Source organism: Pseudorasbora parva, chromosome 15, assembly GCF_024679245.1.
Source record: "Pseudorasbora parva isolate DD20220531a chromosome 15, ASM2467924v1, whole genome shotgun sequence".
Classification (NCBI taxonomy): domain Eukaryota; kingdom Metazoa; phylum Chordata; class Actinopteri; order Cypriniformes; family Gobionidae; genus Pseudorasbora; species Pseudorasbora parva.
Window position 1 is genome coordinate 29142895 of NC_090186.1, and position 288358 is coordinate 29431252.

At 38.9% G+C, this 288358-nt stretch overlaps 5 protein-coding genes across 16 annotated transcripts in view; 3 read left to right on the forward strand and 2 right to left on the reverse strand.

The window, feature by feature from the left end:
* Positions 1-6636, forward strand: part of LOC137041389 (apolipoprotein B-100-like) — a 15632-nt gene extending 8996 nt beyond the window's left edge. The window contains exons 25-28 of the mRNA XM_067417618.1: positions 1-4758; positions 4907-5012; positions 5120-5306; positions 5402-6636. The exon at positions 1-4758 is cut by the window's left edge and continues 1263 nt beyond it. Of these exons, the coding sequence (XP_067273719.1) occupies positions 1-4758; positions 4907-5012; positions 5120-5306; positions 5402-6322 (5972 nt within the window). The 3' untranslated portion in view covers positions 6323-6636. The remainder of the gene's footprint in view (positions 4759-4906; positions 5013-5119; positions 5307-5401) is intronic.
* A 31187-nt stretch (positions 6637-37823) lies between these two features.
* On the forward strand, positions 37824-53227 carry LOC137041390 (apolipoprotein B-100-like). The gene is made up of 28 exons (XM_067417619.1): positions 37824-37942; positions 38766-38795; positions 39072-39175; positions 39269-39414; positions 39494-39641; positions 39738-39890; positions 39987-40111; positions 40193-40278; positions 40371-40824; positions 40909-41023; positions 41116-41262; positions 41366-41577; positions 41653-41848; positions 41929-42105; positions 42211-42414; positions 42545-42712; positions 42794-42999; positions 43086-43262; positions 43346-43455; positions 43548-43755; positions 43849-44024; positions 44377-44537; positions 44649-44758; positions 44855-45228; positions 45328-51348; positions 51549-51654; positions 51762-51948; positions 52044-53227. The coding sequence occupies exons 1-28, from the start codon at positions 37888-37890 to the stop codon at positions 52911-52913; spliced, it is 11226 nt and encodes a 3741-aa protein (XP_067273720.1). The 5' UTR covers positions 37824-37887; the 3' UTR covers positions 52914-53227.
* Positions 53228-60689: 7462 nt separating this feature from the next.
* On the forward strand, positions 60690-87926 carry slc22a16 (solute carrier family 22 member 16). Its single transcript, XM_067418605.1, has 10 exons — positions 60690-60974; positions 61100-61266; positions 61883-62353; positions 65760-65877; positions 68002-68316; positions 68619-68859; positions 69385-69512; positions 77843-77952; positions 85591-85690; positions 85809-87926. The coding sequence occupies exons 2-10, from the start codon at positions 61154-61156 to the stop codon at positions 85980-85982; spliced, it is 1770 nt and encodes a 589-aa protein (XP_067274706.1). The 5' UTR covers positions 60690-60974; positions 61100-61153; the 3' UTR covers positions 85983-87926.
* A 10986-nt stretch (positions 87927-98912) lies between these two features.
* Positions 98913-165704, reverse strand: usta (uronyl 2-sulfotransferase a). 3 transcript variants are annotated; one of them, XM_067418606.1, is made up of 8 exons: positions 165196-165704; positions 126516-126559; positions 116652-116819; positions 110913-110992; positions 110629-110782; positions 102422-102519; positions 100748-100905; positions 98913-100511 (listed from the first exon to the last, which is right to left on the reverse strand). In XM_067418606.1, the coding sequence occupies exons 1-8, from the start codon at positions 165419-165421 to the stop codon at positions 100207-100209; spliced, it is 1233 nt and encodes a 410-aa protein (XP_067274707.1). In that variant the 5' UTR covers positions 165422-165704; the 3' UTR covers positions 98913-100206. The 3 variants fall into 3 exon arrangements, with proteins under 3 accessions (XP_067274707.1, XP_067274708.1, XP_067274709.1); XM_067418607.1 differs by having other exon boundaries at positions 116664-116819; positions 165196-165699; XM_067418608.1 differs by lacking the exons at positions 126516-126559; positions 165196-165704 and adding an exon at positions 119673-119846.
* Positions 165705-168897: 3193 nt separating this feature from the next.
* The window catches only part of sash1a (SAM and SH3 domain containing 1a), a 296359-nt gene continuing 176898 nt past the window's right edge, over positions 168898-288358 (reverse strand). Inside the window, exons 1-20 of one of the 10 annotated variants that reach the window (XM_067417637.1) lie at positions 247152-247203; positions 213500-213628; positions 204950-205000; positions 204679-204728; positions 198885-198922; positions 198581-198667; positions 198059-198171; positions 196132-196233; positions 192561-192693; positions 189696-190630; positions 188559-188630; positions 188283-188420; positions 185666-185798; positions 185024-185193; positions 183777-183986; positions 183053-183203; positions 181941-182069; positions 176968-177932; positions 171754-171885; positions 168898-171631 (exon numbers count right to left, since the gene is read on the reverse strand). In XM_067417637.1, the coding sequence (XP_067273738.1) occupies positions 171371-171631; positions 171754-171885; positions 176968-177932; positions 181941-182069; positions 183053-183203; positions 183777-183986; positions 185024-185193; positions 185666-185798; positions 188283-188420; positions 188559-188630; positions 189696-190630; positions 192561-192693; positions 196132-196233; positions 198059-198171; positions 198581-198667; positions 198885-198922; positions 204679-204728; positions 204950-205000; positions 213500-213544 (3915 nt within the window). In that variant the 5' untranslated portion in view covers positions 213545-213628; positions 247152-247203 and the 3' untranslated portion in view covers positions 168898-171370. Of the gene's footprint in view, positions 171632-171753; positions 171886-176967; positions 177933-181940; positions 182070-183052; positions 183204-183776; positions 183987-185023; positions 185194-185665; positions 185799-188282; positions 188421-188558; positions 188631-189695; positions 190631-192560; positions 192694-196131; positions 196234-198058; positions 198172-198580; positions 198668-198884; positions 198923-204678; positions 204729-204949; positions 205001-213499; positions 213629-214134; positions 214139-229679; positions 229844-229939; positions 230560-247151; positions 247204-288358 lie in introns of those variants that run through there. The other 9 variants (XM_067417632.1, XM_067417638.1, XM_067417633.1 and 6 more) reach the window with 9 other exon arrangements.

Below are 288358 nucleotides of genomic sequence, written 5' to 3' on the forward strand. Positions count from 1 at the left end.
TTAACTCACAGTACCTACGCTTTGACGGAAACTTTCATGCCACTGCTGTTCCCTTCAGATTCAATGTTGATGCCATGGCCAACACAGACGGTGATTTGTATCTGTATGGAAAACAGAGCGCACAAGTTTACACTAAATTTCTTATGAAGGCAGAACCACTTGCTTTTGCACACTCGCACGAATGCAGAGTCTCAACATCTCACAATCTGGACAATGGTCTATCAATTGAAACCAACCTTGATAATAAGATTGACACTGTGCTGACACCATCTGAGCAGAGGGCAACAGTGAGAGTAAAATCTAAGGTCAACAACCATCTATTAACCCAAGATGTGAGTGCTTACAATACCCCTGAAAGACTTGGATTAGAAATGTCTGGATCTGTCATCACAAACCTCTTCAACATTGTTGACTCTGATAACCAAGACCACTTTTTCTCAGCCTTCCTGAAATATGATAAAAACACTAACAGTCGTGTCATCAGCCTGCCGCTAATTGAACATTTTCCTGTGGTCTTGCAACACACAAAAATGACAATTTTGAGAACCGCTGAAGCTATGCAGTATTACATCAACAGAGAAGATATTATAGCAGAGATTCAGAAACTGGCCAAGTACATTAGTGATTTTGTGAAGGAGATAAATCTGGAAAGGAGAGTTGTCAAGATCAGGGAGGACCTGATTGCTCTCTATGATAAATATGGAGTTTCTCTCGATGACCTGGAGGCCTCTCTGCTCAATCTAAACCCTGTTGTGATGAAGCTACTCACTGAACTGGACACTCGTGTAGAACAGATAGAAAAATATGTGAGGGAAATGATTGCAAGTGGCACACTATCTGACACTGCAATACAGAGGCTGACAGAAGAATTGAATGCATTCAATGAGAAATACGATGTCAGAGCTATAGTTCTCGCTGTCATTGAGGCTATTGAAAATGTCATTGAGCAGATTGATGTAATGAGACTGAAGGACAGTAGCATTGCCATCGTGCAGGATCTTGAGGAACAGTATGCTATTAAATCCAGACTGGAGGAGATTGTGCATGAACTGAAGCAGTTTGTTCAGCAGTTTGACCAAGGAAAGTTCATTGAGGATGTGAAGAACTTTGTTACCTCTGCCAGCTTCAAAGACTATGCAAACAATTTGGTGGCTCAAATCCCTACGGAGGAAATCAGAAAGACTGTTGAAAAAGCAAAACAATTGTTTTCTGTACTGGGAAGCAGGCTCAATGCCATCTACCGCAATGCAAGAGATATTCTGGTCAAATCTGGGGTTGACAAGAAGATTGAAGAAATTCTGAAAAAGGTTGTTGAGCTAATCAAGAAGTTCAATATTGAACAAACTCTTGAGACTATTGCTAGCTCTTTGAAATCTAGTCTCACCCCTGTCATAGAGCAGCTGGATAAGGCCATCACCTACTTGAAAACAACAGAAGTAAAGGAAATCATTGAGCATTTAAACAACTGCCTAAACCATTGCATCGGATTTATTAGATCGTTTGACTACAATGTGTTTGTGGATGAGACCAACCAGAAAATCAAGGAATTAATAAATGATCTTTACACCGTGAGTTTGTCACTTGAGATCCGGCAAAAACTTGAGGCAATTAGAGATTTCGTCAATTATGCTCTGTCATCTTTTAGTACTTGTCTTGAGGAGCTGAGAGCAATCAAAGTCGCTGATGTTGTCAAAAAACTCAAGGACATTGTTACAGTCTACATTGACATTGAGACACTTACAGAAAGCATCAGGAAGCGACTTGTAGACATGGATATCAGAGAAGAAATCCTCCAGGTCCTGAAGCAAGTGATTGGTATCTACACTAAGGTAGAGGTCATTGCAACAGATGCATGCAGTGCTGTTATGGAAGCAATCCAAAACATCCTTAAAGATCAGGCAATTGTCAATGAGTTAAATGAAATCTGTGATGGAGTCAAAACAATACTAAAAACAGCTGAATTGGAGATCCCATCTTTCACTTTTCCACTCACTGACCTTGTTGTACCACCCTTAAAAATAAGTTTAGAGACGCTTCAGGAAATCAACCTCCCTTCTACATTGATTGACCTTCCACAGATTACTATTCTACAATATTACACTGTACCACCAATAAGAATAGAGTATAGTGATATCAGGCAGGGACTATTAGACCTACTGAACTTCATTGCTAACTTTGAAGTGCCATCTACTGATGCCCTCTTTGGTGACCTTAGACTGATCTACCTGCCAGACATCTCTGCCATCACAATGCCAGAGATCAGTTTTCCAGAGATCTCCCTCCCTGAAATTCCTAAATACATTACTAAGCACAAATTCTCAGATCTTAAGATCCCAGACTTTACACTCCCTGCAGTCCCTAATGAGATCATGATGCCATGCTTCGGAAAGCTGTACGGTGAGGTTAGAATCACCATTCCAGTTTTCAGCATGAGAACTACCATGGAATTCTTAAACTCTACTGAAAGTGCAGAAACCCCTCAATTCACAGGGCACATTACCTCACACGGATCATCTGAATATGACATCCTTAAATACAGCTTGGATTCCACAGCTCGGGTTGCCATCCCTAAGATGAGTCGTGTGGTTGTTGCTGAAACACTGAAGATCACTCACAGTGCCCTAGCGGTTGACCATCAATCCTCAGTGTCACTCTATGGCTTCTCGGCCCAGGCTACGAGCAAGAGCACTGTAAAGATAACTACTGCCCCCTTTAGTGCTGACATCCTTAACATCGCTTTCTTTGCACTGGAGGATGGAATGGCTGCAAATATTAAAACAACATATAATGATAAGGTAAACATTCCTGTGCTCTCATGGAACAGTGATCATTCTTACACTAATGAGATCACTTTTAAGCAGGATGGCTTAAAAATCATTCTGACCATTGAAGAGGAATCCAAAGGCCAAATATCTCTTATTGATGATTCTAATGATGTCTCCATTAAGTCAATCTCAAATATAATAATTACTCCAACAACAGCCCAGCTAACCTTTTCTTTAGATGCCAGCAGTGGGACAGTTCCAAAAATGACACAGAGAATAAATGTTGAAGCTGTTGCTCTGAGCCACATCGACTTTAATGCTCGTTTTGAAAATCGTTACGCTTCAGAGGCCTCTTACTTGCTGGATGCTGCTGGAAAGGCAAATCTCAGAGAAATGAAGGTAGAAATGAAGGCAAACTATGATGAAAAATTGGATGGATATCTTAGCGGTACCGTTTCCAGTGCCTTCAACTTCTTACTGCATCCATTTGAGGTGGTCCTTGATTTCCAGAACAAGGCTAATACTAAGCTTGCCTTCATAGAACAACCTGCCAAGATTGATCTCCAGAATAGTTATACTGTTATCCTAAATAGCGATGTGCAAAAGTTAAGCACTGTGGCACTTGCTCGCTTCAACCAGTACAGATACAATCACAACTTTACAGTTGCCAACGACAGAGATGAGGCTGGTATTTACACAGCAGTAAATGGAGAGGCCAATTTGGAATTCCTAAATGTTCCATTCAGTATTCCATCTATCACTTTACCAACCATAATTATGGATTTTGACACTCCAGAAATCAGTAACATCAACCTATACGAACATACTGGCCTTAAGCATCTGTTGACCAACTTTGACCAGGTCATTGATCTAGATGCAAAGATTGTCTATCAGAAGAGCAAAGCTGCACCCATTATTGATCTTGGTCTCATTAATATCTCTCCTCTGGGTGATTTAAAATCAGAGTTGTCTTTCAAGTCTTCTATATTCAACCTTAATGGTAATGCTGGCATCTATGGGACGGACAATCCAATAATTCGATTTGGAGCCACCACTGCCTCTGAGTTTGAGGCACTGAAGGCAAGGCTTGTAGGAACCAGCAGCATAAGCACCAAAAGTGGATTGAAATTAGCCACTTCTGTACTCCTGGAAAATCTCCATGTTGAAGGAACCCATGAAAGCACTGTAACTATAAACCCAGAAAACTTTGAAGCTGCACTGTCTGTGGCCACAGCTGCAAATATTAACCTACCCATTTTTACAGCTAAAGCCAACCACCAACTTACTGCTGACAACAAGGCTAATCCAAAAGCAGATTCCACTTTTATGATAGAGTACACATTTGACATCCCCATTATTAAGTTTGTTGGTAGAGGAAATGCTGAAAACACCATAAAAGGTGAAGGAAGTTCTACGTTTATGTCCGCTGAGACTCTCATAAAGGGTACCATTGATGGAACATTCCTAGACCGTGGTATTGTGAAGGGAGCTCTAAATTATGATGAATCCATCTACCAGAATGGGAATAGTTTGCGATATGCACTGAAGACTGTTGGCGATGGCACCATAAATTATGGAGATCTAAAGTTGGCATTTGATGTGGATGAAAACTTGTCTGTGGAGACTGCTATTGAACATGTGTATGCTATGCTGAAGTTTTCTTCCAAGAACGAAGCAAATATCGGAAGTTTTAACACAAAGGGACTTCATACTGGCCAGGCCACATTTGATCTGGATCTTCTGAAGTCACTGGTGGCTGATGTGAAAATCGACTTGTCTCAACCAAGCCCCTTTGGTGACTTAAGTATCTCTGAGACGATGGCAGTGGAGCTCAGTGTACCCAAGCAGAAAATTGATTTCACCTCAGAAATCATCTCTCCGGTGTACACCACAAGTGTTTTTTCTAAACTAGATGGTAGCGCCCCAGACTACAAAACTGTTCTCAAGGCTACAGCCAAGTCACCAGTTGTGTTGCTGGAGTACGATCTTGACAGTAAGTGTGTGCAAAGACAAATAAATAAATAAATAAATACATAAATACATAAATAAATAAATGTATCAATTAATTATACTAATATTTACTAAGAAAAAAATAAGAATTGCTGGTGTGAATAACTGTTTTTTGCTTCCACACAAAACAGGCTCTATGAGTACTACCATGGAGAATAATGCCCTGGTTGTAGGATCTAATGCTGTACTTACACATGCCGTCTTTACTATGGACTTCAGCAATGTCATTCGCATGGGGTAATGACAAAACTTCTGACTTTTTATTGAATTAAAGTAAAAATACAGATATTCTTTAGTTTATAACCAATTATGTTTGTAAAACTTAATTTTTACTTCTGGTTTAGTGATCCTAGCCATACCCTGAATGTGGATATCACCAGCCCAACATTCACTGATGTAAACGTTCGCTATGCGGCTCGAAGAGATGGAGTGAGTGCCTCGGTCTCTACACCGACAGCTGGCCACCTTGGCTTCCAGCTTCAAGGAATGATTCCATCACAGATGAGTACGAGGATCTACAGCCGTTATGCTGTAAGTGCTATTTATTTTGTTACGCCTTCCAACTATGCATATTTTGTTGATTTTCTTTATTGTAATCATTCTGTTTTGTTGTTGTTGTTTTGCAGTCTGCACCACAAGATGATGTTGACATTCTGATCATCAGAGCCGAACCAAAGGGAGATGAAAAAGTACTTTTGGTCAGATACAATTTACAGGCTGCACGTGACTTGTCCACCGGCTTGATGAACAGGCTAGAATATATCACATTCAGTGTTATAAGATTTGCTGAACAATATTACAACAAAAATGCATTTGACAGACTGTTTAAAATTATTGACGAAGTTGAAAAAGTATTTAGAGATGCCCGCAATGATGTTCTCTGGCCCAGCCCCGACCTAAGTGAGCTATCTAAACTGTACAGAACTGTAGTTGTCACATACCAAAAGAACATCCAGATCCTGATTAATGCTGTCATCGACTTCCTGAGAGAAACCAAATACAAACTGCCGGGAATGGATGAAGCTACACTGCCTGAAATCTGCAGAAACATCAAATTTATTATTGCGGAAATGCTGGAGAAACTCGCTAACAACCTGGAGATATATTTCTCTCCCATCATGGAGAACTTCAACACAGTTGAAATGATGTTTCCCTCTGGAAAGGTCATGACTGTAGCAGAGGTCCAAGAAAATGTGAGAAGTATCCTAAAAAGTCATCTAGTTATGATGGCAGATGTGATGAAGCAAATGGAAAGTCTAGATGGTTTTCTTGAGAAACTAGGACAGACGATCCAAGAGGTTGTTGATACAATACAAGAATTTGTGGACAGGATAAAGTCCAACATCTTAGAAGCTGTTGCTGTTCCCCTTAACAATTTCTACAAGATGTTAATGGGGTCTTTAGATCACTTAGAAGGGTTCTTAGCATTCGACATTATCTTACCTTTAAGTAAATTACTTTCCAACCTTGCTAGTGAATTTGAGGAAGTGCTTAATGCAAATAATGGAATACAGCAAATTGAGCTTCCGTTCCCCTTTTTCCAGTAAAATGGTCATTCTGAAGAAACAGTGAATGAAAATAAACACTACCATCTTTTGAAATGAACATTCTTAAATGGAAATTCAAGCCATTGGACACTAAACTGAAGTGCAGTACCAACATGTTTAAAAAGCAATCACTAATGCCATACGTGCCTCATTATTACGCTCTTGTATTATTCTATTTGTATAAATGATGATTCAGATATTAGCCTTGGTATCAGTACAAAAATGTCAGTGACAGTTTCATCCTTGTTCTGCGTCGTACACTAATGGCATGATGGATGAGTCTAAATAAAGAACTTTTATTATGCAATACCATACATCTTTTGATATTGTTTTTTCTGTTGATCTGGGCTGCGTTTCTCAACAGCATTGTGAGCTATCGTGATTGTGCCAATGGTTCTATGATATACTTAGGCTTATGATGTTGTTATCATTAACTTTGAAGAGCACACTGTTAAAATATGTTTTATGCTTGTAAGTTTTGGAATTTTTGTTGTAGTTTATAAACAGCAGATAACATACAGCAAAATCTGCATTACAAAAGACTAGTTTACCTCTCATGAGCAAGAAGTCACTTCAATATTCTAGAAGACTTCTTTTGCTAAGAACCTGAGCAACATGAACTACATAAAGAAGAACGCTAAGGAAGATTTCTTGATGCAATGTCAAACAAGTTTACATTCACATTTTTTGTCTACAGCATAATTCACACAAAGTCGTACATGTTATCAATTAGTTCCATCAAATCTGTTATCAAATTAGATAGCTTACTGATTGATGTCATAACTGAACAGCTCTCTATAGCTTGTTTTGATAAAAACATCAAAGTCGAATATCATATTTTGGACAGGTCCGTGTACTCAACTTTTAGTTTAGTTTTATTTTGTACTATCCTACATTAACTTCAAAGGAATGCATTCACCTGCATTGTTTGGGGTTAAGTTATTTTCTAGTGTGTATCTATGGAAAAGACCCATTTCCAGCATAGCTTTACTCTGCCTCATTGTGGTGAAGACACTTAATTGTTAACACAGTGGGGGGGGGGGGGGATCGCAACAACAGATGAAATGAAAGGCATTATGTAGCCTACTGATCGTAGACCTAACAACATTATTAGTACTCTTTTCCGTATTTGTTTTTATTACTCTTAGTGCTCACCTGATTGTTCCTTTCTTTGTAAATTTCCAATAAATCATTTAGAAAATAATAATAATAAAACAACCTCTCTTTTCACTCATTCACAACATATGTTAAAGATAAAAGCATCCAACAATTCAAAATAACAAACGCAATCAATTCACTGTGTGCTTCAAAACATTACTGTTAGAATTTATTAAATAATTCAGAATGTTTTATGAATTTTTGAGGTCAGTGATACAGTTTTTTCCTTGCCATGACAGAGCTGTCTTTTTTTCGCAGGAATCATTTCATAACCCAAATAAATATTGTGTGGTTTTGACTTACACATAAGTTTTCTTCTATTTATTTTGGTTTTTCTCCTCAGTTTGTAATCAATTATTTTGAGTGAGAACACACCAGCTGTTGTCCAAGTGAAGGTTACTCTGATGTATGCGCCTGTGTGCGTGTTGAAGGTGGGGCATGAATAACTTTTTGATTTAGAAAGATGCATTATTCTTTCTGACAAATGTTTTCATGTATTTGATGCAAATTAATGAAGTTCCAATTTTAGTGCGGTAGTTATTGTCTATACAGTGCGGAGAGCATAAAGTGTCATACACGCTGTTAAATTTAGGACTGAGAATAGGTCCTGAATCCATGACATTCATTAACAAATCAAACAGCAGTGTGACTGTAACAATAGTGAATGACCCGATGAGAGTCATAGCACATTCAACAGTCACTGAAAATAAATAAACTTTACTAGAGTCATTCAGAGAAGCTGTTTCTGTCATGACTCCCTCAAAAACTGGATACCAGTACCTGAAGGCCAAGGTTAGTTGTCACATTTCTTCACTAGTAAAGCATGTACATTTGTGGAAATAGACTTGATTCAAAACCATACATTTACTGAGATATTGCCCTTGAGACAGATTTCTATGACATCTGGGCTCATACCGTAGTGTTGGCAAAAAAAAAAAAAAAAAGCTATTCAACATCTCTACCGTTATTGCCCTAGAAAAAAGCCACTAAATGCCACAGGCCTGTTGTGACATGTTTATAAATGTTTATGCTAGCGTTAAAGCCTTGTTCATTGTTTATTGATTGCTACTGAGAAAAAAGAGATTTAAAAAAAAAACAGTTATTCACAAAAAGAATTCTAATCCAAGGTAGATAATTATGTTTGAACTATTTACTTTTACTTTAAACTGCAGGATTTAATTATACTATTGTAACTATTGTAATTATATTAGTTAAGTTACAATAATAGATATTATAAAACATGGTAATAATGACAATAAAGACATTGATAAACTGCATGTTCAACAGGAAATCACAACTGGCAACCAAAGCTGCATTTTACTGTTAATTTAGCAGCCACTGCCCAGTGTAGTGTACACTGGGTACAGATTTCTGTTGCCTAGCCTACATGTCAATTAATATGCCAATATTTGCACAAGATGGCAGTGTTGTCCTGGCAATTATGGTTTATGTTTATTGAATATTTTATGCATTATTGATAATTAGTGATGTGTCCGTCTTGTCTTGTAACTCTTGTATAACTTCCAATTCATCCTTTTACTTTCCTTTCAGGTATCAGGCATGTCTCCCCTGGTGGAAAAAAAAAGTATACTTTATTGTATTTCAAATATATTCTCTTTTCCGATAGTATATTAGAAATATACTTACAAAAAATGTACCATTTCTAAATATATAAAAAATATATTAGCATCATATTTCACAATACAACTTTTAACACACTTTAAAATAATTGTATTTTAGTATATTTTCTAAAAATATATTTTAGAAAAATATACTTTAAATGAAAGTTCAGTGTACTTTTGTAAAGTGTACTTATTTGAACATTACTTTAAAATATATTTTGTATATTTTAAACTTATGCTCAAAATTGTCATTGTTAACAATGCACTAAAAGCATATTTTAAAAATACATCATTAAGCTGTATAGAAAGTTAAATACTGTTTAAGGTTATTTATTCATGCTTAACTTTTCAAGCTTAAGCATGAATAAATAAGTTATAATAAAATACTACTATATAAATAAATTATTATTATATGCACTAAAAGCCCATTTTAAATATATGCAGTGTATGCTATAAGCCCTACTATAGTTGTGATTAAAGTGTCAATATGTTTAATAAGTTTACACTGGAAAAGAAGAATCGTGTTACAATCATACACACACATCTATATTAAAGGTAGGAAAGGTAGGAAATGGTTAAAAAACTTTTTTTCCAAGCTTGTTTAAACTTTCTTTATATATCAATACATAATTAAAATGTAAGTACTCTGAAAAAGAAATATAAAAATTGAGTGTATGTAGACCTATCACGACTGTTCATTATTTAGTACTTATTTAGTACTGTACTTATTATAGACAGCTCATTATTTCCATTCACTCCACCTTCTCCCTTCTGGGCTCTTTCTAAAGCCACGCCCCCAAAACACATGAACGCGCCTCACCGCTCAGCTGGAAGACGCATTATTTACCTCAGACGAGCAGTGTGCATGTAATGACATCATGTCAGAATCACATGTAATAAAAAATCGAACTTTATCAGTATGAATATAAACAAATAAGATGTCTTTTAGTACTCACTATCAAGCTAGAATGGTAAAGTTTAAAATATATTTTTTGTTTGATTTGGTAACGAGCTAGTTATTTATAAGGCAAAGAAAACGGGTAGCATCATGTTTTATTTTATCAGTTATATTGTGATGAAGATGAATTTCGGGTAAGATTCATAACATATACTGTGTTTTGCATGTAAGTTTCCATGTTTCCATGATGAAAGCATTGTTGATTAGTAGTACCTAAAACTAACTTAGTTCTGAAAAAAAGTGGATGCAGTGTACTAGCTTACACAGGCATTTTGTTATCTAAAGTTAATTTTGCGAAATTCAACACAACAGCTATCAACTTGAGCTAACGTTAAGCATATTATCATCTCTACTAATGGCTAAGTGTATAACATTGTAACTTTATGCTAAGTAATGTTATTAGCTATATTAGGCAGCTTCATGTGCTCTTGATACATGCTTCATGAAAACATAAACCAAAAAAATGTAATCAAAATGAAAGATTACCTGTCCCGCAGAAATACAGCCAGCAATGAGTCGTTTTTCAGGTCCCTCAGTTCTCACCATCGTTGAAAAGCCACACAGATATTTACTCGCATTTGATTTCTTTGTTTTTCCAAAGACTTTCTGTGCATTGCCTTTTCTCGTACTGTCTTCCCTTTTTTGCATTGTATGCCTTCGCTGACTGTAAAACCCTGCACTGTGAATTTTGAATGTTCTTTCTCTGGCATTATTTTGGTTACTTGGCCTCTTGAACTTCTTCTTCTTCTTCTTCTTCTTGTTATATGGCCGTTCACTCCGTTGGAGTACCGCCACCTACTGTATAACTTATTTACTTGCATGGGTGATGTATCTGTATTTATTGTTTAATTGCCCCACCCACCCCAAAGAATCAGATCCCATGCTTTAACTGACGCTGCGTGTTCGGCCCATAGACCGTAAAAAAATTCGGCCTCTTGAACTGCTAGGTTACTTGCCTCTTGAACTGCTCAAATCAAACGAGCGCCCGCATGTGGGCAGATCCTGTAGCGAAAGCGGTGGTTGCCATGGTAGCGAGAGAGAGTGACAGTCGCCCAAGCCAATCATTTGTTTCGTCCCGAACGAAAATAATGAGCGGTATTTATTGCAGATTAAAAAGAGTCACTCGGTTTTTATACTCTCCTTTCAGAGAACTTACATTTTAATTATGTATTGACATATAAAGAAAGTTTAAACAAATTGGGACAAAAGTGTTTTAGATCAGTCCGTCCTACCCATAGACCGTAAAAAAATATGGACGACTCGACATCATCCGTTTCCGCTTGGCAGATTTGAAGCTTTTAGGCGGCCTGCACGGCGCTGACATCTTGGGACCGAGTCTGCGCAGTAGCGATTTCGGGACCAGAGTTGCGCAGTAGAGCGCAGGAAGTAGAGCAGGAAGTACTGCTGCGATATCAAAAGCCCGCTCACACTCTCGGAGATGCAGAACAATTAATTATGTTGGTGTGAAATAAACAGTTATGGAAATGTAGAAATTAAAGCTAAAGCTCCAATCTGCTCCCAAAAATTCCGAAAAAAGTCCGTTAGTGCCTCAGTGACAACTTCACTCAGAGAAGCCGTCAGTCTCAGCTGTCAATCATGACATCACATCCCCCCGTTTTTATAGCATCAAATAACTAACTCAAACTAAACTTATTTTAAAAACGAATACTTGAAATGAAATCATCGTGATGATAACTGCCTTTAGTGACATAAACTAACTTTGGGAAAAAAATATTTGAAGTGTAATTTCATTGTTTAGTTTGCCTCGCGTCCATTAGAAAACTCAGAGGGGCGTCTATACTGGGACCGGTCACCGGGGGGGGGGGGGGGGGGGGGGGTGATCGAGGCACGAAAGCTTCAGTAAATGAGAGGGAGACTGCAGGCTTGGTCCTACCCTACCTTTAAACCAACAGCACACTTAAAATACAATGCAAGAAAATATGAGTTAAATAGTTTCTTATCGGAATTCAAATGTCTCTTTATTGGTCTGTGACCAATCAGATTGTGTTGCTCAATGTCTGCTGCCAATCAGAGGCAGAGCTGCTGACGGTACTCGTCTGTATGACGCTCGCGGGAGGTTTGCAGCCTTGCAGGTGAAGTACAATGTTGCGTTACATTATTTATTTAATAAAAAAAACGCTGAGAGTGGAAAGTACATTGCTCATTCTTCGGACCAGTTCAATTACGACACATCGCTGCCTGACCTTGATGGTGACGAACTGCTTTGGAATAAAATAGCCTAACATTATGTGATCCTGAAAAGATCCGGAAAAAGTCCTTCTGTTTGGAGGTAAGTAATAAGTAAGTAATGTCACTAAATGTGAATAAAAAGTTGAATGAACATGCACCTGACCTTATCTCGTAGGCTATGTTAACAGATTGCGTTCTTCACGAGTGTTTGCTGTCAACTCTCCCTGATGATGTGTAAGCGGCCATCAGACGCAAGTGTAAGGAGCAGCTCACCAGAAAATTGAATAGAATGTGTAATTTATATGTATAGAGATGGTCAGTGGAATTAGTTCAATGATATGTTTTCCAACATCTTCCAGTGTTAATTTAATAAAAAAAAACATAGTAAGTTAATTTTGTTAAGCTTTGCTGAAACCATTTGTAAAAATCAAAAATCGTTGGGCTTGTTTAATGAAATGTCTCTTCATTAGTTATGTGTGTTAGATTTGATTTAATTTATTGTAATGTCCTTGAAAACAAATGCATTCAACATTGGGAAAGTAAATCATTAAGTAGTTCATTAAAATGTAATGTAGCACATTGTGTGACATTATGTAATTCAAAGTATATTGTACAATGTATAGCTAAGTATAGCAATAAGTAATAACACATTGTATTGTTATTGACTACAAAGAGTATATTTTTAATCATTTGAATGAGTCAAGGTAAATAAAATATATATTATATTCATAGTATATTGCTTGTGTGTTCTGAATATACTGGTAATTAATTTGTAATTTATTAAAACACAAATAAAGTATGCTATAACACGAATAAAGTATACTTATAATACAAATAAAATATACTTAACACAAATAAAATATACTTATAATACAAATAAAGCACATTTAATATCACTAAGCACGTAATTAGTCACTATATACTTAAAGTGTACTAAGTATACTGTTCCAATTTAGCACCCAAAAGTATTCTAAATACACTTAAAGTTGTGCTTTAACACAATTTAATTACAACTTAAATATACTTAGTACAAAATTAGTTGTGTCAAAATAGCACACTTCAAATTAACTAGTCATTAACACACTTCAAGTATACTGAAAATGAGTCTGGCCGCAATTATACTTAGTATACTTTTTTTTCACTAGGGTCTACTTTGCTACTATTTTCCAGGCCATCTCCTGTGGAATACATTACCTGACGTCAGTTTTCTTGGTTGAAACACCTACATTTTTTTGTGACAGTCCAAATACCACAGATGTTCTATATAGAAATCACTCATCAACCTCTCTGGCATACATCTGGACTTACTACAAGCCAGGTGATGGGCCAGTGGTTGTACGGACAGCTGGAGGAGAACATTGGGAACTTAGCCCTTGTTTAAAAGCACTGCGGCTTGGTGTCAGGTACTAGAAGGAAACTGAGATCAAAATGCGATAAACTCATTTATTCGACAGAACTGCACAATGTTCACAAAGTCCGAAGACCACAAGGAAACTCAGAACATGGCAGGAAAGGTGCAGAGCGATAAGGCAGTCCCAGAAGACGGAGAATGACGGTGAGCTGGTCAGCGGCTCGTGACGCAGGGGAAGCAGTGGACAGATGAACATCAGGAATCCTGGAATCCGGAACAAGGCGATCTCCCTGGAGAAACACGGCCGACACCAAGGACCACAGAAGCCTGCAACGATCTGACAATAGCTGTGTCTCATTTCAGTAGGCTGCGTCCTCCGGAGGTCGCATTCGAAGGGTGCATACGTCAAAGGCCGTCTCATTTCAAAAAAGTGAGTAGGACTCTCCAAATGCGACCTTCGAATGCATCCTTCTTTCACAGGATTTCGGAGTGTGCAAGAGGTGTAGCCTTCACGGCTGGAGATAACCCACAATTCTTTGCGTCTCCGTTAACAACCGTCATTTTTTTTTATATTATCCACAACTTTCCTGCAAGTCTTAGTGGGCGTCGCCATGACACTCGATACTTCCGGTTGACGGTATCTCAGTTCCGGTTTAGCGCACACAACAGTTATGCTGCGTTCACAGACACGAGTGACGCGAATAAATAGCGCTATTCGCGCAAACTTGGACGCGTAAACATTTTGAATCCATTCGCTTCATTCACTACACAACAGACACGAATTTGCGTCACAGGAGGGGCTTCTGCCAGGCAGCGGCAGTCGTCAGAAGGACGAGCCGAGTTAAGGCTGCTCTCGCCGGGGTTAATGAGCACTGAGCGCCTGGGTCTCTCACCTCAGAAACCTACTTGCTTCCATAAACCATGCAACATAAACGGACCCGTTTGACATGTTGCCTAGCACCCTACGCACTCCATTCAATGCCCAACGAGCTTCAAATAAACTCAAGAATTGTGATAAAAGTAATATTTATATTTTAATATTTGTAATTGTTGAAATCATGTCAGACATTGTCAGTAGACTTTTTTTTTAATCAACATGAAAATAGATGCATTAAACAATTAATTTAAGCATTGTAATAAAAATTAACATTTCATTGCTGTAAATGTAATTATTGAGTTTATATATTAGTTTAGCCTATTTAAAATACTGCAGTACAACTGTATATTTTTTTGCATGGGTATGTTTATTGTTTTCAATAATTTACAGATTTAATGCGTAGCAAGACCGCTCGAACAACCTAACGTTAAATAGAGACCTGCAGTCCCTCGGGACCCAGCAAAACCGAGTGCGGCGCGGGATAATATTTGATGGTGAATGCGGATGCGGGCGGCATATTATTGTGTGTGTGTCGCGGGAAAATACAATTATTTTGCGGGACTCCCGCAAAGTGGAAATATCTAACAAAATAAATAACTAGAAACAAATAAACCTTTATTTATAATAAAATAATATCGATTTAAAGGAGCATGGACGGAAGGTAAATCTTGCGTGGATCATAGGAACCACAGATATGTATACATTTCTATGATAGGAACAGCCAAGCCTACCACAGTAGCAAAATGTGTGCACTGCATAACTCTGGCGAATCGCTTAGTGCTACAGATATTAGTAAGTTCTTGTAAGATAGTCAGATCCATGCGACCATCTGGGAGATGTGATCATTTTGCCTGAAGCGTTGTTGTAAGTCTACTCCTGAATCCTGATAATACAACCAAACGTTTAGCTGATAACAGTACAGACTAACGTAAACCGGAAGTTCGATACTGGCGTGTTCTACGTTGCCATATCGATCATGGGAAAGGTCAGAGTTCGGGAAAGTTGTGGATAACCTATGAAAAAACGGCACCACCGCCAGATATACATAAGGGGGTAATATAGCGCTCGGAAAGCGTTCCACCCCTAGGGGCTGCCATTGCTAACCAAGCCATCACCTGCTGTTAGCATCCCATTGACTCCCATTCATTTTTGAGTCACTTTGACAGTGAATAACTTTACATCAGAGGCGTTTAAAGACTCCATTTGTCCATTGTTTATTTCTAAAGAAACACGACAATGCATAAAAGGCTCCATTACCTTGTATCTTACACTATCGCCCCGTAGAAGCTGTTTTATGTAAAAATAGGCTAACGATCGCGTCATAACCAACGCGACTCTGTTGCACAGTTGAGAAATTACCATATAGACCTGAGGAGACGCTCGCAGGCAATCTTCTACTGTCTATGAGACAGTCGGGGGGACGTGGAGACATAAAGTCTGATAAAGTCAAGGGGGAAGAATGGGGAGAAGCCCATAGTGAGCCAAAAGCAACGGGAGAAAATATTTAAACAACGTGATTCAGCTTTCACTTTCCACATCTTCTAGAAGACCTACAGCTGTCAGACAGGAGGCTCACGTCACATCTACGTCTTCAAGCTCAGTCTGAGCCTGCGCAGTTCGCTCAGCCATCAGGAAGTGAGTGCTCCTATACTGACATCACTTAACGCCGTAGAAGGCAATGGGATCCCTCCGTCCATTTCTTTTACTGTCTATGGATATACATGCGAGCGTAGGTGTGGTGTTTAAAATAAGTCATTCAAGCTTTTTTTGTTGTTGTTTTTAAGCTCTATTACCTCAAACAGATAGTTTTGGTAAACAGGATTACAACTGTTTAGTGCATTTTAAACGTTTAGAACAGTACATTGCTGTCAAGACAAGAAACATTTCATAATCATTTTCAAGTTATAAATAATTTTCATTCATATAACTAGTCAGTAGCTGTGTCTCATTTCGTTAAATTTCGAAGGCTGCGTCCTCCAGAGGACATGTCCTGTGTAGGATGCAGCTGTGTCCTCAATCAGAATTAAACGAGACGTCCTTCGTAGGACACAGGCAGGAAGTATCACGTTGCTATGCCAACAAGTTCAGCCTCAAATGAATTAAAGGTGACTAGTGGTGTTGGGCTAAAGATGGGATTGAAAATTGGTTTCTTAAATTATCCTCTCATATTATTATGTATCCAATAGCTGATTTATTTAATCTTTCTTTGTCTACATGTGAGCTGCCTACTATCTGGAAATGTGCACGCATTACTCCACTTCATAAGGGAGGTGATGTACTTGATCCTAATAATTATAGACCTATATCTATTATATGTTCTTTATCTAAAGTTTTTGAAAAAATAATGTATAAACAACTTTCAAATTATTTGTGTATTAAAACTATTTTATCACCATTTCAATCTGGTTTTAGGTCTAATTTATGCTGATGATACCGTCATATATGCATCTAATTCTGATCCTTTACAAATTCATCTATCTCTTCAGTTTGATTTTAATGCTGTACAAGATTGGCTTTTGGCAGATAAATTAGTGCTTAATAAAAGCAAGTCATATACTATGATTTTTGGTTCTAGACAGAAACTGAAATCTAAAGCTTGTTCTTGTGCTGTATTATGTAAAGACAGTACTATTTTACAGAAAGTTGATGCTATTAAATATCTAGGTGTATGGCTTGATTCTGAACTTTCTTTTAAATCACACATTAATCATGTTTTACGTAAAGTCAACATGGGAATTAGTACTTTGTATCGTTCTCGGAGTTGTTTTTCGTATAGTGTTCGTAATAAACTTGTTTCTCAATTAATACTTCCGTTTTTTGATTATTGTGATGTGGTTTATCAAACAGCAGCTAAATCAGATCTTGAGTCTCTTAATACAGCATATAATAGAATCTGTAGATTTGTTTTGGGATGTACTTATTTCACTCATCACACATTCATTGGCTTAATTTCATATTTAAATTTATTTATTTTAACTATCCCAGTTATCTTCAACGATATTTTGTACCTTTTTCTTCAAATTACCATGTTAGGCACTCTGTACAGACTTATTTTGTTGCTTTTCATGCACAAAAAACTATTGGTAAAAGATCATTTATGTGTAAAGCCCCAAAAGACTGGAATAATTTACCTGCCGATATTAGGTTTATTACATCTTTTAGGTTGTTTAAACAATCTTTATTATCCTTTTTTAAGGTTGATTGTACATGTTATCGTTGATACTTTTGTTAATATTTTTCTATATTTGTATTGTATTTATAATGGTACTTTTTGTACAGTTTATTTTGTTTTGTATTTATCTTTTTTTATTTTATTATTATTATTATTATTATTTATTATTATTATTTTTTGTGGTGTAAAGTGTATTTATTCATTTATATTATTTTTATTATTATTACATATATAATTGTTTTTGTTGTTGTTATTGTTTGCTTTGTTTTGTCTTGTTTTGTTGTTAATTGTATTTGTAATTGTTTTGTAACTATGTCTTGATTGTACACCTCGAAAACGAGATGGTACATCTCAAGGGGTAAATCCTATTAATACATTTCAATCAATCAATCAAATACAACAATCTTTTTGAAAAATTTCAGTCGGGTTTTCGTTCTGCACACAGTATGGAAACAGCCCTGGTTAGTCACAAATGACCTATGGATGACAGCTGATGCAGGCTCACCATCCTTCATCATACTCCTCGATCTGTCAGCTGCTTTCAATACAGTGGATCATGCCATACTCCTTATCCAGCTGCATCAAACCACTGGACTCTCTGACACTGCTCTAAACTGGTTTAAATCGTACGTCACTAACAGAACAGAGTACATTTCACTTGGAAGTGCAAGGTCCCGGTAACACACAGTTACCTGCGGGGCCCCTCAGGGGTCGGTCCTTGGCCCCATTCTCTTAATCATTTACATCATCCCCTCAGCCATGTCATTAGCCACTATGGAGTCTCATTTCACTGCTATGCCGATGACACACAACTGTATATGAAATCAGAAACACACACCTCTGTAATTTCACCAACATCATCTTCAACACTCACTGCCTGTCTGAAGGAGATAAGGGTGTGGATGAAACAGAACTTCCTCCAGTTAAACAGCTCTAAAACTGAGGCAATTCTTGTTGGCACACCACATCAAATACAGTCTTCCTCCATAACTGGTATAAATACAGTAGTGGTCAAAAATTTTGGTACCCCTTGTAAATATGATCAACTATGGCTGGAAAAAATAAATCTGCATTGTTTATCCTTTTGATCTTTTATAATAAAAACAAAAAATCACAAAAATCTAACCTTTCATTAAAGTAAAAGAATTGAAAATTGGGGGTAAATCACATTATGAAATAAATGCTTTTCTCCAAAACAAGTTGGCCACAATTGTTGGTACCCTTTTATTAAATACTTTTTGCAACCTCCTTTTCCCAAGATAACAGCTCTGAGTCTTCTCCTATAATGCCTGATGAGTTTGGAGAACACCTGAATAGAGATCAAAGACCATTCCTTCATACTGAATCTCTCCAGATCCATTCTTCAGATACCCAGATCCATGTTGGTGCTTCTTCTCTTCAGTTCAGCCACACATCTTCTATAGGGTTCAGGTCAGGAAACTGGGATGGTCATGGCAGAAGCTTCATTTTGCTCTCAGTGACACATTTGTGTGTTGATTTTGATGTTTGTTTTGGATCGTTGTCCTGATGGGAGATCCAACCACGGCCCATTATAAGATTTCTAGCAGAATCCATCAGGTTTCGATTTTTCAACTTTTGGTATTTGCTAGAATCCATGATACCATGTATCTGAACAAGATGTGCAGGACCTCCAGCAAAAAAATAGGCCCACAACATTAAAGATTCAGTGGTATTTTTAGCTGTGGGCATGGGATACTTTTTATCCCTGTTTGCACCAAACCCATCTGGTAGATTTGCTGCCAAAAAGCTATTTTATTGTTTCATCTGACCACAGAACCAGGTCTCTTTTGACTTTCCAGTCGTGTCTGACCACTGAATAGGCTGGAGTTTGTTTATGGATGAGCGAGGAGGATTTTTCTTGAATCCCTCCCAAACAACATGTGGTTATGTAGGGGTTGTTTGAATGTTTTTTAGGCTTTCTGACCCCAAGACACAACTAATCTCTGCGATTCTCCATCTGTGATCCTTGGAGAGTCTTTGTGCAGTCAAACGTTCCTCCTCGCCGTGCATTAGGACAATATCAACACACGTCCTCTTTCAGGCAGATTTGTAACATCTTTAGTTAAATGGAGCTTCTTATTTATTGTCCTGATGGTGGAAATGGGGATTTTCAATGCTTTAGCTATTTTCCTACAGCCGCTTTCTATTTTGTGAAGCTCAACAATCTTTTGCTGCACATCAGAACTATATTCTTTGGTTTCACTCATTGTGATAAATGATTAAGGGAATTAGGCTTTTATGCCTCCTTATATTTATACTCCTGTGAAACAGGACATCATAGCTGGACAATTTCATGTTCCTTGTAACCCTGGTGTGCTAAAAAATGTAAATATTAATGTAAATATACTTCAGAGATATTTTACTCATTTAAAATTCTAGTAAAAGAGAAAAGCATTTATTTCATAATGTGATTTACCCTCCATTTTCAATTATTTTACTTAAATGAAAGGTTAGATTTTTGTGGTATTTTTAAATAAAAGATCAAAAGGATAAACAATGTAGATTATTTTTTACAGCCATATTTGATCATATTTACCAGGGGTACCAACAGTTTTTACCACGACTTTATCTCTGGTCAGGAAATTCCCCTCTCGACAACTGTCACCAATCTAGGTATAAGATTTGACCCACAACTCAGCTTCGAAACCCATATCAAAAACCTCTGCAAGACATCTTTTTATCATCTCAGAAATATTGCAAAACTCCATCCAACACTAACTTTAGCAGATGCTGAAAAACTGGTCCACACCTTTGTCTCCTGACTGGATTTCTGTAACACACTTCTCATCGGGATCCCTAACAAAAGTTTGCAGAGACTGCAGTATGTTCAGAATAGTGCAGCAAGGATCCTGTTGTGAGTTTGAAAATACAATCACATCACACCTATTCTCCAATTACTTCACTGGCTTCCAGTTTCCACCAGGATTGAATATAAGGTCTCCCATCTACCCCCCCTCAACAAACTCAAACCTCTTCCATCTTTCCAAGACGAAGCTCAGCACTACGGGTGATCAGGCTTTCTGTTCTGCCGCTCCTTAGATTTGGAATGCCCTCCACGACCATCTGAGGGCACCTCAATCTCTTGAGACTTTTAAAAAAGGACTAAAACATTTATTTTTAGGAGAACGTATAACTTTAATTATTAAAGGTGCCCTAGAATGATTTGAAACAAAATCTTAAATTGTTAAATTGAGGGTATTTGGCTTATTTAAGGGCAAAATTTGTCCAGATACAGTTTTACAGGTCCATTTACAACCCTATAAATTGTCCCTAGGAAGTAATGCTCTGTTCTCTTTCATAGGTTCACTTCGACGCTGCGTGATGACGCATATGGGGGAATGCCCCTGGGCATGCCGATTGTCTGAAGCCCTTGTAGAATCACTGATGGCACAGTGCCACCCATCTAGCTCATCACCTTTGAGCTATACTGGCGCGCGCGCCATCTTCTCCCCAGATTTCTCTGCCGTTATGAAGCGGTAGCATCGCTCCCTTCGTGCGATTTATCTGTTCCCTTTGACAACATTCTCCCGCCTAGCGGCCAGGAAGCGCAGCCTTCTGCAGCCTACTCCGAGCTTGTCGATGTGCTTTCGCGCGACTGAGAAGCTTGTGATTGATTGGCCTGATGAGCCCCACGAATCGCAATCTTCGAAGCTCGATGAGAGATTCCTAAGTAGTGCTGGTACAAATCATACGGTTAGAAGGAAACTGCCATTTTTCAGCGATCTGCACAACGAGGTCTCCAGATCCAGGAAACAGCCTTTTTCTGCCCACCTTACTAACTCGGCAGCCGCTGACTTCACCAACCTCATTGGTTCTGTGGAGCGTGGTTATTTTGCCATTCCGGCGGTCGAGGACACATTAGCCTCTCATCTTTCTCCGTCTTCGGCCTACATTTGGAAATCTCGCCCTCTCCTCCCTTCTAAGGCGTGTAGGACCACTTTCGCTCTAATCGGGAACTCCTACGTAGGGCCGGTTTGGCCCTCCATACGATGGCCATTCTCCAAGCCTACCAGGCTGACGTCCTTAAGGAGATGGACGAGGGTGGCGGTGTTACGCCCGAGGCTGTTAAAGAGCTCCGCATTGCCACGGATTTGGAAAAGAACACCGTGGGGCGCTCGATGGCTGGATTAGTCGCTGCTGAACGCCACCTTTGGTTGAACCTTACTGAGATTTGCGACATGGAGAAGGTATTCTTTTGGGGGTTTATTTGGGGTTTATTTGGCGAGGCTGTCAACACTGTGGTTGACAAGTTCAGAGCAGCCAAATCCCAGTTGGCGGCTTTCTGGCAATTTATACCTAGGAAAAATAGAGAGTCTTCTAGTACCTCTCCTTCTCAGCCCAGAGAGTACCCCCTGTTTAAGAAGGAATTTCACTCCGGAAGTTGGAGTGACCCGAGCCATCCCCCACCTACCACAGTTTGGGGAGCTTGTGGTCGCCCCTTTTCCGGCATTCATCGATGCCTGCAGATGAAGCGGCCTGGCGGTAAGCCTTCCACTCCTGCTCCACCGAGTCGTTCCTGACCCTCCGGTCAGGAAAAAGAGAGTCGCGCTGAACGTTCGGGGATGAGTCAGACCGTGCAAGCGTTTCTGCCGGCCCCCTGGCCACTCTCCGAGTCCAACCCCCTCACACTGGCCGCCCAGCGCGTCTCGAGGGGCAGGGTCGGCTCAACCTCTCGCCACTCCTACGCCAGGGAATGGAGACGCTTCAGGCTTTCTCCCCCTGAGTCTGTCATAGCTCATTTCCACTACCCGTATTCTAGGAGACACAGCCTGTTCTCTCCAACGGTCAGTGGACCTTACGTTTCCCACTCAGGTCATCGCAGCCTCCTCGACGCATATGGATGCAGTCGGCTCTCCGTTGCGGCCGGACGATCCCTCCACGGAGTCCCAGATCGGCACTCTAAGTCAGGTATGCCTACTACACTTCTCTACTCCTCTTCCTGTGTCTCATTTCATCCAAGAGTGGAAACGTCTTCCAGGAGTGTCACCCTGGGTGCGTCGCACGATTCAGCTTGGCTAAACACTGCAGTTTTGCAGCAGCACCCCCCGTTTCAGTGGGGTCCTCCATACTGTAGTAAACAGTGCCTCAGAGGCTTCTGTTCTACAAGAGGAGCTGTCCTCCCTTCTTCTTAAAGGAGTGATAGAGGAAGTCCCGCCTACGGACGTAGAGCGAGGATTTTTCAGCCGTTACTTCTTGGTTCCCAAGAAGGGCGGCGGTCTGCGGCCCATATTAGACCTCCGACGTCTGAATTTTTCCCTCCTCAGAGGGAGGTTCAAGATGTTGTCAATGATGTTGACAATCAAGATGTTGACAGGTCCACGAACCTGGACAATGAAGTCTATCATTGTCCAGGTTCGTGCAGGGGATTGGTTCGTGTCGATAGACCTGAAAGATGCATATTTTCATATTCAGGTCATTCAGCGACACAGAAAGTTCCTCAGGTTTGCCTTCGGAAGGAAGGTTTTCCAGTACAGGGTGCTCCCCTTCGGCCATGCTCTGGCATCAAGGATGTTTACGAAGTGTGTGAATGCTGCACTGGCCCGCTTAGGCTCCAGGGCATCCACATAATTAATACCCAGACGATTGGCTCTTGTTGGTCCAGTCCAGGGAGATGGCGATTGCTCACAGGGATTCTGTACTTCATCACGTCCGTTCCCTTTGTGTGTTCTTTCCAACCCAACAGACCACCTTTTTAGGGTTCTGTCTGGATTCCATGTCAATGCAGACCCCTCTGGTTCCTGCCCGGATTTCCAGTATCAGGACATGTCTGGCCTGCTTCAAGCCCGGCCATCATGTTTCTGTAGGGACATGCCGCAGGCTTTTAGACCTCATGGCTGCAGCCTCCCAGTTCTTTCCTCTGGGGCTGCTCCACAAGAGGCCCTTCCATTGGTGGATGAAACATGTAGGGATCCGGCTTACAGGATCTTCCTACCGCCTTCTGAGGGTGTAGCAAGGTTGCTTTCGAGCCCTATCAGTGTGGCGAGACCCTCATTTTCTCCAAAGAGGTGTCGGCATGGGGGTGTTTTCCATTGCCAGATGGTTATGACGGATGCCTCTCTCACCAGTTGGGGTGCGATGTTCGAAGGGCGTCCAGCATGCGGCATCTGGATGGAGGAGACTCGAGCGTGGCACATAAGCTGCCTAGAGCTAAAAGCGGTCTTCCTGGGCCTTTGACATTTCCTCCCTTTCCTCACAGGGCACCATGTCATTGTCAGGACAGACAACATGGCAGTGGTGTCTCATGTGAATCACCAAGGGGGCTCTCGGTCACACACCCTGGACAGGCATGCACGCCATCTCCTCCTCCTCCCAGGGCAAATTCCTGTCCCTCAGGTCCATGTCCCCGGAGTTCTGAACCTCGCGGCAGACTTCCTTTCGAGGCAGAAACTCAAGTCAGGGGAATGGATGTTGAATCCTCTCACAGTAACCCAGATCTGGGAGCTGTTAGGCAGAGCGGAGGTGGACCTCTTCGCTACGAAGGAGTTGTCCCAATGCCCGCTTTGGATCTCTCTAAGCCCTCCGGCGCCGTTGGGAGTGGATGCATTCGCTCACCCCTGGCCGAGGCTGAGGCTCTATGTGTTCCCGCCCATCAAGCTGATTCTGGCGGTTCTGCACAGAGTGAGAGAGCGAGGCCAGTCTTCTGTCGGTGGCACCGTTCTGGTCACCTCAGACGTGGTTCTCGGAGCTGATTCTCCTTCTGGACTCCCCTCGTTGGGAGATTCTGGTCAGAGAGGATCTGCTTTTACAGCTCCAGGGCAGGATCTGGCATCCTCATCCCGAGATCTGGAAGCTGTGGGTGTGGCCTATCAGGGGCCATCAGTCTTAAGGGCTGGTCTTCCCACAGACGTGCAGGAGACCATCGCTAATGCCAGAGCCCCCTCTACGAGGAAGCTTTACTCTTCCAAGTGGAAGGTTTTTCAGGCATGGTGCTCAGCCCACAGTAGAAGTCCAGTCGACTGCCCTATTGGTTCAGTACATATTTTTACAAAATGAATAGCCTCGTCAAATGACTATCGTTTTATCTTATATGGTGGAAAAGGTGACATTTGCTAGAAGGATTGAGTGAACGATCTGTAAGCAAAGTATCTACGGTTGTATTTTGTAATTCAAAATAATTTCCCCTTTGTATTAGACACACTATTTAATTTTGTATGGTACTTGGTGTTTCCTACTGTTACTGTACTAGCATCTTGCGTTATCTAGACAATGCTGTCTCTCTAAGAAACTTTCAATTTAATCAGAAATTGTTTAAACAGTCAATAAGTGGATACAATCGCTACTTACTGCTTGCAGGAATACAGTTGTAATTGTCACTTTCTTCAGTTTAAGACTAGGGCTGGGTATCGATTCAGATGTTCGATTCGATTTCGATTCACAAGTCCTCAAATCGATTCGATTTCGATTTTCGATTCGATTTTCAATTTCGATTCAAATTTTGGATTCTCGATTCAACTCAAATGAATAGATTTAATAGAAATACTATAATAAACATCAACCATTGACAGTTGACATTTTTTATCTGTGGAAAGGGTAGAAAAGTCTCCTGCACAACCTGGAACATGACATGTGTCCAAGTTTGTTTATCTGCAGTCCCAGTTACCGTCATTTCTGCCTGACAATGCACATATTTGGACAGATGCAAATGTTGGGGGCATGCATATAAATGATCCCCAACGCTTACGTCACAGTTGGGTTCATGTTGAGAAGCACCTTTTTTCCTCTGGTGTTTTTGATTTACGAGATTTAAATCTATTAGTATTTTATCTTTTTTTAATGATCTTAACTGTAGCACTTTGAGATTTGTCCCAAATGTAAAGTGCAATACAAATAAAATGTCTGTGTGTATATATATATTAGGGATGTAACAATACAGTTAGTCCACGGTTCAATACATACCTCGGTTTTTAACATTTTTTTTTTTTTTTGTGCTATATTCTATTCTTAGGCAACAGGAACAGAAAAAGGTTAAGGAGAAAATGTTTTATTGCAATACTCTTTCTTTATTGTACTTAAAAGACTTAAAACCTTAAGGAAGGTTAAACTAAAACTTTACTTAAAAAACCATTTTATACATTCCCAGTGTATTGTATAATATAAAATAAATATATATAAAGATGTACAGTGGCAGCTCAGAGATGTACAGTAGCATTTGAAATTGAATGAATAAATTTAGGCTTAAATTAAATTACATAGTCTTCAATATACAACATTTATCCCAAGATCTGGAAGCTGTGGGTGTGGCCTATCAGGGGGCCATCAGTCTTAAGGGCCGGTCTTCCCGCAGACGTACAGGAGACCATTGCTAATGCCAGTGCCCCCTCTACGAGGAAGCTTTACTCTTCCAAGTGGAAGGTTTTTCAGGCATGGTGCTCAGCCCACGGTAGAAGTCCAGTTGACTGCCCTATTGGTTCAGTTCTGGAATTTCTACAGGAGAAGTTTGCAGCCGGAGTGGCGGCTACTACACCTAGAGTGTATGTAGCGGCTGTCGCCGCTCACAGGGGGTATGATGAGACCCCTTTGGGGAAACATTCCCTAGTCTCATCTTTTATGAGAGGGGTCAGGCGCCTGAGGCCAGTTTACTCCCCTGGTGTACCCTCTTGGGACTTGTCTATCGCCCTGGAGGGTTTGACGAGTGCTCCCTTTGAGCCATTAGAGTCAGCTCCGGAGCGGGTTCTGACTCTGAAGGTTACTGGCTCTAACTTATTTGAAGCGAGTGGGGGACTTACAAGCCCAGCCCTCTCTGTTAGCGAGGCTTGCTTGGACTTTGCTCCTGGCCTGGTTAAGCTTTAGCTGAAACCCAGACTGGGTTATGTGCCCAAGGTTTTGTCCACATCTTTCCGCTCTTGCAGTTCACCATCCTCCATTCTTTCCACCCTCCACCTTTTACTTCCTTGGAGGATGAGAGGTTGCATTTGCTCTGCCCAGTCAGGGCATTGAAGCTGTATGTTGAACGTTCAGGTGGTTGGAGGAAGTCTAACCAATTGCTGGTGTGTTTCGGAGCCGGCCGCCGTGGGCTTGCCACATCGAAGCAAAGAATTTCACACTGGTTGACGTTGGCTATCTCTTTAGCTTATGAGGGGCGCAGAGTTCCTTCACCTCTGGGCATTAGAGCACACTATACTCGAGGTGTGGCCTCTTCTCAGGCGCTCTTCAAGGGGGCTCTCTTAGAGGACATTTGTGTTGCAGCAGGTTGGTCCTCACCGCACACCTTTGTCAAATTTTATAGTCTAGATCTTGACATGGCTCCGGGTTCGCATGTTCTGTCAGCTTAATCCAGCCGTACAGGTCTACCTGACGTCCATGTCAGATGCGGCAGCACTTTAGCTTGGCGTGCGTGGTATACCGTTCCCCATATGCGTCATCACGCAGCATCGAAGTGAACCTATGAAAGAGAACATCTCAGGTTTCTCACGTAACCTACGTTCTCTGAATAGGGAACGAGGCACTGCGTACGCTGCCAAGTTCCCCGCACTGCCGACAAGCCGTCTTGTTCGGCAGAGAAATCTGGGAAGAAGATGGCGCGCCTGCCAGTATAGCTCAAAGGTGATGAGCTAGATAGGCGGCGCTGCGCCATCAGCCAATGAATTGGCGTGATTCTACAAGGGCTTCAGACAATCGGTACGCCCAGGGGCATTCTCCCAAATGTGTCATCACGCAGCGTCTCGTTCCCTATTCAGAGAACATAGGTTACGTGAGTAACCTGAGATGTTTTTGCCTTATTTGGAAGGGTCATGAATATTAATGTTGAGCTCTGCTCTGATTGGCTTATTTCAGCAGCTCACAGCAGTTTAGTAAAGCGGCTCGTGAGTCCTGACCTTCCTGACAGAACACAGACCAGCTGAATGACACTTTAAGAAAAACATCTCAAATGGGTATTGATAAAATGCAGCCTACTTGTTTATTGGTGTTTTTAGATCATCCGTGTGTGAGAAAGAGCTCTCGTGCTTCCAGTTGCCAGATTTCAGTCATTAGATCCCCCAAACATAGATTTTCTGTGAAAAGAAACTTGTATACTCTCTGGTGTTTTACCTAAACATGTCCAATCTGGCAACCATATGCACGCTCTCTCGCGCGCGCGCGGATGATCTGAAAACACCAATAAACAAGTAAGCTGCATTTCAGCAATCTCCACTTGACATGTTCTGCTTAAAGTGTAATCCAGCCTACATTTTAGACTTGTCTTTTTTCGTCAACAACATTGCATGTTTACATATCGTTAGTCACAATGTAGGCTAATGTTACGCAGTGACTGTGATGTACTCTGAAAGCATGCAAAAACATCATAGGACTACTTCAGTTCTCAAAATATATATATAACATATTTTTACAAAATGAATAGCCTTGTCAAATCTATATCGTTTTATCTTATATGGTGGAAAAGGTGACATTTGCTAGAAGGATTGAGTGAACGATCTGTAAGCAAAGTATCTACGGTTATATTTTGTAATACAAAATAATATTAACCTTTTTTTGGTACAATAATATTAAAGTTTTGTATGGTACTTGGTGTTTCCTATTGTTACTGTGCTAGCATTTTGCATTATCTAGACAATGCTGTCTCTCTAAGAAACTTTCAATTTAATCAGAAATTGTTTAAACAGTCAATAAAAAATGGGGACACTAAAATTATGATCCAAGTTATTCAACTAAATATACAAATAAAATTTATGAATTAGGTTTTATTTATTTCTATAAACTATAATACTGATCTGCCAACATTGTCGCTTTATGATAAATTAAAATAAGCTGATAACATCACTGTTTTCTCCAGAACGACTGTACAGCCAAATCTAATTTTGTTGCAATATTGTCCTGTTTGACACTGTGAAGCTGCTTTGACACAATCACGATTGTAAAAGCGCTATATAAATAAAGCATAGTCATGAAACATGACATGGAACATGACGTGTCCAAGTTTGTTTATCTGCAGTCCCAGTTACTGTCATTATCGCCTGACAATGCACATATTTGGACAGATGCAAATTTTGGGGGCGTGCATATAAATGATCCCCAACACTTACGTCACAGTTGGGTTTATGTTGAGATGCACTTTTTTCCCCCTGGTGTTTTTGATTTACGAGATTTACATAAGATGTAGGAGGCAATGGTGTTTGAGACTCACAGCATGTGATGTCCATGTACTGAACTCTTATTATTTCACTATGGTAAGGTTAATTCAATTTTTCATTCTAGGGCACCTTTAAGTCTATTAGTATTTCATCTTTTTTTAATTATCTTAACTGTAGCACTTTGAGATTTGTCCCAAATGTAAAGTGCAATACAAATAAAATGTCTGTGTGTGTGTGTATATATAATTAGTAATATTATTAGTAACTGCACTAATCAATCCAAAACAACAGTAATTTTATAATATATATATATATATATATATATATATATATATATATATATATATATATATATATATATATATATATATATATATATATATATATATATATATATATATATACAGTTAGTCCACGGTTCAATACATACCTCGGTTTTTAACAATTTTTTTTGTTGTTGTTGCTATATTCTATTCTTAGGCAACAGGAACAGAAAAAGGTTAAGGAGAAAATGTTTTTATTGCAATACTCTTTGTTGTATTTAAAAGACTTAAAAACCCTTAATTAAACTTAAAACTTTACTTAAAAACCCTTGTACACATTTCCAGTGTATTGTATAATATAAAATAAATATATATAAAGATTTACAGTGGCAGCTCAGATATGTACTGTAGCATTAAAGTATGAAATTGAATGAATAAATGTATGCTTAAATTAAATTACATAGTCTTCAATATACAACATTTATTAAAAGCTACTGTATTAAAGGTCTTTTTTTATCAACATCATTTTAGAGGTGAACTGTCCCTTTAAGGACAAGCTGCTGCTGTTAATTGAAGACCTGCTCGCATCTCATATATAGACGCACCTGTCACTCAAAGTGGCAACTTCCTTAATTATGCAGAACTTTAAGGCTTTATATAAACAAATGAGTTTAAAAAAAAATTCCCCCTCACAGTTGTCATGAAGGGCAAAATTAGCTGTATAGACCAAAACTACAATTTGTTCCAGGCTAAAAACCTTTTAGAGCCTGTCTCTAGTGACCAGTCGATGAATTGCAGATTAAGTCACTTCCGTATTTGTTTCAAGAGAAACTGGGGGAGGTTGCCTAGAGGTTACTGTTAGGTCTTAGACAAGGTTGCCCTGCTTGTCTAAGATGCAGCTTTCTGGGCGCTCGCATGTTTGTGCACACTAAATTTTCCACACAGAGCATAGCAAACTGAGTTTCATTTTGCGTCTTCTTACGCTTGAATGTTTAAATTGCCAAGGATTCAATTTTCATGATGATGCAAAATCCTGATTCAAAATCTTAGGGGATGGGTGACCTCAAGTAAATTTATTAGGTTAAAGAGGGGGAAAATCCTCTGTAAAAAAAAAAGTACATGCAATGGGACATGAATTAATGTGAATTGATTGGGATTGAACGACTGCAGTGTTGAGAAAATACTTCTTAAAAGTGAGATGATTTCTTTAAACCCAGTGATCCATTGTTGTGTGGGTCTCAGTGATCGGCCCATGACTAGTGGCTTGCCTATGTTTGCAATTCCATAAACCAGGAAGACCTTCTGAATGTACAAAAAAAAAAAAAAATATATATATATATATATATATATATATATATATATATATATATATATATATATATATATAAATATTTTTTAAAAAGAGAATTCTAAAAGATAAACAGAAGTAAAGAGAATTATGATTACTTTATTGCCATTGTGAGTATAATGTAATAATGTAATCAATAAAAAGCAAGTGCAGTCTGATTATGAGTATTTATAATATAATTACAACTAGGCTGCTTAATTTTTGTAATCTGATTATGTAATCCAGAATACATGTAATCAGTTACAACCCAGCACCAACAATGAGAATAGCATTTGTCTTTGGAAAAGGAGACATAATTGTTCTTGTCTAACAAGCTGTGCTTTAAAAACATAGGTTGGCACAAAATGAACACAACTCATTTATCCAAAAACACAAATGATCACACTCCTTCAAGCAATCAATGCATACCATTACAGGGAAAATTCTATATAAATGTTCTCAATATCTTTCTGATGATTATTGTCACGCTCTCACTGCCATCAGACACTGCTACAACCCACTCGTTCCCCATCACCGGCATTCTGATCACCTGTGCACCATCACCAGCAACACTACATAAGCACTCCTCACCTTCACACTCACGGTCTGGTCTTGCACCAATCCACCCGTGACTACCTGTACCTCACCTATACCTTCTTCGTCTTCATTATCTTTGTCTCCTTGGTCATCTTCGTCTTCACCATCCTCATCGTCTTCACCATCCTCATCGTCTTCACCATCGTCGTCCTTTGTCTGAGTGTCACCAACCCTCTTAGTATCACCTGTGTCCGTAAACCTCTAATAATAAACATTGCACTTGCACTAATCCCTCTGTGAACTTGTCTGTGTCTGACAGAAGACCAGCCCAAATGCAGAACTCTTCAGACACAGGCAGGGACCGCACCGCAGACCACTTTACCATGCTGGTTCAAGCTGTACGGTCTTCATTGGTTCACGACACTCCCTCCACCGCTACCCAAGCTAGCGTATCATCACCTGCACCACCGGCACCCGCTACTTCGTCAGCTGCCTGCGTAAGTCCCATGGCCCGATCAGCGACCTACAGCGGCGCGGCGGAGGACTGCAGCGGGTTTCTCTTGCAATGTTTCCTGCATATGGAAGCAAATTCCCATCTGTTCCACAGCGAGAGAGGCCAGGTGGCATTTATCATCTCATTACTCTCAGGCCGAGCCCTTCAGTGGGCACAGTCGCTATGGGAAGCGAATGCCCCCATCATCGGCTCAACCACCGCCTTCTGCACTCATCCAAAAGAGGTATTTGGTCAACAAAGTGACAACACTAGATGAGGATTCGTACCATCCAGGGAACCAGAACAACCGGGCGGATGCCCTTTCTCGTCTCCACCAAGCCGACCCTGAGCCAGAGCACCCTGAAACCATCCTCCCTCCAGCCATGGTTGTCAGCCTGATCCAGTGGGCACTCCACGAGCAGATCCAACAGGAGAACGCCCAACAGCCTGCTCCACCGGGAGGTCCAGAAGGGCACCTCTATGTCCCACCTCGTCATCGCCTGCCCCTTCTGGACTTGGCTCATTCTTCCCCGCGCTCTGGACACCCAGGCAGGAGAAGGACCCTCTAGCTCCTTCGCCACCATTACTGGTGGCCCGCCATGCCTCGGGACATCTCCCAATTCGTCACGGGATGTTCAGTCTGCGCCATTACCAACACCCCTAGGAGACTCCCCGAGGGCAAGCTGGTCCCTCTTCCCAGAACATCCCTGGAGCCATCTGGGGAACGACTTCATAACCGACCTGCCATCATCCCAAGGTTTCACCTGTATCCTAGTTAGACATGTGCCGATTTTCGATAATGCGATTTATCACGATAATGAATATGCACGATATTGTTATCGTGGGCACTTTAAAATATCGTAAATAATAATTTATTAACAATTTATAATTTTTTTTATAATGCATTCAAGAATACTTTGCCAATCAACCGTATAAATGCTCAACACCGCTGTATTCTGCGTCAAAGGGACACGCACTCAGATATAAACAAGCCCAACGTGCGTTTGCACATGACTAAATGGGTGAAGGAGACGCGCTGCTGAAGTGCCGCTCAGTGACAGCAGAGGGCGCTGATGAACTGCAGAATGCGGCTGTTACCCCGGGAACCCCGCAAACAAACAAAAACCGCGTGTAGTTTTTAAAACATCCATTCGTTTTTGTAATCTCAATGTTGTTCATCAAGCACCAAATACTTAATAGGCTATTTATTTTCAAACTTAAACATTTTTATGTTTTAATCTGGACTACAACATGCCCTAATAATTAGAACGTTTTGTTATTGTTCAGTAAAACTTTGAGATATGACTTCATTAATTAACATGTTAATTCATTATTACCAAACTGACAATGAAAAATACTTATAAAGAATGAATCGTTCTATGTTAATTTCTTAGTTACTGTTTAATAACATTAAAATCAAAATAACTTTGTTAATGGACCTAAGATAAAACTAACAATGATCAGTATTTACTAACTAACTAACATTACCAAAAACATTATACTTTCTGTAACAAATGTAGCTATTGCTCAATCTTAGTGAATGCATTAAATAATGAGACCTTATTGTAATTTGTAAGCCTACCTGTTGTTCTTTATAGCCTATTTTTTTTTTGCAATTTAATCTGTTTGAAAATTGTACTTTTACAGCTCTGAAAAATATCAAGAGACCACTTAACATTGATTTCTCAATGAGGGGTCTCTTAATTTTTTTTTCCAGAGCTGTATATATTTTTGGTGCATTATTGTATTTAAATATTCAGTTATTTTTGTTCTTACAAAAATAGTTCTTAAGGCTGTTATGCTATGGCAACACTTTTTTTTTTGCAACTTATTTCAATATCGTGATAATATCGTATATCGTGATAAAACTTCATCAATTAATCGCAACATGAAAAATTGATATCGGCACATGCCTAATCCTAGTCATTGTCGATCGATTTTCGAAATCCTGCAAACTCATCCCCTTCAAAGGTTTACCTACCGCGTTGGAAACCGCGGAGGCACTCTTCACCCAAGTCTTCCGACATTTTGGGCTTCCGGAAGACATAGTTTCCGACCGAGGACCCCAATTCATCTCTAGACTGTGGACCGCCTTCTTCCGTCTCCTAGGGGTATCCGTCAGCCTCTCATCAGGTTACCATCCTCAGACCAATGGCCAGACTGAATGGAAGATCCAGGAGATCGGGAGATTCCTGAGTGTATACTGCCACCAGAATCAGGACAGCTGGAGCCAGGATCTGCCCTGGGCCGAATATGCCCAGAATTCACTCCAGCAGGCCACCACAGGGCTCACTCCATTCCAATGTGTCCTTGGCTACCAACCACCGCTCTTCCCCTGGATGGGTGAGCCCTCGGACGTCCCAGCGGTGGATTACTGGTTCCGCCAGAGCGAGAGGGTCTGGGACTCAGCGCACTTGCAACTCCAGCAGGCAGTCCAGAGAGAAAAGCACAACGCTGACGCCAAACATGGACCCACGCCGCGGTACCAGCCAGGCCAGAAGGTCTGGCTCTCCACGAGGGACGTCCGTCTCCGGCTGCCTTGCCGTAAGCTGAGTCCCCGATACATCGGACCATTCATGGTAGATAGGCAGCTGAACGAAGTCACCTACCGCCTTCACCTTCCACCCACTTACAGAATATCACCATCATTTCATGTGTCCTTACTCAAGCCCTTCACTGAACCTGTCCCTTCTATACCCACAGATCCTGGTAATGGTGCCATACCTCCTCCTCCTACCATCGACGAGGACCCATCAGTCTACAGGGTGAGAGTCATCCTCGACTCGCGGGCCGTGGTAGACCCCGTCGCCACCCGTCCCAGCCGTCAGGAGCCGCCCATGGAGGAGGGGGTACTGTCACGCCCTCACAGCCATCAGACACTGCCACACCCACTCGTTCCTCATCACCAGCATTCTGATCACCTGTGCACCATCACCAGCAACACTACATAAGCACTCCTCACCTTCACACTCACTGTCTGGTCTTGCACCGATCCACCCGTGACTACCTGTCCTTCATAGAAGCCCACACCTGTACCTTCTTCGTACATCATAATGTTCTTTGTCTTCACCATCCTCATCGTCGTCCCTCGTCTGAGTGTCACCAACCCTCTAAGTATCACCTGTGTCCGTAAACATCTAATAATAAACATTGCACTTGCACTAATCCCTCTGTCCTCGTCTGTGTCTGACAATTATAAGGACGTTTAGACTAATTCTAGTATTGTTCTATGATATATTCTACAGGTCCTTCTCAAAAAATTAGCATATTGTGATGAAGGTCATTATTTTCCATAATGTAATGATAAAAAATTAACTTTCATATATTTTATATTCATTGCACACCAACTGAAATATGTCAGGTCTTTTATTGTTTTAATACTGTGAATTTTGGCATACAGCTAATGAAAACCCAAAATTCCTGTGTCAAAAAATTAGCATATCATGAAAAGGTTCTCTAAACGAGCTATTAACCTAATCATCTGAATCAACTAATTAACTCTAAACACCTGCAAAAGATTCCTGAGGCTTTTAAAAACTCCCAGCCTGGTTCATTACTCAAAACCGCAATCATGGGTAAGACTGCCAACCTGACTGCTGTCCAGAAGGCCATCACTGACACCCTCAAGCGAGAGGGTAAGACACAGAAAGAAATTTCTGAACGAATAGGCTGTTCCCAGAGTGCTGTATCAAGGCACCTCAGTGGGAAGTCTGTGGGAAGGAAAAAGTGTGGCAAAAAATGCTGCACAACGAGAAGAGGTGACCGGACCCTGAGGAAGATTGTGGAGAAGGACCGATTCCAGACCTTGGGGGACCTGCGGAAGTAGTGGACTGAGTCTGGAGTAGAAATATCCAGAGCCACCGTGCACAGGCGTGTGCAGGAAATGGGCTACAGGTGCCGCATTCCCCAGGTCAAGCCACTTTTGGGCTACAGAGAAGCAGCACTGGACTGTTGCTCAGTGGTCCAAAGTACTTTTTTCGGATGAAAGCAAATTTTTCATGTCATTCGGAAATCAAGGTGCCAGAGTCTGGAGGAAGACTGGGGAGAAGGAAATGCCAAAATGCCTGAAGTCCAGTGTCAAGTACCCACAGTCAGTAATGGTCTGGGGTGCCATGTCAGCTGCTGGTGTTGGTCCACTGTGTTTTATCAAGGGCAGGGTCAATGCAGCTAGCTTTCAGGAGATTTTGGGAGCACTTCATGCTTCCATCTGCAGAAAAGCTTTATGGAGATGAAGATTTCGTTTTTCAGCACGACCTGGCACCTGCTCACAGTGCCAAAACCACTGGTAAATGGTTTACTGACCATGGTATTACTTTGCTCAATTGGCCTGCCAACTCTCCTGATCTGAAACCCATAGAGAATCTGTGGGATATTGTGAAGAGAAAGTTGAGAGACTCAAGACCCAACACTCTGGATGAGCTTAAGGCCGCTATCGAAGCATCCTGGGCCTCCATAACACCTCAGCAGTGTCACAGGCTGATTGCTTCCATGGCACGCCGCATTGAAGCAGTCATTTCTGCAAAAGGATTCCCGACCAAGTACTGAGTGCATAACTGAACATAATAATTTGACTTTTTTTGTATTAAAAACACTTTTCTTTTATTGGTCAGATGAAATATGCAAATTTTTTTAGATTTTTTGAGTAATTTGGGGTTTTCATGAGCTGTATGCCAAAATCATCAGTATTAAAACAATAAAAAACTTGAAATATTTCAGTTGGTGTGCAATGAATCTAAAATATATGAAAGTTTATTTTTTATCATTACATTATGGAAAATAATGAACTTTATCACAATATGCTAATTTTTTTAGAAGGACCTGTATCATCTACTATATGCTTTACATCAATCGACAACTAAAGGCCTTGGATAAATAATGTTTTGTGTATCTAAGAAGACTTGCCTGGACAAATGTGATTAGTATTTAACCACAACAGAAAATAAGAGGTCAGTGGATAAAGTAAACAGGACAAAAGAGCAGAAGGTTTAATCATTTACTTCAGTGTCTATATCAGTTTAGTCGTGTCTGATTGGCAATACACTTGGCACAGAATGTCAAAATAAAATGTAGTCAAATGTGCATCTAAGATTAGTAATATGACCTAGTCTGCTTTAGTGATTAATGTCCTACTTTGCATCATCATCAGTAAAAAAGGCATGAAGGAGACAGGCTTCTATCCAGTGGTGGAATGTAACGAAGTACAAATAGTTTGTTACTTTACTTAAGTAAATTTTTCACGTATCTGTACTTTACTTAAGTAGAATCAATAGTGCATACTTTTTACTTTTACTTTGTTACATTTTACAGCAAATATTTTAATTTCTACTCCACTACATTTCTACGTTTCGTTACATTTTCTGATCAGTTTCAGGGCTCGAGATTAAGGTTTGTTTGAATAATTAATGGATAATACCGGTAATAGGCTAATTTATGAACTGACTGTTGTGCTGTTGACAATCGCGCAGCCTCTCGAGGAGAAATGGAAACAAACCAACGCCGCTCATACAGAGAAACTCAGTAACATACTGCAGTAAATATTCAAAATGTGAAGGTTTTTATATTTTATAACGTATAATACAGTTAAAAAAACATCCCATGACACGACCAAGAGTGTTGTTTTCCTGAATACCATCACGACTGAAAATGTGACACTGATTTCATGACAGTTCCATAAACAATTAATTAAAATTAGTCACTTACATTTTAGATGCAATATAAACTGCTTTTGTTCTATTACAGCAGCGAAAATATTTCCAAGATCAGATCATATTTCCACATCAGAACCACAGCAATAGTGTGTTAATGAATGATTCAGCTTTTGAATGAATCAGTTGAATCAAAGATTCAATGACCTGTTCGTAAACGACTGCCTCATTCATGAACAAATCAGCCATTTGAACGAACCGACTCAATGACTCACCCATTAAGACCTGCTGCCACCTACTGGTAGTTTAGTTTCATGTTTAAACATTCTTTCCAACGTTTCTTATTGTATTAAAAATATATAGTTAAAACAATCTCATAACATTATTTAATGCAGTTGTAATTTTTCAGTGTAAATTATTTAATTTAACAACCATATTTTTAAAACAACTACTGGACTTTTAATCTATAAATTGTTTTATTACAAATTAATATAATGAGTGTTCTTTTAATGACACTAAAGTGTGTGTGTGTGTGGGGGGGGGGGTTAAATAAATCAATTTCCTCTGTATTTCAGTAAGAGGTTACACAGAAGAGTGGAATACGCTAAATGAATCAATCAACCAACAGATCAAGCAAAGCAAGTGTCCCTTGAAAAAGTATTTTCTCTCTATTTGAAAGACCACTGACACTACATGAAACAGTTGCCTTTGTCCTGCCACAGAGGCACAAGATATGAACTTTGGAGTGGAGACTTTACATTTTGCAACCGCCATATCTCCTCCCATTCCTACCTTAATATATAAGGCCATTGACAGCAGTAATAAAGCAGATTCCATCGGAATACGCAACGGTCTTGAGGAAAGAGTTTAACTGAACCCATCATGGGGGACACTAAGCTCTGCCTTTTGCTGCTTCTATGTGCAATAGCCGTGGCAAGTGAGTACTACAGAGGATTTGTGACTGATTTGTGAAATTTGTTTAATGATATTTTTGTAATATATAATATATTTGCCATGCTGTTGATGTGAATAAGAATTAATTCTTAAGTGTCTTTCCTGTTTAAATAAAGGTTAAATATTGAATTACAAAAATATTTCATGTTTCAGCTCTAATCTTTCTAATTTGTTTTCATAAAAAAAATCAGGTCTCCAATTAAAAAATTTCAAGTGACTGATCACATCTACATTTTTCAGTTGGCCGAATTTAACTTATGTGAATTAAATTGCATCAATTCACAGAATTTCAATTCGGCCAACTGAAAAATTTAGATGTGATCAGTCACATTTTTTTTCAATTGGAGACATTTTTTTTACAGTGTGAAAAATGTCGTGACTGATATAACATTTTCAGTTGGCCATATTGAATTTCTGTGAATAAAATTCCATCAATTCACAGAAATTAAATTTGGCCAACTGAAAATTTTAGATGTGATCAGTCACTAGAAATTTTTCAATTGGGGCCTGATTTTTTTTTTAAGACTGTATGTATATTTTATACATATACATGTATATATTTTTGTACATTTGTATATCAGAATTAAAAGTATAAAAAATCATTGTTGATAAATATAGAACAAAATAGTATTTCTGTTGTCATCTTGTATTTATTTGTTAGTTAGTGTGTTGAAGAAATAAATTCATACAGAATTTTAATTTGGGGGTGAACTATCGTTTAATGAATAACCTTGAATTGTATTATATGATAATGGTAATGTTTTATATATTGTTTGTATAAAACTCCTTTTTGTTTTTTACTTTAGATGCTCAAGACGAGGAATTACCATGCCTTTGTAAGTGCTAAACATTTTGTAAGGAAATATAAATTATCTAAGAAATTCTATATGATATTTTTTATCTAATGAACTTGTTTAGTAAAAAAAGGAAAACTATCTTTATAAGTTTTGAGTTACAGTAATAGTCCATTTTTTCATGTTCTTTATAATTTATCACTTCATTTAAGAAAAGCAATCTAAAGTTGTGGACTAGAGTCACATATGAGTCAAGTATGAGTCATGAATGAGTCATGTATGATCTTGATGTTTAAGATGTGATTTGTGCTCCCCTAGTGGCCAAAAGGTACAAGAGCTTTCACAAGTATGAATACACCTATGAAACAGAGTCTCTAAATGCCCTGAATGGAGCAATCAATGGCCCTAAGGCCAGATGCAAGGTATGAATGTCGATGCTGTCAATATTTAGAATTTTTTTCTTGTTTTTATTTTTTATACAACTTAAAATGTCAAACATATTCTGTTTTAAACAGGTTGAAATTGAGGTCCCTCGCACATGTAGCTACATCGTGCGCACAACAGAGTGTGCACTGAGTGAGGTGATCGATGTTGATACAGGAGGAAATCCTATCTTTGGACCATCTGCTGGTACAGATGCTTTCAAGGCTGCCATGGAGAAGTATGTTTAAGGCACTCTACACCGAGCAGATAAAAAGAAACTGATCATGTTAAATAAACACTGACCTCTCAATTCTCAGGAACCCATTGAAGTTCACCGTTGAGGGAGACAATGCCATCAATTTGTTTCCAGAGGATGATGAGCCAGTCAACATTTTGAACATCAAGAGGGGTCTAATCTCTGCCCTTGCCGTACCTGTGCTGGAGGAGGACAGAAACAGGATAATGGTCAGTCATTAAGTAACATAAACATTAAAAAGGTTTGCATTTGTTTACAGATTGATATACATTGACTAATTCATTACAACTTTCCCCCCAAATCAGCCAACCATCTACGGTATGTGCAAGACAGGCTACTCCGTGAACGCCAGAGAGGACATTGCCACTGATGTCACCCTCAACAGAGACTTGTCTAAATGTAACAATTTCAGGCCTATCAAGGACCACACCAGTCCCCTGGCCCTTATCACAGGCATGGTAAGTCATCCAGTTTTTGAATAAGACAAAATAACTGTGCTGGATATCTGATGGTTTCAATAATGTGTTAACTTGCTTTCTTTTTTTATCACACAGCAATTCCCACTTTCTAAGCTCTTCAGGAGCAGCCAGACCTGCAACTACATCTTTGATAATGCACAGAAACATATGACATCTGCTTCCTGCACTGAAAACCACATGCTTGTGCCCTTTTCTCACAAGTGAGTTTTTTCATTTATTATTTCCTCAGTTTTTAATTTGTTTGTTTTATTGCTCTGCTAATTCATTCTGATTATCAACAGAGGACAGTACGGAATTAATAATGTAGGGAAGCAAGTCTTGACTCTGGTGGAAATGTCGGTGCACAACGACAGAATCTTTGAGCACGGTAAGCAATCATTCAATCATTCAGACACTTAAATCAGCATGCATTTAGAGTGAGCAGAAGTAATCCTGATCTCTTGGTGTACCCATCTCTAGATGTAGCCAACTTGAAGACCCTGCACCTCGACGACAACATTGGCTCAGTCCATCCGATTCAGGATAAAGAGGCCATGCTGTCTGTTCTAAGGGAACTGGCCGGTCTTTCTGACACCAACAATGGACATAACAGAGCCCATCTGGCTCACAAGCTCATCGCTACAGTCCGCAAAATGAATGCTGAAAGCCTGAGCGCTGGTCTACCGGAGGCCTTGGAGATTTCTCGCCCCCTAGTTTACCAGGCTTTGTTCCAGTGTGGCACGCCAGAATGCACCAGCGCCATATTGCGTGTTCTCAGGAACTTTGACAGTTCCTCAGTAGAGATTGATGCTGCAGTGTATGCCATGGGAATGGTGCCCAACCCATCTGGAGACATTGTCAAGGAAATGCTAGAGATGGCCAAGTTCAAGGCTAGTAAGCCCATCTACTATGGCCTCAGCAATGCTGTCAGGAGGTGAGAAAACAAGACAAATCAACAATAATCATGTTGTTTGATCTATATGTGAATTTAAACTTTCATTCACATGTCTTATCCAAGGTACTATGAAGCTGAAGAACGTGTCACACCCGAGATCCAGGCAGTCGCTGATTATGTCCTTGAACAGATTGGCGACTGCACAGGAAACCAGGAACATGTGTACTTGACCCTGAGGGTATGTTCAACCTATTCCATTAAGCATGCTTCACTAAGTTAAAAATAACAGCTGATATGTGGATTTTGAAATCTGTACTTTAAATCTCTTAGATCATTGGAAACATGGCTGTTGCCGTTGGAGCCGCAAGCCCTGCTCTGAAATCAGCGGTTATCCAATGCATAAACCAACCTGCTGCGTCCCCTCAGGTCCAGCAAGCTGCTATTCAAGCTTTTAGACTCACTTCTGTCCCTGAAGAGGTAAATCAGATATATGAAACTAATACATGTTATTATAAGTAAATATAAAGTAAGTATAATGCATTTATGTTTAGCTAACATAAACTTGCTATATTTCTAACAGGGCCGAGAGGTGCTAATGAAGGTCATTTTAGATGCCGCTGCTCCGGTACCGAAGCGTATTGCCGCCTATCTCATTGTGATGAAGGACCCTCAGCCCTCTGAACTGGCTCAGCTAGTTGCTGCTCTGCCTACAAATGAAAACTGTCAGGCTATGAGCTTTGTTAACTCGCATATCAGCAACATCCTGAGCTCCACTGCACCAGAGACTAAGGAGTTAGTAGAAATCTTTAAACAATTTAACATCTTTGAGTATGAAAACTGCATCTAATGTCTTGTTCTACTACTCAGACTTAGAGAGAAGATTCTCAATGCCCTCCAAGGAAACGAGATCAAATCGGTCACAGATCCAACAAAATACTCTCGCAATTACAAGATTGGATCTCTGGAGGGAAATGTGATCTTTGAGTCTGAAGAACTTCTTCCCAACGAAGTTATCCTGGAGATGACCGTGAATGCTTTCGGATATGACATAGACATGTTTGAGGTACAGGATTATTCTGCATTCTTAAACCCTCTGGATGTAAAACCAGTATATCAATACTTATTATTTGTTTTTACCTACAGATTGGATTGAATGGTAAGGGACTGGAACCCACAGTTGATGCCCTGATTGGAATTGATGGATTCTTCCGTGACACCATGCAGAAGACCATTAACTATGCAGTTGACAGAGTGCCCAGTGGGGATGACATTATGCAGCGCATGTTCCCAAGACTGTGGGATAACATAAAGATGCAAAAGGTCTTTCAAATCGAGTTTATTCCACATTATGAATTTCCACATTTTGCAACATTGATGGCATTCTTTTTATTTTGGTTTATCACTCATGTACCCTTCTGACTTTAGGCCCCCCAAAGCATCATTAAGGAAATAACCAATAATGTGAACAAACTCATCCAGAAACTGATGGTTCAGGATAATCCAGAGGCTATGGTCTACCTGAGGCTTCTGGGTGCTGAACTGGGTTATCTCAAGACCAAGGATATGGAAGACATGGCCTACTCTGCTGCTTTCCTGACGAATAGACTCTTAAATATGTTCCCTACTGATGTAAGTGAACTAATTTTAAAAAAAATATTAGAGCTTAGCAAATCTGCAATGCTCTTAAACAGCACAATAATGAAGAAGGTCTGAGTGTACTTTCATGTTCATATAAACTAAATAATTATTTGTTTTACAGTTCATAAGGAACCTTTTCTCAAGTGTGAACAACAACCTTTTCCTTCACTACGTCTTCATGGACAATGAGTTTTATCTACCTACTGGTACCGGAGTTCCGTTAAGAGTTGCCCTGTCTGGTACTTTTGCACCGGGAGTAAAGGGAGGACTGAAAATTGCCCGTGACATGGTATGGGTCTAGTTTCTTTTGTTTAAACTAGAGCTTTACAAGCTATACTCAATTAACCTATTTCTTCGTCTATTCACACAGAGTGAAGTGGCTTTCATGCCATCTGCCGGAGTTGAGTTTGTGACTGAAGTTGGGGCTCTCTTACCCGAATATGTCGAGTCTGGCCTGGAGATGCATACTAACATCTACCATGAGAGCGGTCTGAAAGTAAAGGTTGCTGTAACCAACAAGCAGTTCAAGCTGACCATTCCCACACCACAAGCTAAAACTACACTCATCAGTGTGACGTAAGATATTTCTGTTAACACAGAAATATGTCATATTGCTTTAAAGATACATTATAGACATTCTAAATTGTATTTTCTCTGCACAGCAACTCTTTGTTCTCACTGACTGGTACTGAAACCAAGACCATTCCTCCCATAATGGAACAAATTAAAGCAAAACAATGCACTCCTATCTTCCCTGGTTTTAAGTACTGCATTGCCCTGCAGTATTCTGAAGCCTCCAGTGATGCCTCTCCCTATTTCCCCCTGACTGGTGACAGCAAGTAAGAGAAATACTTGTTTGTTTATTAGTTTATTTTTATGCTTCTTTCTGAATGCAAAAAGTTGAATACTGACCTTTATTTAGACTTGACATTGAGATCCACCCAACTGGCGAGGTTTCTGCATACACAGCTACTGTCGACTATGTATATGAAAACAAGGTTGACACGGTGTCTTTTGGCCTGAAGGCAGAAGGTAAAGCATTGTTTAAGCATTGCACAAAATAATCCCTTATGATCTTTAGACATTTTCATAATCTAAAATGTTATTATTTTTCTATATGAAAGGAATATCATTTGAGGGCACTGCGAAACTGATGTTTAACAGACAGAAATACAGCGTCTCGGCTGAACTCCAAATCCCTGACTACGACCTGGAAGCTGGAATTCGGGTTCATGCTGCTGAACGCACAACTCAGAGCAAGGCCACACATTCCATCCAGCTTGACTTCATTAACAAGAACATACCCGAAGCATCTCTTGTTGCCCTTGCTAAGTATGCACATGTCTAAAAAATATTTTCTAACAATAATAGTATATATTTTTGATAATTATGCATTGTACAAATAAAATTCTCTTCAATCTTTAGGACAGATTCAATGAAGGATGCCATGGTGCAGGTTCAGCTGCTCGTTCCTCATTTTCAGACTGATGCTAAAGTAACTGCACAATTGAAAAACTCTGAGGTCCTTACAGTAGAGCTTGAGAGTGACCTTAGGCTCCCTGAGATGACGGCTTCTTTTCAGAAAGTCATTCTGAAATATGGTAAGATTTAAAATTTTCATTCTGAAACTAAAAAGTATGACAATATCTCCAGATACTCTATAATATCAGATTAAAGCAAATTCCGAATTCTAGAGATGGCTCCCTTTAATTTATGAGTTCAGAGAATTATAGTAGAATTAATTATGCCCCAAAGGAAGATATAATTCAATGAGTAACTTTTATGTGAGTGCCTATAAAACTATTTAGACTCTAAAACTTTAAGTCTGTCGGGCAAACATTAAAAAAAATATACTTACTGTTCAAAATTTAAATTGTGTTTCCTTAAATTCAGCAAATGAACAGGAAGTCATCTACTATTTTCACAAATGGACATGTTTTTTTTTTTTTTTAGATGGGGAGAAGATTGAGGCTGAGGTCACTTCTGATGTCAGCACTGAGATTCACAACACTATTCCAATTGACGCCATCAAAGCCACAGTTAATAATCTTCTTGACCAGCAGACTGGCTCATCTGGTATGAAGATCCGTGATGTCTTGACCCAAACAGTTGAGGTAAATTGAAATTAAATCCTTAGTTTCCCAATCTAGCACTGTATATTTATAAAAAAAAAAAAAAAAAGATTACATAATTTAGAATATAACACTATATCCACAATCATCTAGGCCTCAAATGCATACCTGGAACAATTTGCTGCAGACATCCCATATCTCCAGGGCTTTAGGTTACCTGCCCTCCCAGAATTCTCTTTCCCGAAGACACTGTTCCTAAATGCGTGAGTGAATTAAAAATATAACGAATAATTTTATAATGCAGAAACAATAGTGAAAAAAATAAATATACACACACTAATGTACTTTTTTTTTAACAGTGAGGGGGCTGCAAAATACAAATTTGGCCAGCAGTATTACACTATCTCCATTCCCATTCCTCTTGGTGGGAAATCTCCCAGAGATTTTAACTTCCCTGCTTCCCTAACCACACCAAACCTGGTAGTACCACAGCTCGGCCTGGAGGTTGCTCCTATTAGGATTCCTCTTCCAGAGATCTTTGTTCCTGAGAGACTATCTGTTTCAATGCCTCTCATGGGAATGGCAGAGGTGTCCAGCAAGCTGAGCAGCAACTTCTACAACATGGAGGCTACAGCTTCTGCTGGCAGGGAAGTTGATGAGAAACCAAGCTATTCTGCCAAAATAGAAGTCATTGGAAAAAGCCCAGTGGACCTGCTCTCCTTTAAAGTAGAAGGTACTTGTAATCTTTGTTTTCAGCTATATTTTTCTTAACCACATGCTGTAATCAGTAACAAAATACTCATTATTTGAATGTTATTCTGCTTATGTTTAGGATCAGCATTAGCGGCAGGCACACTTGAAGAATCTTTGAGGGCTGAGATTAAATCATCTCTTGAGCACAAGCTCATTGACACCAGTGTTACTTTTTTTGAGGAAATGACACCTGGCAAGATAAAATCAAGCAGCCAGATTGAGGCAAACAGTCCCTTGGGTCTAAAGATTTCTCTGGAACACACAGGCCAGTTGGGATTAAATGAGGATGAGATCTTCGGAGATGGAAACCTGATGGGCTCCATCAAGGCTGGTCCTCTGAATGGTGAAGTTACTCTCAGTCAGACAGTTAGCTTACTGCCATTCAAGCCAGAGGGAAAAATTGATTCCTCTCTGAAAGTAGACTCAAACCACTTCCAAGCGGAGAACACAATTGAAGCAATGTTTGCCAATGGAGAGCTCTCTGTCGTATCAAAAACAACTGTATTTGAGGGCATACTGACACATGACGCTGGAGTTACATATAAAGCGTCTCAGCTTGCTCTGAAGTCAGATACAAGGGCAAAAGTTCTCGGTCTAAACATCCAAAATGTAGCTGAGGCTAGTGCTAGTCTTGATTTGGTTAACATTAAGATTGACACTAGCGCTGAGAGTGTTACTGCTGGAAATGACATCCGTTCCCGGTTTATAGCAGCACTAGATGGCAATGGTCTTGAGGTAAAAGGTGATGCCTCCGCATATCTGTTTCAACACACAGCGTCCCATAATTGCAGCCTATCCTTGAACAGGGATGGCCTGACCACGAGTGGTACAACCTTACTGAAATGCCCTTTCTTGCCTATGTCACTTGAGAACAACTTCAATGGAGCCCTTGACACTTCAAAGCTTTCCTTGTCGGTTGAGACAAAGGGTAAATTTGATGAACTGACAATTGAAAATACAAATTCTCTATCTGCTTCCCTGTCCTCGCTAGCTTTCACCTCTATTGCCAATAGCAATGATGGAACATATAACCATGACTTTTCCCTAAAGATTGAGCAATTTAGTACTTCAGTGAAAATCAATAATCAACTGAATATTCTGGACATCAGCCTGATTAATGATGCTCAGTTAAAAGCACTTCCATACACAGCTGAACTGACTGGCAGTTGGAAGCTTGCCTCTGGCGCAGATGAGCTGAAGCACACGTATGAAATCCGATATGAAGATCTGGTTGCCACTGCCAAGTGTGGTACTACTGGAAAACTTATGGGATCTCACATGAGCCATAACACAGAAATCGAGGTTGCTGGACTTTCAGTCACATTCGGCAGTGATGCCCGTTTTAACTCACAGTACCTACGCTTTGACGGAAACTTTCATGCCACTGCTGTTCCCTTCAGATTCAATGTTGATGCCATGGCCAACACAGATGGTTATTTGTATCTGTATGGAAAACAGAGCGCACAAGTTTACACTAAATTTCTTATGAAGGCAGAACCACTTGCTTTTGCACACTCGCACGAATGCAGAGTCTCAACATCTCACAATCTGGACAATGGTCTATCAATTGAAACCAACCTTGATAATAAGATTGACACTGTGCTGACACCATCTGAGCAGAGGGCAACAGTGAGAGTAAAATCTAAGGTCAACAACCATCTATTAACCCAAGATGTGAGTGCTTACAATACCCCTGAAAGACTTGGATTAGAAATGTCTGGATCTGTCATCACAAACCTCTTCAACATAGTTGACTCTGATAACCAAGACCACTTTTTCTCAGCCTTCCTGAAATATGATAAAAACACTAACAGTCGTGTCATCAGCCTGCCGCTAATTGAACATTTTCCTGTGGTCTTGCAACACACAAAAATGACAATTTTGAGAACCGCTGAAGCTATGCAGTATTACATCAACAGAGAAGATATTATAGCAGAGATTCAGAAACTGGCCAAGTACATTAGTGATTTTGTGAAGGAGCTAAATCTGGAAAGGAGAGTTGTCAAGATCAGGGAGGACCTGATTGCTCTCTATGATAAATATGGAGTTTCTCTCGATGACCTGGAGGCCTCTCTGCTCAATCTAAACCCTGTTGTGATGAAGCTACTCACTGAACTGGACACTCGTGTAGAACAGATAGAAATATATGTGAGGGAAATGATTGCAAGTGGCACACTATCTGACACTGCAATACAGAGGCTGACAGAAAAATTGAATGCATTCAATGAGAAATATGATGTCAGAGCTATAGTTCTCGCTGTCATTGAGGCTATTGAAAATGTCATTGAGCAGATTGATGTAATGAGACTGAAGGACAGTAGCATTGCCATCGTGCAGGATCTTGAGGAACAGTATGCTATTAAATCCAGACTGGAGGAGATTGTGCGTGAACTGAAGCAGTTTGTTCAGCAGTTTGACCAAGGAAAGTTCATTGAGGATGTGAAGAACTTTGTTACCTCTGCCAGCTTCAAAGACTATGCAAACAATTTGGTGGCTCAAATCCCTACAGAGGAAATCAGAAAGACTGTTGAAAAAGCAAAACAATTGTTTTCTGTACTGGCAAGCAGGCTCAATGCCATCTACAGCAATGCAAGAGATATTCTGGTCAAATCGGGGGTTGACAAGAAGATCAAAGAAATTCTGAAAAAGGTTGGTGAGCTAATCAAGAAGTTCAATATTGAACAAACTCTTGAGACTATTGCTAGCTCTTTGAAATCTAGTCTCACCCCTGTCATAGAGCAGCTGGATAAGGCCATCACCTACTTGAAAACAACAGAAGTAAAGGAAATCATTGAGCATTTAAACAACTGCCTAAACCATTGCATCGGATTTATTAGATCGTTTGACTACAATGCGTTTGTGGATGAGACCAACCAGAAAATCAAGGAATTAATAAATGATCTTTACACCGTGAGTTTGTCACTTGAGATCCGGCAAAAACTTGAGGCAATCAGAGATTTCGTCAATTATGCTCTGTCATCTTTTAGTACTTGTCTTGAGGAGCTGAGAGCAATCAAAGTCGCTGATGTGGTCAAAAAACTCAAGGACATTGTTACAGTCTACATTGACATTGAGACACTTACAGAAAGCCTCAGGAAGAGACTTGTAGACATGGATATCAGAGAAGAAATCCTCCAGGTCCTGAAGCAAGTGATTGGTATCTACACTAAGGTAGAGGCCATTGCAACAGATGCATGCAGTGCTGTTATGGAAGCAATCCAAAACATCCTTAAAGATCAGGCAATTGTCAATGAGTTAAAAGAAATCTGTGATGGAGTCAAAACAATACTAAAAACAGCTGAATTGGAGATCCCATCTTTCACTTTTCCACTAACTGACCTTGTTGTACCACCTTTAAAAATAAGTTTAGAGACGCTTCAGGAAATCAACCTCCCTTCTACATTGATTGACCTTCCACAGATTACTATTCTACAATATTACACTGTGCCACCAATCAGAATAGAGTATAATGATATCAGGCAGAGACTATTAGACCTACTGAACTTCATTGCTAACTTTGAAGTGCCATCTACTGATGCCCTCTTTGGTGACCTTAGAATGATCTACCTGCCAGACATCTCTGCCATCACACTGCCAGAGATCAGTTTTCCAGAGATCTCCCTCCCTGAAATTCCTAAATACATTACTAAGCACAAATTCTCAGATCTGAAGATCCCAGACTTCACACTCCCTGCAGTCCCTAATGAGATCATGATGCCATGCTTCGGAAAGCTGTATGGTGAGGTTAGAATCACCATTCCAGTTTTCAGCATGAGAACTACCATGGAATTCTTAAACTCTACTGAAAGTGCAGAAACCCCTCAATACACAGGGCACATTACCTCACACGGATCATCTGAATATGACATCCTTAAATACAGCTTGGATTCCACAGCTCGGGTTGCCATCCCTAAGATGAGTCGTGTGGTTGTTGCTGAAACACTGAAGATCACTCACAGTGCCCTAGCGGTTGACCATCAATCCTCAGTGTCACTCTATGGCTTCTCGGCCCAGGCTACGACCAAGAGCACTGTAAAGATAACTACTGCCCCCTTTAGTGCTGACATCCTTAACATCGCTTTCTTTGCACTGGAGGATGGAATGGCTGCAAATATTAAAACAACATATAATGATAAGGTAAACATTCCTGCGCTCTCATGGAACAGTGATCATTCTTACACTAATGAGATCACTTTTAAGCAGGATGGCTTAAAAATCATTCTGACCATTGAAGAGGAAGCTAAAGGCCAAATATCTCTTATTGATGATTCTAATGATGTCACCATGAAGTCAATCTCAAATATAATAATTACTCCAACAACAGCCCAGCTAACCTTTTCTTTAGATGCCAGCAGTGGGGCAGTTCCAAAAATGACACAGAGAATAAATGTTGAAGCTGTTGCTCTGAGCCACATCAACTTTAATGCTCGTTTTGAAAATCATTACGCTTCAGAGGCCTCTTACTTGCTGGATGCTTCTGGAAAGGCAAATCTCAGAGAAATGAAGGTAGAAATGAAGGCAAACTGTGATGGAAAAGTGGATGGATATCTTAGTGGTACCGTTTCCAGTGCCTTCAACTTCTTACTGCATCCATTTGAGGTGGTCCTTGATTTCCAGAACAAGGCTAATACTAAGCTCGCCTTCTTAGAACAACCTACCAAGATTGAGCTCCAGAATAGTTATACTGTTATCCTAAATAACGACGTGCAGAAGTTAAGCACTGTGGCACTTGCTCGCTTCAACCAGTACAGATACAATCATAACTTTACAGTTGCCAACGACAGAGATGAGGCTGGCATTTACACAGCAGTAAATGGAGAGGCCAATTTGGAATTCCTAAATGTCCCATTCAGTATTCCATCTATCACTTTACCAACCATAATTATGGATTTTGACACTCCGGAGATCAGTAACATCAACCTATATGAGCATACTGGCCTTAAGCATCTGTTGACCAACCTTGACCAGGCCATTGATCTAGATGCAAAGATTGTCTATCAGAAGAGCAAAGCTGCACCCATTATTGATCTTGGTCTCATTAATATCTCTCCTCTGGGTGATTTAAAATCAGAGTTGTCTTTCAAGTCTTCTATATTCAACCTTAATGGTAATGCTGGCATCTATGGGACGGACAATCCAATAATTCGATTTGGAGCCACCACTGCCTCTGAGTTTGAGGCACTGAAGGCAAGGCTTGTAGGAACCAGCAGCATAAGCACCAAAAGTGGATTGAAATTAGCCACTTCTGTACTCCTGGAAAATCTCCATGTTGAAGGAACCCATGAAAGCACTGTAACTATGAACCCAGAAAACTTTGAAGCTGCACTGTCTGTGGCCACAGCTGCAAATATTAACCTACCCATTTTTACAGCTAAAGCCAACCACCAACTTACTGCTGACAACAAGGCCAATCCAAAAGCAGATTCCACTTTTATGATAGAGTACACATTTGACATCCCCATTATTAAGTTTGTTGGTAGAGGAAATGCTGAAAACACCTTAAAAGGTGAAGGAAGTTCTACGTTTATGTCCGCTGAGACTCTGATAAAGGGCACCATTGATGGAACATTCCTAGACCGTGGTATTGTGAAGGGAGCTCTAAATTATGATGAATCCATCTACCAGAATGGGAATAGTTTGCGATATGCACTGAAGACTGTTGGCGATGGCACCATAAATTATGGAGATCTAAAGTTGGCATTTGATGTGGATGAAAACCTGTCTGTGGAGACTGCTATTGAACATGTGTATGCTATGCTGAAGTTTTCTTCCAAGAACGAAGCAAATATCGGAAGTTTTAACACAAAGGGACTTCATACTGGCCAGGCCACATTTGATCTGGATCTTCTGAAGTCACTGGTGGCTGATGTGAAAATCGACTTGTCTCAACCAAGCACCTTTGGTGACTTAAGTATCTCTGAGACGGTGGCAGTGGAGCTCAGTGTACCCAAGCAGAAATTTGATTTCACCTCAGAAATCATCTCTCCGGTGTATACCACAAGTGTTTTTTCTAAACTAGATGGTAGCGCCCCAGACTACAAAACTGTTCTCAAGGCTACAGCCAAGTCACCAGTTGTGTTGCTGGAGTACGATCTTGACAGTAAGTGTGTGCAAAGACAAATAAATAAATAAATAAATAAATAAATAAATAAATAAATAAATAAATAAATAAATAAATAAATAAATAAATAAATAAATAAATAAATAAATAAATGTATCAATTAATTATACTAATATTTACTAAGAAAAAAATAAGAATTGCTGGTGTGAATAACTGTTTTTTGCTTCCACACAAAACAGGCTCTATGAGTACTACAATGGACAATAATGCCCTGGTTGTAGGATCTAATGCTGTACTTACACATGCCGTCTTTACTATGGACTTCAGCAATGTCATTCGCATGGGGTAATGACAAAACTTCTGACTTTTTATTGAATTAAAGTAAAAATACAGATATTCTTTAGTTTATAACCAATTATGTTTGTAAAACTTAATTATTACTTCTGGTTTAGTGATCCTAGCCATACCCTGAATGTGGATATCACCAGCCCAACATTCACTGATGTAAACGTTCGCTATGCTGCTCGAAGAGATGGAGTGAGTGCCTCGGTCTCTACACCGACAGCTGGCCACCTTGGCTTCCAGCTTCAAGGAATGATTCCATCACAGATGAATACGAGGATCTACAGCCGTTATGCTGTAAGTGCTATTTATTTTGTTACGTCTTCCAACTATGCATATTTTGTTGATTTTCTTTATTGTAATCATTCTGTTTTGTTGTTGTTGTTTTGCAGTCTGCACCACAAGATGATGTTGACATTCTGATCATCAGAGCCGAACCAAAGGGAGATGAAAAAGTACTTTTGGTCAGATACAATTTACAGGCTGCACATGACTTGTCCACAAGCTTGATGAACAGGCTAGAATATATCACATTCAGTGTTAAAGGAATTGCTGACAGACTGTTTAAAATTGTTGATGAAGTTAAAAAAGTCTTTGAAAATGCCCTCATTGCGGTTCTCTGGCCCGACCCCGACCTAAGTGAGCTATCTAAACTGTACAGAACTGTAGTTGTTACATACCAAAAGAACATCCAGATCCTGATTAATGCTGTCATCGACTTCCTGAGAGAAACCAAATACAAACTGCCGGGAATGGATGAAGCTACACTGCCTGAAATCTGCAGAAACATCAAATTTATTATTGCGGAAATGCTGGAGAAACTCGCTAACAACCTGGAGGTATATTTCTCTCCCATCATGGAGAACTTCAACACAGTTGAAATGACGTTTCCCTCTGGAAAGGTCATGACTGTAGCAGAGGTCCAAGAAAATGTGAGAAGTATCCTAAAAAGTCATCTAGTTATGATGGCAGATGTGATGAAGCAAATGGAAAGTCTAGATGGTTTTCTTGAGAAACTAGGACAGACGATCCAAGAGGTTGTTGATAAAATACAAGAATTTGTGGACAGGATAGATTCCAACATCTTAGACGCTGTTTCTTTTCCCCTTATCCATTTCTACAAGGTTTTAATGGGGATTTATAAAGACTTAGAATGGTCTTTAAGTAAATTACTTTCCAACCTTGCTAGTGAATTTGAGGAAGTGCTTAATGCAAATAATGGAATACAGCAAATTGAGCTTCCGTTCCCATTTTTCCAGTAAAATGGTCATTCTGAAGAAACAGTGAATGAAAATAAACACTACCATCTTTTGAAATGAACATTCTTAAAAGGAAATTCAAGCCATTGGACACTAAACTGAAGTGCAGTACCAACATGTTTAAAAAGCAATCACTAATGCCATACGTGCCTCATTATTACGCTGTTGTATTATTCTATTTGTATAAATGATGATTCAGATATTAGCCTTGGTATCAGTACAAAAATGTCAGTGACAGTTTCATCCTTGTTCTGCGTCGTACACTAATGGCATGATGGATGAGGCTAAATAAAGAACTTTTATTATGCAATACCATACATCTTTTGATATTGTTTTTTCTGTTGACCTGGGCTGCGTTTCTCAACAGCATTGTGAGCTATCGTGATTGTGCCAATGGTTCTATGATCTACATATAGATATTAACAAAAGAACAAAAGAATAGATAAGAACAAAAGCTTATAATGCTTTTGAGAAATGCAGCCCTGGACAGTTTAGCTAATTGTCGGGAGCATGTGCTGAGAGAAAATTCTCGTGGTGCCCCCCTCAGCACTTGGTGCCCTACGCGCAGTGCGTGATGCGCATTGTGGGAGCGGATTTACATTCACATTTTTTGTCTACAGCATAATTCACACAAAGTCATACGTTATCAATTAGTTCCATCAAATCTGTTATCAAATTAGATGGCTTACTGATTGATGTCATGACTGAACAGCACTCTGCCTAAGCTTGTTTTGATAAAAAAATATCAAATTTTGGATATCATATTTTGGACACCCCTCTTTTATTTCAATTTTTAGTGTAGTTTCATTTTGTATACAAACAATGCAGGTGAATTGTTTGTATACAAAAAAAAAAAAAAACAAACAATGCAGGTGAATGCATTCCTTTGAAGTTAATGTCGAACAGGGGCGATTCTAGGGTCAGAGCTTTAGGGGTGCTGAGCACCCAATGAGCCCCACTGCCACCACCCACCGTCTTTCACACAAAAACAAAAAAAAGTCTATTGAAAAATAACTTAATCATTTTAACATATATTCAACTAACTCCAAAATCCAGATTTATTTTTTATTTATTTTTTCGAGATCTTTTCAGAACACCAGCTTAATTGTGATAGTTCACACAGACAGCCCCCTGTAACAAACATAAAACCTTCTTCACCCAGCTGGTTTTCCTGACCGTTAACTCATTTTGTATCAACAGTCATCATATTGGTTATTTTAGATTCAACTTTATTGTAATTGAACAAAGTAACAGGTGCTTGGACAACAAAATGTAAATCTACTCTACTGTAAATTATTTACAAATGGCCATCTCTAACATTTTGGGATACATGCCTGTCTGAACTTTCATAAACCAATGTCATCAATAAATAATAATAAAACAAGCTTCATATCAAGAGCAAAAAAAGAAAAAGAAAAAAAAGAAGGTAAAAACAAAAAGTCCAAAATATCCAGAGTATTTACAGAGGTCTTGAAAATATTTAGAAAGTAAAGATATAAAAAAGAAAGAGGGAAATCTTTGAAGTACTTCCCCTGAATCCCCATTTGGCTCTACTTTGGGAGAGTTAATCTATGTCGCCGCACTTTGAGGGTGGCAAACCTGTCAATGACCCTTTGGTGTTCAATTTTTTCAAGCAACTCCTTCTCAATAGACATCACAGCTAGGTGCTGGAGTCTGCTTTGGCCTGTGGTCCTCCTGAGCCATGTATGGAGCCGACGCAAGGCACTAAAAGACCGCTCACATGTACAGCTGCTAACTGGTATTGTCAAGGCAACCTGCATAACAGCTTTCAGTGAAGGGAACATTTCCGAATCTAGAAGTTTGTACACTGCTAGCATGTCCTGAACTGTACCAGCCTCACTCTTGCGCTTCAGAAAGTTTTTTGCGACTATCACTTCCTCTGACTTAAGTTCAATATGGTAATGCAGAGCCAGTGCTGTCAGATGAGGCTCGGACAAGAAATGGCCTGAGGTTGGACTGCATGCCTGAATTCCATTGAGTACATCCTCATTCACACCAGAAAAACGCCTCTCAAGTTCACAGATCATTCGGTCCAGACAAGGAAACAAAAGTTTCCTCTTGAGATCTTCAGACTCTGAAGAGCCACAGGTTTCACTGCCTGCCCCACAAGCGGACTCAACAACATATCCATCCATTCTCTTTGTCTTACGCCTCTGTCCTGAGGATGATTCTACTGCTATCTGGTTTGCCTCACACATAGCCATTGTTCTGGAGTACAGATCTGCAGCAGTGGTATCACTGCGTTTCTGCTTCATGGTGTCAGTCACTGCATTTTTGTATGTCACTGCTTGGGCAATGTCAATGGTCTCCTTCTGTAGGTATCTGTGTAAACCTGCTGTTACAGACAGGAGAGTGTGGAAAACCATCAGCAAATACACTGAGGAGAATTTACTGAGCTTTACCCTCAATCCAACTGCTGTCGGTGTCTTGATTGTGGAGAGGCACTCAATGATAGCAGGGAAATTATCAATCACTGCAGTCACTGAATGAAGCTGGCATGCCCAGCGTGTAGTTGACAACTGCACAAGTTCTCTTGGCTGCAACCCTAACTTCTTTTGAGTGTCCACAAACTTATGGTGGTTTACAAGGGAGACACTAAAGAAAGAATGGAGACTTTCCAGCATGTTGAAGAACTCTGTGGCTTCAGAGACAGCTTTGCATGTGTGACATAAAACAAGATTTAACTCATGTGCATAACAATGCACATAAATTGCCTCAGGGTGCTTTTTTTTAAAATGGGCTTGTACACCCCCAACATCCCCACTCATGACAGCTGCCCCATCGTAGGTCTGTGCCACACATTTCAACTGATCAATTCCCTTCTTTACCAACTGATTTTCAATTGCAGCTGTTATCGAAGTAGCATCAAACTGTGACACCTCTGTAAGGGCTAGGAACCTTTCATTGACGGCACCCTCAACAGACACATATCTAACACAGAGTGCCAACTGTTCTGTCTTTCCATCCCTGGCTTCATCAGCCATAATGGCATACATGTTTGCTCCCTTTATCTCACTGATGATATTTTCTGTTATTTCTTGTGAACAGCATTCTATCTCATTTTGGCTATCAGATGAGAGGTACGTGGTGTTTGAAGGGGCTGTGTATCTTTGCAAGAAGGGATCAAATTTGGTCAAAAGTGACATGCACTCTAGGAAATTGCCTTTGTTGTGACTCTCATCCGTTTCATCATGACCTCTGAATGCTATGCCTTGCTTCCCCAAGAAGCAGGTTACTGCCATAATACGCTCTAGGTACTGCCTTCTTTCACTAATTTCAGTGGTACTTGCTGCCTCTATCTGCTCTACAACATTCCCTTTTGACAGGCTTGCTTTGTAGCTGTTCCAACAAACCACACTGTCCTTGTGTGACTGTGTTGTTTCATGTTTTTGAAACTTGCTAAGTGCCTTTTGCCAGTTATTAACTCCGTCATTAACAAGTGCATAATTTCTGACATTTTTGCCAAATACCCTACAAGTAAAGCAGAAAGCAGCATTTTGTCTAGCTGAGTATTCCAGCCATCTGAAACTTTTGAACCACTGTTCTTGAAAGGCTCTTTTTTGTGTGCCAAACTGTGTATGAGGGTATTGAGACAGCTTTAACTGTTTAGGACCAGTGTCCTTATCCCCTAAATCTGAACAGCTCTCTTCTGTCTCTGCTGCTTTGGCTTGGTGCTCTCTATGTTGCACTCCCTCAGTCTCTTCATTTCTTTCTCTAGTCAAGTCCCTGTCATCCCTTATGGACTCTCCCTGTTGTTTTCCTCCTCCTTTATTATGAAAAAATGTGGTGTAAAAGAATGTTACAAAAAATGCAATATAGGCTACTTAATGCCAATAAGTTTGTATAGGAGTACACACACATAAACGGGAGTAGTTACTGTTTTGCTTGACACTATTCACTATATGTCAATGTATTGTTTCTTGTTTCCTCACCTGATTCTTCCTGCATGCTCTCCCTTTCTCCTTCGCCATCTCCCTCTCTTTCCCTAGGCACTGACAATCATACACAAATATATTGTAGGCAGATGAGTTGAGGTCAGTTTGTCATGTCACAAAAATGAGACCATGAGACCATTTACAGATTCTAAAGATATGATCAAAAGGCACACAGTGTGTCATTTTAAATGTCTTTATTATTATTATTGGGCTTAGAAACTTTTTAAATGACAAATTCATTTCACAAGAGAAGCTTGTGAGTTTGAAATAAATATAAATAAAATAAAAGCAGGGGACCATTGCCTAGATAAGTAATTTGATACAACTACAGCTGGTTTGCATTATCTGTTACTCTAGCTTTACACTTTTCAGAAGAACAAAAAACTAAAACAAGACAGAGGTCATTATGGACTGTCCCTAGTCTCTCACCTGAATCTGTCTTTTTTCTTTTAAAGAATTGTCGTATGTCCATTGCTCACTGCCACACACACACACACACACACACACAAACACACACACAGAGAGAGAGAGAGAGAGAGAGAGAGAGAGAGAGAGAGAGAGAGAGAGAGAGAGAGAGAGAGAGAGAGAGAGAGAGAGAGAGAGAGAGAGAGAGAGTTATGCTAGGAGTTCAGGAGTTAAGCCTGGTTCAGGTTAAATCCTGTGTGATGAATGAATAAATACAGCAAAAGGAAAAACATGAAACTTTCTTTTATGATCTTGTTTGATAGTCAGCCACAACTGAAAAATATATATAAATCTAGGAATTAATAACAATTCATTTAAAAAGCCACAGTAAGTGTTTTCAGTGATACGTTGTTTGTTTTCATTCCAAACGCCAGTGCTTCATGTTTCCATGACGACTGACCAGAAAAGACGCACGAGACGTCATGTTTACATGACTCTCCATTGTGAAATGAGTATCAAGTAACGATAAACTTTAACAACAGAGACACACGTACGCACTACACATGTGCGCAGTTTATTTGTCGCGATTCTGTTTTTTGTTTCACGCTCTAGCAGTTAATAAACAGAACTGCATGCGTCTTGCGGAAGAAAATTGTAACCGGCGTTACTTCTCTCCGTTTGGTTTATGACTATGGATGAGTCACTCAGGTCCTGTGCTACTCCACAGCGGCGGCGACCCGCCGGACTAAAATAGTCAGATAATAAACACTGATTATAGGTGTACCACCATGGTGATTCGGGATACTGACTCCAGTACTTACCGATATGATTTCGAAAACGGAATAAATCTAGGTAAAAGTAAAGAAGTGTCAGACACAGCTTTCAACCAATCACAACACTAACGTTACATCACGGGTTCTCACTCTGCGTGTGTTTCGCGCTGGATGACTGTGGTGCTGAGCGGTGCAGGTATAGAGAAGTAGAAGAAGAGAAGAGGATGACACCATTTGCTATGCGGGGATATTTTCATTTTCCTCCTTAACATATACATTTTAAACCACAAACTACGGAGTATGTTTTGGACATTATTTAACCGTGTAAAAGACTAACAAAAATTTTAAATAACACAATTTCTTACTCCAAATTTTAGGGGTGCTGAGCTTCTTTTTAGGGGTGCTGAAGCACCCCTAAAAAGGGGCTAGCCTCGCCCATGATGTCGAATAGTATACTATATGTATTCACCTGCATTGATTGTGGTTAGTTATTTTCTAGTGTGTTTGGAAAAGACCCATTTCCAGCATAGCTTTACTCTGCCTCCTTGTGGTGAAGAGGCAGAGTAAAGTGAAGACACTGAATTCCTCACTTTACCGAATGAAGTGTCTTCACACTAAGTGAAGACACTTCATTTGGTGAAGACACTGAATTGTTAACACAGTGAAAAAAAGAAAGAAAAAAAAAAAAACAGCAAAAACAGATGAAATGAAAGTTATTATGTACTGATAGACCTACCAACATTATTAGTACTCTTTTCCGTATTTGTTTTTATTACTCTTAGTGCTCACCTGATTGTTCCTTTCTTTGTAGGCTAAATTTCCAATAAATCATTTAGAAAATAATAATAATAACAAAACAACCTCTCTTTTCACTCACTCACAACATACAAATGTTAAAGATAAAAGCATCCAACAATTCAAAATAACAAAAGCAATCAATTCACTGTGTGCTTCAAAACATTTCTCTTACTGTTAGAATTTATTAAATAATTCAGAATGTTTTATGAATTTTTGAGGTCAGTGATAGTTTTTTCCTTGCCATGATAGAGCTGTCTTTTTTCCGCAGGAATCATTTCATAACCCAAATAAATATTGTGTGGTTTTGACTTACACATAAGTTTTCTTCTATTTATTTTGGTTTTTCTCCTCAGTTTGTAATCAATTATTTTGAGTGAGAACACACCAGCTGTTGTCCAAGTGAAGGTTACTCTGATGTATCCGCCTGTGTGCGTGTTGAATGTGGGGCATGAATAACTTTTTGATTTAGAAAGATGCATTATTCTTTCTGACAAATGTTTTCATGTATTTGATGCAAATGAATGAAGTTCCTATTTTAGTGCGGTAGTTATTGTCTATACAGTGCGGAGAGCATAAAGTGTCATACACGCTGTTAAATTTAGGACTGAGAATAGGTCCTGAATCCATGACATTCATTAACAAATCAAACAGCAGTGTGACTGTAACAATAGTGAATGACCTGATGAGAGTCATAGCATATTCAACAGTCACTGAAAATAAATAAACGTTACTAGAGTCATTCAGAGAAGCTTCTTTCTTCACTAGTAAAGCATGTACATTTGTGGAAATAGACTTGATCCAAAACCATACATTTACTGAAATATTGCCCTTGAGACAGATTTCTATGACAACTGGGCTCATACCGTAGTGTTGGCTTAAAAAAAGCTATTAAACATCTCTACCATTATTACCCTAGAAAAAAAACACTAATGCCACAGGCCTGTTGTGACATGTTTATAAATGTTTATGCTAGCGTTAAAGCCTAGCGAAAAAGAGAGATTATGTTATTCACAAAAAGATATTCGAATCCAAGATAAATTTCAGTTTAGTGTTTGAAACCAACATGCAGTAGGCTACAAAAACAATGGTAGAGAAAGCAGATTTGTGGAATTAGACTTCTGATTCAAAACCATATATTTACTGGAATATAGCCGTGGACCCTTACGAAACAAAAATATATTGCAATATATTTGAAAATATCATGCAATATATTCACATGGGATTTAATATTTATATTTTCCAATATATTTTAATATATTGAAAGCGGCAATCATTTGTATATTTTGCAATATATTGCATGAATATATAATACATTTTATAATACCATCAATATATTATTCCATATATTAAAATATATTTCAAGAAAATATATTGGTAAATATATTTTCCTTTCGTAAGGGGACATATGCTGCCTTCATGTGCTCTCGGAAATATCGTAAATACTAGTTTCCTAGGTAAAAATTGCACAGGAACGCCCTCACATTTTGAAACTTGAACGCAATGATTTCGTAATCACGACTTCCGAAGTCGAAATTATCACATTTCCGATGGCACGTGAAGGCAGCAATATTCCCTATGTGACAACAAGCCCCGGTCACCTGAATGCCTTCACGTGCTATCGGAAATGTTCTAATTCCTTCTACTGAAGTCGTGGTTACGAGATTTCTTTTCTTTTTTTTTCTTGTGATACTTTTTTATGTCCGATATTTTAACTAGGAAACTAGTATATAGGCCTAAGATAATTCCGATAGCACGTGAAGGCAGCATAACAAAGGATGCACTGGTTGATTGATTGATTGATTGATTTACTAGTTGATTGAATTAACACATTTGCTAGAGTAGCCTATAGTGGTCTATTTGATTATCGTAACTCCTGTCTTTGGAGAATAAAATAAATAATAGTGAGCACACAGAGCATTGCATAGAAAACAGATTGAGTGGGCACTCTCAACACATATCGCTTGGCCTGTGTTAAGGCTACATTTAAGCCGAAATGATTTATTAATAGATCTACCCATGTCACGTCACAAAAATATTTTCAGGAGACCACGAAGTAGGCCTACCTTGTCAACTATTTAAACTCCGCATAACCTGACGTACGATGGAAGTAAAACAACACAGACACACTTGAAGTAATATGATAATATGATCTAATTTCAGCTTTTCGGGGCACTAATGGCTCTTCTTTACGTTTCGGGGTGTCACATTACCAAATGTTGCGCGAACTTTTTTATTTTAATCGTTGTTTATCCTGTAGTGGAAAGTTTCCAACCGAAGCCGCCCCTCCTACTAAGGATCTCTGATAGCCAACATGTACAAATTGACAAGAGTCAGAGGAACCCTTCACACACTCGAAGACCTGTACAAGCTGAAAATGACCACTGGCGTGGAGCGACTATTCGACGAACTTGGACACTTTAAAAGGTAACCGAATTCTTTCCAGAGAGTAACAGCATTAGTGTATTTTATGGGAATGGTCACATTTCTGTGACATCTGTTAATATGTAGGCTACCCCTAATCAGTTATACTATTTTGCATCAAAAGTGTACTTAAAATTATAAGGTGGATAATTATTTTTTTGTTGTTTACATTTACTTTAAACTGCAGGAGAAATTGTATGAAAAAATATATATTATAAAACTCAGTAGGCCTACATACATTTTAAAACAGGCTATCCCATTGTAAAAACATAAATACATAAATAAATAAAAAGGTAGTATAACATGGTAATGACGTTAAGTTCACAATAAAGACATTGATAAACTGCATGTTAAATTTAGCTGTTAATGTAGCTGTTAATGTTAACTGTTAATTTAGCAGCCACTGCCCTGTGTAGTTTAGGACTGTTTACAGATTTGTGTTGCCTAGCATACATGTCAATTAATACATGCCAATATTTGCACAAGATGGCAGTGTTGTCCTTTCGATTACGGTTTGTGTTTATTGAATATTTTATGCATTATTGATAATTAGTGATGTGTCCGTCTTGTCTTGTCACTCTTGTATAACTTACAATTTATCCTTCTACTTTCCTTTCAGGTATCAGGCATGTCTCTACTTTGCTGCTATTTTCCAGGCCATCTCCTGTGGAATACATTACCTGGCTTCGGTTTTCTTGGTTGAAACACCTAAATTTCTTTGTGACACTCCAAATATCACAGACGTTCTATATAGAAATCACTCATCAACCTCTCTGGCATACATCTGGACTTACTACAAGCCAGGTGATGGGCCAGTGGTTGTACGGACAGCTGGAGGAGAACAGTGGGAACTTAGCCCTTGTTTAAAAGCACTGCGGCTTGGTGCCATCAATTTTCAATACGAGTTTTTTGGGAACAAGACTGTGGAGTCATGTGGTGGCTTTGTCTATGATCACAGCGAGGTTGAGCAGAGCATCGTAACAGACTGGGACCTGGTGTGTGAGAAGGAATGGCTAGCCAAGCTTTCACAGCCAACATTTATGCTGGGAGTTTTGATTGGAGCTTTGTTGTTTGGGGATGTCGCAGATAGGTAAATTGTTGTCTGTTGCATCTTACACACACACACACACACACACACACACACACACACACACACACACACACACACACACACACACACACACACACGCAAAAGCATCCTGTTTGATCTATAAGCCTTATGAAAAGTAGGTGATCTCAGGTTTTACTATCCTTATGGGAACATCCCCACAATGTAATATAAACAAGGACACACACACACACACACACACACACACACACACACACACACACACACACACACACACACACACACACACACACATTGTGTTTCCATGTTTTATGGGGACTCTCAATAGGCGTAATGGTTTTTATACTGTACAAACAGTATTTTCTATCCCCCTACACTGCCCCTGCCCCTAAACCTACCCATCACAGGAAACATTCTGCATTTTTACTTTCTCAAAAAAACTCATCCTGTACACTGTCAGAAAAAGGTACATTTCTGTCACTGGGGCGGTACCCTAAGGTACAAAACCGAAAAGGTACTAATATGTACCTTTAAGGGGGGGGATTCCCATCCTAAACATAGACAAAGTTTCAAAAACTAATGTTGGACGTTTGATGGAGTATTTCTGTGTCAAAAATACTCCTTCCGGTTTCTCACAAGTTTCGGAGAGTTTTTTTCGAGTATGGCTCGGCTTGACGTTAATAAGAGCGGAAGGTCCTTGTATGGGCCGTACGGGCTCTTCTCCCGGTAGGGTGCGCACGCGCGTGACTAGAGCGAGAGAGGAAATGCACGCCCATAAACACTCGCTCAGCTGCAGAACCAGTCGTCCGTGAACACTTATGTCGCGCGCCGCGCTCCACTTTATTCCTATGAGTGACATCAAGCGACTTCAACGCTTCAGCACAGCATTCCGGGAAGGCAGCGCTGCATTTGAACCGATTTGAACGCAGAAATGACGGGAAGCTTCATAACATTGCTTCAGTCGCGTCTCAAAGTGGATTTCCACAGTCACTGCTGTCACAGGACTTCACCAAATAATACCAAAGAAGTGTGTTTTTGACGGAGCGGTCCCAGCGATAAAGGTTCGGTCCTGCTTTGGAAGCAGCCGGTGAGTAAAACTGCTTCAAATGTGTCTGCTATTGGCTTGTCGCATGAGTAAACATCAGTATCAGATCGCGTGCTTCTTCATTCAAATGCGCTAACGGACTCCATTGTTGTTCTATGTATAACGTTACACTAGTCTGACGTGCAAAACCGTTTTGCTTGCTACTGCTAAGGTTTAGTCACATACAATAGTCCATAAACCGAATCATGTCCTCATAAACTGCGAGTAAATACACACAAAATGTTGACAGGCCACTAAATACAGTACATACCACAGAGACGGACATCCTGCTGTTGCTGTTTCTCCTATTCAATTTATTTCAGCCTCAGATTTGATTCTGGATCATATATCTACTAGCTGTGATAGCCATTGGTTTCTCCACGCTTGAGGACGTCACCGCTTTGTTCGCGATCGTCATTCTTTAGCTCCGCCCACTCGATACACCTCCAGGCGCTCGTTTTTTTCCGGAAAGACTCGGTGCAGCCTATATTTCTTTGATAAATATAATAAAACTAAAGACTTTTCGGAGATATGAAGAATGCAATACTACTCTATAGGTACTCAAGATTGACATGAGATTGACTGAAACTGATGTTTTCACCCCCTCTTTAAGGTACTAATTCACACTCTTAAAGTACTGATATGTACCTTTTAGGGGTTAGTAAGGTACAAAGATGTGCCTTTTCACTTTTGTACCTTAGGGTACCTCCTCAGTGACAGCACTGTACCTTTTTTTCCTCATGGGAACTAAACAAATTTCCCCACAAGGACAAGGATTTCGGGTATATTGTCATCTTTGTGGGGACATTTTGACACCATAACGTAGGGATTGAACATATGGTTTAGCTTTGGCAAATATTTGCTTCTGCTGTAAGATAACTAAGAGCATAGAGAGCTGTACAGGATGTGAGATTTGCAGACACTGCTTGGCTGCATACAGTATAAACAGGAAATCACAGGTTCATCTTCCAGAAATAGGGAATTTCCATACTGGAAACTACTGTATATATGTTCATTTTACAGATTGGTCAATGTTGTACAAAAGTAGAAGAAAAGTGAAGTCATTGTGGTTCAATGGTTTGCCTTCATATTGCAGTCTACCCATTTATCTTTAAACAGCTGTTCACACATAAATATCAAATTGTGAATAGTGAATCTTTTTTCCATTAACTGACAACTGACAATAGTACAACCAGCTTCTTTCATGCCTGGTGTTTGGAAACAGAAGATAAGCTGTAGAAAGTCCAGTTGAAAGTAATATAAAGCAAAAGTTTATATAAAGCTGTTTTGTTGTCTGTAGCTTCCTACAGTTTTCTGTAAGTAATGCAAATCTAGTTTGAAGGTGTCATGATGAACTGGCTTTAAAAAAATTATACTGTTGTCTGAGGACAACTAATGATATTCATGTGGTTTTTACATTCAAAAACATCATAACTAATAAGTAATAGACTGTTTTCTACACTGGTTTTGAGGCTTTCTCCAAAACTCTGGGTTTTGATGGGCAATGAAGACTTAGAAGTAAACGCCCACGGTTAGGATTGGATACGTTATTAAATAATCTGTTAACATTTATTGTAATAGGCCTACAATTAATAATTCGCAGCTATTGACGAGCTTTGATCTCGTTTAAACACGTAACGTTACCCCGGGAAAGCGGGATACTAAGCTGAAAATGCAAGTAAACCGCACTTACATGACTTTATTAATAAACCGGGTAATTTTCTTTTAGTAACGTCAAACATAATGTCCGTATCTGAGTATTCCAAATGTTATGTCAGTTGTGATGTTAAATAAAGCGTGCACCGTGTCAGCGGGAGATTTACGGCTTATCCCTCATGCAGTTCCATATGCAGCATCCTTATTTCATGCAAAACGCTAGCTCGCTCTGTCTGGATGCATTTAAATGTGCTCTAAGTTTGCGTTTTTGTCACCTATCACACATGCACACTTTAATAAGCCAAAAGAAAGCAGGTTAATGCGTTTACATGCAGCACAAAATCAGGGTAAGAGGCAAAAAACTACCTGTCCCAACTGGTTTATGCTTACGCCGTTTATGACCTTACCCCAATAAAAGAAAACGGGTTACTGCTTTTACATGACCATGCTCATTTTCAGCTTATTAGGCATAATCGGCTTAAGAACGTGCATGTAAACGCACCTACTGAGAGCCTTGTTTTCTGGGCCTGGTGTCTATAAAAGCTTTTCTTTTACCAACAAGGGTGTTTTCAGCTCTGAAACTTACAGGATATTCTTATATTATGACCTTTTAAATATCAAAGGCTCAAGAAAAAGTTGATTTCCCAATTCATCACCCCTTTAAAATTCACTTATTTGCTTTTCCAGAATTGGTAGACGGCCCATTCTGATGGCAACAAGCTTGTGCCAGTTTATTTTTGGGGTGACTGTGGCCTTCACAGGAAACTACTACCTTTTTGTGGTGATGCGTTTCCTTCTTGCCATGGTAAGTTGTTTTGTCCACGTTCGTAATATTTACATTCATGCGTTCACATACATGCTCGTCACAGCTGAGAAGCTTCAGACATATATGACTGAAAGAATAAAAATATGGTGAACACAGACTAAAAGTTGAGAATGTATGTTCATTGAAGTCCTAGTGGAACGGAAGTAGCAACTGAGTTTTCAAGTGAAACGGAATATTGAATGGAAGGCAGGGTTTTACTTCAGCAGACTAAGGGTTGGAGGGACGGCGTTAAGGGTATTCAAACTCAAGCCGTCAAACTGCCGTCATTGGAAAGGGAAACTAACTTTTCAGATTTTGATTAAAAATTATCGCGACAAAAGTCGTTTTTTTTTCTGCGTATTAACTTGCACAGATTAATTATTCAGCTTAAAGGTGCACTATGCAACTTTCTGTCCACTGGAGGGCACCTATTCAAAACAAATGCGTGGTTTGATGACGCAAAGTTTGAGCGCAGCATCTTGGGACATGTGGTCTTCACATCACAGCCGGTGGAAAATAGGCTTCTGGCAGAAATCACGTTCATGCATGCGGTTATTAACGTTACTGTAGTATAAAACAGAGCAGGACCGAGTGTTGTGGAGCTGAGCACGGCTGCTGGAGCGATTGTTAAACAAATACCCACCTCGCGAATACCGGGACTTTTATTATGACGGTACGGGACACATTTGCCGGGCGCCTGCACTGATCCGCTCTTCTGGTTATGATTATGAGGTAATGGAGCTCTGTTTATCATATTAGATACATTTAAGTGTGTTGAAAATGATGTTATGACGTTATTCTGCGTTCATATTTATGCGTTCACTTGTTCACATTGCTAAGAGTAAAGTGCTCCTGCCAAATAAAACCCGAAACCGGGGGTAACGCAGATATGACGCCATTGACAGGCGACTCCCTCAAACGCAATGCTGAAATGTCCCGGTCCTTAATTAAAATAGCAATTTTCTCACCGGCCTAGTGGTTTTTGTATATTTTACTGCAAAAATACTACATAGTGCACCTTTAAGACCTGTAATGTGTGCTAAAAAAGTAAATAAGGTCAATTTTGATTTCATGAGGACTTTAAATTAAAATACACCTAAGAAATGTAATACTTTGTAAATTATTGCCCATCAAATTTGGAAATTGTATTTAAATTGTAGTTGATATAAACAAACAACTTTAGCCCCTTTTTTAAAAGAGCACCAGAAGTAAATTAAAGGTGTACTATGTAGGATTTTTGCAGTAAAATATCCAAAAACCACTAGGCCAGTTTTATATATTTTGTTCAGTTGAGTTTACAGCTTGTAAAATCTGAGAAAATTGCTATTTTAACCAAGGAACCTGGACCTCTAAAGGGAGTCGCCTATCAATTGCGTCATATTTGCATTACCCTTGGTTTTGTTTTATTTGGCAGAAACGCTTTACTCTTAGTACAACAAGTGTCACAGCAGTAGTAAATTCATAACATCATTTTAAACACTTAAATATATCTATTACGATAAACAGAGCTGTGTTACCTCATACTCATGACCGGAAAAACGGAAAAGTTTGCCCGACGACTGTGTCCCGTCATAAAAGTCCTGTTGCTCATGACGTGTTGTGCCACAATCGCTCCAGCGGCCTTGCTCAGCTCCACAACACTCAGTCCTGCTCTGCTTTATTCACAGTAACGTTAATAACCGCATCCATCATAATTTCTGCCCTATCCCGATACTTTTCCACCAGCTGTGAGGTGAAGACCACATATTCCCAAGATTCTGCGCTCAAACTTGGCGTCACCAAACTATGCCTTTGTTTTGAATAGGCGCCCCCTAGCGGATGGAAAAGTTACATAGTGTAGCTTTAAATGTGAACGTTTCAACGCATTAAAAACATTTCCTGGTTTCTGATGTTTTGATAAAGATAGTAGAGTATTTATTTAGAATTATTAGCTGTGTAGTTTAGCTTTTTCTGATTAGAAGTGCAAGAAGCACCACTAACCCAATTCTGTGTGTGTGTGTGTGTGTGTGTGTGTGTGTGTGTGTGTGTGTGTGTGTGTGTGTGTGTGTGTGTGTGTGTGTGTGTGTGTGTGTGTGTGTGTGTGTGTGTGTGTGTGTGTGTGTGTGTGTGTGTGTGTGTTGGCAGGTGTCAAGTGGGTATCTGGTTGTAGTCTTTGTGTATGTGACAGAGTTTACAGGAAGTAAGGTGCGCACATGGACCTCTATGCATGTGCACGCTGCCTTTGCTGTGGGCGTCATGGTAGTGGCTCTAGTGGGGTACCTCGTACGTGTCTGGTGGATCTATCAGATCATCCTCACTCTCAGTACCTCTCCATTCTTGCTCTACTGCTGGAAGTTTCCAGAAACACCCTTCTACCTAATGGCTAAAGGGCGTTACAAGGAAGCCCAGGAGCTGCTGGACACTATGGCCTACTTTAATGGCCTCCCACCAACTCTTAAGGTAGACTTACTTTGACACCATGTGGAATTCTGTTCTTGCCATGAATTATTGCCACCTTATTTTTTTGGTAACATTTTTCAGAATATAGCATTGTACCATGACCTTAGGATACGATTTACAAGTTCCACACTTTGATGTTAAAAAGCAATACGCCACATTATCATACATATCTGACTTGACGCTCCCCGTTAAAATAAGAAGTGCTTGATGGACAGATTAGAACAGTTGTGGAAAATAATGTATATGAGAAAAAGTGGTATTGTTAACAGCTTGTGTTTATTTGAATGTATCACTGATCTTAGGTGTCAGAGCTGAAGGATGAGTGTGATGGAGCACTGTTGAAGGATAATAGGCAAGCAAGGGCGAACGCAATAGAAGTCGAGAAGAAGCTAAGCATCCTGGACATGTTTGGAAGCTTGAAAATGGCAGGTCGCAGCGCCACCTGCTGGGCTATCTGGTTCATCGGAAGCTTAGGATACTATGTCTTCAGCCTGGGGTCTGTCAACCTGGGAGGAAATCAGTATATCAACCTCTTCCTGGCTGGTAATGAACTGATGTTTGTTTATGTTTGTATGTGCTAGCCTTTGTTCTCAAGAAGATTTTGATACTTTAAATGGAATAATCCTGAATAAAATACCGCCTCATGTGATTTCATGTCATTAAAGTACTTTATTTTTCCATGGAATATATGATAATAGACTGTTGGTTGAATGAATAGTTAGTGTTGATTTTAAGCTTGATGTAAAAGAACTATAGAAGTATCACAAGAGTGATATGGGCAATTGTCCTTAAAAACTTTAATTGTAAATGTTTTAATTGGTTTTAATTTGATTTAATTTAATTGTTTTGGGGTGAGCAATTCCTTAAAGGCAAAAATAAGTTAATAAGAAGTATAAATAATAGTATACCGGTAATAGTATAAGAGATACAAAAACGTGCAAACACATCTGGCATGATGCCTTATGTATTGCATTTCTGGATTTTGAGCATATCTGAGTTACATGCAATTTAGTTTCAGTGGCACTGAAGTGAACAGCACTTAACTATCCCTTATTTGACTCTTACTAGGTGCTGTTGAGGTTCCAGCATACTTGATTGGCTGCTTTGCAATGGATCGGGTCGGCAGGAAGAAGACATGTGCCCCGGCTCTGCTGCTCGGTGGAGTAGCCTGCATGCTTATTATTGTGGTGCCCCAGGTATGAGGTCATGTTTGCATGTGTGTGTGTGTGTGTGTGTGTATGTGTGTGTGTTTTGATTTATGAGGACACAAATTTGTATAATGACACTGGTATTATGAAGTAAACATTAAATATGAAGACATTTCATATGTCCTCCTATTTAAAATAGCTTTAAAAACATACTAAACAATGTTTTATTAAAGGTGTCATGAACTGGCTTTTTATTTTTTTATACGGTTGTCTAAAGGTCAGCTTATGACGTTTATATGGTTTTTACATTCAAAAACTAATAAGTAATAAGCTATTTTCTACACTGGTTTTGAGGCTCTCTCCTGGACGTTTGGTTTTGATGGGTGTGCTGCACTGGAGACATGGATGTAATCGGCCGCGGCTAGGATTGTATACGATTTGCATATTTAATGAGCTTCAGCTCCATGTCAGTTCATGGGAGGGATTGTTTTGAAAGCTGCAACCAGAATGATTCTCTGACTGGGCTCTCAAAACGTATTTACTAAACAAACAATGATTCATCTCTCATCCACCCGCGATTTATAAATTTTTTTTATTAATTGGCCCGCCCAATCAGTGGATATAAGCGCAAACCGCACATACACGCATGGGCGCGCACTCTTCAAATATCAAGTCAAGAAAGTGAACATGTAGATCAAGAAATAAATGTTCTTTCACTATTAAAAATTCACTGGCCTGCCGACATGCTTACGTTTTGGTAGCCCGTCTAGAAAACACATAGTCCTGGCCTATAACATTACATGTCTGAGTCTGATCCCGAATCGAAATGAACCAACAAATAAAGGATTCTCTAGTCTGTGACAGCATGCTACGGTATGTTCTGTATGGACTTGGTTCTATGTATCGCTTGTTGATTAGATTTTGAGATTGTGAGCGTTTCACTCAAAAGGGGAGGCAGATGAAGAGGCAGATGAACGCAAGCTTGCAGGTGTGGGTTTAAGCAGACTAAATGATTGGAGAAGTCGTGCATATGTGACCAGAGAGAAGCCTGTTGTTTTCACTGGAATATTCAGTTATGAGATTCTGATTAAATATAAAAAAAAAAAAAAATTAAAAAAAAATTAAAACATGCGCACAGATAATTGGTTACACTTTATTTTAAGGTATCCTTCTTACAGTGTAATTATACTATTAAGCACTAAGTAATAGTAAATAGTTACATGTACTTACTAAATAAGTATGGTTAGGATTATGGTTTTGTGTAGTGTTAGTTACATGTAACTGCATAATTGACTGTTAACTACATGTGTAAAAATGTATAACAGGGCCATTGTAAAAAAAGTTAACAATTTTTTTAATAGTAAGATCAATAACATGCATTTAGAAAATACAGAGGACTTAGCAAATAGAAGAAATTATTGCGGAAAATATAAATATTCTAGGCTGTCTTTTTTTCTAGCAGGGCCACAGAATTTTAAAATAAACCATTCAAATTTCTAACATTGTGGAAGATATCAATCTGGCTAAATCAACTTGACAGCTGACCATAACTTTAAGTCATGTTTTGAAAGATCTTGATCAAATTTGCAATAAGTTGCATCATCATCATATTGGAGAAACTAAGTGATTATTAAAATGAATGATTAACCAAGGCAAGAGAGGACATGTTTGGGTGTGTTTACTTTTCACATGGTAACTGGGGCAGCTGCACATCTGAGTCTTTCGTTTTGTTTTTAATGAACCTTTACGCACCCACTTTTTTAAATTTCATTCCCTCTTCTTCCCTCATGCTTTTAACAGCAGAAATACATTTATTGCATTGATCCATTCCAAATTCATTTTTCTTATATTTGATATCAGTACACGTAACGGATCTTCTGTTGATTTTTTGTTGTTGTTGTTGTTGTTTGTTTTTACATGTCTGTAATTATTATATTTTTGACAATTGTGTGTGCTGAAGAAGATTTGTGAAAATATTGGTCACAGCATACCCATCCCACTCATATACCAAAGAAAGTGCCTGTGTAATTATTATAGCAAATTACTGGCAGAAGTGTTGTTATAGCAACAAGGTTTTAAGCATCATCTATTGTATTTAGAGGATGGGAATGCAGCACAAAAGCTAGTGTAGATGATATCCCTTTTCTTCTGTTTTCCCATATTTTAAATCCTCCTGTCTAGGCTCTATAGACACATTCACTTGCGATATGACAGATTTGATTCTCATGAAACCTGTACACCTTTAAGAACCCAGGCTACTTAATGGTATATATACGATTATGCCAAAACAATATTGTTGTTCCTTTTTTGTGATTGGCCAGCCCAGAGCATCCACAGTGGTGCAGGTCTTAACAAACCCAAAAACGTATTGTGCATGGCTTGCTTGAGTTTAATAATTAATAATAAGCCACATTTACAGATTGCTTTAATGCATATATTCCTCTCTCTCTGTGCTGTAAATGGTTTCAAGTGTCAACTGGACAACTTTCCCCTTGTGGTCGGTGCCAAATTTCAGTTTAACTTAAAATAAGTGACAGTTTCCCCAGTGTCCTAGCAGCCTCTTGAATTATAGATCTGCAGGTGTAAGATAGTCTTGGCTTCGAGAGTAATACATGATTGCACATGCTTTATATGTTAGTTTTAACTGAATCAGAATCAATACATTTAACTGCTTTTGACCCTCATGGTTGTTAAATGTTGCAATTTATAATAATAGTATTTTTTTTAAAAGAGTAGCTTATTCACAAAACATTGCACTGTTACTATATATCAGCAACTCTTTCTAGCTTACATCAGTACCAGTAGATGGCGGCAAGTTAAACTTTATGAGTGAGTCATTAAAGGAACTGTATGTAAGAAATGTATTTCAATTAATCATAAAATGGCCCTGATATGTCATTAGACATTAAGAAATCATGTTCATTTCAAATAATTATATCACTGACAACAGTACTCAGGCCTGGATATTTTCATTTAAAAGTTGTTGTTGCAGCCCTCAACTGATGTTGATGTTGACATGTTGTGTTTTGGCCTGAAGCTCCACCCTCCCCCTATCTACCAATCACGAAGTCAGTAGTGTTTCGGCATCCGGGTTGCCAGATCTGCTCTATTTACCACAGCTGCAGCTACAAACTTTCCTGCTGGATCCTGCAGCATATCTGGCAACCTCGAGTCAGGGGGAGGGGGAGAGGGGATACACTGCTCTACAGTCATTTGAAAGTGACTGCAGTACCAGCTTTGGCCACAATCTTACATACACTTCCTTTAAATCACTCAACCGATTCATTCAAAACACTGATTCATTCAGTAACAAAATAAATTACTTTCTTGTCTAAGTGACACATTTAATCACTCAACTGATTTGTTCTAAAGACTGGATGCATCTGATTAACACATACTCTGAATAGATATTTTTAAAGGGGTCATGAACCGGCTTTTTAAAAAATATATATATTGCTGTCTGAGGTCAACTTACTACATTCATGTAGCTTTTACATTTAGCTAGACATACACATCAGTAGATATCAAATTGTCGGTAACAATGCAATATTCTCAAATATAAAAAGCATTTTTTACTCTAAACAAGTGTGTTCCTAGATTGGGTAAACCCAGCCTGATTTGCCGGTGATTTGATTTCGCCTGGCAACTCAGTCTGAAAATCCGTACTTTCTACTGCTGCTGTTACACTTTTGCGGGAACCAATCACAGACTGGCTTATCCACCTGGCGCACTATGGGTGGGTTTAACATGATGACAGATAGAGAAACGATGGGACGTTGCCTGTTGATCACGCCTCTTGTGGTCTGATTGGTTGAAGGACTATCCAATTGAATTAAATGAAAAATGCCAGTTGATCACGCCTCTTTTGCCATAAAAATACAGCGCAGACTCCCCAGATGTTCAATTTTAAATTGAGCTTGGTCTGGTGATAGCCAGACAAGTGTGTTGCACCATTCCTGTCGGATCTAATATTGAAGGCACAGTATTGTTTTTTAATCTCATTCTGTATGCAAATCCAGTCTCTTATTTACAAAAGAACGTAGTAAAATGAAGCGAACAAACACGCAATGTCTCACCCACGTGAGCTGGAACTACATTAAAAATAAAGTTCAACCACATTTATAATATTGGAATCTGAAGGAAGCTTCAGCCACTATGTTCTTGCACAACCAGGCAATGCACAGTATTTTGTAATCTTCGACGACATGAACAAAGGCTTATGTTATTAAAGGGTTACTTCAGCGATTAGCATATGGCTTTGTATCAGTAGAAACCCTGGATTATATTCGAATGATTGTGCTTCCCCCCTCATATCCCCCTGAGTCAAGAGATTTATGCATTTTATTTCTGGAAAAATTCCTCCCATGATGCAAATATCGTCAATTTGCGCCATCGGAGGAATTGTTGGCCAGAGGCTAAAGACTACAGCCAGCAGAGGGAGCCATTTCCAAATGTTTTCAACCAAGCCTGCAGTCTCCTTCTCATTTACTGAAGCTTTCGCGCCTCGATCGCCCCTCGGTGACCGGTCCCAGTATAGCCGCCCCTCTGTGTTTTCTAATGGACGCGAGGCAAACTAAATAATAAAATTACACTTCAAAAATTTTTCCCCAAAGTTAGTTTATGTCACTGAAGGCAGATATCATCACGATGATTTCATTTCAGGTGTTCGTTTTAAAAAAAAGTTTAGTTTGAGTTAGTTATTTGATGCTATAAAAACGGGGGGTGTGACGTCATGATTGACAGCTCAGACTGACGGCTTCTCTGAGTGAAGTTGTCACTGAGGCACTAACGGACTTTTTCGAAATTTTTGGGAGCAGATTAGAGCTTTAGCTTTAATTTCTTCATTTCCATAACTGTTTATTTCACACCAACATAATTAAAGTCTTTCAACTTCTCAAACTAATTCCTAAGCTTTTAAAGGCATGAACTGAAAACACGCCAGAGTGAACATGCGCTGTGAATTTATGCCGCGGACACGTCTACCTCAGCTCTCATCACGAGCTCATCCATGACATTCAATATATCTGACTCCTGCAGCCTTATGGGCTGTGAGACTCCCTCAGCGGCTAAATCACATATTGAACAAACACGTTCAGTTTTTAATTGTAGTGTCTGTTCTCTAACTGAACTGATTTTATGAAAATGAACGCGGTCGCGGTAGGAAAGTGATCAGTGATTCAGTAATCTAGTAGTGGTTGCTTTGAGAGTGGCCTCATAGGGCAGCGAAGCATTCTGGGAATTGTTGTCTTTCATCCCTATGAAACAAATACATTTTCTGTCTTTTCTCAGTCTAGAAAGCACCAAATTAAAAAATAATTCCACATTTCCACTACATTAATGACCCAGTTTAAATACAGATTCATCTTCCCAGCGCTAAAAATACTCCTTTAACCTATTACATGTCGTGCAAATCGGTGGGCGGGGCTACAGCATTAGGCATTGGTCTTCTTCTGGGGCGGCTTTTCGCTGCTGTCTGACATCACAGATCTCTCATTTGATATGTCAGCTGTCAATAAAAGCTTTTATTTGACTAAAATGAAATATTCTTGGAATAAACTTCTTATATATTCTTATATTATGATGACCTTTTACAGGTCCTTCTAAAAAAAATAGCATTATTGTGATAAAGTTAATTATTTTCCATAATGTAATGATAAAAATGTAACTTTCATATATTTTAGATTCATTGCACACCAACTGAAATATTGCAGGTCTTTTATTGTTTTAATTCTGATGATTTTGGCATACAGCTCATGAAAACCCCAAATTCCAAAAAATCTCAAAAAATTAGCATATTTCATCCGACCAATAAAAGAAAAGTGTTTTTAATACAAAAAAAGTCAACCTTCAAATAATTATGTTCAGTTATGCACTCAATACTTGGTCGGGAATCCTTTTGCAGAAATGACTGCTTCAATGCGGCGTGGCATGGAGACGATCAGCCTGTGGCACTGCTGAGGTGTGATGGAGGCCCAGGATGCTTCGATAGCGGCCTTAAGCTCATCCAGAGTGTTGGGTCTTGAGTCTCTCAACTTTCTCTTCACAATATCCCACAGATTCTCTATGGGGTTCAGATCAGGAGAGTTGGCAGGCCAATTGAGCACAGTAATACCATGGCCAGTAAACCATTTACCAGTGGTTTTGGCACTGTTAGCAGGTGCCAGGACGTGCTGAAAAAAGGAAATCTTCATCTCCATAAAGCTTTTCAGCAGATGGAAGCATGAAGTGCTCCAAAATCTCCTGATAGCTATCTGCATTGACCCTGCCCTTGATAAAACACAGTGGACCAACACCAGCAGCTGACATGGCACCCCAGACCATCACTGACTGTGGGTACTTGACACTGGACCTCAGGCATTTTGGCATTTCCTTCTCCCCAGTCTTCCTCCAGACTCTGGCTCCTTAAATTTCGAATGACATGCAAAATTTGCTTTCATCCGAAAAAAGTACTTTGGACCACTGAGCAACAGTCCAGTGCTGCTTCACTGTAGCCCAAAAGTGGCTTGACCTAGGGAATGCGGCACCTGTAGCCCATTTCCTGCACACGCCTGTGACGGTGGCTCTGGATGTTTCTACTCCAGACTCAGTCAACTGCTTCCGCAGGTCCCCCAAGGTCTGGAATCGGTCCTTCTCCACAATCTTCCTCAGGCTCCGGTCACCTCTTCTCGTTGTGCAGCGTTTTTTGCCTCACTTTTTCCTTCCCACAGACTTCGCACTGAGGTGCCTCGATACAGCACTCTGGGAACAGCCAATTCGTTCATAAATTTCTTTCTGTGTCTTACCCTCTCGCTTGAGGGTGTCAATGATGGCCTTCTGGACAGCAGTCAGGTCGGCAGTCTTACCCATGGTTGCGGTTTTGAGTAATGAACCAGGCTGGGAGTTTTTAAAAGCCTCAGGAATCTTTTGCAGGTGTTTAGAGTTAATTAGTTGATTCAGATGATTAGATAAAAGCTCGTTTAGAGAAACTTTTCATGATATGCTGATTTTTTGAGATAGGAATTTTGGGTTTTCATGAGCTGTATGCCAAAATCATCAGTATTAAAACAATAAAAGACCTGAAATATTTCAGTTGGAGTGCAATGAATCTAAAATATATGAACATTTAATTTTTATCATTACATTATGGAAAATAATTAACTTTATCGCAATACGCTAATTTTTTGAGAAGGACCTGTATATCAAAAGCTCAGAAAAAGTTGATTTCTCAATTTATTACCCCTTAAAGTGCCTTGAAATGATTCAATGTGTTGACGTAATTTCCCCTGAATTGGCTCCAGCTAGCAGCTACTCCCCTTTATTGAAACGGCCAATAGCGTTTTGTTAATATACAGTTTGACTAGAGCCCTTTTTGTTTGGTAAAGCCAGTTTCCTCTAACCATTTATCATCATAATCTCCTCCATATCGCTTTGAAATGTAGCATTCTGTGCAGAATTCAAATGGGTAGTTATGTTTTGTTGTCTGTGTGCTCATGTCTGTAGTCTAACTTTAGACCAGAGCCGTTGGTGTGTGCACGCGCTGCCGCGGTGAGTGAAACTAAAGTGAAATCAGACTTCATTCGTCTCAAATGAAAGCATATTTACACTGAATAGTTTCCTATTGCATATATAGTGTGCTATGTGCCTTTCACCATGTAGAAATTAGCAAATGTGTGACCAACTGTCCGATTTCAGCCGCAACTTAAGCAGAGTAAGGGGCAGGCTTTAGATTCTAGAGAGCATTTTGATTGGACAGAAGATTTGATGAGAAGGTGAAGTCTGCGATGATGTCATCAAAATCTGTAATTCGTTTTATTGGAAGTGAGAGACTATAAGTTTTGATTGCTTATATCTCCTAAATGCAAATTTTGTCATTGTTTTGGGACACACCAGCTTATTCATAACTTTAAGGCTAACATAGTCGTACTAATAGATAAACTTCAATTTTGATTTCAGTTGGCCTTTAAGTAATTCACAATCGTTAAAAAAAGTGTTCTATATCATATAGATGTGTGTATGTATGCTTGGTCACTGAAAGCACAGTACATAAAGAATGTGTTTGGGGGTTGATATTCCATCAGGATCACTCACACCACCCCTCATAACTAATAGCTCCACTGCTGACACACTGAAATGACAGTGTGGCGTGAGTACAGCCACCGCTGCTCCAAAAATGTATAAATAGACCTGTCATTTAAGTGGCTGTTTATACATGTGGCAGCTGCCTGCTTCTGAGAAGGGTCAAATGGGATATATTTCTTGGGGACATTTAAACTTGTGTCTGATCCCAAATTGAATGTAGCCCAACTATGGCCTGCTACTGACAACCACTTCCAACAGCTGATGACTAATACATTGTTGCTGATAAATATTGTTTCAATCTGTATTTTTCTTTGTTTCAGGATATTGAGGCATTGGCTATAGTCCTGAGTATGACAGGGAAATTCACCATTGCCATTGCCTTCGGACTAATTTACTTGTACACCTGTGAACTTTACCCCACAATTATCAGGTACATGTTATACAAATACACTATGTGTCCAGTTTATCCACACTAAAGGCTATAATGCACTACACACCTTTTAAAATCGGAATGGTTTTTAAAATAATAGGCGTCACACATTTTAACAGAGAAAGGTTACTTTGGAAATGTAATAGATTACAGATTGCAAGTTATCCTATTTAAAATATAGTGTAATTATTTCAATGACTTTATTAAAGGTGCACTATGCAACTTTCCGTCCACTGCAAGGGGCCTATTCAAAACAAATGCGTAGTTTGATGAAGCAAAGTTTGAGCGCAGTATCTTGGGACATTTGGTCTTCACATCACAGCCGGTGGAAAATAGGACTCGGGCAGAAATCACGTTCATGCATGCGGTTATTAACGTTACTGTAGTGTAAAACAGAGCAGGACCGAGTGTTGTGGAGCTGAGCACAGCTTCTGGAGCGATTGTTATCCTGATCCGCTCTTCCGGTTATGATTATGAGGTAATGGAGCTCTGTTTATCATTTTAGATACATTTAAGTGTGTTGAAAGTGATGTTATGACGTTACTCTGATGTTGTGCGTTCACTTGTTCACACTGCTAAGAGTAAAGCGCTCCTGCCAAATAAAACCGAAACCGAGGGTAATGCAGATATGACGCCATTGACAGACGACTCCCTCAAACCATAGACTGTAAAAAAATATGGACGTAGTGTCCGTGACGTCACCCATAGGATTCCGATAAGCCGTTCTGAAGCTTAAAGTATGGCCGAGCTGGGCGTTGCCATCTTGTGAGCGAGTCATCGCGTGTCACTCCCGGATAACAGAAAATGGGCAAAAAGGCGGGATGTGCGCGGAGCTGAGGTGACGCAATAACTATAGACGGCGGATAAATGGCTATCCACTTGTAACCACGCCTTTAATTATGCAGAACTTTAAGGCTTTATATAACGTAAACGAATGAGTTATAAAAAAATTCACCCCCCTCAGAGTTGTCATGAAGATCAAAATTAGCCTTATAAGCCAAAACCACAATTTGTACCAGGCTGTAAACATGTTTCCCTATCTCGAGGGAACTTCGAGCTGCGTCGAAACGCTAGGGGACGCCTCTGCGTGCCATGTCATGAAGCACTTGTGTAATCAGTCCAATAGCGGGACGATACGTCACGGGCGGGTGACGTCATCGACCAGGAAGCTATAAAGCATGCCCGGACCAAACAGTCACTAGCTTCTGTGTCTTCACAAGCGCTCTGTGTGAATTGTATGTCCATTTATTGTGTGTGTGTTCAAAAAAAGAAAGAAAGAAAGAAATATGGCAAGTCAGTATAGGTGTTGTGTTCCTCCCTGTGGGGATACACACGTCCTAATGTGTGATGTGTTTGGGGCTCGAGCATGCCCAGTCAGCTCTCGAGGGGGTCGGCTGCGAGCATTGCGAGAGACTCCCAATGCGCATATTAAGATCACGCCGGGCACTCTTCGAGGAGAGTGCTTTGGCTCGCGGTCCTCAGGGCTCGGGTCCCGCTGTTGCCGAGGCGCAGCGAGGGCTCGCGTCCTGGGGATCGCAGTTGGATCTAGTGGCGGGGTTAGAGACGGGTGATCCCCTATCTCTGCCTTTACCCGCTGGATCTCATGCCTCAGTTAGCGAGCTGGAAGCACGCTCTGCGGTTTTCTTCCGCTCGCGCTGAGGCACAAGCGCAGCAGCACTCCAGCTCCGAGGAACTGGATGTTGTTAGCGCTGATGATGATCTGCCAAAAGAAAACGACACACACACACTCATAAAAAGAGGTGCTATTGGTGTAACTCGCGCTGTGTCCAGGTTAAGTTTAGACTGGCCGGCCGAGTGTCAAGAAGTTCGCCAAAAAATAAATAAATATATAAATAAAATAAGAAAGAGAAAGAACAATATAATGGCGAGCAGACAGTATGTTTGAGATTACGAGGGGCTGAATCTAGTGGCTCGGATCTCGCGTTTGCCGAGGCAGCGTGTAGATCACGGGTCTACAATATAGATTCTATGACTCGATCGCGGATCTCGCGCTTGCCGAGGCAGCGTGTAGATTACGGGGTTGAGTTTAGTTGCTCAGATCGCGTGTTTGCCGAGGCATCGCGTAGATTATGGGTCTGCATCTATCATTCAGAAAGGGCGACGATGTCTCGCGGGGAAGAGACGCTTGCGAGCTATCTCTCCCCCGAGTCCACATCGTCACACAGCCCCACAGCTGCCCACAACAAGCCGGTAAAAAAAAAAAAAAAAAAGTCGGCTTTGGGGGTAGGGCATATTCGGCAGCAGATCAGGCGGCCGCCGGTTTGTATACGGCGGTTGCCCTGCAAGCATATAAAACAAGCAGACCTGCTGGGGGATATTGATATTGAGATGTGAAATATAAAAATATATATATATATAATAAATAAATAAATCAATCAAAATGTCCCTCTGGGGCTGTCGGGCGGGGCAGCCTCAGCCGAGTACATCCTTTCTCAAACCTACACCGAGCAAAACAAAGAGAGAGCGTGGCCGCTCGGGGCCCCCCCCGCAGAGAGATCGGGGATCCGGGCGACGCGCTCAGCCGGGACCTTCCCGTGGTAGGGCGGATCTGAGGGCCGTCCTTACTGCTAGGAAGGCCTCGGCTAAGAAGTCCTGACGTCAGAGGCGCAGGACTTCCGATGGCAGTCCCCTCCGGGAGAGTGCGGCTCGCCGAGGCGCCCGCTCTTTCCCGGTGCCATCGGGGGGGGCCGGTCTGCCAACCCTGCCACCGTTGGTGCTTCAGGGCGCGGCGGTCCCCGGCGAACATATATCTCCTTGTCCGCCCGGAAACGTAGCGGCTTGGGGATGTTCGCGCCCTCTCGTGAGGGCCCCGGGGCGGTCAGTTCGGTTGCTACCTGCCGGTTATCCGTTACAGGACACCGGGCTGACCACCCAGGAAAATCCAGAGACCAGCCTCGAGAGGCTGGTTCCCTTAGTAGATTTTCTGGCAGCGTGGAAACTTCTGCCGAATATCTCAGAATGGGTCCTGCTCACATTATAAAAAGGGTTCGGGTCACACCCACCCGTGTTCAGCAGGGTTACTCCTACGGTAGTAACCCCCGAGCAGCCTCTGGTCATGGAACGAGAGGTACAGACTCTTCTGCGAAAAGAGGCTATACACGGGTCCCTCCCCTCTGCAGAGAGTCGGGCTTTTACAGCCGGTACTTCATAGTTCCAAAGAAGGATGGAGGGTTAAGGCCTATTTTTAGATCTGCATCAGCTAAACAAAATGCTCACGATAAAACAGATCGTGTGTCACGTCAGGTCCGAGGACTGGTGTGTCACAATAGACCTAAAAAATGTATACTTCCACATCTCCATCCTTCCGCAGCACAGACAGGTCTTCAGGTTTGCTTTTGGGGGCGAAGCTTACCAGTATTGAGTGCTGCCATTCGGCCTAGCTTAATCACCCCACACTTTCACCAAGTGCGTGAATGCAGCTCTGGCTCAGGTGCGACTCCAGGGCATTCGCATGCTCAACTATATCGACGATTGGCTGATGTTAGCTTAGTCGAAACAGTGGGCGTTCAGCATTGAGATGCTGTTCTCGCCCATATGAGAGTGTTGGGGCTAAGGTTGAACGGAAAGAAATGTGTGCTGGCACCTATAAGCTGCAGAGTACTACTTTTCTGGCGGTAGTCTGGGACACGAAAATAATGTTGGCTCGGCTATCCCCTCCCAGGATAAAAACGATCCTGGATACCGTGAACCAGATAAAGCTAGGTCAGTCACTCACTGTGAAACACTTTCAGAGAGTGTTAGGGCTGATGACAGCAGCGTCCAACGGGGTACCTTTTGGCCTGCGGTACATGAGACCCTTACAGTGGTGGCTCAGGACCAAGGGGTTCTCCCTGAGGGGAAACCCTTTTTCGCTTGATCAAGGTCACGCGGCGCTGCCTACGTGCCTTAGTGAAGTGAAAAGATCCTTGGTTCCTGTCCCAAGGTCCAGTTCTGGGGGCTCCTTGTCGTCGCGTAACGCTAACGACGGATGCCTCCCTAACTGGCTGGGGAGCGGTCATGAGTGGCCGCTCGGCCCAAGGTCTGAGCGGCCGTCAGCTCTCCTGGCACATAAACCAGCTGGAGCTGATGGCTGTGTTTCAATCATATAAAATCAAACACTTCCTCTCAGACCTGCGGGGCCGCCATGTGTTAGTTCGGTCAGACAACACTTCGGTGGTCTCGTATATAAATCACCAGGGGGGGTTGAGATTGCGTCGGGTGTGGAAGCTGACGCGTCATATGCTAACATGGGCCCACGGCAAGATGCTCTCGCTCAGGGCGATGTACATCCCGGGGGTCCTGTATGTAGCGGCAGACTCCCTGTCGAGGCAGGGAGTGATGCCGGGAGAATGGAGACTCCACCCGAGGTGGTGGAGGAGCTGTGGATCCGCTTTGGGCGAGCCCAGGTGGATCTGTTTGCGTCTCGAGAGACGACACACTGTCCAGCATATTTCTCCCTCACGCATCCAGCCCTGCTGGGGCTGGACGCAATGGTACAGACGTGGCCGAGGCTGCGTCTGTACGCCTTCCCCCCTCTGGCATTGCTCCCAGGAGTGCTGGAGAGCGTCCGCCGGGACGGGGTTCAGCTTTTATTGGTAGCCCCGCTCTGGCCGGGCCAAGTATGGCTCGCCGACATTATGTCTCTCCTAGAAGGTCCTCCCTGGAAAATCCCAGTCAGGAGAGATCTTCTTTCGCAGTCCGGGGGGGGGTCAGTACTGCACCCGCGCCCGGAACTGTGGAAACGGTGGGCTTGGCCCCTGAGGGGGCCCAGTTCATAAACACGGGTCTATCTACTGAGGTGATAGAGACCATGTTGCACTCCAGAGCACCATCCACAAGGAGACTTTACGCACTCAAATGGAGAGTTTTTGTCGCCTGGTGTACGCACCAGGCTTTGGACCCTGTTAACTGCCCGTTCGGTTCAGTTCTTGAGTTCCTACAAGAAAAATTCTCCGCAGGGTTATCTCCGTCAACACTGAAAGTATATGTGTCGGCGATATCTGCTTATCATATTCCATTAGATAATGCATCATTGGGGAAACACCCTTGGGTCATGCGTTTCCTTCGTGGTACTTTGAGGCGCAGACCTGCGGCATGCTCGAGGGTGCCTACTTAGGCAGTGGCACCCTCTTGTCTGGAGTTTGCACCAGGAATGGTAAGAGCATTTCTCTTCCCGAGGGAAGGATATGCTCCCAAGGTCCCGACTAATGTGCCGGGACCACTAATGCTGCAGGCTTTCTGTCCGCCTCCGTTCACTAGTCAAGACCAAGAGAAGCTAAATCTGCTATGTCCGGTCAGGGCCCTAGATGCATATGTCCACAGGGCTGCCCTGTGGCGAAACTCAGAACAGTTGTTTGTGTGTTTTTGGGTCCCCGAGCAAGGGAAAACCGGCTTCAAAGCAGATGCTTAGCAAGTGGATAGTCGAGGCTATTTCGCTCGCTTATGAGTCGGCCGGACATCCTTCACCAATGAGGGTCCGCGCCCACTCCACTAGGAGTATGGCTGCCTCTATGGCTCTTATTTCGGGAGTTTCATTGTCAGAGGTATGTGATGCGGCTGGGTGGTCCTCTCCGCATACATTTGTGAGGTTTTACAATCTTGACGTAGCCTCTACTCCGGGGTCCCGGGTGTTTCTGGGTTGATTCACACATACAGACATTTGGGACTCTGGCGGCGTGGGTATTGAGGTCCCCTAGCGTTTCGACGCAGCTCGAAGTTCCCTCGAGATAGGGAACGTCTCAGGTTACGTATGTAACCATGGTTCCCTGAGAGGGAACGAGACGCTGCGTCGAGATGCCATACTCCCGGCATGCCTGTGATCGATTTGTTCGACTTTTCCAGAAGCTAGTGACTGTTTGGTCCGGGCATGCTTTATAGCTTCCTGGTCGATGACGTCACCCGCCCGTGACGTATCGTCCCGCTATTGGACTGATTACACAAGTGCTTCATGACATGGCACGCAGAGGCGTCCCCTAGCGTTTCGACGCAGCGTCTCGTTCCCTCTCAGGGAACCATGGTTACATACGTAACCTGAGACGTTTTTTTCTGCTTTAAAGTTGAGAATTTTAACATGGGGCTCAATGAGATTCTGCTCCCTTCTGGAGCCTGTCCCTAGTGGCCAGTTGAGGAATTGCAGTTTACATTACTTCCGTATTGGCTTCAAGAGAGATCGCGGGAGGTTGCCGCTTGCCTCAAACGCAATGCTGAAACGTCCCGGTCCTTAATTAAAATAGCAATTTTCTCACAATTTACAAATAGTTGGAAACATTTGGGATATTGTAAGTACTCAACTGAACAAAATATATAACACCGGCCTAGTGTTTTTTGGATATTTTACTGCTAAAATACTACATAGTACACCTTTAAAGTAATGTTACTGATTACATTTGATTACTTTTCTAAATGTCTAGCGAATATTTTCAATTGATTATCATTTTCAAACATTTAAACCAGGTAGGCTTAACCTCTAAAAAACAGAGATAGTTATATTTAAGAGAAAACAGAATTCTAGATCATTATACTGTATAGTAAAAACATGATGTTTTTCTTCTTAATGTTCTGCATACTATTCTTTTTACCACTGTGTATGTAAAGGGAACATTATACCCTATAAGGCCTTGATTTCTTATTAACAGAAACAAGAATAGATTCTTCCTACTCCCTGGGAACTCAAATACACTCCCCCAGTGTCAAAACATGTATTATTGTTTTTTAATAAGTTATATTTCACCCAAAATATAATAATAATAATAATTCATTACATTTATATAGCGTTTTCTTGCCACTCAAAGCCCTTTACATAGAAGGGGAATCTCCTCAACCACCACCAATGTGCAGCATCCACTTGGATGATGCAACGGCAGCCATATTGCGCCAGAACGCTCACCACTCACCAGCTGATTGGTGGAAAGGAGACCGAGTGATTAAGCCAATCAGGAGAGGGGAATTATTAGGAGGCCATGATGGACAGGGGCCAATGGGCAAATTTGGCCAGGACACCGGGGTTACACCCCTACTCTTTACGAGAAGTGCCATGCGATTTTTAATGGCCACAGAGAGTCAGGACCTCGGTGTAACGTCTCATCCGAAGGACGGACGGATATTGTTTAGACTCAATGAACAATGGATGTGTATGGATAAAGAGCTTTATTTTGCAAGTCAAAACAGGGCTAACTAATAGAGATATATGTCCACTAGGTGACTCTTATGGTCAACATTTACCTTCAATATCGATAGCATTATATATTTGGCAAACATATTTTGCACTGAACTGTTATACGGACTTGTATAATTTCTGGATGAAATTATTTTTACATTTCCAGCACTGAACACCCTTTTATCACTCGCCATGGTGGCAACTCTCAGACAGGTTGTAGCCTAAATCTTTTGGTGGCTATGTGGATTGATGTAATTGGCACATGTGGTGCCCTGCTAATTCAAACAAGAGAACCAATCAAAAGCATCAGAATAGCATCGATTTTATAAATGAGAGGAGGCATTGTGCCCATCAAAAACAGGCAAAGCAAAAAATATTATTCAACATTTCCTAGCTTTTTACAGAAAATATTTAGATGTAACTCCCTTTGGAATTAGTATAGACTCTGTATTTAATAACAGCCACCATATCTGTTCCGTCAGGTCTCTGGCTGTAGGAAGTGGCAGTATGATGTGTCGGGTAGGAAGTGTGGTGGCACCTTTCTGCGTTTACCTTGCCGACATCTGGACCTATCTGCCTCAGGTATATAACAGCAATCAAAGACCTTCGGTTGACGGTGTGGTCAATTGTGCAAGACTCTAGAACTGAAGCACAATACTGAACAGTGCTGCTGTAACTTCTGTTCTCTTTTATTCTGTAGCTCATTGTGGGAATTCTGGCTTTCATCATCGGGATCCTCACCATGTTTCTTCCGGAGACTCTAGGACAGCCCCTCACCTCGACTTTGAAAGAAGCTGAAGCTCTTGGTACCAAGCCCAACACAAAGAATCCTCCAGTGGATGCACTAGAGATGAACCAACCCATGAAAGTTTAAATCTGTTTTCACACAGGATTCCTGAACAGTACATACTCCAATGTGACATCAATGTTCTTCTTCTTATTATTTATTTATTTTTGCAGACATTTGTGGGTAAATGAGGCTGTGTTGTTGTCTGGCTATCACCAGACCAAGCTCAATTTAAGTTTGATCATTGGTCTGGGCAGTCTGCTCTGTATTTTCTACTGCACAAGAGGCGTGATCAACTGGCATTATTCAAATAACTCTGTACGCAATTGGATAGTTCTTCAACCAATCAGACCACGAGAAGCATTATCAACGGGCAATGACCCATCGTTTCTCTATCTGTCATCGTGTTTCCAGACTGAGTTGCCGAGCAGATCAGGCTGGGTTTACCAAGTCTAGCTGTGTGGTGCTAGCCTGACAAGCCAGACCCACATCAAGATGTTTGGTCTGGAAACTGACCATAGACAGGGCTCAATCCGAGGGGCGGGATAAACGGTTGTCTTTCAAACTCCCTCTGCACGCAATAGGATAGTGCTACACCAACCAGAGCAACGAAGGTGAAACAGAGCTCGTTGATAGATTAAGCATTCGTCGTATCCGGTCGGCAAAACACACTCAGAACACATCTTCCCTTTTTTTAAGAATGACTTCAGTGCCGTTCTTTGTTCTCAGAGAAAAGCTTAACTCCAAGTCTTCTAGAGTCGTGTTCAAACCTGATTTGAAAGACCACCATTCGCCAGTTTCTGTGTTTACTAGAAGCATGCAAACGCAACTCGGCCGTCGTCATTATGGCCCCACCCACCGACTCTATACACGATGTGATTGGTCCGGCAAAAGAGTTAGGGGAATACAGCTCAGAAAGGTAATGAGAGTTCCTAGACGACACTTGCAGGCAGATTAAATTTGCTGCCGCTAGGGTGCGTCTAGATTTCAAGGCTAGTGTGGTGCATGAGCGAGTTTGAATAATTACTGAAAAACATTGGGGGAATATTTGATTGTAAATGCTTCCGAAATGTATTATCTTAAGTAAGATAAGTAATAAGTAATAGCCTGCAAGGTAGGACCTCATTTATCTTAAACCGCTAAGTTTTACATTTTTGCATTTCAGCCCAAACCATTTAGGTCCATTAACATGCTGTCACATAGCGAAATTTTGAAGTGTGGTGATGTATGAAGCACAGGAAGTGCCTTTTAAGCCAAGAATCCATGACCAACTTGACCCCATTGCAAAATGATTGTGGATTCATATTAAAATGATTGGATGTTACCTAATAAATAAAACACCTGAAAAGTAAACGAGATGGCACCTTTCTAAAAAATATATTTGCATTTCCTAAATGGTTTGAGTTTAAGAAATGCAAATGTAGTTTTGACTACAAATTCAATTAATTATAGCAATGTGAACATAGTTAAATGATGAACATTTTGATACGCTGATCTGTTATGGATCTTAAACACCATCTACAGGTGTTTATTGACTGTATTAGCAACACTCAGCTTTAGTGGAAACCTCTTGCTCATCATCAGCTACTAACGGTGGGATGAGATTCCTTGTTTAGTATGAAGCTGTTTTTATGCAATTGCATCTCAGGGTTTATCTCCAAATGTATCAGCATTGTTCATAGTAAACTATAACTGTATTTTATAATACTTCTTCAGAACTTGTATTTAGTTGAGGTGCTTGTATTGTCATTTAACATTTTCATTATTTTTAATCATCTTGTACTGTGTTATCCCTTGCTTTGCTTGACATGAGGAATGTATTGTTTATTAGAGTTTATTAGTAGTATCAATGTATTTTGTTGATCCAGGAACAACATTCCTGTCTGAAATTTTTGTCCCATATTGTGTTTTATAAGCAATGTTTTACCATTTTTTCTCAAGCTCTTGAACCTTTTTGTGATTTCGGACCAAATAGGCAGCGGTAGTAGCTTCTTGCTATAGTCATGTGCAATTGTCATAGCAACTAATTTGTCTAAAGAATGTCACGTATTAATAAATATGATATTACTGGTATGTCTAAAATAATATTTTATTTTTATTTTGGTTTCATTAAAATTATGATATTGGCCACAGATATTGTCGATTTAAGTACATACTAAATGTCCTGTCATTTTCAGAGAACAGCACAAGGAGAATGCACTCATGGAAAAGGTGGGAAATATTTTCCAGGTTAGTGGGCGCAAGGCAGGCATCTCTCATTCGCTGAGACAGAGGGGCGGAGGCCCAGGACAGACTGTTTATTGCCAGCTCTTACTAAAAAAGTTACAAAAAAATACATTGTGATTTAACATTCCAGTGGGGCTCCTACTTTACACATCCTACACAACAAATTCCCTCACTCATTTATTATGTTACAGGCATTCTGCATTTCCAGTTTCCAACTTCTGCCCACTGTACCTATAACAGTGTTTTTTTTTAAAGTGCCTTGGGTTATCAGTGCTGGCCTAAACACAAAAAGAAATGATGCCCTGTGGACAGCTGGATACTGCACTTTGACCCTGCTATAAAACCAAGATAAGCATGAATACACATGCCCACACTGATGCAAATGCTATGCCTATTTCAAAACAAACCTTGCAGACATCTTTCGTACATTACAAATGTACATTTAAACACACATTGGGACTAAAGATATGAAGTTAAGATTGTGTCAGTAATTAGAAACAAGATAATGACTTAACAAAAAAATACAACAGCTAAATCTTTGCATTAAAATCATTTTGTTTAAAATATGTCCTTTGGAATACACGTCCGATAATAAAATGCCATGGTAATGATCCTGCAGCTGAACTAAGACTATTATTAAGATGCTTTATCGAGTGCTCACAGCAAAACCCCAATGAAACCAATATAGCTGAGGGTTTCTTGAAGCAAGGCCTCCCACTTCTGTTGAACTTGGGGAAATACACCTTGGCCAACTACTGTGGTACATACATGCAGACAGTGTTTCCCAAGCTTATCAGAGCACCTGCATCTTTTACATTCACAGATCAGGCATAACATTATGACATTTAATATTGTGTTGGTCCCCTTTTTACTGCCAAGGGCTGGCCCATCGAGGCATGGACTCCACTAGACCCCTGAAGGTGTGCTGTGGTAATCTTGCACAAAAATGTTAGCAGGGTAGCAGCAGATACTTTAAAGGTGCAGTAGTACTTATGAGGATGCACTGTGTATTCTGACACCTTTCTATCAGAACCAACAATAACTTTAATAATAGCAATAAAGTAAATAATAAAGTGAAATTCCCAAAAACCTTTAGGCCAGAATATGCTTTGTTTAGTTGAGTACTTATCCCAAATGTTTCCAACTTTTTGTAAATCTTGAGAAAATTTCGAATTTAATTACGGAACCGGGACAAATCGCCTGTCAATGGCGTCATATCCGCGTTAACCTCAATTTCCGCTTTTGGCAGACGCATAACGTCTAGCGGCCAGGTAGCGGCACGCTGTTGTAGTTTCGTTCAAATGTATGGACCATGGTATGGACCATTGCAAGCAGACTTTGGAACAAAATGAGAAATCAAAAGAGGACTACGTGGCGTTGGCGGAGATGGCGAGAGCTTCTCAACAAACTTCGACTTGACAGAGTGCCGTTGTTGCATGCTTGTAGACAGGTGAGCAAATGTAGGCTACATAAAACGATTAAATGTTATGTATCTCTTCTCAACACGATGAAATAATATCATCAGTATGATGTTCGATGCTGACGTAGCTCAGTGCTAGTGTGTAAACCAAATGAAACCGCATGCTACTTCTCACAATAATCGCGCCCTGCTTAAGTTACCCCGCCAAGCATGTTTTGGAAAGATTTAAAAATAAGTTAAAAAAGTTAATTTTCATACCTGTTAATTGTGCACTGGAAAAAGAAACTATTTTGCATCTGTTCTTTCACTGCATTTACTCAAGAATATTTTGGAACGTTTTAGAAACATGAAAATTAAGTGTATGATAGAAATATGTGTATTTGATGTCCTTTTTTACTCGGAAAGATAATGCAAAGAACAACATATGATACAGTTATTGATTTTATTAGGAAAATATTAACATAAAAAGAAGTGGGCTCAATCAAATTTTTCACATTTTGTAAATTACTTTAAATTATATGTATACCTCTTGGAACAAACAAAAAACATGTAATGCTTTAATAGAAGCACTGGACTTCATGTACATTTAAATTTCCTCATTTCCTGGCAGCTAATGTTATGTGATACTATGAGCAATAATATGCCTCAATTGTTCTCATGGCATTGAATAATAATAATATTTTTTAAAAAAATAGCGCCCTGCTTCACATCATGAAAACATGAATGCGTTCACTCATCCAGGCGCATTATTTCCCCATAAACATAAGTAGATCCATTGATGTGACAGTTTCCATGATTCCACACTAATTAACTCCATCATATGCCTTTGTTATTGTTTTAAAGAGGCTGGCGACCCCTAGCAGCGAAAAAATACATATGTATAGCTTTAATAAGATGGACCAGTAGTGCACAACCATAGTGCACAATATAACGAAATTGGAAGAAAAAAAAAACCTTTAAGGGTTAGTTCACCAAATATTTAATTGATGTCATTAATGACTCACCCTAATGTTGTTGCACAACTGTAAGACCTCCGTTCATCTTCAGAACACAGCTTAAGATATTTTAGTCCCAGAGCATGCAGTCTATGCACACTATACTGTCCACATGTCCAGAAAGGTAATAAAAATATAATCAAAGTAGTCAATATGTGACATCAGTTGGTTGATTATTAACCTGTTGGCTGTGGCTCACTAGGGGGCCTCAGTGAAAACTTAATTTTAATATATTAATATAATTCATGAATTTTATTGATATGTTACAAAATAAAATATTAATTATATGAATTTGAAAAAAAAACACAACAAAGAACTACCACTCTTGTACGTAGCCTATTCTGTGATTTGTTTTGGATCACAGAGGCTTAAAACACCCAACCGCTTCTTGAACGCAAACTACATTTTTCAGTTGTTTAAAGAAAACCAGTGTCGCGCTAAAATGTTTTGATGGATGATGGTTGTAATAAAGGTAAAAACGATTGCAGTGACACGATAGGCACATGCATGTCCATTATTGATGTGTAAACAAACACTCACTGAAAAAAAGCGCCCTCTGCTCACTGAATATAGTTTTGTGTGGATGACGATTGTAATGAAGGTAAAGATGCTTACAGTAACATGCAGGAGTCATACATTAAGTAGGCGACGCTTGAGTATGTTATTATTGATGCCCAAACAAACCGTGTAGCCCATGTGTGCTCTCGAATCACTGATTGCTATAACATCATATTTCTGCATGAACACAGGTCAATATATTCACGTAGTGGTCCTTGCAATATTGATTTGGAAATAAGGCTGTGAACCATTGGCTTGGCCTACACCGACCAGGCATAACATTATAACCACTGAAAGTGAAGTGAATCATCTCTTCATCACGGCACCTGTTATTAGGTGGGATATAATAGGTAGCAAGTGAACATTTTGTCCTCAAAGTTGACGTGTTAGAAGCAGGAATGGGCAAGTGTAAGGATTTGAGCGAGTTTGTCAACGGCCAAATTGTGATGACTAGACGACTGGTTCAGAGCATCTCCAAAACTGCAGCTCCAACATGTGCTTCAAATGCTGCAAGTAGGAGGGATTTGACAAATATGCAAGTGGGAGGGGCTTATGCCGCGAGTAGGAGGGATTTCACAAATGTGTGTGGAAATCCTTTTCAGTCTATGAGAAATCCCCAAGCGTCGTTGAGGCCAAGGACTGCGGTGAATGAGAGAGGCAGGAAGTAGCGACAGTAATGAAATGAGACCATTAAATATCAGGTTCTATATCATGGTTTAATTTCTTACGTCTTTGTTATTATCGTGTGTCCAGACTGGCTTTCGACGTGACTTCATCGTTTACATTTAGTGGTACTAGACAGTAGGCTATACTCAATGTAAATGATGAAGTCACTTACACCTTTTGCCATACTTAGTGATGCTGTTTTAAATTCAAGGCTGTAATGTGTAAATGCATGAAAAACAGTTGGCTAATGTAAACTTTTGTTGTTGTTACCACCATTCATCTTTACTGCATTTTTTTTTAAAATAGCAGATTAATGTTCTTCTGAAGATTACACATATTACATTGAAATCTCAGGGTGAATAAATTATTTTTTAATGAATAAAATCATGGGAATAAATCATAAACTAGGGTTTATGTTGACATTGAACAATTACAAACATTAAGAATCATTTCTCAGCTCTGTAGGTCCATGAGTGAATGGTGTCCAGAACTCCAAGGGATGACATAAATTAGATAAATTAGACTTTATTACTATTTTTAGTATTCCTTTTAAATGCCACACCTCGACTAACAACTAGTTTATTCATCACCAATTTACACAAAATGTACCAAGTGTTCAGCATTTGTACTCAAAATGGCACTCCAAACAAGTTGAGCGTTCAATATTTTTAAAATAATTTAAAAAAAAGTAACATAACATTTAACATAATCAGTGTTGTTCTTGTTATGGGTTTTATTTTTTAATGTCAATATTTTATTTCTAGCCATAAGAAGTGTGCCTGATTTTTCAGTTTTTATCCCCCAACTATGTCACTGAACCTAGAGCAAACCAATGCCGGGCTTGTAGGCAGCATCTCCTTCTTCAAGAACAACTTCAAGCAATATGTTCTTTAGCAACACTCCTGATAACTGAAAAGATAGCAACAATTAGCACAGGCCGTTAAAAAAGTTAAACAGCACATTATTCAACTACTTGAAGATGAAGCAAGATGGAGGGTCATCATCTCTTAACTGCACATACTTAAAGAAAAATATAAGTGGATTCAAGTTGTAATATTATACACACATTTTAAATCATTATTCAAATTGATTATGCATACCTTGCTAAAATTGTATCTAGTAAAAATTAAGTAATTTAAAATTAGCTGAGCAATATTATAGTTACATGATTAGAAACCCAGCATAGTGTATTTTTGTATTGCCACAGGTTTCAGGGAGAAGTGCAGAGCATTCTAGCCTAGAAATCTAGACGCACCCTAGCGGCAGCAAATTTAATCTGCCCGCAAGTATCGTCCAACAACTCTCAATAAACCTTCTGAGCTGTATTCCCCTAACTCTTGCCGGGCCAATCACATCGTGTATAGAGTCGGTGGGCGGGGCCATAATGACGACGGCCGAGTTGCATTTGCGTGCTTCTAGTAAACACAGAAACTGGTGAATGGCGGTCTTACAAATCAGGTTTGACCACGACTCTGGAAGACTTGGAGTTAAGCTTTTCTCTGAGAAAAGAACAGAGAACGGCACTGAAGTCATTCTTAAAAAGGGAAGATGTGTTCTGAGTTTTGCTGACCGGATACGGTGAATGTTTAATCTATCAACGAGCTCTGTTTCACCTTCGTTGCTCTGGTTGGTGTAGCACTATCCTATCACGTGCAGAGGGAATTGGAAAGACAACCGTTTATCCCGCCCCTCACATTGAGCTGTCAATGGTCAGTTTCCAGACCAGACATCTTGATGTGGGTCTGGCTTGTCAGGCTAAGAGCATTCTTCTGAAATTGGATTAGAATAATTTTTTTTTTTACAATTATCCATTACTTTTTAATTAATAATTTTATTAATTATTAGCAGTACAGCATTATTTGAATACAAGGATGCATTAAATTGATCACAAATTACAGTAAAGACTAGTCAATACAAAAAAACCTAATTGACTACAAAATTACAAACATTAAACTGCTTAATACCTCCATAAACACTCCATAATACCTTCTTATGGTCTTCAAAATCCATGATCGAGAGCAAATTGTAGAAATGAATGTTACAGATTTTGTAATTTGTGTGTGCTACTAAAAAAAAAACTACAGAAATAATTTGGATACACTTTACCCTTATTCTTTTTAAAGACTAAAAACACTGTACAAACACCATTATATGTACTTTTTCACAACTTATAATGCATTTTTACTAAACTAAACAAAATTAACAACAAGCTTACCCCTTCAATTTAACGATGATGAACATGTGAAAGTGTTTTCTTCTTTCTTTGTTTTCTGATGGATCTCAACAACTTACGTTACTGCCACCAACCAATAGCTATACACAGGTTACTCAATATAAACCAATCAAAATCCTCTGGCAGTTTGTACAGCCCACTTGCGGCTAAAGCTCCACCCACTTGCTGCTGACCCACCCATTTGCAGCTGGCTCCGACCTCCGTTTATACCCAACTCGCGGCGTCCGCATCCGCAACCAGTTTTGGATTATTGACCATGTTGACAAGCGTGTGCATTGTTTAAGACTTAGTTTAGAGACCATGATTTCCCTTCTAACACAACTGCTTGCTAAAATTTATAAAGAAATATTAATGTGCATTATTGTTCAAATCACAAGTTTCACCCACAGTCAGGGATTGACACAATTTGTGCGAGACTCACTCGCAGTCGCAATCGTGTCAGTTTATGATTTGTGTCTAACTGATCGCATGGTTTTCGGTTAAAAGGTCAAAATGATCGCATATTAGGCTATTTGAAAACATTTAAAAAATGATTGCAATATCGTTATTATTTTGTCATCTTTATCACGGGATTATGGTGAATAGGTCTGTTTTAACCAAGAGGGAAAAACTCGACATCCCGGGTGTCCTATGAGACGCAGTGCTCTTCTGTAAGTTGTACTTTATAATATAGCCTACCTTCTGACATTCATATTTCGTTCTGTAACTGGAAAAGAAGGGAAGCTCGCCTCATGTGTACATGATCCGCATGATGAGGCGCTCAGTCACGCTTTAGTAAGAGCGCGACATCTAGACCTATACTGTTTGAATTTTGATACAAATTTAACAGGAAGTGGTTATGACAAAATCATTTTATTTATATCTCAGTCATGCCCCCATCTTTCTGCAAAATGTTTACTTTAACTGTAAAAAAGGAGTCTTTGATTCATCTTTTGAAAGCATGAAATGAATGAAAAGAAGGCTATGTTCTTTTATTTTACAGTTAAATTATTATTTATGTAATCAGGGAGTTTTACTTTTTTTTTTAAATGTCGCAAAAGCATTTTGTTTCTACATGAACTGACTACCTCTGAACTTCAATAAAAAAGACTGATATTTGGCATATTTGTGTTTGTTGTAGTTTTCCTGTAAAGATATCGAGATATAGCAAAATATATATCGATATGTTTTTTTCTCCATATCGCCCAGCTCTAGTGGTAAACTGGCGACAGGGTCATGGGTGGCTAAGGCTCATTGATCCACATAGGGAGTGAGGGTTTCCCCGTGTGGTCAAATCAAACAGACAAACTTTAGCTCAAATTACTGCAGAAGTTAATGCTGGTTCTGATAGAAAGGTGTCAGAATATACGGCGCATCGCAGTTTGAGTATGGGGCTGCATATAGCCGCAGACAAGTCAGGGTGACCATAATGACCCCCGTTCAGCACCGAAAGCTCCAACAGTGGACACGAGAGAATCAGAACTGGACCACGGAGCAATAGAAGAAGGTGGCCTGGTCTGATGAATCCCATTTTCTTTTATATTATGTGGATGGCTGGGGGTGTTTGTCGCTTACCTGGGGAACACATGGCACCAGGATGCACTATGGGAAGAAGGCAAGCTGGTGGAGGGCAGTGTGATGCTTTGGGCAATGTTCTGCTGTGAAACCTTGGGTCCTGCCATCCATGTGGATTACTTTGACACGTACAACTTACTACCTAAGCATTGTTGCAGACCATGTACAACCTTTCATGGAAACGGTATTCTCTGGTGGCTGTGGCCTCTTTAAGCAGTATAATGCACCCTGCCACAAAGCAAAAATGATTCAGGAATGGTTTGAGGAGCACAAGAAGTTTGAGGTGTTGACTTAGCCTCCAAATTTCCCAGATTTCAATCAAATTGAGCATCTGTGGGATGTACGGAACAAACCAGTCTGATATTACAAGTCAACTTACTGGACTTAAAGGATTTGCTATTAACATCTTGGTGCCAGATACCACAGCACACCTTCAGGGGTCTAGTGGAGTCCATGCCTTGACGTGTCTATTATTTTTTAATGACGTGTTGCTGTGCTATGATGGTCCAGAGACGTTCTTATTTATGCCTTTAAGGTATAATTCACCCAAAAATGAAAATTGTCATAATTTACTCACCCTCAAGTTGTTCCAAACCTGTATTAGTTTCTTTGTTCTACTGAACACAAAAAAATATGTATTTTGAAGAATGTTTGTAACAAAGCAGAGAGAACAACCATTCACCATAGTATTTTTTCCCTACTATGGTAGTGAATGGTTATTCTCTTTGCTTTGTTACAAACAACGGGGTCCGATAATTCATTCACAAACACAACCAAGTCTTAAATAAATAGTAAAAAACATAATAATCCTTATACAGTAATAAAGTAATTTAAAAATATCAAATTTGAATGATTTTAATAACATTTATAATTTAAAGCATACATATTTTCATACACATGAAGAAGTCCTTACAAACAACAACTGCTGTTAAAATGCTTTTATTTTGAGAGCTTTCCCAGTAAAGGTGCAGTTAATTTGTAATGTTAGCCATTTTCATTCACTTTGGGTATTCAAATAGCCACTCCAGCTGTCCTTAAGTAACCTTTAGGTATCAGATGCTTTAATATTTGCCAGCTGTTAGATGTCAAAAAAACAAAAATATATCTGCTCTCTATTTTTCCTGAGATTTGTACATGGAATGCAATCATCAAAATACTGTACAATAAATTAAACAATATAAAAATCCACATATAACACAAAACAAGTACATACACAAATGTATATACTTAACTGGCAAGTTTAGGAGGAAAGTGTTAAATTCTGTGAGAGCTTGTAGCTATAGCATCTATTTAGTCATGTATTAATCGTTTCACTTTACCAGTATAGTTGAACAGAAATGCTCCATGAGCCTGACCTGTATGAATACAAGAGCCATTCTTTAATGAAAACACACTAGGAACAGGTGTTGATCTGCGGAGCAGCATGATAATGATTTAGTAATATATATGGGTTTAAAACACAATTTACAAACTCATATTCCCACACATTTTAGCATTCTTTGTTTTTTGAAACCTTGTTTTCCTGTGCTCTGATCATTACTAGCTGGCTATTATTTTATATCCCAGTAGTTTTACAATATACACTGCTGAGCAATGCAGACTAGGACTAAATTGAATAGGTGCTTAAAAATCATTACAATTCATTTTTTGGGTGAACTCTTACTTCAGGTGTGTTTAGTACATCACGTATCAAATGAAATTTAAGAGCCAGATTTTAAGCGAGGATTGAACAAAACAGATGACACTGTCAAGGCGAACAAAATGTTTAAGAGCCACGTTAAACATTTTAAAGGTGCCCTAGAATGAAAAATTGAATTAACCTTGCCATAGTAAAATAATAAGAGCTCAGTACATGGACATCACATGCTCTGAGAAATCAAGGGGGCCGAAATCTCAAACAGTCTCAAACACCATTGCCTCCTACTTCTTATGTAAATCTTGTAAATCAAAAACACCACGGAAAAAAAAGTGCTTCTCAACATAAACCCAACTGTGACGCAAGCCTTGGGGATCATTTATATGCACGCCCCCAACATTTGCATCTGTCCAATCATGTGCATTGTCAGTCGGAAATGAGCAAATTATCTAACAACGCTTGAGGATCGCAAAAACCGCAGCTCGGACACACATGATGATCCAGTCTGTGCAGTAGACATGAGGACTTGTATGTCAACAGTCATGGTTGAGGTTTATTATAATCGGATACCACAACAAATCGTTCGTTTGTTCGGCCCATTTCAAGCAAGCCTCGCTCAGGGTCTTAAACTGAAGAAAAGGGCATCTGTATTTCTGCAAGCAGTAGTGATTTATCCATTTATTGACTGTTTAAACAATTTCTGATTAAATTGAAAAGTTTCTTAAGCCCCTTTTTACACTGCGATTCCGGCAAATACACGGATAATGCGACCCCGGCATTTGTTCCCGGGCCACTAGATTTGGTCCATTCACACTGCCAGCGAAATACCGTAATATGTGCGCTTTCACACACAACGCTTAACAGTCCCGGGTCGAGTTGACACGTGACATCCTGATGTGACGGATAATGGCGAGCGATCTCAGCTTCAGCGCGGATAGTAAGGAGCTCCGTGGTCTGGACTTGTGTCCAGTTTGCACACATTTCTGCTTGTTTAATTTTAGTTTCTTTTGTATACGAACACTCTCTGCGTTTAAAACGCCGACTAGCTCTTCTGGCACTGCAGGGTTGTATTATTGAAAAAACAAGCTCTAGGAGTCGCACGATAACTACGTACACGTTGCGGCATTAGTTTCGGCTTTTGTTCACACAGCGCTCGTCCCGGGTCGAATAACACAATATTACTAGGTCCCCGACCCGGGTCGAATTCGGTAATCAATTTCGGGACGTGGTTGCTTTCACACAGAAGGCGACCCGGCAATGTTCCGGGAATATAGCGGATCCGACGTGCAGTGTGAAAGGGGCTTCAGAGAGACAGCATTGTCTAGATAACGCAAGATGCAGTAACAACAGGAAACAGCAAGTACAATACAAAACTAAATAGTGTGCCTAACGTCAGCTTTTCCACCATATAAATTAAAACGACAGTCATTTGACAAGGCTATTCATTTTGTAAAAATATAAGTTATATATTTATATTTTTGAGAACTGAAGCAGGCCTATGATGTTTTTGCATGCTTGTTCAGAGTACATCACAGTCACTGCGTAACATTAGACTACATTGTGACTAACGTTATACAAACGTGCAATAATACGTGCAAAAAATGTTGATTGAATGACATTTTAAGCAGAACATGTCAAGTGGAGATTGCTGAAATGCAGCTTACTTGTTTATTGGTGTTTTCAGATCGTCCGTGTGCGAGAGAGAGCTTGCGTGCGTATGGTTGCCAGATTGGACATGTTTAGGTAAAACACTGAATGTTTTCTTTTCATAGAAAAGCTCTGTTTGGGGGATTTAAATTACTGAAATCTGGCAACCACACGAACGCGAGCTCTTTCTCGCGCACGGATGATCTGAAAACACCAATAAACAAGTAAGCTGCATTTTATCAATCTCCATTTGAGATGTTTTGCTTAGTGTTGTTCAGTCGGTCTGTGTTCTGTCAGGACTCACAAGTCGCTCTGTTGAACAACTGAACTGCTGTGAGCTGCTGAAATAAGCCAATCAGAGCAGAGCTCAACATTAATATTCATGACCCTTCCAAATAAGGCAAAAACAGAGCATTACATTAATTTATAGGGTTGTAAATGGACCTGTAAAACTGTATCTGGACAATTTTTGCCCTTAAATAAGCCACATAGCCTCTATGTAGATATCAGAGAACAATTTAACATATTGTTTCAAATCCTTCTAGGGCACCTTTAAATGAACAGTGTGCTGCATTTGACATCTTCCAGACATTCAAAAGTTTTTGATTTATTGTACAACCCCTTGCATGTACAATATAAAAAGAACCTTGGACTGAAATTCTGGCACAGAGTTGCATCATGTTTCTAAAACCAGAGGAGGAATTGAGTGATGAGGATCATATCTCAATATTTTGTTGCAATATTGTTCTGTTTAACTCTGTGAAGCTGCTTTGAAACAATCGTCATTGTAAAAGCGCTATATAAATAAAGTGGATTGATTGATTGATATCTGATTGGTGTTTTGAGTTGTTTATTTTGATTACAACTATATCTTGCAGTAATCCTTTTCACAGGTTTGGCACTTTGTTGTGATCTTCACTTGCCTCTTTTGCGTAGTCTGAATGTGTTTGTGTGTGAAGGTATGGGTTGAGTCAGAGGTCACCCAGGTTCCACTTGAACAGGAGTTGCGCCTGAAAATCTTCTTCCACGGCATCTCATTTTGCCATACCACAATTAGTTCTTCCCTTCATTTTGACAGTCCAACAACATCCCTGTAATTCCAATTGTGTATCATCTCACCAGGAAATGACCACAACCAACTTCTCAATTACACAAACATGATCAAAATCATTGTCATAATTGTTAGTTCCTTAAATAACTTTTCAGACCCCTTTGTGCTCCTCTTGAGAGTGTCTCGAAGGGCCGTCCCGTTAAAAACACGGGGATCACTATTACACACCCAATTTTCACCTGGGAATGTTGACCCTACCTCCTGTTTGGAAGTAGACATCAAGCTTATGAGATATCTGCCATGACTACACCTCCATGGCTATTTCTCAGGGCTGAACCAACCAGATGTTGGCATCCTCTTGCCCCATGTCCTCCTCTTCCTCCTCTTCGTCCTCCTCTTCCAAAGGCTCATGGGTCCTGAGGGCAAGCTCACGGAGGAAGTCAGGCTCATGAGCCGAGTTCTGGGAGGCGGACTTAAGGCCGATTTTCTTCTTAGTTAGATGGAACTGGTCACGAATGAAGTTGTAAAAGTCATATTCGTACTTCATCCTTTGGTAAAGCACCTGCAGGGCCTCTATAGTCGGCATGTGTTTCTTTACTGTGCCTGTAAGGTTCCCCATCTTCCAGAATGCTGCAGGGAAATCAGATTGACTAAATTATGAGCCACAGAGAAAGCTACAGTATCCAATTCAAAATTGCCAAAAATAATTTGGCACATCTGTTTAAAGATGTTTAATTTTCCAAAACCTTCCCACATGATTTAAATATGGTTTTGAATGTTCTCATTAGCCTTAAAATTGCTCTTTCATTTTTATTCATATTTTATTCATATATCATTTGAATTCAAACAAATGGAATAAAACTCACTTGGACTCTTGTAGATGGTTAGGACATCACTAAAGTAGTGAGGTAGGAGTCTCTCCAGCAGGAGCAATACATCCTCCAGCTCTTCCAGAATTCCCACAAGAAGGAAGTTCTCTATAACGTTTTGTTTGGCCCTTTCCAAAGCCCAAACTCCAGGCTCTCTGTAGCAGACAAAGAATATAATTATTTGACATGAAAATTATCTATTTTTCAGTTTGCTTAACCAAAGAGATTCTTTGTGAAACCAGAAACCTCTATGACTCTCATTCTTCTGCAAATCACACAAAAGAAAATATTTTGAAGAATGTTGGTAACTAAACAATTTCGGTATCCAACAACAAAGCTAGGGTGACCATGGCACACTTTTAATTCCTAACTCTTTTTAAAAAAAGCCTTTATTTCATGGCTGCACTCTCCTACGTGTTATGCCTTCCTCGGAGAGAGTAGCACTCTGTTTCAGTTCTCATTGACATCCATTGTATTTTTGTCTTTACAATGGAAAGTCAATATAGGGAACTATAGCTATTTGGTTGCCAACATTCTTCAAATTATAATCTTTTGTGTTTCATAGATTGCAGAAGAAAGAAAAACTGGCGGGCAAGTGAAACTGCTGAGTAATAAATCTGCAAGATTAAAATACAGCTATTTAACTCTATAATATCACCTATCTTTCAAGTGTATTATAAAAATACCTAGGGCGTAGGTTTGATTTTGACATTAGTGGGAACGTAAAAGGAAGGAAAAAACCTTTATTCAAGGATTGACATTAAGGATTGTAGTCTCTCATCAGCATCAGAGTACATACATAATGTAATAACCTATATGATATATTGATACTGTGAATTACACAGTTTTTTGGGGGGGTGAGAGAACGATTGCTCACTACACATCAGTTTATTTTAATATCAAAATTGACTGAACCAATGGTGATTCTGAAAAACAAAACAAGAAAAAAAGTGCAACTTTATCTACTGTTGTAACCAACACAACTTTCAGGCGCATTTGGTTGAAAGATAAACCAACCACGCACTCTTATTTTTAGTTTGTTTTTGATTTTGCAGATATTTGACCTAACAGTTTGCATCATACATTCAGTTTTACAATAATAGGTTAAAGTTGAAGAGGGTAAACTTAATCTTTTAACTGAACAGTGTACGTAGGCTGCGTTTCAAACATTACTCTTGCTAAATGCACGTCCTTGAAAGAGAGAGGTTTTCTTAAGCATTTACTTTGACTTCTCTGTAAATGTTTTCAGATAAAAAGTCAAAATTACAACATCAGTGGTTACATACACTGCCTTGCGAAAGTATTCAGCCCCCTTGAATTTTGCGAACTTTTGCCACATTTCAGGCTTCAAACATAAAGATATAAAACTGTAATTTTTTGTGAAGAATTAACAACAAGTGGAACACAATCATGAAGTGGAACGAATTTTTTTGGATATTTTAAACCTTTTTAACAAATCAAAAACTGAAAAATTGGACGTGCAAAGTTCAAGGGGGCCGAATATTTTCGCAAGGCACTGTAAGTATATATTTTTTATTGTTTTCAATCAAAATTATTGCTAGATAAAATTCAGCATCACTGCATATTGGTAGGGACATGTCCACTTGTAAATTCTACGTACTAACTCATCAACTTTAATACCTAAATGATGGGTCATAAACTTATAATTACCTGCACTGAGGGTGTTGTCCACAAAAATATGGAACGATGTAGAAGAGGCGTGGGTTGGAGCACTCAGGGTAGTTCTCCATGATGCAAACGTTAATGTCCTGCAGTGGAGAAAAGGAGAAATGAGTCAGACAGACAAAGCTACAGCAAAAAAGAAAGCAGCATATTGAGACAAAAAAAAAAAAGCAAACGAAGCAACAACTCAATGTGACTATAAATCATAGACATTGTCAATTTCACTGGACTACATGCTTTAAATTATAACTGTAGCATCAAAAGTACTGCCATTCAGTTCTAGTGAACACTAGGGGGCACCACTTACACAAACAATGAAACACGGTCTCCTGAAAGTTGTGTCAGCACTGATGGTACATCCAAAACACAAACAATCACTCATCTGGACCCAGTGCATTAACTAGAGCAGCGTCTTATCCCTTTATTTGACCCAAAAGTTATAATGAACTTTTTAAGGAAAATATGTAAAGGCAATCCACCAACACTCATATGACCACAACCATTGTGTTTTGTTTTAGACTGAGATAAAAACATGCGTTTCTCCCTTGTGTAATTATCAAGATTACAATACATCAAGTCACCAAAGAACAATATGAATGAGTAAATAGATTATATGGAAAAACGGAAAATGTGAAAGATGTCCAATATGCAATTTTACTCAAAATAACAATACAGCCAATGTTGCTATACTGCATGCGAACTTATTACATGCTGAAAAGTAGATGGTCAAGATGACATTTCTTAGAAAAGAGGGCAATTTGTCAAGTTAACAGCCTGGTCTCTAACTCGTGCACAAGAGAGGTTAAGTAAAGACCACATAACCACGAGGCCCTAGACTCCACGCACTCCTTCCCTTTCATGAGCCCCAGGTGGGGGAATCACATGCAAGCTGTGGGTCTAGAAGAGAAGGGCCCTCATGCTGGCAGGTAGAAAAACATACTCCGAGTTATTTCAGCATTAATCTTTCACAGTAGAATGGCCTTTACATATGCCAAGTATGAGTCGATATGTGAACATTATTTCTCTGTCTTTCATTAAGCCCTAATTCAGGAAATTAAAAGGGCCCCTTAAAGGTGAAACCCATTTGCAATACATCTTGTACGGTCCGAAAGATTTTAGAAATTTACTGGGATTATTTTTATATCCTGACCATTAAAAGCATGAATGCTTTTTAATTATCAGCCACTTTCGATTATTAATGTTTCTGATAGTTTCTCCAGTTTTTTTTGACCCCTCCAAATGGTGCAATTTAAATATGCTTAAACTGCACACACATTATCTTGGCAGTCTTGCTCATTTTAAGCTGGTTTTCCCTTCATTTTGAATAAGAGTTAACTGGCTTTTATTTTTATTTTTTATTTTTTAAGAACTGTCCCTCTCCCAAATTCTGTACTTTCACTTTCTAAAATACTTGTTCCACATTCCAAATGCTTTTTTTGAGCAATTTATAAAATCTGTACAGGATACATATTTTTATTATACATGATAAAGGATACATAAAGCAAAATTGCATTATATCTTAGCTTCTCCAAATTTGCTATTTGTTACACAGGTGCATCCTGGGATTCTTTTTTAAACAGTTTAAGATATTAACATACAGTGGAAACTGTAACCATTTACACTAAATTTAAATACAGTAAAATCATATTAAATTAATTAAAGCATAAGCATTCAGATAAAAAGGTTTTTAAGATATGTGTCAAACATTTGACTGGACAAAAGCTTGATATCTTGTCATTATATTTGTATATTTATATTAGATATAAGCAATGAAGAAGAAAAAAAAAACATTGCTTAAAACGTTATTAGCTGTATATAATATACCAAAACATGCACAGAATTCTGGAGAAACTTAATTCACTTATGCCTGGGAACTAAAGCAACAAAAACTAAACAAAATAAAACTAGATTGCTGTGTTTAGCTTGCTTTCACTGTTCTCTAAACGTGTTCATTTGTTGACAATATCAAGCTGATGCACTGGCGATTCCTTCAAAGCAGTGGAGCTCCAGGAGGGCCAGTTCCTTTAACAATACTCACTCTATGTGTATCTGAATGGAGTCTAAAAGCCAAGTGCGCATCAATGTCCTTTCATCCACATCTCCACTCCGCCAATGGACACACATACAACTCTGATGGATATGCACTTTGAACGCACAGATGCTATTGCTGAAAGAAAAACAAGTAATGTCCCATTTGGGCTTCCGTTGACTTTTAAGTTTATAAAAAGGAAACAAGTATTTAAGTACAGAAAGCCAGATGATCAAAAGGGCAAATTTCTGCAGGGAACAAAAGGAACAGAAATGTCATCCTCTAACAGATCAGCAATTACGCAGCAACTTAAAGAACAGCATACTCAAGCCCTGAAGAGATAATGATGCCTTAAAGCTGCGCCAGACATTTAAAAGTAACAATTAAAAACAACTTCAATGAGGTGGAAGATGCTGTTTGGTGGAGTGGAGGGGGAAAAAAGAGTAACAAACAGTCTTTTTGGATATATGAAATTACATATAAAAAGTTACAGCAAATCGTGTACTTCTGGCAAACATCCCGAGCAGTAAAACCGGCCAGTGTTTCTCTCTCTAGAAGGACCCACTTCAGCTCAGGTGACACACTTATTTGGCCTTGTGTTCTTGATTCAGTCCCAAGGTGGCCATTTCACTAAGCACCTAGAACACAGCCATTGCCATTTACCCCTAAAGTACCTCCAGATGGACCAGGCAACATGCTCTGCCTCACACGAAAGAAACGTTTTTTTAGTCTAGAAAACACTAGAGAGAAAAAAAAAAGCAAATAATACTGGTTACTGCATACATGATGCTTGGCTATATTAATACTGACCACTGTCTGAGCAAAGCAGAGATTAGACGAGATGATTTGAGACAAAACGAGATGATAGGATACGATAGGAGACAAGTCGTCAGTCTGCCAGAGAAACAAGACGCTGGATGATTTACACTTCCTATGCATACACACACACATGCACGTCTAGTTTACCATCTTTGTGGGGACTCTCTTAATGAATGTAATGTTTTTATACTGTTCAAACTGTATATACTATCCCCTTACACTGACCCTACCCCGAAACCTACCCATCACACAAAACTGCATTTTTACATGTTCAGAAATCGAATTCTGTATGATTTGTAAGCTTGTTTCCTCACGTGGACCTCAATTTAACGTCTCAACAGTGACACAAGTCCCCATGATTCAGTGTGCAGTCAAGTCCCCACCAGGGTAGAAAAGCATGAACACACACACGCAGTGCAGCTTTAATGTTTTTTGTCATTAGTAAACATGGCAGTACTACAGCTTTGAAGGTCTGCCAGCATACCTCGCACAAAAACAGTGTTTTTTCAGAGAAATGGCCTTGCTGAACAACAGAGTGGGCTGGCACGAATACATACATATATATATACAGTCTTGTTCAAAATAATAGCAGTACAATGTGACTAACCAGAATAATCAAGGTTTTTCGTATATTTTTTTATTGATACATGGCAAACAAGTTACCAGTAGGTTCAGTAGATTCTCAGAAAACAAACAAGACCCAGCATTCATGATATGCACGCTCTTAAGGCTGTGCAATTGGGCAATTAGTTGAATTAGTTGAAAGGGGTGTGTTCAAAAAAATAGCAGTGTGGCATTCAATCACTGAGGTCATCAATTTTGTGAAGAAACAGGTGTGAATCAGGTGGCCCCTATTTAAGGATGAAGCCAACACTTGTTGAACATGCATTTGAAAGCTGAGGAAAATGGGTCGTTCAAGACATTGTTCAGAAGAACAGCGTACTTTGATTAAAAAGTTGATTAGAGAGGGGAAAACCTATAAAGAGGTGCAAAAAATGATAGGCTGTTCAGCTAAAATGATCTCCAATGCCTTAAAATGGAGAGCAAAACCAGAGAGACGTAGAAGAAAACGGAAGACAACCATCAAAATGGATAGAAGAATAACCAGAATGGCAAAGGCTCAGCCAATGATCACCTCCAGGATGATCAAAGACAGTCTGGAGTTACCTGTAAGTACTGTGACAGTTAGAAGACGTCTGTGTGAAGCTAATCTATTTTCAAGAATCCCCCGCAAAGTCCCTCTGTTAAAAAAAAGGCATGTGCAGAAGAGGTTACAATTTGCCAAAGAACACATCAACTGGCCTAAAGAGAAATGGAGGAACATTTTGTGGACTGATGAGAGTAAAATTGTTCTTTTTGGGTCCAAGGGCCACAGGCAGTTTGTTAGACGACCCCCAAACTCTGAATTCAAGCCACAGTACACAGTGAAGACAGTGAAGCATGGAGGTGCAAGCATCATGATATGGGCATGTTTCTCCTACTATGGTGTTGGGCCTATTTATCGCATACCAGGGATCATGGATCAGTTTGCATATGTTAAAATACTTGAAGAGGTCATGTTGCCCTATGCTGAAGAGGACATGCCCTTGAAACGGTTGTTTCAACAAGACAATGACCCAAAACACACTAGTAAACGGGCAAAGTCTTGGTTCCAAACCAACAAAATTAATGTTATGGAGTTGCCAGCCCAATCTCCAGACCTTAATCCAATTGAGAACTTGTGGGGTGATATCAAAAATGCTGTTTCTGAAGCAAAACCAAGAAATGTGAATGAATTGTGGAATGTTGTTAAAGAATCATGGAGTGGAATAACAGCTGAGAGGTGCCACAAGTTGGTTGACTCCATGCCACACAGATGTCAAGCAGTTTTAAAAAACTGTGGTCATACAACTAAATATTAGTTTAGTGATTCACAGGATTGCTAAATCCCAGGAAAAAAAAATGTTTGTACAAAATAGTTTTGAGTTTGTACAGTCAAAGGTAGACACTGCTATTTTTTTGAACACACCCCTTTCAACTAATTGCCCAATTGCACAGCCTTAAGAGCGTGCATATCATGAATGCTGGGTCTTGTTTGTTTTCTGACAATCTACTGAACCTACTGGTAACTTGTTTGCCATGTAGCAATAAAAAATATACTAAAAACCTTGATTATTCTGGTTAGTCACATTGTACTGCTATTATTTTGAACAAGACTGTATATATATATATATATATATATATATATATATATATATATATATATATATATATATATATATATATATATAATATTATTATTATTATTTTTTCAACTTTCTATTCATCAAAAAATCTTAAAAATATCATAGTTCCCTAAAAAAATATTAATAAGCACAACCATTTTCAACATAATAAGAAGTGGTTCTTGATAAGCAAATCTGCATGATTTCAGAAAGATCATGTGGCACTAAAGACTGGACTGGAGTAATGATGCTGAAAATTCAGCTTTGCCATTACAGGAATAAATTACATTTTAAAATATATATAAAAAGGAGAAAACAGTTATTATTAATGGTAATAATGTTTCACAATATCAATGTCTTTACTGTATTTTTGATCAAATAAATGCATAAATATAATTAGCATATGAGATTTATTTCAAAAACATAGACCCCACTCTTTTCAAAGCTATAGTGTACATTTTATATAATAAGCATAATAGTCTTTTTAAAAAATTAAAAAAAATTGCCAATTGGTATATCTTTTTCACACTGTGTCTTGAGTATTTTTCACACCAGAGGGCTGTCCAAACTGGGCCACTGAACTAAGCCACCTAGCAAACATACTCACACAAAGACACCAATTGTTAAAAGGAACACTAACACACACTTTATAAAAATCGCTTGCTTCAAACATATAGGACTCTGCAATATCAAATTACCTTACAGTGTCCAGTTGTAATGCAAATGTGTTTGTGCTGGTGAATTTATGTATCTGAAATTGTGTGTATGTGGGTGTGCACATCCATGCAGATTGTGGGGGGATCCCCAAGTACGTCACAGATTATTATAATTAAATTAAATTCAAATGGAAAGTTTCAAAATGAAACTTCAATAGCATACCATCTGAAGACTCATTCCTGAAAGGGCTCAGCTATTACAGACACATAAATCAAGCAAACAGATATGTTTAGTGAGAGATAGATCACAAGCCACAGTAATCCTAAACTATAAAAAAAAACGAGATGTGGTTAACCAGGCCTCCAGGAAGAGAGAGGATCTTAAGAAGAGGTTATGTTCTATATTGCCAAGGTCTGATTATATTTATTGTAGTCTCTCATTAGCTAAATTTAACTCCTATCAGAACATAACTGCTACTGTCTGTCATGTGTATTCCTTTAAGATTACAAATCATAAAAACGATTAAATTGTAATGGTTAGTGTTGGAGGATATATATATATATATATAACATTTTTATGTAGTCGTATGATATGGATTTAAATTTTATTTAAAGTCAGCTTGCAACATTTTAAAATCTATAAAGCAAGAAAAAAAAAAAGTGTTCATTAGTATTCCCATTCATTTTAAAATCTATCATCATAGTTCTTGGAACCACATAACTTTTTGAGTCAATAACCAAACCAATAACACAAACACGTGATGTGTATGTGTGTGTATCGCTCCCTGGGGAACAAAACGTATAACTGTACCTTTAAATTGGTCCTTAGGGTACAGTTATACCATTGTTTTCCTCGGTTTGTGGTTTTTGTTAAAGTGTAAACAAAACATATAATTGCTCAAAACAGGAAGAATAATGTTTGACTAAACAATAATAAATAATATTCACCAACAATACTTGCTTGTCACAGATCAGATGTTTTAAATATTGATTTTTAAAAACATTCTAAAGGGGGAACGTATAGATGCACATAGATATCAAGAATCAGCATATGAATCTCAACAATGGTGACCTAATTAATGCTGAAATGCATGCTGGGAGTCACAAGTTTTATACTGTGGTGGCTTAGAAGGGTTGGAGAAAAACTCTGGAGGATATCAAATCTCTAGGGCAGAACTTTCCTATCCCTGACTTAGAGGTACAAAAATGTACCCTTAAGGGTACCACCCCAGTGACAGCCACTTGTACCTTAAAAGGTACAAATTTGATTTTTTATTTTTTTTTGACAGTGTATGTGACCACTGTTGGCACTTTCAGTGTTGGAAAGTAGGGCTGTGCAATATATCGAAATGCCGTGGTTCTCATAGAAAAATGGACATGCATTATACAAGCAGCTGTTGGAGTTAAAAATCTTCATTTGTGTTCTACTAAAGAAACAAACACGCCTACATCTTGGATGCCTTGGGGGTCAACATCATATTTTCATGTTTGTGGTGAACTATCCCTTTAACTAGTAACTTGATAAAGACAAAGTCCCAGTTAATGTTCCAGATTAATGTGTGTCTGGGAAACTGGCCATTTATGTTTTATGAATAACAGATATGAGCCATAATTCTGTCACAACCCTTAATCGACTGATGTAATTCTTAAAGCAATGCCAAGTTTTCATATGACTGTTTTCAGTTGCAGCACTTGTAGTTTTTTCAAATCCAAATCAGAGGTTAGAGCATTTAGCAACACAATTGACTAAAAAAGCTAGCATGACTAATCAATTCCTGAACATTCTGCTCACATTGTCTGAGCTAATTTCCAAACATACAGCCAAACTCCTTCACCCACTCTTTGTGCAACAAGTTCATTACCAAGGGGAAATAAAGTCCGCAAGTCAAGTCACTTGATGGTCACGCTGCCATTTTATTTTCTATGTAAACTTGTATGCATGCAAGTACAACTTCTATCTGATTGCATAGGTAAAATTACTAGTCTTATTGTATGTATCTATGGTACACTAAACTACAGTAAACCCTTCACATCACTTTGAACCTGCGTTTTTTTACTAAATGAGGCTGCATCCCTATAGGAACCAGCAAAACAAGGGTTAGTGCACAAGATTAACAAAGAGCATGTGAAAGTGTGCTTAATAGGATTGAGTTTCTGTGCCTAATTGGGTATTTCTTTAACTACAAAGGGGTGCAGCTTAAGAGGTTAAATTTTCCCACAACAGTAAATATATATATATTTTTTTTTGTGTGTCTTTTCCCCCCTGAACGAACAAATAGCATTTCCATTTTAAAACTCTGAATACATAATGACCATTGCTAAATCTGTGCCTGCACTTGCGCAACTTCTGACATGATTTAAAATGTGTTTGTTTTAATAAAACATAGAACATTAAAGTGCCTGTAGTTTAAGAAATACCTGATTAATAAAATGTCAGGAAAAAAACAGGCATTAGGAAGAAGAGTAAGAATTTAGGAAGAGCCTGACCAAATATCTCTCGTCATCTTTCATCTGGGGTGTGCGGATCAAGTGATTCTGCTCTCCTCTCCAGTCCCCAAAACGACGGAAAAAGTAATTGGAGAGGAAACGGTTAATGGGATCCCTGATGATGTTTATGTAGACAGGTTGTTCTATTCTAAACCTAAGAAATAAAGAGAAAAAGAGAATGAGCACTGTACCGATCACTAATTTAATGGCAGCAAATATTTGGCTGTGTTTTAATCTGGGAGCTGATCAGATACATTCAGATAAATAATTCCTCATTTGCTTACCTTGTGAAATTGAGAAAGTGAACATGTCTGGTGTACAGAAAAGGCTGCGGAATAGTGCTAATGTTTCTCATCAAATCCACCTGGCAAAACATCAACACAAATAAACAGAGCTCAAAATGCATGTTACATAACCATTCATGAGCATATCCTCTTTTAAGAACACTGACAATTATGATAAAACAAAATAGCAATAGGGTGAAACAAGTTACAATTGCAGAGCACAAAATAAAGCAACAATAATAAATTAATTTATAACAAAAATAATTTAACTAGAAGCATCAGCTGCATGGCATGTATTTATAAATACTTCCTGTCAAACAAATAAATAAAGCACTCACAAACAAATTACATGGTAAAATTATATTATGGCTATTAAACAAGGTCCTTCTCAAAAAATTTGCATATTGTGATAAAAGTTCATTATTTTCCATAATGTAATGATACAAATTAAACTTTCATATATTTTAGATTCATTGCACACCAACTGAAATATTGCAGGTCTTTTATTGTTTTAATTCTGATGATTTTGGCATACAGCTCATGAAAACCCAAAATTCCTGTCTCAAAAAATTAGCATATTTCATCCGACCAATAAAAGAAAAGTGTTTTTAATACAAAAAAAGTCAACCTTCAAATAATTATGTTCAGTTATGTACTCAGTACTTGGTCGGGAATCCTTTTGCAGAAATGACTGCTTCAATGCGGCGTGGCATGGAGGCGATCAGCCTGTGGCACTGCTGAGGTGTGATGGAGGCCCAGGATGCTTCGATAGCGGCCTAAAGCTCATCCAGAGTGTTGGGTCTTGAGTCTCTCAACTTTCTCTTCACAATATCCCACAGATTCTCTATGGGGTTCAGGTCAGGAGAGTTGGCAGGCCAATTGAGCACAGTAATACCATGGTCAGTAAACCATTTACCAGTGGTCACTGTGAGCAGGTGCCAGGTCGTGCTGAAAAACGAAACTCCATAAAGCTTTTCAGCAGATGGAAGCATGAAGTGCTCCAAAATCTCCTGATAGCTAGCTGCATTGACCCTGCCCTTGATAAAACACAGTGGACCAACACCAGCAGCTGACATGGCACCCCAGACCATCACTGACTGTGGGTTCTTGACACTGGACTTCAGGCATTTTGGCATTTCCTTCTCCCCAGTCTTCCTCCAGACTCTGGCACCTTAATTTCTGAATGACATGCAAAATTTGCTTTCATCCGAAAAAAGTACTTTGGACCACTGAGCAACAGTCCAGTGCTGCTTCTCTGTAGCCCAAAAGTGGCTTGACCTGGGGAATGCGCCACCTGTAGCCCATTTCCTGCACACGCCTGTCACGGTGGCTCTGGATGTTTCTACTCCAGACTCAGTCCACTGCTTCCGCAGGTCCCCCAAGGTCTGGAATCGGTCCTTCTCCACAATCTTCCTCAGGGTACGGTCACCTCTTCTCGTTGTGCAGCGTTTTTTGCCAAACTTTTTCCTTCCCACAGACTTCCCACCGAGGTGCCTTGATACAGCACTCTGGGAACAGCCTATTCGTTCAGAAATTTCTTTCTGTGTCTTACCCTCTCGCTTGAGGGTGTCAGTGATGGCCTTCTGGACAGCAGTCAGGTCGGCAGTCTTACCCATGATTGCGGTTTTGAGTAATGAACCAGGCTGGGAGTTTTTAAAAGCCTCAGAAATCTTTTGCAGGTGTTTAGAGTTAATTAGTTGATTCAGATGATTAGGTTAATAGCTCGTTTAGAGAACATTTTCATGATATGCTAATTTTTTGAGATTTTTGGGTTTTCATGAGCTGTATGCCAAAATCATCAGTATTAAAACAATAAAAGACCTGAAATATTTTAGTTGGTGTGCAATGAATCTAAAATATATGAAAGTTTAATTTGTATCATTACATTATGGAATGATAATGATATAATGATATAATGAACTTTATCACAATATGCTATTTTTTTAGAAGGACCTGTATATAGAGCAAACAGGCCTTTGAGTTTCAGAATCACAGACATCCTGTTTGTTATCTTTGTAGGGACTCTCCACGGATGTAATGGTTTTTAAACTGTATATTCAATCCCCTTACACTCAACCTTACCCTGAAACAGAATACTTTTTTTTTTAAATTTAAAAATGCAGAAGGTTTTCTGTCATGTGTATCACAGGAAACTTTCTGCATTTTTACATTTCCCAAAAACTCATTCTGTATGATTTATAAGCTTATTTCCTCAATTTAGGTCCCCACAGTGACAAGAGTCCCCATGAGTTGGTGTGCATTCAGTCCCTACCGCAATAGAAAAACATGAACACACACACATCAAGGAAACATTCCTCGCGTGGATGGTACGTGGTGCAGTGGAAAGAAGCTGACTTCTCATTACCTTAATGTTTCCTAATGAGGGCCAGCTGGGGCCCCAGTCAGCTCTGATAGAGCTCATGTGTCCCTAAATGCACGTTACGGTCTCTACAAACATACCTACACATGCATAAGGAGACTTAACAATCCCTATAACAGATCACCATATGAGGAGTGGGATGGCGTAATGTTGGTCTGCTGTGCCAGGACGGTATGTGTAGAGAGCAGAACACAATAGGTTCCAGAAGTTTCCGGCTTTGAAAAGACCACCCTCAGAATTGAGATTTCATACTAAAACCTAAACCTCTTTATATCCCTCCCTCTCTTGCCCCACATCTCCATCAAACGGCTTACCACACTGTAGCAAGTGCCCCGCTTAAGCTTCAATCTTTTATCAAACGCAGTGTCAAAGCCAAAATACACATTGGCTGTAACGACCCGAGGTAGTGACATCATCTTAATGAGATTTCCTGTGCTGTAAACGCTTATATGGGCACAGACATGTCCATGCAGTTGACCGCTAAAATAATGATATATGAGGTGTTGGCAGGACCACATCACAAGTAACACCTCAGGTTGTGACTGGGTAAGCGGTCTGTGGTTTAGTGTTTTGAGGCTAATTAAAAATGTACAGGTCTAATTATAAATGGCATGACAGAATAAACATGAGTGTGACCTGAGATTTTGCTTACTAATAAACAATTGTTCTTAATTCTAAAATGTTTTAATCGTCAAAGAATTTTGTGCAGAAGCATCAGTTTCCACAAAAATATTAAGCAGAACTTTTTTCGACACTGATAATGAAATGTCACTCAATTACTTCTTATATGCTTGTTAAGAGCAGTCTTCAGAATTTTCATATTTGTTTGAATATGAAATCCCCCTTTAATGACAACCTTGTTCTACACAATCACATAATGATGTGAACATTAGGATCGTTTAATGTAGAGGAGGTTCATTTGTTCTTGTCTCATTGAAATGTCTGTTAAAAAACATATTAAACATCCCCTCTATACACAAAATAAGCTTTCTTCTCTGAAGGAGAGTTTTATAATCCTTATCCCGCAGAGAAATTAGCATTTGTTTAGGATACTGCAGATGCTCCAACGCAACAAACGGGTCATCAGTCACAATCACAGCTGTCAGCCAGAGAAATACACTTAATGAGAAATAAACTTAATGCGTACAAAAAATGTTATGCTAACTAATTATGGCCAAAGCGCAGTTAATGTGGTTAATTCTCCAAACAAGGTCAATGTTATCAGGTTATTACATTTTACTTGTGTATAAATATCAAAACAAGACATTAAACCCTTTTTTATTGAGGTATTCATTTTTTTACAAAATAATGTCCACATTTTAGAATACTGTAATGTCACAAAAGCAATCAAATAACACAACAGAAATATGAAACATATGACCTCCGTTCATCTTCAGAACACAGTTTAAGATATTTTAGTCAGAGAGTGTATCCAAGTGTGTGCACACTATACTGTCCATGTCCAGAAAGGGAATAAAAACATCATCAAAGTAGTCCATATGTGACATCAGTTAATTAGAATCTCTTCAAGCATCGAAAATACATTTTGGTCCAAAAATAACAAAAATTACGACTTTCTTCAGCATTCTTCTCTTTCCTGTTTTTCTCCTCATCCTTAAATAAAGATTCAAACGGTCATGAATCAGCATGAATCATCAATGTCACGTGATTTTAGCAGTTTGACACGCGATCCAAATCATGAATCAATCCGCTGATTCATCATGACCGTTTGAATATTTATTTGAGGATTGAAAACAACCAGGAAGAGGAGACAATGCTGAATAAAGTCGTTATTTTGGACCAAAATGTGTTTTCGACATTTCAAGAGATTCTAATTAACTAACTGATGTCACATATGGACTTCTTTGATGATGTTTTTATTCCCTTTCTGGACATGGACAGTATAGTGTGCATACACTTGGATACGCTCTCGGACTAAAATATCTTAAACGGTGCACTGAAGATGAACGGAGGTCTTACGGGTGTGGAACGACATAAGGGTGAGTCATTAATGACGGCAATTAAATTTTGGGTAAATTAACCCTTTAAACAAATCAAAATATTATGTTTTAGCTGTATAGCTTCAAATATAGCCACACTTTGTATAGAAAAATATAAATACTCAAAAATGTTGCTCATTATTATGATTATTTAGGAAGTATTTATATGTACACTGTAAAGAAAGGCAAATTTTTAACTTTTGCAGTACAATCGCCTTGGATGTTTAAGTTATTTCAACTTAAATTATGTTAAACTGACTTTAAAAAATGAGTTACATCTTGTATAACTAATAAAAACAAGTTTAATATTTTTTTAACTTATTTTGATGAGTTAAAACAATGTAAAAACATATGTTGTCATAACTTTTTTTTTTTTTTTTTTTACAGTGTACAGGTGCTTGAGTACAGTCCAACTGGTTAACCTTTTCATACAGCACATTCACACCTTCTTGTTTACTCTTACAGTAGTTTCACCAACCGGGTATGGAAATTTGATTATATAATATTCCCAGATAAGTAAACTCCGTCTCAAACAGAACACAAAAGAAGATATTTCAAAGACCAGTGGGGTCCAGATATATTTCATTGCATGGACAAAAACACAGAGGCAATTTGAAAATCTTTTACATTCCACAGATGAAAAAGTCATATAGGTTGGGAAATGTCTGTCTGGGAACATTCTATAAATATGATACCACACTGAGAATCACTTTCATTGGCTGTTTTCCGCTCTCATATCTTTCTGAACACGCGCATTTAGCACAGTTAGTCTTTCTGATGGCAAAGAAACCTGTATGTGTTCTAAGCTTCCTCCTGTAAACACACACATTTAATATTAGCTTTGAGTATTTACTGTACATCTAACCAGTTTACATTCGAAAACCTATGAATAATGTATCACTCACAAAATGATTTTATTCTTGGGTTCGGTCCTATGCTGTCCAGAAAAAAAATAGTTTTTCTGAGTTTATTCTGGGATATAGACAGATTTACAGTTAAAAAGTTTTAATATTCATCTTAGTCACTTTTATTTCACGCTCCCACTCAACAATCATATATGAGTGTTAATTAATTAGCTTATTTATTTTAGCTTTTCATAGGTTTATAGAGTTTAGTTGTGTGGAGGTGTGGTGGCTTGACTCTACCCAAACGGAATGACAGAATATTTTCTTTTCCTCTCCGCAAAGGAAGAAGTGTGTGTTTTTCCTCCACAATGAGTGTCATTCGGACGAGTTTCACTGCTGCTGGCATTCAGTGAGCATTTCCCTGGGCAAACACCTTTATGTAATCAGTAATCACATCAGCAAGTTTTCATCACAGTATGCTTTTTATCATTAGTTGCCTCAGACACACACTCACCCATCCACTGACCTGCTCATGCTTTGTGAGTCTGGTTTTGTTATGGATGTCAGAGGACACCAGGTTAAACTGGTGCTTTTCTGCCAAAATCCTCAGCAGCAGGACAACTGTCCGACTTCCACACTTGCCAACTCTGTTGTAGATCACCTGACTTGGGAATGGCAGCTCCTAGAGACAGAGACATTAAAATACATAGTTATAGGAGGAAGAAGAAAAGAGATTTGAGAACAGCATATGCTTGCTCCTCTAAATTATTTGTAGTACTATAGAATCCAAAATCAATCTGGCTTTCATCATTCTAACAAAAGTAGTGTTTAAATCTAATTATTAAACTCTTCTAAGTATTACTTCTACTGAAGTAAATAGCAATATTTGCTTAATAAAAAATATAAAATAGTGATAAATTAAATATCTGACATTTCTATGGAAGCCCGTTACTGCCACTATATAAAAAAAATAAAAAGAGTAATTGCAACTTATTTCAGAATTCTGAAATATTTTCTCTCAAAATTGCAGGTTATAAAGTCAGAATTCTGAGACATAAAACCACAATTGCGTGATATAAAGTCACAATTCTGACTGAGAAATAAATTCTTTATAAATATGAAGTCCGACTTTATATCACATAATTGTGAGTTTATATCTCAGAATTCTGCCTTTATAACTCTGAATGGGGGGGGGGGGGAGTCCGAATTCTGAGAAAAAAAGTTGCAATTACTGTTTTTAAAAAAAAAAATATTTAGTGGTGGTAATGGGCTTCCATACATTTCCCCCTCCACTTCTGACTGTATAAAACCAACAATAAACACATGCTTAGAAAACATTTCTCCAAACTCGAACATTCATTCATTCAATTTTATGTTTGACCAATAAATATTAAATGATTAAAGAGATCTATACTAAAATCTAGTAACAAAAAATATATATAGTTTGTTTGCTAGAAGTTAATTAAGGCATCAAATACAGAATGTTTTTACAGATATAAAAAGATCAATAAGTATATGAAGAGGGAAAAATCTGCTAAAGAACTATATAGTTTAATATTTATCATCATAATTATCCCTTTAAGTCAAGTTCTAGATTATGTTAAATAGAAAAAATGCTTTTTTTTAAACATTTTTATAAAGCATAAAGAACAGAACAGCGAAATTTTTTTAAGTTCTAATACTTGTTGGGAAATAATACTTTTGGGATTATTTATGAACAATATTTGCATCAAATATATATATTTAGTCCCGAGAATGAAAAGAGAACTTAAACCCTGCCTACTTTGATTTGACTGGCCATCTCAATCATTTTTACATTGACGATCGCCGTTAGACCTGAGGCAAACCAGACTAAAAAATTAACTTTTTTGTCATCCTAACATAATGCATAATGAAGTGCAGCAAAGAAGTGCAAAAATTACAAATATTGGGTGGGGGACAATTTGGCCATTTCTAATAATTGGGGCTGGACTTGTCCCCCTCAATGTCTATGGTGGTTACGGCCCTGCTAAGAATGACTCTTTAAGAAAGAGTAAATGTTTAAATTCCTAGATCCAGGGTGAAAAGACGAATGGAATTCCCTGCAGGCCAGCATCCAAGATGAAACTGTGTTTAGAGAGCTGCTCTAGCAGTCTATGTGTATGTTTGAATGTGTGACATGATTTTCAAGTACAGCAGTCACGCTCACTTTTATTCAGGTCTGTAAACACACTCCCTTGTTACTACCTAAACAAGACCCCCATCCTGTCGGGAGTCTCAGGACCCCCTAAAGCCTTTTATTATTCGGTCTCTCCCAGACTCACACTCCATAGTGTGAAACTGCTCTCTCTCCCAAAACAACAAATGCGTTCAAGTTCACAGAGAATGCCCTCTTTTCACCTCGCACACACATAAGAGGCCTTGTCTGAGCCCAGCTGCCTTGCCATTTCTCCCCCACCCTGTTTTCCTTAATCTCCATTTCTCTCCTTCATTTACTCCTGTCTTACTCTTCTTCTTAGATAATCATGCTTCTATACGTCCTTTCTATTCTAATCCAAAATAAATGAATCCTGCGATTTTTAGATGGTTCCTTTTCAGAAGCCTTTTATAGATGCACAACCGTTCAAAAGCTTAAGGTCAGTAATACTTTATTTTAATAAATGAATACTTGTATTAAACAAAGATGCATTAAATTGATTTAAAGAAACAGTAAAGATATTAATATTGTTAAAAATGTATTTCAAATAAATGCTGTCCTTTTGAATCTACAAAAATTAAGCAGCACTGTTTTCAACATTGATAATAATAAGAACATTTTCTTGAGAACCAAATTAGTATATTAAAATGATTTCTGAAGCATGAAAATCCAGCTTTGCCATCACAGGAATAAAAAAAATTACATATTAACTATAGTTTTGCTCAAACACATGCAGTCTTGGTAAGCAGAAAAGGCAACTTTCAAAAAAATAAAAAAATAAAATATAATAACCTTCTGAACATTAGTGTAGAATAATGCATTTAGCAGAGGTGTTAACTCAAAACAACTGCACAGCATTTGAGTTTTAATTTTAACACTGCAAAATCAGCACAGGATTCGAAGCCATAGCATCACATTTGACCAGTTGAGTTGCAGATGCTGGTAGTGGCCTGTGATGAGACTGAAGCTAACATACTTTGCTGTAGCATTTTTGGTATGTTTTGTTTGTGTGTGCGTAGGCATGTTGATTTCTTGTTAGATCTGTAAACGTCTGTTCAGCATTTGTGTGTTTTCCACAGCTGTGAGATATAAAACTGGTTGTTATTATTGCTGGCTTGGGGTCTTTTAGTAACTGTGGGGGTTTCAGCTACCAAAGAACTAGGAAAATAGGTCCATTTATAGACCGGTATACCTACACTGTAAAAAAAAAAAAAAAAGTCTCTAAAAATAGGGCACAATGTATTGTATAAATATGAAGGACTTTTCCGCATTGTTTTTTTTTAACCTGTATTTTGAATTACACATTGCATTAGTATTAGTATATATGACAACTACAGGCCCATCTCCAACCTCCCATACCTCTCTAAGGTGCTGGAAAAAGTTGTTGCTGCACAGCTTCAGGTCCATTTGGAGCATAACCATCTTTATGAGAAATTTCAGTCTGGTTTCCGCTCAGGACACAGCACAGAAACAGCTTTGGTCAGGGTCACAAACGATCTTTTGATGGCGGCAGATGCTGGTTCCCCATCCCTTCTCATCCTCCTGGACTTAACTGCAGCTTTCGATACAGTTGACCATAACATCCTCCTTCACCGTTTACATTCCACCATTGGTCTCTCTGACTCGGTCCACAACTGGTTTTCTTCTTATCTCACTGGGAGAACTGAATATGTTGCGTTAGGAGAAGCTACATCCCTGTCACACAATGTCACCTGCGGTGTCCCTCAAGGCTCTGTGCTCGGACCCACCCTGTTCATCCTCTACATGCTCCCCCTTGGCCGTCTCATCAACCGGCATGGGATTTCTTTTCACTGCTATGCTGATGACACTCAACTTTACTTTAGGACAAGTTCATCTCCCTCTGCTGACCTCACACCATCCACTTTGATCACTTGCCTAGATGAGATAAAGGCGTGGATGAAGCAAAACTTTCTGCAGCTAAACAGCTCCAAAACTGAAGCTATCCTAGTCGGCACTCCACTTCAGGTCCAGAAGTCCGTTATCACCAGCATTGCTTTCTCTGATCAGGTCATTCCTCTTTCCAATTCAGTCACGAATCTGGGGGTCAGAATGGAATCACAGCTTACTTTTGAAGCGCACATCAAACACCTGTGTAAGACCTCCTTCTTCCACCTCAGAAACATTGCCAAACTTCGTCCCATTCTATCACTGGCTGATGCGGAGAAGCTTGTCCATGCCTTTATCTCCTCCAGGCTGGACTACTGCAATGCGCTCCTTATTGGCATCCCTAGCAAAAATCTCCAGAGGCTGCAGTGTATTCAGAACAGCGCTGCTAGGATCCTCATGAGGGTGCGCAAATTCGACCATATCACCCCCATTCTAAAATCACTCCACTGGCTTCCTGTGTCATTCAGGATCGAGTACAAGATCTCTCTCCTTACCCACCAGTGCATCCATGGTGATGCTCCCTCCTATCTCAAGGAACTCCTCACCACACAAACAGCCACTCGTAACCTCCGCTCTGTTTCGCTGTATCGCCTCAAAACTCCCACAGCCAATCTCCGTACTATGGGGGATCGGGCCTTCTGCTCTGCAGCCCCTAGTCTGTGGAATGCTCTCCCTGACCACCTGCGGACTCCACAGACTATAGATACTTTTAAGCGTGGTCTTAAAACCCACCTTTTTAGCAGAGCTTTTAATTGACTTTTAATTGACTTGCCACTTGTTAAATTTATTTTATTTTATTTTTCGGTTTTATTTATTTATTGTTGTTGATTGTTTTTTTTTTTTTTTAATTCTGTAGCACTTTGAGATTTTGTTTAATATAAAGTGCATTATAAATAAAATTTATTATTATTATTATTATATAAAGAGAAGCATTCCTGGTAAAAATGGGACGAAAATGTATACAAATGCACACATTAAACTTGTGCGTGCGTGCGTGTGCGCGTGTGTGTGTGTGTGATTTCAACCACATCTGTCTCTAGGGTAAGACCTTTTTTACATTTTAAGTTAACCACTTAAATTGACTTGTGATGTGCTTATGGCAGTCAGTTTTATAATTTGATGAAGGCTGAATTAAATATAATAATACATGTAGATATAGATAAAAACAGTGGAATAATGAATCTAGTGTGCTACTATGCCATTCCTAACCCAGAGTACAGCTCTGTTACCAAAGCAAATCAGGCATAAAGCAAACATAGTTTGCCTTTAATAAATAAAATCAAACTTGACCACTATAATAATTTAATATTTATGTTTGAGTCTGTTTCTATTTCAATCTCTGTCTTTGGACAGCTGCTGATGCACACAGTCTCATCTTTGTCTGTCTTTGTGGCTCAGGGTCAAAGATGAGTGTTTTAAGGAGTTCTGTTTCTCATCTCCATCCACTTTTACTTCCAAATGTCCATATAAATGCTATAACTTGATTTCTGGATTGTAAAGTGAAAACGTGATACTAGAAAATATAACGTACTACAAAACTTCCCCTTTGACATTGTTTAAAACACTAAACATTCACTATGGGATGATTATTAGAATGTTTCATGTTTTATAGCACTGCTCTCATGAGGCAGGTTATTGCATAAACTGTAAATAAAGACTTATTTTTACAGTTAGAGTGTGTATATTCAATACAGGATATGTCAATACTTTTACAGAACAATCCCTCTATTAAAAAAAAAAACGTTTGTTTGTTTGTACCTTTCTTCACAAGAATATATTTATGGGTGGACCCCCCTCTCCTGTTCTCTTCTGGACTCTTTTTCCATATGCCAGCGCACTCTCACACACACACACACACACACACACACACAGTACTATGTATCATTCCAGCATTCCAAAGTCTCTGAATCATTTGAACCCATTTCATAGCAGAGACACAAAAAACAAATAGAAAACCAAAAGCAAATAGTAGCGCAGAGAAATGAGTTACAATTTGGAGTTAGTATTGACCACAAAACACTGATTAAAATCACAGTTATAAATCATTCTACAGGGAGATCGAACCAAGTTCATTCAGTCTCGCACAAGTAACAAGTGTTTTGAGACTCATCTTAAAACAACTGTGTCCTATAACACATATAATGACTCCTTTTTCAACAAGTCTCTATAAAAACCATAGACCGACCACAGTGATGGCTTCAACCCTACTATAATGAAACAGACCCATCGTTCATCCTCTGAGCAATCCCAGCTGAAACTTTCACTGAGCTTAACCTCTTTTGCAGAGTGCGTGTAATGACACTCATATTAAATCAAGTTTGTTCTCTCTCTCTCTCTCTCTCTCTCTCTCTCTCTCTCTCTCGTCAGATCCACACAAAACATTATTACTTAGGGACATTTATAGATTGGTACATGTTCTGTTGAAAAAAATTCCTTTACTTTCAATGCCTTTTTTTAAATGGATTATACACTATATTGCCGAAAGTTTTGGGATGCTTGCCTTTACATTACATGTCAAGTCAACTTTATTTATATTACACTTTTACAATGAAGATTGTTTCAAAGCTGCTTTGCAGTGTTAAACAGGAAAATATTGCAACAAAATTTGATTTGAGAAAAAAATTGTTATCAGCTTATTTTAATTGCGTCGTGAGAGCCTTATGTCTTCGAGATTCATGTTACGGCACTGGAAGAGAATAAAACTACAATTGTATTTATTTATTGTAATTGCACTCGTTTGATTTTAGTTATTAGTTAGTGATCAACTGTAGTGGTAAAATAATGAAATGTTTTTTTCTTATAGCTAAAGTGTCAGAGTGACCTCCTCAGGTATCTCACACAGGACGCGAAGCTCAGGGCCGCCTCAGGTATCTCACACTGGACGCAAAGCTCAGTGCCTCGGGTATCTCACACTGGACGCAAAGCTCAGCGCCGCCTCAGGTATCTCACACCGGACGCAAAGCTCAGCGCCGCCTCAGGTATCTCACACTGGACGCAAAGCTCAGTGCCACCTCAGGTATCTCACACCCGACGCAAAGCTCAGTGCCACCTCAGGTATCTCACACCGGACGCAAATCTCAATGCCTCGGGTATCTCACACCGGACGCAAAGCTCAGCGCCGCCTCAGGTATCTCACACTGGACGCAAAGCTCAGCGCCGCCTCAGGTATATCACACAGGACGCGAAGCTCAGGGCCGCCTCAGGTATCTCACACTGGACGCAAAGCTTAGCGCCGCCTCAGGTATCTCACACCGGACGCAAAGCTCAGTGCCACCTCAGGTATCTCACACCCGACGCAAAGCTCAGTGCCACCTCAGGTATCTCACACCGGACGCAAAGCTCAATGCCTCGGGTATCTCACACCGGACGCAAAGCTCAGCGCCGCCTCCGGTATCTCACACCCGACGCAAAGCTCAGTGCCACCTCAGGTATCTCACACTGGACGCAAAGCTCAGCGCCGCCTCAGGTATCTCACACCGGACGCAAAGCTCAGCACCGCCTCGGGTATCTCACACTGGACGCAAAGCTCAGCGCCGCCTCAGGTATCTCACACCGGACGCAAAGCTCAGCGCCGCCTCAGGCATCTCACACTGGACGCAAAGCTCAGCGTCGCCTCAGGTATCTCACACCGGACGCTAAGCTCAGCGTCGCCTCAGGTATCTCACACCGGACGCTAAGCTCAGTGCCTCGGGTATCTCACACCGGACTCAAAGCTCAGTGCCGCCTCAGGTATCTCACACCGGACGCAAAGCTCAATGCTGCCTCAGGTATCTCACACCGGACGTAAAGCTCAGTGCCGCCTCAGGTATCTCACACCGGACGCAAAGCTCAGCGCCGCCTCGGGTATCTCACACCGGACGCAAAGCTCAGCGCCGCCTCGGGTATCTCACACCGGACGCAAAGCTCAGCGCCGCCTCGGGTATCTCACACTGGACGCAAAGCTCAGCGCCGCCTCAGGTATCTCACACCGGACTCAAAGCTCAGCGTCGCCTCAGGTATCTCACACCGGACGCTAAGCTCAGTGCCTCGGGTATCTCACACCGGACTCAAAGCTCAGCGCCGCCTCAGGTATCTCACACCGGACGCAAAGCTCAGTGCCGCCTCAGGTATCTCACACCGGACGCAAAGCTCAGTCCCGCCTCAGGTATCTCACACCGGACGCAAAGCTCAGTCCCGCCTCAGGTATCTCACACCGGACGCTAAGCTCAGTGCCTCGGGTATCTCACACCGGACTCAAAGCTCAGCGCCACCTCAGGTATCTCACACCGGACGCAAAGCTCAGCGCCGCCTCAGGTATCTCACACCCGACGCAAAGCTCAGCGCACATTATATACGTACAAGCTCAATTTTGAATCGACTTAAGACAGAAGAGCTGCACGATGGGTGTATCTTGTAGCATAGGGTGAAATCAGTATGTACATTGACGATTTGAGGGAAATAATATAAATTTAAAATAAAACTATAAAATGGCACTCTGTGACACAGCAGGATTTTAAACAACTTCCTGAGTTGCCGCAGACAGGCGATGAATGCCACCGCCAGTGTGTGTACTCATTGAATTTGTTTGAATTTTAAAGGCACGGCACTTCGCGGTGCAAAGCTCAGCGCCCTTAAAGGGGTCGCACACCAGACGCGAAGCTCAACGCCGTGCCACGTCTTTAAAACATTCAGCATCCCCATATTGCCAAAATGGTATGATCCTCGTTTCATAACACCCATGAAGATTCGACCGTGAGATTGCAGCAATTGACTCTGCAAAAAGTTGGCAACTTCTGCACACTGTGCACCTCAGCATGCGCTGAGATTTTATGTGCCTACCACTTTGTGGCTAAGTTGCTGTTGGACCATGGAATATATAGTAGAAAGGAAATTTCACAAATGGACCTGTTGCACAAGTGGCAACCTATCAAAATAGCACACTTGAATTCACTGAGCTCCTGCAGAGTGACCCATTCTTTCACAATTGTTTGTAAAAGCAGTCTGCATGCCTAGGTGCTTGAGGTAATACACCTTTGGCCATAGAAGTGATTGGAACACCTGAATTCAATGATTTAGAGAGGTGCACCTAACACTTCATTCCACTGAAAGCAACAGATATGTTTGTGATTGGCTAAATTGTTGAACACTGCAAAACATCGTAACTGCAAACTTTTGATGCTCCCAAGACTGGAAACACGGCTACTTTCACCTATAAGCTATTATTATGGAGAAAATTTTTACTAGACCAGCAGTTGTGGGCAGTTCTTTTCTCTAAAATCAATCAGAAGCTGCAGCAGTCAGTGGTTTAAGTTAGTGAGAAAAGTTCACGCTAGGGGAAGGCTACCTTTGGTCAGAAACCTATGGCTTTTTGAAGTTCGGCTCCCCAGGTTTCTCGCCCATCACCAGCATATGATCATTAAAAACTTAGTAGGGATTTTCAGAGAATGCGGTTGTGAGTCTCCAAAAATTACAGGTGATAGAATGTGGTTGTCACTCCCATAAATAACAAAACTGTGTGTGAAATTTCAAATACAGTAGTGTGAACAGAGCCATAGTAACCTCTGGTGCTCCAGTACAAGCAGCTGTCCAGCTTGTTTGTGAAGATGGCAAAAAGAAAGTGTCTTTTTTTAAGCGACTGGATTAACACAAACAAACAGAACACTAAAGAGTTTTTTTCCTGCTCAGATTTGGTAGCACCAACATTTTTTTTTTAAAATAATTATCAATTATTATTACTACTGATTTTGTTTCTTAGAAATGCACATTTGACAATAATTTTAGTAGATGGCAAAAGTAGCTTGAATGGTTTTTGTTAATGAAAATAAATTTACATTTGTAAAAAACGTAACACAACCTCTATTTACAGGGTAAAATCTAAATATGCTGTCTGAGTTAGAACTTCTACTTTTTATTAAAATTGGTCTTCAATAGTACCATACATTTGTAGATCACGATAACCACAAGTAAAACCATGCATAGCACCTCCGTCATGCCAGACTGTGATTTAAACTGATAATCACTTGCTATGTACCACTCAAACTTCCTGTTTCATGAGGAAGTATATCAACATAGGAAATAACAACGCATTTATCAAGCAATTTCATGGGGTTGTTAAAAGTGAATGAATGGATGTGTGTGTGTACTTGAGACATTCTAGTCACTGTCAAGTCTTGAAATGTTTTCCTCTAGTGTGGGAAGGCCAAAATAACAGGACAGTCTCCGCAGACAGGGATGTTTTGTACAGTACAGTTTAGAAGGAAAACAAGAGAAAAAAACAGTTTGATAATGCAAAAAAAAAAAAAAAAAACAGCTTACCCTTGGTGTAGGAGGTCCGTGGTCGTCAACAAAAGTGGATTCTCCTGTGAAGAAAATTGAGTGTCAGAGTGAGCTGCTTACATAAAACATCTGTTATTTAGTAAATCATAAGCTTAGAGAACAATGCAGACAAAACAATTTTTTTTAGCACATTCAGTGAAAAACTATTTTAGAATAGAGCAGATTCAGCATCTGAGATGTATCAGGAATGAAAATCCACATGGAGCCAAATGAAATCCACTATGAGGAAACGGAAGAAGTGTGTTTCTGTGGGTGTTTGAGATAGAAACAGACTCTTAATGCAATGCCTTCTGTGGTTCAGTAGTGGCTAAAAAAAGGAGACACTCATTCATCTCAATCAAGAGTCTCCTCTTTAACCTCCACTCCAGATGCCATGCTGGAATCGGTGATGTTCTTCCTGTATTAAAGGGATCGTTCATCCAAAACATGATAATTCCCAATTCACTCACCCTCATGTTTTTTTAAAACCTGCACAACTTACTTTCTAAAAGGAAAATTAAACATTTATAGTGAAACGTGCAAGCTGCTCTTTTCCACAAAATGAAGGTGAATGGTGACCACAGATGTCAAGCTAGATTTTCATTGAATCATAACTTACATTTCGGTCTGTTACTCACATAAAATTGTCTGAAGTCTGAAGTCATGCACACCACTTTTATGATGGTTTCATGGTGCTTTTTTGAGCTGGTCCCCATTCACTTTCACCGTGTTGAATAGAACAGCTCAGACATATAGCTAAACATTTCAATTTGGGTTGCATGCAAGAAAGACAGTCCTGCAGGTTTTGACTGACACAAGGATGAGTAAATTATGACAGTATTTTCATTTACACATTAAGGTGCACTGCTCCTTTAATTCTATCTGTTGTGCTCTGCCTGTGTCTGTCTGCTGAATAAATAACTCATCCAGCAACACAGAGCTGCTATACTTCTCAGCCTATCTTCAACTTTCTCAGTATGAGGAGGAGTAAAAGAATGAGATATTCATAGACAGAGATGGATGCGTTCTCATCCTCTGAGCAAGAAGTCATAAATCTTGAATAGCTTTCGGCACAGATATATCACAAACAAACATAAGGAACACCAAAGAGAATATACTGTCCCAGACTGATGGTGGCAGTAATGTAACATCTTTCAGCATGTGACACACTGTATGCAAATAAAAGTCAATCTCTTGAGAGACAATTTTGTGTTTACTGAATTATTTACACTACACTATACCTTTCAAATATTTGTGGTCAGTTTAACATCCCTACCTCTTATTTATGAATAGAACATTTGATTTCTCAATTCATGATCCCTTTATGCAAACAAGGCCATTGATGAGGATCAGAAGACTAGAACTTATTTTGAAATAGTATTCTTTAACATTATAAATGTCATTTTTTAGATCAATGTAATTTGTCCTGGCCGAATAAATGTAATAATTGCCGTCAATAAATAAATAATACAGTTGTATTCTTTAAATGACGTCAAGGGGATTCTATCTCAGTTTCTCTAATCTATCAGCCGAATCCTTCAGACCTCATGTTCCTGTTTTAGCGTTGTCAGCACTGAGATCTTGTTAACAGGGCCATATCTTCAACCACACTCACTAGGTGTAAACTACATTTACTGCTGACTCAAAATACATGAGGAAGTTGATTTAATCTAAGCATCCATATATGCAATCCTGGACCACAAAACCAGGCAAAAGCATGCATTTTTTGAAATTGAGATTTATACATCATCTGAAGGCTGAATAAATAAGCTTTCCATTGAGTTATGGTTTGTTAGGACAATATTTGGCAGAGATCCAAATCTGGAAGCTGAGGGTGAAAAAAAGTTTAAATATTGAGAAAAATCGTCTTTAAAGTTGTCGAAACAAAGTCCTTAGTAACACGTGTTACTACTAATAATACATTTTTGATATATTTACAGTAGGAAACTTACAAAATACCTTCATGGAAAATGATCTACTTAATATCCTAATGATTTTTTAAATAAAAGAAAAAGGCTTGCTCAATTATCCACGAAAGCCCAAGTGCACCGTTTGCCCCCCATGCCGGCACCCTGGGACCAGGCTTTGGTCTGCATTGCACTTCATCTGATATTGGACCTTCATAATCCCTCAAAGCCAATTAGAACCTGCACTAACTACCAATCCCGGCTGCAGTTGTCTGGGGTCAGATTCTCAGACTCCAAGCAAGTCATTCAGGTCGCCAGGCTTGGAAATAATTGGAGACCAAAGCAGCAGAAATGCAAAAACATAAACAGAGGACTTCTGCAATGATTAGCAGCATAGGCCAGTTGCATGAAACAGAGTGGGTTAAGGCTGGTAAGGAATCAAGCAGCGGTGCATTTCTGTCTACTTTGTTTATGGGCTGTGTTGAAGCTGGTTCAAAGCTAGCTTTGCTTATGAGAGGATCATTAATAACCTAAAATTAAGACACAAAAAGTCATAATGACATTGATGGAAAAAGCCACTAACTTGCAATACTCACAAACATTAAAGTCCCCAGCAGGAACACTTAAAAATAAAATCAATAATTTCACGCAAATGATCCTTTATTGGCTTTCACAAAGCAAAACATTCTCTAAAATGGAATTCTCAACGCATTTGGCTTGGCTTAGGAATGCTGTTGTTTGTGTCGGAATTCCATAAACGCATGCTTTCGGCATGTAATGTTTAATTAGAGTTATGAAATTGGGGAAAGTATGGTTTAGAGATGAGGAGAGCCAGAAATACTCCAGAGGCCGAACAGGAAGCCCCAAAGGGTCGACGTCTCGGTCGTGAGGTACACAAAACACAAAACCCACAGGCTATTTTCATCCAGTCAACAATTTTGAATCACATCCCGTAATAATCTTTGACCGCAGGTAGAATATTGTCGTGATGCTTGAACATCTGGATCTAGCTCAACATTCAAAGGCTGGTCTAATCTGATTTTATGGACCAAGCAAGCCAACCACCCAAAGCAAACAGTGTCAGTGACAGACAACACTCAAATAATACATCAACAGACTTCCATGAAATACGTGTTAAAATATATACACTAGGGGTGTAATGGTACACGTATTTGTGCTGAACCGTTTCGGTACAGGGCTTTTGTTTCGGTGCATGTATATATATTAAGTATTCAGCCCATGTTATCATGAAATTCAAACGATAAATGCCGTTTTAAAGCTCTTTAATGTGACGTGAGAGATCACTATCTAGGCGAGTCAGTTCAAGGGGCAGCAGAGCGCATGAGACAAGTGAATGAGATCATCTTTTTCTAAAGAATAAACATGAATTCATATTTATTAAGGTACCTGTACCAAACCGTGACTTCATAACCGAGGTGTGTCCCGAACTGTTAGTTTTGTGTACCGTTACACCCCTAATACATACATACATACATTCATACACACACAGTGTAGAGTATTACGCTTTCTTTTCATTTATATGCCTATTGTCATAGTGTTGGTAAGAGGAAGAGTTGTTGTAGTAGAGCACATTTAGGAGTCTGCTCAAGCTGTCGCATCCGTCTTTTCACATTTATTGCAATACAGTATGTAACACACATAGCATGTCATAAAAGCAAGATGACAACATTAGTCATAATTAGTAATTAAACTAAACTATACCTGTTCTATCTTTATGTATATATTCTCTGACTCTTTAGGCATTTTACAACAGTTCCAACAGGAAATTACAAAATATGCAAATCATTAACTCCATGTCAACTACATAAATTCATCAACTAGTCATTCAGAAACATTGCATTCTAAATGTTGTCGCTTCTTGAGTCTCTCCATCATTGTCTGACTCTGGTTTGAACATAAAAGGCTAAACTGTTTCGGACATTTTCAGTGCTTATCTTTATGAGGTAATTGGAGCTACTAACATGAGCCCTTAAAAGTAAAGGGGGCCGGGAGCAGCAGCTCATTTGCATTTAAAGGAACACACAAAAACCTCCATGTTTTTGCTAACCCCCCAAAAATTAAATTTTTAACATGCTAGAAAATATGATCTGTGGGGTATTTTGAGCTAAAACTTTACATACACACTCTGGGGTCATCAGAGACTTATTTTACATCTTGTAAAAAGGGGCATTATAGGACCCCTTTAAGAAAAAAAACTGATTGTTTATTTGCTTCAGTCCACAAGAACATGCTTAAACTACAACCTTACACAAGCCTTAATTGATCCCAAGGTCTCACAGATGCACTGTACTCAGTGAAGTAAGTGCTTTAGAGGGTGTGTGACAGACAGGCTGACAGCACACTTATGCACTCTCACACTCCTCCTGGTGTGTAGGCAATACTAACATGACTGAGACAAAAACATATGGCTGAGGGCTAGAGGGTCCTGAAATAATGACATCAGTCTGGTTAAACACACCCTGTTTAAATAACATCAGAGAAGTATTTCTTTATTTCAGACACCATTATATGCAGTTTTCCCCTACAGCGTAAAGCAGTATGCAGTATTACTCTGGTGACACAAGCACTCATAGCCGTATGTGGTCAGACTTCGCTCAACCCTTTCATTTAGTATGTAGGAGTGGCCCAACATTAGCCCATCCGTCTAATGACAGTGGGGGGTTTAAGAGTCTCCACCCTGGACTGTTATTCTATAGGTCTCACCCTGTTACCACCTGCCAAGTGTGGTAGAGTTGAAGGACATCTGCTTTCATTTTTTAAAAATAAATAATTGCTATGTTAAGTTGTTTTAGGAACCATCATCTAGTGAGGTCCAAGTTCTTAGGAGCCTAGAAAGCTGTGTCAGGATTTATAAGGTGGCTTGAGTCTAATGTTAGCATGGGAATGACTGATTTAAGCTCTTCATTTATGAGGCTTTGATTCAAAGGAACACCACACTTATGCATAACATCTCCATGGAGTGTTCACTACTCCTCACACACTGAGCAAGGGATCTTCATAATTCATTGAGCCATGCTGCTTAGGAGTTTTGAGTACAGTGACATATACCTACTCATGGGTAAAACAATCTGTAACCCTGCGTCCCAATTCGCATACTATCCATACTAAATAGTATTCGAAAATAGATTTAGTATGTCCCAAATCGTAGTATGTTGAAAAGAGTACTCCAAAGATATCCGGATGGTCTACTATTTCCAGTCAGAATTCGAAGTGCGGATCGATGCACATTCTAATGGCTGATATTACCCACAACTCATTGCGAGTTGGACGAGGATTCGATTAGAACTACAAAGTACAAACGGGGATAAAAAGTGTTAAAAAAACTACAAACATGACGGATGTGTGAGTCAGATGGTTAAGTTTGGATAAAGGTTTGAGTGATCAATTATCAGTATTTAACCTGACGAAAATATATGTATTATTCAGTGCTATCCACATTGTATTTCACCTTCAGCAGCATTGTGAACTTTTGTAATGAAACTTTTGGCCATTAACTTTTAAATGCATCATTATATTTAAACTGCAAACACGAGGAGAGTCTCTGCATTAAAGACACACAAGTGGCAAACCAGCGGCTACATTACTCTCCCATACTGTAGTAAATGAAACTGAATGTGAAGTATTTTAACTGTGACGGATCTGACGATGATTGACAGGGCAGTTTAAACGGTTATGGGATGCATGTAACTAAGCGACAGAGTCCGTTAAAGATGACGAAGTAGTCCCGAAGCTTCCATACTGCTACACACTCAAAAGTATGTACTTTTTCTTCACAAAAAGAGAACATACTTTTAGGACGTTCATTTACAATTTTACAAAAGATTTCCATTTAAAATACATGCTGTTCTTTTGAAATTATAAAGCAGAACAACATTGATAATAATAAGAAATGTTTTGAGCACCAAATCAGCATATTAGAATAATTTCTGAAGGATCATGTGACACTGAAGACTGGAGTAATGATGCTGAAATTCAGCTTTGCCCACACAGGGATATAACAAATATATTAAAATAAAAATTATTTAATTTGAAATTGTAATATTTCACATTGCTACTTTATCTTTACATCTTTACAAAACATAAAAATCTTACCAACCCCAAACTTGTAAATGGTGTTTGTGTGTGACCGTTGCACTGGAGTAAACATTGTTAACTTATGTTCATGATAAATGTCAATAAGAGGAGGTCAAGTAGAGAAGTTAAGAAGCTAAGCCACAGCTAATTAGAAGCAGAACTAACACAAGGAAATGTTATATAACAGAGAAAAAGATTGTATTCAAGTTAATCATGAAACATTTACTCTGTCTTTTACTGGAATTGCTATAGACTTTTATCATGACAACAAGTGACAAACCTCCAGTTTCTGGACCCAAGGGCCATTCAAAAGAGACTGACAAAACCCTGTGAATACATACTGCACTGTAGCTTGAAACTCTTTTGTCAGCGTTTAGTGACAGGAAATATGCCAAATAAAACTTCTGAAGGGAGATTCCATTGAGAGATTTTCTGCAGATTTGCTCTAGAACAGACGTTTGTTGGTTTTATGACTGTGCAAAATAGCAACATTTGTAGCAAGTCATCAAATCCAAATATCGTCATGTGCTTTCCTCATCACCGCCTCCCACACAGCACTTTACTGGGGTTGGCCAAGCACATCTGAACTCCTGGAATAAACCAGGAAAATTCTGTTGAAAATGGTCAACTTAAACATGACCTTTGGCCTCTGATGCACAAACATCTATGGCTGAGAAATAGGAAGAAAATAAAAATAAATCATTTAATCGGTAAGAAAAGTATTTTATAAGCACAGGTGCAACTCAAGGTTAATACCAAAAACCACAGTGTATGAAACCCTAATGCACTTCGACAGAAGCCTCAGATGACATTAACACAAATGGCCGACACACATGCTAGTTTACTTACGCACATACGCATGGCTTACTAAGTAATACCCAAAGGAAATGACCATGGGATTTGAGTAAGCTGTGGAGTAAACTGACTGCCAACTGTTGTAAGTTTCCTTGTCTGTATGAAACGGATCCATCCCCATAGACTCACAGTCACTTTTACCAGGGCTGCTACAAAACAGAATTGTGACATCAATAAACCAGGTAAAAAGAAAATCAGTAGCAAGACAAAAAGCAACATATGGTGGCAGAAGAAGCTGGAGGGTCTTTATTTCCTAAGCAACAAGACAAACAGTAACCCAGCTGCATTTTTAACGCTGAGGTATTTTCATTTCAGCAAGTCTACTGATAGTAAAAGGGAGGGTGTGGCATTTATTCCTTTAAACTTGTCTTTAAATGTGTGTCCCTATGGTCAACATAGCCACAACTTACAATACACTGCCACACACGGAGCGACACTTCCTCAAGTGCTTTAGTCAAAGACGCAATGGTAATTTACCCAGAGGGCTAGTAAGATTATATCATAAATATCTTAAATGATATTAAAATCTATACTATTTTGTCTAAATAAAGTAAAAAAGAACAAAAATTACAAAAATGCATATACATTTTGAAATTTGCTAAAGACAACACAATTTTTTAAATATTCATTCACTATCTAAATAAAAAGTCATCATTACTGACCCTCACTTGTTCCAAACCCATAAGACTTTTGCCAAATTAAGATATGTTTCATGACATTTAAGAGGTTTGTCCTTTTTTGAAAGTCCAGGTAACCAAAACTTAAAAGATCCACAAATAAGGCATCTTAAAAGTAATCCATGTGAATCGAGCGGTTTAATCCATCTTCGGAAGAGATATTAATCACTTTTTATGATGATCAGATTTCATTTAGGCTGTTTTGCACATATAAATCAAACAAGGTAAACACGGTATCTGCATGCGTCACCCTTTAAAACAAATCTCATTGATTGCTATTTGTGCAGCATGTTGCCAAAAAAAAAAAAACCCACTAAGATTTGTTCTAAAAACTCAGCTGACAGAAACTCAGCCATCAGCTTGTTGTAGCACTGCCTTAAGAAACGCATCCAATCATGTTCAGATACAAATCCCTAGTTTCCCACAGTTTCAGGAGGCAAGGGAGACACATGGAATTGACCAAACGTGCTGGAATCTGTGCATGTCAAACAGAGCCATCAACACATTAAAAACTCACTGGAGCACCGAGAAAAATACTAAGAGACCGTTAATAGATCAAGTAAACCTGTCAGCACAAGAAATTGTGATGTGATCCTGCGGGTCAACTGGAGTAGTTCATACTTTTTGTAATGCATATTTTCAGCCCCGCGTTGAACCCAGCATTAAGTTTGGATGTCTTTTACTTGCAAAATAACCTCTGATTGCAAGGAAAATGTAACGGTACTGGGGTTCATAAGATAGCAGCAATGGCTTCAATCTCAATTTCCTGGTACTAAACACATGTTTCAGTTCCAAGTCCAGCTGACAAGATCCTGAAGATGGAGAGAGGGACAGCAGCTCTGCCTCATTGTCAAGACGAATGAGCTTTCGCTCACAAAACCAGGACACATGTGGTGGTGATTTGGATCTCTGTCACGTGTAGCTCAAAATCTCCCACAACTAATCATACGAGCTCTGAAATATACATTTTCTTATCAACTATGACTTTGTCATTGCCATATGGTGTAATAGTGTGATGTTTAACGGCAACACTTATTAAAAAGAGCTGCTGATGCGTATGACACATCTTTATTCGTTTATGTGAACGATTTTGTGTTTGTTGTCTATGGAGCAGATCGAAATTGTGTTAAACATTGGTTATGCTAGTATAGATTTATCATCATATGGGGAATGCTCTACCCTGTGGCTGTAATGGCCCGTGGAGAAACTGTAAATGATTCAAATCCTTTTACAATATGGCCAGTTGCTGTTAAAAGGATGTGAAGTGTACCATGGGATACATATATTTAGCACGTATGAATTGTTGCCTTTATTTTGAATTACGGTTGTCCTCTGTGGCTTATTGTGCACAGAATGTGCTATGATGTTACACAGGGTTTAGTTGAAGTCTCTGATATTTTCTTCTAAGAAAGCAATTTATTCTGACTATGTGTCCAGAAGAGATGGGTGAGAAGTACTGGAAATGCCCTGTTCAGCACATGACGGTTCTCAAGGCCAAATTACTTTAGTTCAGTTCAGTATGTCACTGCAACTGGTTCTCTCTTCTTTGTTTATGAGCTTGAATTTGCATTGCTATGTTGGGTTGATGATAATGACCTCAAAAGTCTAGCCTGTTTTTCTTGACCACTGTGATTATCAACTATAAAATGAAGAAATTAATATAACTACACAAGCTTATTTGAGTCTGACATAATTTTAACATCAGTGCACCCTAAAAGAATGTTTACAGTGACTTCAAGAACCAAAGTAGTTTATCAAAGAAATAATATGCTATCTTAGCAGAGATACTAACTTATACTCCCTTTACTGAAACATGCGGGTTACTGTGTGTGTATAGCATATAAACATCATAAAATAAGAGTTCACACAATTACACGGTGCAATATGGCTTGGCCTTGATTTTGTGTGCAGATCTCTAGTACGTAAATAACATTTAACAAAACTATGACTCTTGCTTTAAAAACACATTTTTACATAACCTAAATCATGTCACTGCACTGTATGTGGCAAACAACAGGTTTATTGAAAGCCGCTAATACAGGTCAACAGGAGTAAAAAGGAAATACATGTGAGGAAGTGTCCTGCTCTAGAATATGCATTCTCTCTCATACAGACACAGACTCCCACACAGACAACCACACACACCACTCCCTCCAGCTCTAAATAACATAGGCTGCACATGTGCAGCACATGTGTATGTTTTCTGCTCACTCTGTAATAACAAATATCACAGAATGAGTGAATAAAATGAACGCAAAAGCTATTGGATTATTCCATTGTGGAGGGCAACCAGACCCTCAGATACAACAGATATTCCCTATAAATCCACTAAACTAAGAGTATGAGCTCTAAATCAAACAAACCAAATCTGTCTTAAATGTGTGGATGAGAACAGGAAACATGAAAATTGGATGCACTTCCTGCTAAACGTTTTTCCCATCACTGCCTCTTAGTTAAGCACTCAACTGCAAGAGTATAAACAGTATTTGGATCATTTAATAATAGTATAATCAAGTTAAATTTGTAAAGAGCTTCATATATTTATTAAATTCCATGCAAAACAGTTCTATTAAGGAACAAGCCACAAAGCTTAATAACTTGCACAGTAAAACAAGAAGGGAAAAAAAGAAAAAGTAGATACAGATGTTTCTGCTAAATGGTAAACAATAATAGATTCAGGAACACAGGCAGGAATTTATAAATCATAGAAGTCTCAAATTTGAGCTAGTTGAATTTCAAGACATTTAAAGGGGGGGGGGGGGGGGATAGGATAGCAATAGCTTTAAATCCATGTCAGTGTGCACAATATTATTTGTCAGTACCTGCTTTCTTCTCATCTCAATCACTCGTACTTTTTTTCTCAGTCTCCTTTATCTTGCCCCGAGACTGATAGTCTTTTCATTTTCATCTGTCAGTGAAGACGGTAAACTTAGGGTCATCTGTTGTTTATGTTTTATTGATCATTTTAATTTAAAGATAATTTACTGAAGGCTACCAGGAAAGCCAGGTAACTATTAAATTCATTCACAATATGTACACAAACCTTATTAAACCATATGCCTAATATGATTAAAATGGTTTTGTTTGTTTCTTGTCCCCTCACATTGACGGTTATTAAATATTACATTACATGAATCGCATACATTTTCAATTTAAAATAGCAAAATTAGAAAAAAGTAGTAGATGCTACTTTCATCGTATTTCGCACTTTACCATTCACAACTGAAGTGTTGCACTGGAATTCATGCTCAACAGCTTCTGTAAACATAAAGCCTGCCCACATTGATTTGACTGCTTATCTGACATCGATGAGTGGTGACAGAACGCTGAAGCGGCACAAATGAGGAGATCATGCTGCTGTGCAAAATCCTTGCAGCCCTAAAGTAGAGTTAATACTATATTAGGCAATTATTAAACCTTAATAATATAAATACATAGGTCCAGAACTTGGTGACCACATAGCTGGCTTTGACATGAATAGAAAATAAACAAATTAGACAATTGTTGACACAGATATGATACAGATAGCAAAGCTCAGATTGTTTGGTTTTGCTATCTTTGCAAATCTTGACTTTTGGTTTGAGACATTTATATTTAATCATTTAGCAGACTCTTTTATAAGCAACTTACAAATGAGGACTAGAAGCAATCAAATCAACAAAAGGGCAACAATATCTGCCCTTCCCCTTCAAATTGCTTGAATTGAAGAGACACCCAATGGAAACATACATTTAAAAAAAAGTGTTTACACTTACACAAGGTGACTTTTTCAGGCATTTTGGAAAAAAATAATCAAATTTGCACACCTGCAATGGAAAGGGATTTTTTTCCGCATGTACAGGTCACCTGGCATACGTAAAAGTCACATGATCATTCTGAATTCACAGTTTCTCTGTGAAATAGTGTACTATGACCTTCCAGAAACACCTCATACTTGGCCGCTCGCAAGTATAAGGGGCTTTCCTTGCCCCTCAAAATAACGGTTAGTGCGGTGACTGCAATTTAAACCTACCAACATCCGTCTCCATGATTTTTGGAATGACTTATCATGAGAGGGGGAAAAAAGTTTTAGTCTCATAACATTGGTTAAAAAGAAACGCCATAATTTTGCAATAGTTTATCGACATTTAGAAAATATCGCAAAAGTTTTGTGCATACCTTGAATGGAAACCAGGTGAATGTGTAAGTGCTTTGACAAGTCCCATTTAGTCTAGCATTGTATATGTAGCATTTTTTAATAACAGAAATTCTATAGATAGAATATAAATAGTAAAAAGCATTCGTTCTAATGAGTTAGTAGTATGGCCAGCACCCATATCACCCTGTAGCCCAAGAAGCCAACTAAAGCTAAGCAGGGTTGAGCCTGGTAAGTACCTGGATGGGAGACCAACTGGGAAAACTAGGTTGCTGCTGGAAGAGGTGTTAGGTGTTAACACTTGTTGACGGAAAAGATATGTTTTTAGCCATTTCTTGAAAAGAAGGTGCTCGTGTTGAGATAGATGGCACAAGTCATTTACTTGCAGAGCACATAAGTCTGAATTAGTGAGTTTAGGGTGAAGAGTGGTGGTTCTGTAGGCAAACATCAATGCCTTGAATTTGATGTGAGCTGCTATTGGCAAATTGATGAAGAGGAGTGACCTGCACTCTCTTCGGCTCATTAAAGACCACTCTCGCTGCCGCAATCTGAATCAGCTGCAGAGGTTTGACAGTACATGCTAGAAGGCCTGCAAAAAGAGCATTATAATATAGCCTGGATAGAACAAGAGCTTAGACAAGGAGACGTGTAGCATGCTACAACAGGAAGGGCATGATCTTCCTAACGTTGTACAAGGCAAATATGCAGGAAAAAAACACTTCCTTTGCTTGAGTTTCCAGGAATAATTACATCACTACAAAAGATAATGTTAAATAAATATCCAGTGTTGTATCTGAGGACTCCATCAAACTGTCTGAGTGTAAAAGGCTACTTACAACAACTGAGACACTAGGCTATCTTGTTACAGTACTACATATCTATGGCACATTTTGTGTTTGAGCCGGAATTATACTGTACTAAATTCTATGAGTACAGTATAATGCAAATTCTTACATGTTCTGCAAGAATGTATTTGGTTGAAAAGTAAAAGTGCTTTGCTCAGCTCCAGATGTTCTTGTTTGAGCTACAAGCAAGTTTTATGTGGCAATAATTGACATACTCTCTAGGAAAAAACAGCTGAACCCTAAATAGAGCAAAAAGTGTGTGTCTGTGTGTGTGCGTGTGCGTGTGTGCGTGTTTCAAGGAACGCCAGAGAGTAAAACGAGGAAACGGTTAATTAGAGGCAATGAGGAAAAGAAATTAAGAAACTGCGCTACTGGTTTGCAGAGAACGCAGAGAATTAAAAAAATGACATTTATTATGCCAAAACTTCTAGCTTCTAACTATAACATCATGCAATGTTATGTTAAATGTTTCTAGTGAGATTCATTCCAAACTAAATTTGTAAGGAGAGACACAAAAACAATGGGGGAATGTTCATCAACTCAAAGAACTGCAGAAACGCTCTTACCATCCAGTCTCTCTCATTAGATTGACCTAAGGGAATTGAGTCTTCATTAAACGCAGTGGAACAGAAAGCACTGTCAAATTTCATGACACTGAAGCTGTTGTATGTCACTGAACTGTGAACACTGCATCAAGACTTTATCATTTGAAGTTGACTAATTTGCAATGGTAAGGTAAATATAAAATCAACATTGAAAGGAAATGTGGTCATCAGCAAAAAACCTACTCTTCTTCAAAATGCTTACTATCTTCCTTCTATTGTCTCATTATGACACATTCAGTACAGTGTGGAAGTGCAGAACTTCCTTTAGGCAGTTAAAAGGAATTTATGTCACAAAAAGCGCACACAAAAAAAAGCTGGTGGTGCATTAAATATACGTATAAAGTGACGCGTCACTATTGCACTATAATGAGGGTCCGAAGCATTGAGAACTTTGTAAGTGTACAAACAGTTTAATAAGAGGATACTTTATAAAGACAGTGCATTACACAGATACAAACAGGAGCCATCTTGGAAAACAGTCTTAATGAGTCGAGCGACGAACGCTGTGCTAAGTAGTAGTGGGAAGTTCGGATCATTTTACTAACTCGGATCTTTGAGTCTCGTTCAGCAAAATGAACATATCTTTTTTCGAGTCATTTCGTTAATTTCAGCAAAATATAATTAAAATGTTAAATAGCCCAACACATCTAGTACTTATGAAAATGTTGAAAATACATTTTTAAAACAAAATAAAAATAAACTATAGGGTACTGCAACCAAAGCCAAATTATAAGAAACTAAAATGTTGAATTAATTGATTAGTTGTTGGGTCAGGCTCTTGCAGTCTAACTCTGTTAGTTCACCTCACCTCCTGATCCAAAACATTCTTTCTTTTGCAACTTCATATTTATCACGTTTGTTCTCTGCCTCTTGTGTCTTCGAACTCCTTGAGACGTTAGTTGTCGACTCGTCTGTGTCTGACTCTGATCAGATCTGGGGGCTAGGCCGCCCGGACCGTGCGTGACACAGGTCCGGAAACAAAAATGATTAGTTTTTACGAGTCTTTCGGGTTTGAGTCTTTCGTTCTTCCTGTAAGTCCCATAGAGTCTATGGTGTCAGTAACGGAAACAGAAAAGATTAGTTCTTTTGAGTCTCGGGTTTGAGTCGTTCGTTATTTTGTCACGTGACTTGTCACTGTATTGAACACTAGTTCACAACCTTTTTAGCAACAAACACGTAGTTATTTTTTAATTTAATTTTTATATAATTCTCAGTTAATATCAGACATATACAAATGGGAAATATATTGACTATTCAAGTCTAACATCACAAATTCAATTAGACTATTACTAATTTTGAATCAACTGTATGTATATATATATGCATGGGACTGACAGGAAGAATGAAAGACTCAAACTCGAGACTCAAAAGAACTAATCTTTTCTGTTTCCGTTACTGACACCATAGACTCTATGGAACTGACAGGAAGAACGAAAGACTCAAACCTGAGACTCAAACGAACTAATCTTTTCTGTTTCCGTTACTGACACCATAGACTCTATGGAACTGACAGGAAGAACGAAAGACTTGGAGATTCAGAGCCCATATGTTGCGTAATGCGCATGCACGGTCAACACAAAATAAACAAATCACTCTCTGAGACTCGGTAGTCCCGAGTCATATTAAAGATTCGTTCATGAACGACACATCACTAGTGCTAAGTGAGCTGGTCGATAGGAATTAAGTTTGTTTATTTATTTATTTTCTCTTTTGCGTTCAGTGCTTTCTTCCAGAAACAACGGACCATATGAGATTCAAAGTCACAGTTCATCACTTAGCACAGTGTTCATGGCTCGACTCATCAAGACTTTTTTTCCAAGACAGCTCCTGTCTGTATGTGTAATGGACTGTCTATATAAAGTATCTTCTTATTAAACTGTTTGTACACTTAAAAAGTTCTCAATTCACAATTGCATGTAGGGACCCTCATTATGCTACTGTGTTAGTGTGAGGCTATTTTAAGCCTTGTTAGTGTTATTAACTAACGATTTAATTTGACTTACTCTGTGCCCCATAGACAAGTGTTATAAGCTAACAGTTTTTAGAGATCTCTTTACATTCGATTTTCATTAACATGCATCCCAGAGAACGATCTACTCGGTAACCATGTGTCACCGGAGTTGTCCTTTAAAGGGAATTTCCATTAAATTTATTTTATTAATGTCATTTTTCAACAACAAAAAAAATCTGTATGATTCATTTAAGAAAAATGTCGCCACAAGGTCAAAAACTACTGGTATTATAGTTCACACACGCACGCACGCACACCAATGTTCTAAATGAGAAACTCTTGAGAGAAGGAGGAAACATGGAAAGACAGAAATAAACAGGCAGTGGAAGGGCAGCCAATGCAGGAACATGGATCAGGGTAATGGGGCTTTTGACATTACAGTGATGTACAAGGTGATTCTGTTGTGTGTGAAGATGGAGGATAAAATGTGTTGGTAATATCCTCCACAAGTTCCAATAATAATTTTGTTTCCACACAAATATGGTACGATGGAAACAGGAAATACATGTACACACACAAACTCAAATAAAGAAAAGATACATGTGTTATGACTTGATTTGTGTACCATTTGTAGTTCTTCCCTAAATTCTAGCAAATATGAGTCACAGCGTCCTTACTATCTATCCTTTATTTCTAAGAAACAACAAGAGGAAGGCACAGGAAATAGAGGGATCAAGTGCAAAATACAGAATTTACTCACATAAATATGTCTGCAATGTCATAAATATCAGTTCAATTCATTTTCATCTGTAGTACATGATTCTCCTTGGCGTGTGTGTGTGCGTGTGTTAAAGTATGTGTACAGTCAAGCTAAGAAGCCAAAAGGTGTTTACCTGGCCCCAGGATGGCGCAGTATGCAGTGTGCATTCATGTCTGCATGTTTGAGGTGGTTTAAGACTCAAGAGAAACGTCTGGGCTGCAGACCAAGTCCTCCCCTCATGCCGACTTGCCGCCCCACTGGAGCTGCAGCGGTCTGGCCAAGAAGATATGACCACTTAAACGGGAGTTTCCGGTCAGTCTAGGTCATCTGTTTTCTATATTATAGTTTTTTTTGGATGGAGATGTATACGGTTAGATGTTTTATATACAGTATTACTTGTTTGATCAGGACTAATGCAAACCCTCACATGTTGCATGGAAGCTATGCTGTGGTTATGGATCAGAAGTCACAGCACAGCTGCACTGGAAAGACTTCTGCATCGAATTTCTCGCTTTTCAAGGTCGTTTGAGACCAAGATATTTCGGGATGGACATTCGTATCAGAATTTGTGTTCAGGGGCTGTGCTGACAAGGTCTTCGGTTTCACCAGACACATTCTCACCCTAAAACACTTGTGCTGGGGGAAGACACACTGAACAGACTGTACTCCACTGCCAGGAATGTCAAGAATGGTTTGTGAAAAACACACGCTAAGCAACACAGACTTTGACACAAACACATGCATGCTCACACATACACAAATATTAAACACAGACAGACCGAAAAATTCACATATAAAGCATATCATGCACATATTCAGATGCTATGTATCCAAACCCCCTTATTTGGACTGGGTGGTGTTGGGTATAAATAGTGGAGTGGTGTTACAGTGAAGGGCAAGAGGCCACAGAACTCCACCCTGCCAGCCTTTTAAAAATACACATATTCTCTCTCTCTCTCTCTCTCTCTCTCTCTCTCTCTCTCTCTCTCTCTCTCTCTCTCTCTCTCTATATATATATATATATATATATATAAAACTCTCTCGTTCAACAATTCTTGATTTCTGCCTCTGATGTACCTGAGAGTATAATGACCTTACTGAATTGCTTTTGGTTCTTCTTGTTAACCTTTAAAGGTATAAATTCCATTTTGTCATCATTTACTCAACTTTGTATCTTTGCAAAATTATGACTTTCTCAGATGAATCAAGATATTTATAAGAATCTTAATGTGACTTTGTCATACGGCTACAGTTCACAGCTGTTAAGATCCAAAAAGTGGTCCATATGACTATATTCTAGTATATATTCTAAGACTTATGAACTCATATGGAAACTTTAGCCCAATATGTGAACCAAATAAAATTGTTAATTTAAAAAAAAAATTCTGCAAATTTTTTTTATAAACTTATTAAACTTATATAGTTCTTGAGTTTCTACTCTGACTGAATTATCCAGCTCAGTAATTGCCAAGCACAGAAGGTGCACAGGCAGCAATTGCAATCGTTGACATTCTTCTTCTGCTCTGGGAGTTGACAGCCCATAGAACCTCTTGTGGGTTATGAAGTTATGAAATTTGACACACAGACAGAGGACAGTCAGAACTGTCACCATAGCAAATCTGGAGTCTCTAACTAACAGTTCGTCTAGTGCCATCAACTGATTCCTTGGCTCAAGATGATTCGATTGCATCCTATGACATAATTTTCAGTCATGCATATTTTTCCCACCATTTAGAATTTTGTGGAAAACCCACTTTTTCTAACTTCTCCTAGGTGGTTGCTAAATTTTTACGAAAATTGAACCAGATCAATGACGCACAACAAATTTGATGAAGTTCCCGCCAAAATAAATGTGAGGCTATATTTCTGTAGTGCTTTAGCGTATTCTATTCGGCTGGGGTGAACTGTCCCTTTAAACACTTACATGTGACTTTTCCTGTTCTTTTTCCCTCTCTTCTTTTCCTCCCTCATTTCACCTACTTCTCGAGCCACCTAATTTTCCATTTCTCTGTCCTTAATGTCATCTTTCCTGCATATCTTAACGATAATTACACATTAGTAGAAACTGAAAAGTGACAAGCCTGTCATTTCTCCAGAGAATTGTTTTGTTTTATGCATTCCTCAGTATATGCAGCACTACAATGTTGCTAAAGTGGGTTCAAAATGCAGACAGGCAAATGATAACCTGAAATACAAGAAAAGATCAACTAAAAATACATAACAATTATTGAATTCTAACCTTTCCCCGAGTGATGTGAAAGCTCCTATTGTCTACAGTGAACTGGAAGACTTTTCTTGGATGGGCTGAAGCTCCCTACAGATGTTTAAAAAAATGCTCTTCAATGATTCTTTGCAGCCCTTACAGATTCAGCAAAGACCCCTCGTCTTATCGCTGTTTTAAGTCCTTGAGTTGCTTATCATAGGTTATTTAGATTAGAACATTGGTTTTATGTTCCAGTACATTGTCGGTTTTTTGGTTTCTCTATGGAGAAAACAAATAAGATTGTGCATAATATTAAGCTATATTAATATTAATAATATAATTAATATTAAACAATCAATGTTCTCCCATCCACACATTTATGCATTTACACAGCCTGAGCCAGATTCATGTTGTACTCACTCATCTGCCCTGAGATGCAAATTATACTAGACCATACAGGAAACTTTTTTTACAGTTTAGTAAACTACTGCCAAAAGAGACTCCATGAAACATCATACAAGCTCAAGTCAAGTCATTTATTCAAATCTGACTGGAAAAATCTCCCTCAGATAAAACATCTGAAACTTGGATACATACAGAGGAACAGCCTCCCAACTGCTACTAGAACTTCAAGCAGTGACACATCTGCCTTGAGGTCAGCAGTTTCAGGGAAGGAGTCACGGTGGGTTGTTATAGTAAGAATAACCCACATCCAGTAGCAGAAAACTTCTCTGGAAACGTGATGATATTTTAATGATCAGCAAACAACACTTTCAGATTTTGTCAGCACATATCAGTGACTCCCCCAGGCAAGAAAACCACTTCCTCTATAAATATATTTATCAGCTTTTTCTAGAAATCCTACCTACTAATTCAGCAGATCAAGGAAAAAACATAACTCTATTGGGCTTAATATACATAAATCTAAGGAATATAAAAATATGTACTTAAAAGTATTGGTATAAGTATCAATAATAGGTCATCGTATAGTGGGATATTCAATTCTATATGCAAATCAGTTTTCTGGGTCATGAATGTTGCAATGACATTGCTGCCTATAGATTAACCCAAAAAATATCTTAATTTGTGTTCAGAAGATGACTGATAGGAATGAATAAATTCAGAACTAGAGGACTGGGAGTGTTGTAACACTATTTATAAAACTGATTATTGCCAATGTTTTAAATTCTCTTCTTTCCTCTTTCTTTTATTCTTTCATATTGTATTTCTAGTATGTATTTCTGTTTCCCTATTTTCACGTATTCACCTTAACGAAAGTTGATCTTGAATGAGCTTGTTTAAAGGCTCCAAACATCCCATAATGACCCAGGTCAGATGAATGTGAGATGAAGAGGCCAACAGCAGTGAGAATCTCTCTGGAGATCTGAGACTTGGGGTCAGAAGGAATTGGATCACGGCCACTCCACTCCCTGCCTCCTGTACCTTTCTGGGAGGAAGTTCATTCTCTGTCCAAAATCTCTTTTTCTTGGAACAGAAAGCTACTTTTTTTCCTGACGCCAAATTCATTTTGGACTAGAGCACAGAGGATAGTCCAGCAGCTGTATACGGCAGGTCTGTACTGAAAGCAGGATTACAACTTAATGAGCAGGTTTATATAGGCCCAGAGTACACTGGCAGAATGTCAAATGGGACTCTCATTTAGCATTTAACTCAGCATACCTCTGGATCTTTACCAGTATTTATGAATGTAGTCAATAATTAAAGAAAGGTTAAAACTTAAAAAACAATCATTTGATCCATTTTTTTCCCCTCCAAATCATACCTTTGTTTTAGGTTTGGCCTCCACACATAACGGTGATGACTAAGGCCCCGTCCACACGGAGACGCGTTTAGCTGTATACGTATTAATTTTGTACCGTATCAGCATTTCGTCCACACGGATCCGGCGTTTTAGAAGCATGAATCCGATATTTTTCGAAACCGGCTCCCAAAGTGGGTAAATCTGAAAACGATCATCTTCCGTTTTCGTGTGTACAGCGAATCCGTATATTTTCTGAAACGGGGATGTCATCACACTACGTCCGGCACGGTGAAGAGTTAAGGGATACAACTACGGGCACTGGGCATGCGCACATCAATATCGCGTCATTTAAGTAACGTATCTGCATTGTTGTAAGGGTATGTTTTGGGTTGGGGTAGGTGTAGGCATTAATAAAACACATTTGTTAAGTAGCAAATGTATTTATTGTTATTTTATTGTGAGATTTTGCCTCACCTCCGACCACTGCTATACCCCTTCTAGCCACAACTCTTCTTCTCCGTTTTTAGTGTATTTCTGTGGCAGAATTACAGCGCCACACACTGGCCTGGCATGCATCGTTTTTAGTCCGTTTTGGTAATCCCGTGTGGACGCAGATATTTCTTGAAACGAGGGAAAAACAAGATCCGATTAGGAAAGTGCTGGCTTCGTGTGGACGGGGCCTAACTGAGCAAGCAAACAACTGAATCAATGAAAGTTAAAGGCTTTATTTTGATTTATTTTTACAAAGTATGCAGTGTAACCTCAAATTCCCAGTTTATTTTCAGGCCCAGTTTAGTTCCAGTTCCATTATCGCTTGACTCTTTGCATTACTTTTTTAATTGCTTGCTTATTTATACATGTTGATTATTTGCATCCCACACTATGAGTTTTGCATTTTAAATTTTTAAGATAAAATAGAAACAATAATAAAAAAGCTATCAGATAAAGAAACTTAAAGATGCATAAAAGTTCTGTAAACATATCGATCATTCTGTTTCGGGATTCCCAAAATCCCACATATCCCTACAGGATCATTTTAGTCATTTAAGTAATATAGCAATAGTAAGTTTTAAACTATATGAAAATATTGCAATTTGCACAACAAAACAAACACCACAAATCTGTCAAATCTAACAATAGTCATCACAATTTCTCCACTAGGCACACATCCAACCCAGATAAAACTAAAGCTGTTGTTTTCAGAAGGAAACAAACAAGTATGAAGAAAACAAAATAAAGCTATATTTAAAAGGCCAAAAACGGCCCACATTCTTTGTCACTTGACTAGCTGTGGCATCGGATATGGAGTCAAAAACAAGAGCTTATCTTACTTGGCATCTTTACAGTCCAAATAAAAAAGCCAAAAGCCATGATAAGCTAAAACAAATAGTGAAAAGGCCTGCGGGCCTGGAGATGAGACTGGCTGTGGGTGGTTTGGGATCTGGGACCCCTCTTTTATCTCCAAGCGTTGTTAAGGAGGACTGAGTAATGCTTAATTGTGAAGTTATTAAAGCCTGTAAAAGAGTCTTTATGGACATGTTGTCAAAACTTCTTGTCATTTATGGAGGGTTAGCTGTAACCATGTTGAAGCCACAGCTCATATATGTCTGGAGATAGACAATAACTTTTACATTTAAATTGTGGCACAGTGCTGAACCAAAACCCAACAGCACACCACCAGAGCATCAACATGGGCCATTAAAAATCATATGAAAGGTGGAGAAAGACGGAGAGTGAGAAAGAAAGTAAAGGGTATGGCTTGGATAGAGCAGAAGAAAACAGTGGAAAAAGCAGACACATGTTTGGAAGAGAATATATAAACAAAAATGTTCTCATCATGGCACGGTTTCCTTATGTCTGGAAATATCTGTCACCCATTTCCGCCAGGCATTTAATTCTTTTCCATGTTAATATTGTCTGATTTTTCCAATTCCTATGTTCATTAATTACATCCATGTTCATACATTCTACCGGGAGTCTAACGTTTATTGCAGAAACTTCTATGACTTCTCAGAATAAAGTAATCAGCTAAGTAATCACCTTCAAGTCTTGTGATCACACACACACACACACACACACACACACACACACACACACACACACACACACACACACTTGAAACAGATCAAACATGATGAAGCGCGTTCCTATACATTAAAGGGAACAGCTGAGAGCAACAAGCTGGCAAGCCCCAAAAATGATAAAAACACCAAAGTATAATAAAATTGGTCCATATTATATTGTACTGCATTCCAAGTTCTGAAGTCTAGTTTGACGTGATAAACAGACAAAAAAAGTCATTATTAGCTAATAAACTTTCCTCTACCATAGCTCTCAGATCTTATTCTTGCTTGTGCACAATTGAGAGTAAAAGCAGTGGGATAAATTTACCAGTTTACTTTCACATGACACACACACACACACACACACACACAATATAATAATAGATAAACATTTTAGTTGTGGTGCTACTCAATTTTTACTGGCACTCCTAACTTTTTGAATATGGGAGCAAAAGTGCTACCAAAAAGTTAATTTCGAGGCCTGCATAATGTAACTTGATAGCAACTTACATTTTAAAAACAAACAGTGGCTTTGACATTAATGTTTGATATGACCATATGTAATTAATTTTGCAGAACACAGGCAAGTCTCTTTAAATAATGAACTAAAATATGAACTCAAATATGCTAATGATCTTCCAGGTACAGCTAATACAGCACGACTTGGCTGCAGTGAAAAATGGGAATTCAAAGCATGCTGAAGTCATGCGCAATGATTTCAGATTCATTAAATGAGGAGCACAAATGATTCAGGTGAAAGACATTCAGAGAGGAATTCAACTGACATTGACTCACTCTAGCACATAAAAGAGTGCAAAACAAGCAAAAACATTGCAGATAAGAAAATATCACGCAGGGCTTGTGCAACTTTAGCTTGTAAATGCGTGTCGCTTTTTGCACAGAAGGCAAGATTATTATCCTTGCTCAGATGCAAGATAGGTTGTGGTGTTTAATGCTCCACATAATCAATATTGCTCAATATCAGAATGAAGTGTAAAATATACAGCAATGCTGTCCATCCCTGAGTCATCTCTTAAGACACAACCTCTTTAAAGAATGAAAGCGGATGTCCTCTATTAACCAATGATGATCATTTTAAACCAAATTATTTATATAGCGTCATGAATAGCGTCATTAGTCATCACAGCAGAAAAATGTTTGGGATAGTTCACCCAAAAATGAAAATTCCGTCATCATTTACTCACCCTTGTGCTGTTCCAAACCTGAACAAACTCTTCTTTGTTCTGCTTAACACAAAAGAAGATATTTTGAAGAATGTTAATAACAAAGCAGAGCAACTATTGACTACCATAGTATTTGTTTTCCCTGTAGTCAATGGTTGTTCTATCTGCTTGGTTACAAACATTCTTCTAAATATCTTCTTTTGTGTTCAGCAGAGGAGAGAAACTACAGGTTTGGAACAACATGAGGGGGAGTAAATGATGACAGAATTTTCATTTTTGGGTGAACTATCTATTTAAATGCATATTTGCTTGTAACGCAAATAAAAATGAAAAGAATATAAAATTGCAAACCACAGATCAGGCTCTCCATTAACAAATTTGGTTAGGTGTATATGAACAGCGTTAACTGTGCAAACCCTTATAAGTTGCCTGGAATATCCAGAGATGAAAACAGAGAACTTTCACAGATATGTTAAAGGGGAGGTTGTATGCGATTTAATTTTTTTTAACTTTAGTTAGTGTGTAATGTTGCTGCATGAGCATAAACAGTATCTGCAAAGTTACAGCGCTAAAAGTTCAATGCAAATGGAGATATTGTCTTTTAAAGTTATGGCAGTTTATTGCCTACAAAAACGGCCGGACGAGCTTCTTCCCGGGTTGGTGACATCATAAACCCTTGATATTAACATAAACACTGCCCCAGATGTGACTTCTGCCCGTGATGGTAAAAGGCGCGTGGCGTTTCCGGACAACCTGTGCTTGGCACTTCAGCCAATAAAAATACATGAAACTACATTTGGCCATCTTACCCATCTAAAGCCATTGCGTTTTTCAGAGGGATGGGCTTCATAGAAGCAGGAAACAAACAAGCCGTTTAAAGGACAGTGCAGACAGCGGTGTGGAATAAAGGTGAAATATAAGAAAAATATGGCGGTTTAAAAAAAAAAAGTATTAAGACATGTTATACTCCACTAGGGCTGGGTTTCGATTCAAATTTCAAGAATCGATTCGATTCCGATTCTCAAGATCTTGAATCGATTATCATTATCCGATCCGATCTTTGAGATTTAGATAAGTGTTTTTAAAGAAAGCATTTTTTTCCAGCTGTTACCTGACTATTACAGGACTGTAGTTATGCAACATATTGATACTATTATTATAGACATTCAACTGCAAATGAATGGAGTATTGATGGTTGTAAAGAACAACTGTGCGCTGTGGAGAGGGCGCGTGCTGTCATGACAAGCCAGCCATTACAACTTCCTTGGCAGTAAGCGCGCACTGCAGTGAGAACGGCTGTGACGTAAGCTGCGTTCTCGACATATCCAGCAGCCCGAGTTTACTCGTCTACCTTACTCTAGTATTCTCTGTCCGCCGCGGTAACGAGAGAAGAGGAAGAGTGAGGGAAAACTCGGTCTGTCCGCGGCGCTTCTTCAGCACGGCGGCCGCGGTATAGTGACGAGAGCTTCGGCTTGAGTTTGTTTACCTACTCTAGTATTCTCTGTCCGCGGCGGTTCTGGAGTTTTCAAAGCTGCCATGTTCGTTGTTTTAATGTCCTTCCACCTCGCGTGCATGCGTGAATTCAATGACGCGGCAAATTAAAATTCACAGGAAAAATGTAGGCCTATTATTAAATCGATCCTCTGAGTTACGGATCGATCTACAGAAATTAAGATGAAAATCGATTCAGAATTGGTGAATCGATTTTTTCAACACAGCCCTATACTTCACCCCATAAACACAGCCAAGCCTAGAAAAAAATATGGAACCACCCCTTTAAAAGTAATGATGTTAGTGTTTGGAGCTGATGAATCTGACATGAGTGAGGTTAATTTATTTTTATTCATCAAAAATCTTTTTTAAAATCTACATATTGAATGATGAGGCTGGAGTAATGGCTGCAGGAATCACAGAAACAAAATAAAATAAAAAATATTGTATTTTTGATACGATATAGTACTATACATCTTTCAAAAACATTTGTTTACAAGCCTTTTCAAATTGATCTGATCCTCTAAATCTAATTCAGCAGAGAGTCAATTGACATTTTTGCATTTAGCATCGTTTTTACATTGCTGTCAGAACAGAAAACACCTGCCAGTTGAAAACCACTAAACCAGGCAATGTGAGGCATGCAGGAACTGACAGCAATGATTGAACCTAATAACTCTGAATGCAAGCTGGCACTGTAGAAAACCTGCAAAATTGAAAAACAATCAACTTGCCACTTACATAGCTCGGCCTACATAAAACATGAAAGCTCAGCACTGTGCACACAGTACACAGACACACACGTACACATTCCCCAACAAGCGTACAGCGGTTACACACAAAGGATCGGGCATGGCTGCCCCATCTGCCCAGCATATACTTAAGGTTGCTATTTTAGAGCGGGTACTTCTGTTCTTTCACAAACAGTAAATTAGTAAAACAGAGCTGGCTTGCAAATTGTAATGCAGGGCAGACGCCCCATCCAAACAAGATATAGTGATCTGCCAGTGCCAGAGCACTTCATCTTCATAAGCATTTTAATGAGGAATTAAACATATCTGAATACAGCTATCATAAAACACCTTTGCCTGACTCCCTTAAATCGTATTAACAAAGAAAGACAAGCTCATATGGAAACACTTGGAAGCAAGTTTGCGGATTATGTTCTCAGGATGAAGCTGGAAAGATCCGAGGATGACATAACTTGTGGAATGTTCTCCATCCTGTGGTAGAAGGGCTCTTCAAAATTGCATCATTGGTGAGATCAATGACCCAGTCCAAATGTTAAGATTTGGTATTTAAAATCTAAATGCTCTTCAAAAGAAAGAGAAAACAGTTGACAAGAAACAGATGACACACAACACAAAAGGACCATAGGTTCCTGGGGGCCAGGAATTACAATGGACACAAGGAAGGAATTTCCACTCCAAACAAGCAAGTTTTCAGAAATTATCTTCAATTGCTATGTTAATGGCATTGGTAACTGTTCCCCACCCAAAGTACCACTGACTGTGCCACCCACACGTTTGTGCCGATGCCAGCTGTGCCCTCATCAACCTTTTGCAAGGAAAACAGTTGCAAGTTTTTCAGCTCAAAACACTGTGCCGCATTAGAGTTAATGATAATAATGCATCAAACTTTAAAGTAGCCAGATCGCTACTTTAAAACTTACCCATTATGATTAACTCTATTGCGGCTTCCTCAGCATCTGGTCAGAGTGAGATAATCACAGTTTGAAATGTGTTTTTACAGATTTGCGAGATGTTCTTTTCAGAGGAGGAGTATGTGCAGATGTGAAATACCACACCTAGCATAGCCCCCTCACCCAAAAGATCCCCACTGTCCGACCACTGGCGAAATATGCGACTGTCCTTTCCGAACTCAACACTTGAGCTGCTCTAAAAGTCATAAAAGGAGAGTTACAGAATCACAACTCTGCTTCTGCGGTTTCAAATGTCGTCAAAGACGGTGTTCATTGTTTAGTGTTCACTGATACACATTTCATCATAATTTGACTTAATAAAATCACTTATGTCTAAAATTTACTCTTTTGCCTCTGAATAATAGAGTATGATTGTAATTTCAGTATTCTACAGTAATAGTAAATAGTTGGGAAATGGTACAAACATATTAAATGCAAGTGGACAGTCAGTAATAAAATAAGAACAAATATGCAAAATTACAAGCATACACTCTTAAAAAAAAGGGTTCATTGGAGTTCTATATTGAACCATAGGGTTCTTTACTCAACTCCAAATAACCGTTTATGCTAAAAAGGTTCTATAATGACAAGAAAGAATCCTTTTGGCACAACGTTTTTTTATGCTATTATTCATTCTTATTCTGCAACATTTTGTATTAGGGCTGTCACTTTTTATTCGATACTCGAATATGCATTCGAATATAACATGAAATATCCGTAATCGAACTATAAATAAACTATCCGGTTTTTAAAGTGCCATGTAGCGCAATTTTTTTTACAGTCGGGTACGTTAACATGGAGCACTGTAATCAGTTTAAAGGTCCAATCTGAATGAAAATGCTCCATATAAACACATCAATCATAATAAAAATGCCCAAACTGAATGAAATTGTAATCGTTTTGAGATGGGTGGGATAAACCTTTTCATGAATCGATCAAACGAAACATTTCACCATGTAAACGACCTGACCAGATTACTTTTGAGTGTGCATCCTTATATGACGTACACAGCGCGTGCCTTCACCACTGAAGCTATAATGTTGACAAGAGAGGAAAATACATTTTTCTGAGGGATAATCTTTTTATTTCGTAAGAAGTTATGAAGATAATGTTGGCATAATGACACTGTCCCTAACCCTACCCATGTAAGCAAACAATCAACTACCTTCAACTGCGCCTGACATTAGAATTATTTTTTTTCTGAGAAGATTATTACACTTTACAACAAATAAATAGCTTTTATAAAACAGTATAAGTCCTGGTGGCCGTTGCTATGGCATTGCTATTATTGTAAACAAATTCCAGCTGCTGGAGACTGTGTCGACATCTGATGCGGTAGACAAACTGAAAGCTTTATATTCGAATACATAGCTTGATATTTGATATCTGTTCGAATTAGATTTTTTTTTAAAATGACAGCCCTATTTTGTAGTTTTAATTTAATTATTGTTTGTTAAACTGTTGTAGTAACTTAATATCACATTTTAATAATGCCGATTTTTGGAGGAGAAAAACTGAAATGGCATTCTTTGTGTGATATTGATTAACTAAATAACATTAGATAAATATATACATTTTCTAACCCCCACTTCTTGAAATATGTAGCGCCTAATATATTAAATGTATATTATATTTTCCTCAAATCGTCAATGTCCTACATACTTACACCCTGTGCTCCAAGATACACCCATCGTGCAGTACTTCTGTCAGAAGTCGATTCAAAATTGAGCTTGCATGTATATAATGTGCACGTCCGGTGTGAGATACCTGAGGTGCTGCGCTGAGCTTCGCGTCCGGTGTGCGACCCCCTTAAGAGTGTAGATAAATACAATAGAACAAATTTACAAAAATCTAAGGTCTAAATAGTAGTATTCAGGTATAAAAAAATTTAATAGGCCTAATTAATGTAAAATAAAACCATAGTATAGACTCATCTTTGTTAAAGCTGTGTTTTGTTGTTTTATTAACATTGATGACTTAAATAGCAGCAGGAATTTATATACTGCTGTCCCTTTAAGAACAAAAGCACGGATCTAATACAATGATACACATTTCATTGTCAGCATTGTGTTGTATGTGCTCTGCTATGACAAGAAACCTTGTTGTGTAGTATTACAGTCCTGTAGTGTGAGCCTGCCCTAAGACATAACCGACTGGTTTTGAGAATTTTTGCCAAGAAAGGTATTCTGACATAATTATGTGTATATGCGTATTCCAGCACAAGGAGATGCAAAAAAAAGAATCAATTTGATGTTTGCGCACTGTCTGAAACACTAAATTGAGTTATCTTGCACTGGAATGGTTAAAATTTGCGTGTAAATGTGCAAATTGGCTGGACCAAAAAAAAAAAAAACCCTGTGCAAATGATAAACTTTACCTCTACAGTGGTTAAACTTAATTTAATCCACTAGATCAAATGTGCGCCGAACCGTGGGGCCTGGTCCGTACGGATCACGGATCAATAATTAGCCTTCACCCTTAGGAAAGAGTGTACAAAACAGAGTAGCAGCTAAGTAGCAGCTGCTTTCATTGGAGATTATTTATTTGTCGTGGAAAATAAAACTTTAATGACTTTGGGGTTTCATTAATCATTAGGTGCTGTAATTGAACTAATTTTGTAATTTTGCAGTCTGGGAAAGAGGATAACGGGTCCAAACCGCAACTGCATTCAAAAAGTATTGTCTACTTGCAGTTTGGTTTGGACCCTTACTTATTTTTCTCGACCTGTGAAATGACTAAATTTGTTCAATAACAAAAAGGTAATTGACTGAGATTAAGTTTACCTAGATTAATTTAACCACGGTTGTTTTTCTTTTCAAAGGTTTCAAACATTGTTTCAAACACACAAACCTGAAGGGATACATGTAGCATCTGTATTACATTTCCATATATTGCTAAATGGAAAAAAAGTATCATTGCTTGTATGTTTCGCAACATTTCAAAGTGAGAGATCCAATGAGTGGAGTTAAAAGTACATTCAGTTTGATCTGAAACACATGAAACATCAAAACGTTTCAAAATCATGCGCTACGGTCAAAGAAATGTCTTTATTAATCAATGACCTGCCCCTGTAATCATAATTTGTGAGAAAATGAATAAAGTAGGTGTTTTACTCCCACTAGTGTTCATTTCAGCTTGAAACTGCAGTGACATTTAATTTCGAACAGTGGTTCTGTTCAAAACCAAATGCACTTCTAGAAATGTAGCTTTCATATACAATGTCATTACATTTACACATTTTGTACATAGAAAGACATCTGTGTATTCAACAGAGAGAAAATGAAGGAACTCTGATCTTACAAAGGCTATTTGTCCTATTCAAACATCCAGGAAACCACTTTGGCAGGAGAGCCTCCATCCGTCTATGCACATATTTCACTGAAAGTTCAAATGTCAAATAATAGATCCACATTGTCTGCTGTCCAGCCCTTTCAGTGTATATAAACTCCTTTCTGCTTTTCCACTCTCATAGGATACTATTCAGTAATGTGGGATTTTAATACTCAATAAACAAGTCGACAATCTGACAAGCGTACGCCCACCAACAACTTACACTGTTTACATTAAATGTCCAGCAAAATATGACTGACAGCTCAGCGCACTCATTTCCTGCTGCAAAAGCTCCCACCTGTGCCCCTGTGGAGGAGTTGGCCTGTGAGTTTAAGAGAGTCACCATGTAAATCTGTCAACCGGGGGAGAGCTAGATGAATAAATGAAATAAAAATGAGAATCAATCCCTCGTTTCTTTAGCTGGCCGCTGGAAGCATACTTTATAAGAGAGATGGGACTTGCCAAAAATCACACATACATGAGTGGAGCAGAGACTGAGCTAAATGAGGATTATACGCTTGTTTGCTGCTTTTAACATTACTAACACTTCCTATTTTTGCAATTATGAACCACAAAGATAGTGAAGCAAAGATGCTTCTATCGGGGAATTTCTGCATGAGATTAATGTGTCAGTGCTTTAAACAGCTGAACTCGCTCTTCACATGGGTAATGGTTCCTGTGCGACTGTCATATGCATCTGGCAAAACTCAAACGTGCTGCTCCTATAGCTTTGTGTCATTAGTCTTTTTTTCCTTTAAATGGTTCAGTAAATGGGTCAAGGCATGAACACATTGCTTATACACTCTCGTACTCAAACTTCACACAGTAGCTAGCAATGCTTTAGAAATACGGGCTGGTGACAGCGGAAACAGTCGAAAAGAGAGACATTCAATGGAATAAGAACGTAATAAAGGTGGAGATTTCAAGGTTACAATTTAAGTCAACAAGAAATTGGCCCTATTTACTTCAGGACTTCAGTGCTTCTTTACCTTTTCAACTTTCTTGTGTAATAATAATGTTGCTGTTTGAGCACGAAAAAAGGTCTGCAAAGTTACAAAACACAATGCCCATTCCAAAGGGAGCTATATCAGCGGTTCTCAACAAACTTCCAGGGTAACTTAAATTTTTTTTTATAAATAAGACAAAACAAGCAGGTCAAAAAGGTTGAAATCCCGTGCTCTTTAACAGTAAGCACTATTTCTGAACTACCCGAAGCACCATGACTGTAGTCTTTACTTTTCTTCCAGAAGCATACACTTATAATATAGGAACAATATTCCTAATTTAAATAATACAGGAAAAAAAACAAAATAAAAACTATTAGTGTGTTGAACCTTAAGGTTATTTTAAGAAGCAATATGTCCAAAACGTGTTTGAAATGGTTGACCAATCAGAGCACATTGCTCTCTTTGGAAGGAGGGGCTTCCCAATGAAAATTGTGTGGGAAATAATGTTTTTTTTGTAGCCTGACAAGCCAGACCCACATCAAGATGTTTGGTCTGGAAACTCATATGGCGGGATAAACGGTTGTCTTTCAAACTCCCTCTGCACGCGATAGGATAGCGCTACCACCAACCAGAGCAACGAAGGTGAAACAGAGCTCATTGATAGATTAAAAATTTGCTGTATCTGGTCGGCAAAACTCAGAACACATCTTCCTTTTTTAAGTTCTTTGTCCTTTTCTCAGAGTCAGAGAAAAGCTGATTCAAAAGACCACCGTTTGCCAGTTTCTGTGTTTACTAGAAGAACGCAAACGCAACTCGGCCGTCGTCATTATGGCCCCCCCCACCGACTCTTTACACTATGCGATTGGCCTGGCAAGAGTTAGGCGAATACAGCTCAGAAGGGTATTGCTAGACGACACTCGCGGGCAGATTAAATTTGCTGCCGCTAGGGTGCGTCTAGATTTCTAGGCTAGTTTTTTGAACATTCAAGCATGAAAACCCCTTCTAGTAGACCCCAAAAACTACCAAGATATTAATGCACATTATTCCAAAGGGAAAAGGGTTAGCAATAAAAAAATCAATATTACAATCCATACAATTTTAATTATTACATGTTTCTGAATAAAAGTGTTTTCTTGCAATATCATAAAAATTACAGTCCAACAGAATGTTTAACTGTCAAAGAAACTTGGAGATAAAAAGGAGTAACTTCACCCATCAATAGAAACCCATGTGTAAGTCTTGTGTGACCCAGTCGGCACCTAGTGAAGACGACTTAGTCATGTCTTGAAGTTATGAAAGATTTACACTGGGGTTTATTATTTTTATTTTCGTTCCATTCCTTCTGCCACATGCATAAGTTAATTAAAGGTCTGAAATCAGAAGGTGGTATTTGACAGTCAGATATTTCCAGATCAAGCACATCCATGGCAGCCGTGTCCACCCTCATTACCAATCAGTCCAATGTCACTTGGAACCCAGAAAAAGATAATATTAAAGTTTTCCTTCGAAATAAAATGTCGACAATTATGGGGTGATCAGACTTTTCAGATTCAAGTGCTTGAAGATCTTTTTCCACTGATGTTTCTTTGGCCATGTAAGATATTAGACATTAGATAAGATGTTTGTAGCCATGATATCTTAGCAAATGCATGGCCAGTCTGGCTTCAGGATTTATGAACAATTTTCCCAATCTAATAAAGATTGCCCATTTTTATGACTTAATGAAGTATTAGCTTTTCATTAACTCACAGACCCCCTGAGGTTTCCTCTCGCACCCCAGGGGGTTTGCAAACCTCAGTTGAGATGAACAGACAGCAGAAAGGAAATGAGAAATTGTTGAGGAGAGGGAGCGGGAAAAGGATTGGAACAGCCTAATTCGAATCTATGTGAAAATGTGAGCTCATTGTTAGGCCATGGCTCAGACAGGCATTAGCATATCGATACATTTCTTTTGACTTTCTCTTACATTTCTCGTCTAACCTTAGAGGTCATATTGGTGCAAAGAGTTCAAACTGTTCAGGAGTGGAGATCTTTACGAGCAGGATGGCTTACGAACCTACAATAAATCACAACTTAAGATCAAGATCATCCCTTAAAGAGTGTTTATGTGTGTGTCTGCGGCGGCCTTCCAACATTCCACTCTAATTCATATGAGCCAGAGATACTTCTGTAAGTTGGCTGGATTGTTCAATTATCTAAACCTCTCAGCAGCCGTTATTTTCGTGTGCATGTGTGTGATTTTATAGTCTAAGAGGGTCTGAAAGTCAAGGCAAAATTACAAATCATGATTAATGGCACAAACACACCCAGTGTTTCTATGACCCTCTATTAGTCACACAGAACTGCCGAACTGCCATAAAATCCTCAGACAGCAACACAAACACGTGCCAATCACATCCGCTGTTAACGGGCATCACAACGAAGGACATTCCTCTGTCAGTTTGTCAAAACATTCTTATGATTCTATTCAGTATATAATACCCTTCAAAAGTTTGAAGTTATGATTTTAACAATAACATTGTGAAATATTATTACAATTTTAACTTTAAAAAAATTAAATAAAAAAATATCAGTAGTGTTTAAATACATGCACAACCTCTACACTTTAAACTTTGCAGCCTAGATCTGAAAACCACATATGATCAACAACTGAACGTAAGTTGAAAGGGTAAGATGTGCCGCTGGAGTGGAGAGAGATACTGATAACCATTCTGAACTTCCTCACGCTAGATGAGATACATAACAACGTTGCACTTGAGCACCGTCCAAGATAGTGACTTAACACACAAGTGTTGGTTTAGTGTACACACACCAAATCAGCCCAGCCAAAAGTAACACCTGCTCTTAAAGTAAATAGGACAGATGCTCATCCTCCTGCTTTCAAAAAGAGATAGAGACTCATTGACCCCCACTCGTACCCTGCAAACCAATCCTCTCTCTCTTTCCCTTTGGTCTGGAGCTTCAACCTTTATTCACTAACACTTACAACCCACCATCACTCTGACACTCCAGACATATATATATATATATATGTGTGTGTTAATACAATATATATTTTTTTAATAAATATACCCAGCATTTATGAGAAGAGGCATCTTTCAAAAAAATTAATAACAGTAGTGTATAAACAGACATTCTTCTGACTATACTGTAAGTATCTTTACAACGACAACTTTTTCCACCAACTCGAACCCACTAACCTAAAAGGTTACTAATACCCTAATGCAAGTTGACATGCATTTGCAAAATTACATATAGTTAGTAGAATGAGTAAAGCAGAGCATCGAAATAAAGTGTAACCCAAAATTATAATATACATCAATGCACTGGACATTTAATAATGTATGAAACAATGAAACTGTGTCTTATGAGAGGAACACTAATAAGGACTGTGACAGCATGAGTCTGTCACCACAGTATGAGGGTCAGTGAGTGACCAGACTGGAGTCTGTGTCTCCATCACTAAACACAAGCTCATTATCAATGTTTTTGGCACAGTTAGTCTTATTCTCCATTCTCTCTTAATGACTGGCTCAGGCAATATTACTTCTTTAAAATTGTCTACTTTATTCAATTAATTAAATGTATTTTTTGCTTACATGCCACTACTGCATTATTGTAATGATTATGTTTCACTTTTATTAATTTGTTTGATTTTTTTGTATTATTGTTTGCAATTTATTTTTCTATGCAGCTGCAAATGCTCTGGCAATAAACTATATTGACAAAAGTTTTGGGACTCCTGCTTTTACATGGGGTTTAATATGGAGTTGGCCCACACTTTGAAGCTATAACAGCTTCAACTCTTCTGGGAAGGCTCTTCACAAGATAGGAGTGTGTTTATGGGAATTTTTGACCATTCTTCTAGAAGAGCATTTGTGAGGTCAGGCACTGATGTTGGATGAGAAGGCCTGGCTCGCAGTCTCCGCTCTAATTCATCCCAAAGGTGTTCTATCGGGTTGAGGTCAGGACTCTGTGCAGGCCTGTCAAGTTCCTCCACACCAAACTCGCTCATCCATGTCTTTATGGACCTTGCTTTTAACGCTGGTGCACAGTCATGTTGGAACAGAAAGGAGCCATTCCCAAACGGTTCCCACAAAGTTGGTAGTATGAAATTGTCCAAAATGTCTTGGTATGCTGAAGCATTAGGGGTCCTTTCACTGGAACTAAGAGGCCAAGCCCAACATCTGAAAAATAACCCCACCCCATAATCCCCGCTCAACCAAACTTTACACTTGGAGCAATGCAGTCAGGATGCCATTCTCCTGGCAACTGCCAAACCTAAACTCATCCATCAGATTGGCAGACAGAGAAGCGTGATTCATCTTTCCAGAGAATACGTCTCCACTGCACGTTACACCACTGCATCTGAGGCATTGCACTTAGTGATGTAAGGCTGCGTAGCTGCTAGGCCATAGAAACCCACTCCATGAAGCTCTCTACACACTGTTCTTGAGCTATACTGAATTCTATGATTTGCAGGGGTGTCAGTTCTTTTGCCAAGAATTGCCAACAAGGATTAAGCCTAGTCCCAGACTAAAATGTATGTTTGAGCTGTCTTAACTTAGAGCAACTTGCACTGACATATCTTAAAATATGTCAGTACTATTGTTTTGTCTCAAGATGCACATCAGTAATGTTTTATTTATTTATTTATAAGTCATGTTTATAAAAGCTACTTAAATGTCCTAATTGAACTAATCCTGGCTTAATCTAAACCCTGTGTGTAAAACCGGGCCACAATGTACAATGTATAAGAGTATTTAATTCTAACAAAGCACACTGAAACTGAAAATTGAAGAAAGAGTGCTTTTCTGTGGGCAAAAATATATAATACCCCTGTTTGTCAGAATGACAGTTTTCCTTTGCTTGGGTTTCTAAACGCTGCAGTGCACATCCCTGGCTATCCATAGCTCATTTGTTCAATCATTTCCCACAGCCAGAATAAGCTACATACTTTACAACAAGTTTGCCATGTATATACACACAATGCCAATGACATGTCAGCAGTTAGACGTTCTGCACTGCCGGTAAGGAAGTCAGTTGTTGTCCCCCATTTAACTTGATTGAGGACTGTAGATGTTTTACACATTGAAGTTTAAAATACATGGAAATAAAGAATTCAGATCTCCCTACATGCACATGTGGCCGTAACATTACAAAGCTTCTGCACCTCCTGTAGCAGTGAACAAGGCTTGCTCTGTGTTAAGGAGCTGACTGACAACTGTGGGTGCTCCTGGTAAATATGTTGACGGTAAAGGGTGAGGCTTGAGCAGATAAAAGTGGGCGAGAAACCACTTAGCAGCCTCTTAGAAAAAGCTGACGTCTATACTTTAAGAATCCATCACCGTATTTCCGTAAAAGAATAGCTCACCAAAAAAAGTGAAAGTTTATGCAAATGTACTACTCACCCTCTTGTTGTAACTTTGTATAGTTTTATTTCTATCCGTGGAATACAAAAGCAGATGTTAGGCAGGAATAATGAGGGTAAGTACATGTCCTGTTTTGTTTTAACTTCCTGTAAAATGCTTTTTTGGGGGGGTTCCCATTTCAGACAATAATTGACTATCTTCCATCGTTCTATGTATGGGAACTTAAAGGGTTACTTCAGCGATTAGCATATGGATTTGTATCAGTAGAAACCCGGGAGTATATTCAAATGATTGTGCTTTCCCCCCTCATATCCCCCTGAGACGAGATTTATGCATTTTATTTCTGGAAAAATTCCTACTATGACGCAAATTGATGATATATTTGCATCATAGGAGGAATGTTTGGCCAAAGGCTAAAGACTACAGCCAGCAGAGGGAGCCATTTCCGCATGTTTTGAACCCGCACATGGGGGATGGGAGATTACACTCAGAGCTCAGCTCGCAGCTGCAGGCACTCATTTAAACGGAGCTATGGTGAGCAATGTAAGTCTTTTAACTTCTCAAATTAATTTCTATGAAAGTTAAGCTTGCAAAGGCATGAACTGAAAAGCGCCAGACTGAACTCACGTTGTGAATGTATGCCGCGAGTGTAGTCGTGATTACCTCAGCTCTCATCACGAGAGCTCATTTATCTGACTCCTGCAGTTAGTGCTCAGTGCTGTGATACTCACACAGAGACTCACTCATTATATTGAACAGACACGTTCCGTTTTCAATTGTAGTGTCTTAAGTGACCAACTCAGTCACAGTAATCCAGTGGCTTTGGGAATGGCCTCACAGGGCAGCAAAGCATTCTGGGAATTGTAGTCTTTCATCCCCATGAGACAAAAATACATTTTCTGTCTTTTCTCAGTCTAGAAAGCACCAAATTCAAAAATAATTTCACATTTCTACTACATTTATGATCCAGTTTAAATACAGATTCATCTTCCCTGCGCTAAAGTACCCCTTTAATTCTGTAAAGCCTATTATATGAAAAATATTATATGAATTTTGAATGGAACAGTTTATTGAACCTTTAGACAAAATTTTAAAAGAGAATCTAAAAAAAAATGCATATGTGTTTTGTATCATATTTGAGGCTTCCTATATATATATATATATATATATATATATATATATATATATATATATATATATATATATATATATATATATATATATATATATATATATATAAATAAATGGATCTAACAATATGCAATATGGTATATGTTGTTTGATATATGGCCAAATTTTAATCATGATCACTCTGATACCTTGTATTTTAAATACATTTTTAATTATAACTTGAATTACTTATTTAAAATGCATAAATATCAGTTGTCACACTAAATCCTAATAATATCTTAGTTAGATGATATTGAAATGCTTGGCTTTATGATCAAAGCTTTTTAATTTTAATTGTGAGGGAAAAATATAATACAGTACATTAATGAGTGAAACGTTCCTCAAAAGCATACATTTTAACAAGATTTTTCAAGGATAATCAAGTAAACCTAAGTTGCATCAGATCAGTAAATGTTCATCTTGAGGGTGGACATTTTTATATATTTTTGAACTATCCAAACAGATGGTAGAAGTCATGAAGCCAAGATTGTGTACAACAGGTTTTCACCAGTTTAGGATCAAGTTGATAAAAAGGTCTAGGAAATTTATGTATCAGATAGGAAAAAACAACCTTCACAGGATTAGATGACCTAAAAAGATTGTATATCAACGCCAGGCAAGTAATCTGCTGTTCAGTATGCTCATGAAAGGATGCACTGCACGCTAATACTATTCTCAATTTCATTCCAACACGACACTGACTGCTCTTTATAACTACACATGTTGACCAATATGATCTCTCTAACTCTCATAGACCTCCTGCACTTTAACAGCTGAACATACCCAAATGCAGAAATAGTTAAGACTGAAATCAGTATATATATTTTTTTCTTTTGTCTCAATGGAACATCTTTACAGCAACAATCAGAAAAAAGAAAAAGAAACAAAAAAGGAATTCTAAAAAGCCTGTATCAAAATGTTTTCTTACCTTACTAACCCCTGAATAGCCCTTAACAAACTATATAATGCACTTGTTAAACACATACAGATCATACATAAAAGATAGAAATAACACACACACAAGTTGATGCCTGCTGAATTAACAAAGATGCAGCATGAAATATGGATTGGATTACTTTGAAAGAGTGAACATGATAATAGGCTACTTTACATCAGGGGGCATATTCTGCTTGTAAGCCTGAATAAGGACAATAAATAGTTTGTCATCATTTACTTACCCTCATGTTATTCCAAATGTGTATGACTTTCTTTAAAATACATGTTTCCCAGTCTCCAGTGACTGTCATTTGTTAGGGAAAAGATGCCAAGTGAGTCCTGTCATTCTGCCTTATCATCCCACTGTGAGCTCCACAGAAGGGAAGATAACCATACAGGTTTGGAACATCATGGGGGTGAGTAAACTAAGAAATAATTTTAAAATATATATATATATGGACTCTCTTTTTAAATGTAGCCTACTTTAAAGGTCTCACACGTTTTCTTTTGGGTAAAAGCAAGGACGCGGATAAACAAACCTGTCCTAACACGCCAATATACCTCAGGGAATCCGAGTTTCAACATCTGCCACACGGAGGAAATGTTGGACATTTTAACGCCGTGACGAGACAGCAGTCGGTACAAGTATCCAAACACGGGGGAAAGCTAGAGGAAGAGGGCGAATCTTACCGAGATACTGCCTGATCTCCAGCAGAACTTTAGGGGGTCCTCCGTTCAGCTGGTAAAACAGTGAGCCGAGACAGAAGAGCAGCAGTGTGGCCATGCAGAAAGCATAATCGCGCAGGGAGAAGCGAAGCCCGAGAGCCGATAACAAGAATCCCTTTCTGCTGTTCCGATCTGTGCCGTGACTCGCGCTGTGATTGTTTAGACGGGGACTACTGCTGTAATTCTTCATCGTCTCCTCACATGGAAGCGCCGAGAATGGTCGTCACCCATCCGCCTCTTTAGATAAAAACTTTTTAGTCAACATTTAGACTAAAACTGAAGCCGCTCATTGTGTCCGTCTACTGCTTGGTCGTGTTTTGTCGACTGCTCTTGCTGAGCTATTTTTGCGAATGAAGTTGGGAATCCATCCTCTGCTTTTTTGGGGTTAGTGTCGGTGTCAGATTACCGAATGTGGAGGAAAAAGTTCAATCGGAGGATGGACTCCGGCTCACGCGCTTTCCGTGTGCAGCTCAGCACCACCAGGCGGAAGACGCGAGAAAGCGCTCGAGAGCGGCCTGCACATCACCATGCACATTCAGCCAAGAAATTATTTGTTCAATTACAAATATTTTAGTCAAAATGCCTCTTTAATTAACAATAACAAAACGAACAAATCATTTTTATAACAATTAATGTCTGTCTATCCATTAAAAGAGTGGAATGTTGTCAAAGTGGCAGCCGTCTTCAGTCTGAAAACAAGCTGTGCTTTTGGAGGCATATTTCCAGGCCGTATTTTTAAGGCAATACGGACAACACAAAGATAGACACCATTTTAATTAAATATTTAGCCAAGAGCAAAGTTTATGACTAAGCAGTGTTTGGCCATTTGAACTAACAAAACGAAATATGACTCTTTCAGTCTTGTAAGTAAGTGTTAGAATGATAAAAGCAGTCTGTCTAACAATGGTTTCATTTATAGTGCAACACAATATCTTTTATGTCACTGACGTATTCTAAATCAAACGGAATAATGACTTTATTTAACCCACCCAGAATAGAATTATGGTGATTGCCAAATCGAGGTGAACAATGGCAAAATTCACCTCATCTTAAGCCTCTAGCAGCTTTTGCTATTCTCTCTCCAGTTTGGATATCATTTAGTGAATATTTTATAATTATTTTTTCAAATAATGAAAATGTTTATTATGATGGGGTCACTTTGCACTAAACGGTATGGGTATATAATTGTATTTCTATTGAAAGCATGAAGGCTTTGCTGATATTTCTTTTAAAAGTGCAAATTAAATAGTTTTAAAGGGTTAGTTCACCCAAAAACGATATTGATGTCATTAATGACCCTAATGTCGTTCCACACCCGTTAGACCTCCTTTCATCTTCGGAACACTGTATAAGATATTTATTATTTAGTCTGAGAGCGTATCTAAGTGTATGCACACTATACTGTCCAGAAAGGGAATAAAAACATCATTCAAGTAGTCCATATGTGACATCAGTGGGTTAATTAGAATCTCTTGACGCATCGAAAATACATTTTGTTACAAAAAAAAACAAAAACTACGACTTTATTCAGCATTGTCTTCTCTTCCGTGTTTTTGTTCAATCCTCAAATAAAGATTCAAACGGTTATGAATCAGTGAATCGATCAATGATTTGGATTGCCAAAGTCCCGTGATTTCAGCAATTTGGCACGTGATCTGAATCATGAATCAATACGTTGATTCACAACTGTTTGAATCTTTATTTGAGGTTTGAACACAAAAAAGGAAGAGAAGACAATGCTGAATAAAGTCATAGTTTTTGTTATTTTTGGAACAAAATGTATTTTTGATGCGTTAAGAGATTTTAATTAAAGGGGGGGTGAAATGCTGTTTCATGCATACTGAGCTTTTTACACTGTTAAAGACTTGGATTCCCATCCTAAACATAGACAAAGTTTCAAAAACTAAGTTGGACGTTTGATGGAGTATTTCTGTGTCAAAAATCTTCCTTCTGGTTTCTCATAAGTTTCAAGAGTTTTTTCCGAGTATGGGTCCGCTTGACGTCGACAGGCCATACGGCTCTTCTCCCGGAAGGGTGCATGCGCGTGACTAGAGCGAGAGAGGAAATGCACGCCCATAAGCACTGCTCTCAGGTGCAGATTGACTTGTCCGTGAACACTTCTGTCTCGCCGCACTCCACTTTTATTCCTATGGGTGACATCAAGTGACTTCAACGCTTCTGCACAGCATTCAGGGAAGGCAGCGCTGCATTTGAACCGATTTGAACGCAGTAATGACGGGAAGCTTCATAACATCACGCTTTAGTCGTGTCGCAAAAGTGGATTTTCACAGACACTGCTGTCACAGGACTTCACGAAATCAACAGTTACGAAAGAAGTGTGTTTTTGTCGGAGCGGTCCCAGCGATAAAGGTTCACGGTTGTGCTTTGGAAACAGGCGGTGAGTAAAACTGCTTCAACTATGTATGTTGTTGGCTATCGCCGCGTAAGTAAACATCAGTAAACAACACAATCGTGTATAACGTTAGTTAATTTATCAATGAAGCATGCAATCTATGGTGTGTGTTTAAATACATTTTTTTTAGCTGACCAATATAGGTGTCAGTTTGTTTATTGTAAAACCACCCAAACATAAACCTAGTGTTCTCACAAAGTGTGCTTCGTCATTCAAATGCGCTAACGGTTACTCCATTGCTGTTCTCTGTATACCGTTACACTAGTCTGACGTGCAAAACAGTTTTGCTTGCTACTGCTAAGGTTTAGTCAAATACAATAGTCTATAAACCAAATCATGTCCTCATAAACTGCGAGTAAACACACACAAATGTTGACAGGCCACTAAATACATTACATACCAGAGAGACGGACGTCCTGCTGTTGTTGCTTCTCCTGTTCAATTTTTTTCAGCCTCCGGATCTGATTCTGGATCATATATGTATTAGTCGATTGATAACCATGGTTTATTTAGGGTAGCGTTTTCTTCTCCACGCTTGAGGACGTCACCGCTTTGTGCGCGCTCTTCATTCTTTAGCTCCGCCCACACGTTACGCCTCCAGGCGCTCGTTTTTTTCCAGAAAGACTCGGTACAGCCCATATTTCTTTTATAAATATAATAAAACTAAAGACTTTTCGGAGATATGAAGGATGCAATACTACTATAGGTACTCAAGATTGACATGAGATTGACTGAAACTGAGTGTCACATATGTACTACTTTGATTATGTTTTTATTCCCTTTCTGGACATGGACAGTATAGTGTGCATACACTTAGATACGCTCTCGGACTAAATATAAAATATCTAAACTGTGTTCCGAAGATGAACAGAGGTCTTATGGGTGTGGAACGACATTAGGGTGAGTCATTAATGACATCAATTTCATTTTTGGGTGAACTAACCCTTTAAAATGAGATAAATAGGGTTGTGTTATTAACAGTCAGCCATTCAGGCTGAGAAATAATATACACTATGTACTGCCCACACCCACACAAATCATTTTGAATCGATTTGCATTTCAGATAAACACTGTTTTTATGAACTCTCTATTTATCAAATAATCTTTATAGATATATAGAGTGTTCAACTGTTTTCAACACTGATAAGAAATGTTTCTTGAGCAGCAAATCAGCATGTTAGAATGATTTCTGAAGGATCATGTGACACTGAAGACTGGCGATGCTGAAAACACAGACACATTACAGTCACACAGTCAAAGTATGATATTCTTTTTTTATTACACCTCAAAGGGACAAATATTTTAAGACATTTTTTGTTTTTGTAAATACACAAGCAAAACCTTTATGGACAATCATTAGCGAACTGAAATCAGATAAAATAATTTTTATACATGTATTTTACAATGGTCACTGAAGCATGTCACTTGCTAACTATAGGTGAAAGGGTATTGCTCTATGATGTATAATACAGCTAATAATTACATTTGATGTAAAAGCAAAAAATAAGTTATTTAAATATCAATTACATATACAGAATGTGCAACCTCAGTTAATCATTTCATATATGTAATTAAGACCTAGTTTTATATCATTTCAGTTGAAATAAACTCGTCATGGTTAGTTCTGGAATTAAGTGATTATATATTTTTTAACAGATTTGATATTTAAACAGCCTAACTCAACCATGAACATTTGACCTGAAAACAAACATCTTAAAAAACTGTAAATGTGTCGATTTGTAATCTCATTTTCTCCACAATGGAATTTAAAAAAAAAAAATCATTCTTTAATAAAGTGCATTTTTTTTACAGTAACATTTCATGAAATATATTTTCAATTTTAAATACATAAAAAGCCTCATTGTTATCAAAGCACTCAACTGATAGCAATCTGAAGGCAACCATTTGATATAAAGGAATCTATTGATTCTCTACTGCTATTTGTTCATTAAAATCTTGAGCGTTAGGGTCTATAAATTGTGCTGCATTACATACGAGAGTAAATGGCATGAAGGAGAAATGCAATTGTAACAAGAGCATCCAAAAAGACACATTTCCTAAAACTGCAAGGCCTTTGGGGAAGCATGACTGGTGTCTTTCTTTAACTGGACAACCAAAAGGTCTTCAGAAGCATCTGCACTTACTGAAATGAGTTGAATTCTCAATCAAAAACCGCCTGAGAGTAATTGTGGAAGAAACTCTCTTCATTGTGCTTCATTTTGAGCAATGTAATGCTTTAAATCTGTGAGCTGTGATGTCATACTACTGCCTAAATGACATCAGCTAACTCTGTACTTCACACATTCAGTTTTCAGAGCGAGTCTGCCAGATGCTCTGTCCTTTCCCCAACATCAGACGTGTGCAAGAAAAGTTATGTCCATCCCCAGTTACCTCATAACACCTTAGTTCTCCCTGATACACACACACATCATTTGCAATGTGTCCTGAATGACAAAAAAAAAAAATATATATCAAACAAAAATTCAAATCAAACCATCCTTTTTTTTTCCTCACAAAAACGACACAATGTCATGTGACTTTCACTTGACAAATCAAAAAATTAAAAACTGCTTTCTTCCCAATTTGTAAATCATGGTGGAAGTCCCAGTCTGTGTAGGTCACTAGAGTCAGAACACTCCTCGAAGTTATTCATTATTAGTTTGGATTTGATTGATTTGTATTTTAAGGCCAAGACTGTGTGCTTTCAAGAGCTTGAGGCTTTTTTCTAAGATTTAAAATGTCAACACCCCAGTCAAAGTGCAAGGTAACCTGGGGCATAAGAAAAATAAAATACACACACACATAAAAACTAACAAACAAACACCTGTACACATTTCACTCCAGCAAGAATATTACAGCTGTGTGATGCATCAGTCGCATCAGAGATGAGTATGATGAGAGGTAAAATATGCATGGGTATAATTTTCAAGATAACAGGCAACGTATATTCATAGAGCTGATATAAACTTTGATATCCGCAACAGCCGAGTAAGTAATGCATATTGTGTGAATATTGAGTGTTTAGAAGACTGGGAAGATTAAATGTGCTGTAAATATAAAGTTTTATATCAAGCGGAATATAAGGAGTGATGCTAAAATGTAACCATGAAGAAAGAAACAGTTTGTACAAGCATAGTACATACTTGCTAAAAACCATGACCAGTTATTGGCCTGAAATCAAAATGTGCATTGCTCTGAAAATCCCCCATATGGCACCATCATGCTTTTGTGAATTTTAGAAACACCCATCTTTTCATATACATACTGTATGCTTTGAGATATAAAGCAATATTATATTAACAAAACCTGCATGAAACGACATTGCTTTGGCCATGTGTCATACTCTTGATATTCATGTGCTTCAATAAGCACACAGCCTTTTTTCCTTTACAGTTTTTTCTTCTTCTAAATAAATCTCACGCTTCCGGAAAAAGTGAGAAAGGTCTTTAAATTCATACAAAAGCATAAATCTTCAGAAAAAAAGTGTGCTTTCTTTCGACAGGCGGTCCTTTCTGGCCAAAACTAGGTGTTTCTATGGAAACATCTGTTGATAGGCCCACAATAACAGTCCTTGGAAGCCAGATCAGTCATTTATGTTTCTGTAAATGCCAAAAGGCTTGAGATTATAAGATAATAAAAAAATGGCAGCTGTTGTCCAGGTCTGTCCCTTCACCTGGCAGAAGAGTTTGATCCATTTATTCTAGTTAATATCATCTCATATTAGTTTTATGACTGTGCTGAGCTGCTGGCTGTGACTAGTCGGGCTTCACTGAGAAGAATGCGTATGTGATGGTCCTCCTTCAAGCCAGCTTCCCTCGCTCTTTCCTCATTTAAGGATGACACGCGACCCAGCGTGTCAAAGCCCGCAGCCAATAGAGCGGCAGAATACATGGGCATTCCGATCGAAACGAGCCAATCAGACACAGAGCTCACATGAACAGGAGACGCTGGCTTCCGACACATGTCAGTCAAACCACCCGAGGGAATCTGCGGAGATGAAGGAAACACAGAGAACAAATGTCAGTGCTAATGCAGTCAAGTAAATAAGAGTATCGTGATCTAACCTGACTCACATGAATGCACTAAATAAATCTGCCAAAGTAACTCACAGCCATGCGGTGCTCCTTGCGGAGTTGTTTAACTCTGATCTGATCCAGACTGGACGCCACGTCCTTCACTGGCTGCTGGATGTCCTCTGAGTACCTCTGTACTAAGAGCTGAGGAATACCACACCGGCCGTGCTAAAAAAAAAACACAGAGAGAAAGGGAAAGATTAGCCAGGATAACAAGACTTAGTGGAGTTCACCAGCTCATTTAATCATCTCTAGAAACCTTACAACCCCAGAGAGACACATGTTCAGTCATCAAAACTTTCTATGAAGCCTATTCTTATGAATTATAGCTCCATTTATACTTATTTATAATGACCTATACTCCATTATTAGAACAATTATAGTTACATTTATATTACTTAGTCATGCATTTGCTTTTTCAATGCGCATGCTCATAATCCATTATACACTGATTTATAAGTATTAAAGGGTTAGTTCACCCAAAAATGAAAATTCTGTCAATAATTAAAGGGTTACTTCAGCGATTAGCATATGGCTTTGTATCAGAAGAAACCCTGGAGTATATTCAAATTATTGTGCTTTCCCCCCTCATATCCCCATGAGACAAGAGATTTATGCATTTTATTTCTGGAAAAATTCCTCCTATGACACAAATTGACGATATTGCATCACAGGAGGAATGTTTGTCCAAAGGCTAAAGACTACAGCCAGCAGAGGGAGCCTTTTCCGCATGTTTTGAACCCGCGCATGGGGGACGGAGATTACACTCAGAGCTCAGCTCGCAGCTGCAGGCACTCATTTAAACGGAGCTATGGTGAGCAATGCAAGTCTTTTAACTTCTCAAATTAATTTCTATGAAAGTTAAGCTTGCAAAGGCATGAACTGAAACGCGCCAGACTGAACTCGGGTTGTGAATGTATGCCGCGAGTGTAGTCGTGATTACCTCAGCTCTCATCACGAGAGCTCATTTATCTGACTCCTGCAGTTAGTGCTCAGTGCTGCGATACTCGCGCAGAGACTCACTCATTATATTGAACAGACACGTTCAGTTTTTAATTGTCAAGTTGGGTTCCGGGTAAAGTTGGTGGCTTTGGGAATGGCCTCACAAGCAGCGAAGCATTTTTGGAATTGTAGTCTTTCATCCCCATGAGACAATTTTCTGTCTTTTCTCAGTCTAGAAGGCACCAAATTCAAAAATAATTTCACATTTCTACTACATTGATGACCCAGTTTAAATACAGATTCATCTTCCCAGCGCTGAAGTACCCCTTTAACTACTTACCCTAATGTCATTCGACACCCGTAAGACCTTCGTGCATCTTTGGAACACAAATGAAGATATTTTTGTTGAAATCCGATGGCTCAGAAAGGCCTCCATTGGCCACAATGTCATTTCCTCTCTCAAGACCCATAAATGCAGTTTAATGTTGTTAAAACTCCATCTCACTACAGTGGCTCTACAATAATAAATAATTAAAAATAATTATAAAAATAATAAAAAATAATTTTATGATGCGACGAGAATATTTTTTGTGCGCAAAAAAACAACAATAACAACTAAATAACGACTTATATAGTGATGGATTTCAAAACAAAGATTTGAACGGTTATGAATACGCGCATCGATTCAGGATTCGGATCGCCAATGACACATGATTTCAGCAGATTTCATGATCCAAATCGTGAAAATCTGCTGATTCATCTGCTGAATCTGCTGATTCATAACAGTTTAAAACTTTAAAAAAAAAAAAAATCAGCCCATCACTATATAAATCGTTAATTTGTTTTTTTTGCACACAAAAACTATTCTCGTCGCTTCATGAAATGATTGTAGAGCCACTGTAGTGAGATGGGCTTTGTAACGACGTCTTTAGTGCCTTTTATGGGTCTTGCGAGAGGAAATGACATTAGTGTCAATGAAGGCCTTTCTGAGCCATCGGATTTCAATAAAAATATCTTCATTTGTGTTCCGAAGATGAACAGAGGTCTTACAGGTGTCAAACAACATTAGGGTAAGTAATTAATGACTGAATTTTCATTTTTGGTTGAACTAACCCCTTAATTAGTCAGTCGTAAGGTTTCATTTATGTATTTATAAAGATGCAGCCTGCATTGCTATAATGTTATTAGTTACAATAAGTTTTTAGTTATTCAGATTTATTTCTGTCAAATAAGTGAATATCGTTGTTAATAGCCATGTTCTTATAAATACTTATTTTGACTAATAGTTACCTCTATAAATGCATCGTTGATGCAATTTTCCTAAAGCAAATGTTAAAAAATCTTGAAGATGTGCTCATTATACATTTTAAGTTGTTTACTTATGAAAGTAACTATTGAACAATAATTCCTGTAATAAAATAATGAAAGAAAATTGAGAAAACACTTCATTTTTTAATGTTACATACTAGCGAAACACTGCAACTAAATATTTTTTTTAATTATATTTCCAAACTGCTATAAGCAATACCATGCATATGTCTAAAAATATATACAATTTAACAAATCAAAATTCCCATTCATGACCTCTAATGCAAACAATACCCATTAAACACATAATTGATAACTATATTGGTATTATCTCTAATGGATTATGATCATGCACATTGAAAAAGCAAATCCATGACATAAGATTTTTTTTTTTTTTTTAACAGTTATAGTCATATTAATGTGACTATAACTGTTTTTATAATAGGTCTTAGTATGAGTATAGGTTTTAATGAGTCTTTATTAATATATTTATAAAATAGTAATACTTACTAGCATGGTCTTCATAGAAAGCATTACTGACTTTTCTTTGCTAACACTATTGAGTCAAGCTAAGCTGTGATTAGCACTCAACTAATGTGAGTGGAGCAACAATCGTCTCAGACTGTGGACTCTGAATAACAACAGAAATTATCAGATCATAAACTGCTCTTCATGTGGCTTTTTAATTGATTTTACGGGTGGTAGAGACTTGGAAACGGAGGTTGACTCACAAACAAGCAAACTTTATGTGGCAATTATAGCATTACAAGGAGCGCGAGACTAAATTGTTTGTTAAATGTGAGATTCAGCGCTTTAAAGCTGACATCACCCTGTGTGGCATAACAGATCCAGTTTAATCATTCTCAGGACGTCTTTGTTAGCGCGCCAAATGTCCATCTTCTCTAAAAAAACATTGTGGTTTTATAAAATTGCAAACCAAGCTGTTTTTTAAATTTTATTCTAACCATCTCAATAAGGGAAATACTCGCCCATTTCACTTTCCCATTTCACCATCCCAAGTACACAGCTCACAACACAAAAAGAACAATGTGTTGATAGCACACCAGAGCCACAGCGTTCACGCCCCAAAGGGAATCAAACAATGAACAACAAACAAGCTGCGAGAGGAGAACGTATACACTTTATATTACACACTTCATCTTTAACGTAAGCATCTTGTTAACTGAGAGATTAATTCTAAATCTATTAAAAGAGTTTCAAACAATTTCTTGTGCCCGATATGCGATACATCCGATGGGCTGTGGGTCCAGGCATAATTGGACTGGCTGCCAATAAAAAAGCACTAAAACTCCAGGCAGTCTGTGCGGTCTGAAACCACAAGCTGCTCCATTGTTTTTATATCAGAGAGGGGATTTTTCACCTCTTATTCACCTTTTTTGTTTGTGATAACCTCAAAGAAGTGATATGGAATTATATCATCAACAAAACCAATATGGAATTGGTTTTGTTGATGAATGGGGAGTGGACACCAAAGATGATGTCCTCCATTTGAGATGTTTTGCGAACACTAAACTCCCTGCTTATAAATGACACGAGTCCTCCAATCTTTCCACTGCTATTGCTGGCATGACAGAAATGACTTTTTTAAGGATACTGGATATGTGATAGTTATGTCTGTGCTAAGTCATGCATATTTAGCAATTAAAAATAGCTAAAGAAAAGGAAGACAATTCATTGTACAGAGACCTATAGGTACTATATGGATGTGTTGTTATTATATGAAAGATTAATGGAGTGGAAATTAGTGTTTGGATGAGCACTGATTAAAATGTATGTTTCTTTCCGTTTCTCTTGACACTTGCAAAATAACTTCCAGCTGTAAATGGAAGGGAAAAAAATAAACCAGCTATGATTTTCCAGGGACAGTGGCATGGTTGAGTCAAGCCCCCTACTATTAACCATTGTGCTTCTGTTTAGACTGCTAAATGCTTATAACTGCTATAGTACCACCATTTCCCCCATATGACGCAGTTCATACAAACTTGCGGTTACTTGAACATGAAGTCAATGACACTATGGCAGGGTTCGCCAAATCCTTAAAGAGTTCTTCACTGCCCTGAAGAGTTTACTTCCAAACACAATCAACCGAAATAACCCGGAATATGTCCCAGGAACTTTTCCTTCCAGACCTGTTTCCAAAGGACTGGGCACGACTTTCCAGTTCCCGGATTTTGTCCTCCACATAGAAGCTTAACAAAGCCTTAACGTTGTCGTCTGTCTATCTGTCAAACCTACCTGTTATTTTCTAGTAACTCTGAAGACCTATTATCTTTTCTCTGACGTCTTTAGCTGCATTTCTACCGCAGGAACTTTCCCCAGGAACTAGGGACGTCGGGGTGGTACTCGAGGGTCCAAATGAAGGTTCCGGGTAAAAACTTGCCCCTCAGATAGTGCCTGCGCTCAAGTTTTTTTTTTTTTTAACTCCATTGTTGTTTTCGAATAGCAAACAACTCTAACTTCATGCACAGCAACAGACAGAATGGAGGTTGAAATAAAAAGCTGCGTGGCATCAACCAATCAACTTGCTGTGTCAGCTCAACTAATCAGCATGTTCAACGCCCAAGTCCCAACCCCGAACGTTCCAGAACTTTTGAAAAAGTTCTACCTCGCAAGCAGGGATTCTCTGAGGGGGAAATCTTTACCCGGATCCTTCATTTAGACCCTCGAGTACCACCCCAATGTCCCTAGTTCCTGGGGAAAGTTCCTGCGGTAGAAATGCAGCTAAAGACGTCAGAGAAAAGATAATCAAGGCCTTCAGAGTTACTAGAAAATAACAGGTAGGTTTGTTTGATTAGACTTCGAGCCAAACTCTGCAGGATAGATATGAGGAACCCATCATACGGTGCCCATTTGATATTAAGATTTCGAAAAGTGCTTACAAGAGCATATTTTGTGACTACTATGCACTTTACTACTACATCCCAAAATACGCAACAAGGCATTACTACTAGACTAATTCAAAAGAAAGTCATGACTTACTTTATCGGAGTACGGCTCTTCGGTGAGGTCAATCCCTTCCAAGCGCATCCTGTCCTCCAGCAAAGTCTCGAGGTCAACCATTTTGGCATGGGAGACCTTCCTGCTGAGAGCGACTTTAGCCCCATGGATCTGAGGACGTGCTGATTCAGGCAGGTCAGACAGCCAGGGTGGACTCAGAGCTGTGGGAGATTCACCTGGTGATACTGGGGTTGATGGAGAACACTCTGAGAGAGTTGTTGGGGTGTATATGGGTTTTGGGGGTAGGGTTGGGGTATTTGGCACCGAACCAGACAGCACCAGTGGAGGGTGGCGCAGACCGTTCGGCAGACGTTCTTTGGACTTTTTAGCAGGCACAGGAGGTGGGACAGGCGGCTTTTTGGGGTGAGTCCGTGGAGCCGGGCTAGTCGGGGCAGAGACAGGTTGGTGGTTTGAAATCTGAGCAGCCGGCAATTGGCTGACCAGGCTGAGAGGAAGCTGTGTGGGAACCATAGGCCTCTGCAATGAGCCAGTCTCTCTTCCAACACAACTCTGGTCCTGTTTTGATTCCACAGGATCTATTTTCGCTTCCTTTTTTTTGCTTTCCGGTCTGCCTTTATCCTCACTGCCACACTGGTCCTTCCTCTGATCGAAGGCCTGCTCCCAGTGTATATCCCCCAGAGAATGCGAGCGCTTCCAAGACTCAGGGGTCTCCTGGGGGCCGTCCAACTCCTCACAGCTTCGGCTGACAAGTATGCGGGAGGTTTGTCCTGCTTTGGAGCCCTTCTTGAGGCAGAGGCTTCGTAGGTTGAAGCTCTTTATGGGCCGGGGCAGAAAGGTCTTCGGGAACCTGCGCTCCTTCTTGGCCTGCTGCTGAAGAGCTTCAGTGGAGTGAGTCATGGGAAGAGTGGGGTAGTCTGTAGATTTTACACCCCCACAATCAAATCCAGATGAACCACAGCTGTGGCGCAACGCCTTGCGGCTCTTACCTGAAACAGAGAGTTGTGCTTTCACATAAATTCATTAAATCACATGTAATTCCTCCTGAAAGGCTTCAGAAGGTACCTCATATTTTTATTCCTAAGAATAACCCTGATGTCATAAAAATGATGAACATAATATAATATTAGAGAGATAATATTGTAGTCATTTGGTTTCCCTCATGACAGTACATCTCTTCCACTTCCTCATGCTAATAATTATCATAATTAAAACCAAACTACTGCAATATGAAATGCATGCGGTCAGAAAATAAAGTGCAAAAAATGGCACCTTTAGGTGTACAAAATCTTATCACCATGGCAGTATCCTCAAAGGTATCGTATCTACCCCTAAAATATGGATATTATTACTTTAAAAGGTACATCAATTGTGGTACTAAAAGGTACAAGAGTTAGGGTACTGCACTAGCTAAAGAAATTGCGCAAGTTAAATTTACTTGACATGTTTAAAAAATATGGTTTAGCCTGCAGAAGCAAGCAAGTCATAAAAATTATTGAGTAAATTATGACATTTTCAGTCTTTGGTCAACTACCCTTTCAACATGCAAGAACAGAAAAAGTATCTATAACGTAAGCAAGTACAGATGAATAGTTAATTGCACAGTTTAGTTACAGATACATTCATTAGCTGTACTGAATGATTATGTTAAGGAATCATTTCAAGTTGAACGTTGGGTGAATGTTAAATTGTTAAATGTGAGTTTTAAGATGTTAAGTGAAGAAAACAACAAATCTCGATTACATATTTATTTTAAAACTTGCATCTTTTTCTGTCAATGTTCCATAATAATAATAATAATAATAATAATAATAAATTATATATATATATATATATATATATATATATATATATATATATATATATATATATATATATATATATATATATATATATATATATATATATATATACACATACATACACACACTCACCTAAAGGACAATTAGGAACACCTGTTCAGTTTCTCATTAATGCAATTATCTAATCAAACAATCACATGGCAGTTGCTTCAATGCATTTAGGGGTGTGGTCCTGGTTAAGACAATCTCCTGAACTCCAAACTGAATGTCAGAATGGGAAATAAAGGTGATTTAAGCAATTTGGAGCGTGGCATGGTTGCTGGTGCCAGACAGGCCGGTCTGAGTATTTCACAATCTGCTCAGTTACTGGGATTTTCACGCACAACCATTTCTAGGGTTTACAAAGAATGGTGTGAAAAGGGAAAAACATCCAGTATGCGGCAGTCCTGCAGGCGAAAATGCCTTGTTGATGCTAGAGGTCAGAGGAGAATGGACTGATTCAAGCTGATAGAAGAGCAACTTTGACTGAAATAACCACTCGTTACAACCAAGGAATGCAGCAAAGCATTTGTGAAGTCACAACACACACAACCTTGAGGCGGATGGGCTACAACAGCAGAAGACCCCACCGGGTACCACTCATCTCCACTATAGGAAAGAGAGGCTACAATTTGCACAAGCTCACCAAAATTGGACAGTTGAAGACTGGAAAAATGTTGCCTGGTCTAATGAATATCGATTTCTGTTCGATATTCGAGACATTCAGATAGTAAAACAGAATGAGAACATGGATCCATCATGCCTTGTTACCTGTGCAGGCTGGTGGTGGTGGTGTAATGGTGTGGGGGATGTTTTCTTGGCGCACTTTAGGCCCCTTAGTGCCAATTAGTCATTGTTTAAATGCCACGGCCTACCTGAGCAGTTTCTGACCATGCCCATCCCTTTATGACCACCATGTACCCATCCTCTGATGGCTACTTCCAGCAGGATAATGCACCATGTCACAAAGCTCAAATCATTTCAAATTGGTTTCTTGAACATGACAATGAGTTCACTGTACTAAAATGTCCCCCACAGTCACCAGATCTCAACCCAATAGAGCATCTTTTGGATGTGGTGGAACGGGAGCTTCGTGCTCTGGATGTGCATCCCACAAATCTCCATCAACTGCAAGATGCTATCCTATCAATATGGGCCAACATTTCTAAAGAATGCTTTCAGCACCTTGTTGAATCAATGCCATGTAGAATTAAGGCAGTTCTGAAGGTTAAAGGGGGTCAAACACAGTATTAGTATGGTGTTCCTAATAATCCTTCAGGTAAGTGTGTATATATACAGTACAGGCCAAAAGTTTGGACACATTACTATTTGTATATACTATTTTTTTTTTTTTATAAATAATTTTATTCAGCAAGGATGTGTTTGATAGTAATTGCTAGTAAGGAGATTTATATTATATGAAAATATGTTTTTATTTTGAATAAATGCAGTTCTTTTTAACCTTTTCTTCATCAAATATATTAGGCAGCAGAACTGTTTCCAACACTCATAATAAATCAGAATATTAAAATGATTTCTGCAGGATCATGTGATAGACTGGATGTCACGTGACACTGAAGACTGGAGTAATGATCCTGAAAATTCAGCTTTGCATCACAGAAATAAATGATAATTTAAAGTATAATAAATTGAAAACCAAATATTTTAAATTGTAATAATATATCACAATATTAAATAAAATAAAAAAATCTGTATTTTTGATCAAAAATGCAGGCTTGATAAGCAGAAGAAACATCTTTCAAAAACATCACAAATAGTAAGTGTCCAAACTTTCGGCCTGTACTATATACTAAATATAGTCAGTAAAGCTATTTAAGATTCACAGAACCACAACACACTTTATATTAATATTAATAATAAAATTATAAATGTGCATTTATATGAATGGACCTTAAAGAAATATACAAAAATATCAAATGATTATGCCATGGTTGAGAAATTATGCAAAATTAATCAGGAAATGAGAGAAAGAAGCATTCAAGGCTAAATTTTAATATTTTCCTCCTAAGGTCATTAGACATATTTTAACAGAAGCAATGACTCAGAAAACACTGATAAAACAGCACTGCTCTTAAAAGAAATGAATGGAAAAGTAATCAGCACAGACAAATAATGTCAGGAGGTGAAAAGAGATGAAAAAAGCAAGCAGACCAGAATGCTAGAGATCAAAGAATGGGTTTATTTTCCACATTAGCAAATTGCACATAATTCTGATCCGTTCTAAACACTCATACTTGGCTCCACACACACACACACACACATACACACATACATACTCATACATTGACATACACAACATGAGGAGGGATCGGTCAGTGTTTTAAGATGCCAGTAGGAGGTTAAGAAGGCAACAGAAGAGTGAAACACTGAGATTCTTTGGAAATACAGAATGAGAGGGGGTCCTCTCACTTAGATAAAATCCTCTAAAAATAGAATTAGTAGGTTAGATCCTACTTTTACACAATCTACACAAAATATCAGCTTCCAATCCTATGTAGCTACTATTCAGCCACTATATTTTGCATTAAAAAAAGTATTTTCTTTTTTAGGCACATAAGAACTTGTGCAATATGACCACAGCAAACACCACACACAAATATGGATATGTGATATTTCTTGAAATGGCAAAGCGGGGAAGAAAGCGAGATGTTAAATAGAGTCTGAAATGAGTCTGCAGTGGTTTTGCAATGGAGAACATTCTCACAATCGTCCTGTGTGTAAGTCCTGCTGTGAGCACAAGCCTTGTCTCTCTTTTGATTTCTCTGAAGCAGCAGATGTATTTTGATTAGTTAGCGAAGGCATGAGCAGCTGCTGCTTTTTGAAAATGTTGATTTCTAACAAAATGGATGAAAGCAGGAGCAGCAGTCTGTGTAGGCTGGATAAGAGAGTTAAAAGAAAGGGATGATGATAGAGCACCTCTGGAAAAGAGCAGCAGAGAGAGAAGAGGACACAGCAGATGTGACAGACAGACAGGCTTGGGTTAAATCCAGATGTGATGACAGGTTCTCATTGGCTGTTAGGACACTGAGTCATGGCAGAGGCCCAGAGGTGAAAGGATGGTGTCATGGCGTTGCTACACTAGGCTGGACATGGTGATGCGGTTGGTATGGAGATGCTAGACAAGCGCCTGGTTACCATTCTCTAGGTTTTCGTTGCTTTCGTAGCAACCAGAGTCCCGTGGGGAGTCAGCCATGAGGACATGCCCCTCACAGAGGAGTTTCTCCTGAGAGCCAGAGAGGGCGCTGCGCTCCGGATCACTGCTACCTATAACACACACAGACACATACAAAGTTTGGAAATGCATACACTTTTGCATAGAAATTTGTAATAAACAAATGAAAAAGGTGGTCCTGATTCATCTGAATAACTGTCATTGCAAATGGAAGTTTCTTTTTCTTCAAGAAATTAATACTTTCATTTAGAAAGGACACAATAAGGCAGACAGAACTCATTTTTTGCAGTGAGCGGCGCCTTTTTGAATAGATTTCTGTTGGCAGAGAGCATTATGTGCGCTGCTTATGTGTCTCACGTTTTAATTAACCGCATGCTGCGCCTTGTGTTTTTTGAAGGAGCGCTCTGAGTGCATGAAGTTGAAAAAAAATTTTTTTACGTCATCACGTTGCTTTTTTTATTGTCCAATCAAATGATTGGAGAGTCGGGCCTTCCATTGTGGTGAGATTTGAGTGAAAGGGCAGCTGATTCAGGGCAGCATTAAAAAAAACCTGCAGCACACTGCTCTTTTCTAAATGAAAAAACATCAAACAAAAAAGGCAGTGCAGTGCGCCTTGCGTTTTCAAACCTGAAAAACACGTTCTGTCTGATCGGGGCCTTAATTGATCAAAAGTGACAGTAAAGACAATTATAATGTTTCAAAAGTGTTCTATTATTTCTAATTAATTCTGTTCTTTTGAATTTGTATTCTTCAAATAATCTTGAAAGAAAGCATCACAGTTTCCAATAAAATATTCAGCAAAACTGGTTTCAACATGGATAATAAGAAATGTTTTTTGAACTGCAAATCAGCATATTAGAATTATTTCTGAATATGATCGTAACACACTGAAGACTGGAATGATCACATGAATAAATTAAATTTTAAAGCATGTTAAAACAAGAGAATAGTTATTTTAAATTGTAATAATATTTCACAATATTACCATTTTACAGTATTCTTGATAAAATAATGCAGCCTAATGAGCCTAACTGACCCTTAACATTGGTGTGTGTGTGTGTGTGTGTGTACTCACTGTCATAATCCTGCAGCAGCTCTACAGCAGTCATCAGTACAGCACGGTGTTGGGGGTCTTTGATGTTGAGCTCATCCAGATCTTCTTCCTCTAGTAATTTAAATGTGTCCAGGTCTTCATACCCATTAAATAGGAACGTTGGCATATGCTCCTAAAATACACATTCACACATTCACAGATGAAACACCCTGTAGAGCAGTAGCACTATGTAGGACCTTTACAGCTAAAAATACCCCACTCCACCCTAGTAGTTCAACTATGGTGGGATTTATGTGTGGGAATGTTTCCAGACTTCAAACTCTATATTGTGAAAGCCAACTATCATTACAGTCCATTAATACACTAAAAACAATGAGGCTTTAAATGTGTCCTGGTGTCTATTGTAGCTGTAAGTCTTGTAATGTGACATTATTTAAAGTTATAATGCAGGAGCTTGTGGGAGGTCTGAAGGGTGTGTATGTCTCTATGTTTAAATACATTTTTTTTTTTTAAATGGCATAGGGAAATAACCTCATCCCACATTCTCATAGTTAATGTGCTTTAACAAGAGCCGACCACCTTTTCATTTTCTCATCTCTCCCCACCCCACTCTTACATTTTGTCAGTATAGATTAAAGATGAGCAGCACACTCAGATTTATGTTAGATGATTATAGATATACCACTTGAAATTTAAAGTATGTACATAACTCAGTAAAAGTTGTTGTGTGTGGTCTTAGTCTCACCTTCAGGTTGATTCTCTCCAGGAGTTCCTCAACAGAGCTGGGTTTGGGCGGCCTGCCCTTCCTCCTCCTACGAACTGCTCGTTTGGGCTTCTCCTCTTCTTCAGCCAGCACATCCACATAGATGAACTTAAACGTGCCAACTTTGTTATTGAGCAGACCCATCCAGGTGCCCATGGGTGGCTTACTGATGATATCAATCACATCTCCTCTCTTAACAGAAAAACAAATAAATTAAATAAATAAATACATATTTATTAAAAAACAATTTTCCAAAAAGAAATAAAATGAACCATGCTAGATACAGTCTGGTATCACCAGCATCTTCCTTCTCATTGAATTAAAATAATTTAAAGTGCCCCTATTACGGATTTTTTGAAAATGACCTTTCCTGTAGTGAATGAAAACATCCTGCAAAGTTTTAAATCTGAAAGTGCACTGTATATACATTTCTCAACAAAAATCACCAGCAGCACTCAATAACATCACGTGCATTTTGTACTCAAATAGTACTTTATCCTAGTTTTAAACTGTGTCATTGTTGGTAGATACTCAAATTTGAGCTGTTTCTGCAATTCATACCAGGAAAAAGGTGCAAAAACTTTAAAGGGACTTTCACGGAAAACGGTTTGCGTTCGTAGGATATCATACATGATTTGCCCATATGATCTAAGATTACAATTCCTAGCAGTGACTTTTGGAGTCAGAAGAGAACATAAGTAAGGAGGCAATTTACGAAATATGGCCTTAAAAAGAAAAGTATACCAATGCTCCAGTCTGCGATTGTGCAAAGATGGCCAAACAACACTCTCATACAAGCTACAGTGTGGAAATTAGAATCAGTTAGAATCAAATCTCAGTGCTGCATGATATACTGAATCTAACATTTTCAAAGAAGATTGATTTGCATGCATTTATTAAGTATAACCATAATCCAGCATTGTCAAAAATGTTGTTTGTATTAGTGTTTTTCTTGTACTAAAAGAGAAGCAGCCTTTGTTTCTATAGTAGAACCCTAACTTTACTCTAATTTTTTTTTGTTAAACACTATGCTGTTTGAAACAAATATTCTTCTAAAAGAAAACCAAGTTATTTACTCGTTCAATTACTTTCTCATCTAGTGTAACAATTTGACAAGCATCTTCTATTTTCCTTGATTTATAAAAGCACATCCTTTTAGTTTTATCGGCATTTAATACAAGTTGCAATTTATTAAGATTCTTCTGAATAATTTTCTGTGTGTTCAGTACCTTGAGCTTGAGTGAGTCTGTATCATATGGACTCGGTGTGAAGTCTGTGTGAACTCTTGCTCTGCCGCAGAATGGGCCTCTGTACGGAGGCTCTTCATCATCGCCATCCTCACTCCTCACACTCTCTCTGTTGCTGGCTGATGAGTCTGTGGTGCTCACAGTCTGTCCACCTGTGAGGGGACCAATGCAATCATTAGTCAAACCACCCAGCAAAACGTCTGCATGATACGAGGCATCATTCATGTCCATAGCACAAATATAATTTGCGATGAAACAGAAGTAGACAGATCTTTTCTTCCATGTTGTAACACATTGGAGTGAAATGTATTATCGAAAAAGGGGGAACAAATAGGCAGGGACTTAGTTCTATCCATCGGTTGGTGATTAGGAAGAGGCAGATCAAAATGCAGTCTGCGCCTGCAATTGATTGTAAGAAAGGTGTTTTATGTGGACTAAACAATTGAAGAAATCTGCCACAATTCAGCAGAGAGAAGTTTTCACCAGAAGATCGAGTTGACAATTTGATTAAAAATTACGAGGCCAAATTACAATAAAACAATTAAGCTCAAATTAACTATGAAAAAAAGTGATGCTTGCCTTAGCAAAGAACACACACACACACACACACACACACACACTTACTCATGGAGCTCTGTCCACTGAGGGAGCTGCGGAGACTCTCAACAGACCCTCCTGCCTTGAGTTTGGGCTTTTCTAGAGAGTCTGTGTCTGGCTGGGGAGACTGAGGACAACTAGGCGTCCCATCTGGACTGGACTATACAAAGAACAAACACGAAAAAATTAAAGCGTATCATTATTTATAAAAACAAATCAAGAAAGATAGAGATGATGTACATACTACATTCTGCACTGCTGTAAGATCATTCTTTAGTGTAACAGTAATTCCACTACGTTACCACTAGGTGGGACTACAACATAATATTTGATTACAGGGCACAGGCTATTAACAACAAATGTGCTGTGTTGGCAAATGACATTCTCTTTGCATAGTTGAGCTCAACAATGACTAATACCCACCCAGAGATCTACATTTAAGGGGTGATGAATTGAGGAATCAACTTTCCCTTGAGCTTTCTATATTTAAAAGGACATGGTAATATAAGAATATCCTCTAAGTTTCAGAGCTGAAAACTTCCTTGTTAGTCAAAGACAAATGACTCACCCTAATGTTTATAGACACCAGGCTCAGCAAACTATCTTGTGCTTCATTCTTACGTCATAGCACTACAAAACACACCTCACAGAACATCTAATCCAGGAGCCCCACCCACCAACTCATGGAGGTGAGCTAGCCAACAACAATAAACATGCCGAGGAAGATGGCAAGATATTGCACTATTCCTGGTTGTGGAAGAACACAGTTGCTGCCTAAGCTTCCTTCAGATCCTAATATTAGGAATGAGTGGTTGAATTTTATTTTTAATAAAGTTCAAGCTCATGTGGGGAAGACATGTTCACTTAATTTCACTGCGGAATCGTTTGTAAACAAATCTCTGGTTGATGCTGGATTTGGATCCGACACGAATGATACTTATGCGAGTAAAACGTGTTTTTATATTTAATAGTATTGCATTGTTATAAATCGTTATGCTTATGTGTACATGTCAAACAGAAACATACCTTTAGCACGCTGGACTTTAAAGGGTTAGTTCACCCAAAAATGAAATTGATGTCATTTATGACTCACCCTAATGTCGTTCCACACCGTTAGACCTCCTTCGGTTCACTGATTCATAACCGTTTGAATCTTTATTTGAGGTTTGAACACAAACGCGGAAGAGAATACAATGCTGAATAAAGTCATAGTTTTTGATATTTTTGGACCAAAATGTTTTTTCGATGCGTCAAGAGATTCTAATTAACTAACTGATGTCACAAATGGACTACTTTGATGATGTTTTTATTCCCTTTCTGGACATGGACAGTATAGTGTGCATACACTTGGATACGCTCTCGGACTAAATAATAAATATCTTAAACTGTGTTCTGAAGATGAATGGAGGTCTTACGGGTGTGGCACGACATTGGGGTGAGTCATTAATGACATCAGTTTCATTTATGGGTCAACTAACCCTTTAACACATATGGGCTAGTGCTCGCAAAGCCCGGCTGGCCGATGAATCTCATAATATTCCGTTCTTGATCTGTGTCGTTGTCTCCCTCGAGTCTCGACTTGACATTTGAAGGGCGGTGCGCGTGCATGTTTGTGTCTTTTCAAGCTTATATTGACCTATTGTGCGGGCTATGTGTAATATAAAAATAATAGTCCAATCAATCGCGGGTGGATGACAAATAAATCATTGTTTGATAAAGACGTTTATGAGCCCTGTGATCAAGAAAATCATTCCGGTTGCCGCTTCTTCCTCAATCTCTCCACTCCCCGATGTGTACTGACAGCTTAAGCTCATTAAATATGCAAATCTTATCCAATCCTAGCCGTGGGCGTTTACTTCCAAGTCTCCAGTGCGGCACGCCCATCAAAACTCAGCGTTCAGGAGAGAGCCTCAAAACCAGTGTAGAAAATAGCCTATTACTTATTAATTATGATGTTTTTGAATGTAAAAACCACACAAACATCATTAGTTGAAAATTAAAAAGCCAGATCATGACACCTTTAAACATGCTAAAAGAGATATAAGATCTGGTAATCTTAATTCATTGACAGTCCCTTGCTCAAGGCTAAAATGCAGAGGAGATAGAGACTTTTTTTTGGTAGGGCCTAGATTATGGAATGGCCTACTAGTCCAACTTAGAGTAGCTCCCTCTTTCTCGGTTTTAAAACTTCTTAAAACTCATGTTTTCTTTAGCTTTTAACATATGTTAATTATTACTCTCTGCTGTTTTATACTGTCATATTTGTACGTACAGTTTCTTATGTACACTTTGGTCCGTCTTGTGACGGTTTTAAATGTGCTTTAAAAATAAATAAACCGTAACTAAACTAAAACGCTTTGCCTAATGATAACTAAAACCTTGTGAGCTGCCTACAGAGACAGCATGTGAATACAGGCAGTGAGTGTATATTCAACACTGTTAGGGTGTATTCAATCGGATGAGCTTGTATTAGACTCCAGGCTACATAAAGTGATGTTTGACCCTAATTTGAGACGCTGAAAGTGGGACACACATGTGCTTCTTTCCCCTTGAGTAAAGGCAGGGTCTCACCTCTGAACAAGCCTGATCTATAGCACATAACTCAACACGGTCAAAGCAAGCTTGCAAGAATCTGTGTGTGTACCTGTTCAGATAGAGACCCAGCATATTTCTTGGACATGCGTTTCCTCATGGTTTCTTTGACAGACTTGACTTTCTTCCCTAGAGAGATACGAGATGTGGTGGGAGATTTCACAGCATCCCTATACAAAGCCTCCTGCTCCTTATGCCAGAGAGAAAGAGACAGAAAGAGAGCAATTAAGCACACTGAAAGCCAGCCGATCAACACAACTGGATTACAAACACTGCAGCTGCATATGAGAGCTGAGACCAAGAAGAAGCGACAGACGCGTGTACTCACGCTAGGCTCGGCTGCGTTGACCACATGGAGGGAACGATTAGACAGGTCAAATCCTCCAAAGCTACATGTTCTCTGCAGAAAAAAATACATAATTACTGTGAATACACAATCAAATGAATATATTTAGAGAGGGTCATTTAAAACGATTCACAAAATCTCAATGATTCATGCTGCTCTTTACAACAGAAACCACACATTTTAAAATGAACTGCCAAAAGAAATAGTTCACAGTATGACCCGATTTCCTATTCAACTCCAAATAAAATCATTCAGAAGCTGTTTAACATTATGTAAATAAAACAGCGCTTTCTTGTAAATCCTTGAATGAACTGAAAGAATTATGAGAAATAAAGCAGAAATGTGAACTGACTTTACAGCAACATCTTACATTGCTCATTCAACTGGCTTTTTCATTTCATAAAATTTTGTTGAAATGTTCTACAAAAGAGGCAGAATCTGAAATTTTCATTAAAAAATAAACAGATCAAGATCTAAATGTATAGTATGAGAAGCGGTTTCATGTTCCATGGAATAAGATCATGCACTTTAAAGAAAAAGAAATAGAATAGCACATACAAAAACATCCACCAAATTTAGAATTCATGCCCAGGCTGAAAGAGGCATTTCCAACCCCAAATTAATGAAAACGTTTACTGATGAAGATCACGTTCATGTTCACATTCACTATGAATGACGGCGAAAATCCGCAGACGGCAGACTCTACAAAGCTGCAGAAGGAATCCTATTCATTTTATTCTTTTTCTAGCACCCTCCATTTTCTCACAAGGACTGCGAGTTTCAACTATGATCTGACACACATGACTGACTACAAGAGAAATAAAAGGAGAGAAGCTCAGGATAGGGAAAGATGAGACTTTCAGTATTATCAAATTCTGTTTCTCTTCGATACATTTCTCAGATTATGAAGTTTTGACTCCATACTGCAATAATACTGACAAGAGCCGTCGGCTAACTGACAGTCTAAGGAATTTCTAACTTTAATAATCACCACAGACATGGGTGAAGATTTTTTGATTAAATTGTACCCTACAGAAATTCTCTTTTGCAGCTTTGCAGCAGCCTGTTCCTTCAGTGCAGCAGGGGGCACTGTAGATCTGCTCTTCTGGCAACACTCACAGACTTCTGCTGAATGCGTAAGAGCACGCGCTTGGTGCAGCGATCCATGCTGGACGCCCACTTCCTGTTCACGTCTCTTTCGTCCTCCAGGAGCCAACGCCTGTCTGCCTTACTCAGTGTGACTGGCCTAACCAGCCCAGTCCAGTTCAAGTGGCCATACAAGCTGCGTTCCACCACGTACGTGATGTTGAGCTCGCTAACTGCCGTCCTTCCCTTTAGACGCCTTGGTGGAAACAGCCAGCTGCCCACTACTCCACTCCCACAACTTTTCCCCTTCTCCCTGGCCAATGGAAACTCACGAGCAGGAGGTGAGGCAGGCAAGGTGGAGGACGGAGTGATGGTTTTCTGAGCATTGCAGGAACGTTGGTAGAGCAGGTGCTTGGTGGAGTATGCATAGTTTGGGTCAGGCTTATTGCGCTGCCACAAGGAGACGGGTGGCCGCTTGGTGCTGTTAATGTCATCTAAAGACACCAGAAGGGGGTGCGGCTTTGGGCGGGGCCTAGTGAGGCCGTAAAAGGCGTAGACACTGTCAGTACTTACCCCGTGAGATAGAGACGATAAGGCCTTCCGCATCTCTCCGTCTGTAGATGAGCGGGAGACTTTAGCATTGTCGTCTCCCTCCAATTCAGAGAAAGAAGAGCCGCTACCCCCCACCACACCCAGTCCGGATCCGGCACTACTCTTCCGCGGGGGGCGGATCAGGCCATGAGGATGTGCGCCGGGGGTCTTTACTAACTTGTGAGCAGGTTTCCAGGCATCAAGGCTGCTGGTGGAGGGTGAAGTGGCCAGGCTATCTGTGTCCCCGTCCAGAGAAAGCTGCTCTTGGGCAAGAGAGGACAAAGAGGAATCTGTGCACTGGGCCGGCTTCTTGTGGATTTCTGCATACAGTGCGTTTATGTCATCACATAAGGGAGCTGCATCCAGACTGAGCGAATCTGCAAGAAAATGACAATCAAAGCTAAAACTATAAACTGAAATGTAATGACTCTGAATACAGTGAATGACCTCTATCCTACTGCAGGTAGTACAATTCTATGTATGCTATTTTGTCTAAATACCATCGAAAATCTTTCATTTAAAAAAAAAAAAAAGGATTTTTTGATGCAAGTACAAATGGACAGAATTTATTTGAAATGGAAATATTTTGTAACATTAAATGTCTTTACTTTTTTAAATTTTTAAATACTCTTTTTTTTTTTTTTAAATCAATTGAATGCATCCTTTCAGAATAAAAACTAAAATTTCTTAAAACAGTAGCATAAATTAAACATAAAACACTAGGGGCCCTATTGCACACCCAGCGCAAATGGACGGCAGGAACAACGCAAGTGTTTTTTTGCTAGTTTTAGCCGACGCAGTTATCAATTTCACGTCTGGTGATCTCGACAAGACGCATTGTTAGCAAGTTGCTATTTTGAGGCAGCTGAAATCGACTGCACCATTGACCAACAAAACCTGGTCTAAATTCAATGGAGCAGTATTTTTTGTTATTTAAAGTCTTTCCGCTCACAAATTCTGCCATCTAAATTGTGAATCCGCCATGGTGCAAAGGCAACTGGTTTTTAAAGGGACTGGGAGATGAGACGCAGTGCACTTGCACCATGTGCTTCAGACAACGCACTCAAACTGTTAAACTGGGCCCTAAAAGCTAATATCAATTGCTTTAAATGCTACAAATTAATTGTGGGCATCACAACAGTATAATGTACACCATGAAAAATAGATATTTATTTTGAGACTTGCTAACAGTATCATTATATTAAAGGGTTAGTTCACCCAAAGAAAATTGATGTCATTAATGACTCACCCTAATGTCGTTCCACACCCATTAGACCTCCGTTCATCTTCTGAACACAGTTTAAGATATTTTATATTTAGTCCGAGACCGTATCCAAGCGTATGCAAACTATACTGTCCATGTCCAGAAAGGTAATACATCATCAAAGTAGTCCATTTGTGATATCAGATAGTTCATTAGAATCTCTTGAAGCATCGAAAATACATTTTGGTCCAAAAATAACAAAAACGACGACTTTATTCAGCATTGCCTTCTCTTCCTGGTTTGTTTTCAATCCTCAAATAAAGATTTAAACGGTTATAAATCAGCGGATTGATTTATGATTCGGATCGCCAATGTCACGCGATTTCAGCAGTTTGATACGTGATCCGACCCCAGGAAAAGAAGACAATGCTGAATGAAGTCGTCGTTTTTGTTATTTTTGGACCAAAATGTATTTTCGATGCTTCAAGAGATTCTAATTAACCCACAGATGTCACATGGCTTGGCTTGCTCAGTTGGGCACACTAAAAATATGATTAAAGTTATTCAACTTATTATACAAATAAAATGTATGAATTAGGTCTTATTTAATTCTATAAATTATAATACTGATCTGCCAACATTGTCGCTATATGATAAATTAAAATAAGCTGATAACATCACTGTTTTCTCCAGTACGACTGTACAGCCAAATCTAATTTTGTCGCAATATTATCCTGTTTGGCACTGTGAAGCTGCTTTGACACAATCGTGATTGTAAAAGCGCTATATAAATAAAGTTGATTGATTGATTGATTGATTGATTGACATATGGACTATTTTAATTATGTTTTTATTACCTTTCTGGACATGGACAGTATAGTGTGCATACACTTGCATACGCTCTCTGACTAAATATAAAATATCTTAAACTGTGTTCTGAAGATGAACGGAGGTCTAATGGGTGTGGAACGACATTAGGGTGAGTCATTAATGACATCAATTTCATTTTTGGGTGAACTAACCCTTTAAAACATTTCAGTTAAGAATATTTTCATAACAAACATCAGTTAATGCCAGATAGCAAAATATTCTCTTCCAGCTACCTTCTGAGCCATGTCTTTTGCCGTCATCCACTTTGATGAGTTTCTTGCGAACACGTCGAGTCGAGTTGACCAGCTTGTGAAGCCTTTTGAATTTCACAGAGTCTTCCTGCTCATCATCCGACTGCTCCACAGACTAGAGAGAGAAAACCCAGCTTCAGTATTACATCACACCATAGAAACATGCGTTCACACAACATCTCTTCCATTTAGACATACACAAAAACAGAAAAGGATGGTTTCTATTGGTATGAACAGATTATGACATGTTTAGGATGGGCTCTTGATATTAGGGACATGACTTGTGAAAACATTGCAGTATGGAGTGAAGTGTTATGAAGTTGAGTCCAAGAAACACACAAAAGTCTTGTTTTTTTAAAATAGATGGGAATGAGTGAAATTAATAATTCAGATAGGGACTAAACTGTTGAGATGATTTATGACCCTCCTCCCCCCAGCCTCATATTATATATATTTATAATAAGGTAACACAGTATGGGCATCAATTATGATACTAAAACCTCTTATCCACAAAGATAAAGCCTTTTAATCCTTTTTATCCAAGTCCCAGACTTTCAAATTACAAAAACATTTTGTTCTCTGCAAACATACACCACATTATGGGATGAGATGGTATTTTATTTTGACTAACAGGATATAATCGGTGCTAACCACAGACTGTTTTTAAATCACCAAAAGAGCTGTTTTGACTAATATTAATGATTGGCAAATATATCTAGTCAGCCTAACAAACCACACACTTTAGTGTTCCACTAAGATGTTGAGGTTGAAAGCAATCTGTTACTGGAAACCTAAAGCTCACCCAAATACACACAAAATCACACTGGTTCACCACTGGCATTGAATAATCTTTCCTAATTATTCGAGGCCACAATATCCACCAGACGAAAGGAAGTTGATCTTGATGATGGACAAGAAATAGAAGATTCGGACACACAACAGCATGGTTTAAAGAGTGTATTCTGAGAAACCAAGCAGAAAAACGAATGTACATAGTGAACAAAAGCTCACATATGAAAAAAAAAAAATCCTCAACAACTGGACAATCTCATTCAGGACTTCAAAACGTGATGCAAAACCATAATTTATTCTGCTCAAATCCAGTCAACAGCAAGTTTACTTAACTATATTTAAAACAAGAGAAAAAGAAAGGAGAAAGAGAACAAGACAACGAAAATACAGTGCAGAAAAGTTTCCAATGTTCCTACCAGCCGTAGTTTCCTCTAGGACAGATGTTAGCTGATGTTAGCAACACAATCTCACATTGAGATGAATATAAACTGTAAAGAGTTTTTTTTAAGGAAACTCTGGAAAATCTGCAAAATCTGGAGGTAGGGGAGTAACTGTGGCAAAAGGCGTGAGCTTGGGCGTCCGGAAACGCTGCGAGGTCTCCCATATGACCCCTGAACATCCTTAATGGTCTTCAGAGGGGAGAAGGAATGTGTGCCAGATAGAAGAAAGGCTGGCCTGGTTGCAGTCAATTCATAAAGAGATACAGTACATCCTCTGTCATAGTGGATGCTGACACTGATCCCACATCAGTTTACTCTGGCGGAGCTGTGACGGGTCACTATATTGAGTGCAGTTGACACTGATCTCATGACAGGGGAACCCTGCAGAAACACAGCAAGCTCTCGATGTTCTGATTAATGTTAAACTGAGCTCAGATCAGCAGGACCCCCAGAGTGAGTTATGCCCATCGGTTTAACTGTTAGCAGACTAGGGTTGACCCATTTCCATTTATAAATAGGGGATCATCAGCCCAGGGGCCAAGATTCCTACTGAGATCCATTTACTCATTCAGACGCTGAGATTCAATTTGCACATGCTTATGTGTACCAATGACAGACAGGAGGAAGTGTGTGTGTGTGTGTGTGTGTGTGTGTGTGTGTGTGTGTGTGTGTGTGTGTGTGTGTGTGTGTGTGTGTGTGTGTGTGTGTGTGTGTGTCAGAAACAGCCTCGGGTGTTCAGAGATACAAGGTCTTTTTATGAATAAGACTTTCTTACCTCGTTTCCTCTCCTTTTGCAACCACAAGTAAAATTGAACAATGGGAGAATCTCACGAATAAATGTCATCATATTTCACCCCAATAAAGGAATAAGAAATAATATTTGAAACGTTTCAGAATTTTTTGCAAGACTATTCTTTGAAATCCTCTCTCTCTCATATATATATATATATATATATATATATATATATATATATATATATATATATATATATATATATATATATATATATATATATATATATATATATATATATATATATATATATATATATATATATATATACACACACACAGATTTATTTATAATTTGAAAGAGTGTGCATGAAAGTATACAACAAAAAAGTATTGATTTGGGGTTTATTGATTTTGGGGTTAAATATATCCTGTAGATTTCTTGACACAGACGCACAGAAAGTGCTGCAACATGGACGGGCAGTGAATCCTCTGAGCGGACAAGGATTTGCTGGGCGAGTGAGTCATTCTGTAGCTGTAAGCGCTGAGCAAAGCAGTGCTGTGGTTGGTTAACATCAAAAAGCATTGCAAAATCAGCTTAGCTGTTGACCATTAGAACAGGAGGTGTATGTTTATTTGCGGAGGCTGGAAGTTGCTCAAAGTTTCCATGATAACTATGTGTATATTAGTGTATTGGTACGTTATTTCTCAAAAAGGGAAAACTAAATCCACTGTCACCAAATCTTTCAAGGCTTTAACTAAGAACACATTCATGCCCAGCTTGAGACGGACCTTCAGTTTCGAAGCAGAAAAAAAAAAAAAAAAAAAAACAGCCAAATATTGCCCTTCAGTTAAGACGCACATTATGACCTCATCAACAGGGGATGTTTAGTGTGCCAGCTCCCCATGCCAAGTAGAAATGACATCATTACTAGGGGTCTTACAGTGATGCCGCCAGTGCCAGATGCTCATTACAACTGTGCCATTACAACATCAGCAGCTCCTTATAACAGCATGGTCACATAACATCAGCTTTTCAGATAAATCTTTAGTTGATTCACTGGTTTATAATTTGTGATTAAAGGTGCACTCAGTAAATTTAGCTAATTTAAAAACTTTGTATTGTAAAAATGTGGTTAAAATGATTAGGTCATCATTTTAAGATCACATGACCAGCCTCAGCCTAATAATACTCATCGCTGACTGCAGGTAAAACATCCATAACAACTATTTTCCAGATCAGCATACACACAAAAAATTCTGAGTCCACCTTTAATGCATGACGACTACAAAGCATCCTAAACTTTATACACGCTAGTTTCCAAAAAATGAAAGTGTGTTCAATGTGGTTATAGCAGAAAAGGGGATGAATTGGGTTGACGTAAGGACTGCCTGGGTCGTCGTCAGTCTGAGAAGATTTACCTCCCTACTAACACCAAGATATAGTCCGAGTACAGTGAGAGACATTACTAACACTTACTGCTGGGGGAAAATAAACTTTGATGTGACTGAATGAGGTTATGTTATAAACACACCCACCCCTACGTAAACTCAGATCTACAGTCTGGGTGGTTGGGCATAGTACTTACATTGCAGGCGGAGGAGAAGTTAACAGTGGGACTGGATCCATCAGTCCAATCTGCTGTGTCTGTACTGCTGCTCAACTGTCTGTTCCTTTCATATTCCTTTAACTATGGAGAACAAGAGGTCAAAGAGAGCCGCCCCCTCGCCCTCACACACCCTATCTGTTACAGAAATACAGACTGAGAATACCCCACACAAACACAGGCACATATGAAAGCGTCATGTCCATTCAAACAGAGATTTGTTTTTTTTTTAAATGTGTTAATCATTTGTATTTATATAAACTACAATCCAAAAGTTTGGGGTCATTAAGATTTTTAAAAATATATATCTTTTTACTCAGTAAGGGTAAATTGTTTTAAATTTTTTAAAAGTAACAGTAAATACATTCATGTTGTTACAAAATAATGATGTTCTTTTTGAACATTGTATTCATCAATGAATTCTGGAGAAGAAGAAGAAAAGTTTCACAGCGTCCACAAAAATATTAAGCAGCTAAACTGTTTTTAACATTCATAATATTAATCAATTATTTATTTCTCAATATCATAAAATGTCAAAGATTTTTGAAAGATCATGTGACACTGAAGACTGGAGTAGCGGCTGCTTAAAATTCAGACTTGCCACCACAGGAATAAATTACTTTTTACATTCATTTATTTATATATATATATATATATATATATATATATATATATATATATATATATATATATATATGTATATATATATATAACATTATATATAACATTATATATATATATATATATATATATATATATATATATATATATATATATATATATATATATATATATATATATATATATATATATAAAACACTTTTTTAAAATATTTGTACTATTCTATTTTTGATCAAATAAAAGCTTAAAATTATTATTTAAAAAACATTAAAATATATTGACCACAGACTTTTGAACATTTGTGTATTTATAGGCATTAGTACATAAAATTGGTTAAATATTTGTTTTTTTTTAATGATTAATATACATTATTTAGGTTCAATTACTATCATCCCAATTTAAAATTTTTCCCCTTTGTAACAATACCAAAGCAATAAAAATGCATTATGACCGAGACTATCCTATCTTAAACTCATAAAAAAAGGTGCATGACGCCCTTGGACACGCACACATAAATATACTATAAAAAGACAGAACACAGAACAAGTAAAGCAAGGAAATACTAAAAAAAACATTTGCATTCAAACAAACAAACACACACACACACACACACACACACACACACACACACACACACACACACGTATATGTGGATAGGACAGACAAATGTTCATGCATGCTTACAGCATTTATGATGTCAACTATCCACAAAGGCTTAGCATTGATTCAAACTTTAAATCAAGTCATTCAAGCTCATCATAACTACCAGCCCAAAGGGGAAAAAAAACTCAAGCAGAAGAGAATTTGAAGATTAAAGAAAACCCAGCTGGTTAAAGGAATCATCAATGCCAGCCTTGTGGAGAGAAGAAAGCCAGATTCTACAATCATCCATTAGGTTCATTATCAGCTGATAATTAATCATTATCATGTTCTCAAAACACAATGACAGAAAGAAAAAGAGACCTACTTTCACCCAACACTTTTGAACAAATGAAAAAGGACAGAACCGACCATCCCCAGCTAAACCTACTTCAGAAATTAGACACCAAAGACCCTCCTTCATCTCAACAAAACATGATTTACACTAAGGGATCTACTGCAGCCCTAAAATGCAGGGTCAGTGCGCATGTATTCATATGCATGTGAGTGTATGTAAGTGTGTGCATGTGTGTTTTGGAGAAAGGAAGAAGCAGGGCGGAATCAGTCTGGGTGAGTAAAGTTAGTACACATGAATCTAAGCAAGGGAAGCTCATTTGCATTATGGTTCAGGGCTGAAGGGTGCCTTTACCCGTGCCAGCGCCTCCTCCACTGTGATCATTTTCTCTTTCACCATCATCATCAGCTGGATCCGTTCCTCATCACTCATAGTGATCTCACTGGCCACATAGCCAATGTCCTCTCCTGCAGGGTCAAAGGTCAAAAGTGAGTAGCAAGAACAAGGGAAAGTCTCTGCAGAGCAATTCAGTTCATGCAGTGACCATCATATTGCTCATGTAGGTACTGTTTGTCAAGATCAAGTTTCAAAAACATTTAAATTCAGCAATGTTATATACAGTTTCACACACATTTCCTTAGACAAAATCTAGTTCTCATTTTAAAGTAAACAAAAACTAACAAAAACGGACTTTTTTTAGTGATAGATGGAACTACAGCTGCCATATTTAGAGTTATTATTTCTTCCATTTGTATTTCTATGAGTAAAATTAAAAAAAACTCTGCTTTACAGTATCTCTGAATAATAATAAAAAAAGAATGAAATGGATAGTTATGAAGGAAGGAAACATGAGAAAACCGAGTTTGTTTTTATTACCTTTTGACGTTTGCCTTGTGACCCCTTTCTGTGACTTTCGGAAGTTCTGCCAGAAGGATTTGTTTTTCTTCTTGTTGTCCCATTTTCCTGTATGTGAATAGAGTAGAAAGCCATCAAGACCATAACAATTATTAACATCAATTATCTAGCATCTATATGTCTGTCCATCTAGAAGAACACAAAGTCCAGCCACCAGAACATTCCAGTTTGGAATAATCCAAAATTAATTCCAATTAAATGTCCAGAAAACCACCAAAACGTCACCATAATAACAGTTGTATAGTTTTTATAATGAGAAACAAACCTGATCCATCCTCAGAGCTGGATTTGTGCAGAGGAATTCTGTTGAAAAAATAAATAAAAAATAATTAAGATGTGTTCCATAAAACATCTCATCACTGAACATTACTTCTATCAGATATGCCCTTATCAGGTAGTATGCATGTATGTGTGGAGGCTGGATTTGTGTAAACCAAACGTAGAATGATTATTAGAGCCAGCAGAGGGCAGTGTGGTGCTGTTCACAGGGCACATGTCAGGCTCCTGAGGCTCACAGGGCACAGATGAGACGCTCCTGAGACAGCGAAACGAGACGAGAAAGACAGAAAGTGTGTGTGAGAGAGAAGTGGAACGACAGCCACCACAGGACAGACACTGCCTGATTATATTTCCACTCCGCTCCTCTAGGGCACAGTGCCCTTGGAAAATACCAAAATAACGAAAATCTAACACAAACAGACCAGCACTCTTTTATGGAGTCCATGGATAAACACACAGCACTAAGATTACACAGCTATCATATTAATACTGAAAGAAAATATTTGTTCTATTTAGATCCTAGATCAAGACTACCTGGAGAATGACAGTTCTACAGTAGCAGTGTTTGGAACCAACAGAACCAAATAATACATTTTAAAAAGTAAGTTTCTCATTCTGAGTAAAAAATAAGAATTTCTAGTTATGTCCACCTCAGAATTAAGTGTATATCCTGCAATTCCGACTTCTTTCCCTCAGAACTGTGATATAAAATCGCAATTGTGAATGAATTTACTGCCATTTTGTGAAAAAGTAATCATCATGTAATCAACAAGTAACCCGATTAGTAGTCTGATTACTTCATGTAATGGCAAAATACCTTCATTTCACTTTTCTTCAGCGCTGGGAAGATGAATCTGTATTTAAACTGGGTCATTAATGTAATAGTAATGTGACATTATTTTTGAATTTGGTGCTTTCTAGACTGAGAAAAGACAGAAAATGTATTTTTGTCTCATGGGGATGAAAGACTACAATTCCCAGAATGCGTCGCTGCCCTATGAGGCCATTCCCAAAGCCACCAACTTGATTACTGTGACTGAGTTGGTGAAGACACTACAATTAAAAACTGAACATGTCTGTTCAATATAATGAGTGAGTCTCTGCGCGAGTATCACAGCACTCAGCACTAACAGCAGGAGTCAGATAAATGAGCTGATGAGCTCTCGTGATGAGAGCTGAGGTAATCGCGACTACACTCGCGGCATACATTCACAACGCGAGTTCAGTCTGGCGCGTTTCAGTTCATGCCTTTGCAAGCTTAACTTTCATAGAAATTAATTTGAGAAGTTAAGACTTATATTGCTCACCATAGCTCCGTTTAAATGAGTGCCTGCAGCTGCGAGCTGAGCTCTGAGTGTAATCTCCGTCCCCCACGCGCAGGTTCAAAACATGCGGAAAAGGCTCCCTTTGCTGGCTGTAATCTTTAGCCTTTGGCCAAACATTCCTCCTATGATGCAAATGTCGTCAATTTGCATCATAGGAGGAATTTTTCCAGAAATAAAATGCATAAATCTCGTCTCAGGGGGATAAGAGGGGGGAAAGCACAATCATTTGAATATACTCCAGGGTTTCTACTGATACAAATCCATATGCTAATCGCTGAAGTAACCCTTTAAATAAATATAAAGTAAATACATAAAACAATCCCAAACTTTTCATTGCTTGTGTTTATTTTTTTGACAATGCATATTTTAGGAAAATAACAGCCCAAAAAACACTTTGTTTATATATAACTGGACATACCATCCTGATTTTGGAAAATATCCTGTTTATATTCCCATTAATCATGTGACATGGATCATGTGTCATACGGTCAGTTGTAAAATGTTGTGTGAAACAGGGCCATGTGTTAACTGCCAATGAGAGGAAACATCTGAACTGACTGTCAACAGAACCCAAAAACCGAGGGAGAAAACATTCTGTCTCAAATGTGTTTGCTCTGCAGATGAGAACATGAGCACAAGCATGCAAGTGCATGTGTTGAGGTTTTCTCATCTGAGTGGATTCTTGCTCATCCTTGGGTTAAGAAAACAACCTCGACCTAGTCTGCACTAAAGTAAACAGTGAAAGTCATATGAGCATAGACTAACACACACTTTTGTGCACCTATGCACTCTGGTCTGGTTTTCTCCACAGGAAGACAGTGTTTTTGCAAGTCGCTTGTGCTTAAATCATCACTTGGGCGCGTGTATCTGCTTTTCATCTGTTGTCCATGTGTCCAAAATACATCCATAACATTCTTACTGCTAAAGCTATCAGTATCTACACACACTCAAGAGGGTGTGCGTGTGTGCAGTGTCAGGTCAGACAATATCATTACAAGGACTGTGAAAATGTTGTGTTGAAAACGGATTTCTACATATTTCAGGATGTCCTTCGCGTTCTGACCAAATAAAGACGTCAGCACTGCTCTTTTACCCAAGTGACACAGGGCATCATGGAGGCCTCCCTGAATTATCATATCATTATGCTACCATGGAAACAAACTTTCTCTGTTTAACCTCTCATTCACCCCGCACAGAATCGAAAGGGAGTCTCCTGCTTGTATGCTAACTGCATCCCATGCTAAAAGGGCCTATTGAGGAGCAGCTCAGTAAATTAGGCTCCATTCAGGATTTCTGCTACTGACAGTTGTATGTGTGCGAAGTGCTGTGTGACCAGCATACAATAAAAGTGTGTTACAGTCCGTCAGTTAGGTTCTTTCTTTTGACAGAGTGCCTTGTGTCTTTACTAGTGCGTGTCTATCAGAATATAAGCCCTTCAAGCTGCATTCCTTCACTGCGAGTAACTGTCATGTTCACCATCTCTGAAACAGAGGAACCCCTGGCTTGCTGAGATTGTTATTCAGAGAATGTGATGGAAGAACATTTCACACAGGCATATTTGCACAACTCTCTCCACACACTTTCAATTTAAGATGCGGCATGTTTGGGATTGACAACCGCATTTACTAACAGACGCAACTCAAAAGAACAGGTTTAGACTGAATATTGTCTGTATGAAAAGGTAACCAAAGTCAAAGACAATAAAGTTTTTTAAGGATTGTTTTCCGCTGGTGTGAATCTGGCCATCTTTTTTGCATGATTGGAAAAGATCAGAAAATGGCCTTCCAAAGTGTGAGATCAGGCTTATTACTGTGCCAACATGTCCTCACTATTGAATTAGGAGGAACATCATGTTGTTCTCATCAGTGATGCATCGCTACAGTGATGCATGTTCACTGCTCTTTCAGAGCTAGGAGTGGGCCGACTTCCTTTTTCCTCTCGTCAAACTGCTGATGAAGAAGGAACACTTCTATCCCAGGGTGCACCTGGTGTCCTGCGATTGGTTGGTTTGCTTCCTTACACCTGGTGTTGAAGTTCAGAACACACATACGATTAAGCACAGGAAGTGTCTAGGAAATGACCCTTCACTAGAGGTCATGGTAAATGGAGCTTGAGGGATTTCCTTAAAGCTACACACGCAGTCACTGTATTCTGTCACGTTTTTACCACCTTATTATGCGTGGAAATAATTGAATTCAGTAAAACGAGATTAAAAGCTACTTACAGACATTAGGGTTCATAACACTTCTGTCCGCATTTAGTTGATAAAAATACAGTGAAAACTGTTTTCTAATTAAATATATTTTAAAATGAGGAATTTTCAGTCTCACATGATCCTTCAGAAATCATTTTAATACACTGATTTGGTGCTCAGGAGACATTTTTCTGAATAGAAGTTAAATAGAAGTTAAATAGAAGTTTTGTGCTTGCTGCCTAATATTTTGTGTAAGCTGATACCCAGAGGACTCTTTGAAGAATAGACAGTTTATAACACTTTTGTAACATTACAAATGTCTTTACTGTCACTTTTGATTAATTTAATTGCTGAATAATAGAATTCATTCTTTAAAAAAAGTCTTAATGAGCTTTTGAACAATAGTATGTAGGGGTGTGATGAGATCTCGTGCCACGATATCTCGCGAGATTAAAATGTTAGCAAGGTTTTCCGTTGAGTGAAAAGCTGTCTCGCGATGTAGCCATGACAGTGTGAGCTTGTGAGGGTGAAATTAGCATATAATATGACACCACTATGTTTACATTACATCCTCCATTGTTGCGTTCCTTTTTTTTTATATAGAAATAAAAAACATTTAATTAATTTGGATAACGGTCGTTTCAATTGTAAAGTATTATAAACGTCTGCTCTGCTCAGCCAGTGCGAGCTGCCGAGTATAGCATAGTTCAATTTGTGAAAATGAGTTGAATTAGGAGATCTCACGCAGCCTCAATCAGAAGTCCTGGAAGCTCATAATTCATAAACAGTAAGGTCTGAAGAGACTCGTGTTAAAGCATACAGGGGGGATGCCAGTCAGTTCATTTTGAGGCAAAACCTTTTCCAGTCAGTGCTTGTATGTTGCCTTTCAATGCATTTCATTAAGGTGATGAGTTAAACCATTTTAAAAAAAGGAACCTGCAGACTATTTTTCCACTTCCGTCATGAATTGTCATTGAGGATTTCTTTAAAATACTGTGCACAAATCTTATCTCGTCTCTGTGATAAGCAGACTCACACGGCCTGCTTGTCACAGTCTTGTTCTCGTGAAGCCGACCTCGTGTCTCGTCTCATCGTGTGAGCTAAATGTCTCGTCACACCCCTAGTAGTGTGTATTAACGAACACACACACATCTCTCACACTGTCATCGGGTTCTCTGCTGATCAGCATGAACAGCCTTTCTGGAGGCCAAGGCTTCTTCCTTCTCATACAGACAGGAAATCGGGATAATCTGGTATGGCACTGCGCTGTTAATATCACAGACAACTCTTCTGAAGAATAGAATATGAAACAGGCCAGCATAAAAGCATATTACGATTATTATGACATCGTGATGCCGATTTGAACTGGAATATGACTAATGTCTAACATATTGCTCTATAACATGGGATGTTGGATGAATTTTAAATCCATGCCTTTAAAGGGATAGATTTTGAATGGCATATGGGTGAGTAAATGAATATGACTTACTTTCTTCCAAGTTATAACAGACCATTGAAACAAACAGGTTAAAAAGGTAATCTAATGCAACAATAAATGTGGAGTGAACAAGTTGAAAAAAAAGAAAACCATCAGAACCATCACAAAGCAGAATACCATTCAAACCAAGCCAGATGCGAGTAGGACCACCGGGACATATCAATTATAAAAGATGTGTCAGCTCCATAAATTTTACATTCATCCAAGCATACTACTACTCTCCAGAGAGTGTGGATGACGGCGGTAGAATTAAATCCTCCCCTATGGCACGTGGACTGCTCATCCCCACAAAAATAGACCATCAACAGGTAAGATGCATGTAGACAACCCTGTTAGTGCACCGACGTCATTCATTTAAAATCCTCAATTCATTTTCAGAAAAAATCTAGCCCTTTAAATCTGAGGCACTATATGACTAACACAGAGTCTCACTTAAGTCTGAACTTCTGTCTGTCTTCCTCTCTATAATCAGAGAGTTTCATCTTAAACATCTAAGAACAATGGACGGAAGGAAGGAAGCCTGGAAGCACCAAGATGTGAAGAAGTAAAATGGAGGAATTCACACCCATGAAAAAACACACACTTAAACTCAGGGTAGATGGGGGATGGAGAGCAGACCATATGGTCAGCAGTCTTAAACAAGTCATATATGGTTTAGATATTAAAAACTACCATGGGCCGGATTCCTTAGTTGTTCACATTTGTAAAAATCATTCTACGACCAGCTACTACAAATGACTGTGTGCACTGAGTTGCAACTTACTTTCTCTCAGCCTCTGGAGTAGAGACCTCACTGCTGAATCCAAACGAATCCTGTGTACAAAGACAACACTACGGTTAATTACTGCAATTACACACACTGACTTAATCAATGATGATAAACAAATCAGTGTAATGTGAGCATGTAGTCGGCTGATTTATCGCTGATAGGCTGTGAATGAAAGTGTGTTGTGTTGTAACAGTGAGTTATAGTGATGACTGCAGGTGTGCAAAGGTCTGAAAGCAGATATGCAGTGCATTGTGGGTTGACTGACCTGGATGTCTGAACATATCTCAGAAGAGTTGAAGCTGGTGTCTGCTTTTTCCTGGAAACACACACAAAAAAGGAGGGTTAGGAACAAGGACACACAAATACACACAGACACACACTGCCACTAATAAAGGGCCACACGCCCATACGCCAGGAGCACATCTTGTCATTAAGAAAACCACACCCTCTGCCCCCTGTGCACACATCACCCGAGGTGCACCAAACCCGCCGGTCCTGTGCAGCCACACAAGAGAGCGAGTAAAAACACGTGGCATGAGTACACATGAACCGTGTTACAAACCAACAAGCCTGTCAATCAACACCTTGTCATAGAAACAATGTAGTATGAATATAATACAAAACTAATCAGAGGACTGGAAAGCACTGATATACATCATAAAGGGATAGTTCACCCAAAAAGGAAAATTAGCCCATGATTTACTCACACTCAGGTGTATATGACATTCTTCTTTCAGACGAATACAAATGGGAGTTATATAAAAAAATATCCTGTCTCTTCCAAGGTTTATAATAGCAGTGAATGGCAGCCCAAAATTTCCAATAAAGTGCATCTATTCATTAGATGCACTACAACAATAGTTGTCCATACGGCTCTGGGGGGTTAATAAAGGCTTTCTGAAGTGACCCGATGGGTTGGTGTAAGAAAAATGTCCATATTAAAAACGTATCTAGCTTTACATCTATATTTATATCTAGCTTCTGCCAGACTGTCTTCCATTTTCAACATACGAAGAAAGTGAAACAAAGTTCAAAATGCTTAAGCTACAGTCTGCATTTTAATTATTTTAATTTATAAAGGTTTTCAATATGGATATTTTTCTTGCACAAACCCATCGCTTGGCTTCAGAAGGCCTTTATACAATAATAATAATTTAAAAAAATAAAATTTTAAATACACAGCATCTTGGGTAAAAAAAAAAGAGGAATAAAAGTATGCCATCAACTGTGTTAAGTTCAAATTGAAATATTTTTAGATGGGTAAAAAGCCTGTAAATCAAGATAAACTTGCAGTTCACATGCAACCTCATTGTGTAGGAATCTTGTCGCCCCAAGATATTTGCTTGCTTTTGTACAGCCACTATTTGAAGCTACAGGTCTGGTAAGTGCCCTGACACAATGGCATAGCCAAACAGAGGTTTTTCTTTTCTTTTTAAACAACCCTGAATTATTGTGTAGCTTATCAGTCACACTAAAACTATCATATGTGAATGAAGGGAAAATCTATTGTTTTTCCAGAACATACTCTATATCACTGCCTACTCTTTCCCACTGCTCACTTCTCAAAACCAAGGCTTCTACATGTTCCCTGACCTCCACATGTGAAACTGTGACCATCAGCAGTTAAAAAATAAAATAAAAATCCCCACAGCTCAAGGGCTTCTGTAAAAATGAACAGTGTTTTTCTCGATTTTGAGATTCCTTGTTTAATAAATACTAAACTGGACTTTATAGTATATAAGGATCATATCATTGAATAAAACAAAATTAGCCTGGGAGAATCAGAAATGGTTGCTGAATATAGTTATTAAATAGCATTATGGCAGAATGCTGACAGAGATATACTGTGTTTGGATGGAGGAGGCCCTCAAACGCAACCACCTGGATCTGATCACACATGGCCTAAGGCTTACTCTGTCTGTGTGTGTGGATGGTGGACAGCACTATGGAAAATGTGTCCACACTCTCAGTTATCACAGTAGTAATCTTCAAGCCTCTTTTCCTGCAACCAAAGCACAGGTCAGCAAGGCTGTTTGTGTGTGTTTTGTCTCTATTCCACTCCATCCCTCTGCTTTAGTGCTCAGTGGTGTGTTGGTAAAGTCCAGAAGATTCTAAGTAGTAAATCAGATGTTGTGCTGTAGAAGTGGATTCATCCAAAAAAAAAAAAAAAAAAAGGCATGCAGTGGGCAAGATAAATATATTCCCATATGAAAACACACTGGCTAAAGTAAAACACACACACACAGTCCTGTATTATCAGCAGCATGGCATCACCAACTGCCCCATACCCACTGGCACATGCTTGCATTGGCACACACTGAATCATCTGTACATACTGCTGCTGCCCGTGTCATCCAAAACACATATCCACACAACACGACACAAAGAGATGCTCTGTGTCAGTGTGCACTCACTGACACAGTACTAAAAAACACACACACTCACAGCACGCTTAACAGCACAGATTTACACTAGACAGACGCTGTACCTCTTGACATAGTTTAGTCCATGTGCGTCAATGTTTATACCACTATATATGGTATACGTCCAAGTGTAGAGCTAAAAGATGATCACTTAATGACTGGCTATATAAAGTATATTGTGAGGCATAGCAGCTGGTGGTTGATCAGTGACTGTGTCTGTGAATGTCTGGGCATGACTTAATTTGGCTCTATGCGCACAAATAAAATTTGATTGAATAATTAATTAATAAATAGATTGAATAGAATATGTAAAACATATTTTATAGTTTATAATACTTGTAATATAATTTATAAATATTTATATTATTAAAATAGATTTAATTAGCATTGTCACTACTCCACACCCGCATACAGATTAACAGGATGCATGCTCACAGATAACAATTCATTTTAGGGTTAAATTATCATTATTAACTTATTAGCATGCATATTTTTGCATTTACTGTGAACATTCTGCTCAGAGACACTGAAAACACCAGATAAGATGATCAACAGTAAAAAAAGAAAAAAGTCATAGTAAAAAAAGTATTGCACTTCATTTTGGTACATGCAGCACTTTTTTATTTAATTAAATCACAGCCTTTGCAATTTGATAATTGCAATGAGCCATATCATAATTTGTATTATATTTTAATGAATTGTGCAGATTAATAAGGTAGTTGCCTATGCAGGCAGGTAGATCACTAGGTTTTAGAGAGGCTATTTTTCAGAGAAAGAGAGATACAAAGATGCAGCAGGCTGGCACATAAGCATTGGGGAAATAAACAAACTAAAAGGAGGCTAATGAGGTGTTTTACACACATTCATTCATACAGAGTGTCTGTGTGCAGGGTAGGACACACACAGTCAGGCTGGCAGCAAAACCTGTGTGTGGGAGAATGTGGTTGGTCATGGGGAAAGCCTTGGCTCCTACTGCCCAATCAGGAGTGACATTTGGTTGAGTAGAAGATAGAGAAAGTGTCCTTGTAGAACCAGACCAACCATTCCGACTGCTTTGACAAACAAAACACACACACACAACCTCACAATGTGTGAAAGCTTGTGGGGGACACCATTTCATCTATGTAGTTACTACCTGGAAATACTAGTCAGTGGAGGAAAAAAAAATCTGTTTGTCATTGTCAAGTAAACATTTTTAAAACAGGTTAGTGTAGTCTGTGTCAAGAAAGAATTGGGCAACATTAAGCTCCATATCTTTGCACATCACCAGGCATTTGGTGCATGTATGTGGGTTCAGATCAACAGGAGTTAAATCAAAATGCTGCAATATGCCTTTGAGTGAACAGCAAGTCTAAAGCTGATAAAGAGAGATGGACATAAGAGCTAAAAATCATTGTCAGAGTCTTGACTGAAATGAGTCGTGAAAGCTATTATGTAATTAGCTTGTTGAAGTAGAACTCCCTCAAACCTTATCAACCTCAATTTACTTATGTCTGAAGTAACCTGCTGAGATATATTATATTTATATTTAGTCCTGTAATGGTATTACTCCAGTCTTCAGTGTCACATGATCTTTCAGAAATAATTTTAATATACTGATTTGCTGCTCAAGATCCATTTCTTTTTATTAATGTTGCAAACAGTTGTGTTGCTTAATAACTTGGTCAAAAAAAAACACAATACATTTCAGGATTCTTCTACGAACAGAGCGTTGAAAAATAACAGCATTTCTTTGAAATAATTTAACAAATGTGAAAGTTTTCACTGTTTTGATCAATTTAATGCCCTTGCTGAATAAAAGGTACTGACTGATCTCAAACTTTTGAACAGGTGAACAGAAAGATAGAAAGCCTAGGAAATAGGTGAAATATAAACCCATAGCCAACAAACTTCGGGCATTTTATATATATTCCCTAGGCATTCTACACAATGGCGGATTTCACACATTGCCAGTAACAAATACATTATTATAATTATTATATTAAATAGTATCATGAATACTTTAATAATCATAAATAACTTTTTTTTAATCTGATCGCTTCAGTATAACTTTGTTATTAGGTGGTAGTGTCGTTAAATACATTATTCAAAGAGGTAACTTAACGGTTGCATTATTTCTTAAGGTACAGAACACAGACGCATGCCATAACTGACGAGAACAGAAAACATTAATCGTTTCAACGGATATATCTATAATATAAGTATAAATTTACCAAGAGAAACATTCAGCCTGATGTTTTCTGTTATTATTCCATCACAACTGATGCTCAAGCTAAGAGCCAACACACACTGCTTTCCACAGCACAGTTGTGTGGCTAATAGAGAGACTCTGTCTTGCAAATGGAATAAAGGATAGTTTCTTTGTAGGAACGGATAAAAAGAGAGAGATGGTGAAATAGCGGCACAGTTAGTTTGTTCTGTCTTAAATAAGGGTTTATCCATTCAACACATTCAGTAGAGGATGTTTTCTTAACTCATTGTCATCAGGGTCGCTCTTATAAAAGCAAAGCGAGATAGAGAGGAAGAGTGCTGAGCAAATGTGGAAGCCCCAAACCCGTCCAGTCAGCTCTGTTGAGAGGTCTGGGGAAACGAAACCAATATCAAACCTCAAATCGAAATTGGGAATGGCACTTGCAATTGCCTCAAAATGCCTCAGACTTCACCAGAGAAGAGAAACAGAGAAGAGAAAGTAAAAAACAGATTCAAATAGCACATGGACTTCACCTCTGTCAGAAAGAAAGAAGCTGGCAGTGAAGGGGAAAACATGGGCCTCATTTGATGCTGTTCAGGATACAAGTCCTTCACTGTGGATTCCTGCATGTGCTCAGAGATTCATTCTGTCTAAGTATGAATAGACCACAACATTCGTGCCTCACTCACAATAGCATTCAGTGTTGCCTCTGGTTAAAACCGGTGACCTTTCCCCTCTCTTGGTTTGAGGGGCGAAAGCGAGGGCCTATTGCCAGCTTGGCCTCTAATACAGGGTTACGTGCCTTTGGGAGAGAGGTTAGTTGGGTGACAGTGTTTATGGAAATTAGTGAGAGGATATGAGGAGGAAGAAAAAGAACCAGAAAGAACAGAGCAATGACTGAAAGTCAACAACAGGCAGTAATAGCCTTTTGACTTTTTGAAGTGTCAAATTTTAAAAGGTCACATAAACGTCATGTCTCTCTCGAGGCAAAGCTGAAATATCAAGCCATTAATATGGCCTTTAAACTACCGATCAGGAAGAGGATAATCACCTGTTACTGCCCCCAGACTGGACAGCAGCCACACTGCTCTAACACAACGAGTCTACCCTTTCTTTTTCACAACTTTTATTTTTCCCCAATGGATTTAGCACAGACATTGTGTCCTTGTAGACTAGGAGCTGTGTACATATACAGAAATAATTAAATAAATAAAAAACGCATACATGTTTGGAAGGACGTAAATGACGCTGTGTTTCCAAAATCATCTGTATTACTTAACAACACAGTTCAACTTGTGCAGTGCACCAAGACAAGCATGTTTTTCTTGCACATGGAATGCAATTCCCACCGTTATCCATATCATCCCTCTTCCCATTAACCGAATCTCCCACCAGCCAGCAGCTACTCCAGTGTCCCCATTTCCTTTCCACGATACAGTCGAGAATGGCACAAGACCAGCAAAACTAAATACATAAAGAGATGACCTACTTGGACAACTTGACACTTCCTCCAGCCCCATTAGGCCCGAACTAAAGCCTTCTTTGATAGACAACACCCTCTGTTTGGGATTTATCACAACCTCCTTTGATGCATCATTCGCAAAGTCCATATGTGGAGACCTATTTTTGAACTCAATTCATAGTGAGATCAGTTTCCCAGGCCCACCACAAGCTTTATCTTGAGCCTTTGTTGGTGGTTAAGTTGTGATAATTAAAGGGGCAGAGATATGATATTAAAGTAAAGATAAAATGAAAAAGCAGCAATTTAATAATAGAAGAATTATATTCATAAAGCCCACACTGAAAGAACACTAGCACTGAAGAGACATGAATCATGATTACTAAATAAACACAGCCGAATCCCACAGTGCTGATTAAGGTGGGACGGTCCCGCAAGGTTTTGTGCTGTGCTCAGCCGTGTATTACCAGCTTTAGCTTTGGTAAGATTTACACAGGGCAGGGTGTGGAGCCGAAAACTGGATTAGACAATATGATGGATAAAACAGAGAAAGAATGTTTAAAGTGGAACACAAAAGTAGAAATATTTGAACTTGTACTTAGCTTTTCCCATATAAGAGCATAAGGGGAAAAAATGCTGTCACGATTCCTCGATTAAATTTGAGTACTCCATTTAAAAAAAAAAAAAAGATTACAATTTGTCCATGTCAGTTAGCCGGCAAAATACTGGAAGTGGCGCATTAGACTGTTTTCAAAGGCTGGACAATATATCAAACCTATATAAAAATCATAATATAGCATAGAGCTATTGTGAAATCAAAGGCTGCAATTCGGTTAAATATATACACTGCAGGTTTCAGGGCAAAGCGCAACTCTTTATTTACATCCTGCAGGTTACACGTTTCTCAGGTCTTCTCCGTTCAGAGTAAATGCTGCTCCACATGAACTCAGTCTAGGCATTTGCTATTTCCAATGACGTGCATTTGGGAACACAAAGTCTGACACGCTTTGTGTTTAATGCATAGTGCTGCACTGTTATCATTTAAACGCTTTTAGCACGTCTCAGCAGCTCGGCTAACAAACTCCAGCTCTGCATATGATGCGAGTATGGTTTTTTTATAACCCTATGGTTATGCAACGGTTTCATCATGTTTTCTAAAATATGATTTTAAATAAGAAGAGATTGTTTTGGGAGGTTTTGCAGTAAGGGAACGATAATTCCATATAAGTAATAGGGATTTGGTATGGTGATTTTGGATACTGTGTGCAGTGGAATTATGTATCATTTATTCCAGAATTTTGAAAGAAAATCCATCAAAATAATTCAATACTATAGCATATCTAATGTTATTCAAACCTTGAAAATGACTGGCTTCTGTCTTAGGCCAGTGCCACAACTGAGCATGACTTTCAGAATGTTTTCTTTCTTTTTCTCAAAATCCCCTCACTGGACTGTGCCAACCCCAGCTGCATGTCATAATGAGTCCAACGGTTTCTTAGCAACCCTGGGTGGCCTACTACCCTACATCCCTGAGAACATAGACGCTTTGAGATGCAGACGAGAAATGCAGAGCACTGACAGAACAGCAGACAATCCAAACACATATGAAGAGAGGGCAGGGGGTGAACACATTTGTCTTCATTTTGTAATGGTTTAAGACAAGCGCTTCCTTCTATTAGCTCATAGGTTTACAATGGCCATTCTGTAGCACCAAGTAATGAAAGAAATAACTGAATTTTGTTATTAGCTATGCTAGTGGTTCATTGTCCCTAGAACACAGATGGATAGCAATCTATTACGCTAGTATATGACAAAAACAACTCTTACTGCAATAGCACGCATGCCATAAACAGTGGTAATATCTTTATCACTCAAATTTCCTTAAGTTATTAAGGTCAGACTCAAGTGTATAACAAATATTTAAAGAAATCAAAAAGTATAAACCAAATCATTTGAACACTGGTCAATATGGAAGTCAGTTGATCATGTGACTTCAATGGCAGCCCTCATGAGATCACCACTCTATGGCAACAAACTTTTAAAAGCTTTTAAAAGGGCTACTGTTACGACTGGAGTCTTCGTCTCATTAACATTTATCAAAAGCATTTTTAATTTCTTTAACGGTAAAACTTTTTAAATGAGGAAATACAAATTACTGAGAGCACAGCTTTAATACTTGCAAATTCCACTTGACCTGAAAACATGTTTCAGTGTGCTAATGACTCCCATATAAACTCGTCTGGCTCCAAATGCTGAGGGAGTAAACATGCCCAGATGAATTAAATCCATGGTGAAAGTGTATAAACAATCCTGCAAATTATTCAGATTTAATGGAATTGTTGGTTATTCTACAAAACAAACAACCACAGCTGCAGAAATGCGGATGTACAATTAAAGGGATAGTTCACCCAAAGATGTTGATGTGATGTTTATCTGCTTACCCCCCAGGGCATCCAAGATGTAGGTGACTTTGCTTCTGATATGCCGCATATCGTGCACACTAAATATGGATTTGTATGTGCATGTTTTTTTTACTCTCATGTGTTGCCATTGACATGCATTATACGACTGACAGACTGCAACGGTTGGAGTTAAAAATCTTAATTTGTGTTCTACTGAAGAAACAAAGTCACCTACATCTTGGATGCCCTGGGGGTAAGCAGATAAACATCACATTTTATTTTTGGGTGAACTATTCCTTTAAAACTGAAATGTGCAGCAAACGTTTTTGGCTGAACGTACCATGTCTAGCTCTTGAGTGACTTGTCGCTTGCGCAGTTCCTCCATCCGATCGCCTACGTCGCTGAAGTATGTGTTGTAGTACTCCGAGTACTCCTGTGCCAGATCATCTATATTACCCAGAGAACCATCCTGCACAAACAGAGATAGAGACACGTGAGACAAGCTTTGATTGCCTTCCATCAAAAATACGACATTTTAAAAAGAGAATTTTAAATCGCATGCTATGCAAAAAAATCTCTCTCTCATTAGTACGCCTCCCTCCTCTCACATTCTCAGAAACAAACAAACACAGGGAGCTGTAGGAGCGCTTCATTAAAAGTCTGTCACTGGAACGTGATTTTAATTAGGATCCCAAGAACGGCGGCAGCCAAAAAGGACTTAACACGCTGAGAACACATTGCACACATCTGCTGCGACAAGAAGCAAAGAGTCACACACAAGCTGAACTAAACATCTAACCCACACATTCCATTATTTTCACTCCACATACAATTCTCTGGGCTAAGACCACAGGATTTTTGCAGGCCTTTGTGAATTTGTGGGGTTATAATTTCCATGATATTGGTTGTCAGTTTGTTGAGATGGGTTTCTTGTGCCAAGTATATGGGCCAAGGACAACCCAATCTCTAGGCATTCAGCATCCCCGCAATTTTTTATTAAAATGCATAATATATAATTGGTTTCATATACTAATTATTTCATGCAATGTTAAATAAAATACAAATTTTACAGCAAAGCTTTTGTTTTTATTTTTTGTAAAGAAAATATAAGATTTAATAATAATAATTAAAAAAGTTTTATTATTTTTTTGTGGTGGGGCGAGCAAAAAAAGTTATTACGCCCTGGTGGTATTTTATGTGCAACCCGTATTTAAAAACAAACACTCACACACACGTCTGGTTCACTATCTTTGTGGGGACTCTCCATAGACGTAATGGTTTTAATACCGTAAAAAACATATTTTCTATTCCCCTACACTGCCCCTGCCCCTAAACCTACCCATCACAGGAAACATTCTGCATTTTTACTTTCTCAAAAAAACTCATCCTGTATGATTTAGAAGCCTTTTGAAAAGTGGGGACCACTGGCTGGTCCCCACAATGTAGGTGATCTCAGGATTTACTATCCTTATGGGGACATTTGGTCCCCGCAATGTAATATAAACAAGGGCGCACACACACACACACACACACACACACACACACACACACACACACACACGTGTGGCAACCCTCTTTTACTGACCAGCCCTTACGACCTTCTCTGACATTTGTAGCTTGTCTTGTTGTGAGTGCAGATATCAATTGTGGTGCTGCCTGGCTCTGACTTCAGCGTGTGGGTGCATTCTATTTTTCTACAAGCTTGTGGCACACATGTAACAGCAAATGACCTCAGACTACTGCAAAAAAAAGTGCACACAACTCAAAGGTCCTTCACTCAAAACCAAAGATTAGTTTCTTTAGAAACCTATTAATACCCCAGCAGCTGCAGGTGGCATAGTTTCTTGTGAGAGTTTGTTACATTTAAGACCATGTTTGTTGTATCTCAGTTCTAGGCTAGACTGTATCTCTCCTGTTGCTGTACTAGATGCCCTTTTAAAGTCCTGTTGAATGAAAAGTCAAGCACAAAGGACTTCTTCCTGCTCAGGACCATGCTGACAAACACACACATCCTGTCATTGTGTGTATGGGCCAGAGCTAGGCAAACCAGGGCCTCACACACTTTTTAGTAAAACTGTCATGTACAGACATGGACTTTCCCACTAAAAATAAAAGCTATAAGACTAGTGCTGAAAAAAATATGAATAATATAATAACAGGATTAAAGGTAAAATTGTTCTTTGCTCTTCACATAATGTCACTTAACCGATCCGTTCCAACCAAACTCCAAACAGATGATCTCAGAATACTGAGACTCCCAACGGAACGGCTGCTCTGTGAGAAATTCCAGCTTTTGCATTCCAATCTGCTGGCCTGCGGAGCACCTCCAGCTTTTAGACAAAACACAATGTGAATATGTGAGATTTATGTTGTTGGATGCGCAATAAAACAATTTACGTCTAACACAGAAAATGTTAGTTAAAAAAAAGGATACAAAATAACAAAATAAAGTAAACCAACACTGACTCACATTCTCCTTACTCTAGGATACTTGATAAAAATATACACACACACACACACACACACACACACACACACACACACACACACACACACCTTTTCAAGAGCAACTAGGCGTTTTTCTGTTGCCATTAAACAGATTTTCTCAAGTACATACTGTTGGTTGAGATGGCGAGTCTAGCAGCTTGCTGTAATGACAGGTCAGAGGCTGTGCGGAGCTCTGAGTGATGGGTGAAGGAGCCAAAACCTTCATCCAAGAACATATTACAATCTTAAAATGGACTCATAACTTTATATATTTTTTATTATATCGAAAGAAAAAAACACAAGCAAGCAAGAATTCAAGAATAAAAAGGGGATGCCCTGAGGCACCACTTTTTCTTCATTTATAGGGACTGTAAACATTTCCACTACCCAAACCTGTAATTGTGTAACAACTACTACATTTATTTATAATATATACATTGGGAGGACTAAATTAAGACTTTTGGGGGGGTGAAATAACCCTTTAAGACACTAACAGATTACAGTGTGGAAACGTGTGGAAAAACGGCAACTGGAATGATTCGCCCACAGGGCTTGCAAAAAGTCTTTATCAAACAAACACAATGATTTTTCTCTCATCCACCTGCAATTAATTGGAAAGTTTTTTGTTTTTTTTACTTGGCCCAACCGATCGGTGGATATAAAAGCGAACTGTGCATCCCTAACACACACACACACACACACACACACACACACACACACACACACACACACACAAAGCCAAGTAGTGCATCAGCAAAACTGCAGACTACAACATGATCAAACCTTTATTTATCTATTACATGTCATGCGCAAATCGGTGGTCAGGGCTACAGAATTAGGCGTTTGTATTCTTAGGATAAGGCAGTAGGGCTGGGCGATATGGCCAAAATTTCATATCCCGATATAGCTCATTTGATATCCCGATAACGATATACATAACGATATAGCAACCTTTCTATTAATTCAGTTTATGAATAGTCTATACAAAATTGCAATGTGGAAATGCAGTTTGAAATGATATACAAAACAAATAAAGGTAGTATGGACTACATTTTTATTTTATTTAGAACCTTTTTTTAAAGCAAGACTGTTAGTAAAGTTAACACCTGCCTAGGGATGTTTACCGATGAACGTTTGACCGATGGCTGACCGTATCAACGTTAACCGATCAAAGTTGTCGGTTAAAATAAATAAAAAAGTGATCTCTAAATTAGGCTATTATAGACAGTGGACTAAACGCTACTACAGTTGGCCGTCTCATTCCAAAATCTTTTTGTGTGATTGAACATATCCCTCGCACTCAATTTTTCATAACTCGCCTGTTTGTACTTAATAAACCAATAAAAACATTTGGCGCGAGGTCACAGCGTTTGGGTTTGCGCGCTCACAAGGTTTGCAAAAAGTAAACACTCGAGGTTAGAGCCAGGGCAGACGACAGTATGAAGCGTGCATTTCGCTTAAGATGGGCTTACATTTGGAAATATATTACATCTTCATTTCAGTGGTAACACATAAGGTGTTGATCGTCTTTCTTTATTATTGTTAGCACTACCTCAAACTAAAGCGGCGTCTCTTCGGAGCTGTCATTTTCTTAAATGAGCCGCGGCAATGTTTCAAATGAGCTTCTAAGGCTGGACAAACGCCTTTATTTTCAACGCGATCACCTTGTACCCAAACCATTTCGAAACTAAGGAGCCATTTGTCCTCTGATTACAAACAAGCTCCTCTGCGGCGCGTTTGCGGGACTCGTGTTTCGCGCTGTGGGGGATTTTAAAAAAGTGACGTGAGTGGAAGGGAGGCTGCAGCGCGTGTGTGTGTGTGAGTGAGAGAGCGAGAGAGAGACAGAGGGAGCGCGTTTATGTATTGCATGGGCATGCCGTGGCGTGAGGTGCATCTTGACGTAAAATTCTGCCATAAACGCCTTATCGTGGCGTAAGCGATAGAGCCTTATATAAAACGATAGACATTTTCTATCGTCCAGACGATATATTTCGTCATATCGCCCAGCCCTATAAGGCAGTGTTTCACTGCACTCTGACGTCACAGGGAAGCAAATTCGCAGGTCTCTCGTTGGGTGAGCCAGCTGACAATAAAAGCTTTTATTTGGAAGTTTCAGCTCTGAAACGTACAGGATATTCTTACACTCTAAAAAACGCTGGGTTGTTTTAACCCAATGTTGGGTCAAATATGGACTAACCCAGCAACTGGGTTGTTTTAACCCAGCAATTGGGTTGTTTTAATCCTGCGGTTGGGTTAAATATTTGCTCAAGACAACCCGATTGCTGGGTTAAAACAACCCAACTGCTGGGTTAGTCCATATTTGACCCAACATTGGGTTGTTTTTTACTCAGAATTTTTAGTGAGTGTATATTACGGTGACCTTTTATATATCAAGAGCTCAAGAAAAAAGTTGATTTCTCTTTAATGCCACAGTTTGAAGTGCTGGAAAAAGTATGACGCACTTAAAAGTCCTTAAAAAGTGCTTGCAATGTCACTCAAAATGTTATACGAACTCTGAAACAAATAATGTAAAAACATTTGACTATTTCTGACAAAACACCAGTTACAGTTAGTGTTACTACATTCAATCCATGATGAATGTTGGTGATTTGTGGACTGAAAAGTCTTCTATAACTTATTTGTTCATGGCACAATTTTTCTCCTGGTTTCCACATCAGCATGGTTGATCTGATATCTTTTGTTTTATAATAAAACTCTGCACTGAATTTGAATACTTCTCTCAAGATCTTGTAGTGATGTTAGTAATACTGCGCTGTGTAGTAATGTGTCACGTGATCAAGAATGGCCCATGAGTAAACTTGTTTTGACTATAGCCATAGACTGAGCTTGTGCTGTGTTGTCAAATACTGGTCCAAAAAGTCCCAGCTAAAACGAGAAGTGTGGTTTTGTTTCGTTTTTCATTTAATGTTTTTATATGCAACAGAAATGGCAGCTCTCATCAGTTGGGCACCAGTGCAACCTCTAACAAAATTGTGTTCAGATGCGTTCAAGAACTTGCAACTGCCTTGGTGGAAGAGTGCAGCAACATCTCACAGCCAATCTGGCGCAGTCGATGAGGATGATATGCACTGTACTTATAGCAGCTGGTGGCCACACCAAAGACTTATTAACAGAGACTAATACAGAGATTTATTTCATTTCTGGTTGTCAAATATCTGTGAAATGTTTTCAGTTTTTGTTGTATCTTTATGTTTATACTAGGAGTGCACAGTTTAATACATACATCGGTTTTTAGCCACTGCTTTCAGTTTAGATAGTTTTTTTGCTTTTTTTAATTATATTCTTAGTTGACAGAAACAGAACATTATTAGTTATACTTTTTCTTTATTTTACTTAAAGACTTGAAAAACCTTACTTAAACTTAACTTTACTTAAAATCCTCTTGTACACATTCCTAGTGTATTGTATAATATAAAATAAATATATATAAAGATCTACAGTGGCAGCTCAGAGATGTAAATATGAAATTGAATGAATAAATGTATATGCTAAAATTAACTACATAGTCTTCAATATACAATAAACATTTATTAAGAGCTACTGTATTACTTTATTCAAGAGCAGTGAGTGATTTTCTCTTTGTCTTTTATTGTTTTATTAACATTATTTTAGAGAAGTGTCCCTTTAAAGGTGCACTATGTAGTATTTTTGCCAAATATCCAAAAAAACCACTAGGCCAGCGTTATATATTTTGTAGGGCCGGGACTCGATTAAAAAAATTAATCTAATTAATTAGAGGCTTTGTAATTAATTAATCGAAATTAATCGCATTTTAATTGCATATAAATATTTGACCTGAGAACAATGAGAAGTAATTTTTCACATGTATTTTTAGTATACCATTGAATAATGACTCAATACATAAGCTTAATCAACAAAATATTGTTTATTTATTTCAGTCCAGCAGACCAACGCAATGTTTTCCATTGAGTTTAGCAAAAGCATATTTGTGATATGTGAGGCTCGATGTGCTAGGGTGATACGCAAATTCCTTGTTGTATAGCTTGCACACAACCATGCTCTTGTCGGCGCTTCCATTCTTTCATTTTTTAAAACAAAATTTCCCATCCACGGGGCCAAGCAAAGCAGTCTCATCAGCTTCTTCGTTCATGTTCACTCATGGTTTGTTGTTGTCGTGACTCCGGAGCGCTAGTTGGTGTTCCAGTATAATCGGTCCGTCGAAACTCATTCATTGAAAAACGTTCCGCGGTGCAAAATTAAGTGTGGTTAAAAAAAAATTTAATTTTTTTTTTAAGTCACGTAATTAATTAATCTTAATTAACGCGTTAAAGTCCCGGCCCTAATATTTTGTTCAGTTGAGTACTTACATTATCCCAAATGTTTCTAACTATTTGTAAATTGTAAGAAAATTGCTATTTTAACCAATGACCCGGGACGTTTCAGCGTAGCGTTTGAGGGAGTCGCCTGTCAATTGCGTCATATCTGCGTTTTTTTCCGTCAGTTTTATTTGGCAGAAGTGCTTTTCTGTTAGCAGTGTGAACAAGTGTCACAGCAGCAACCGAGCGAAAGCACAGAGTAACGTCATAACATCATTTTAAACACACTTAAATGTTTCTAATATGATAAAAAGAGCTGCATCACCTCATACCAATGACTGGAAAAGCAGAAATAGTGTGAGCGCCCGGCGACATGTGTTTGTGTAACAATCAGTCCAGCAGCCGTGCTCAGCTCCACAACACTCGGTCCTGCTCTGCTTCAAACTACAGTAACGTTAATAACCGCATTCATGGATGGGATTTCTGCCCGAGTCCTATTTTCCACCAGCTGTGAGGTGAAGACCACATGTGCCAAGATGCTGTGCTCAAACTTGACGTCATCAAACTACACCTTTGTTTTGAATAGGCAACCTCTAGTGGACGGAAAGTTGCATAGTGCACCTTTAAGGACAAGTGTTCACAATCTGCTCGCATCTCATATACAGACACACGCAATTTTACTTTCACTTTAGACATAACCGACTGTGTTTATATATGTTAACCTTGTGTGTATTTGACAGTATTAGCCCAGTAAGACTACTAAAATGCAAATCACAAGCGTGTATTGAACCGTGAATGCCTTACCGAACGGTTCAATATTATATTGAGAATTGTGGCATCCCTAGTTATACAAATATTTACATGTTAAGAAATTTGCTGGGGAAAAGTGTTTTTCTTTTTCTTTTCTTTTTACTGAATTTAGAGGAACAGACTCCCTATCTTCAGTCTACCTTTAGACTGGAACAGAGCCTATATCAGCCCAGAGATCAGCAGTGGCCCTTGATCTGAAATAGTTCAGTTCCATCTGTACAGCACATGCCTTCTATATTCTTATAATTCCACACATTCCAGGCCTCCAGTGAGGTAATGCTGCAATCCTTTACTCTTAAAGTGAGGGAGTGTGGGTATGCTGCTTCCAGCTGGGCATTTAACTGAAAGACTAATTCAAAGCTCATGCCTCATCTGTCTGTATCTGTAAGAGGATGTAGAGGACCAAAAAGGCTTGCATCTCACTTGAACGTAGCTCCACATGAGCTGAGAGCTCTTTAAAAGGTCTTGTTTAGATGATCGCTGTTTGAGCACACAAACAGCACCACCCAAACTCTGCCGTCCAGCCCAAAGAGCCAAACAATTAAAGCTCCCAAATCTTTGACTGTAACTGGAGCTCTATGGTGGACCATTTTCAAACACAAAGTAATGCAGACCACATCATACAGTCAGTAGATACTAACCTTAAATACCGAGTGTTGCCGATTTACTGTCCTTAACCAGTAATACCTATCTGAACCACCTATTTTAAAGGTCCCATTCTACACGATTCCATCTTTCAAACTTTAGTTAGTATGAAATGTTGCTGTTGGAGCAGAAATAATACCTGTAAAATTATAAAGCTCAAAGTTCAATGCCAAGCGAGATATTTTATTTAACAGAAGTTCCCTTTCAACGCCTACAGCAAACGGCCGGTTTGGACTACACCTCTGCACTTCCTTCAGGAATGACGTCACTAGAACCGTTTGTTGACTAACCCTCCGCCCACAAGAACACGCAAAATAGGGGGCGTAGTCTTGTTGCTCTCCCACGTGGAGAAGAGTGCGCATTCAGCACTTGCATCTCCCCGTTATGGTAAGAGGCGGGACCTTTCCGGGCAAAGTGCGCTAAGCTGCTGTCCAATCAAAACACGGGAAGGGGTGGCCCAATCAGAACTCGTTACGTATTTCTGAAGGAGGGACTTCATAGAACAAGGAAGTCATCAGGCCGTTTTTAGGACAGAGAAAACAGCGCTGTACAGATAAGTAAATTGTGTGAAAAATACTGTGGTTTTTTTTTTACACGCGAAACATGAACTCATGTTATATTGCACACTGTAAACATAATCAAAGCTTCGAAAACACGCAAACAACGAGACCTTTAAAGTTGGTTAGAGACACAAAAACTGGAACATGTTTGACAAGAGGAACATGATATTTATTCACTTCATGTGGAAATGTATTGAGTGAATGAGATTTGAAAGCTATGCAATCAACTTGATTGCCGAATAAAATTTATTTTTCAAATTAAAAATATTAAAAATGTTAAGCTGCAACTGTAAAGCTTCTCCAATCTTGGCTTGTGTAGTCCACCAGTCCAGCTGGAACTACACTCATTGCCTGATATTATTACTATTATTAATCATTACTAAAATGTTTGCTCTTTTGGGTTGACTCTAGTTGGTAAAAAGAAGTGAGACATCCATCACGGTAGCACAAAACAGACAACACTTCAGTTCTACAGCGGCTCAGTATTTTATTTGAATCACTGCGACTTCTCAAAAGTATACATCGTCTAATTACAGTTAAGTTCTCTTAGTTTTCCAGAATCTGCTAACTTTAACACTACCCGAAGTCCTGAGCCACCCACAACACGCTGTGTAATAACTACATTCTGTCTCAAGAATGTTTTTTTCCAGAACAGGCACAGAAAGGAGAGGAACGGGTCACAGGGACTGGAGGAGAAACAGATCCCACATTATCAATATTTGTGAACTTTTTACAATAAAATGCATCAAATATGAGAAACTGTCTGTTCACAGAAGCCAACCACAAATTCACACTTCCCTTGGAGGAATCAGCAGCCACTAAGCAAAGCCATGAAGCTTTGATGTGGCCATTGTGCCGTGAGACAAATATAATGTTATGCTGTATAGGTGTTGAAGAAGAAAAAGCAAGGAAAGAAAAGAATGACCGAGCAAAATACAAAGAAAGAGAAACAAAAAAGGAGAATGAGATGATGCATTTTCATCTGAAAGCAGTTCACTCACTCGTGCAAATCAATTAACCTACATTCCTTTCATTTGCTCAGAAACAGCTTTATGGGACACAAAGGTCCTCAGAGGGTAAAGACATATTTGATTACCCTTCTAAACAACTGAGGGAGGAAGAAAAATCTTAACCAACTCCAACATGCAAAAACATGCAAGATCAGGCGATTTCCCCTGCTGACTCTCTTACCGAGAGAGGAAACATTTTTTTTAGGAAAACCTTTTCATTCTTCACTGGCCTAAAACAAAACAGCTCAAATGCATATAGAGAATCCAGTGTGAAATGAGTGAGCAGATCTGATAAGAGCTGTTCTTTTCACAGCGCTCAAATCAAAGGAAACACATTTCATTGTGAATGCAGTGTGAAGAGTAGAAAGCCATTAGAAGTTCAGACATAGCCCTTAATCCAATGCTTCTGCACTGAGACAAATGTGTGACTAGGAATTCATGAAAAGCATGCACTTCTTGAGGATTAAAAAAAACAAAAACAAAAAAAAAACAGCAGTTTTTTATAGGTTTTAGTAGATTCTAGATAGGGCAGGGATTCCCAAACTTTTTTTGTCAGCAGAACCTCTTAAGCCCCTTTCACACTGCGATTCCGGCAAATACACGGATAATGCGACCCGGCATTTGTTCCCGGGCCGCTAGATTTGGTCCATTCACACTGCCAGCGAAATACCTTAATATGTGCGCTTTCACACACAACGCTTAACGGTCCCGGTTCGAGTTGACACGTGACATCCTGATGTGACGTATAATGGCGAGCGATCTCAGCTTCAGCGCGGATAGTAAGGAGCTCCGTGGTCTCGACTTGTGTCCAGTTTGTGCACATTTCTGCTTGTTTAATTTTAGTTTCTTTTGTATACGAACACTCTCTGCGTTTAAAACACAGACTAGCTCTTCTGGCACTGCAGGGTTGTATTATTGAAAAAACAAGCTCTAGGAGTCGCACGATAACTACGTACACGTTGCGGCATTAGTTTCGGCTTTTGTTCACACAGCGCTCGTCCCGGGTCGAATACCGCAATATTACTAGGTCCCCGACCCGGGTCGAATTCGGTAATCAATCCCGGGACGTGGTTGGTTTCACACAGAAGGCGACCCGGCAATGTTCCGGGAATATTGCAGGTCCGACGTGCAGTGTGAAAGGGGCTTTTGAGTACCCACTGAGTGTTTAAATTAATATTTCAATGATTTAATTTTATGATTAAATTCCTTAAATTCCCTGCAGCTCCCTCGCAAATGTTGGAAAACCCTGAAATATGGCATCCAATCTTACCACAATGTCAATCTAAACTTTGTTTAAATGATCTGTTTTTATTGTAAATTATTATATATTTAATTTCTTTTTAAATAATCGATAACATGTCTAAAAGCTTGTGATGTTTTTTTTTTTAAATCAGCTAAATTAGCAATCTGCTGATTGCAAATATAACAATATGCATTAAAACACCTTAAAATAAGTAAATAAATACTGTAGAAAGTTAAGGCTGAAGAGCTTTTGGGGAAGAGGCTTATTCAGTTGCTATTTTGTGCAAACGTGGATTGCATAATATGTCTGCTTTTATAGCTGCTGATCCCAGAATAATGAGAAACCACAAAACAGGTTTAATACACCCCCTTCAGAAACAGAAAATCACAAGTCTGCTTTTGTTTTCTAGAATTTCTCCCCATAATTCCTGATGCCCACAATACCTTAACATGTCATGACACAATTACTGAATAAAAAATGAAACTTACACTCTCAGAAAGTATGTGGCTTGTCTCTATCAAAAAGATCACAATATGTTAAGCCCAAAGTACGCTTCGTTTTCTAACGTGTACGCGAGCATCCATTGACAGCCCGCATGACAGATTTCATCACCAGAACAGTACACGTGTAAAGTAAAAGGGCTTTCACGATTCCTCGATTAAATTCGAGTACTTGATTTTAAAAATATAACATCATTTAAAACCAATACTATAGCATAGGCTAGTGCTGTTGTGAATTCACAAAGCTGCATTTCAATTAAATAAATATTTGCCCTGGGCTATGGGTTTTATATTTATTTACATGCGTGTCGGTTGCATCTCAGAGCGGCTTCGATTCGCTCCACATGAACTGTTATCATTTACATGCGTGGATCGCTTCTCAAACTCTGTCTCTGAATATGCTGAGAGTTTGGGTTGCGTATAAAGTTCATCTAAGAGCGCAATGTGTGCCATTTCATCAGATTAGTCAGGTAAAACATTTATAAACATACACCAACACTGCAGAATACAATATATGTTTCTAAATATACAAATTGTTCATCGTGAGTTCAAAATAAAAGTTTAAACCCTCGCTCTTCGTTTACATGTTTTGATATTCACACATTCATGTTCAAGAAATTACAGTGGCTGAAGTCTTTCTATTGTAAAGAAGTTGCCAAATAATAAAGATTAAGTGAATATTTGAATTAAATGACGTTTGGACAATATTGAACAAGGATCTGCCGTAAAGTGGGACAACAAATACCAGGCCGATGGCACAAAAACAAAAATCTGATTACTCAATTAACTGACATAATCGATCGAAAACTCGCTTACCAAAATAATTGTTAGTGAGAGCCCTATACAGTATGCATACCGCCTGGTTTTAACTATTTTTTAAATAGCGCAGACTGGACAAAAATTAAACTTTCTAGAGCGCATGTTTCGACTGCCTGAATACTTTTACTAAAAAGTAGGATTACCAAATAAATGGAAATGATTCACACTCTTTAAAGCAATGTGGGGGGATGGGGAAGTAGCTTGACGTAGGTGATGTGAGATGTGTGGCACCGCCTTGGAGGGGAGAATGCGTACATGGGCCGTGATTGAGTTGGAGAGGATATGAGACAGAAGTTGGTTAGGGGGTCTTGGCACACACCCTCATTAGGGCGGCTTCCTCAGGATATCCACAAAGGCAAAGGAAAGAGGGCTGACGGAAGCATAATGAAGAAGGAAAGAGATGAAAAGAGAGAAAGGGATAGAGAGAGAGACGGCTGTTGTGGAGAATGCGTTACTTTAACTGGAATTAGAGGTGGGGATCAATGACTCATCCAAAATTAAGGATCAGTTGACCACAGTGGGCCGCACTACCACTGATCATATGATGAGATGACCGACAAGACTGTCACGGAGGATTCGTTGCGCAACAGAGCGCCTTATCTTGCAAAATGTGAAAATGTAAAATTGAGTACGCAGGATCATGAAATTGAAAGTAAAAATGAATCTGAGCGCCCATTAAAACGCAAGTTCAATACGTGACCGCTGTTTGAAAGCGACTCCCTGAGGCATGCAAATATCTCTCAATATATAAACTATCCTAGACTGGGATGTGTAGTTGGCCATAACTTGGCTCAAAAAATCTGTCTATTTGCACTTTGAATATTGAGATAGTACTTTATTTATGGTTGAACTTATTGTTTCCACTTAATATCTATGATTAGCCTAATTTGTGGGAAGGAGTTCAGGTTAAGAGGTCAAAAGTTACAGAAGCTCATAAATTATATGCAGTTCTAAGGTCAGAAGATACAATCATACAGGAAAGAAGCCATTCAGCTGAGTTTATGGCAAAACCTTTTACAGTGCTTGAGTATAGTTGTCTTTAACTGCATATAATCCATATTCAGAAAGTAGAACTCAAATGACTACTTGATTAGTTAAAACATTTCAAAATGCACCTGCAGACTATTTTAGTCATGTATTTTATCAATGAGGATTTCTTAAAAATACTATGTAAAAATCTTGTCTCGTATCGCGAAACCCAATCTCGTATCGTCTCACCCCTATTGTCTAATGTCCAATGGTGAAGCTAAAGTATCATTTCTGAACATCACTGCCACATGCATATTGTATGTTTAGTTTTCTTTATAGTTGGAATTGATATCCTTACTGTTTAAGCCTAGTAGCAACATGCCTATAAATGAAGTGCGCGCTACTGCAAGTTGAAATGCAGAAATGATTGAATAAAATGCAAATACAATAGGTCAGAAATATGTGATGAGGCGAACAATTAACTATATTTCACAGATCATTTTCTCTCTAAACAATCACGACCACAACATAACAAATCTGAGATGCGGCTAAAATGAGGGTGGCAAGCTGTTAATTGACTTTGAAGTGAATTTACAAGCGTGGAACCACATATAAACGGGGTTTGCGAACAAAGGCCACACTTCAGTGACAGGCAGACAGAGGTATTCTCATTAGAAGAGATCTATGAGCTTGGCATGCACTATGGTAAACCTCAGAATGTGGCTCTAACCCTTAATGTGTTTCTCGGTAGCCACCAGTTCTACAGATGCTGTTTATCAACATTAGCAATAAGATAGTAAATCTTAAACACTGCCTCAAATATAGCAATATACATACTTCAGAAAGAAAAAACTCTTACTTATTCTACATCTATCTAACAAAAATGCTTATAATAAAACCTTACTTTTATTGGCTGAGTGCCCATCAAAACAACATTTCATAAGACTTGTAAAAGATTAAAGTAACAACAACCCAGACTGCTTCAACTGAAACCAAGAACTATTTCTTAAGAAATGTCCAATTTTCCAAGAAATGCATTACAAGGCTCTCTGGAATACTTGACTCTGACTGGTTGATACTGGTGTACGTGTAAACTGTACATGTCATCATTGTCCCTATAAGAAGCAATTTTCTACACAGCTGTACTGGTTTAAGAGTATGTTTACATTGATCTGAATTAATAATTGTTAATGTCTGGTTCAGTGAAATGTGTAAACAATAGACAACCTTGGGAGAAAATACACATTATCAAGATCTTTTTCTTTATTGTGTAAACTAAATTAAGATGAATATGAATGCCAGGCCAGTAGTTGGCAATGTCACTTTGCAAAAAAGAAACCCCACACCAATAGACTGAACACGTAATATGCATGCCATGCACAATGTCACAGCTTTCACAAAATCATGTTTTGGTTGTTTATATTTTTTAGGCCCCCAAACCACTTTGTCGTGTAATTGAATGGGCAAAACGCATTCTATACATTTTTTTTTTTGTTTTAGTTGGAAACTAAAGTCATGTAAATGGCCCCTAAATCTCATTCTTGGCACTCAGCACCCTGTTTTCCCCCCAAGTTATGCATGTATATAAAAAGGTTAACATACAATCAGCTAGTCTTCATTGCAAAATAAAAACAGTGCAAATGCACAGATATGTCAGAGTGTAAGACAGAATGTAAACTTTCCAAACTAACACTATGGATGAAGGGCACTGTGAGCTGTGAAACCTCAGAAATAAATGGAGGATTCGATTAAAGATGAGTTTGCTGTTTGGGGGTTGGGTGAAGCAAAGACGAGAACACCTTCAGGTGCTACTTCGGCAACTTTCCCTGCACATAAGTAAAGTTTTAGCCTGCTGCTCGAGCAATGGCGATTTTAACATTTTCCTGTAAGTGTTAAGTCAGATGAGGAGAGATCACTGCAGGGCTATTTGTAAGAAGAGTAGTTTACATGAGACATATTTTAAGGAAAGAAGACTCATCTTCTAACAGTAACATCACAGAATAAAATACGCCTGAGGGAGGAAGAGGTGTGTGCTACTTCAAGGAAATTAATCACTAATGTGTGTCAGCGTTACAGTTTAACTCTTCTGATTTATAAGAAACAACTGGGAGTAGTATTGAATAAGTATACATTTTCTTAGTAAGTAATCTCACTTTTCTAGACACAAAAGCAATACACACTTCTTCAGACGCCAAATTAACACTGCAGCCATCAAAGCCCTTTTTACTGGAAATGGGTGTCACACCTTTTTCTCTTTGGTGTTTAACAACAGGCGTGTTAAGCCTCTGACAAAGTCTCAGATAATAATTTTATGTAAATGTCCAGTTTACCCAATGTCCCACACAACAACCACAATTAAAAGACCCAATTAAAACCAAAAAGGGACAAAAAAAACCAAGACATAGTCCATCTCAGGTGATCTTCATAGAAACATGATCACTCTGAATTAATATATGTTAATGACTGATTTAGTTAAATGTGTAAACAATAGACAACAACATTGGAAGAAAATACAAATTAAAATCTTTTGTCTTTATTTTGTTAACTAAATTAAATAATTAATTAAATGGAAAAAAAAATAATAATATATATATATATATATATATATATATATATATATATATATATATATATATATATATATATATATATATAAACAATAGAAAATAGAACAATAGAAAAAATATTTGTGGCAGTATCTAGCCAACAATAGTAGGCTATGGGTCAGGATGATTGACTTTTCTTCTTTTTTGCCCAAAATCCTTATGATATTAAGTAAAGATCATGTTCCATGAAGATATTTTGTACATTTCCTACAGTAAATAAAATGCATTATTAGTAGTAATATGTGTTGCTATGGACTTCATTTGGACAACTTTATGTTTTTTACTTGCGATGCAGTTCTCATTGTGTTGCTAGGCCGATAGTTTTTAAAGTTGCCATGCTAAAATGTTTTGCAAATTTGCACGCAAGATAACAACGCCAACCACCATTTCGTGTTCAGCAGCAATGCAGTGTGATATGGATAATGCACATCCAATTTGTTATTAGCCCTTACTACGAGGAATAATAAAGAAAACACATCTATAGTTTGTGCGCTCTGTTTGCTGTGTATCAGACTGCGCACGTGCGCCGCGGAACCAGCGGAGCGTATAATAATAAACACTTCAGTTACATACCATGTGATACGATTCCCTGGAGATTTCTAAACTTCTCACTGCCTCTCAACAGAGCAAATCACACCGCCCCAAACCTCCTGTTCACCACGAGTATGAAAAGAGCCGAAGTTGTCCTGAAGCTCCTGCTGGCTGCTTTAACGTGCGTTTGGCATCAAAGCACGACACACACACAATGAGCTCCAATAAATTAAGCCCCTTGAGTTGAAGGACTTTTCTCAAATTGCCTTCCTGTGACACCCCTCCCCCAAACCCGAACTTACCAGCATCCCCATCACGTCCGTCCAGAGCCGGGAGAAACTGTCCGATGATGCGGCGCTGACCGCCTGCGGCTCCTCGACAGAAGACACTTGATCCTCCTCCATTGTCAAACACTGATGGATTTACAGCCTCAAATTTCAAGTTGATGAATGTTAATCCCAAAACCATAAAATACGTCCCTCAGTCTCTTTAAATCTGATTTAGTATTTCGCTAATCCGTGGTGCTTGTTCAAAAGTCGATACCAAGTACTCCGTTAAAGTACATAAATACATAATCATCAAGGTCGCTGATATGTTTCCCATTTGAATCCAGCTGAGCGCACGGCACAGAATAACAGCAACTTCACCTCAAGTACAGCCGGACAGTTTCAGAGATTCACTTGGCACTTCGATGGTGCGAACCAACCTAAACTTTAAGGAGTTAGTTTTAGTGTGCGATATACACAGATTAAACCATTACAACCCATATACAGCATTAAAATCAACTCCAGCGAGGCAAACAACCTTCCGAGGTGCACTCGAAAGCACCATTCGGCAGCAACAGTGACGAAAACGCCCGAGGCGGATTCTTTTCGCTTGTTGACTTCTCCAGCCTCCCCCTCTCCGACGCAATGGTTTACTCCACCCAAACAACTCACGGCTCTCCCGCTTCACTGCCACAAACTGGACACACGGATCTGATCCTCACTTACTTCACGAATCTATGACGACACAAAGAGACCTTTGGAAAAGGGCATCTCTCCTTTCGCTTTTCCAGAAATACTTTCCCCGCTATAATCACAAAAGAACAAAGTGACATTTTGCTCACAATGCATTCAAAAACAATGCCTATGAGAAAATGATTTTAGAAGCATGACGTTCTCCATTCTCTATTCATAAAACTTCAAAGCACGCCTAAAAGTTTCATACAGCAGTGTTCAGCCCTTTTTCCCCATTTCCCTTATAAAACCCATCAATGACGTTGAAGTAGACTACTCATTCTCAGTCTGACACCAAAACAGATAGCCTGTCCTTAACCGACATCATTATCAGATAGCCAACGTCCTCACAGCATTATCAGTAATTATATAGTCACTTTAATAAAAAACAAAACAAAATTATTCTAATTTCTTTAGAAACTTCCCAAAAGTTAGTAATTAGTGCTGTTTTATAAAATGTATAATTTTTTAGAAATTAGTGTAGCATATTATAGCGTATAATGTAGGCTATTGTAAATTTACAAATAGTAACATTTTGCCTAATGTGTGTTATCTTAAACTAAACTAAACAACTAAAACATTAAGTGTCTTCATTCACAAAGCTAATCTAGTAAGTACAACAATCAGTAATTTCATCCTCATGTAACATAATCTGTGACATCATGTTCTTTCATGAAGATTGTGTACTGTGGCATCTGACCATTATAGATGTCCTGAAGGGACACAGAGGTTTCACTAATCTAACTAACCTCTGAGCTCCTGTGTAATCTGAGCCGCAGTAAACCAGGCATCATGAGAGAATTGAATAATTGTACATGTTCAAAGCACATGTCGTGGATATTTCTCATGTCACAAAGAATTGGCTATGCCTGTTCTACTTCTCTGCACCTCTCTCTATCCTGTCTTCTTTTACTTTGCTTCCCAGAGACACATTATCAGAACCAGCAACAGCTGTCCAGTCTCGTGACAGATGCCAGAACAGCCTGAATAAGAGAGAGGGAAAGAGAGAGAGCAAGTCCCTCTTGCTCTATGTGAGAATTCCTGCATTAGTCATACAGGGGCAGAGAGAAGACCATCCATGTGACGATGAATATCACACATAAACATCTGAGTAATACAGCAAAATACATTTATTGAGTCTCAATAAAAATCACAGTTGTTTTGTAAGCACCATCTACATTATACTAACTTAAAGCCACAATATGTAATTTTTTGCTTTTTCGCTTTTTCCAAACAAAGCCATCCGACGCCATCTGCATTCCGACGCCATCCGTAGCCTGATTTTGTGGAGATTTTATTACGCCCCAGACGACTGCTTCAGCTTTTTCCAGTTATGTGCACAGCGCTGTTTTATCATATTAGATATTATTTAAGTGTTTTGAAAGTTATGTTATAATGATGCTGCTCTGTGTGTTCCTTTAGAATGAGATCGATATTAGGCATGGTAAAAAATGGTACTCGTGGTAAATCATAAAAATGAAATTTAAATAATAAAGACACTTGAGCTATATAGCCTAACAAAGATATTTTTTTCTGTTGGTGTTTCTAAACAGTTGTATATCTATCAAATAAAACAATAAAATAAAATATCTATATAAATTGAGGGTAACGCGGGTATGATGTCATTGATAGGTGACGAATGGTTCGTGTCCTAGTTAAAATGGCTTATTTCTCTGGATTTAAACATTCTTGGAAACTTTTGGGATAAAGTAAGTACACAAATCAACAAAATATGTAACATTGTTCTAGTGGTTTTTAGATATTTTAACACACAAAGACAAATGCACACAGTTCTCAAAGAAGTTCAAGCAGGTCTAATGTAAAGGGGGAATGACTTTCACAGACATGGCTTCTAAAACAGCTGCTAAACAGGCTTAGTGTTTATAACCTAAACATATAAAACACATGCTCAACTCTCTTTCAGTGCGCGTGCACACACACGTGAGCATACACGATCTTTAATGCTCACATACTTGTACACAAAATTAAAATTTTAAAAGGAAGGCTCTGATTGTCTGTAATGCTTTACCTGATGTATGTGTGATTAGCACAATGTTTGCTCAAAAAGTGGCTGCCAATCAATTTGGAGGAAAGAGGTCCAGAAGGGGTCAAAGCATCAGGTCACTGTGTGTTTGTAAGGGAGTTCCCTGCTGAGTAAACATAGTTCCTAACTGCACTGAACAGTAGAGCAAAGGTAATGATCTTTTGTTGAGACGCCATACGGGTTCAAACCAAAGGGCCTCTTTCACCTGTAACCTACAGGGATTGTAACAAAAAAAAAACTTTCACACAAAACTTCAAGAAACAATTCAACGGTGGACTGCAGGGGGCCAACGAAGCATATAGATCTTGAGGAAGGAAAGTCAACACAGCTGCACCCGATTCACACCACTTATAACCAACATCAAACATGGGAAAGCGGCGCTATAGGCTAAAAACATGCGAGTCTGTTATGAGATCATAACATTATTACAGACATATAGAGCTGATAAAACTGTAAAAGAGAGCTTGTCAAGCTCCCGTTTTTTTGAAAAAAATATTGAATGCTGTAAAAATTGCTTCTTTATGTAAATTGAAACTATTTTGTCTTATAACACAGTCAGCATTCATTTTTCCGTATTGGATTTCTGGGGAAAGTCATGTGTTTATCTTTTCTGCTCGTCTCTCTCTCTCTGCACCTGTGGTGCTGATGGTGGTGCTGTTGTGTAACACACACACAGTGGCTCTCTCTTGCAGGGCTGTGATTGGTATTCCAGTGATTCACATGCTCAGTGGCGGAACTACTCAGGCCAGTTTGGCATGGCTCACTGGATCTGTTTATGTGGAAAGTGCCAAAACACTGACCACCTGCAGACTGTGGTTTTGCGGACAGCAAAACATTCACTATTTTGCTATGATAAGCTACCCTAAATAAAGTTATGAAGGATATGTACATTGAGCACAGGGTAACATTTACATCTTGATCCAGAAAGCCCGCAGTAATGGTGGATGTACCAATTACCAACAAAACACAGACATTTGATGCAGTTTCACTCACCGCCTGTGGTTTCGATTCATGGGACCAAACAAACACACTTGCAGAACTCTTGTTCCTGTTGCTGCTCCGGGAAAACAAACTGCATCCACTGTTTCCTTAAAGCTCATGGAAGCTGAACAATGTTATTTTTCCATCACAACCAAAAACACACTTCTTAAGTGAAATTGCTGATTTCATGGTCTAAAAACACAATACTACCGTAACAAAACTCGTTGATGGCTGTGCTCTTGCTCTCGCTCTGGATAATGTGCGAGCGCTCATCCGGGAGAAGTGCCCATATTAGAAATTCATACAGGGCCATACTTGAAAAAACATTTCCGAAACTTGTTAGAATCCTGAAGGAGTGTATTTGGCACTGAAATACTCAATATTCAATATCATACGTCCAACTAATTTTTATGAAATGTTGGCCTTGTTTATCATGAGAATACAACTCTTTAATAGTGTAAAGAGGTCAGAATGCATGAAATAGCATTAGACCCGCCCTTTAAAAGTTTGGGGTCACTGTGATTTATTTATTTTAAAGAAATTTGTGAAAATTAAGTAAAGTAAATAATTATAAAGTAAATAGTTAAGGCATTTATAACGTTACAAAATATTTCTATTTTACATTAAAAGAAAACAATTATTTTAAATTGTAAGAATATTTCACAACAAAAGAGAAGGAAACAAATGTGAGATGAAAAAGTGTTTGACCTTATCCTAATGTGGGTGATAAGATACACTTGCATACATGACTAAAAGCAATAAACAGAGAGGCAGTGACCACGCATATTATGACTTTCTACAACACGATATGAGCCATCACTTTAAAGTTGTCATGTACTAGCTTTTTAATTTTATTATACTGTTGTCTGGGGTCAGCTTATGACGTTCACATGGTTTTTACATTCAAAAACATCATAATGAATAAGTAATAGGCTATTTTCTACACTGGTTTTGAGGCTCTCTCCTAAACGCTCGGTTTTGATGGGTGTGTACACTGAAGACTTAGAAGTAAATGCACACGTCTAGGATTGGATAAGATTTGCATATTTAATGAGCTTCAACTCCCATGTCAGTTCAAGGGAGAGATTGTTTTTAGAAAGCAGCAACCGGAATAATTCTCTGACATGGCTCACAAAACGTATTTATCAAACAAACAAAATGATTTATCTCATACACCCGCGATTGATTTTTTTTTTTTTTTAATACTTGGCCCGCCCAATCGGTGGATATAAGCACGAACCGCACCGCGCTCTTCAAATATCTAAATCTAGAGAATGAACAACGCAGATTAAGAAATTAATGTTATTTCACTATTCAAGATTCACCGGCCTGCCGACGTGTTTAGGTTTTGGTAGCCTGTCTGGAAAACACAAAGCCCCGGGACGTTGGACTTTGCGAGCCCTGGCCCATAACATTACATCAACATTACCCATAACATTACATTCGAATCGCAATAAACCAACAAATGAAGGATTCTTCAGCCTGTGACAGCTTGCTAAGGTATGTTCTGTTAGACACGTACACATAATCAATATGATCTGTAACAATGCAATACTATTACATATAAAAAAAAATGGTGTGTTGTACCATTTCTGTCGGATCCAATATAGAAGGCACTGCATTGTGTTTTAATCTCAATATGTCTGCAAATACAGTGTCGACCTGTGTCTTGTTTACAATCGATTATATTGCTATCGTTGGCATGTTTTTGGCTCGTTTAGTACCAAGAGTTGGTGGGCAGGGCTACAAAAGCAGTATACACATCTATCTGTAGAAGTGGCGTTTACCTCTTCTATTACGTCACTGATTTGAGAGCCTCGTTTTCTGGGCCTGGTGTAAAAAGCTTTTCTTTGACTAACAAGGAAGTTTTCAGCTCCGAAACGTACAGGATATTCTTATATTATCATGAACTTTTATATATCAAAGGCTCAAGGGAAAGTTGATTTCTCAATTCATCCCCCTTTTAATAAAACTAGATTTATGTGTGTATTGATTAAATCTATACAAAATAAACACTTTAAATACTTTTCTTGCACACAATCTTAAATTAAATATATATAATTATAAATACAATCTGTGTAATACATTTTTAAAGCATTGTGTATAATTTGTGAGCCAAATGTGAAGCAAAATGCATATTCTAGTTTCCAGAAATCATGTTAGTAATAGTATTTCATTTAAAAACCACAATGGGTTTTAAACCAATGATACACAGCATTGTCAGAGTTCAGGAAGGTGTCATGTTACCTCAGAATCAGTCATAATACCGGTGGCTTTTCAACAGCAGCCAGTACTAACTTCAAACAGAATACCCTTAGATGTGTGTTTGTGTGTTTTCTGGTTCATGCTGGTAGTGGAAGGGCTTCAGCCCAGCTGCACTGCACAACACACTGCTCAAAGAACTCTAAATAAATAAATGTGCTATACTCTGTGTGATAGAAGTGTTTCTGTTTCAGACCTCGAATCGAGACGAGCATTCTGCTGTCAAGGAATATTTATTCTAAATGTGTTTTCATGCTGATGTGGCAAACACAAATCAAAGAAAATTGCCTTCACAGTATTCAGACCTGCACTTACAGGTTGCAAACAAAGAGTTAAAGATTAAACTTTCATGTAAAATGGCAGCTTTAATGATTCAGAACCTTTTTTTATATATTTTGCATATTAATGTCTGTTATGCTTGACAAACATATTTACATAAACTTGCCAAGTCCCATGCAAACACCTTGTTTTCCTGAAGCACTTGCTTTTGTCAGTATATCGCTAAACACTTTCGGCGCTCCAGGCACTGAAGGGTACTGAAATAAATGTATCCTTGTTTGGCTGTGTTGTTCATGACTGAGTAAACAGCTATTAGAGTTTCTTTTAGTTGCATTAGTCTGGCACACGGGAAATCAGCATTTGAGCCATCCAGCAAGCAGCCATCCATGTGCAACCACATTTGTCTGGGGATTTGGCACTGTGTGAACTTTAATCATGGTACGGTTTCTAACTGGTACGGCGTGAAGAAAAGCACAATGAGACGTACATACACATGCTCATTATATTGACAAAATACAACTGTGTATGTGCTTTGTGATGGTTCCGCAATGGAAAATATGCAAAGATATTTGATAGCAGAATGGCTGAATATGTCATTAATGAAATAGCATTTATTATTTTAAATAAATGGAATGAAAAACCATAAATCAAACTGATCTTCGTTTCTGATCTTTCTGAAGAGCAATCCATATGATGACGTCATTCTAGGATTCATTTCTCTCTTAGGAAACTTAGTCTGGGACAAATTATGCACACAGCCACCAGTGTGCCCAACGTAATCCCAGTGTGAGATATTCATTTCCACTTAGAGCCCCCTAGTGGTTGACATCCTAACTGCAGGGTAAATACACAGAAAATCAGCAAAACTAGACAAGAGTACTAAGATTAGTTAAGAAAGAAGATGAAATCATAAAAGCAAAGGCTTTGCACTAAAAGTATTTGCTAAAAAAAGAAAAAAAGAATCCACTTTCCACTTGTCCCTCTTAAAAAAGAAGCAAAATCTGGGTTACAGTGAAGCACTTACAAAGGAAGTGAACCAAACCATAAACATTACAAGATGTGAACAATATATGTTAACATGATTTTAGTGGGATGGAAATAGCTTACTCACCATTTCTATGATATATATATATATATATATATATATATATATATATATATATATATATATATATATATATATATATATATATATATATATATATATATATATATATATATATATATATATATATATCCTTATACTATCGTCAACATATTCAGCTTTATCACTGTTGCTAAGACACTATTGGTTAATCTGGATGTGGCTGCAAACTGTATACTTCCATTTAAAAGTTTGGAGTCAGTATGTGTGTGTGTATGTATATAACTTTAGTGCAAAGCCTTTACTTTTATGATTTCATCTTCTTTCTTAACTAATCTTAGTACTCTGTCTAGTTTTGCTGATTTTCTGTGTATTTACCCTGCAGTTAGGATGTCAACCACTAGAGGGCTCTAAGTGGAAACGAATATCTCTTATATGTATGTATGTATATATACAGTTTTGCAACTTTGGTGCCATTAATTTAATGTCAACCAATGTAATGTCACAAACTCTAAAGCAACTGCAAATATGATGATTAAAGATTTAACCATCATCCTTCCCTCAACTCATTTTAATGAGTGTTCATCGGAGTGGTCCAAGACCTCCGGATTTTTGTCGCACTTGAACCACTAACACACACACAAAGATTACTGGATTCAAGGAGTTTATACGATTGTAATAAAAAAAGTAACAAATCCTTTCCTCAAAGGTCAGTTTGACCACCTTAGGAAATGGAATGCAAGGAATGCTTCAGTATATATAATGATATTGTGTATCAATGCATAGCCTACTGAAGAGTTAAACTCGAGAACTGACTTTAGGACCCAGCGGAACAGCTCATTTGCTCCATACAGAGCTATAGGTCAAAATGATATTTTATGGTAATTATGAATACAAATGCCTGTCCTTGACATGTTATGCAGGGTTGCGCCACACCATCTTGGAAGAGAGGCCAGTCCACCAGATGCTGGTGTTTGTCTGTCTCTGCTTCCCACCCACAACAAACAGGCCTGTTGCCATGGCAACCAATCCACTGGAGAGTGAAGTTACATTCAAGAAAAATGTTGTACTGATTGGAGCTTTACACATGGCCAATCTGTCACACCGAGAGGCATATTAATATTCATAAACATACACTTCTACACAACACACAATCGCAGTTTCAGAGGGAAACACAGTTGACTTACACAAAAGAACAATGGAGATATAAGGATAAGAATAAAGAAGTGAGGGTAAATAAATATGCTTAATACAGTATTTAGCTGCTGTAAAATGTTTTTAAAAAAAGATAGTCAAACTGAAATGGATACATCTGAAAAAAGTGTGCGTTTGTTTCTCAGTATGGGTGGATTTTAGGAAAAATATGAAGGCAGAAAGTAGACAATGTGAGTCATTACTGAGTATTTTAAGCCTTAGCAAGCTCCTAAGAACCACTTAGAGCAACTACGCATTTGACCATCATCTCTTAATCCTCCTTTTCTACAGAGAAAATGAGGAGAGGAATAGGAAAAGGAGGAGGCGAGGTGGGGAGATGCAGAATCAGCAGGCGAGAAATTGAGTTGACTACCTGCCAAACGCAAGCAGAGGGGAGGAGGACACAGGAGGGGTGGAGAGCAGGAGACTGCTGGCCGGAGGCGCTTGGCGCAGGTTTGTTAGCGTGTCTACAGAGTGGGGGAGTGATGAGTTCTCGCTGTGGCCACTGGCCATTGACTGTCATTAAAACATGCCAGGGACATAAAAACTCTATGCCATGGGTACCTGTGTGTTTGTGTGTGGGTTGGACAGATCTGCTCTTTGCCTCAACCACAAGGGACAGACCACAGCTGATTTCTATGGAAACAGAAATAATATTTCAGCCATGGGTTAAGCACATTGAGTTCCACAGTGAGGTTGATTACTCACTGACAAAGACTCACTGGGACATGCTCCATAACTTGAGTTACATGTGTGTCTTTGAATTAGATAGATAGATAGATAGATAGATAGATAGATAGATAGATAGATAGATAGATAGATAGATAGATAGATAGATAGATAGATAGATAGATAGATAGATAGATAGATAGATAGATAGATAGATAGATAGATAGATAGATACACAGACAGACAGAGATAGACAGACAGACAGACACACAGACAGACAGACAGACAGACAGAGTTCATTTTATTCCCCCCTTCATTTAATTTGCTTCACTGTTTTGATACATTCATTCAAGTTCAGAAGTGCAGTTTGCACTTGTAAGGAAACAGCTCCCCCTGGGGTCATGAATGCACTCCCAGAGAAAACGCACACATACACACACTGTGTTGAGAGTGTGGTATACTGCATGTCATTTTTTCCATTTTTCACCAACAAAATCAACAGCTCTAAAAACACAAAATGTCTTTACCAGACTATAAAATCTATCCGAGTTTACAGAACAAGAGTTTTACTGGTTACAACCATCATTTATGAAAAATAAAACATAAAACAGACTCTACTCACATAAAACAAGACTATTGCTATTTCTAATGATTTCACAGACAGAATTAACCGCAACCCTTAAGTTTCTGGTTAGAAAACATGAACACTCAAATATGGGCTGTTGCAATGAAATATTTGAGGTCAGACGCTCAGAACTCAATCGCATACACACATTTGCATTTGTGAAACCCGTTGCCCTTAAGCCAGTATGAGAGGAATCTGTTTTATAAAACATAGTTTTGACTTAGTTTCTAATTGGATGAGGCTCATTCAAAGGCAGTTTAAAGAGCAGATAAACAAACATCTCTGACCACACATTCTACCTGAGGGGGAACAGGTAACTATTACTGAATATGAAACTTTTTATTTAACAATGTCTTTAATCAAGCTTCTGTTAGGGTCATTATATCAAATTAATGCTTTGCAGCAATAGCTTACAGCCTCTCATATCTCAAGTTATTACTTTTATCTCTGGCCTTTTCTTAAATAAAGAGCTTAAAAACTAAAACTTCAACTCTTGTTTTAAATAAATGATCACCACAACTAAACTAAAATGAAATCATTTGACTTTCATATAATCCCTGTAGGATTCTTACATTATTAAAAGTTTAAATCTAAAATCTAAAAAATGTAAAACAAAAAGTCCTTGCCGTTACTTTTGCATCCTGAATAGACGTAGGCTAGAGGGGTTAAAAAAACCCTCTTACTGACTCAAAGTTTTGAACAGTAGGTGTTACACTGTGAGAAACACACATCACACTGGAGAGAATACAAAATCCTAAACATCTTCTCCTCCAATGCACTTTTCCTGCTTGTGTGCTAGTTGGCATCATCAGAAAGCTCCTGCTCTATTTACTCAGGCAGACACCCACTGAGCGTTTGATAATGCCTGGGGGAGAGACCGAGATGGGTTGGGCTTTGATTGCTTCTGGCTGCCTTTGAAAGCGTGCGGTGCAGGGCAGTTCAAGAGATCACAATCTATTCCACGATAAATCATCTGAACAGTGAGCCAGCCAAGATCAGCTCAAGACCTTCCTTATTAACTCAGTGCCAATGCTGATGTCAACTATGGATCAATTATGTAAAGTGTAAAGGTAACGTGTGTATTTTATATAAGAAATACTGTCTAATATATCAGTTTAATATGCTGAGACAACTAAAGCAAGCCATTTTTGATTTCCAAGAACAGTCTTAACCAGTGGACTACCTGGTTATCAAGTGATGGAATTCAGGCTGTTTAGGGAAACCTGTTTGGTATATATATATATATATATATATATATATATATACTTAATATCTACAATATTTCATGATGTGTAAACGGTAGCCGGGCGGTGAAAGTGAGCGGTTGTGTGTGTTTGGGCTCCTGCTGCTGTGGGCAAGAAAAGAGGAAAACGAAAACAACTCTTTTAATGGGCTGTTTCAATCTCCGCTCCCAAAACACCTATTCCCCCTCAGGTAGTCTTCCTCTATTAATATACTACAGCGGCCAGACGCCAACAAACACACTCACACACTGCAGCCCACTTAACTCGCCGTTGGGGGTGGAGGATGAAAGGGAAAAGAGTATATAGGTACAACTCTGCTGGCACTGATTAGGATGGGCTTAACTTTATGAGCTCCATTATCCAAGTTTTTAATGTGGGACTGATATTCATAAACACATCAAACTCAGCGGGAGCTTTCAGACACACAATTAGACCTGGCTGTTACAGCAGGCAGCAAAATAACAATCATTAGTCCACAGGGATGTAGATGCTGTGTCAACATCTTTGCAGCTACATGTGGTCACACCTTCTGCGTGTGTTGTGTGTGCGTGTTCAAGCGCGCATGTGTGTGTATGGATAAGCAACAACGTATCTGTCTTTTTACTGGAAAAATCTTTGTCTCATCAAAACACTCCTCTGCCAGATTACACAAAGTCTAAACTCCTTCAAATAAACGAACACTGGTTGTTATGTCTTCAAGGTCTTAGCAGAAAGAGCACTTTTCAACATTAGGCCTTTTATTTCAAATCCCTCTGGCAGGACTAAAGAGAATGGCTTGAGCTCACAGTATTGTGGGTGTCCTTATTTATCTTGTTGCAGTGTTTCCTGCATTGATTTGGCAAGTGTGTGGCAAAACTGTCCTCATAGAAATACAGTGTGTCCAGTGTTGTCTTATTCATGAGCAAATGACTCTTATGAGCTGATTCTTTTAATAAATCATTTAAGATGAGCTTGGAAGGTACCGATTTAAATAAGTATGATGAATCCTTTCTGAATTAAGTAACTGAATGCATCAGAACGGTTACTTATGAAGACTATTTTCTGTCTCTCTATCTATATGTCTGTCTTACCCCTCCCCCCTAGACGATGACAGACAGATGATCAACAGTAACGTAATCATGCACGTCATCAAAGGGGCTTGGATTTGGAGCTTGGATGTATATGCATTCACCTTCCTCATTTCTCTCAAAGATGATGATCATGTTGGGTAAGTACTCTGTGTATCAAGAAATTCTTTTATTTTTTTACAACACCGGTTAAGATTGTTTATTCCATCCTGATACCAGTGCACGTGTGCAGACAGGGTTGCCAAGTTTTTACAACAAAATCCGCCAACTACTAGCCCTAAACAATAGCTTCTCGGGGGGTTCTCCGGGGGAAAAATGGTGTTTAGGGGATAAAATGTGTGTTATTTTGGCAAGATTGCCTGCTAAAATGTGCACTCATGGGTCTATATATCACATAATAGTCGTTTTAACCCGCCGACATAGAAAACAACCGTGGAAAAAACACGGCCTTGGCAACACAGTGCAGTTGAGCTCTGTCTGTTGACATTTGATGATGCGTCGCTTCATTGCTCTGATTGGTTGTAGGTCTATCCAATTGAGGTCTTTCCTGGTTCGGTTGAAACACGCCCCATAATCACAGCCCAATGGAGCAGTTTCAGACTCATATTCTGACTAGAATTGAGTATGACCACGTCAGGCTAGCAATTAGCTGCTAAAGAGAACTCACTTCAGTAAATATGTGCACTGCCTAAGAGACGCGTGACTTGAAGCCGCTGCTCATAGAGAACTGAACTCAGTGCTTTTTGCCGCATAAGTGGGCTTTTAATGGTTAAACACATACCTGTGTGTCAGACTGAAATGTATCTGCAAGTAAACAGATTTTTTATGTCTTAAGACAGTTAAGAAAGAACCAAGAAATTAAGAAAGAATTATAAGGGATCCGTGCAGCCAGTCTTAAAGAGACAGCATCCACGTAGAAAATCTCTCAAGGTGCTTGACTGAATCAATTTTGTAACTTTAATAAGAATACATTTATATTTAATTTACACAGTAAAGTCTATTTCTGTATACATTTGATTACTTTATACATTTTATGTAGTATGTCTTGAAGTTTTGCAGGTCTTTGTGTCTTTGTTCTGTTTTAATTTGTTTTCTTTGCTCCTTGTTTTCAGTAAGTGTTTTTAGGCTAGTATTAGTTTTTTTTTAATTATATATTAAAAATGGTGATAAGAATTGTAAAATTTCATCATCATAAAAATAAATTTAAAGCCTTATATCATGATATATATCATGAAAAAAAATTACTTTGGGATTTTGGTCTTATCGCCCACCCCTTTTACACATTAGGCAGAGCTGTCAATCTATCCGTATACTGAACATTACAGACAGAGCTAATGAGACCTAAAAACTGGACCTAAATAAATTGTACGGTTCAGGAAGGCAGAACGGTTAAACAATGTGGCAGGCAGGCAGGGCGGTCTCTGATGGCATCACTGAGGCAGACATATTCAGAATGGACCATTTTATAAGCAAAATTTTCAGATTGAATCCAGACACCTGTGATGCATACTTACAAACACAATGTGTGGGTGGGGGGATCCAGAATCATAAATAACGAATAACATCTGCTAACAATACAAACCTGACATCACTAAAGCTTTACTTTGTCTCCATATCTAGTATAGTTATGCTATTAAAAAACCCCACTGCAACCATTGAACGGACACTGCATGGTGTCCTCCATTGTATCTATCATCATGAAATCCGACACAACATATTACACTCTGTCCACCCCTATGGTTTTCGTGTGTAAGATGAAAGTGTGTGTGTGTGTGTGTGTGTGTGTGTGTGTGTGTGTGTGTGTGTGTGTGTGTGTGTGTGTAAGAGAGAGAGGTACTGGTACAGGCCTGTGTGCTTGACTGCCACTACATGACACTGTTGTTGTGGCATGAGCTCATTACTGAACAGCATTTCTGTCAGTGAACGGAACAAAAGCCAGTCCTGTCTCTCTCATTCTCACACATGCTCACTCATATGGGCAGAATCAGAACATTACTGTGTGTATGTGTGTGTGTGTGTGTGTGTGTGTGTGTGTGTGTGTGTGTGTGTGTGTGTGTGTGTGTGTGTGTGTGCGGTGAATGCTGTCAGTGTGTAAAAGGGTGGACAGCAGGAGAATGGGAGTGCCACTTCATTGTCTTCACACACTCACGTACAACTACAAGAGACGTGACTACAGCACATATGCAACCCGTTTCTGATGTGACTGTATAAGTTCAAATACTGATGTAAAGCTTTCAAACCATTTGGTAAAAACAGCGCATAGATGCATAGATCTGAATGAAGTCACACATACACACCCTCACATGCACAATTTCATGGCTTTATGGTGTGCCACTGCTGCAGAACAGAAACACCCATGTACATCACTGATGTGGAATGAAGCGACATGATTGGCTTACAGTCCAATGGCAAACTCCAGAAGAGACTCTAACAGTAAAATAGTGCAGATAACAAAATCACTAATATGCAACCAAAGAATCCCAGTAATGCAGCACACACTAGGATATGCGTTATAATAAGCCAGTGTGGTTCACTGCTGTTTGAGTCTCTGTAAAGCCTGATGGTAAGTTTGGATGAGGTCACCACACATCTGGAGAATGACACAGTTTTGAAACTCTATTCAGTGGACTAAGCTCCTCTCTCCCACTGAACGAGAAACACTCAATTTATTTCTCTCTCTCCACACACATGTACATTTACTAAGATACATAAATGGGAATGTACTATAATGTCTTTATGCTAATAAATGAGCCGATAATTATATAACAAGTTGCGTTGGCTTTCAAAGGATTAGGGTTGGTAAGATTTTGTAAAATGTTTTTGAAAAGTTTGTTCACCAAAGCTGCATTTGTATGATCAAAAATACAGTAAAAACAGAAATACTGAGAAGAAATATTATTACAATTTGAAAATAAATAAATAAATAAAACAGTTGAGCTGCATAATGATGGATGGATGGATGGATGGATGGATGGATGGTTGGATACACACACATTTTCCAAAAAATAGCATCACTACAATAATCCATAAATATGGTCTGTTCTCTTTGTGTGTGTGTGTGTGTGTGTGTGTGTGTATGTGTGTGTGTGTGTCATGTCATGTCTACAGCAGAGGAGGATCGGAGGCTTGATTATATGTTGTCTGCCACTGCTGTATTATTGGAAATTACATCATCAGCCTGATGTTTGGGTTAAAACAATATCTACAATGTATAATTACCAAAAAAAAAAAAAAAAAAAAAAAGTACAGCTATGAATATAACTTCAGCAATGTAGGAAAATCACACAGGCACCCATGCGAGAGTCCGTGGCTGTTAGCAGGTTGCTAGGGCAGTTGCTATGTCGTTTTGTGCCCAAGAAGAGTATAGAGCGCAGCCCCAAAATATTCTACATATGGCTCAGGTCCCTTCTTCAAAGTTTATGTGTGTGTGTGTGGGTGTTGTAGAGAAAATTTGGAAGTCAATGGTTTAGAAAACTAATAGCACACCTCCCCTGTCAAAAACATTGTGGGATGTACCGAGCTGCAATACTAGGATTAGAGGTTTGTCCAAAGCATGGGCAATAATAACAGAGATGCTTGCTTTAGCAAAACCCACTAATAAACATTCATGACAGAGGACAAGCTGTCATCAAGCTGTGTGCATTACTACAGCTTTGGAGACACAGATACAGGTAATCAGTAATGCAAACACAGATGTGCTGCTCCCTCGGGCCATCGCATCTCTGCATGCAGAACAATAAATCCCAACATATTCAAATGAGGAGTCTCCCTCTCCACAATGAGCAGGGAACAGTTGGCAAACAGGTACTGAATATCATCAGCATGGAAACACACAGCTCTGAACAAGACTGGATACCAGTTACGATGATTTGACTGATGAAACTAGAAGCAAAGTGCTGTCACTCTCACTCACTTCATGTAGTTTGCAGCGTTTCTGATTTCTGCAAGCTATTTGATTCCTCTCTCCCTCCCCAAGTCTCTCCTTTTTCTATTTTGATCCTGAATTGATCCAGATGCTGTTGGACGTCTTCCAGACAGGAAGTCAAACACAAGGGGCTTTGTATATGTATGCGTCTGTGTGTCTGAATGCTTGTTAGTGAAATTTCATTGTCAGTGCAAGATCTGTCGTCACAACACAAACATAACTCATTGTCTAACTTCCTTTGCTGTTTGAATCCAAACGGCTGGGTTACCATGCGTGGCTATACATGAACTTCATTGTGTCCATTCCTGTGCTCTGCCTTTGCTTCTGCTAGACGTTCCTGTGTGTCAACAGTGAAAATCAAATGCATATTTCTAAAGGTTCTTGTGCAGTCAATGACACTGTGTGTGTTTTTGGAGATCTGTTTGTGTTGTACTATATGGACAGCTTGTAATAGAATCAGATCAATATGAATTAAGTTTCGTGTCTGTCAAACATCCATTCCTCATAATTCTTTAACTTTCATACTATTGCTCAAACGTTTAGGTCTGCTACGTTTTTGAAAGAAGTTTCTATATATCTTTTTTTTTTTTTTTTTTATTAACAAAAAGTCGAATAGAACATTTTTTTATTATAAAATTTTAGTTCTAACCACATAAAAGCTGTTACGTTCAATGTAATGTATCTTTGCTGAATACATGTATTCAATGTACCCCCCCCCCCCTTTTTAAACTGACATTGACATTTGACATAATAATTGACATAGACATAAAATTGACATTTTCTGTGATAATCGACGTCATACCACAGAAATTGTTCACAGAACTTGTCTTTGTATATTCCATAAGAGCAGACAGCTAATGACAGAGTGAGAGATGGAGCACACTGCTACATCAATGCATGTCATTTTGCTGCACTGAATATAACTTCCACTTAGATAAACTGCTAACATTGTATGACATGCGAGAGCAAAACTCTCAGACATTCTATGAATCTATCATTCCCAAACTATGAATGTTAGCAACCTACTATTACATTTTCCAGAGTGCTACAACTCTACTTGAAGTTAGTCTCTTGAGAATATTCAAACATTAATATTTAACACAAACTGTAAAAGTTTCCACTGGAGTTTAAGAAGGACTCACCGGTATAATTGAGATCCGTGCTGTAATGTCACTCAGAATAGACAGGTCTCCCTCCTTCTTTCTTTGTCTTTCTTTATTTCTTTTTCTTTTCTATCGCTCTCTAAACCTCCCTCCTCTTTTCCAAGTTCCCTCCTCCCTTAGTACAGCTTCCTCCACGCCTGCTCTCTCTTTCTCTCTCTGTACAGTGGGGAATTAGAACAATGCATGGCAGCAGAGGAGAGCTGGAATCAGGGCGACCATACATAAGCCAACACAGAATCATCCTCTCAGGTTATCAACATATCAGCACATACATAACACAGTTCTCAGCTGCAACGGGTCTTAAAGTTGAACCAATAAGTATGCACACACACACATCCATGCAGACCACAGCTGTGTTCCCAATGGAAAGAGCTCTGCAGCGAAACATCTCTGGCTGGAGTGGAGCATAACTGGGTTCAGTTAGGCTCCGTGATTGGCTCCAGTGGGATGACTGGCGTTTCCTGTTACTGTTAACCACTGCCAGCATCCTCCCTCAAACTTTAGAACACAGCCCAAAGGCAGGCAAACACACACACATCTCTTATTCTCTTTCTCACTGAAGAACTTTCATGTATACATGACCCACATACAGAGAAGGGGAAGAGTGAAGGGAAGTATAATATTGCAAGCAGGAAAACGTCTCGGTTACGTATGTAACCCTCGTTCCCTGAAGGAGGGAACGGAGACGTACGTCAGAACTGAACCGACGAATGGGATCTTACTTTAGAGACCAATCCTACTTCGAGCATCTAACAACGAGCCAATGAAATTTGGCATGCGATCACGCATTCCACGCTCCGCCCCGCAGCGCGGGTATAAATAGGAAGTGGAATGGTAGATCAGCGCTTTTTCTGCTGAGGAGCCGAAAGGTGACCGGACTCCCAGCGGAAGCACAGCATCTGGCGACGGGACGTACGTCTCCGTTCCCTCCTTCAGGGAACGAGGGTTACATACGTAACCGAGACGTTCCCTTTCAGTCGGTCACGTTCGACGTACGTCAGAACTGAACCGACGAATGGGATCCCTTATGGAAAACGCCAGGATGCTGGCCCTTCCAGCGTCCTGCTTGAGCGCACTGCACCGTCTAGTATGGTACGGAAGTCAGGGCTCCAAGCAGGGAGTACAGTCACTGCTGTTTCTGCAAGACCCACTCAGAATGACTATTGGATAACGCTGGGAAAGCGTGCCTACCTCGAGAGAGAGAGGGTACGCTGCGGGGCCACGTCCTTCAGGGAAGGAGAGGTGGCAGAATACACATAAGGACTAACCTGGCAGGGTAGTGCAACATATGGCAGTCTCTGGGGTGGTTCCAGCCTGATTGAAGGGGGGAAAGAACACGCCCAGAGACGACAGAGCGGGCTCTGTCGAGGGAAAGACACGGGGCTAGCCCGAAGGGTAGCTGGAACCGTGGAAGAATACACATATGGGGTTGCCGTGAGGGAACCGCTACATATGGGACCCAGCCTACAGCCACGTTTCACAAGCATACGGGTGCAGGCCTGGCGTCAGACGGTCCGCAACGTCTGACACCGGAGGGGTGACGGAGGAGCTCGACAGGGTTAGCCGGTTTCCCGGGGAACACAACTGGAGACAATAGACGCACGTATCCGGCCCAGAGGGCGGGAGTGGCGTTTCGCAAGCCGACACTTAGAACGGGCACTTAGCGCTCCTGGCCCCTGGGGGCGAGGATGCGGGAAGATACCGGCTCTACACGTAAGCTATAGAATCTAGCCAACGTGTTAGGTGTCGCCCAGCCCGCAGCTCTACATATGTCTGTCAGCGAGGCGCCTTGAGCCAGCGCCCAGGAAGAAGCAACACTCCGAGTGGAGTGAGCTCTTACACCGAACGGGCAAGGCACGTCTTGGGACTGGTAGGCCAAGACTATAGCATCCACTATCCAGTGGGCTAACCTCTGCTTGGAGACAGCCTTTCCCTTCTGCTGGCCTCCGTAACAGACGAAGAGTTGCTCTGAGGTCCGAAGGCTTTGGGTCCGGTCAACGTAAGCGCGAAGAGCGCGGACCGGACACAGCAAAGCCAGGGCTGGGTCTGCCTCCTCCGAAGGCAGCGCTTGCAGGTTCACCACCTGATCCCGGAAGGGAGTGGTAGGAACCTTGGGCACATATCCGGGCCGGGGTCTCAGGACAACGTGAGAGTTACCCGGCCCGAACTCTAGGCACGATTCGTTGACCGAAAGTGCATGCAGGTCCCCTACCCTCTTGATCGAGGCCAATGCCGTCAGGAGCACTGTCTTCATTGACAAGATTTTCAACTCACAAGACGCCAAAGGCTCGAAGGGAGGGCTCTGAAGTGCTCGGAGCACTAGAGCTAAGTCCCAAGAGGGTATCGAGGATGGACGAGGAGGATTTAGTCTCCTCGCACCTCTGAGGAACCTGACGATTAGGTCGTGCTTCCCCACAGACTTACCTTCTACTACATCATGGTACGCTGCTATTGCTGCAGCATATACCTTGAGGGTGGAGGGAGACAGCCTTCTCTCCAACCCATTCTTGCAGGAAGGAAAGCACGACACTGATCGAACACCTTCGGGGGTCTTCCCGGCGGGAAGCGCACCACTCAACGAACAGGTTCCACTTCAGAGCATAGAGGCGCCTCGTAGAGGGGGCTCTAGCTGAAGCGATGGTATCTACGACAGCTTGTGGTAGTCCATCTAGAACCTCCGCGTCCCGTCCAGGGACCAGACATGAAGATTCCAGAGGTCTGGACGCGGGTGCCATAACGTGCCCCGTCCCTGAGAAAGAAGGTCCTTCCTCAGGGGAATCGGCCACGGAGGGGCTGTCGCGAGGAGTGTGAGTTCTGGGAACCAGGTCCGGTTGGGCCAATACGGCGCAACTAACAAGACCTGCTCCTCGTCCTCCCTGACCTTGCACAGAGTCTGTGCAAGAAGGCTCACTGGGGGAAACGCATACTTGCGTAGGTCCCGGGGCCAGCTGTGCGCCAGTGCATCTGTGCCGAGGGTACCCCCGGTTAGGGAATAGTACCACTGGCAATGGGTCGAGTCCGGAGAGGCAAACAGGTCGACCTGTGCGGCCCCGAACTGGTCCCATATCAGCTGGACCGCCTGGGGGTGGAGTCGCCACTCTCCCGGAGGTGTCGGCTGACGAGAGAGCTCGTCGGCTGTCTGGTTCAGCACACCAGGGACATGAATGGCCCGAAGCGACCTCAGCTGCTTCTGACTCCACAGGAGGAGGTGGCGGGCGAGTTGGAGCAGACGACGGGAGCGTAGACCACCCTGACGGTTGATGTACGCAACGGCCGTGGTGCTGTCCGTACGGACCAGTACATGCTTGCCACATAGCGGCCCCTTGAGGCGGCGGAGTGCCAGATGTACTGCCAGTAACTCGAGGCAATTGATATGCCAATGCAATTGCGGCCCCGTCCACAGACCAGCAACTGCATGCCCGTTGTACGTGGCCCCCCAGCCTGTGGTGGAGGCATCCGTGAACAGCACAGCATGCCTGGACACTTGTTCTAGGGGCACCCCGGCCCGGAGAAACGAAGTGCTGGACCACGGGCTGAAGGTTTGGCGGCAGTAAGGAGTCACTGGGACCCGGTACTGACCGCTCTGCCACGCCCACCTCGGGACTCGGCCATTGAGCCAGCGTTGAAGCGGTCTCATATGAAGCAATCCGAGCGGCGTGACCGCGGCTGCAGATGCCATATGCCCCAGGAGCCTCTGAAAGAATTTCAGTGGGACCGCTGTCCTGCTCTTGAACATATTCAAGCAGTTCAACACCGACTGGACTCGCTCCTCGGTGAGGCGCGCCGTCCGGTTGACCGAGTCCAGCTCCATACCGAGATAAGAGATCCTCTGTGTGGGACAGAGTTTGCTCTTCTCTCGGTTGACCCGAAGGCCCAACTGGCTGAGGTGACTGAGCACCAGGTCCCTGTGTTCGCACAACTGGTCCTTCGACTGGGCTAGGATCAGCCAATCGTCGAGGTAGTTGAGAATCCGAACGCCGCGTTCTCTGAGTGGAACAATGGCTGCCTCCGCGACCTTCGTAAAGACGCGGGGCGACAGGGACAGCCCGAAGGGCAGGACCTTGTACTGATATGCTTTCCCCTCGAACGCCAAACGTAGGAACGGTCTGTGTTGAGGGAGAAAGACACACGGAAGTACGCATCCTTCAGGTCGATCGCTGCAAACCAATCCTGGGGACGGATGCATTGGAAATGCGTTTCTGCGTCAACATCCTGAACGGGAGCTTGTGCAGGGCCCGATTCAGAACTCGCAGGTCCAGGATTGGTCATAACCCACCCCCTTCTTGGGCACAATGAAGTAGGGGCTGTGAACCCCGTCTTCATATCGGCTGGAGGAACCGGCTCGATCGCGTCCTTCGCCAGTAGGACCTCGATCTCTGACCTCAAGACCTGAGCATCGCTGCTTCGCACAGAGGTGAAGAGGATGCCCCCGTACTTGGGCGGCCGGCGCGCGAACTGAATCGCGTAGCCGAGTCTGATGGTACGGATGAGCCAGCGAGACGGCCCGGGGAGACCTAGCCAGGCCCCCAGAGACCGTGCAAGCGGGACCAACCGCACCACAGACGTGCCCGGGGTGGGGCAGCGAAGCGGAGTACTCTGGCCCGACTCGGGAGGCCCGGAGGCGGCCCGAAGTGTTGCCTGAGCATTCCTGGTTTGGACAGAGAGTGGGTGAGAAGGCCCGGAGGCGTCCTCGGAGCCCACTCTGCTGCCCACTGCCCGGAGGCAGGGAAGTGAAGCACTCAGCCCCGACCCGGGAGGCCCGTGGGCGGCCCGGAGTGTTGACTGAGTGCTCACGAGAGAGGAAGTGTGTGGGTGAGAAGGCCCGGGGGCGTCCTCGAGGCCCACACAACTGCCCCCTGGCGACGGGAGGGTAGGAAAGGAGTGACAAGGCCCGTGGGCGTCGCACACTGCCAACCTGACCCTCTTGGGGCCCAGAGAGAGAGGAAACTGCTCTTAAAATGTGGGTACCGCTGGACTCCGGAGAGCCAGTGGCAGAACCGAAACCAGTCAGGGCCCCCCGGTCCTCCTCCGGGGGGGTGGGGGAGGGATGCGAACATCGTCTCCCCCGAGCAGCTCCTGTTCTCCCTAGCCGGCCCGTCTCAGGGCCGCGTCCCCTTGCGCTTGCCTGCCGGTTAGCGGGCCCTGGACGGGTTGGGCGTCCCTCGCGTCCGGCACCCTGCTCCTCCAGTGGAGGCTGCTGCTCGGCTCTAGCAGGGTGGAGGCGGACGCAGGAGGGGATGCCCTCGGCGGCGAGCCGGCAGAGGCGCTGCGACCGACGACCGAGCAGCTGGTCGTCGGCACCCTGGTGCAACGCCTCCGTCTGCTCTAGGGCCACCAAGAACTGCTGGGCAAAGTTCTCGATGGTGCCGCCGAGGAGGCCAGCCCGACAGACAGGCTTTTCTTGCGCATATCTGCCAGGTTAGCCCCCTATTCCTGGACCACTAGTGTGGACACCGCCTGACCCAGGGAGCGTGCAGTGATTTTCGCCGCCCATAGGGCGAGGTCCAACACCGCACGCAGTTCCTGCACAACCCCTGGGCTGGGACTACCCTCGTGCGTGCAGGGCAGAGGGCAGTGAGAGAGGGAAAACAATGACACTTTTTTTTTTTTTTTTTTTTTTTTTGTCTCATTTTTGGCCCTTTTGACCCTCCATATTTCCCTCTCTCCGATGCAGCAATTGACATCTGTCCTCTGCCAGAGCCAAAAATGAAACGCTAAGCCCTTTTCTCTTTAGGATCAGCGATTCCACCTTCAACTACCAGCAGGCATGCGAGACAGTGAACGTGGCCGTCAGAACGGCACACAGCGCACTGAGCGCTCAAGCCTCTATGAAGAAGGCAAGGCGAACAATGCCCTGACGTGGTCGTGTTCTCATGAGAGAATCCGTACCACCCACGAACAGAGTCTCAGCATGCTTTTGATGCGATAGAGGAGTGGGGGCCCGAGGGGATTTACCCGGCGGGGAATCCCCACTGTAATCCTCAGGCCACCAGCGCTTATCAGCCAAAGTAGCCCTTTTCCAGTAACACTAGAAATGAACTAGATCGGGGGATAGGCGAAGGGACTCGACCCCATCTGAGGTTTCATAGTCTCGACCGCGCATCTAGAGCGCCGACTGACGCGCGCCGGTTGTTGTGACAACCACCGCTGTCAGCCGGTCGCTCGACGGCACACGGCGCGCTGAACACTCGAGCCCTTTATGAGAAGGGGGAGACGAACAACGCGCCGACGTGACCATGTTCTTTACCAGAACATGAATCACCCACGATCGCAATCTCACATGCGCTCGTGGCCGTCAAAGAGGACAGGAAACAGTTGCATACCAGGAATACACGGTTTGAATGACATCTTGAAAAAGACGCAGGGTCAAACCGTGTTGCTCTTTTGTGAATGGAAAGCTGCTCTTTTAGTGTGCTGAAGCACTCAGGGAGATGACCGCGGCTCCACACAGTTCGTTCTGCAAGCCTGTGTGAGCTCTCAGTGATGTGTATTTGTGTGTGTAACGCCCAGCGAACCAACAGTTTGTATGGGAAACGCTCAGCGAACCAACAGTTTGTATGGGAAACGCTCAGCGAACCAACAAGCTCCTTTAGATCGCTTGATCACTGATCAGACGGTCTCTCACTGACGCGCCGTATCACCCGCACTGGCAGACTCTCTCACTCAACACTCTTTGACTCGTAGTCAGACACTCTTCGTAGGAAACAGTAAGCACTGCTCGGCTCCGAAGTAGAAAGCGCTGATCTACCATTCCACTTCCTATTTATACCCGCGCTGCGGGGCGGAGCGTGGAATGCGTGATCGCATGCCAAATTTCATTGGCTCGTTGTTAGATGCTCGAAGTAGGATTGGTCTCTAAAGTAAGATCCCATTCGTCGGTTCAGTTCTGACGTACGTCGAACGTGACCGACTGAAAGGGAACCAGCAGTTTCTGTACTGAGAAAAAAAAGAGCTATTTAAAAAAGGAAATTTTAAAAAAAGGAAGAGAAAAGACAAGATAGGGATCTTATGAATGAAATCTTTCAAATCGCACGGGTAATTTCTTGGTGGTTGACACTATATTTGGCTATTTATTGCATTTGATTTATTTTCCCCTTGATCTGTTAGACACAGATTGATGGTATTTTAAAACTTAACAGATAATACGAGAGAATTAATTCATTATTTTTATTATAGAAACTTGGTCCCATGCCATGAGTAATCCCATTCAGAAAATAAGTGTTTAAAATTAAGTGAAATTATCCAACATAATCCATTTGACAAAATGAGTACATATGAAAAAAAAAAAAAAAACCTTCAATCACATCGTATCTGCTTTTTACTGAAGCACATTTGCTTCTCCTGGATTATTTGAAGAAGCTCCAGTAAAACAGACAGAAAAAAGTGAGCATTTTGTGTAATTGCAGGGAAAGAGAACAGTGGTTTAGAGTAATCCGGCCAAAGAAAAAAAAAGTTTGCTCTTTCAAGGAATGCTGAGAGTCATCCCATGAATTATGGGTAATAATAGCATTTCTATGCTCTAGTTTAGATTTAAACCTCTGTTCCAGTCTGGTATTAAGATGCTCTCTAGTCAATCCTGGCTCCTCGATGTCTACAGATCCAAACAGGAACAGCACGGAACAATACTGACATTATCATCTAACCTGATTTTACTGAGCACTGTTGAATCAAATCAATGAAAACTAAATGTCTGATAAATAACATTTATTACATGTAAGCATGCGAGTACAGATTATACAGGGACATACATGTGGTGAAAGAGGATAATCCGGCACAAAATTTACTTTGCTTTCTCAGTGGGGGAACATAAAATAGATTTGTTCTTTTATTCTATATTTATTGTATGGTTTTACACATGGTATTTTTCATGGAGATTTTTCCCCAATTGGCTGTCCTTAAATGTCCTCAAACTATTGCCAAGAAGACACACATGCACGCCGAATCTCAGAGTGTATTCATTCAATACCCCAGCATTTTCAGCCCTCATTTAAACAAAAGCTCTCATCAAATTTAAACAAGCTTCTGTCCTACTTACAACAATTTATATGTAAATGAGTGTGTGTGTGTGTGTGTGTGTGTGTGTGTGTGTGTGTGTGTGTGTGTGTGTGTGTGTGTGTTTGATAGGAAGACTGTGACTAGGTTTGGTTAGACAAACTGTATGTGTGGTAATTGTGTTAATTCTGCAGTGTGTACGTGAGAGATGTGTAAACACTGATGTTAATGTTTGCATGTGTGAGTTCCCTGACTAAACCAACACAGTCCTCTCCACTTGTACTGTCTCTCTTTAACGGCAAGCACTGATTGACTTTTGTGTCTAACAGCAGGAGTGGTGCAGATGAGAGAGAGAGAGAGAGAGAGAGAGAGAGAGAGAGAGAGAGAGAGAGAGAGAGAGAGAGAGAGAGAGAGAGAGAGAGAGAGAGAGAGAGAGAGAGAGAGAGAGAGAGAGAGAGAGAGAGAGAGAGAGAGAGAGAGAGAGAGAGAGATGTGACACTAGGTGGCAGCAGAGTATTATGAAAAAGAGGACACCAAGTTAAATCACTAACACACAAATCCTAATAACATGCCTTTGATCATGAATTCAAACATTTAAAGCTGTTGTTCACCATGTTGTCATATATATTATAAAGTGCAATTAGTAATACATAAACTTTATACCTGATGAACATAAAGAGGACAGAGTTTATGGATCATTGGTGTAACAAATATATATATATATATATATATATATATATATATATATATATATATATATATATATATATATATATATATATATATATATATATATATATATAAAAACAGTGACAAATGACTACCAATCAATATTTCTGACTGCTGATATTTCACACAAACCTTGAGCTCAGACAAAATGCAACCTATAGTCATGATGTGGCAAGTTTTCCATGAAGAGCAATTTGTTTGTTCACACTGAACATAAAAGTGAAAGTGACAACCACAGACAATAAGAAGATCAATTTGATGTTTAATGTAAGGTTATGAGGGACAGGGTTTTGGAATAACACACTGGATTGAGATTTTCGGTGCAATGTCACACAAACAGAAACCCAGCAAACAGTCGTGATTGGTTAGGTAGGACAGATAAGGGTTAAAGGGATAGTTCACCCAAAAATGAAAATCTGTCATCATTTACTCACCCTCATGTTGTTTCAAACCTGTATGAGTTTCTTTGTTCTGCTGAACATAAAAGAAGATATTCGGAAAATTTTTTGTAACCAAGCAGATAGAACAACCATTGACTACAGGGAAAACAAATATATAATTTGTGTTCTATCTGCTTGGTTACAAACATTTTTCCGAATATCTTCTTTAGTGTTCAGCAGAACAAAGAAACTCACACAGGATTGAAACAACATGAGGGGGAGTAAATGATGACAGATTTTCATTTTTGGGTGAACTATCCCTTTAACCCTAATCTGTCCTTTCTAACCAATCACGACTGTTTGCTGGGTTTCTGTTTGTGTGACATTGCATCTCAATCCAGTGTGTGCATTTCATTTTTGGGTGAACTATCCCTTTAAATCCCTTTCACACAGCAATACTGGTAAATTACCGTAAAATTACCGGAATGGCTTTACCGGTGAATACACAAATATGCTGTTAACTTAAGCAACAGCGTTCTGGGTTTTTACTGTTAAGAGACTATTCACACTTTAGCAGCAAAATACCGGTAAATTCTGTGATGTCAGTCATCGAAAATTATCTTTAAACGCTGCGCTTAATCCGCACTATATCCTGAATGAGAAGCTCTTTAGTTTCACTATCTGTTCGATTTGATAACATCTTTTTGACTTCTGAGTGACAGGCATAACGGATGATTAAACAGAACGTGTGTTTGCTCTTAAAAACACAACACTCGTATGCAACTGCAGAGCCGCAGTGCTGATGAATGGAAAAGAAGACAGGGTTCAGAGCGCAACATGCTGAAAAAGCTGCAAGACGTAAACGCAATGGTCAAAGATTATCATTTAGTGCATTTTTAAACAGAAAAATGATTAAAACCTCACTGTAAACAGCGCGGAGTTATCACGCCATATTCATAAGTCTTTATGATATGCACAAAGCAGACTTCTTACTTCAGTGTGTTCTGATTTTATATACGTGAATGGTAATCTTCATTCCGCGTTCACACAGAGCATATTACTGCACTGTAAAAACTTATTTAAAATAAAATAAAAATAAGGTTGCCTTAAAATTTAGAGTTCATTGAAATTAAAAATTTGAGTTAATACAATGAACATTTTTGACAATCGACAACCTTTATTCAAATTTTTTTTTTTTTTTAAAGAAGCATATTGGGTAATTGTGTATGTTTTATTTGTGATGACGCAGTGAAACATGCCAAATTGTGCTATTTTAATGATTAATCAAATTTTTGATGTAGTTCAGATACAATAATATTTTGAGTTTCTATTTATTAAACCAATTTGCTTAATTGTATCAACTCAATTTTTTTATTTCAATAAACTCAAAATTTTAAGGCAACCAGGTTACTTACTTTTTTTAAGTTAAACCAACAATATTTTTTTTTACAGTGCAGTAATTTACTGGTAATGATACAACTTCCCTTAGTGGTAAATTGCCGGAAGCCAATTTTCTGGTATTTTTGAAAAGGTTCACACATGATCTGGTACCGGTAATTTACCAGTAAAGACTGTGTGTGTGTAAAAGGGGCTTTCGTCTCACCTAATTAACAGTAACAATAGCACAGTTAATAATACCTAAAATATAATATTGATAAATTATGTTAAATGACCATTTATTGTGTCATCTGTGTGATCAATTATGGGTTTGAACTGAATGCTTTAGACTTTTTGATCTCAGACAGCATTAGAGAGACAGGAAGACATAGTGAGATAAAGTGAGCGAGACCAGGGAAGAAGTATTGCCATCTGTCTCTACCTGTCTGTGATTACCAGAAGCAGGCAGACAGGAGAGATCTCCAGAGGGATGAGACGATGGATAGAGGAAGAATTGGGAGGTAAAGGGTGAGAGTCAGGGGAAGAATAAAAGACTGGAATGAAGTGAGGGATGATTTCAAGAGGCGTGAGAGGGAGAGAGAGAGACTCTCCTGAGGATGAGTGTGAATGGTCTATCAGTCAGGCTGGAGGAAGAGAGAGAAGGATGGAGTGTGAGAGAGAAGACATCAGTTAAACTTAAACTTAAGTCTCTGGCTCAACCCCAAGTGTATTAGCTGGGAAATATAGTATGCAAGATTAATAAGAACAACCTAAACCATTGTCCGGTCGAAATAAAATACCAAATATGTCCAGATGACTTACTCTGTAAGCAGACGTTTGTGACAGTTGTGCTTTAAATCTTCCAGCTATAGTAAAGAATGAATGTGAGACTGAAGCGGCTCGTTGCAAGCTGAATGCAATGGATTGTTTATGTTAAAATACATTATTGTTCAAAAGTTTGGGGTCAATACGATGTTTTTAAAATATTTATTAATACTTATGTTCGGCAAGGATGCATTAAATTGATAAAAAAATGAGAGCAAAGTCTTTCACAAAGTCTTTCACTTTTGAACTTCATAGCAAAGTTTTATTTAGCACAACCCTGATAATAAGTAATATTTTTACACCAAATCAGGATATGATTTGTTATTATCATGTGACACTGAAGTCTGGAGCAATGGTTGCTGAAAATTCAGCTTCACCAAAGGAATATTACATTTGAAAATATCTTAGAATAGTTATTTTTTAATAATATTTCACAATATCACTGTTTTAATAACTGTATTCAAATAATTGCTGCCTTGGTGAGCATAACATCTTTCAAAAACATAAAAAATCCTACCAAACTCAAACTTTTGTACAGAAAAGTATACTTTCTACCTTCTACCTGCTAAATATGCAACATGAACCATTGATATTAAATCATGCATTTTAACCAAACCACTAGACCAACACAGAAACAATGGCTTAACCAATGCTGAGCTGGTTTTGGGGCTATCTGTTTGCCCGTCCAATGGAAGGTGGAAGGGGTGTGCCTTAGAACCCGGTTTTAAAACACACTTTCATACTATAAACTCAGTGACCTTTTTGATTTAGAAAAAAGTAAAAGGCCCAAATCTCTCAGAAAGACATAAAGAGAAAAAAGAATGAAAAGTGATTCCAGATTTTATAACATCTTCACTCAAAGAAATCATTACTACAGTATGAGCAAACACACACACACACACACACACACACACACACACACACACACACACACACACACACACACACACACACACACACACACACACACACACACACACACACACACACACACACACACACACACACACACACGTCAATCTTATCTAGACAGTTTTGTCAAAACCCAATTTCAAGTTGGATGATAAAAATAAATTCCATCAAATGAGTGTGTGTGTTTGTGTGTGTGAGAGATAGAGAGAGAGAGAGAGAGGAGAGAGAGATAGAGGAGAGAGAGAGAGAGAGAGAGAGAGAGAGAGAGAGAGAGAGAGTGTGTGTGTGTGTGTGTGTGTGTGAAGAGCAGCTCAGACTGTAATTGTAGGTGTTGTGTGTGTGTGTGTGTGTGTGTGTGTGTGTGTGTGTGTGTGTGTGTGTGTGTGTGTGTTATAAAATATGGATGCCATTGTTCAGCGGTGGTGGTGTTCTCCATGAGTGATTTTAATTACAGATGGAGGGATAAACTGGCCTGAAAGACTGGACTCTGGAGCATACACACACACACACACACACACGCACGCACGCACGCACGCACGCACGCACGCACGCACGCACGCACGCACGCACGCACGCACGCACGCACGCACGCACGCACGCACGCACGCACGCACACACACACACACACACACACACACACACACACGATGATTGATGACATGACATTAAAACGAGACACAGCTAAAGCCTCTTTCAGGGTTAAAAAAGGCCTTAGGTTAAGAAAAAAGAAAAGAAAAAAGAAAACAATACCAATATTTAATTATTATAGCCTTCTCACTATATAAAAAGGCATGGGGTGTGTGCATACTAATTAATGAAAATCTTGTTCATTTTGAAAATGTTTTATAATAAAGCCTTAAGCAACTCAGTGGCCCAGAAATTCCAATTAATAGAGACTCTCTCTCCTAATAGCTTTTCCTTCATTGACAGACTTGCTGCAATTCATTCAATTAGCAATGAAAACAACTAGAAAGATAACAGATTTACAATTAAAGCACTATATTCATTTTACACTCAAATACCACAAACACACATTTTCATTGGTTTGTCATGATGTAAGAAATGCCACATATCTCAGTGAGACCTATTTGCTGGCTCCCATCAGAAGCCAAACTCGGCTCCAGATATGAAAGCAGGGCCTTTATTAGATGTGTGACACTGGAGCCAAGCATGACAGCCCTGTCAGTGGTAAAACCATTAGGCTGACTGACAGTGAAATGAGACTATATTTCAGAAGCACTTCATTTAAATCAAGTGTCGTCTTCAGCTCCCACAATGCTTTATGTCAGCAGTTCCTAATGTGCAAGGATATTACCCATCATAACTGTGGCCTTACCATAGTAGCCCAAGGAAAGCAGCAGATTCAGAAATGCAAAAATATGTTTTTCCCCCCAAAAAACTTTAAGTGGCTGTTTTCTGTATGAGTAGTGTTTATTTAAAAAACAGAGCATGACAGTTTATCTAGTTATCATAGTCAGACTTAAATGAAAATATTTTCACAATCATAAATACAAGAACTTAATTAAATTCAGTGAACCGCTATGCTCCCATCATCACTGCAACTTACAAAGTTCAAATGCATTTCAGAAGACATGGGTGCATTAACATTATCAGGTCAGTAAATGTTGTTGTTGTTGTTGAAAAAACTACTTTTATTCAGCAAGGATGTATTCAATCAATCAAAAGTGACAGTAAAGGCATTAATGTAACAAATGATTTATATTTCAAACAAATGCTGTTCTTCTGAAAAATATTAAGTTCGCAAAGAAAGCAGCAACTCAACATATTAATAATCTCAAGATAATATCCCATTATAATAATAATCCCATGATAATAATAGGAAATGTTTCTTGAGCAGCAAATCAGCATATCAGAATGATTTCTGAATGATCATGTGACACTGAAGACTGGACTAATGAGTGCAGAACATTCAGCTGAGCCATCACAGGAATAAATGGCATTTTAAAATACACTATATTGCCTAAAGTTTTGGGATGTCTGATTTTACATGCACATGAGGTTTAATGACATCCCATTTTAATATGGAGTTTGCCCGCCCTTTGCAGAGCTATAACAGCTTCAACTATTCTGGGAAGGCTCTCCACAAGGTTTAGGAGTGTGTTTAAGGGAATTTTTGACCATTTGCTCTAGAAGAGCATTTGTGAGATCAAGCACTGATGTTGGATGAGAAGGCCTGGCTCGCAGTCTCCGCTCTAATTCATCCCAAAGGTGCTCTATCGGGTTGAGGTCAGTATCTGTACTCCATGATTTGAACACCTGAATGTGATGATTTGGAGTGGTGTCCCAAAACGTCAGGCAATATATTGTATATTAAAAACAGAAAACACCAATTTTAAATTGTAATAATATTTCACAATATTTTAGTTTTACTGTATTTTAGATGATGAATAAGTTCATCCTTGGCAAGCACAAGGGACTTCTTTTAAAAAAAGAAGTATTAAAAAAATTCCAACCCCAAACTTTTGCATGGCTATACGTGCTAGATCTGGTATTTTCAAATTGCACCCCGCTCTAGCCCATCTTCAGTACAACACAAACACCTGTAATGAGGAAATTAGGTAAAACCACGATAATCATCCTGTTCTTGTAAATGTATCATCAAGTGACAACCTATTAATGTAGCATTCACAAGCCCATTAATCTTGATTTAGAGAGGCAGACAGAAGTCACTGGCTCCCTGCTGACTACATTATGCTTGTTTCATGTCTGCCTGAGTGATTATTTTAAACACTGCATCCTGTAATAACGTGACTGTAGGGAAGCGCATCGTAATGGCTCTTTCTGAGGACAGTGTCACAATGCTGAGAGTTTCAGATGAAGGGTGAAGCTTTGCCCCAAATGTACCACTAGAACCAGTGTTGGGCAAGCTATTCTGAAACTGTGGCTTTACAAGCTACAAGATACTTGTAAGTTATGTTATATTCAAGCTATATTTAAAAAAGAAGTAGTTAGCTACACTGTAAGTTACTATCAAAAAGTAGCTAGGTACATTGAAACTACTTTTTTTTTTTTTTTTTTTTAAACCCAATGACATTGTTACAAATAACTGAATAATTGTTAATGAAGAATGTTTGGGATATTTGAGGTTTGGGAATTCAGGTTGATTAAGAATAGCAATGGCAAAACAAGAATCATTTGATATTGTAAACTATCCGATACACACAATATTCAATACAAGAGCCTAGATCTCAAACTGGTTATCAAAGTGCCAAATTGCTACAAATTTAACATCAGAGCAAGAACAAAATGTATGCAATTTAAATTAAATATTCAGGAGTTAGGATTAGACAAAAAATGCATGTTAAACTGTGAGCAGCATTTTGAATAGAACCGCTCTGAGACGCCAGTCATGAGCTGCTCGCGTGAACAGTGCGCTTTGCTTGAGTATTTCTTTTCGTTTCAAACATTCTACAGGCTTTCTAAACATATTTCTCATGTCTGTGAGGCAAGTAGCCTATACACTGAGTTTCGGTTCATTTATGAGAGGCTCTCCAGTTCACATACAATGCAAGTAATCCTATTTGCACATCTTATGTGTCCTATTTTACTCATGCTGTTTACGTTTCATAAATCAACGTAAATATAATTATACAATTTAAACATAAATATGATGCAAAATACATTGTTTAACAGCTAAAACAAGTATAGTAGGCTACAGTACAGAGAAATGTCATAGAGCGGGATTTGAGCTAACGTTGTTCACCGGTGAGCGGTTCTGCAGCGCGCCTGCATAGAGCGGATTATTACGTCACATTACAGTCTCGTGGCTTGTCAAAACCAAAACACCATGTCGATTTTGGTTGTGTTTCATCGCTACATGCTGGATCAAGTAGTTAGCTACTGGAAAAGCTACACTGTTTTAAAAGTAACTGAGCTACTGAAATTAGGGATGGGCAACAGTGGTCGAGTACTTGAACGTAACAGCGACGATCAATCATAAAAACGATGATCGCCCTGACTTTAAAAAATATATTTGTATACATTTCTCGGATTGGTTATTGTGGCATTTTGGACAGTAACTGAGGTCTGATTGGTTAGCATTAGACAGCACGTCAGCACGTGTATTCACAGTTTCAGCTCAAATACAATGCCCGATATCATTTATTGGATTATTTGAGACGGTTATTTCGTTTTTATCATTGACATTTATGCATCATAATCTAGCAGTTATATTTTTACAGTCACATGTTCATATTTGCATAGACATCTCATGATTTTGTCAGCATACATTTTTTTTTTTTTTTGGGGGGGGGGACTGACTGACTGACTGCATCACCCACATGCTTTTCTCACAGCCAAAGACATTGCCCCCATTATCACTAGCTCTGATTCATTCATTCTTAAACCCTTTTCTTTACTTCTGCCTTCTTCATCTCGCCAAACACAAGCCCCTCAATCCTTCATTTATACAATACATTTACAGTATACCCAACAAGCACTTAAATGTATACCTCTGATCATACAACAAGTGAGCCTTTAAATGTGCCCTCTCTGAACAAAGATCACATCACCAAAGACCAATGCTATGGAATAGTTTCATTTTGTTATTTACCCCGTGGGGCATCTCATAATCTATGTTTATTATACCGTATCTCAGGCTAATGGCATTTGAAAGTGCTTATAGATTTCAGTTGGTTTAAATAATTAGCCTTAGCTAGCACACGTCAGATCTTATAGATGTTTGGACTTCAGGCTATTAGAGCACATGATCAATGACTGAAACATCTAAACGTCTGTTCAAAGTACATTCACTAGGATTTGCATGTTCTTATTCAGCATTTTGTCTTGTTTTCCAGTAAAAATTATTACATGCACATCATTCAAATGAGAAATTCACCTGAGAATCAAATGTGCATTCTATATTCATAATAATATACTGTATATTAATATGCATAATAAATATTAATTATATTATATTTTTATGCATTGTAGACTGTAGAATATATCTTAAATTTTGCTTATTTTTCTTACTCCATTTAAAGAAAAATATACACTTTTCAAACTTTTAGGTGCCATGGACCCCAAAATATGAACATGTCTTTTATAAACAACCAATTAATACACTAAAAATTCGTTTATATTAAGTTTTATATTTATAATAAGTATATTATGTTTTTTCTCTAAACATTTGGACGTTTATTTATGCTAATTTATTTATTAACTTATTTTATTATTAATTTTTTTGCATGTTTTATATTTTAATTTAACATTTAATAACTTATTTATTATTTTATTCCACATTCCACATCATTTTATTTATTTACATCTTTTTATGTTTTTTTTCACAGACCTTTTCCACTCCCTTTCGGCCCCCTGGGGGTCCCCGGTCCTCCATTTGAAAACCCCTGGTTTAAAGTATGAAGCTCACTAAATTTGATTTATACTTGAATTGAGAAAAATAAAGTTATTTGCTTATGAGGTAAGACAAATAATCTACACTCTCCAGTGATATGTTCTCTGTAAAGTCTAATACTTACAGATTAGCTTTGCAAGCAAAGTTAAATATTTTTATTAGAAAGCAAGAATATTAGATTTTTATTTGCAGTGTGAAACAAGCTTTTCTCATACACCAAGACTGCAATCAGTCTTTCTAAATAGGAAAAAAGGTGTTTAATAATTAAACATGAGCGTTCTTATTTACAGGGGAACGACTGCTCATTTCAGAACCGAAGCTTCTCAAGCTTATTATACCAAATGATCACCCATGCTCTATGGTGTGTGTTAGGATTTTCTCAGCAGATAATAAGATAAAACAGATAAAGAGTGTGGCCAGAAAGAATCATATAAAACAGTGGCGTTGAATCACTGACCCTCTTTAATATTTCTTTCAGTAACTTACAGTGCATGCATATGCTACCAAGAGGACGAGGATATTGTGACTCTTGTTATATTAAAGATAGATACTCTCAGATATTGCTCTTGGGCATCTTAAAATTTCATCTGTGTTGTTTTATGATCCTGGAAAGGTCATTTTGTGCGGTCTTCAATAAGATTTCTTGTTATTGCTCCAGATGGTGTCATAGAGCGCACTTTTGTTTTTCAGCATTCACTCGTGGCAAGACATGGACTTATATTTAGCGCTATCCAGTTCTTTCTTATTGATGTATTCATCACCCAAGAAGGGTGTGATTACCTCTCCAGGCCTGAAACAATCATACAAGCTGTCATATAACGTGATTAATAATAAATGACCGTTCGAAAGCAAACAGTCTGATGGATTCTTTAGGTTTAGAAGAGAAGTTTCACTTGCACTGGTCTGCCTTCTTTAACACTTTCTTACCATCACGGGCCCAGATTCATTTGATGTTCAGAATGATACATACACTGCTCATCCACCATTTTAATAATATTCCTATTTAAATGCATGAACAATGTTTAGCTTCAGGCAGGTCAACCTAGTCTCTCCATCTCTCTACTGTATATATTTCTCTCTCTCTCTCTCTCTCTCTCTCTCTCTCTCTCTCTCTCTCTCTCTCTCTCTCTCTCTCTCTCTCTCTCTCTCTCTCTCTCTAACACATCCATGCCAAAAATAAATGAAATGGATGAGATATTGATGCAATACTGTTTAAAATGTATATTTATTTATATTTATTACACACAAATATATTTTAGTATTGGTTGCTTGTTGATAAGTGTGAAGTAAAGGGAGTTCCGCTAAACCTGTGTGTAAAGATCAAACACACTCTCTGACCCAAGGCGGTCTCACTCACCCTGTCTCTCTTGATAAAAATGGCAATTTCCTTGAAAGTTTTGCAAAATGTTATAGAATAACAATTTCATACTATCTCGCCTCTGTAATTTGTGAGTGTAGTTTTTCTTTCCTCTCTCAGTGTTGCTGCTTTAGATGAGAAACAGCTACTGGTCCCTGTCCAGTTGTGAAAAGGTGTCTACCAGCACAAGACCCTCAGGACATCCTCAGTTTTCCATGGGTTCAAATAAAGACTACTGATTACAGAAAGCAAAATATATGAAATACAAAAACACCACTTGATATACATTACATATTGTATATAATATACAAGAAATATCCCACAAGTAGCTGTGCGATATGGCTGTATATCAGCAGATTGAGATTTGGCGTAGGCACAAGGCCGCAGGATTCAAAATCTGAAGTTGACAGTTTGATAGTTGAGCCCAAGCCTCCGTTACTAATTCTAAAACGTCACTTTAGAATAGGGCTGCAGCTATCGATTCTTTTTGTAATCGATTAATCTACCACTTAATCGATCGATTAATCGATTAATCGGATAATGATTACTTTTTCTTTATTAAAGAGCAATAAGAGACAATAAGACGGGTATCTTAAAATTAACATCTAATTTGTCTTCTTTTTAGAAAAATTAAGTTTTATTGCTGAAATTGCATACATTAATAACTGTGAAACTAAACAATTTTAATGCATACAATTGCCATATTATATTAAATAAAAATCTATTTCAAATTACTTTAAAAAGGTAAACATATTTCAATCTAAAACTAAGCCTACAACCAATAAATCTAAATAGTAGTAATATAAATAACAATAATGCCAATATAAATAATATAAATATTCTATAAATTCTATATAATATAAATATTCTAATATTCTATAAATATTCTATATATATAATATAAATAACTAAACATTGTATTTATGTTGTGCAACTTAACTTTCATGTAGGCCTATCAGCTTCAGCTCAGGCATGACATAAACATTTACTGTATTATTTACTCCTTTACTGAAGCAAAATGTATTGGACAGGTTAACTTGGAACAAGAGATGTGCGGATCAGCTCTATCGTCACCGAATCAGCTGTTAGAAACAAACCATCCACCCGCACCCGGTAGTCACAACTTCAAATCCTCCGTGTTAAGCGCAATGCTATCGTCACATATTAGCTACACTGAAGTAGGTTGCTAAACAAAACAAGAAAAAATATTTTGGCAAAATTACATTTAGCCTTCATAAACCAGGGTCGACAACCTATACATCACACGGAGGAATAACCGCTAGAACGTGATCAAACGCGAGATATGTTTAATTCAGTTAAAGTACATCACACATGCTGATCTTTTGAGCTAATCATTCATCATTGTAACACAGCTTGTTTTAAGTTAGTAGCTATATGATTAAAGTGTGATATTTAAATTACACAAATCAATGAAAGCACGCAGCTCTGAGCTCTGAAAGCACGAGCGCTGCTCATCACACACACACACACACACACACACGCGCGCGTTACAGCTTGTTCTGATATTTGTTGCGCCTAGTATTGAGAACATCTAATGGTGCATTTCGAAGATATTATCAAGTAGGATATATAAAGTCTCATTAAAGATTTCACACACATCACATGACGGTGATCCATGTGCAAAGCTGCAAACTCCATCGCGTTCATGTGTTTGGAGTTGCTCTTCTCCTCAGCTGACGCGTGAACTGCCGCAAATGAAACTTAAATGTTCAGCGTCGCATCCTGAAGCTTAACACACAGTTTTCTTCATTTAAAAACAGCGATATTAAATTATATTACCAGTGCTGATGCCCGCCCGCTCTCTCTCTCTCTCGCATTGCGGTCTTTGATCTCGACATGAGCTGAAAACGAAAGTTAAAGAACGACACGCATTCATTGCGTTTTAGCGTGATTTGAGAGTTCCGCGTCTTTATTAAAATCAACATATTAACGATTTCTCTCATCCACCTGCAATGTTTGGGATGTTTATGCACCTGAACCGCGGATATAACCGCAATCCGCTCATACTCCGAGTCCTTACACAAAAAATGTCTTTCTGCAATATGTGTGTGTAGTTAAATGGACTAAGCGAAGCGTTGAGGCAGATGATTTTGCCTCGAGGATTTTTTTGATTCGATTAACTCGAGTTACTCGATGAATCGTTTCAGCCCTACTTTAGAACTAGCAATAAAGGAACGATGAGTCGCTTCATTGAAGCTTTTTGTATTATGGAGAGTAGAGTATTATGAGAGATTGACAAAACAAGTGTATTACCTGCATCTAGCTGATATTCTTCTGGTTAATCTTATAGTCATAATAAAATCAGTTTAAATGTCCACTGAGGAAAGTGACATCTTTGTCTTTGTCCTTTTAAAAGGTAAAAAGATTTCCCATGGCAGCGCTAGTCAGTGCATTTGTAAATTGCATCTTATTGATTACAACCTTGTTTTGTCCTTTCAATATAAAAGTCTTTGCTAATTAACTCACCTATTAAACAGTCCTTGCTGCCATCTAATGGTGTAATAATGTAATTTTCACTGAAGTCGAAATCACAATCACTAACGTACCCTTTCCATAATATAATTAATATAATGTAATATAATATTATAGTCGTATTTACTAAATTAGTTACTAAACTAATTATTTAGTATATAAATAAATACCAAGGAAAATGATGTGGTATAAAATAAAAAAAAGAGAAATGAAGAGAGAGAAAGAGAAAGCGTTTTGCTGTAGTGGACACACATGCATTATTCATTCATTTTTCAGACGGGCTGGATAAAGCCGTGGACATATAGCTCACACTTGGCTTGTCCTACAGCTTAGACTTCCACAGTCCGTGAAGCCTGCAAAACTACACTCTGACAAAAACTGTGTGTGAACAGCATGCTAAACCACTCACGCTGCTTCATTTCTCCACAGTGTTCATCTCTGTGTGGTTTCCTACATGCATCATTGAATGTCGACAATGCATACATAACTACATAAACAATGCATAACAGCGCAGCATGAAAAAAATGAAGCTTATTAACTTGCATGTACAAAACTTTATCCATTTAACCTGCAAAACTGGTACTAGATGTTCTAACAACCAATATATAAATTCAATATGAAATAAATTATTAAAATATAATGATACAAAAGTTTGAGAACGCTAATATTTTTTCATATTAAAAGAGGTCAAAGATGTCTCTTCTGCTCACCAAGACTGCATTTATATTATTAAAAATACAAAATAATTATTTGAATTTATTTTCAAATTTATTCTTGCATGTAAAGCTGAATTTGAGCACCACTATTCAATGTTACATGATCCTTCAGAAATCATTCTAATATGATGATTTACTGCTCAAGAAACATTTATGATTATTATTCTTTGATGAATAGAAAGTAGAAAGTTCAAAAGAACAGTATTTATCTGAAATAGAAAGCTTTTTTTAACATTGTACTACTGTTCAAAAGTCTTGGCTCGGTAAGAATTTATTTATTTTTTTGGGAAAGAAAATGTAGCTTTTGAATCAAAGAAATAAATGTAAAGAATTTAAATTGTCAAAATATTTCACAATAATACTGTCTTTCCTGTATTTTGGATTTTAAAAATGCAGCGTTGGTAAGCAGAAGAGGCTTCTTTAAAAAATTTGTTTTACTTTTCTCAAACTTTTTACTAGTATACGTTCAAATGCATGCTTCATAGCACACACTATGTGAGCATAATATGTTCAGACAGCAGATGTATGGTGGAGATGTGACACACATATGGTGCATCGCTTCACCTTTAACCTCACGTGTAACTGTCATATCAAACATATGGCCAGTGTGTGTGTGTGTGTGTGTGTGTGTGTGTGTGTGTGTGTGTGTGTGTGTGTGTGTGTGTGTGTGTGTGTGTGTGTGTGTGTGTGTGTGTGAGTTGTACCTGTGCAGTGAAGAATCAGGGTTGCACAGTGATGTGTGTGCATTTGTAATTGTTACCCCACATGAGCATTACCAAAAGAAGCGGAAGCGTTCTTCTGTGGCAGCCTTTAACCTTATATTAACCGGTACTTTTTCTGTAAGTACACATTGTGCACGTACTGTAAAATAAAGTGCAACCACACTATTTTCGGGTGGATATCAGCTGTATAACACAACACAGTGTAACACAAGTGTAACACAACTACTCCAACTAGCCACTTTGGCGGGTTGAATTTTACTATAGTCTGGCATCTTTTATAATCATGTTGTACGTTATAACTAATTACACGCGATTCTTTTGAGCTTATGATTGCAATGTCTTATAATCAGATGCGTTCAGGTTAGTCAGGTTAGTCGCTGAAATGCCAGAGTTTTGTTCAGAGCGCGCTCACTCACTGAAATCTGCACTCATCATAAACAACAAAGCAGAGATTTAGCCTATATGTGCGATGAACGCAGGAGAGCATTCAGCAGACAGTGACTGACTGTTTTGTTCAGCAGCAAAAATAGTTTCAAACAAAGATCACAGCAGAACCACAGCACATCTGATGTGACTGCTGGCATAAAGTTGGCTTGACGTTGGACATTCAATATTTGCGAATTTAGGGATTACGACATCGGTATACACGCTTCTAGCATTTGAAGAGAATGACTTGCAGTCATAAAACCAACTGTAAAGTGTTCATCTAGGTGTCAGGATGCACACCTTTTGGATTTTTGATATTTAATAAAACAAAATCACATGAAAATATGGATATTTCTTTCACTAGGCTATATGGGCTTTTCCACATAATATGCTAGATTTAAATATGTCAGCTGATAGAAATAACTTATAATAAATAATAAAATATATTTACACCAAAAATACACACTCTACACACAACCGTACCAGAGCAAAAATATACCTATTTGATGACATGTCATGTTATGTTATACATTTAATGTAGACTTCATCATGTACAGTTGGTGTGTACATTGCTCATTTATAGCCAACAACAAATTTCCCAGCAACAATATTTTGGCCAGTGAAAATGACAGTTAGTGGCTAGAAACTTTAACCATTAGCCACAGTAGCTGGACTGGTGAGCAAAAAAAGTTGATGTCAAGCCCTGTATGTGTAAATATATTTTACTTACTCAAATAAGGATTAATATTACTTAACTACAAGTACTTACTATAGAGTTACTGTTAGGGGTTGATTTAGGGTGAGTTACTTATAACTAGTACTTAATAACTTGCTGTTATTAATATAGTAAGTACATTGCAATGTGTAACTGTCACCTTAAAATAAAATGTTACCAAAATTTCTAGGTCACTAATAAAATCAGATTTGCGATTATTTTTTTCTCTTTGTACAAAGGATATATGATTTTTTGCTCATGATGCTCATTGAATCATTTTCAAATCATACTGGAAAACATGATGATAATGTTTTACAATTGTGGATTTCATGCCAGAGAGAAAGAGCATGTTGGGCTGTTTATCACTCCATAATATTGCCATGTTTGTCTTTCATGCTTTAATGTGATACACTTACACACATCACACACCTTTTTCTGACATTTATGTCTCATACAGTCCCCCCCAAGGTGATATTTCAACAAATGTATGATCGTGACCCCTGTGAAGTGTCATCTGAAGAGGATGTCTTCTTGAATCCCACTGCCTTATGACAGTCTGGTCACAGAAGATTTGTGTAGTTCTGCTGACATATGAAACTCATATTGACATCCAGAATGTAGGATGACATGAAAAGGTCAATCTAAAATATCACTGTCATCTCACAATCTCTCTTTCTGATTCTGTCAAATCTTCGCATGTTCATTAGCACATGCATGGCTGAGCTTACATCGAGACATCAGAGCCGACTCCTCCTCATATTAAATCAGGGGACATTGCTCAAGCTTCCATGAAATGTACCATGACTTGCAAATTAGACACTTGGGATCCATAAACTCTAGAGAACTGTGTCATGTTGAAGACAAATAGCTTAAAGTAAAGAAAATGTACAATCTACACAATTTACACAATTAGCCATTTGTTCTATTCGAAAACATTTTTATTAATCAGTTGTTTTTCATTTTTTTTTCAGTGAAATGTTTTCTTCTTTTTTATTGGTACCCCATTAGCATTTTAAGCGTAAACTAAAAATAGGATAAGAAATAAGTAAAAACTATATTATCTAAAAATAAGTCTTAATATTTTACTCAGTTTTGCTTTAGTTAAATGTTGTTGTTTCATAAAATTGTGTTTTATGGATGCCTCAATGTTTTTACTATAAAATAACAGACATACTGATTAAGAAAAGCAGTTTACTATACTGTTTAAACATTTTGGGAAATTAAGATAGTAAATGAATACTTTTATTCATGAAAGTATGCATTCAATTGAACAAATTTATTGGGCCCTATTTTTTTTTTTTCTTGGTTGTTCAGCCCGACATTTTTTCACATGCAGTGCCATGTTGTTTAAATATCAAATGCACTCGCACCCATCTGTTCGCCCATGGGCATGCTGGTCTGAAAATGAGGTGTGTTCAGGCGCATTGTTGGCACATTGCTATTTTGAGGCAACTGAAATTGACTGAATTTGTAGTATTTTTTGTGTTAGTAATCTGCGCATATAGGCGGGTGCACAACGTGAGTACACTCTGCTTATTACATACATAGGGATGCGCAGCAGAACACAAACATTTGTGGGTAAGCGTTCAGACTGGAGAAGTCTTCCCACTCGCAAATTCATCTTGCAAATTCCGCCATGTAAATAGCGAATCTGGCACGGTGCATGCGCAACTGGCCTTTAAAGGGAATGGGAGATTAGACTCTGTTTTGTTTATTGCACATTATGCAAAAAACACACCCACGGCACATTAAGAGACTAGGTACAACTCTTTGCCGACCACTTTATCCGTCGTTAAACTAAAGTGGACATGCCCTACCTGCGCCATGTGCTTCAGACCACGCGCTCAGATTGTTAAAATAGGGCTCAATATGTTACAAAGGATTTCTATTTCAAATAAATGTTATTACATTTCTATTCATGAAAGAATCCTGGGATTTTTGTTTAGCAGTTTCCACAAAGATTGCAAAGTAAAAAGAAAACTGTTTTTACTAACCTAGAAATGTTAAACAATGTATATGTTTATCCTAGTAAGACACCATTGTACTAATGGGAAGCTATAACATCAAATCATGGGGGGTTTCCTCAAAATTATAGAAAAAAAAAAACTTGCAAAAGGAACCGCTTCATGCTTTGACTGGAGACGGAAAAGTAACCAGACATATACCCACACAGATATGCAGGTTTATGCAATCCTGTCATTCAATGTCTACGAAAAATGAATTATATAAATATAATTGCAGCTAAGATCACACACACACACACGTCTCCTGCTGTGTGTAGATTCACCATCACCATGGAAATTAATGATACAGCAGGTAATACTGCTGCTTATGACAGGTGCATATGAAGAAAAATTCTGGGAGGACTTCATCTCAGACAAGAGAATACATATTTCTCTACATCTCTCTCTATCTCACACACACACGCACATGTCGCACGCACGCACGCACGCACGCACACACACACACTTTTGTTTTTGTGAAATGTGGGGACATCCCATATGCGTTATGGTTTTTATACAGTACAAACCGTATTTTCTATCCCCTTACACTGCCCCTGCCCCTTTTTGTTTTGCTATTTGTATAATGGCAGAAAAGAAAGAATATCAAATAGCATTTTCAAATTGGATTTTGAAATAAAATTTTCAACTGAAATGCGGTATTGAGATGCAAGGAATGCAAGTGAAAATTAGGCTGAATTTGAATACATTTTTAAACTAGGAGGAACCCATGCTTCTTGTTCTGAAATTTGAATTTTCAGCATACTGATGCATATCTTTGATCCAGCTTCATCACTGGTGTGGACTTGCACTGAAGGCCTGACACTGAAGGAATGGCACACTACTTGACAGGCAATCCCAGAAATAAGCTGTGTGCAACACACAAACAAGCCCAAACAGAATGGTTAATGAAACAGAATCTAAAATAAGGGACCCAGCCAATCTTTTGCTGTGAATATATTCATTGTATGTGTAAGATGATCATATACTCATATATTCATTGTATGTGTTAGATGATGAATATAGGAGCTGCTGTAAACTATTGCACTGTTTTATAGCGTTCAGGGCCATCAGCAGGTTTGAAAACAATGAACATGTCATCGGCCACCCAATAACCCACAGCATTGCATACACCTTTAACAGTGCATTTGTTTTATAGGAAAGCAGCAAAAATTAGCTATAAACTATGCAGTTATGAAAATGATCTTATCTTCTATTCACCATCCTTGATAAGCATGATCACTCGTGCTGAAGTAATCGCTCCTTATTTGATATAAACATGTAATTTAGTCATTAGATATTAACAATCAAAAATGAACAATGGAAAGTGTGCTCATTACAAAAATGTCGAGAAGCCCCCATCTTAAATCAAACAATTAGAGAAATTAAACCCCAGGAGCTGTCATAGGATAAATGCGGCAATTACCACACTATTGCTGTAAGTCTACAAGACCCTGTTCTTGAAGCGACATTAAATAGATAATACATCTGATAAAGATATGGGCACTGGGCAAAACAATTCTATTCTATTAATTACTTGAGGTGTGATTATGTCTTTCAAACAATAACACATAAACCTTACAAAACTATATGATTTCACTTCATGTTATAATTGTGTCTAAAGCTGTGAATAACACTCTTAACAATATAGATCCTCCACATTATGAAGTGCTTTCTTTCTGTGAGAATCTCACAAGGATGCAGGGATCGTGAAGCTGAAGATCACAAAACATACACAATAAAAGACAGAACAGACAGTTGAAAGCACTAATTATTCCAGAGCTGTGATAATGGATATTAGCATATTTTATCTCGTAAAATTGTTTTGATAAAAACACTGGGTCAACGCATCTCCAAAACTGCAGCACTTGTGGAATGTTCCCAGTCTGCAGTGGTCAGTATCTATCAAAAGTGGTCCAAGGAAAGAACAGTGGTGAACTGGAGACAGGGTCATGGGCGCAGAGGCTCATTGATGCCCGTGGGGAGCGAAGGCTGGCCTGTGTGGTCTGATCAAACAGACGAGCTACTGTAGCTCGAATTGCTAAAGAAGTTAATGCTGGTCCTGATAGAAATGTGTCAGAATACACAGAACATCGCAGTTTATTGCGTGTCGGGTTGTATAGCCGCAGACCAGTAAGGGTGCCCATGCTGACCCCTGTCCACCACTGAAAGCGGCAATAGTGGGCATGTGAGCATCAGAACTGGACCATGGAGCAATGGAAGAAGGTGTCCTGGTCTGGAAACAGGAAACATTTTTAAACATCTTAGCACATGCCATGGGATGCACAGATATTTTTTTTAAAGAAAGGGCAAGTGGTTTCAAAAAGTCTATATAGAACTCTTCTAGAACATCGTTCTGCTGCCAACTGGCTATAAGACGCCTGATATTTCAGAGAAATGTAGCAACCAGAAACAAGTAAAAAAAAATCTCAACATATGAATTTGAGGAAGGAAAAAAGCAAACCTGCAATTTGCAATTTATCCTCCCCTAAATTTACTAACCAGTGTCTGTATGTGGTCTGCGCAGTGTTTAAATTCCACTTCAGCACTGACGTCTATCGCGCTGTTCTAAGGAAAACGAGTGCATTTTGACAAGGTCGCGGGTTTAGTAACCGGTTAACCGGAGTTAGAGTGATACTTGCTGCTGCCCATCTGAGAGTGGCTGCTCCCCAGACCAAGAATTGACCACAGATCAGAGAAAATCATAGGTTGCAGTGGCCAAATCCTTATAACCAGTGGAAAATTCTGCACTGAATAACACTGCACAGCAAGGGCTGATTTGATAAAGTACAGTTTGATTAATAATGAGAAATAAACTGAAATGTTGCCATTTGGGGATGACTACTGCACTTTATGCCATGCTTTAGAACGCATCCGGTTAGGGATGCACCGATTTCAGCCGATACCAATTAGCCAATAATTATTTTAATGTTATCGCAGATAATGATAATTGGCTAATATGAAAATTCTGTAGTACTTTTTTTTCTAAATAAATAAAAAGCTTTAAATGCTACAAGTGATAGCATGAACTAGGTAGTACAGTATGAAAAAATGATTCTTTTTGAGATTTGAGATTATTAAATTTTAGTGTTTTGTAAACTTTTTATTCTTTAATAAAATAAATCAGAGGAAATAAGCATCCACAATTAAAGGGTTATTTCACCCAAAAATGAAAATTATTTCATTAATTACTCACCCTCATGTCATTGGACACCCGTAAGACCTTCGTTCATCTTTGGAACACAAATGAAGATATTTTTGTTGAAAGCTGATGGCTGAGAAAGGCTTCGGAAAGGCCTCCATTGGCATTCAGTATATTCCCACTGACCCACTCACAACACCCATAAAAGGCACTAAAGACGACATTACAAAGTCCATCTCACTACAGTGGCTGTACAATAATATTACAATGCAACGATTGTGGGCACACAAATCAAAATAACGACTTTATCCACCAAGTTATTGACGTGAACTCGACGCATGTGCGAGAATATGACGCCGTTCACATACATAACCCAGAATCGAGGAGGAGCGATGCTATCGCGTGAGTTCACGTTCGAGACCTACATGAAAGACAATAACTGGGCGGATAAAGCCATTATTTAGATTTTTTTTTTTGCGTACAAAAACTATTTTCGTTGCATTGTAAAATGATCGTACAGCCACTGTAGTGAGAAGGACTTTGTATCGATGTTTTTAGTGCCTTTTATGGGTCTTGTGAGTGGGTCAGTGGGAATATACTGAATGCCAATGGAGGTCCTTCTGAAGCCTTTCTCAGACATCAGCTTTCAACAAAAATATCTTCATTTGTGTTCCGAAGATGAACGGAGGTCTTACAGGTGTCTAACAACATCAGGGTGAGTAATTAATTAAATAATTTTTGGGTGAACTAACCCTAAACATGTTTTAACCATTATTAGAAACCCGTGGTAAACAAGTGGTCTAATTTACAATATTCAAAACACTTTGATCCTGAGATGCACATTCATATTTTTTCTCCTATTGTCTCATCTGCGTTCATCTCTCGATTGCAGGATCAATACATTTGGAAAAAAGGCAGTCTGTGGCACTGAAAATCAGCACACGGCTACATGACAAATGGTGAACACACACAAATGCATATACTATGCAGGGCACTAAGTTTGACAGATTGAAAGCTGTGAAGGTTTGTGGAGATGCAAGCCGGTCTGTATGGGGAGGTGCAGCCTGGGTTTTTCTACAGTATACTGAGAGATAACGTCACTCAGACCGGTTATTGCAATGAAATGTGTGTATTCACTAACCACCCATGTTCCAATTCAAGCAGGTGCTAAATGTAGCTGCAAATGTAATGTTAATGGCACACAAATCAAAATAACGACTTTATCCACCAAGTTATTGACGTGAACTCGACGCATGTGCGAGAATATGACGCCGTTCACATACATAACCCAGAATCGAGGAGGAGCAATGCTATCGCGTGAGTTCACGTTCGAGACCTACATGAAAGACAATAACTGGGCGGATAAAGCCATTATTTAGATTTTTTTTTTTTGCGTACAAAAACTATTTTCGTTGCATTGTAAAATGATCGTACAGCCACTGTAGTGAGAAGGACTTTGTATCGATGTTTTTAGTGCCTTTTATGGGTCTTGTGAGTGGGTCAGTGGGAATATACTGAATGCCAATGGAGGTCCTTCTGAAGCCTTTCTCAGACATCAGCTTTCAACAAAAATATCTTAATTTGTGTTCCGAAGATGAACGGAGGTCTTACAGGTGTCTAACAACATCAGGGTGAGTAATTAATTAAATAATTTTTGGGTGAACTAACCCTAAACATATCCAACACTAGCTGGGTTTCCATCCAAACATGAAGCAAATCTTTTTAAAGTTCACAAAAAAACAAGAAAAAACAACTCGGCTCGGGTAGCTGCGGGCATTCATGTAAACAGAGTGGCCGGCAGAGCAAAGTGAGTGTTTCAACTTCTCAAATTAATTCCTATGAAAGTTAAGCTTTCAAAGGCATGGACTGAAAACACACCAGACTGAACACACTGTGAATGTATGCCGCGAGCGCGGACGCGTTAAACTCAGCTCTCATTACAGAGCTCATTCAGCTCATTCATGACGGTGAATGTAATCTGATACCTGCAGCGTTTGTGCAGTGACACTCCCTCAGCAGCTAAATCACGTTATATTGAACAGACACATTCAGTTTTAAGTTCTCTAACTGATTTTATGAAAATGAACACAGTGGGCCAATGATACTTTGGGAGTTGCCTCATAGGGCAGCAAAGCATTCTGGGAATTGTTGTCTTTCATCCCCATGAGACAAAAATACATTTACTGTTTTTTCTCAGTCTAGATGGCACCAAATTCAAAAATAATTTTACATTTCTACAACGTTAATGACCCAGTTTAAATACAGATTAATCTTCCCATTGCTGAAGAACCCCTTTAAGTGAATGGTGAGAGTCGGTTCCCGCCTGAGAGCCGTTTTTCCTTTTTCTATATAAACATAAGACAGGATATTATTACCCTCTCAAATCGTTGCACGCACTGTACATTAACACAACATTCAGTCACTGTATGGAGTGTGTGTGGTCAAGCAGTGTGGCGATAAGATCATTCTTAATATCGGGTCAGAAAACAAGATGAGTAACACTGAATAATATAATTGAAATATGTATATGTCAATCACAGGCCAAACATTACTAAATCTGACTGAATTTAAAGGGCCAGAAGTGGTACTAAAAGAAGAGCCATTTAGGAGCTGAAAGAGCTGGCTGTTTTTACGGAGCTGAGCCAAATTATCCAGTTGCATAAAAAGAGCCCTCGTGTGGGTTTAATGTTAACTACATCTGAATTTTGTTCGGCAAATGGGTTTCCATCTCCCATTATTCACACGAACTCTTTTTCGAAAGTCAAAAAGCACCAAGCAAGTGTAAAAATATTTTATTTCCAAATTTGGCGTTTCCATCAGTCGTTTCTGATGCGATACTTAAAAATGTGCATAAAACAGGGCGATGGAAACAGCTACCGATAGGTACAAAAAAATACGAAAAATTAACTGTAATATTGTTCAATAACTGATATAGAACTTGTCAACATAAAACATATTGTGTATGCCTAATCATAGTGGCATTTCACATACCCTGTGCTGACCCTGTGCTGATAAGTTGAAAAAAATATATAATCAAAATATCAAAGACTTGAAAATAATGCCCTGCTGAATTGGGGGCGGGGGGCACATTTGTCCTGTAGTATTAAACTTAGTCAAGTGCATAGCCTACTCACCAAACAGGTAAAAACAGGGAGGATGTAAGCTTCACACTTACCTAAGAAGAGAAGAAAAGAGAGCAATGTAAACAAAGAATATTAATAACTATTATAACCATAACAAGGATAAACACTAAAACATAGCAATATGTGTACACATATTAATAAATGAATGGATTATAAAGACAGACACAGACTTCTAAAGCAGCATGGAATAGTTTAAGCCAGCTTTCACTGAGAAATGGAACCAGAATGACAGATTCAGCTTCAAGGGGTTTATATCAATTTGAAACCCACATCCCAGGTTATTTTAGTGAACAACAGCTAAATAGAAAGGCCCAAAAGGGCACTTGACCCAAAACAATAGCAGCTCCCCATCTACCAGCAGGCAGAAATGAATAAGAAGAGTCTATAATAACAACCACATTTATATTCATAAATAGACAAATATTCCATTTATTTAGACCGAACAAGTGATGCCTGCATACAGAACACAGCCCACTCCTGAATTGACAGCCATAGTCCTACAAACACACCATGCATTATTCATAAAACATATAACATATAGTTTCTTTATGAATAATAAACAGTTTTAAGCATTAACCATTATTAGAAACCCGGTGTAAACAAGTGGTCTAATTTACAATATTCAAAACACTTTGATCCTGAGATGCACATTCATATTTTCTCTCCTATTGTCTCATCTGTGTTCATCTCTCGATTGCAGGATCAATAGATTTGGAACAAAGGCAATCTGTGGCACTGAAAATCAGCACACGGCTACATGACAAATGGTGAACACACACAAATGCATATACTATGCAGGGCACTAAGTTTGACAGATTGAAAGCTGTGAAGGTTTGTGGAGATGCAAGCCGGTCTGTATGGGGAGGTGCAGCCTGGGTTTTTCTACAGTATACTGAGAGATAACGTCACTCAGACAGGTTATTGCAATGAAATGTGTGTATTCACTAACCACCCATGTTCCAATTCAAGCAGGTGCTAAATGTAGCTGCAAATGTAATGTTAATGTAATTTTTCTTGGTGCAAATACACTTAATTTCTATGTAAATTTGTCTTATTGTAAAAGTCATATTGATTTGTCTTTCAGCGAGGGTGCATGGAATTGATCAGAAGTTAAAGTGAATACATTTATAATGTTACCAAAGATTTCCATGTCAAATTCCAACATCAAAAATAATAAGAAGAAATATTTATTGAACAGCAAATAAACATATTAGAATGATCATGTGACACTGAAGAAATTTTGAAATATATAACTTAAATATAATTTTTCAAATTGTAATATTTCAAAAAATTTATATTTTCATTATATTTTTGATAGAATAAATGCAGCCTATAAGACATTTTAGGGCCTACATATAAAATCACATACTCTTGAATAACAAAATAAACCCTGGTTCCTGGGTTTGGTTACATTTATCATTTTATCATGCATCATCTAGTTGACACTGACAGCCCATTACACAGACATCCAGTTGGCATTAACAGGAAAATAAAATATAAATAAATGAGATCCAAAAAGCCAGATTGAGGTCATTAAATAAGCTGGAATTACCAGGCAGGGTTTTCCTATTATACTGGTTTAATGAGGCTTTTCACACGAGAGCTACTGAGATCTTCGTAGCCATGTGAGAAGGCACCAAACTCTCAGTGAAGACGCCCTTCATTGTCCTTTATTCCTCAACCCAGATACTGAAGCAAATCACAATCCTCGCTGCTCGCTGCTCCTTTTAATCAAGGTGGTAAAAATAAGACTATGAGTTGAATTCTCCATTAAGCCTCTTTTGTTAGTTCTGAATAGCTTTTTTCGGTGCAGATTTATTGTGCCCGTGAAGGCCTGAAGCCGAGAGAATATTCACGGCCCTGTATATTGAGATCGACTCAGCTGTTCATTCAGCAGGTGCTCAAAGGAACTGATCAACAGTCACCTTCAAAAATGGCCTAGGCTCAATTTTTATGTGCAAAGTGCATCTGAACCCATGAGATGACAGGGCTGAAAATAAGCCCAGCTTTGAATCTTATGTATGGGTAATCGTTCATTTTCAGACGTCTCTTATGACGTGTGAATAGGTTGTGTTTACAGTGCAGAGGCACAGATGTGTGACGAGCTACATAATTGGACAGTATTCATGTGCCAAAATAAAGTTGAGAGCAACAGTAGGGAAAGAGGTGAAAGCCAAGGTTTTAGCCTTGTTAGAATTCTGACAGCAAGGTGCACTTCGTTGGTTGCCACGATAATTCCGCAGAGCTACTTCATGCATATTCTAATGTGAGACCTCTCTCACCCTCTACTGCATCACTGCAATGAGAATAAAATCTGGTGAAATCCCCGGAGAAGGATGATGAAAAATAGAGATACATGAGGCAACAACAGAGAAAGAGAGGATGCATGAATTAAAGGAATAGTTAATCCAGATGAGAATCTATCTTCAGCCTTATCTGTTTAGAGTCTTCTTTCTTCCCAAAGTGAGATGATGGAGAGAATGTGTACGATGTTCTTTTCCATACAATGATTAGTGTTTTACAATGCCAAGCTAATAAAATAAAATCTTCCACTCTGGCATAGCTCCCAAATCAAATATGGAGCCTATGTTGCATGTTCATCCTGATTAATGAGAAACAATGGAGTTTGCTGTCAATAATGGTGACTATAAAAATCCTGGTTCTACAAACACACACTCTTGAATATGTGGTTTACAAGGACTCTCCATAGGCGTAATGATTTTCTACTGTACAAACCGTATATTCTATCCCCCTACACTAACCCTACCCCATAAACCTACCCATCACAGGATGTTTTTTTAACACCCCATCCCCCCACCCCACACAGTTTATTATGTTTTTTAAGCCATTTGGTTTACAAGGACAGAGGAAGTGTTCTCATAAACCATGTTTACGTTGTAATACCCATTTCATTATACACATTTGTGTCCTCATAAACCATATATACTAGGGGTGTAATGGTACACAAAACTATTGACGGTTTGGTATTTACCTCAGTATTGTCACGTTGCAAAAATTAAATATAAAATAGCTTTATATTTTATTGAACAGTGGTTTACTAAAGAAATTGTGTCTATCCTTAAATTAATTCAATTATAACTAAAAGTTTCTTAAGGATACATTTTTTAATCTATGCTAATGCTGCTAGGAGCTCTTACTTGCACATTAACTTCTAAATATAATTATACAATTATGTTTTTACTACAATTTGTGGTTGAAATGTAATCATTTATACACAGTGGCTGTCATTTTCATGACATTAAATAATCAAGACATCAGGATTAGGTTAAGTAAAATATAATGAACATATAGGCTAATACAGTGCATATATTTAGTGAAATAGTTCATTTCTCTAGGGAACTAATAAGCAGTCGACACTGAATGACTGCCTGAGGTAAATGTAATGCTACATTGTTTACAAGCTGTTTTATTGATGTATTTTTGTCGTTAAAAAATATTTAGTGATTACATGACATATGAAACTTTCAGTATGTTGTAATGTATCGTCAACATACCTTCAGGTTTATTCGTGTTTGTTCTTTGACTAGGGAGAGATGATCGGGTTCACTTGCATGCTGCTGCGCTACTGTGATCTGTCACGTCACATTAAAGAGCGTCAAAACGGCATTTATAGTTTGAACTTTGTGATAAAAATGGACTGAGTACTTAATAGTGTTTGTGTGGAAATTCGGATTTGAAGCATGTAAAACGATAGAAGCATGGAAGTCCTGTACCAAAACAGTTCGATGCGGATACATGTACCATTAAACCCCTATATACCTGTACACACACACACACACGTTTGTTTTTGTGAAATGTGGGGACATTCCATAGGCATAATGGTTTTTTACAAACCATATTTTATATCCCCCTAAACTGCCCCAACCCCTAAACCTACCCATCACAGGAAACATTCTGCATTTTGTATGATTTATAAGCATTTTGAAAAATGGGGACATGGGTAATGTCCTAATATTTCAACCTCTCCTTGTAATGCCCATGTTATTATACACATTTGTGTCCTGATATTTCACAAAAACATGACACCCCCTCCCCCTCGCCCCCACACACACAATGCTTTAGAGGAAGTTGTTGGTGGGTTCAACATGACTGCTTTCACACTATTAAATAATAGATACTGTATGACTGATAAAGGAATCGTACTCAGTGAGTATATGTAAAAAATGGAATCATTGAACTAACTGCATTAAGATGTTCATTTTATTATCTTTTTCCATTGCTGTACCAGAATAAACAGATCCTGGTAAAGATGTCTCAATTGGAGCATGCCTCACGTCACAAGTGAGAACAGTAGGCGTGTTTGATCTAAAGAAAGTTTCAGTGAGCTCTCTGTCAGAGCTTTGCAAAACTTCAGTTGTCAAACTCTCCGAATAAAAGTGAAGCCTTTGAAAGGCGGTGTTACACTGGCACAATCCATACCTGCTTCTCACAACCCAGCCACACACACACTACTAAATTTTAATAACAAAGCGTCATTCAAGCAGACTTGGCAGCAGCAGCAAAAGCAGCCTTTTCCATTCCGAGACAAGACTGCAGATGTGATAGTTTCAATGAGGCTGTCAGTTTTAAATGTTTAAGTGCAGTACCATTGTTATGGAATGCTGTACCTTCTCAAATCCCCATAGTGCATTAAATATACATGATTATATTACACAGTCAAAGCATGTAGACCCTGCGATTGATTGTATAATTCATAATTAATCGCATGAAACAATAAAAAGGTAAACATCTTAATCACAATTTTAATGTTTCGATTCATTATGGCTTTTAACTGTGTGTTAGAAGTTTAAATAATATATTGAGATGTTATATAGATGCAGACACAGATAACAAAGGAATTTGTAAACGCAAAAAGAACAAAATTGCTTATTATTCTAAAGCAGTAACCAAAAGAGTGTGCATGCTAATATTTTCCAATGTGCAGTCTCCAAGCACAATAATAAATGGCTCAGTTCATTTTAATCTAGTGATTTTGACCTTATTTTCTCTCCAGTACAATATATCTGACTAAATCATCACGCTCGGTAATGCTTTTACATTAAAGTGCATTTAATTAGAAAGAAACTCCCTGAGGATCATTCTCTGTGCATAACCCAGCTAATACATATTTAATGGGAAAACTGCATGTCACTCTCTTAATGGGTTTTCAACAATCCTTGGATTCATGATATTATACTGAAACAGTCATTTAAAGCCTGTGTGTGTGTGTGTGTGCGCGCGCACATGTGCGTGCACGTGTGCAATTTAAGAACATATTTAAAGCTATATAATGGATATAAACAAGCAGAAATCTGTCTTAGTCTGAGAGATATTTCTCAGTCAGTTGAAATGAGCTGTGAAATTCAGCTGAAGACTTTGACCTTGGGGAAACAGGCCTACGTGGTCTAAACAATTATGTGTTTATTGTGCGTTGTTTCAAGTCCAATAGCAAGTCATCGATGTGGTTCTGTGATTCACTAATACAAACAGCCAGAAGAGAATTCAGCTTTCATTTCCTTGGTGAGCTCTACAACCAGTATCACATAGCGGTAATAAATGTTAATACAGCAACACGAGAAAGTCCATTACAATTTCTAAGCCTCCCATACAAACATCAATTAGGTTGTCTGGTCTCATTTTTACCAAACTAAATGATGAGTAAGACAGCTTGAATCAGCAGCTCTGATAAAACGTATGAGCTTCCTCTCAGCCGAATCCAAACCCAAGAGGCATCATCATACACAGAGATATGACGCTCATGAATAATTAATCAACTTAAATGAATAATCAGTATCAGATAATGAGCACAGATAAATATTCATTAACTCTATGAGACAAGGAAGTGAGTGGAGACTGCAATGGTTTCTCAGGGGGTGTCGAGCCAAAACAACATCAAAGTGAAAGTTTAACAGAAAGGAAAAAGTCCTATGGTAAAAACACAACGCTGCACGGTTGGATTGATTTCAGTAATCTCTCTCACACACAATCCTCTCTATCCCTCCCTTTTTCCCAGTCTCATTAGCTTGTAAAGCCTGTAGAAATATTGCTCTGAGACTGACCTATAAATCTGATATTGCAGAAATAGGATGATGCCTGTTTAAAATTATTTCTCTTCTTCTGCAATAGAAAGGAGGACTCATGTGACAGTGATGTTGGGCATGTTCATAATTACTTCCTGGTGAGAGGTTAGCTAAAAAGATTTAATGGCCAACAGGCCAAAGAGATTCCAACTGGTTGGATGTGCATTCCTTTAGTACTGCTTAACATTTGTATTTTTGCAAATGGCGATGATTAATTTTTAGTATCTAGAAATCCAAGTAATTTGTGCCCTCTATTAACACACTAACACACTAAGATGATGGTTGGAATAGAATTCTATTGAGGCTCCAACAGATGGCATTGGAGTGTTAACTGAACAACAACAAGCCTTAAATTAGAACCTAGGACAAGGGAATTCGCTGCAGTTCTACATGGATTAAAGTATTTTACGCCAGTGTTTCCCAGTGTTTTTTGTCTCCCGAATCCTCACAGCCCCATCTGTAAGGTTCAGACCCACCAACAGCAAACAAGAAATGTGTTCATTTAACATACTTATACCAGATATAATGTAGCATTATCAGTAATATTTTTTAAATTATAAAAATAATGGTAACACTTTAGTATGGGGAACACATATTCACTATTAAACTATGACTTTTGCCTCAATAAACTCCTAATTTACTGCTTATTATAGTAAGGTAGTTTTTATAGCATTTGAGTTTAGGTAGGATTAAGGGATGTAGAATAAGGTCATGAAGAATAAGGCATTAACATATCCTAATATGCATGCTAATAAGCAACTAGTTAATAGTTAATAACTGAACCCTAAAATAAAGCTTAACCAAAATAATTTATACATAGGAGTTACACTGTAAAGAGATTTTTATAAATTTGAGTACGTTTTACAAGAAAATACATTTGACTTTCTACTTTCATTCTTCTAATTTCATATTTGTGAACTTTACAAGTAAAAAATATTCTCAAAGTAAATCCTACACCACATTTGTTTCATGCATGATATACAATTTATTAAAACTGTCAAAGGCCAAAAAGGAATTTTTAAATAATGATACATTTACATGTAAAATTAACATTATATATTCACAATTCTGTTTCAGGAGAATTTAATTTCATATAATCTATTCATGCTTCTTTCTAAGGTTAAAGCTACTTTAAACAACTTTTTTGCTTTACAATTATTAACCTATTTCAAACATGAGCAAATGATAGATTGAAACTGCTTCAAGCACTGCTTCAGTGGAGAAAAGGTTCATTAAATTTAGTTTCATTCCTGGAGTGTAACCAAGCCTGAAGGAGGTATTCTCTCGTCACTTCAAAACAAAAGAGATTATTTAAAAAAAATAAAAAAGGAGGAAAAAAAGCTCTGCTTATCCCTCCTTTCTCCCTTAAGGCTTCTTTAATTATTTTCATCCATTTCTCTAAATCCTCTGGTGATTTGTGCCTGGTGACATCATGCAAAATGGATGAGAGCAGTCGAGGTGGCATGCTAAGCACTTATTCAGTTTCCACAGGAAAATCACATTCATGTCAAATGATGATGTATTACAGATGAGGGATGCTGGAGAACAAGCGAAGGGGAGTATTGAGTATTGTTACATGGTTAAAAAATGTGTTTATTGCTGGTGCTGGGGGTTAGGATTGCAAGTCAGTAACTGATCCTAAACAAAGTAAACATTCGGCAAATCAGCATGGCTAGATGTGAATATTTCATGAAAACCAAGTGTCCATGATATAACTCAAATATAAAGGTTATAAAAGGTCCCACTTAGTAAGCCCAGTGACAAATTGATTTTCAAAATGTGCATCTGAGTGAAGTAACTAATTACTTAATGTGCATTTTATATGGACACGCATCATAAATATGGCATCTACATCCCCTTATTCAGGAGGGATGCATTCAGTAGAATAAAATTATTTTCAAATACATTCTGAAGAATCTTGAGTAAAAATATCATGATTTCAAAAAATTGTAAACAGAACTACAGTTTTCATTATTCATAATAAGAAGAAATGTTTCTTGACCAGATCATCATAAAAGAATGATTTCTGACGGATCATGTGACACTGAAAACTGGAGTAATTACGCTGAAAATTCAGTTTTGGTATCACAGGAACACATTACATTTTAAAATATATCAAAATAGAAACCCATTCTTTTTAATTGTAATAATATTTTACAAAACAACTGTTCTTCATCGAATAAACGTAGCCTTTGTTATCAAACGTTTAAACGTTACTGTATATCATTTATTTATTTAGTGAATTAAACAAGGATTGTACAGGATTTGTGTATATTCATTTGTTCTTCTCATTAGCATTGAAGCTGGTATTCCAACTTGTGTGTGGTGAGTACTGTTAGATGTACACATTTGTCTGTATTGGTCTGCACTCCCCGTGGTGTGGACGAAGGGGGACCGAGAAGAGGACACAGGGATCAGTCAGTTTAGTGCTAGCGTGTTAATGTGAAGCAGCATGGGGTTACAGCTAGCAGAAACAGTGGAACAGTCTGGGGCTCTGGATCTCTCATTCCGATCAATAATTAAACAGCAGACATGCACTAATGAGGACCTGATGATATTCAGGACACAACACTTCATCTTGGGAAAGACGCTCAAACATACAGACTAACATAGTTTCTGCTAAAATCTCACAGTGTCGAACATGTTTTCAATCTCATTTTCTATTTAATGCCCACCTCTTTCTCTCTTTCCCCCTCCTGTTTTCAACCCATTTCTCTTTGAAGCTTGACAGTCTTTGTCTTTGTAATTCTCTCTCCACACTTTCTTCTTGAGCGCTGAATTGCTTTTGAAGGCTCTTAAAATC

What these genes read in the sequence shown, in the direction of transcription:
- LOC137041390 (XM_067417619.1), top strand. Translation starts at nt 37,888, where the DNA reads ATGGGGGACACTAAGCTCTGCCTTTTGCTGCTTCTATGTGCAATAGCC. An exon ending in TGGCCCTTATCACAGGCATG is followed by an intron (nt 39,891 to 39,986) that starts GTAAGTCATCCA and finishes TTTATCACACAG; the next exon opens with CAATTCCCACTTTCTAAGCT. An exon ending in CCCCTGACTGGTGACAGCAA is followed by an intron (nt 43,263 to 43,345) that starts GTAAGAGAAATA and finishes ACCTTTATTTAG; the next exon opens with ACTTGACATTGAGATCCACC.
- slc22a16 (XM_067418605.1), top strand. Translation starts at nt 61,154, where the DNA reads ATGTACAAATTGACAAGAGTCAGAGGAACCCTTCACACACTCGAAGAC. An exon ending in GAACTTGGACACTTTAAAAG is followed by an intron (nt 61,267 to 61,882) that starts GTAACCGAATTC and finishes CTTTCCTTTCAG; the next exon opens with GTATCAGGCATGTCTCTACT. An exon ending in TTTGGGGATGTCGCAGATAG is followed by an intron (nt 62,354 to 65,759) that starts GTAAATTGTTGT and finishes TTGCTTTTCCAG; the next exon opens with AATTGGTAGACGGCCCATTC.
- usta (XM_067418606.1), bottom strand. Translation starts at nt 165,421, where the DNA reads ATGAAGAATTACAGCAGTAGTCCCCGTCTAAACAATCACAGCGCGAGT. An exon ending in GGACAACACCCTCAGTGCAG is followed by an intron (nt 100,906 to 102,421) that starts GTAATTATAAGT and finishes TGTCTGCTACAG; the next exon opens with AGAGCCTGGAGTTTGGGCTT. An exon ending in AACCATCTACAAGAGTCCAA is followed by an intron (nt 100,512 to 100,747) that starts GTGAGTTTTATT and finishes ATTTCCCTGCAG; the next exon opens with CATTCTGGAAGATGGGGAAC.